This window comes from Hypanus sabinus, chromosome 6 (genome assembly GCF_030144855.1).
Source record: "Hypanus sabinus isolate sHypSab1 chromosome 6, sHypSab1.hap1, whole genome shotgun sequence".
Taxonomy (NCBI): Eukaryota; Metazoa; Chordata; class Chondrichthyes; order Myliobatiformes; family Dasyatidae; genus Hypanus; species Hypanus sabinus.
The window spans coordinates 128,365,508-128,618,716 of record NC_082711.1 but is presented as its reverse complement, the minus strand read 5'-3'; the positions used below and the strand labels follow the sequence as shown (position 1 = coordinate 128,618,716).

The 253,209-nt window shown below is 42.0% G+C and overlaps 2 protein-coding genes across 4 annotated transcripts; one reads left to right on the top strand and one right to left on the bottom strand.

Moving 5' to 3' along the window:
- Nucleotides 1-43,010: 43,010 nt before the first annotated feature.
- Nucleotides 43,011-182,851, top strand: rabep1 (rabaptin, RAB GTPase binding effector protein 1). 3 transcript variants are annotated; one of them, XM_059972916.1, is made up of 18 exons: nucleotides 43,012-43,185; nucleotides 66,333-66,464; nucleotides 68,223-68,426; nucleotides 72,825-72,985; nucleotides 73,202-73,321; nucleotides 77,589-77,724; nucleotides 81,401-81,579; nucleotides 100,195-100,332; nucleotides 106,434-106,892; nucleotides 121,123-121,227; nucleotides 129,377-129,493; nucleotides 138,282-138,380; nucleotides 138,880-139,020; nucleotides 139,471-139,660; nucleotides 149,115-149,170; nucleotides 158,484-158,582; nucleotides 176,713-176,829; nucleotides 180,610-182,851. In XM_059972916.1, exons 1-18 carry the CDS (start codon nucleotides 43,140-43,142, stop codon nucleotides 180,709-180,711), a joined length of 2,601 nt encoding a protein of 866 aa, XP_059828899.1. In that variant the 5' UTR covers nucleotides 43,012-43,139; the 3' UTR covers nucleotides 180,712-182,851. The 3 variants fall into 3 exon arrangements, with proteins under 3 accessions (XP_059828900.1, XP_059828899.1, XP_059828898.1); XM_059972915.1 differs by having other exon boundaries at nucleotides 77,586-77,724; XM_059972917.1 differs by lacking the exon at nucleotides 129,377-129,493 and having other exon boundaries at nucleotides 43,011-43,185; nucleotides 77,586-77,724.
- A 26,031-nt stretch (nucleotides 182,852-208,882) lies between these two features.
- On the bottom strand, nucleotides 208,883-247,113 carry LOC132395075 (aurora kinase C-like). Its single transcript, XM_059971390.1, has 8 exons — nucleotides 246,992-247,113; nucleotides 246,674-246,812; nucleotides 234,569-234,629; nucleotides 229,570-229,758; nucleotides 214,570-214,708; nucleotides 213,931-214,079; nucleotides 210,010-210,184; nucleotides 208,883-209,449 (listed from the first exon to the last, which is right to left on the bottom strand). The coding sequence occupies exons 1-8, from the start codon at nucleotides 247,100-247,102 to the stop codon at nucleotides 209,276-209,278; spliced, it is 1,137 nt and encodes a 378-aa protein (XP_059827373.1). The 5' UTR covers nucleotides 247,103-247,113; the 3' UTR covers nucleotides 208,883-209,275.
- Nucleotides 247,114-253,209: the final 6,096 nt, after the last annotated feature.

Genomic DNA, 253,209 nt, shown 5'->3' with positions numbered 1-253,209 from the left:
CCTGAGTGCATGGACACTCTGTCACTATGTTTTCAGGATCTACCTGTCTCTGGTGTTGCAGAAGATCAGCTTGGCTCCTTGACCATGCAACAGCTGGAGGTCAGAATCACCGGTAGGTGACACAAAACTTATTAAAATTTGTAAAACTTAGCAGCAGCAGTTCAATGTAATACATAATCTAGCAGTGAGAAAAAAATAAATAATAAATGAGATGTCGGGTAAGTTTTTTACGTATAGAGCAGTGAGTGCGTGGAATAGGGTCTTTTAAGAGACTCATAGATGGATCATGAAGCCTAGAAAAATAGAGGGCTATGGGTATGCCTAGGTAGTTCTAAGGTAAGGACATGATTGGCACAGCTTTGTGGGCCAAAGGACCTGTATTGTGCTGTACGTTTTCTATGTTTCTAAAATAAAACAATAATAAATAAACAGGTAAATCAATTAAGTATATTGAATAGATTCTAAAAATGTGCAAAAACAGAAATACTGTACATTTAAAAAAACGTGAGGTAGTATCCAAAGCTTCATTATCCATTTAGGAATCGGATGGCAGAGGGGAAGAACCATATAGCAATTACAGCACTGGACCCAGTACAGATCCCTGAGGCACACCACTAGTCACCGGCCTCCAACCTGACAAACAGTTATCCACCACTACTCTCTGGCATTTCCCATCCAGCCATGGTTGAATCCATTTTACTACTTCAATATTAATACCTAATGATTGAACCTTCCTAACTAACCTTCCATGTGGAACCTTCTCAAAGGCCTTACTGAAGTCCATATAGACAACATCCACTGCTTTACCTTCGTCAACTTTCCTCGTAACCTCTTCAAAAAATTCAATAAGATTTGTCAAACATGACCTTCCATTCCCAAATCCACGTTGACTGTTCCTGTCTATCCAGGTAATTATATATACCATCTCTAAGAATACTTTCCATTAACTTACCCACTACTGACATCAAACTTACAGGCCTATAATTGCTAGGTTTACTCTTGGAACCCTTTTTAAACAATGGAACCACATGAGCAAAGCGTCAATCCTCCAGCACCATCCTCGTTTCTAATGACATTTGGAATATTTCTGTCAGAGCCCCTGCTATTTCTACACTTAACTTCCCTCAAAGTCCTAGGGAACATCCTGTCAGGATCTGGAGACTTATCCACTTTTATATTCCTTAAAAGCACCAGTACTTCCTCTTCTTTAATCACCATAGTTTCCATAACTTCCCTACTTGTTCCTGAGAAGGTGCTTCTGAATCGCTGATTGTGTGCCTTCTGGCTTCTATCTCATACCTGATGGTAACAGTGAGAAAATGGTATGCCCTGGGTACTGGAGGTCCTTAATATTAGACACTGCCTTTCTGAGACACCACTCCCTGAAGATGTCCTGGGTACTTTGTAGGCTAGTGCCCAAGATGGAGCTGACTAGATTTACAACCTTCTGGAGCTTCTTTCGGTCCTGTGCAGTAGCCTCTCCTTACCAGACAGGGATGGAGCCTGTCAGAATGCTCTCCATGGTACAATTATAGAAATTTTTGAGTGTATTTGTTGACATGCCAAATTTCTTCAAACTCCTAATAAAGTATAGCCGTTGTTTTGCCTTCTTTATGACTACATCGATATGCTGGGACCAGGTTAGATCCTCAGAGATGTTGACACCCAGGAACTTGAAGCTGCTTGCTCTCTCCATTTCTGATCTCTCTTATAAGAATTGGTATGTGTTCCCTCATTTTACCCTTCCTGAAGTCCACAATCTGCTCTTTTGTCTTACTGACGTTGAGTACCAGGTTGTTGCTGTGGCACCACTCCACAAGTTGGATATTTCATACCTGTATGCCCTCTCATTGGCACCTGAGATTCTACCAACAATAGTTGTATTGTAAGCAAATTTATGGATGGTATTTTAGCTATGCCACATAGTCATGGATATACAGAGAGTAGAGTAGTGGGATAAGCACATACCCCTGTGGTGCGCCAGTGTTGAGCATCAGTGAGGAGGATACGTTATCACCAATCCACACAGATTGTGGTCTTCCGGTTAGGAAGTCAAGGTTCCAATTGCAGAGGGAGGTACAGAGGCCCAGGTTCTGCAACTTCTCAGTCAGGATTGTGGGAATAATGGTATTAAATGCTGAGCGATAGTCGATGAATGGCATCCTGACGCAGGTGTTTGTGTTGTCCAGGTGGTCCAAAGCCGTGTGGAGAGCCATTGAAATTGTGTCTGCTGTTGACCTATTGTGGCGATAGACAAATTGCAATGGGTCCAGGTCCTTGCTGAGGCAGCAGTTCAGTCTAGTCAAGACCAACCTGTCAAAGCATTTCATCACTGTGGATGTTACTGCACTGTCTTCCAAGTAAACACTTTTGACCACAAGTCCATCAGGCAATGGTCAACGTACTGCAGACACTATGGATTATGTGGTTTGTTCTCTCTACATCTGACAGACCATGTCATTGCCAGACCTAACCAACAAGCACCAAGACTTCACTTGGCTAGTGGTAAGAGCAGTGCACCCAGTCAGAGCTTTCCTCTACAGATGCCACATCACTCCCAATGTACGCTGCCCTCGGGAAGACTGCAGTAAAGAAGAAACAGTCTCCCAGATTGCAGAGTTTGCTAAGGTTTGAAATGGATTCAAGTTTCTTGTTCTGATTCATTCCCAGCAGCTGTGAATCACAGGACTCTGAGCTACAGGTGTTTCCTGGAGACAAACACAGAGACAGACATCAAGTGCTACTACAAACTCACCAACTCGGCAAAGGACATCCTTTGCTTTGTCCGAAACTCCCTGGCAAGAGATAAATACAGGCCTCTGAACAGTAGCCAGAATGTAGGGTACAAATTACAAAGGTTAAAAGAGGGCAAGAGCAGATATTGGACTGCTGGAACATGACACTGGAGAGGTAGTAATGGGGGACACCCACATCCCACAAATGAATAAATTTTTTAAAAAGACATGGTCCTGCACTTTGGTCGAAGGAATAAAAGTCTAGACTATTTTCTAAACAAGGAAATCAAGGGTGCAAAGAGACTTGGGGATCCTGGTGCAGGATTTCCTAAAGATTAACTTACACATTAATAGGAAAGGGAGGTAAATACAGAGCCAGCACTCTGTTTAAAAGGACGGGAACATAAAAACAAGGATGTCAGCTGAGACTTAATAAGGCACTGGTCAGGCTGCATTTTGATTACTGTGTGCAGTTTAGGCCCCATACCTAAGACAAGGTTATGCAGGCATTGAAGAGGGTCCAGAAGAAGTTCACGAGAGTGACCCCAGGAATGAAAAAGTTAATGTATGAGGAGTGTTTGTTGGCTCTGGGCCTGTACTTGCTGGAATTTAGAAGAATGAAGGGTGATCTCATTGAAACCTATTGAATATTGAAAGGCCTAGACATAATGGATGTGGAGAGGATATTTCCAATAGTGGGAAAGTCTAAGATGAGAGCACACAGCTTCAGAATACAAGTACATCCTTTTCAAATGGATAAAGAGGAATTTCTTTAGCCAGAGTGGAGAATCTGTGGAGTTCATTGCCACAGATGGCAGTAGAGGCTGATCATTGAGTATATTTCAAGTGGAGGTTGCTAGGTTCCCGATTAGTCAGGGCATCAAAGGTTATGGGGAGAAGACAGGAGATTGGGTTTGAAAGGGAAAATGAATCAGCCATGAAGAAATGGTGGAGCAGGTTCAATAGGCTGAATGAACTAACACTTTTCCTATGACTTATGGTCAAATGGTGCAACTTCTTGGTGTGAAAGTACAGCAGCATGTCTGTAATGGAATCCTACCAAGCTACATGCTGAGTCCCTGAGGGGAGGCACCACAGTCTAGGCTCCTTCTGCTAGCACGTGGAGAGGCTGTGGAAGCCCCTTGAGTATTGAAGGACTGTATCACCCCAGGGGCTATATTAGTGGCAATATGCAATGGGTTTTTGAATAAAGTTAACACTCATACGAGGTGTGATTAATAAGTTCGTGGCCTAAGGTAGAAGGAGTCAATTTTAGAAAACCTAGCACATTTATTTTTCAACATAGTCCCCTCCTACGTTTACACACTTAGTCCAGCGGTGGTTGAGCATACGGACCTTGGACCTCCAGAAAGTGTCCACAGCAGGGGTGATTGATAAGTTTGTGGCCTACGGTAGAAGATGAGTTATACAGCTCTCGTTACATACACATGCAGTTCAACTCTGAGTGATTATGCAGAAAGTTTGAAGTTAATAACTCATCGGGGTGATTGATAAGTTTGTGACCTAAGGTAGAAACAGATGAGTTATTAACTATTTTGGAGATAATGATCACAATTCTATCTCCTTCACCATAGCTTAGACTTCAAGTACCTCGGGTCAAGAATGATGAGTTTGGAGAAGGACATAAAGATATGGAAGGCACTGGCGTGGAGGGCTATGAATGACTTGAAGGAAATCCGGAGGTCGAACCTGACCAGAGGGCTCAAAAAGAGGATCTTCATAGAGTCCATTCTCACGTACGCATGCGAGGCATGGACACTCACCAAGACCATGAGAAAGTCACTGGATGGTTGCTAAACATGAATGCTCTGGATGGCTCTTGATTTTAGTTGGCAACAGCACATGACGAACATCGAGCTCTATGACAACCTACCAATGCTCACCACTAAAATTGAGGCGAGAAGACTGCAACTAGCGGGGCCCTGCCTACACCACCCTGAGCTACCTGCCAGCCTAGTCATCACAAGGGAGCCCAAACATGGGAGGATGAACCCAGGGCACCCTCCCAATATTATGGTTAACACGCTCCTAGAAGATATCGGCACGGCTAATGTAGGTGAACTGAACACACTGATGAGGGAGAGGGAGGAGCGGAGAGTCTGTCATCGTGCTCAACACCAGTCCCCTAAGCCTGAGTCGACATAGTAGTAGCACCATAGCATTGGAGAGGGATAGGAACAGTTAAGTTAGGAAAGCATTTAATTGGTGTAAGGGGAAATATGAGGCTATCAGCCAGGAACTTGAAAGCATAAATTGGGAAATATATGGTAGAAAGGTGGCAAATGTTCTGGGGATATAGAGATAGAGATAGGGATAGAGATCCAGAAGATTATAAGGCTAGCAGGAAGGAGCTTAAGAATGAAATTAGGAGAATCAGAAGATGGCACGAGAAGGCCTTCGGAGCAGGATTAAGGAAAACCACAACCAGTATGTGAAGAGCAAGAGGATAAGATGTGAGAGAACAGGACCAATCAAGTGTGACAGTGGAAAAGTGTGTGTGGAACTAGAGGAAATAGCAGAGATACTTAATGAATACTCTGCTTCAGTATTCACTATGGAAAAGGACCCTGGCAATTGTAGGGATGACTCAGAATGGATTGAAAAGCTTGATGATGTAGACATTAAGAACGGATGGGCTGGAGCTTTTGGATAAGTCTCCAGGACCATATGGGATGTACCCTAGGCTACTGTGGGAGGCAAGGGAGGAGATTGCTGAGCCTCTGGCAATAGTCTTTGCATCATCAATAGGGACAGTAGAGGTTCCAGAGGACTGGAGGGTTGCAGTGTTATTCCTTTATTCAAGAAAGGGAGTAGAGATAGCCCAGGAAATTATAGTGAGTCCCAGTTGGTAAGTTGATGGGGTAGATCCTGAGAGGCAGGATTTACGAACATTTGGAGAAGCATAATATGATTAGGAATAGTTAGTATGGCAGGTCATGCTTTACAAGTCTGATTAAATTTTTTGAGGATGTGACTAAACACTTTGATGATGGTAGAGCAGTAGATGTTGTGTATATGGATTTCAGCAAGGCATTTGATAAGGTACCCCATGCAAGGCTTATTGAGAAAGTAAGGAGACATAGGACCCCAGGGGACCTTGCTTTGTGGATCCAGAACTGGCTTGCCTACAGAAGGAAAAGAGTGACTGTAAACAGTTAATATTCTGCATGGAAGTTGGTCACCAGTGGAGTGCCTTAGGGATCTGTTCTGGGATCCCTACTTTTCATGATTTTTATAAATGACGTGGATGAGGAAGTGGAGGGATGGGTTAGTAAATTTGCTGATGACACAAAGGTTGGGGGTGTTGTGGATAGTGTGGAGGGTGGTCAGAGGTTACAGAGGGACATTGATAGGATGCAAAACTGGGCCGAGAAGTGGCAGATAGAGTTCAACCCAGATAAGAGGTAGTTACATCTAAGGTACAAGGCACAGGTAATTGGGTTACAATCAGGTGAGGGAAGGGGAAAAGGCAAGTAGTGAAGGGTTCCCCTGTGGCCATTCCCCTCCAGAACAGGTATACCAATTTGGATACTGTTGGGAGGGGATGGCTTACCTGGGACAAGCTGCAGCAGCCTGATCTCCGGCACTGAGTCTGGTTCTGCAGTGCAGAAGGGAGGGGGGAAGAAGAGGAGAGCGGTAGAGATAGGACTCCATAGTCAGGGGTACAGACAGGAGATTCTGTGGTCATGACAGAGACTCCCAGATGGTTTGTTGCCTCCCGGGTGCCAGGGTCAGGGATGTCTCTGATCACGTACACAGCATTCTGAAGTGGGAGGATGATCAGCCAGATGACGTAGGTAGAAAAAGTCAAGAGGTCCTGAAGAGTGAGTACAGAGAGCTTGGTAGGAAGTTGAAAAACAGAACCTCGAAGGTAGTTATCTCCGGATTGCTGCCTGTGCCACGTGCCAGTGAGGGTAAGAGTAGGATGCTCTGGCAGATGAACATGTGGCTGAGAAACTGGTGTAAGGGGCAGGGTTTCGGATTTCTAGATCATTGGGACCTCTTCTGGGGCAGATGGGACCGGTACAAGAGAGACGGGTTACACCTGAACTACAAGGGGACCAATATCCTTGCAGGGAGGTTTGCTAGTGTTATTGGGGAGGGTTTAATCTAGATTTGCAGAGTGCCAGAGTAGATAGTGGAATGGGGGTAAAAATAAATGATGTTAGTAGTTCATGCAAAGTCATAAATAGTAAGGTTGTGTGTGGTGGTAACAATCTTCTGAGGTGTGTATATTTCAATACAAGGAGTATTGTGGGAAAGGCAGACGAGCTGAGGGCCTGGATTGACATGTGGAATTATGACATCATAGCCATTATGCAGCATAATACACAACAGCCTCTCCGGACTCTGGATTGGGGATTGCCAAACGTTATGTGGATTTTCTGGTGTAGTCTGTTTTGTCATATGCTTTTGTGATATCATTCTGGAGGAACATTGTCTCATTTTTTAACTGCATTGCATTAGTGGTTTCTAAATGACAATAAACTGAATCTGAATTACTGAAACTTGGCTACAGGAGGGGCAGGCCTGGCAGCTCAATGTTCCAGGGTTGCGATGTTTCAGACGTGATAGAGGCAGAGGGATGAAGGGTGGCGGGGTTGGTTAGCATTGCTAGTCAGGGAAAATATTACAGCAGTGCTTCAGCAGGAAGGATTAGAGGGCTTATCTATCAAGGCCATATGGGTGGAGCTGAGAAACAGGAAAGGTATGACCACATTAATAGGGTTGTATTATACACCACCCAATAGTCAGTGAGAATTGGAGGAGCAAATCTGCAGAGAGATAACAGACAACTGCAGGAGACTGCAGTGATTGTAGGGGATTTTAATTTTCCACACGTTGATTGGGACTCCCATTCTGTTAAAGGTCTAGATGGGTTAGAGTTTGTGAAATGCGTTCAGGAAAGTTTTCTAAATCAATATATAGATGTACCAACTAGGGCGGATGCAATATTAGATCTCCTATTAGGAAATGAGTTAGGGCAGGTGACGGAAGTGTGTGTAGGGGAACACTTTGGTTCCAGTGATCATAACATCATTAGTTTCAACTCGATCATGGATAAAGATAGATCTGGTCCTCGGGTTGAAGTTCTAAACTGGAAAAAGGCCAAATTTGAAGAAATGAGAAAGGATCTAAAAAGTGTGGATTGGGACAGGTTGTTCTTTGGCAAGGCTGTGATTGGTAAGTGGGAGGCCTTCAAAGAAGAAATTTTGAAAGTGCAACGTTTGTATGTTCCTGTCAGGGATAAAGGCAGAATAAATAAGAATAAGGAAAATTGGTTCTCGAGGGATATTGGAACTCTGATAAAGAAGAAGAGAGAGATGTATAACATGTATAGGCAACAGGGAGGAAATAAGATGCTTGAGGAGTATAAAAAAGTTAAGAACATATTTAAGAAAAAATCAGGAGGGCTAAGAGAAGACATGAGGTTGCTTTGGCAGTCAGGGTGAAGGATAATCCTAAGAGCTTCTACAGGTATATTAAGAGCAAAAGGATAGTAAGGGATAAAATTGTTCCTCTTGAAGATCAGAGTGGTCAGCTATGTATGGAACCAAAAGAAATGCGGGAGATCTTAAATGGGTTTTTTGCATCTGTGTTTACTAAGGAAACTGGAATGGAGTCAATAGAAATAAGGCAAACAAGTAGTGAGGTCATGAAACTTATACAGATTAAAGAGGAGGAGGTGCTTGCTGTCTTGAGACAAATCAAAGTAGATAAATCCCCAGGACCTGACAGGGTATACCCTCGGACCTTGAGGGAGACTAGTGTTGAAATTGCAGGGGCCCTGGGAGAAATATTTAAAATGTCAATATCCACGGGTCAGGTGCTGGAGAATTGGATGATAGCTCATGTAGTTCTGTTGTTTAATAAAGGCTCAAAAAGTAAGCAGGGAAATCATAAGCCAGTAAGTTTGACATCAGTAGTAGGTAAATTATTGGAAGGAATACTAAGAGATAGGATCTACAAATATTTGGATAGACAGGGTCAGCATTAGAAACAGTCAGCATGGCTTTGTGTGTGGTAGGTTATGTTTAACCAATCTATTAGAGTTTTTCGAGGAGGTTACCAGGAAAGTGGATGAAGGGAAGACAGTGGATGTTGTATACATGGACTTCAGTAAGGCCTTTGACAAGGTCCCTCATGGGAGGTTAGTTAGGAAGATTCAGTCGCTAGGTATACATGGAGAGGTAGTAAATTGGATTAGACATTGGCTCAATGGAAGAAGCCAGAGAGTGGTAATGGAGGATTGCTACTCTGAGTGGAGGCCTGTGACTAGTGGTGTGCCACAGGGATCGGTGCTGGGTCCATTGTTATTTGTCATCTATATCAATGATCTGGATGATAATGTGGCAACTTGGAACAAGTGTGAGGTATTGCACTTCGGAAGGTCAAACCAAGGTAGAACATACAAGGTAAATGGTAGGACACTGAGGAATGCAGTAGAACAGAGGGATCTGGGAGTACAGATACATAATTCCCTAAAAGTGGCGTCACAGGTAGATAGGGTCGTAAAGAGAGCTTTTGGTACATTGGCCTTTATAAATCAAAGTATTGAGTATAAAAGTTGGAATGTAATGGTGAGGTTGTATAAGACATTGGTGAGACTGAATTTGGAGTATTGTGTGCAGTTTTGGTCACCTAATTACAGGAAAGATATTAATAAGTTTGAAAGAGTACAGAGAAGGTTTATAAGGATGTTGCCGGGACTTGAGAAACTGAGTTACAGAGAAAGGTTGAATAGGTTAGGACTTTATTCCCTGGAGCGTAGGAGAATGAGGGGTGATTTGATTGAGGTGTATAAAATTATGATGGGTATAGATAGTGAATGCAAGCAGGCTTTTTCCACTGAGGCTAGGGGGAGAAAAAAACCAGAGGTCATGGGTTAATGCTGAAAGGGGAAAAGTTTAAAGAGAACATTGAGGGGGCTTCTTCACACACAGAGTGGTGGGAGGGTGGAACAAGCTGCCAGATGAAGTGGTGAATGCAGGCTCACTTTTGACATTAAAGAAAAACTTGGACAGATATATGGATGAGAGGTGTATGGAGGGATATGGTCCAGGTGCAGGTCAGTGGGACTAGGCAGAAAAATGATTCGGCACAGCTAAAAGGCCTGTTTCTGTGCTGTAATGTTCTATGGTTCTAAGTGTGAAGTGGTTCATTTTGGTGGATCAAATATGATGGCAGATTATAGTATTAATGGTAAGAGTGTTGGCAGTGTGGAGGATCAGAGGGATTTCGGGGTCTGAATCCATAGGACACTCAAAGCTGCTGCACAGGTTGACTCTGTGGTTAAGAAAGCATGTGGTCCTTTGGCCTTCATCAACCGTGGGATTGAGTTTAAGAGCCGAGCGGTACGGTACAGCATATAGGACCCTGGTCATGTCCCACAACAGTGCTCAGTTCTGGTCACCTCACTACAGGAAGGATGTGGAAATTATAGAAAGGGTGCAGAGGAGATTTACAAGGGTGTTGCCTGGATTGGGGAGCATGCCTTATGAGAATAGGTTGAGTGAACTTGGCCTTTTCTCTTTGGAGCTGCAGATGATGAGGGGTGACCTGATAGAGGTGTATAATATGATGAGAGGCATTGATCACTGTGGACAGTCAGAGGCTTTTTCCCAATGCAGAAATGGCTAACACCAGAGAACACAGTTTTAAGGTGCTTGGAAGTTTTTTACGCAGAGATTGGTGAGCGCATGGAATGGGCTGCCGGCGACAGTGGTTGAAGCGGATATGATAAGGTCTTTTAAGCGACTCCTGGATAGGTACATAGAGCTTAAAAAATAATATGGGTAATCTTAGGTCATTTCTAAGTAAGTACATGTTCGGCACAGCTTAGTGGGCCAAAGGGCCTGTATTGTGGTGTAGGTTTTCTATATTTCTATCCTTCCAGTAATATGGTAACCAGCACTGCATATAGAACTCCAAATATGGCCAAAGCAAAATTTTATAAATGTAACTTCCTGAATTTTGAACTCAATTACTTGACAGTAGAGGCAAGTATGAGATAGAACATACAACAGTACAGTACAGGAACAGGCCATTCAGACCACAGTGTTGTGCTGAACCAGCTAGAAAGCAAATCAAAACCACCCAAACAACTAACTCTGCAGATGCCGGGGTCAAAGCAACAAGTACAACACGCTGGAGGAACTCAGCAGGTCGGGCAGCATCCGTGGAAACGAGCAGTCAACGTTTTGGGCCGAGACCCCTCGTCAGGACTAAAGAGGGAGGGGGCAGGGGCCCTATAAAGAAGGTGGGGGGAGGGTGAAAAACCAATCAGAGGCAAGGGGTGGGGGAGGGGATAGGCAGGAACGGTGAAGAAGGAATGTAAGGGGAAAGCACTGTGTAGTAGAAGAATACAGAATCATGAGAGAACTGGCAGAGGAGGCAGAGTGAAACTGGGATGGGGGAAGGGAGAGGGAGGGAATGACCAGAAATTGGAGAATTCAGTGTTCATGCCAAAGGGCTGGAGATAACACCTCATACCGTCTGCTGAATTGCTCCACCCAAATCACTAATCCCTCCTACCTACACCATGTCCATATCCCTCCATCTTCCTTACGTCCATGTGCCTGTCCAAAGCTTCTTTGCCACTTGTTCAGGGAGCTATGGACCTGCAGCCCAAGGTCCCCCTTTACATCAGTGTTTCCTGTGTACTTTCCTCTGAGATTTGATCTTCCAAAGTACAATATCTCACATTTGTCTGGATTAAACACTGATAGAGTAATTAAACAACTATCCTTAACTACCCCTCTCCCAACATAAATTTTAAAATCAAAACCTAATCTACCAGTGTATCACACAAAGGTAATTTAATCCTGTTCTAAAGCCATTTTTAATGATTTGCCATTTAATGGCAAATACATAGTTGAATAGACAAGAAGGAAAACTGATGTAGGTAGCATGGTATTCATGATTCACATGGACTTTAGGAAGACTTTTGATAAGGTTGGCTGGTCCAGGAGGTTAGGACACCATATGACTTTGTGTCCAGCAGCCCTATCGAATCGGGAGCGAAAGGAGGCAACTCAGTGGTCTGTGCGTGAGAATCACAAAGAAGCATTTGCAGGCTTTTGGTGTTTTTCTGGCAACCTAAGCAAATCAGGAACAAGAAAGCAGGCAATTCAGATCTACAGTGAGATTTAAGACGAAGTGCTTGCGGGCTTTCGCCATTTTTCCAGTTGAATCAGGAGCAAGAGAAGAGGTGACGTGCAGGCCCATGCGTCATAGTTTAAGAGCAATTTCCATGGACTTTAGGCCTTTCTCTGGCAGCCAACCGAATCACAATTCATTAGCGAGGACATACAAAAATAAGACAGGGACAAGCAGAGCTGCCAGTGTGTGGAGGGTCATCAGGCTTGGGTGAGGTATGTGATAAGTTTCTTCGTTCTTTGTTAGTGTAGTGTAGTGAGAATGGCTTAAGTGGCTGTATTGTGTTTTTGATCTGAGATGTTGGAATTCTGGGAGACCTCCAGCATCACGTCTACACCAGGTGCAGCTCCTCAGAGAACGTGTTGAGGACCTTGAGATGCAACTCGATGACCTTCGGCTCTTATGGGAGAGTGAAGAGCTGATAGTTTTGAGCTACAGGAAGGTGCATGGGAGACTGTCAGAAAAGAGAAAGGAAATTGTGGGGGGGAGCGCAGCAACTGGGTCTCTGGCACTATGGCTCGGAAGGGAAGGAGGGAGAAAAGGACTACAGTAGTGATACGGAATTCCATAGTTAAAGGAGTAGACGTGAGATTCTGTGGACATGGTAGAGACACTCAGGTGGTATGTTGACCCTCCCAGGTGCCAGGGTCAGGGATGTCTCAGATTGGGTCCACGGCATTCTAAAAGGGGAGGGTGTGCAGCCAGAAGTTTTGGTACATATTGGCACCAATGACATAGGTAGGAAAAGGGTGGATTTTCTGAAGAGAGAATTTAGGCAGCTAGGCAGAAAGCTGAAAAGCAGGACCTCCAGGGTAGCAATCTCTAGGTTACTGTCTGTGCCACATGTCAGTGAGGGTAAGAATAGGATGATTTGGCAGGAACTGATGCAGGGGGTAGGGTTTCAAATTTCTGGATCATTGGGATCTCTTCTGGGGAAGGTATGACTGTAAAAAGGGGGTAGGTTACACCTGAAACAAAAGGGCACCAATATCCTTGCAGGGAGCTTTGCTAGAACTGTTGAGGGTTTAAACTAATTTGTCAGGACATTGGGAAACTGAGTGATAGGGTTGAGGATGGGACAGTTGGTATACAAGCACAGGCTGTGTATAGTGAGACTGTCAGGAAGGAGAGGCTGATAATAAGGCAAAATGCAGTCAGTGGGATGAGATGCAGTGTAACATGCGGAAAATATTGAAATGGTGATGAATACAGGACTGAAAGTGTTATATTTGAATTCACACAGTAATGGTATAAAGTAGATGATCTTGTAACGCAGTTAAAGATTGGCATATGTGATGTTGTGGGCATCACTGAGTCATGGCTGAAAGATTAAAGCTAGGAGCTCAACGTCCAAGCATACATATTGTGTCGAAAGGACAGGCAGGTCGGCAAGAGGGGGTTAATGTGGTTCAGTGGATTAAAAATGAAATCAAATCTGTAGAAAGAGCTGACATAGGATTGGAAGATGTAGAATTGTTGTGGGTAGAGTTAAGGAAGTGATGACCCTGATGGGCGTTATATACAGGCCCCCGAACAGTTGCAAAGATGCGGGCTACAAATTATGTCAGGAGATAGAAAAGGCACGTCAAAATGGCAATGTTGTGATAACCATGGGGGATTTCAATACACAGGTAGATTGGGAAAATCAGGTCGGTGCTGATATTAGAACCTAAAAGAGAGAATTTGTAGAATGCCTACAAGATTACTTTTTAGAGCAGCTTATGGCTGAGCCCACTAGGGGATCAGCTACTCTGGATTGGATATTGTGTAATGGACCAAATTTGATTGGGAGCTTAAGGTAATGGAACGCTTTGAGGCCAGTGATCACAATATAATAGAATTCACCCTGCAATTTGAGAAGGAGAAGCTAAAATCAGATATATCAGTATTAAAAGAGGAATAAGTGGAATTACAGAGGCTTGAGAGAGGAGCTGGACAAAGTTGATTGGAAGTGGGACACTAGCAGGGATAACAGTAGAACAGCCAATTCAAGGTTGATAGGTCTAAACGCCTGAAGAGGGCCACCAATGAGACCTGCTCCTTGGTATTCTCCGAGTCTGAGGCACATCGAACATTCCAAGGTGTCAACAGCCACAAGGCAATGGGGCTGGACGGCATCCCAGGGCGGGTCCTCAAAGTGTGTGCTGAACAGCTGGCTGGTGTGTTTAAAGACAATTTTAATTGCTCTCTTTCTCCCAGTGTGTAGTGCCTTCTGTTTCACGATACGTATGTTTGAATGCTATTCCTGGACTACAGTTCAACATTCAACACCATAATTCCCTCCAGACTTGACAGAAAGCTCAGAGACCTTGGTCTGCTTCATCTTGTTGAAGTTTATTAGCTGTACAGATAATGAAGAGGATCACTGAGTATTACGTACCTGTGGGTATCTCGTACCTGTCACGTGACCTTGATGTAATTGAAGCTACGCTGGACATGAGGTAATGGTCTTGTGATGGTGGAGTGACGTCATTTTCCCGCCAATGAGAGGTCATGTGATAGTTTTTTCCAACCAGGTATAAAAGGAGAACAGGGGCAGTTCGTGGCTGAATTCGCCAGTGAATCCATGTTGCTGTGTTATGATGCAGTTTCGTTTAAAAGTGGAGTTTTACTTTCTGCCTTAAGTCAAAGTTTTTTGCCGGCAGTGTTGCTACAATACTGCCAGTTAAAATCTAGTCAGAGAGTGAAGATTCATCGAAGTTCAGGAAGCTGAAAGATCGAAGAAAGTTGATTTTGGCCGTGAAGCAGGTTCGACTTTTATTTAATCTTTGCACGAGAAATTAGTAATCTGTGTCCGTGTTAATGAAGGGTCTCGGCCTGAAACATTGACAGTGCTTCTCCCTATAGATGCTGCCTGGCCTGCTGCGTTCCACCAGCAATTTGTGTGTGTTGCTTGAATTTCCAGCACCTGCAGATTTCCGCATGTTTTCCGTGTTAACTCCTGTTTTGCCAAAAAAGAGCAGAGAGTTGGATGCAGAGTTTCACCAAGGAAACGTCAGTGCCTTTAAGCCATTTTATTTTCTTCAATCGTAAATCCCTTGGCAAAGCATACTTCAGCTGGGATCAGCAGTAACATCGTGAAAGAGGATTTAATTCAAGGAAAGTCTCTCCTTTAACTGATTGTAAATCATTTTGGACTCTGCAATACTATTTTAAAGAACTGAGTTCACATTCCTCACTTTAAGGACTGTTCGAGCTGCCGTATCACAGCTGACTTTCGGTTAAGTTAGTCGTTTGTTTACTTTTGGGTTTTTTTTAGCAGTGTTTAATAAATGTTTTATTTGTTATAAAAAACCTGTCTCAGTTATATGTTCATTGTTGCTGGACCATAACACTGAGGGATAAGATATGCACGTATCTGGAAAGACAACGGTTGATTAGGGATCATGTCTTACAAACTTGGATTGAGTTTGTTGATGTAACCAAGAAGGTCTATGAGGGCAGAGTGTTAGATGTGGTCTATGTGGACTTCGATAAGCTCTTTGGATCTGGAATTTGAATTGGGTGAGGAAGTAGAGGCATTGTTGAGCTTTTTGGCTGTGGCATCTGTGGCTGCACCAGGACAGGCTTTTGGTGATGTTTACTCCTAGGAACTTGAAGCTCTCAACCCTCTCAACCTCAGCACCATTGATGTAGACAGGAGCATGTGCACTGCCCTCCTTCCTAAAGTCAATGACTGTTTTTTGTTTTGTTGACACTTGGGGAAAGGATGTTGCTCTCTCTTTCCGCCCAGTACTCAGATGCATCATTATTTGAGATGGGGCCCACTCAGATGGTATTACCTAGAACTATGTAGATGGAGTTAAAGCACAATCTGGCCAAGCAGGTAAGGCTTTACAGGGAGGAGAGTCAGAAGATGAGGACACTACCTTGTGGAACATCAATGTCGAGAATAATCATGATGAGGCGTGGCAGCCTATTTTTTTAGTTCAGACTGTTGGTCAGGAAGTCCAAGATCAAATTGCAGAGGGAGGTGTTGAGTCCCAGGTCTAGTTTGGTGACGAGCTTGCTAGGAATAATAGAATTGAAGGCAGAACTGCAGTCAATAAACAATAGTCTAATGTAGGTATCTTTACAGTCCGGGTGCTCCAGAGTTGAGTATAGGGCCAGGGAGAATGGTGTCCACCGTGACTCTGCGTGGCAGGCTGCTCTGGAAGGTTAGATCACATGGAATCCAGGGAGAGTTAGCTAAGTGGATACACAATTTTCAGGAAGTAGAGGGTGATGGTAGTAGATTATTTCTTAGACTGAAGATCCATGCAAAGTGCTAGATTTGCAGGGGAATGGGAACCAGAGTGCCAGAGTAGATAGTGGATTGGGGGTGAAAATAAATGATGTTAAAGTTTCATGCAAAGTCACAAATAGAAGGGTTGTGTGTGGTGGCAATAATGTTCTGAGGTGTGACTATTTCAATGTGAGGAGTATTGTGGGGAAGGCTAATGAGCTGAGGGTGTGGATTGACACGTGGAATTATGACAATGTAGCCATTAGTGAAACTTGGCTACAGGAGGGGCAGGAATGGCAGCTTAATACCAGGGTTCCGATGTTTCAGACGTGATAGAGGTGGAGGGATGAAGGGTGGTGGGGGGGGGGGGGGGGGTGGCATTGCTAGTCAGGGAGAATGTTACAGCAATGCTCAGGCAGGACAGAATAGAGAGCTTGTCTACCGAGGCCATATGGGTGGAGCTGAGAAACAGGAAAGGTATGACCACATTAATAGGGTTGTATTATAGACAACTCAATAGTCAGCGAGAATTGGAGGAGCAAATTTGCAGAGAGATAGCACACAACTGCAGGAAACATAAAGTTGTGATAGTAGGGGATTTTAATTTTCCACATATTGATTGGGACTCCCATACTGTTAAAGGTCTAGATGGGTTAGAGTTTGTAAAATGTGTCCAGGAAAGTTTTCTAAATGAATATATAGAGGTACAGATGAGAGAGGATGCAATATTAGATCTCCTATTAGGAAATGAGTTAGGGCAGGTGACGGAAGTGTGTGTAGGGGAACACTTTGGTTCCAGTGATCATAACACCATTAGTTTCAACTTGATCATAGATAAGATAGGTCTGGTCCTCATGTTGAGGTTCTAAACTGGAAAAAGGCCAAATCTGAAGAAATGAGAAGGTATCTAAAAAGCATGGATTGGGACAGGTTGTTCTCTGGCAAGGATGTGACTGGTAAGTGGGAGGCCTTCAAAGGAGAAATTTTAAGAGTGCAAGTTTGCATGTTCCTGTCAGGATTAAAGGCAAAGTGAATAAGGATAATGAACCTTGGTTCTCGAGGGATATTGGAACTCTGATAAAAAAAAGAGAGATGTATGACGTGTATAGGAAACAGGGAGCAAATAAGTTACTTGAGGAGTATAAAAAGTGCAATAAAATACTTAAGAAAGAAATCAGGAGGGCTACAAGGAGACATGCGGTAGCTTTGGCAGTCAAGGTGAAGGATAATCCAAAGAGCTTCTGCAGGTATATTAAGAGCAAAAGGATAGTAAGGGATAAAATTGGTCCTCTTGAAGATCAGAGTGGTCGGCTATGTATGGAATCAAAAGAAATAGAGGCGATCTTAAATGGGTTTTTTGCATCTGTATTTACTAAAGAAATTGGTATGGAGTCATTGGAAATAAGACAAACAGGTAGTGAAATCATGGAACCTATACAGATTGAAGAGGAGGAGGTGCTTGCTGTCTTGAGGAAAATCAGAATAGATAAATCCCGGGGACCTGATAGGGTATTCCCTCGGACCTTGAAGGAGACTAGTGTTGAAATTGCAGGGGCCCTGGCAGAAATATTTAAAATGTTAGTATCTACGGGTGAGGAGCCAGAGGATTGTTGGATAGCTCATGTTGTTCCGTTGTTTTAAAAAGGCTCTAAAAGTAATCCGGGAAATCATAGGCTAGTAAGTTTGACTTCGGTAGTAGGTGAATTATCTGAAGGAGTACTAAGAGATAGAATCTACAAGTATTTAGATAGACAGGGACTTATTAGGAAGAGTCAACAAGGCTTTGTGAGTGGTAGGTCATGTTTAACCAATCTATTTGTGGTGAACTACATATACCTTGTCTGGACACGCCCCCCCCCCCCACCCCACTGACTGCTCCTGTGGCTCCTCCCACTGACTGTGGCTCCTCCCACAGACCCCGGTATAAAGGTGATTGAGGCCTGAGCCCGGCCCTCAGTCTCCAGGATGTAGCATGGTGGTCAATTGCTGCTTGTTCTTTCTTCCAGTCAATAAAAGCCGATATCTCGCCTCATGTCTCAGAGAGTTATTGATGGTGCATCACTATTAGAGTTTTTTGAGAAGGTTACCAGGAAAGTGGATGAAGGGAAGGCAGTGGATGTTGTCTACATGGACTTCAGTAAGGCCTTTGACAAGGTCCCGCATGGGAGGTTAGTTAGGAAGATTCAGTCGCTAGGTATACATGGAGAGGTAGTAAATTGGATTAGACATTGGCTCAATGGAAGAAGCCAGAGCGTGGTAGTGGAGGATTGCTTCTCTGAGTGGAGGCCTGTGACTAGTGGTGTGCCACAGGGATCAGTGCTGGGTCAATTGTTATTTGTCATCTATATCAATGATCTGGATGATAATTTGGTAAAATTGAATCAGAAAATTTGCTGATGATACAAAGATTGGAGGTGTAGTGGACAGTGAGGAAGGTTTTCAAAGCTTGCGAGGGATCTGGACCAGCTGGAAAAATGGGCTGAGATATGGCAGATGGAGTTTAATACAGACAAGTGTGAGGTATTGCACTTTGGAAGGAAAAACCAAGGTAGAACATACAAGGTAAATGGTAGGACACTGAGGAGTGCAGTAGAACAGAGGGATCTAAGAATACAGATACAAAATTCCCTAGAAGTGATGTCACAGGTAGATAGGTTAGTAAAGAGAGGTTTTGCTACATTGGCCTTTATAAATCAAAGTATTGATTATAAGAGTTGGAATGTTACGGTGAAGTCGAATTTGGAGTATTGTGTAGGATATTAATAAGGTTGAAAGAGTACAGAGAAGGTTTACAAGGATGTTGCCAGGACTTGAGAAACTGAGTTATAGAGAATGGTTGAACAGGTTAGGACGTTATTCCCTGGAGTGTAGGAGAATGAGGGGAGATTTGATAGAGGTATATAAAATTATGATGGGTATAGAGAGAGTGAATGCAAGCAGGCTTTTTCCACTGAGGCTAGGGGAGAAAAAACCAGAGGACATGGGTTAAGGGTGAAGGGGGAAAAGTTTAAAGGGAACATGGGGGGGGGGCTTCACGCAGAGAGTGGTGGGAGTGTGGAATGAGCTGCCAGATGTAGTGGTAAATGTGGGCTCACGTTTAACATTTAAGAAAAACTTGGACAGGTACATGGATGAGAGGTGTATGGAGGGATATGGTCCAGGTGCAGGTCAGTGGGACTAGGCAGAAAAATGGTTCGGCACAGCCAAGAAGGGCCAAAAGGTCTGTTTCTGTGCTGTAATGTTCTATGGTTCTAAGTGATGTGTCTCACTGGTACTGGGCATATTGTTATTTGTCATCTACACCAACAATTTGAACAAGAATGCACAAAGTATAGTCAGTAAGTTTGTAACTAATACTTAAATAGGTGGTATAGTGGTCAGTGAAGACGCTTATCAAAAATTACAGGGGAATCTTAGTCAGCTGAGAAAGTGGGCCAAGACACAGCAAGCAGAGTTTAATTCGGATAAGTGCAAGGTTGTGGCTTTTGGAAAAATACATTCGGGTAGAACTTTCATATTAATTGCAGGGCCCTGGGGAGTGGATCCCACGGACCTTGGAGTCAGGTAGAATCTCTGCAGTCACAGGTAGACAGGGAGATGAAAAAAGCTTTTGACATGCCATTTGTAAGTCAGGCCATTGAGTGTAAAAATCAGAAGGCCATGGTGTGGTCGTACAAGATGTTGGTGAAGCTGTACTTGTGGTATTGGATGATAGGAAAGTTGTTATTAAACTGGAAAGAGTGCAGTTAAGATTCACAAGGATAGAACCATAGAACATTACAGCACAGATGGTCGTAGGAGCAGCTGGTGCATCTCACAAGTTCTGATTATGTGACTACTGATGCAGGCAGGCAATCTCTAAAGAGTATTGATAATGGTTGGGGGGTCATCCATCTTATAAAAACACTGCTCAAAAGAAGGCAATGGTAAAATACTTATGTAGAAAAATTTGCCAAGAGTAATCATAGAGTCAATACGACACATAAAGATGATAATGATAATCTCAAAGAAAGAACAAAAGCCTGGGCTCTTTTATTTTCCCTGGTTTAAGTACCATTTCTTTTCTTCCCTTTGTTCATAACCTGTTGCATTTTAATTAATATCTTATTTTCAGCTGTTATTCCATAGACAGGCAATAAATATTGGTGACACTTACCAGATCCCATTAGAGAAAAGGAAAATACCTTAACTTTCAATTATTATAAAAGTGTGAAAAATACTATACATATGTACATTTGCAGTAACTAGAACCCCAAAACAACCCCCATGAGTCAGTTCGATGGAGAATTGTGTGTTCACATGCTTCACCTGTCTGAGCTCAGAGGTTCATGCATTATTAACTCAGTCCATGTTGTGGGAGAGTCCTGAAGTGTCTTGCAGCCTACAAAAGACGAGGACAAAGATAATTCCCAGGAAAAGGCTTCCAGAAGTTTTAGAAAATTGTTTATTTTGTATTTCATTTTCTATTTCATGCATCATTTAACAGAATATTAATCTTGGGTGGATGATAACTATTTGACCAATGGACAAGAATCACCAAGACAGGTGTCCATTGCATTGCAGTGGGCAGCAGGAAGATGGAGCCTTCAAATGACCATCTTCTTTTGAAGCTGCTTTCAGAATTGTATCCAGCTGTAGTTGTTCTGTCTGCACTGTAGATGTAATGCAAGGTCTACGTATTATGCCAGAACCCAGAAGTGCCACCTCCCACACATTAATGGAATCTTACCAGTTTCTCTGCTGGTGTCCCACCTACAGGAGGAAAGATGAGCCACATTTCCAATCACTCTTTTTTTTTACTACTTCTCCCTAAGGGAGAAGGTACTTAAAAAGCTGAAAGACCTAAGGGTACATAAGTCACCCGGACCAGATGAACTGCACCCTAGGGCTCTCAGAGATATAGTATTAGAGATTGTGGAGGCATTAGTAATGATCTTTCAAAAATCATTGAACTCTGGCATGCTACCAAAGGATTGGAAAATTGCAAATGTCACTCCATTCTTTAATAGACAATAGACAATAGGTGCAGAAGTAGACCTTTTGGCCCTTCGAGCCTGCACTGCCATTTTGAGATCATGGCTGATCAATTACTGTCAATACCCAGTTCCTGCCTTGTCCCCATATCCCTTAATTCCCCTATTCTTAAGATACCTATCTAGCTCCTTCTTGAAAGCATCCAGAGAATTGGCCTCCACTGCCTTCCGAGGCAGTGCATTCCAGACCTCCACAACTCTCTGGGAGAAGTAGTTTTTCCTTAACTCTGTCCTAAATGACCTACCCCTTATTCTCAAACCACGCCCTCTGGTACTGGACTCTCCCAGCATCTGGAACATATTTCCTGCCTCTATCTTGTCCAATCCCTTAATAATCTTGTATGGTTCGATCAGATCCCCTCTCAATCTCCTTAATTCCAGCGTGTACAAGCCCAGTCTCTCTAACCTCTCTGCGTAAGACAGTCCAGACATCCTAGGAATTAACCTCATGAATCTACGCTGCACTTCCTCTACAGCCAGGATGTCCTTCCTTAACCCTGGAGACCAAAACTGTACACAATACTCCAGGTGTGGTCTCACCAGGGCTCTGTACAAATGCAAGAGGATTTCCTTGCTCTTGTACTCAATTCCCTTTGTAATAAAGGCCTTCTTCACTGCCTGCTGCACTTGCTCATTCACCTTCAATGACTGATGAACAAGGACTCCGAGATCTCTTTGTACTTCTCCCTTACCTAACTCTACACCGTTCAGATAATAATCTGCCTTCCTGTTCTTACTCCCAAAGTGGATAACCTCACACTTATCCACTTAGAAAGGAGGAAGGCAGCAGGAAGAAAATTATAGAAAATTATAGACCGGTTAGCCTGACCTCAGTGGCTGGGAAGATGTTGGGCGTTATTTGTTAAGGATGAGGTTATGGAGTATTTGGTGACAAAGTCAGAATGGTTTCCTTAGGGAAAAATCCTGCCTGACAAACCTACTGCAATTCTTTGAGGAGATTACAAGTATGATAGATAACGGGAATTAGTTGATGTTGTACATTTGGACTTTATATTTGGCTTTTGACAAGGTGCCACACATGAGGCTGCTTACCAAGTTAAGAGCCCATGGAATTACAAGAAAGTTACTAACGTGGTTAGAGTATTGGATGATTGGTAGGAGGCAGTGAGTGGGAATAAAAGGATCCTTTTCTGGTTGGCTGCCAGTGACTTGTGGTGTTCTTCAGAGGTCAGTGTTGGGACCACTTCTTTTTATGCGGTATATAAATGATTTAGATGATGGAATAGACGGCTTTGTTGCCAAGTTTGCAGACGATACAAAGACTGGTGGAGGGGCAGGTAGTGATGACAGTTGAGGGGAATAGGCAAGAAAATGGCAAATGAAATACAATGTTGGAAAATGCATGGTTGTGCACTTTGGCAGAAGAAACAAGTGTGCAAACTATTTTCTAAATGGGGAGAAAATCCAAAAATCTAAGATGTAAAGGGACTTGGGAGTTCTTGTGCACCCTAAAAGTTAACTTGCAGCTCGAGTCAGCGGTGAGGAAAGTAAATGGGATATGATGCTGAGACTTGATAAGGCACTGGGGAGGCCTCACCTTGAACAGTTTTGAGCTCCTCATCTAAGAAAAGATGTGCTGGCATTGGAGAAGGTGCACAGGCAGTTCAGAAGGATGATTCCGAGAATGAAAGGCTTATACGAGGAACCTTTGATGGCTCTGGGTCTATACTTGATGGAATTTAGAAGAATAAGGGAAGACCTCATTGAAACCTTTTGAACGTTGAAAGGTCTTGACAGAGTAGATATGAAAAGGATGTTTCCCATGGTGGGGTGTCTAGGACAAGAGGGCACAGCCTCAGGATAGAGGGGCATCCATTTAAAACAGAGATGCAGAGAAATTTCTTTAGCCAAAGGGTGGTGAATTTGTGGAATTTGTTCCCACAGGCAGCTTGGAAGTCAGGTCATTGGGTGTACTTAAGGCAGAGATTGATAGGTTCTTTATTGGACATGGCATCAGGGGTTATGGGGAGAAGGCTGGGGAATGGGGTTGAGGAGGGGAAAAAGAATCAGCCATGATGGAATGGTGGAGCAGACTTGATAGGCCAAATGGCCTAATTCTGCTCCTGTGTCTTACCGTCTTATGATCTACTCCCCTCACCAGGAATGGCAGAGCTGCCAGTGTCCACTCTCTGAAGGAGCAGAAGCGGCATTTCTTTGGCTAAGTTGCAGGTTGTGGGCCACTTCATGTAATCTAAAATTAAGAACAAAATGACTGAGGTCTTAAAAAAAGGTTTGGTCTTGTGAGGGAGGCAGGTTTAAATCATATTCAAGGGCTCTAATCCGATTGTGGGATGAATTGGACATGATGGTCTTTAAGCAGACTTGTTGAGAATCTGGTCAGAAAGGTTCCACTGAAGGAAGTGTTAGTTGGAATGAAAGCTGATGGATTTGAAGTTAATATATTGACCTGGTTAGGTGATTGATGAGACAGTAGGAGAGAAGCTGTAATGAATTTGAAAGAGATAACTGGTGGATCACTTTGGGCACTAAGAATATTTTTTTAACAACCACTAATAATGAAAAGCAATAGATAAAAATATTTCCAATTGAATTTCCTTCATCAGGTCCTGGTGAATCTGGCCTGCTCTCATTTCATAGGCATTCTATTCTATGATGTTAGGAACTGCATAATGTGATCTTATTTGGGTTTTATACACTAGGGGCAAAATGTATTCCTGAACTTCCAGTCCTCTGCTACAATGGACAATTTCTGTTTTTGACTTTTTTTTTGTACGCACTCACTTACAAAGCAAACAAGTCAAGTTAACTTTTGGGTGTTAGTGCCACTAACAGGGTCTATATTTATTTCTCAATAGCAAATGATTTCCCAATTGTCCCTGAGAATGTGATGCTAAGTCACCATCTTGAACCTTTATGTGAACGTCCACATGATACAACAAAGTGACAGAGTGACTTCTGAGGGCATTTCATGGTGTGGCTGTGAAATTATGTAGCTGCTGGAATGGATAAGGACAGCAAATATCCTCCCCATGGAAGTAACAAAGCAATGCCATTAAAAATTCAGCATGTCAGGCTGCATCTGTGGAAGAGAATGTTTCCAGTTGAAGTTTACTTGTCAGAACTGGAAAATAGAGAAAAGAGCTGGTTTGGTTGTAAGGAGAGTGGAGGAGGAAGGATGTCTCTGACAGGGTGAAGCTGGAGATTCAGTCATTGACTAGATAACCTCAGTTAAGTTTATCCTCTTGGATACTTTTTTTATTTTAAATTTCCAGCATTGGCAGGTTTATTTTACAATTTAAGTTTCACATGGATACAGTGGGATTTGAACTCTAGTCCCTCGTTAGTATCTTTTCTATCCTGGAAATGAACAGCATTTTCAGTGTGCCCCTCATGACTCACGGTCACCCACATTGCATCAGCTTCTTTCAAGGTCACGTGGAAGCAGCAGGTTGTTGGTGCACAAAGCAAGCTCCTGCACTGCACTGCCATAATGGTCAGATAACGTTTTCACAATGCAAACCACATTACGTTCACCACACAAGAGATTCTGCAACTGTCTGGATGGTGCCTGACCTGCTGTGTTCCTCCAGCAGTTTCTGTGTGTTACTTTCACTTCGTTAGGGAACAGTGATTGCTTTTGTGTTGTTTCCAGCAGGTGATGTAGAGATATGAAGAGTAAAACACACAGCCATCAAACTTCAAACTCTGTCCACAACACTTCAATTTAAATTTATCCTAGCGTTAGAACATGTACTGCATTTAACTAATACAAATTAGTTCAGCAAATAAGTCACATGGTTTCAAGTGCCTACTTCACAAGTAGTGGCAATCGCTTAAACAGCACGATGGCAAAGTTCCTCCTGCATCCCTGATCAGAAGGATTCTTTTGATCTTTATACACTTCCACAACCTGTCAACAAGAAAATCCTGTTGATTGTGCAGGTCACAGAAGAAAGTATAAATGGAAAGTATTCAGCAGGAATGGAATGTTATCATCTCAGAGTTCCTGCTCTGCAGAATATTGACTTTATTACACTCCCAGTGGTCCAACCTTTCCAACCTACACCCCAGCTCTGGGAATCCACTGTTACCTCACCATAATAGCATGGAAAAACTCTAGATCTAAATTAAACAAAATATTTCAGAGTTATTCCTGTTTTCCAAATACAATTATTTAAAGTCATTAAAAGGTTGAGTAAAGCCTTAAAGGCATCACAACCCATCGATTTAAAACAGCCAGTGTGTGCTTCAAAGGGCAAGGAACTGTGATGGCACTAAATTCAACAGGCGATTTGAGAGAACGCCTTTACCTGACCAGTGGTGAGCATCACTGTTCTCTCTAAGGTGTGCGCACAAAGGAATTTAAACTCAACACAAAAGGTTGTCACCCTCTACCTAGTTGGCAGGTTAAGTATATTTCACAATCGTACACAATCACATTTCCTTTTACAGTTTGTGATGTAGACGGTGTTGATAATGTGGAGTTTGCGATAGTTTGCAGATTTTAGAACTGGTTTATTTACACTATTTTTATTGAAGAAATTATTCAGTGCGCACGTATTGTCACTTGGGAAAAACTGCGCAGCACAAGATATTTGCGGACACTGCTCATTACGAGTTGGAGTATGTGGATCAGTAGTAACACAAGTGGCTTCAAAGGAAGCCAACTAACAGGTGATGCATGCATGGGTCGGAAAAGGCTCCTGTGGACTGGATGCATTACTTTGTCTGAATCCCTGTTTCTGTACTGTAAATTAAATACATATTGTTACTGCTGCAGTTATCTTTACTTTTACCTTCTCATAGGTGTTAACTCCAGATGCTACAAGGAAACTGTGAAAAGCAAAAAATGCAAATAGGAGTATAGAAATTACACCAGAAAAGATGCCAAGAATTGAACTGCAAAAGCAATGCTAAGGAAAATTAATATTTTTAATGTCATCCTTCCTAATCAGCATTAAAAGAGTGAAGTGGATTGTTAACAGGAAATCGCTCAGTCCGGAACTGTATCCTCATAAAGGAGTATCTGCTGCTGAATTCCTGATGTCCAACATTATGTTTAGGGACATTGTTACACTTTTTCTCTGCCTTGCGCAAGAGATCATTTTCTGGTCAATTCCACCGATCGATTCTACTGTTTATCACATAAAGCACCCCTAATACTCCACAATCAATCTCCTTATCCTCATTCATGTTTTGGAGGAATTCTCTTTAGTATCCCATCAGATCTGCTTAACATGTAAGGGTTGTCTTTTTCTGAGTGTGGTGAACTTTATCTTGATGGGGTGAAATGATGTAGGTTTGAACATAAAAAGAGCAGAAGATATATGAACAGAATTAAGCCTTATCAATCATGGCAGATTTCTTTTACTAACCCCCATCCTCCCACCCTCTCCCCATAACCCATAAGCCCCTTACCATTCAGGAAACTGGCAATCTCTGCCTTTAATACAGCCAATGACTTGGCCTCCACAGCCCCCTGTGGCAACAAATTCCACAGATTCACCAGCCTTGGGCTGAAATTCCTCATCTCTGTTCTTAAGTGAAGCCCCTTTATTCTGCAGTTGTGCCTTTGGATCCCAGACTAATACAAACTCCATGTCCACTCTCCAGATCTTTCATTATTCAGTAGGTTTTAATGAGGTCCCCCCCCCACCCAATCCTTCTGAACGTCCTTGTATCGTTCTTGTGAAACCTTCTTTGGATCCTCTCCAGGGCCAGCACATCCTTCCTTAGATACAGGGTTTAAAATTCTAAATGACTAAAGATTAAAGGTTTATAAAACCTCGGTGGTACGACTTTTATATTCTTGTCTTTTCAAACTGAATGCAACATTTCAAAATGAATTATCAACACCTGGAATTATGATATTGTAGCCATTAGCGAGACTTGGTTGCAGGAGGGCAGACTAGCAGCTCAATATTCCGAAACTCTGTGACAGAGCGAGACAGGTTAAAGAGATGTTACTAGTTGATGAAAATGTCACAGCAGTACTCTGTTAGAACAGACTGGAAAACTCGTCTAGTGAGGTGTTATGGGTGGAACTGAGAAATAAGAAAGGTACGACTTTATTAATGGGGCTAGATTACAGACCACCCAACCGTCCAAGGGATTGAGAAACAAATTTGTCAAGATCACAAGAAACATAAAGTTGTTATGGTAGGCAATTTTAACTTTCCATATATTGACTGGGATTCCCAAACTGTTAAAGGACTAGATGGGATAGAGCTTGTCAAATGCTTTCAGGAAAGTTTCCTTACTCAGTATGTAGCAGTCCCAATTGTTACGAACCCCGTAACTGGGTCACTTACCAGCAAAGATAGAGAGGCCCATTGAAGTCTGATGGTACTATTTTTAAAAGTCTTTATTTATAAAGGGGCACAAAAATAAGATTAATACAGACATTCAGATAAAATACGTCGTCAATACTCAATCGAAAAATGCGGGTATAATAATAATCATCATTTAAGCAATAGCTCTATCGTTTGTCTAGGGGATATTGTATTGTCCGATGGAAAGGTAAAAGTCACTGTCCTTTCAAGCTGCAGCTATTTGGGTTTAAGAGAGAGACGGTTTTAAACTTGCCCGGGACTTTTATGAGGCCAATCTGTTGCGTTGGGGGAGTTGGTTCCCCGTTGTTAGTTCCAAGTTGTTTTCCGTGGTACCAGCCACCAGCCCCCAGGCAAGGGAACCGAACGCACGTGGCTTCCTTCGAATGGCTTCCCGCTATTACGGGATTGCTAGTGTTTCTTCTGGTGCGTCTGAAAGGGTTGTTCCCCCAGACCCTCTTTTATACTTCCTCACGGGGTCTCAGATGTCAATCAGGTTGGGATGATGCAATCCCTCTCTCAACCAGCCCACTTTGCCCGAGGGCTTGTACGTAGCATAGTCCCCAATCCACAAACGTGGCCTCCAGGAGACAATGGCCAGGTCTCTCTCATTTCCCGGGTCCTCTGACACAACCCAATAATGCTCTTGCGATTCTCCGGAAGGAGGGGGCTCCCCCGCACCCTTCGGCCCCTCAGAGCTGTGGTGCATTCATAACACAGTGAACGAGTGTATGACACTCGATCTGCTTTTTGGGAGTGAGGCAGGCCAGGTGATTGAAGTTTGAGTAGGGGAACAGCTTGCACCTGGCGATCATAATGCCATTAGTTTCAAGGTAATTATAGAAAAGGATAGGTCTGGTCCTCAAGTTAAGATTCTAAATTGGAGAAAGACCAATTTTGATGGTATCAGAAAGCATCTGGCAAGTATGGATTGGGACGGGCTGTTTTCTGGCAAAGGAGTACTTGATAAGTGGGAGGCCTCCAAAAGAGAAATTTTGAGAGTACAAAGCTTGTATGTGCCTGTCAGAGTAAAAGGTAAAGATAACAGGGGTAGGGAACCTTGATTTTCCAGAGAAATTGAGGCCCTAGTTAAGAGAAAAAAGGAGGTTCATAACAGCTATAGGCAGGTAGAAACAAATGAGGTGCTCAGGGAATATAGGAAATGCAAGAGAACACATAAAAAAAGAAATCAGGAGGGCTAAAAGGTGGCATGAAGTTGCTCCAGCAGACAAGGTGAAGGAGAATCCCAAGGGATTCTACAGATGTGTTAAGTGCAAAATGGTTACAAGGGACAAAATTTGTCCTCTGGAAGATCAGAATGGTAATCCATGTGTGGAGTCAGAACAGATGGAGGAGATGTTAAATAATTCTTTGCATCTGTATTTACTCAGGAGACAGACTATAGAAGTGAGGCAAAGCGGCATCAATTTCATGGACCCTGTACAGAGTACAGTGGAGGAGGTGAGGCAAATCAGGGTGGATAAACCCCCAGGGCCTGACAAGGTCTTCCCTCGGACCCTGTACAGAGTACAGTGGAGGAGGTGAGGCAAATCAGGGTGGATAAACCCCCAGGGCCTGACAAGGTCTTCCCTCGGACCCTGTACAGATTACTGAGGAGGTGTCGTGAGGGAAATCAGGGTGGATAAACCCCCAGGGCCTGACAAGGTCTTCCCTCGGACCCTGTACAGATTACTGAGGAGGTGTCCTGAGGCAAATCAGGGTGGATAAACCCCCAGGGCCTGACAAGGTCTTCCCTCGGACCCTGTACAGAGTACAGTGGAGGAGGTGAGGCAAATCAGGGTGGATAAACCCCCAGGGCCTGACAAGGTCTTCCCTCGGACCCTGTGGGAGGCAAGTTGCAAAAACTGCTGGGGTGCCTAGCAGAGATATTTAAATCGTCTTTAGCAACAGGACAGACACTAGAGGACTGGAGGATAGCCAGTGTTGTTCTGATGTTTTAGCAAGGCTCTAAACATAAACCAGGAAATTACAGGCCCGTGAGTCTGACATCAGTTGTGAGAAAGTTATTGAAAGGTATTCTAAGAGACCGGATATAAGTATTTGGATAGACATGGACTAGTTAAGGATAGTCAATGTGACTTGGTGCATGGCGGGTCATGTGTTTTCCGAGGAAGTTACCAGGAAAGTGGATGAAGGCAAGGCAGTGGATGTTATCTACATGGACTTCAGTAAGGCATTTGACAAGGTCCCGAGTGGGAGGTTGGTCAAGAAGGTTCAGTCACTCGGAATTCAAGATGAAGTAGTAAATCGAATTAGGTTTTGACTCTGTGGGAGAAGCCAGAGAGTGTAGTAGAGGTTTGCCTCTCTGACTGGAGACCAGTGACTCATGGAGAGTCTGTTGTTGGTTGTCATCTTTATCAATAATCTGGATGATAATGTGGTTAACTGCTTCAGCAAATTTGTGATGGCACCAAGAATGGTGGTGCAGGAAGATCACTGTGAGTAATCTGCATCAGCAGGAAAGGTGGGCTGAAAAATGGCAGATGGAACTTTTTGCAGACAAGTAGGTCTTACACAGTGAACGGTAGGGCAGTGAGGAGTGTGGTAGAAGGAAGGAATCTGGGAATACAGGTCCATGATTCATTCAAAGTGGTGTCACGGGTAGATTGGGTTGCAAAGAAAGCTTTTGTCACAATGGCCTTCATAAATCTAGGTACTGAGTGCAGGAGACGGGATGTTATGTTGAAGTTGTATTAGACATTGGTGAGGCCTAGATGAGAGTACTGTGTCTCCTACCTACAGGGAAGATCTAAATAATGTTCAAAGAGAACAGAGAAAATTTACAAGAATGTTGCTGGGTCTGGTGGACCTGAGTTATGAGGAAAGATTGAATAGGTTTGGACTTTGTTCCTTGGTACGTAGAAGATTGAGAGGAGATTTGATGGAGGAATACAAAACTATGAGGGGTATAGATAGGATAAATGCAAGCAGGCTTTTTCCACTGGTTTGGACTACAACCAGAGGTCATGGGTTAAGGGTTAAAGATGAAGAGTTTAAGGGGAGCATGAGGGGAAACTTCTTCACTCAGAGGGTCACGGGAGTGTGCAATGAGCTGCCAGCGATTTAAACATTTTAAGGGAGTTTGGACAGATACATGGATGGTAAGGGTATGGGTGGCTTTGGTCACGTTTCAGGTTAATGGAACTAGGCAGTTTAAATGTTTTCAGCATAGACTAGATGGGCCAAAGGGCCTGTTTCTGTTCTTTACATTTGGCCTCCATTGTACAAACTCAACCTGCAAGTTAACCTTAAAGGAATCCTGAACTAGAACTCTCAAGTCGCTTTGCACTTCGGATTTCTGAATTTTTTTCCCATATAGAAAATAGTGTATGCTTTTATTCTTCCTACTGAAATACATGAGCCCACACTTCCATACACTGCATTCCATCTGTCATTTCTTTGCTCACTCTCCCAATCTGTCCTCGTCCATCTGTGGACTACTTCTGCAACATTATCTGTCCCTCCATCCGTCTTTGCATCATCTGCAAACTTGGGCACAAAACCATCAGTTCTTGCATCCAAGCAACACACACAAAATGCTGGAGGAACTCAGCAGGCCAGGCAGCATCCATGGAAAAGAGTAGTTGATGTTTTGGACTGAGACCCTTCATCAGGACTGGAGAAAAAGATGACACCATGGTCCTGAAAAACGTTGTCTCATTTTTACTATGTACTGTACCAGCAGTTATGGTCAAAATGACAATAAAAGGTGACTTGACTTGACTTGACTTCTGCCAGTACTTTATCACTATCGCCATGGCCACCAGCCTTTTTTGCAACCCCTTATAAAAGCCTGAATCTCCTTTGTCTAGACTGTTTGTTACTTCCTTAAAGATTTCTCACAGATTTGTTGGCAAAATCTTCCCTGAACAAAACCATGCTGACAGAACTCTAAGATGGAGTCCAACCAGTCCAGGTGATATATCCACCTTCAGACCATAAGGCATATGAATAGAATTAGGCCATCTGGCCCATCGAGTCTGTTCTGCCATTAAATCATGGCTGATCCTTTTTCTCTATCTCCTCCTCAACCCCAGTTCCTGGCCTTCTCATAACCTTTGATGTCTTGTCCAATCAAGCCCTTTTAGCTTGCCCAGCATCTTCTCCTTAGTAATAGCCATGACACTCACCTCTTCCCCGACTCTCTTGAACATCTGGTATGTTGCTAGTGTCCTCCATTATGAAGAACGGCACAAGGCACTTTACCTATTCAGTTGCGTTGCCATTTCTTGTTCCACTTTATTACATTTCTACTGGAGCAATGTCCACTCTTGCCCTTTATTCTGTATATCTAAAAAACATTTGTAATTTTCTTTTATATTATTGGGTAGTTTACCTTCATATTTCATTTTTCTCCCTACTTATTGCTTTTATAATTGTTTCCTGTTAGTTCTTAAAGGATTTCTAATTCTCTGGTTTTGGAGGAGGCTTGTACGATGTAGGATCGATCACAGATCTGTTAGGACAAATAGCATGTTTCTGTGTGCAAAATTATCTGTAATGATGAAATTTAACTCAATTTGCGATATGGGATATTGTACGTTAATAACTACTTACACACATGACATTTGTTAAAATGCCAGGAAAAGGATACTTGCTGATCTCAGCCGTATTAGCTGGACTGGGATTCAGAATATGGATGACTAGGCTGAAGGAAAACATGAAAAGAAAACAGGTAGAAAGGAAAATATAGAAGAAATGATAATTTCATTTCCAGTGCAGGTATTTAAGAAGACACAGTGATGGTCAAGATCCTGTTAACAAAAAAATTTTGAAAATTTTAGTACATTGCAAATATTTAACAATATATAAACATTTTTTATACCCCAAATATCCTCTCAGTTCACACAACATACACTGCAGATGCTGTGGTCAAATCAAGACGTACAAAAAAGCTGGATGAACTCAGCAGGTTGGGCAGCATCGGTTGAAAGGAGCAGTCAACATTTCAGTCAACCGTGTTCCCCTTGTCCTCACCTATCACCCCACCAGCCTCCGGATCCAGCATATTATCCTCCGCAACTTCCGCCACATTCAACAGGACCCCACCACTAAGGACACATTTCACTCTCTACCCCTCTCTGCTTTTTGCAGGGATCGTTCCTCCACGACTGCCTGGTCCACATGTCCCTCCCCACAGATCTCCCACCTGGCACTTATCCCTGCAAGCGTAAGTGCTACACCTGTCCCTACACCTCCTCTCTTACCACCATTCAGGGCCCCAAACAGTCCTTCCAGGTGAGGCAACACTTCACTTGTGAGTCTGTTGGGGTAATCTATTACATCCGGTGCTCCCAGTGCAGCCTCTTCTACATTGGTTAGACCCAACGCAGATTGGGGGACCACTTCGTCGAGCACCTACGCTCTGTCCGCCACAACAGACAGGATCTCCTGGTTGCCACCCACTTCAACTCTGCTTCACATTCCCATTCAGATATGTCCATATCTCTACTGCCACGATGAGGCCAAACTTCATTTGGAGGAGCAACATCTCATATACCGTCTGGGTAGTCTCCAACCCCTTGGTATGAACATCGAATTCTCCAACTTCCAGTAATTCCCTCCCTCTCCCTTCCCCCATCCCACCTTCACTCTGTCTCCTCTTCTAGATGCCTATCACCTCTCATGACTCTGCCTTCTTCTACTACCCATAGTGCTTTCCCCTTAGATTCCTTCTTCACCTCTCCTGCCTATCCCCTGCCCCATCCCTTGATCTTTCCTCAGATTGGTTTTCCACCCTTCCCCCACTTTCTTTATAGGGCCCTTGCCCCCTCATTCAGTCCTGACGAAGGGTCTCGACCCGAAACATTGACTGCTCATTTCAACGGATGCTGCCCGACCTGCTGAGTTCATCCAGCTTTTTTGTATGTCCTCTCAGCTCAAATGCAAGAACCTGAACTGGATTTGGAAGAGCTGTCCTGCAGACTGGTGATGCCACACATGGTGTGATCCTGGACTGTGACTTTCTCACTTCAGTAAGCTCGGACAGCAATTACTCCGAATCCTCAACTACCTCCTCTGGGAATGGAGAAGAGCTGGAAAATTGGTGCAGTAAGGCTAGCCTTGTTATACTTGGTACCATGCTAGTATTTACAGACAGACAGACATACTTTATTGATCCCGAGGGAAATTGGGTTTCATTACAGCTGCACCAACCAAGAATAGTGAAGAAATATAGCAATATAAAACCATAAATAATTAAGTAATAATAAGTTAATCATGCCAAGTGGAAATAAGTCCAGGGCCAGCCTTTTGGCTCAGGGTATCTGACACTCTGAGGGAGGAATTGTAAAGTTTGATGGCCACAGGCAGGAATGACTTCCTATGACGCTCAGTGTTACATCTCGGTGGAATGAGTCTCTGGCTGAATGTACTCCTGTGCCTAACCAGTACATTATGGAGTGGATGGGAGACATTGTCCAAGATGGCATGTAACTTGGACAGCATCCTCTTTTCAGACACCACCATCAGAGAGTCCAGTTCCACCCCCACAACATCACTGGCCTTACAAATGAGTTTGTTGATTCTGTTGGTGTCTGCTACCCTCAGCCTGCTGCCCCAGCACACAACAGCAAACATGATAGCACTGGCCACCACAGCCTCATAGAACAATTTAACTGTGACTGATGGGGTGAAAAACACATGTCATGTGCTAAGCCCCTATAAACCAGAAAAACTTTCATAGTGTTGGTCTGCTTTGCTTTTCAAGCCAAGCACTGATCTGAGGCATTTACCTATAGCAGTCTGCTGCTCCAGCAAGTCAACTGCCCAAGATAATGGCCATAGGGAGAATATATGGTTTACCCACTTCTCCCACAGCAGGCACTCGGGACCGTGTGAGAGTGCTTTGTGGCTGTATTGATCTCATCGCTGCAAGTAACAAGAGATTTCTCAAAGAACAATGAATCGAAAGGTTGCTCTCAGATTTTACCTGCACACACACATCACAGGCATAGCAATGCCGAGATCATGGGAGTCGGTACAACTTGCAGATGTGGCACCACTTGCTGATAAAGCTGACATCGTTGATGGCAACCTGACTTTCGCAGGATCTGAAACAAAAGGAAATTATCTATGAAATCTTGAGTCTGTCAAATCTGCAGAGGCACTTCAGGTCCTTTCCAAACCGATCATTTCCAGAATGGGATGGGAGTTTATGAATATGGCAGATCCTGGGATGGGGAAGCTGGAATTAGAACAATGTTCCCTTGGCCTGTAAGGTGCTGGTGAAGAACAGAGATGACTTGTGGGTCACAAAGAAAACAAAAAAAATATTGTATTAATCACACTTCTTTGTGGATACAATCACTGCAATCAATAGCCCTTCGCAGTTGAGCTGCTGAACCACCTGTATGACCTGGCGTCTGGAAGGTGCAGGACTGCTGTGGCGTGACACATGTGGCTGAATCAAGGCGATGGGGCCTGGGTCCAGGCCCGAGAGTGGGGAATGAGCCAGTGCTTGGCCACTGCAGGACTGGACTCGGAGCTGATTTGATGCGGTAGAACCAGTGGAAGTGATGCAGAGTTGAGGTGGTGGGGCCTGAGCCTGGAATGAGGACCAACCCGAGGTCTGGACGATTAAGCAGATTGGATGGGACAGATTGAAAAGGTCAGTGTGTCAGGGCTGGTTCAGCTCGCTGCTCTGTGTGGTTTACTCATCTCTGCACTGAACTGAGGTCGTGGCCTGCTCCTAGGCAGGCTGCAGTGATGACTGGCTTCATAGCTGGGGACTCACTTTGGTTCTGAATGTCATTTGCTTACTTTTATTAGTTGGATGATTTGATTTTTTTCTGCACATTGGGAGCTTGACGGGCTTTTGCTTTGGTGGGTTCTATTGGGTTTCTTTGTTTTGTGGTTGCTGTAAGGAGAAGAATCTCCTGGTTGTATTTAAAGTTTGATAATAAAAGTACTTTGAACTTTGAGACAGAGTAAGGTTCCAGAATGGTCTGTTGCCTCCCTGGTACCAAGATCAGGGATATCTTGGATATAGTTGAAAACATTCTGAAGGGAGAGGGAGAGCAGCTGCAGATCACAGTCCATGAACAGCACGAGTATCAAGAGGGATAAGGTCCTGATGAATTGACGTAGGGAGTTAGACAGAAAGCTAAAAAGCAGGACCTGTAGGTCATTTCCTTGGAATGACAAGGTTGCTACATGCTCATGAGGGTAAAAATAGGAGAAAAAGAAGCTGCGGTTAAAGAATTGGTGCAGGAGGGGTGGATTCAGGTTCTTGGATCATCGGAATCACTTCTGAGGCAAATAGGAAGACAAGTTACATCTAAACCAGAAGGGATCCAGATGGGTTACACCTGAACTGCAGGGGGACCAATATCCTTGCAGGGAGGTTTGTTAGTGCTATTGGGGGGAGGATTTGCAAGGCAATGGGAACCAGAGTGCCAGAGTAGATAGTGGAGCAGGGGTGAAAATAAATGATGTTAAAGTTTCATGCAAAATCACAAATAGTAAGGTTGTGTGTGGTGATAATAATCTTCTGAGGTGTGTTTATTTCAATGCGAGGAGTATTGTGGGGAAGGCTGACGAGCTGAAGGTGTGGATTGACACGTGGAATTATGACATTGTAGCCATTAGTGAAACTTGGCTACAGGAGGGACAGGACTGGCAGCTCAATGTTCCAGGGTTCTGATGTTTCAGACGTGATAGAGGCAGAGGGATGAAGGGTGGGGGGGGGGGGGGGTGGTGGCATTGCTAGTCAGGGAGAATGTTACAGCAGTGCTCAGGCAGGACAGATTAGAGGGCTTGTCTACTAAGCCCATATGGGTGGAGCTGAGAAACAGGAAAGGTGTGACGACATTAACAGGGTTGTATTCTAGACAACTCAATAGTCAGTGAGAATTGGAGGAGCAAATCTGCAGAGGGATAACAGACAACTGCAGGAAACATAAAGTTGTGATTGTAGGGGATTTTAATTTCCCACATATTGATTGGAACCCCCATACTGTTAAAGGTCTAGATGGGTTAGAGTTTGTAAAATGTGTTCAGGAAAGTTTTCTAAATCAGTATATAGAGATACCAACTACAGAGGATGCAATATTAGATCTCCTATTAGGAAACGAGTTAGGACAGGTGACAGAAGTGTGTGTAGGGGAACACTTTGGTTCCAGTGATTATAACATCATTAGCTTCAACCTGATCATGGATAAAGATAGATCTGGTCCTTGAGTTGAGGTTCTAAACCGGAAATGGCCAAATTTGAACAAATGAGAAAGGATTTAAAAAGCATGGATTGGGACAGGTTGTTCTCTGGCAAGGATGTCGTTGGTAAGTGGGAGGCCTTCAAAGGAGAAATTTTGAGAGTGCAGAATTTGCATGTTCCTGTCAGAGTTAAAGGCAAAATGAATAAGAATAAGGAACCTTGGTTCTCTAGGGATATTGGAACTCTGATAAAGAGGGAGAGAGAGAAGTATGACATGTATAAGAAACAGGAAGCAAATAAAGTGCTTGGGGAGTATAAAAAGTGCAAAAAAAAAACTTAAGAAGGAAATCAGAAGGGCTAAAAGAAGACATGAGGTAGCTTTGGCAGTCAAGATGAAGGATAATCCAAAGAGCTTCTACAGGTATATTAAGTGCAAAAGGATAGTAAGGCCCTCTTGAAGATCTGAGTGGTTGGCTACGTATGGAACCAAAAGAAATGGAGATCTTAAAATCACAAAATGCTGGCAGAACTCAGCAGGCCAGACAGCATCTATGGGAGGAGGTAGTGATGACATTTTGGGCCGAAACCCTTCATCAGGAATGAAGTAACATGGGATGGTCGAGGGGGGATAAGAAGTGGGGGAAGGGATAAAGTAGAGAGCTGGGAAGTGATAGGCTGGAGGGAAATGAGCTAGGGGGAAGGTGGAGAATTATGGGAAATAAAAGAGAAAGAAAGGTAGGGCTGGGGGGAGATTATAGTGAGGGGGGAAAAAGAGAGAGAAAGAGAACCAGACTAAAATAATAGATAGGGATGGGGGTAAGGGGGGGGCAGGGGTATCAACGGAGGTCTGTGAGTTGAATGTTCATTTTCCCCCCTCACTATAATCTCCCCCCAGCCCTACCTTTCTTTCTCTTTTATTTCCCATAATTCTCCACCTTCCCCCTAGCCCATTTCCCTCCAGCCTATCACTTCCTAGCTCGCTACTTTATCCCTCCCCCCACTTCTTATTCCCCCCCCCCCGACCATCCCATGTTACTTCACTCCTGATGAAGGGGTTCGGCCCGAAACTGAGTCACTACCTCTTCCCATAGATGCTGTCTGGCCTGCTGAGTTCTGCCAGCATTTTGTGTTTTTATTTATTTCCAGCATCTGCAGATTCATTCGTGCGCCGAGGAAATCTTAAATGGGTTTTTTGCATCTCTATTTACTAAGGAAACTGTCATTGAGTCAATGGAAATAAAGCAAACAAGTAGTGAGGTCATGGAACCTATACAGATTGAAGAGGAGGAGGTGCTTGCTATCTTGGGGCAAATTAGAGTAGATAAATCCCTAGGACCTTGAAGGTGATTAGTTTTGAAATTGCAGGGGCCCTGGCAGATATATTTAAGATGTCTGTATCTACAGGTGAGGTGCCGGAGGGTTGGAGGATAGCTCATGTTGTTCCGTTGTTTAAAAAAGGCTCTAAAAGTAATCCGGGAAATTATAGGACGGTAAGTTTGACGTTGGTAGTAGGTAAATTATTGGATGGAATACTAAGAGATAGAATCTATAAGTATTTGGATAGACAGGGACCCATTAGGGAGAGTCAACACGGCTTTGTGCGTGGTAGGTCATGTTTAACAAATCTATTAGAGTTTTTCGAGGAGTTTACAAGGGAAGTGGATGAAGGGAAGGCAGTGGATGTTGTCTACATGGACTTCAGTAAGGCCTTTGACAAGGTCCCGCATGGGAGGTTAGTTAGGAAGATTCAGTCGCTAGGTATATATGGTAAGGTAGTAAATTGGATTAGACCTTGGCTCAATGGGAGAAGTCAGAGAGTAGTAGTGGAGGATTGCTTCTCTGAGTGGAGGCCTGTGACTAGTGGTGTGCCACAGGGATCAGTGCTGGGTCCATTGTTATTTGTCATCTATATCAATGATCTGGATGATGATGTGGTAAATTGGATCAGCAAATTTGCTGATGACACAAAGATTGGAGGTGTAGTGGACAGTGAGGAAAGTTTTCAAAGCTTGTAGAGGGATCTGGACCAGCTGGAAAAATGGCAGATGGAGTTTAATACAGACAAGTGTGAGGCATTGCACTTTAGAAGGACAAACCAAGGTAGAACATACAAGGTAAATGGTAGGACACTGAGGAGTGCAGTAGAACAGAGGGATCTGGGAATACGATACAAAATTCCCTAAAAGTGGTGTCACAGGTAGATAGGGTAGTAAAGAGAGCTTTTGGTACATTGGCCTTTATAAATCAAATAATTGAGTATAAGACTTGAAATGTTATAGTGAGGTTGTATAAGGCATTGGTGAGACCGAATTTGGAGTATTGTGTGCAGTTTTGGTCACCTAATTACAGGAAGGATAATAATAAGGTTGAAAGAGTGCAGAGAAGGTTTACAAGGATGTTACCGGGACTTGAGAAACTGAGTTACAGGGAAAGGTTGAATAGGTTAGGACTTTATTCCCTGGAGCGTAGAAGATTTGATAGAGGTGTATAAGATTGTAATGGGTATAGATAGAGTGGATGCAACCAGGCTTTTTCCACTGAGGCCAGGGGAGAAAAAAACCAGAGTACATGGGTTAAGGGTGAAGGGGGAAAAGTTTAAAGGAAACATTAGTGGGGGGGTTCTTCACACAGAGACTGGTGGGAGTGTGGAATTAGCTGCCAGATGAAGTGGTAAATACGGGCTCACTTTTAACATTTAAGAAAAACTTGGACAGGTATATGGATGAGAGGTGTATGAAGGGATATGGTCCAGGTGCAGGTCAGTGGGACTAGGCAGAAAAATGGTTCGCCACAGTCAAGAATAGCCAAAAGGCCTGTTTCTGTGCTGTAATGTTCTATGGGTCCAATATCAATGCAAGGAGGTTTGCTCATATTATTCAGGAGGATTTAAAATAATTTGGAGGGGTGAGAAACTCAGTAGCAGTGTGGTAGGAAGATTTAGCTGAGTGTAGAGGGTAAATCACATTTGTACAGTAGTCAGAGCCAATAGAGACAGGTTAGGGACTATTTGAAGGGATGGGTAGACTCAACTCCATTGTCTTTAATGCATGGAGACTCACAAGTCAGTCCCATCAGCTTTGAGCATGGAACAACACATGGAATTACACTATCATTGTGATGTAGAAATGTGGTTCAGGAAGGGTTAGTACTGAAGGGTATAGTGCGACAGAGGGGTAAGCAAAAGAAGTAGGAGTTGCACTGCTGATTGCGGAGAGCATCGCAGCAGTACGTAGACAGAAAGTGCTGGAGAGTTTGTCTGATGAGATCATCTGCATAGAAATGAGGAATAATCACTTGCTGGGGTTAAGGCTTCGGCCTCCCAATAGTCAGTGCAGAAAGATGTAAAAACAATAGGATTATAGTATTGGAGAATTTTAATTATTCCATTATTGACTGGATAGAAATTTTTATGTGTAACCAAAGTTTTTTTTTAGATAATATGTAGATTGTGCTATCAGAGAGGGTGCTGTATTTGACTTCCGTGTAGATACTGTAAGTGTTGGTTGTGGAACACTTTGGAAATAGTGACCATAATTCTGTAAGTTTCAAAATCAGGTTTATTATTGCTGACATATGCTGTGAAATTTGTTGTTTTGTGGTAGCAGTCGATCTTAAGACATAAAACGACAATAAGTTACAACAAATAAATACATAGCCCAAAAGAGGAACAAGAGGAGTAATGATCTCATTTTTTCTCCAGTCCTGATGAAGAGTTTTGGTCCGAAATGTCAACTATACTCCTTTCCATAGTTCTTGTCTGGCCTGCTGAGTTCCCCCAGCATTTTGTGTGTGTTGCTTTGGATTTCCAGCACCTGCAGATTTTCTCTTGTTTGTAAAGAGGAATGAGGTAGTGTTCATGGACCACTTAGAAATCTGTTGCCAAAGGGGAAGAAGCTGTTCTTAAATACTGATGAAAAAGAATAAGGTTGGTCTTCAATTTAAGCTCTCAAAATTTTGTTTGCATTCACCTAGGAGAAGGGCAAAGGGTACAATGGGCTCAGGATTGCCCAGACCCTGAAGATATTAAGCAGGAGGCGGTGTTAGATGCCTTGGAAAGCAAAAGGGTGGATACATTCCCCGTGCCTGGGGCCTTTTGAAATTTATCTCCGAATGTTATAGGAAGAGATTGTGAGGACCCTGATGGCGATTTTCCATCTTCATTAGTCCCAAACGAAGACAGAAGAATATTGTTCCTTTAAGAAGAGCAGGAGGGATAAGTCAGATAAGTCAAGAGCTCTGAGCCTTATGTAAGTGACAGGTGTTGGAGAGAATTCTAAGGGACAGGATTTATGTACATTTGGAAAAGCAGTGACGGATTATAGATGGTTAACATGGCCTTGAGCAGGAGAAATCCTCACAACTTTCCAAATGTTCTATATCCCCTTTTGCCTTAGACAAGTTACCACACTATTCACCACAGCTCCAATTTTTGTGTAATCACATACTGTACTTACTAATCATACATTTACATTAAAGTTTTAATATGTATCAGCAACGTTAAAGGTCTCAACCCCTTTGTACACCACCAGTCACAGATTTCCAATGAGAAAATTGTCCTTCCACCAACTCACTGCCTTCTATTACCAAGCCAATTTTGCATCTAGTTAGTCAGCTCACTTTGGATCCCATGTGTACCTAAAGAAACTGATCAGCCTACCAAATGGGACTTTTACAAATGCCTGACTGAAGTCCAAATAGACAACATCAACTGCCCTGCTTCATCAACTTTCTTAGCTACCTCCTCAAAAAACTCAAATCAAATGACACAGGCAAAATGCCGTGGAACACAGCAGGCCAGGCAGCATCTACAGGGAGAAACACTGTTGTCGTTTTGGGCCGAGACCCTTGGACTAACTGAAGGAGAATTCAGTAAGAGATTTGAAAGTAGGAGGGGTAGGGGGAAATCCGAAATGATAGAAGACCGGAGGGGGTGAGGTGAAGCTAAGAGCTGGAAAGGTGATTGGCGAAAGGGATGCAGAGCTGGAGAAGCGAAAGGATCATGGGATGGGAGGCCTAGGGAGAAAGAAAGGGGGAAGGGAGCACCAGAGGGAGATAGAAAACAGGCAAAGAGTGATGGGCAGAGAGAGAAAAAAGAGGGGAGGGAAAATAAATAAAGAAGGGATGGAGTAAGGGGAAGATGGGCATTAACGGAAGTTCGAGAAATCGATGTTCATGCCATCAGGTTGGAGGCTACCCAGACGGAATACAAGGTGTTTTTCCTCCAACCTGAGCACGGCTTCATCTTGACAGTAGAAATGCCATGGATAGACATACCAGAATGGGAATGGGACATGGAATTAAAATGAGTTCTGTGGAGGGCTTACTATTCCCATTCTATGTCAAACAGACAGACATACTTTATTGATCCCGAGGGAAATTGGATTTTGTACAGTCGCACTAACCAAGAATAGTGTAGAAATATAGCAATATAAAACCATAAAAAATAATAATTATTACAAGTGGAAATAAGTCCAGGACCAGCCTATTGGCTTAGGGTATCCGACACTCCGAGGGAGGAGTTATAAAGTTTGGGGCACTGCTACCCCAGTCATGGGACCCCTCTCTTTCACTTCCTTCTCCCTCAACCCTCACGCTTTCTACCTTCCCCCTCCTTCTCCCTTCATCCATCCATCTTCATTTTTCCTCTCCCGCACCACCCCCTCCTTCCTTCCTCTCTCCCCCACCCTCCCTCTCTCCCCTCGGTCCCTCACCCCTCTTCATTCCCTGTCCTCTGCCTCCCTCCACCACTCCTTCGCTCTCACTCCCGTCCCCCTCCGTCGGGACATTACCCCAGTCATGCGACCCATCTACCCTTCACTCCCTCTCCCCCCTTCTCCTTCCCTCTGTACCCTCCATCTCCCCTCCCTTCATCCCCTTCTCTCTCCCTCCTTCCCCCTCTTCCTTCTCCCACCTCTTTCACCCACCCACCCTCCCTCCTTCTCCTTCTCCCTCTCCCATCGCAAACACGAGGAAATCTGCAGATGCTGGAAACTCAAGCAACCGTCCTGACGAAGGGTCTCGGCCCGAAACGTCGACAGCGCTTCTCCCTATATGATGCTGCCTGGCCTGCTGTGTCCCACCAGCAATTTGTGTGTTCCTTCTCCCATCCCTTCTTCTCCCTCCCACCGTCCCTCACCACTACCCCAGTCATAGGACCTCTCACTCACGCTCTCTCTTTATAGCTTTTCCTCCATTTCTATATCTCTTCCCCACCCCTCCCCTTAATCTGGGTAACCGCTGCCCCAGTCACATGACCACCGCTCAGCTGACTGCTGCCTCAGTCACGGGACCTCGTTCTCCTACCCCGCCCCCTTCGTCCTTTCAGAGCGTCGCCCGCGACGCAGTGACGTAGGCAGTTTCGCGCATGCGCACAGACCCCACTCTCCCGTAGCAATATGGTTGCCGGGCTTCTGTGGGTGAAAAGTCTGAGTCAGGCTTGTCTATCTGCCACCCCCTGACAACGCCTCGCCGCCCTGCAGCATGGCCGAGCCGGCCACCCACTCACCCCCGCCGCAAGAGCAGGATGGTAAGTAAACTTTCACCTGCCGCCCGCGTGTGTCTGGGGGGCGGGCCTGGCCTGGCCTGGCGCAGCCGGTACCCCGCTACCTCCTGGGCCTGACACAGCCGGTACCTTACCGCCACCCGGGCCTGCTAAGGTGGGGCTGTCACGGTCCGTGCGCTGAGACCGAGGAGGCAGACCGGCATAGGCTGCATCCTGTGTCGGGGCATTTCTGACATGTTCGCAGTGTGCAGCGGCCAAACACAACAGTGTGGCAGCTGTCCGCACCGCCCAACGTCACCTGCTTCTCTGCACATTGATCTTTAAACACTGGGCGCAACGAGTTTAGCCACACGTATTCCCTGGACCTCGGGGCAGATAGTGAGTGAGTACCCCTTTCTCCCAACCATTTTTAAAGCCTATTGCTATCAGTGTTGCCTTGCTAATGAAATCCTGTGATAGCTACTATAAGTTGGAAGAAAAAGTAACTGTTGGTGACTCAGTATTAATATTGCTATATCTTGCATCAGATAGTAGATAAAATTATACGATTCTAATCTGGTAGAAAAACTTAACGAGAGGTAATGTGGGTTACCCTGCACTGCACTGTATTAACATACAAAGTAAGGACCTCGACAAGAGTATTTTTACCTTTTGTTAGACTTTGTGACCGAGGCTATTTTATCCATGCTCTTATCTATACCACCTGCGTGTTGATCCATGAATGTTTAATGTCCTGATAGTTTTTAAAAGATGGCTATATTCGTGCCACTTACAAATGTTTTTTTATTTAAACGAACACATTCTCATGTTTTTTTTAAACTCTTGAATGTTTAGTGCAAACCATTGAAGGATGAGGCATTGTCACTCTAAATTGCTTGCTGACCTTTGTATTATTTGATGCTAGGGTATCTTGTTTATATTTGCTGACGAGATTTTTGAACGCATTGATTAGATTTTATATCTTTTTCTTTTTGTTTTGATGCACAATTGATTATGGAATTATTGACTAAAGCAGAGATTCTTAAATGACAAGTAGTTTAAGTGATTACACGAGCATGAAAAGATGTTGAGGCACAGCCAGTGGGATTTTCCCTTATGCATGCAGTAAACTTCGCATTGATTGAGCTGAGTGAACTACAGTGTTGTCATCAACAGTGTTTAATCAAGAATTGCTATCATGTTTTGCAGTTTTTACTCCTCTTGAGAATGGTTTACTGTCAAGGAAACTATAAATGTTAGTTTATGAATGTGGGTGGGAATTCTTATTGAAATCTATGGAATATTGGAGGGCCCATATAGACTGGATGTTGAGAAGATGTTTCCAATAGTGGGGGAGTTTGGGACCAGAGGGCACAGTTGGTTTACAAGGACAGCCCTTTAGGACAGATGAGAATTTTCTTCCAGCCAGAAGGTGAAATTCATTGTGACAGACAATTGTGGTAACCAAATGAAAGTCCTGATGAAGGGTCCTGGTCCAAAACGTTGACTGTCTATTCTTTTCCATTCATGCTGCATGACCTGCTGAGTTACTCCAGCATTTTGGGTGTGTTGCTTGAATTTTCAGTGTCTACATATTTTCTCATTGAAAATGGGTTTAATAGGTCTTGATTGGTCAGTGTATCAAAGGTTACTGGGAGAAGCCAAGATAATGGAGTTAAACAGGATAATTAATCAGACTGCTTGGGCTGAACAACTTAATTCTGCTCCTGTGTCTTACTGTCTTATGCCGTCAGGTAGAAGATATGAGTGCCTTAGGACTTGCACCACTAGGTTCAAGAGCAGCTATTAACTCTCAACCAGACTCGAGGGGCCGAATGGTCTACTTCTGCACCTATTGTCTATTGTCATTAGTCTCCTGAACAAAAGGGGATGGCTACACTCATTCTATTTCTGATGGTCCCACAACTGATGGTCTCTCTTTAAGGACTTTTTATCTTGTTGTTTCATACTCGTTATTTATTTCTATTTATAATTGCATTCACACAGCTTGTTTATTGATCCTGTTTACAGTTAATGTTCTATGGATTTGCTAAGTATGCCTCAGGAACAAGAATCTCAGGGTTGTATGTGGTGACATGTATGTACTCTGATAATAAATTTTGTTTTGAACTTTGAATGATGGCCCCTGAATTTTTGAAAAATATTCTTTTCTTTCCTACCTTCCTCTTTTCATATTAACATCAATATATTTATAAAAGCTGGCCTCTTTTTGGTTTTGGTAAATCATGACAGTTTTAACTTGATACAAATAAGGAAGTTAATGTGAAAGCAAGTGTTAAAATCCTGGCAAAATAATACTTCTCTCATTGCCACATCACCATTGAAAATGACTGCAGCTAGGCCATGACTATTAATAACAATTTGAAAGTAACTATTTTCTGGGCCCATGTTCGAACAGAAATTGTTTTAAGTAACAGAAAAATCTTGCATTTGTATGTTGTATTTTACAATCCCTGCCCAAACAAACATTGATATATCTCGATATTGTTCAGTGTAAGCCATGGCAACCAATTTTTGTGTAGGGAAATGCTATAGCTGAGTTGTATTTATGTAACGTAAAGCATCCAAAGTAATTTCAAAGAAATGCGTTAAAGATTGACATTGAGCTATATGAGGAGACATTTGGACAGTTGACCAAATGTTTTCAGCGGTGTTCGTATAAGGGAAGAGGTCCAAGATTGGAATTTGATATTTAAGACTTTAGACTTGAAGGCAAAACTGTACTGACAAGAGGTTTGTACCTGTCAATCTTGAGCTTGTTGGTTAAGTCCATGGAGATTCAAAGTTCAAGATTGTACACAAGATCAGACCCCACTTGGAGTACTATGCTCATTTCTGGTTGCCTCACTACAGGAAGGATGTGGAAGCCATAGAAAGGGTGCAGAGGAGATTTGCAAGGATGTTGCCTGGATTGGGGAGCATGCCTTATGAGGATAGGTTGAGTGAACTCGGCCTTTTCTCCTTGGAGTGACGGAGGATGAGAGATGACCTGACAGAGGTGTATAAGATGATGAGAGGCATTGAACGTGTGGATAGTCAGAGGCTTTTTCCCAGGGCTGAAATGGCTAACACAATAGGACACAGATTTAAGGTGAGAGGGAGTAGGTACAGAGGAGATGTTAGAAGTAAGTTTTTCACTCAGAGAGTGGTGAGTGTGTAGAATGGGCTGCCGGCAGCTGCCAAGAGACTTTTAGATAGGTAAATAGAGCTTAGTAAAATAGAGGGCTATGGGTAAGCCTACTAATTTCTAAGGTAGGGACATGTTCAGCACAGCATTGTGGGCTGAAGGGCCTGTATTGTGCTGTAGGCTTTCTATGTTTCTATGAGAACAGAATAATTGTTACTCTGGATCTGATGCAGCACAAACAACCTATAAAAGATAAAGAACACAATAATGATAAAAACCCACAATGTGAGTATATAAGATAGCTTATATGCATTAATTGTATGTCCATAGAGTGATGCTAGACTGTGCACAAGATGACTCAGGAAATAAAGTAGTGTGTTAGGGGGATCAGCCTTGCTGCTTGGGGAAGTAACTGTTTTTGAGTCTGTTTGTCCTGGAATGGATGCTACCTAGCCTCCTCCCTGATGGGAGTGGGACAAACAGCCCTGAGCATGATGGGAGGGATCCTTCATCATTACAATCCCATTTCCGGCACCTTTCTGTGTGTGTGATCTTGATGGTGGGTAAGCTGGTGCCAATAATGTGTTGGGTGGTTTTGACTCCTGTTGTCTGCTGCAGTATAGTTTCTGTACCATGCAGTGATGCTCTCTTCTGTGTGAGTTTGTATATGCAAAGTCCAGCCCTCTTTAGCTTCCTCAGAAAGCTGAGATGTTGGAGAGCTTTCTTGCCTGAGTAGGGTGTGTTCTGGGACCATAAGAAGTTGTGTGTGATGTGGACACGCAGGAGTTTGAAACTGTTTGCAGTTTCTACTGGTGGAAGGATTTGATTATATTAAAATCAAAGCGTTGTTGGACAACATCTAATGTAAACAATGTGTATAAGGGAAAGCGCAAGTTAATCTGTAGCCAGTAGATTTTTGACGAAGGATGATGTAGAGTGGAAAGCAGTTGGGGTGTGGAATGAAGATTTTAAAAGCAGAAAAGCTTGGGCAGTAGTAAACATACTGGAAGTATGAAGTCTTGGTGACAGAAAGACTTGTGGTCAGAAATGGAAGAGGCTGATCAGAGGCTTAGGCTTATCTGAAAGGGTGCACTTCTGGTGCAGCTCCTCTTCTGGACTGAGGCTACAGCAAAAATTAAATACTTTATTTAAGTGGGAGTTTAGAAGCTTGATGTTTTTTTTCAAAGGGCTGGCACAATTCAAATGGCTTTTTATAAGATTGCTTTCAGTTTTCTATTGATATGACTACCACCCAGTTGCATTCATATCTACTGTGATGGAGTGTTGAGAGAGGTTGGTTGTGACCAGAATCAACTCTTGCTTAAGCAAGGACTTGGACCTGCTGCAATTTGCCTGTCGCCAGAATAGGTCTACAGCGGATATAATCTCACTGGCTCTTCCCTCAGCCTTGTATCAACTGGAGAATGGCAATACTTGCTGATGGCTATTGTTCATTGATTACAGCTTACTGTTCAACACCATCATACCCTTGGTACTGATTAACATATTCCAAAACGTGGGCCTTTGTACCTCCCTCTACAACTATATCCTTGATTTCCTCATCAGGAGACCGCAGTCAGTGTGGATCAGAAATAGCATCTTGCTGACAATCAACACTGGTTCATTGGTGAGAAAGTCCAGATTTAGTTGGAGAGTCCCAGGATTTGGAGCTTGTTGATTAGAAGTGAGGGTATAATTGTGTTGAGCACTGAGCTGTAATCGATAAACAGCAGCCTGCTGTGGATATTACTATTAGCCAGGTGATCCGAGGCTGAGTGGAAAGCCAGTGAAATTGCACCCACTGCAGATGTGTGGCAATATGTAAATTACAGCAGGTCCAGATCCTTATACAGGCGTTGACTTTAGCTTTAACTGACCTCTCAAAGCATTTAATTATAGTAAGTGTGAATTCCACTGGATGATAGTCGTTGAGGCAGCTCAGCCGCTCATTTTTGGCACTGTTGTGATTGTTGCCCTTTTGAAGCAGGTTGATACTGTACCTCTGACTACAGAATTGAGATTGAGTACGTCCTTGAACACTTCCCACCAGTTCATTGGCACAGGTTTTCAGTGTCCTATCAGATGGACCATCCGGTCAGAGGTCCAAGGTGAGATTTAATATTGGTTTTGATGATTGTGATTGGTTTGGATAAATAAAAGATAGAAGAAATTATTTCATTTGGGAGTATTAGGATATCGAGATCACAGACTGGGAGTAAGGAGTAAATTAATTTGTATCAGGATTATGGAGTCTGAGCACAGAGGGACATGTTCAATAGTAACATCTGGAAGGGAACTTGATGAACGATGGTTATAATGTCACAGGACAATACAGAGCAAGGATGGTGAAAATAAGTGTTCCTTCTATCCCAGGATGTGTTGCAGATAGGGTGGGTACCTGCTCTTAGACCAAAAATAATAAACCATTAACCAATAATCACTTAGAATGTTTAATAATGAATTCATTTAATCTGTCATTATACACTCTCTGCTACACTCTCGCTCTTGCATTCACGAGCACGAGAAAATCAGCAGATACTGGAAATCCAAAACAATATGCACAATGCTGGTGGAACTCAACTGGCCAGGCAGCATTTATGGAAAAGAGTAAGCCGTTGACATTTCAGGCAGAGACCCTTCATTGAGGTCCTAACGAAGTGTCTCGTCCTGAAATATCGACTGTTTACTCTTTTCCATAGATGCTGCCTGGCCTGCTGAGTTCTTTCAGGATTTTGGGTGTTGCTTTAGATCTTACATTTTCTAGTCTGTGATTGGAATTAACTGTAGAGAAGTTTCATAAAGTGTGGAAATTCAAAAATTCAAGCTGAAGTATTTTTCTGTATTTGATGGATATATTTGTTACACAATATTGTGCCCCACTGCTGCTGTGTGATATGATCAGGCTTGACCAAATATACACATAAATTAGACTGTCTTGTTCACTAAAGTTTATTTGATTATGTTCTGTACAGAGTGAACCTTTGGCAGACATACCACAGGGCTAGATGGTGCAGACTTCAAAGCATGTTTCAGATAGTCCTGGTGATGATCACAGTTACGAGTGTTTTTGCCCATTATCCCATCATAACTTTTTAAAGCCTGTGAATCCTGTTGGTCTAATTGCACTCAACTTGTGTACTGATGCAAATATAGCCTAAAACGTCATATCCTGTTAGACTCGATCAGCTTGCAGTTCCTTCCAGTGTCTGGCAATGTTCTGAGTTGAGACCATGACTGTATGACAGTGCTAGCTCAGTGTCATAACTTGTGCTCAGGTCCAGTCCGTTCCTTTCACTTGGCTGACTTGGTTTAGTGGTTTGAGTTCATTACTTCCTTATTTTGCCTGACTTTGCGTGTTTAATGATAACCCATCAGCATAATGAATGGTAGAGCATACTTGTCAAGCCAGTTGGCCTACTAGATTTAATGCTGTATTTTAAGTACTGTACCAATGTTGTTGCCAATGTTTGTTGCATTGTTAGTTAAGTCAAAATGAAGAAAACTGAATGTTAAGGTCTCCTGTTGAAAATTTCAAGGGCACAGAAACAGTTTTCAGACATTTGATATTACTTCATTCATTCTGTTATGAGCAGTATACATGAGCACAAGGAAAAAGGTCACCTGGCCCCTCACCTTCCTTACCGTTCATTTGGGCTGCACAGTGCCTTACAGCTGTAGTGACCCAGGTTCCCGTCCTGTCTGTGGAATTTACAAATTCTTCCTCTAATCTCATGGCTTTAATCTGGTTGCTCCAATGTCTTCCCGAGTCTGAAAGCCATTTGAGCTGGTAGGTTAATTGGCCACTGTGAATTGCCTTTAGTGTAGGTAAGTGTTAGAATCTGAGGGGGAGGAGTCAGGAGAGAATAAAATAAATCAGGGTAGCATTAGTCAAAAAGTGTTTAATATTTGGCTCAGTGTCAGTAGGCTGAAGTGTTGATGGGACTTGATAATGAGAGCCATTCTGCCTCAGGGTTCAACTCCACTTCCATGCCATAACCCTCAGTTCCTTGTACCTATAAACTATCTACCTCTACTTTAAAAACCTCCTAAGAAACAATTCCTCGACCCCTCAATTTTAAATTACCATCTCCTTATTTTATAATGATGACTTGATTGGAAGTCTTCCAGATAGCTCAATGTTTACACTGTCATGGCCCCTTGAGGAGATTTTCCTTTTCAATAAAATCACCCTTTACACTTCTAAATTCCAAAGTCTTCAAATTCAGTTTTAGCTGTCTGTGGTAGGGCTATCCTGCCACCCCAGGCACTAACCATGTGAATCTGTTGGACCATCTCCAGTGCAACTGTATCTTACACAAGGGGCACAGTACTCTAGTTGTGGTTTCAGCATCAGGATTTTCACTGACATGCATTAAGAAATTTGTTTTGTGGCAGCAGTACAGTGCAAGATATAAATGACAATGAATTACAATAAATAGAGCAATTCAAAAAGGACCATTCACTAATCCCATGGTGGAGGGGAAGAAGATGTTCTTAAAACATTTTGTGTGGGTCTTTAGGCTTCAGTACTACCACTCGATGGTGGTCATGAAAAGAGGCCATGTCCCGCCTGGTAGGGTCTTTAATGATGGATGTAGGTCCATCCCAGGCTGTCATGCAATCAGTCAAAATGGGCTTCACTGTACTTTGGTAGAAATCTCAAAGACTAGAGTCTTTGACATACTAAATCTTCTGAAACTCTGAAGTAGAGCTGAATATATTGAGATATTGATATCCAACAACTTGAAGCTGCTCACCCTTTCCACTGCTGCTAATAATCAGTGGTCTTACTGATGTTGAATTTGAGCTTATTGCAACATAACTTAATGAGCTTATCTTTCTCACTCCTGTACACCACCTCATTGCTATCTGGGATAATACCAACTATGTTGGTGCCATTGGATTTGTAGATGGCATAGCTATGCAGTACTGTAGAGGGAGTAGATCAGTGCATCCTTGAGGTTGCAGAGGGAGGTCGAGAGGCCCATGTTTTGAAGTTTGCAGGCTTGTAGTAAAGTGATGATGGTGGTGAATGCTGAGCTGTAATTGATAAGCTGTAGTGTGATGTATATTTTGTGGTTTACCAATTTCAAAGCTGAGTTGAGAGCCAGTAAGATAGTACCAGCTGTAGACCGATTGTATGCAATTTGCTGCAGGTCTAGGTCTTTGCTCAGGCAGGAGTTAAATCTAGCCATGATCAATGTCTTAAAGCACTTCATCACAGATGTGAGTGCTAATGGGTAATAATTGTTGAGGCAGCTCACACTGTTCTTTTTAGGCACTGGTATAATTGATGCCCTTTTGAAGCAGATAGGAAGCAGTGAGAGGTTAAAGATGCCCTTGAACATTCCAGCCTGTTGGTTGACGTAGGTTTTTGGTACCCTGTCAGATACCCCATTGGAGCCTGGCACCTTGGGAGGTTTCACCTTCTTGAAGAATGTTATGCTGCCAGTTTCCCAGACAAAGATCACAGGGTCCACCAGATACTGTTGGGTTTTCCGTAGGTTCTGCCTTTCGAAGTGTGTACAATAGCTGTTGAGATCATTGGGAAGTGAAGCATTGCTGCCATTTATCCTGTAGGAAATAATGGTATGCAAGCCGTGCTGCATCAGTTGTACATCTGATTGTCTGTAATTTCATATGGAGCTACATTTTCATTCTCATCATGGCTTTCCAGAGGTCATACCTGGACTTGTAGAGTTGAGGAACACCAGTCTTGAGTGCCACAGATCTGACCCTTAGTTAACTGAATATCTGTTATTCTTGGCTACTGCATTTTGAAGACTCGGTAACTGACTGTCATCCATGCAGATCTAGATGAAATTGGTGGTGGGTGTAACATATTAGTTTAGATCCGAAAATGAATCCCTGTATATGATCCACTGATTCAAAGCACTTCTGCTTTATAATAATAACAATGTCTATTTCCAAACTCCTTGCAATAAAGACCACTGTTAGATTTGATTTTCTAACTACATACCACATTTGTTTGCCATCATTAAATGCTTAATTCTAACAGTACTGTTATTCTCCCGATATTGCCCTTCACCCCCTCCCCCAACCCACCCAGATTCTGCAACCCAACAAGACAGTAGCAGCAACTTACAGTGGCCAATTAATTTGCCAAACCTCAAGTATTTGGAACATGGGAGGAAAAAGTCCTGCATGGTCACAAGGAGAGTGTGCAAACTTCCCACTGCACTGGTGGTCAGGATTGAATCCAGATTACCAAGGGTGTGAGGCAGTTGCACCACTGTGCTGCACTCGATGTTAAAATGTGTACCTTATCACTACACAAATCATTACTTTGATGTGACTCTCACCTTTCTCTACAGCCTCCCCTGATATTGAGTAAGCCATTCCTTTTCCCTTTAGGTTCTTTTCCAATTTTCTACTGATTGAGCTACTGAGTACCCCATAGAACTCCAGTAACAGTATTTTCTATGCTGTGATTTTTTTTACGGTGGATTTTATTCCATGACTCTTTGCTGAATTACATAAAAATTACTGAGAATAAGCATGAAAAAATGTTTGAAAGTATGGGTTCCTATGGCAGTATGTGACTCCTATCACATGGTGAAAGGCCTTGTGAAAGTGGATGTGAATGTTGGTGAGGAATTTCTTTAGCCAAAAAGTGGTTAATCTGTGGAATTCTTTGCCATAAGCAGCTGTGGAGGCCAAACCTGTATGTATATTTAAGGAGGAGGTCGAAAGATTCTTGATTGGTCAGGGCACGAAGGGATACGGGGAGAAGGCAGGAGATTAGGGCTAAGAGGAAAATTAGATCAGCCATGATGAAATGGCGGAGAAGACTCAATGGTGTAATTCTGCTCCTGTATCTTGTGGTTTTATCTAACAGAACACATTCCTGTATGTAATACTTTCTCAAAAGCAGAGATCAAGTTAAAATGCGCGTTGTTCCAGATCAGATTAATGCAGTCTAACTTCATCACACTTCAACTATGCATTCATTTAACTTTGCCTAAAAACACCAAAGATATTTAGCTATTCACCCAGATTGGGCTTCAGCCATTGTGAAAGCAGTTGCTGGAATTTCATTTCACAGTCGAGAGAAAATGTGCAGATTTGCTCAGACTTCCAACACACCCAAAATGCAGGAGGAACTCAGCAGGCCAGGCAGCATCTATGGAACAGGGTACAGTCAACATTTTGGGCCAAGGCCCTTCAGTCCATAGATGTTGTCTGGCTTGCTGAGTCCTTCCAGCATTTTGGGTGTTGCTGGAATTTCCATTATGCTTTACACTTTCACTTTCTGCAGTATCATAATGCTTTGCTCACTTTAGTTCTCCATTGAAACTCAGCATAAACTTGAAGAGCAACATCTAAGCACGTTACAGCCTTAGGATTTAACAGTAAACTCAAATTTCTTGAGTGGATTTTTTTATATACAAAGGTGCAAGAGCTTCTGATATTATAAACATGAGAAACTGTGCAGATGCTGGAAATCCAGAGCTGGAGGAACTCAGCAGGTCAGGCAACATCTATAAAGAGAAATAGTGTTTCAGGCTCAGACCCTTCATCATGCCATTAACTTTCTGGAGTTAACTCTTTCTCTACAGACACTTCTGGACCTGACTATACCAAGCATAGTTGTTATTTCATTTTTTTGTACTCAAGATAAATGGCCAGTGAATTGTTTGTGTATCATTGTGCAACCTTGTGTTGGAGAAAAGCTGTACTTTTATTGACAGCTTACTTACTGATGTCTATTATAAACCCACTGACTCTCATAGTTACTTGGACTATACCTCTTCTCACCTTGTTACTTGTAAAGATGCCATCCCCTTCTCTCAATTCCTGTTGACTCCACCACATCTGCTCTCAGGATAAGGCTTTTCATTCCAGAGAAGGAGGTGTCCTCCTCCTCCAAAGAAAGGGGCTTCTTTTTCTCCACCATCAATGCTGCCTCAACCACATTACTTCCATTTCACACTTCTCTGCCCTCACCCCATCCTCTTGCCACTCCACCAGGGAGAGTGTTTCTCTTCCACTTCAGCCTCTGCGTCAAGCACGTCATTCTCTGGAACTACTGCCATCCCCAATGGGATACCACTACCAAGCACATCTTTCCCTACACCCTTCTTTCTGCATTCCATAGGGATTGCTCCCTATGTGACTCCCTTGTTCATTTGTCCCTTCCCACAGATCTCCCTCATGGCACTTATCCTTGCAAGCTGAACAAGAGCTACACCTGCCCCTACACCACCTCCCTCACTACTATTCAGGACCTAACAGTCCTGCCAGGTGAAGTGACACTTTGCCTGTGAGTCTGTATCCAGTGCTGTCGACATGGCCTCCTGTCTATCAGTGAGACCTGGCGTAGATTGGGAAACTGCTTCGCTGAGCACCTACCAAAAAAAGTGGGATCTTCCAGTGGCCACCCATTTTAATTCCAATTCCCATTCCCATTCAGAGATGTCGGTCCACTGCCTCTACTGTCATGGTGAGGCCATACTCGGGTTGGAGGAATTTCTGGTAAAGCCTTCTGCCCCCCCCCCCCAACATTCCCCATTTCCGTTTCCTCTCTTACCTTATTTCCTTACTTGCCCATCACCTCCCTCTGCTGCTCCCCCCTTTCTTTCTTCCTTGGCCTTCTGATTCCCCTTTCTCCAGCCCCTACATCTCTTTCACCAATCGACTTCCCAGCTCTTAACTTCACCCCTCCTCCTCCGCGGTTTCACCAATCAACTTGAGTTTCAACCTTTCCTTCCGCCCCCATCAACTTCTAACTCTGACTCATCTATTTTTTCCAGTCTTGATGAAGGGTCTTGGCCCAAAACGGGGACTGTACTCTTTTCCGTAGATCTAGCCTGGCCTGCTGAGTTCCTCTAGCATTGTGTATTATACATTTTACAACTGTTCCATATGTGTGTCATTATTTTACAGAAGTAGTCTGTATTTAAAATTTTGTTGTTCTTTGCCCATATTTCAATCAAGACATATCATGGTGAATCTGTTCATTTATTATATTTAGCTGTACAGGTTCCCCCCGTTATTCAAAGGTAGAGTGTTCCTATGAAATGGTTCGTAAGCCGGAATGTCGTAAAGTGAAGAAGCAATTGTCATTTATTTATATGGGAAAAATTTGTGAGTGTTCGCAGACCCAAAAAATAACCTACCAAATCATGCCAAATAACACATGGGACCTAAAATATCAGTAACGTATAGTAAAAGCAGGAATGATCTGATAAATACACAGCCTATATAATGTAGGAATACTTTTCTGCAATTATTGCAGCACTGTCCACCGCATCGAAAATCTCACGCAAGTGCTCTCGGCAGCGCTCCCGGCAGAAACACACGGCGCGAAGCGCTCCCGGCAGAAACACACGGCGCGAAGCGCTCCCGGCAGAAACACACGGCGCGAAGCGCTCCCGGCAGAAACACACGGCGCGAAGCGCTCCCGGCAGAAACACACGGCGCGAAGCGCTCCCGGCAGAAACACACGGCGCGAAGCGCTCCCGGCAGAAACACACGGCGCGAAGCGCTCCCGGCAGAAACACACGGCGCGAAGCGCTCCCGGCAGAAACACACGGCGCGAAGCGCTCCCGGCAGAAACACACGGCGCGAAGCGCTCCCGGCAGAAACACACGGCGCGAAGCGCTCCCGGCAGAAACACACGGCGCGAAGCGCTCCCGGCAGAAACACACGGCGCGAAGCGCTCCCGGCAGAAACACACGGCGCGAAGCGCTCCCGGCAGAAACACACGGCGCGAAGCGCTCCCGGCAGAAACACACGGCGCGAAGCGCTCCCGGCAGAAACACACGGCGCGAAGCGCTCCCGGCAGAAATACTTTTTCCAGTAACCTTTAAGCTATGAAACTACCAAATAACACTTAAAAATACACAGCCTATATAAAGTAGAAATAATGTATGTACAGTGTAGTTTAACTTACCGGAATCGAGAAGAGAGCGAGCCCACTGATGATGGTGTGTTAGGCTGAGTCGTTGGAGGTTGGGCTGGTGGGAGGTAGAGGAGACTGGAGTCTCATCTCATCGTCGTCTGTTTCCATCAGGGCAGGTAGGTCACCTTCTTCTATGTCTGCCTGCCTCGATGTCGAAGGTCGAGTTTGCGTCTTCTGCTGTGTCTGATGCGGAAGGCTTGGAAAACAAGAGTATGCTTGACTGCTTAGCCTTGCACATCTTTCTATCATACAGTTCTTTGTAAGCACTCAAACCATCCTGCAAATATGCCCTAAACCTACGTACTCTTTCAAAATTAAAGTCATACTTTTCTGCAATCATTACAGCGTTGTCAATTGCAGCAAAAATCTCACACAATTGCTTCCCATTCAGTTCCTGGATGTCTTCGCTACTGCGTTCGGCTTCAATTGTTATCCTTTCCTCTTCATCAGGTCTTCATCTCTCCGTTCTTGGTCATGGGATGCCAAAACCTCTTCTACATCATCTTCGTCAACTTCCACAAACCCTTAGCCAAGCTCACTATGTCCTTACTTTGTTCACCATGATCGAAACGCTTAATTATGTCTAGTTTTACGCTGCGTGCTGTTTTAGGCTTTTCCGATAGCTTAGAACTCATGTTGCTAACGGATGCACAAAATAAATCGACATAAAGCAACAGATGCTCACAGGCACATGTTTAAACAATGCCGGCTAGAATGCAGTTGGCTGCTCGGCACACATTGCCTTTTTTCATAACAGTGAAAACACCTTCTGCTAGCGAAAACGGGTAACTAATATAGGTCTTTTGTAACAGCAAGTTGGCATAAAGCGAACATTCGAAAAGTGGGGGACACCTGTACTATAAATTTGGTAAGTTACTGTATATGTTTGAAAAGCTTGGTTAGAAAATAAGTCTGTGAACCCTTTGCAATTATTTGGTTTTCTGCATTAATTACTCAAAGTATGGTTTGATCTTCATCTAGGCCATCATAATAGTTTAGGTCGACAAACACAATCTACCTGAACTAGTAACACAAAGAAAAATGTTCTTTTCACGACTTTATTGAACACATTGTTTAATCATTCACAGTCTGGGCTAGGAAAAGTATGTGAACCCTTGTATTTAAAACCGGTAGAATCTCCTTTAGCATCTGTGGTAATCCCGGCTGTTTTTTAATCATGCACCTTTTTGGAAAGTTCTTGTCTCAGTTGGCCATATCACAACTGTTTAATCTATTTTCACAGTTGCAATCAAGCCTGTTGCAAAACTGTAATTTGTCTTGTCTCAAATTCAGTGCTTCATAGATTGTGAGCTCTTTAGGGGGTTTACTAAGAAGCCACTGCAGAATTTTTCCATTATAGGGTCTAATTAATGTGATAAGTAATCAGATGTTCAACTTTAATGGTAGTGAAAGGTAAACATTGCCCAAGAGCAAAAGACACTGAACAATTTGTCACATCAAAATAATTTATATGAATGATTCTGACAGTAAGGCACTCCTATTATGCTTGAATATTAGCAGAGACTTTAGGCTCTGGTCTCTTGATACAGCTTTCAACAAAATTATTTTCATTTATTTAAATTTTTTTCAGCTACCATAGATACAACAAAATTCAGTTCCTTAAATGCATAGATTGAAGCTTTCCTATGAATAGAATTGTATGCTTCAGAATTGACTACTTATTCAGTAGAACTGGGGCATCAAGTACTGTTGTCCATTCCAAACTAAAGCTTCTCAATGTAATGTTCAGTTTAGTGAAGAAAATGTAAGAGATCAGAAGAGTTTAAAAGCCACCATTTCAAGTAGAGTGTTTAATTTTGAATGTCTTACTTGATTTTAATCATGATAATATAGTCCTCTCCTATAAGTAGTTAAGACTTAAATAATTAAATGAAAGATTAATGTGTATGTTTTAACTTCCCAACTATTTCATAGAGCCATTTTGTTAGCTCAGCATTGTGGGCTGAAGGGCATGTTCTTTGTAAATATTATTTGGAGTTTATGATTACATACTATAATAAAAACCATTTGCTTTTGAATTATGATAGCAAGTATGTCCAGTATCAGATGGGAGTAATTATCACTATTTTCAAATGTTTTCTAGTTGGTTGATTAGAATGAAGCTCAAGATAGGAAGAACTTAAAAATAAAAAAAAACAATCTTCATTCAGGGGACTATTAAGTTTGTGCAACATTGAACAATGAAGTTTTAGCTAAAGTTTATCCAGAATTGACAGTCAGCATTTGTTATTTCAGTGCATTATTTTTGAACTGGAGGTAGTCTTGTAGTGATACTGATAGTGTTCAGTGTCTTATTGTTACTAAACTGACCTTTATAACCTAAGATTCTGATCTCAAATGCCTTTTCAAATAATCTCTTCTGTGTATGTCCTTTCATGTCCTTGATATCACTTTAATTAAATTGTGCAAAACTGGTTGTCACATTCTTTCTGTTGGCTAATCAATGTTTTATAGAGGTGTAGCATAACCCTTCTCTTATTATCAGTTTGCGTCTGAAATGTCACAGTCTGTCTAACTTTACAAATGCCGTCATTTAAATTGCTTTTCCAGCATTCTGTGTTTCTATTTCATATTTTTTCACAAGTTTTGCGTTTGGTTTAATTGTATCTTGTTCTTTGCAAAACACAGAATTCTAATGGTTGAATTTAGAACGTAATGTTGTTCCAACAGATGAAGTTTTAAATATAGGCCCATAAGTCTTCCATTCTACATATTTTGAATGTGTATGTTCTTCATTCCAAAATGCAACATTACACAGTACGTCATTGAACATGTTTTATTAACCTGTTGATCCCCTCAGAATTGTGTAGTGTCAATGTTCCCTCTAAGATGTGTGTGTCAGTGCTGACATATCTTTTGCTACTAGCACACAGATGAATTTAAACTGCACACAAAAGTTGTCATCCTCTAACTTATTGGCACATTAAGTATATTTTACAATCGTACACAATCACGTTTCCTTTTCCGGTTTCTCATGCAGACGGTGCTTGGGATGATTTGTCTGCAGATTTTACAACTGGCTTATTTATAATTTTTTATCGAAGAAATTACTGATTCATTATGTCAAATTCCAAAGAAGCAAAGGGCGTGAAGCACAAAAATGCTGCTAGTTCATTTAAAGCGGAATGGCTAATGAAACAGCAGAAACTGCTGTACTGAAGGCTCATGAGGTCAGGAACGTGTAGCTACGAGAAATATTTATGCACAATACAGAATCTGGTGTTACTTGCACGTATTGTTGCGATTCAAAATTTGCAAATGGAAAGAAGTATATGATATTTGGAAACTTGACTTTTTAAAGTGTCATATAGCGAGCAAATAACGTACGGACAGTGCACAAAAGCTCTGGTGAGAAAATCCTTCATTACCTGCTACAGGCCTGCTGCGTATGTTTTGTGAGAGTGCAGATGAATGAGAGTGAAAATGATCAAACCCAGAGGAGACCAAAGTTCTTATTGACAGTGTTTTGCTAGCTGTTAAAATGAATACCTCTATATATAAGATTATGTACACGTTGGCATTGGGTAAAAAAGCACAGCACAGGATTTTTCTGCACACTGGTTCTTACAAATTGGAGGGAACGTTCTGTAGTGTGATTGGTCCTATTTTTGTTTTATAAATGACTTTAGCAAAGGACCCTGGAAATCATTGATTGTGTGTCATATCCTCTCCAGCTGCTGATGAAATTTCCCATTGACAATGGGGAATACAGAAGACAATGTTTTTGCACAACTACATAAAGCTTATGGCAGCAGGGAACCATGTGTTTCTGAGATTTAGATTGCTTTGCAGCTATTCGCCTTGAGGCACTCGATGCTGCCAGTGATGTCTCTGCAAACTCTCAGATATATACGTCTAAACAGCTTCTAAACCTTGTATTTGTATCCAATTCCATCACCACCTCTGGCATTGTGCTCCAGATATATTGCCGTAGAGAGATACAGCACAGCATTAGGGGCCTTTCAGCCCATTGAGGCTCTACTTACTATCAACCACCCTGGTACTCTGATCCTACTTTAGTTTTTTTCCCATTCTCTCCCCTCCATTATGAATTTTCTTAGATTCCACCAATCACCTACACAGTAAGGCCAACTGTTGAGAAAGTTGGAGCAGACAGAGAAAAGCCACGTAGTCATGGGGAGACCATGAAAACTCCACATAGACAGGATGCCGAGATCGACTGAACTTGGGTCTCCAGGCACTGAGGCATCGCCTGTACTAGCTGCACAGCCGTGTTTCCCACTGTCACTCTGTATGATGGTGTGTGCCAATATCACCCCTCAGATTCCCTTCAGAACTCTTTCCTCTTACCTTGATACCATACCCTTGTTTTTGATACCCTTGCTATGGGGAAAACATTCTGATTACTACCTTATCCATGGCACTCATAATCTATACTTCTATTGACCCCATCATATACTTCTATACATACAATTTATATACTTCTAAATAATACCATCACCACCTCTTTCGCTCTTGTGATGGACTGGGCTGAAGCCGCCACCTTTTGCAGACTCTTTCATTTCTGGGCATTGGTTTCTCTATACCAAGTTGTGATGCAATTAGTTAGGATACCCTCCACTTGTCCATGTATTTGGTGACATGCAAAATCTAGGCAAGCTTCTAAAAGTAGAGGTGCTGTCATGCCTTCTTTCAGAAACTGGCAGGGAGACTTCTAAAAGTAGAGGTGCTGTCATGCCTTCTTTCAGAAACTGGCAGGGAGACTCCTCGCTGGGTCTCAACACTTCCTTCTACAATTGAATACTGGACTTCTTAACAGTAAGGCGACAGTCAGTGTAGGCAGAAATGTTTCTTGTCCCATTATGATGAATATTGGAACTCTCTGAGGCTTTGTGTTCAGACTGCTGATGGATGACTGTGTCACAGGATCCAGCTCAAACTGGGTTATCAAGTTTGCGGATGACAGAACAGTGGTAGGCCTTATCAAAAATGATAAAGACATTGAGTGTAGAGAGGAAGTGGAGTGACTGGTGGTTTCATGTGAGAAGAACAACCAAAGTTGAATGTGGAGAAGACCAAGGAAGGTGTAGACAAACCATCCTTCTCTGTAAATACGTGGCTTCTCTGCAGAGAGAGTTAAGTGCTCCAAGTCCCAGGAGTTCACATCATGGATTACCTCATCTGGTCACCTCCCTGAACAAGGAGGCACTGCACCGCTCTGCTTCCACTTCATAAGAAGATTAAGGCAAGTAAGTCTCCCTTCTCTTTCCTCCCCCCCCCTCCCAATTTTAACTGCATTTTACAGGAACACCATTGAGAATGTTCTGATAAGTTGTTCCTCCATTTGATATGGGAGCAGTTGAACATCAGACTAGCTGAGAGGATCATAGGGGTCTCCCTACCATCCATCAGGGACATTTATCAGGAGTGCTACATACGTATGGCCCTTAGTATTATTAAGAATATTAAGGATCCCACCCATCCATCCAAGATGATCTTTGACTTTCTACCATCAGGCAGGAGACTGCGATGCATAAAGACAATAATGGTCAGGATGAGAAATGTTTTCTTCCCCCAGCCCATTAGGCTTCTGAACTCCCTGCCACATCATATTTGAAGTGTCACTGGTTAATCTGTTCTAGTGTGATATTTAGTATTAATGCACTTTAGTTTGTTACTTATGTGTGATTCATCTGTAGATTTTATCCTACCTTGATAAGTTATTGTGTTATGTGTATTATCTGCTTTACACCCTGGTTTGAAGAAACGTCTCATTTATATGCATTGTTTGGTTACGTATATATGTTATATATGACAATAAACTTGACAATGTGATGCTACTTGCGTTCTGATCCCAGGACAGATCCTCTGATAGGTTAACATCATGGAGCTTAAAGTTACTGAACTTCACCTCAGATCCCCTAATGAGAACTAGCTCATGGACCTCTGACTTCTTCCTTCAGTGTGGATGATAAGTTCTATTCACCAACATTCCTCAGTACCCTACCATTTACTGGATATGTCCTAGCACTAGACTTGTCAAAATGCATCTCTTCAGGCTTGAAGGGATTAAATTCCATTTGCCAGTGCTCCACTAAACTTGTAATTGATCTATATCTTGCTGCAGTCTTCCTTAGCACCACCAGTTTTTGTTTCATCTGCATATTTGCTAATCATACCTGCTACAGTCACATCCAAGTCATCAATCTATCACAAATGGCAAAGATCCCAGCACTGATCCTATGGTGTGTGTCAGACACCAAACACCAGCACTGTGTTCTGAGCTCTGTCATGGAAAGACATTACTGAGCAGATGGAGAAAAATCTTCAAGGTATTCTCAATGCTTTTCTGGCTTGCAAATCTCCACTTACTCCTGCTTAAAGCAGAGAAATAACATTTGGGATCGACCAAGAACCAAGTCCATGCATTGGAGCTACATGGAAGCCCTTCATAAATAGTGGAAGCAGGCCACCGACTCATAAGCTGCCCCTGTGCACATCTGTCAGTTACTAGCTGCTCTGTGATGGAGTCTATGACTCCTACATGCTTTCTGTTGCTTCTTAGTTACAGAAGAAACAAAAGTGGAAACAAGTCATCTTTAACCTTGAGGGACTGCCTGAAGTCTGGAAACTGAATGAGCATGTCTCCTCCTGCACATTCATAACAAACATGGCATAATCCTCTTCCACTCCAAATATTCTATTTTGTCTTGCAGCTCAGGTAGCAGTGACAAGTAGAGAGTATGATGCTCTTATATGTACACGGTATGAGGTTTTGTGCTTAACCTCCTGCTGTACTCACTTTAAACTGATGACTGAGTCAAGTACAGCTCCAAAGCCATATTTAAGTTTGCTGATGACACCAACTGTTGTTGGCTGAATCAAATGTGGTGACGAATCAGCATGCAGGAGGGAGATTGAAAATCTGGTTGAATGCTGCCACACAACCATCTCTTCCTTAATGTAATCAAAGCCAAGGAATTGATATTGACGAGGAAGAACCCAGAGCTGCATGACCCAGTCCTCATCAGGGTTTGGGAGATAGAACCAGCAACATAGTGCCATTACAAAGAAGGCAGAACACCGTCCCTATTTTCTTAGAAGTCTGCGCAGATTTAGCATGTCTTAAAGGTGGAGAATACACTGAGTGGTTGCATCAAAGCCTGATATGGAAGCACCATTACCCAAGAATGGAAAAGCCTCCCAAAAAATAGTCAATTCAGCCCAGTCTATCACAGGAAAATCCCTCCCCACCATTGAACACATCTAGGAGTGTTGCCACAGGAAAGCAGCATCCATCACCAAGTACCTCCACCATCCAAGTCATGTGCTGGTTTTGCTGCTTCCGTTGGCAAGGAGGTTCAGGAGGCTTTGGTCTCAACCTCAAGGTTCAGGAACAGTTATTACCCTTCAACAGTCAGGCTGTTGAACCAGCATGGTCAACTTAATTCATCTCAGCACTGAAGTGGTTCCACAACCTGCAGCCTCACTTTCAAGGACTCTACAACTGATGTTAGACCACATACACGAGCAGAATTAGGCCATTCAGCCCATTGAGTGTACTCTGCCATTCCATCATTGCTGATTTATTAAACCTCTCAACATTCTCCTGACTGCTGCCTGTAACCTTTGAGACCATGACGATCAAGAGCCTATCAATCTCTGCTTTAAATGTATAGAATGACTTGGTCACCACAACCATCTGCAGCAACAAATTTCACAGATTCCAGCTAAAGAAATAATTACTCATGTCTGTTCTAATAGATGTCCCTCTGTGGCTTGCCCTCTGATCTGAGACTTGCCCCACTATAGAAAATTGTAAAAGGCCAAATTTGGAGTATTGTGTACAGTTCTGGTCACCGAATTATAGGAAAGATGTCAACAAAATAGAGCGAGTACGGAGAAGATTTACTAGAATGTTACCTGGGTTTCAGCACCTAAGTTACAGGGAAAAGTTGAACAAGTTAGGTCTTTATTCTTTGGAGCGTAGAAGGTTGAGGGGGGACTTGATAGAGATATTTAGAATTATGAGGGGGGATAGATAGAGTTGATGTGGATAGGTTTTTTCCATTGAGAGTAGGGGAGATTCAAACAAGAGGACATGAGTTGAGAGTTAGGGGGCAAAAGTTTAAGGGTAACACGAGGGGAATTTCTTTACTCAGAGTGGTAGCTGTGTGGAATGAGCTTCCAGTAGAAGTGGTAGAGGCAGGTTCGATATTGTCATTTAAAGTAAAATTGGATAGGTATATGGACAGGAAAGGAATGGAGGGTTATGTGCTGAGTACGGGTCAGTGGGACTTGGTGAGAGTAAGCGTTCGGCATAGACTAGAAGGGCTGGGATGGCCTGTTTCCGTGCTGTGGTTGTTATATGGTTATATGGTTAAATTTTCCTCTGTCTGACGAGGTCTGGGATTCTTTGGTTAAGATTTATGGTTAATTCAACTTCTCTATGTGCTCGCCGCTGCTTTTACAGTTCAAGGTTGTACACAGGGTTCATATGTCTAAAATTAAATTATCGTGGTTCTATCCTGTTATTAGTCCCTGTTGCAACAAGTGTAAAGCTTCCCTTATTCATATGTATTGGGCATGTCCTAATTTGGAAAAATTCTGGAGAGATGTCTTTTTAACTTTATCCTATATACTTGGGATACTTTATCCCAGTTACTTGGAACCTAACCCTCTGATTGCTCTTTTTGGCACCTTGGGAGAAGTTGACATGCAGCTGACTTCGACTAAACTTCGTACATTATCTTTCGCCTCTCTTTTGGCCAGAAGTGCTGTCCTTCTTAGGTGGAGAGATGCTGCTCCACCCACTCATGCTTAATGTCTCAGAGACATTATGTCCTGCTTAGAGCTTGAAAAGATTCATTATTCACTTCTGAATTTGGAGATAAAAATTCCAAAAGGTATGGGGACCTTTTCTTGAATACTTTCATAATTCCCATTTAGATTAAGGGTTCATCCCTCTTTTTTTCTTTTGCATTTAAATCCCTTACTTCCAGCTTCTTTTGGTTAAGATTTAAGGTTTTTTTGATGTGTAAACATTATAGCTCAGGTAGTAGGCAGTATACCTTTTTATAAATACGGCTCAGTGGTGATGAAAGTTCTGATTAACTTTTCTATATTTCATAAGGGTGTCTTGGAGTTGGGTAGTGGGAGGGTGGGTTGGTAACTAATTTTATACGTTTCTACTGTAGGTGTTTTTCCTTAGCTGTTATGAACTGTGCATTTGATATGTTTGTTTTGCACTGCATAAACCTGTTTTTTTTTACTTTTTTTTGTTGCATTGTAGAAACTTTTATAAAAAAAATTAATAAATGAAAAACCAGGTATGGAAACGCCAATGCCCTTGAATGGAAAATCCTACATAGTGGATGCAGCTTGGTCCATTATGGATAAAACCCTCCCCACCACTGAACACGTATACATGAGGCGTTGTTTCAGGAAAGCAACATCCATCATCAGAGACCCCTACCGAAACCATGCTCTCATCTTGCTGTTGCCTTCAGGAGGAAGATACAGGAGCTTCAGGTCTCACCACCAGGGACAGTTATTGCTCCTCAACCATCAGGTTCCTGAACCAAAGAGGATCATTTCACTCAATTTCACATGTCCTGTCATTGAAATGTTTCCTGAACTTGTGGACTCACTTTCAAGGACTCTTCATCTCATATTTTTGATGTTTATTATTATTATTTCTTTTTGTCTTTGCACACTGGTTGAACGCCTGAGTTGCTGTGGTCTTTTATGATTTTATTAAGTATGCCTGCAAGAAAATGTATCTCAGGATTGAATATGGTGTCATTTATGTGCTTTGATAATAAATGTACTTTGAAGGGTAGCTTGGATGGTTTAATTTGCTTTGTTCCAAAGTGTGGTATACCGGCCAAGTACAGTTTCTCTGTATTGTTAATTAATTCTTAAAATGATCTGTAGAATATACCCTGTCTATTTGTCATGACCTGAGATTGCATTGAAAGTTTGTTTCCTTCTGCTTTTGAGACCGTATATTCAAGGCCCTATTTTAAGTTCTTCAGCAAAACAGGCTTTGAAAGAGGAGGAAGTACATAATGTTTGTCTCTAGTTTTAGCTGCAGTTCATGTCCCATTGATCTGACATTTTTTTTCTCTCTTCCAGTGGCCATGCTTCAGCAGCGACTAAAGGAGTTGGAGCAGGAAAAGGCTGATTACATGCGCAGGAAAGAACAGCTGGAATTAGAATTCAATCAGAAAAGAGCCAAATTCAAGGAGCTGTATCTCGCTAAAGAAGGTATTCTTATTTGGCTGTGAATTCAGGGCTGTCAGAAAAGAAATTTAAATGGTAGTGAAGTGAAACAAGCTACTTTCTATCTGTGCTATAGATAGCTGTGTAGATCAAACCTTCTAGCTGAGGAGAATTTAGGAGAAAGCAGAGGTGCAAAATAAAATTAGGAAGGTTAAGTATCTATATTGTTGTCAATTGTATAGCTTTTGCAGAGGAATAGCTTGCAGGTAAATTTCTTTTCCACCTGAGTATGATATGAAAGCCTGCTGAATTCTGGTGTGCAAGAATTAGTTAGGTTGATTGGTCTCACCTTCTACACTGATTGCACTGCTGGCTGGTTGATGTGTGATAAGTAATAATTCCACAATGGGAGCTTGCTATTACATCTTTCAGAGGTTAGTTTTACTTAAAATAGTTTTTTAGATTACAATATTTAATTGTAAGAGTTTATTCTCCATCCTAATTCAACTTGGATAAGTGTGAGGTGGTTCATTTTGGTAGGTCAAATGTTCATGCAGAATATAGTATTATATTCTATAAGACTAATGAGTCCATAGGACACTCAAAGCTGCTGCATAGATTGACTCTGGTGAAGAAAATCTGGTGCATTGGCCTTCATCAACCGTGGAATTGAGTCTAGGAGCCAAGGGGTAATGTTGCAGCTGTGTAGGACCCTGGTCACACCCCACTTGAAGTACTGTACTCAGTTCTGATCACATCACTACAGGAAGGATGTGGGAACCATAGAAAGGGTACAGAGGAGATTTGCAAGGATGTTGCCTGGATTGGGGAGCATGCCTTATGAAAACAGGTTGAGTGAACTTGGCCTTTTCTCCTTGGAGTGACAGAGGATGAGAGGTGAATTGATCGTGTGGTGAGGTGATTGATTAAGATGGTGAGAGGCATTGATCGTGTGGATAATCAGAGAGAGGGCTTTTACCAGGGCTGGAATGGCTTGCACGAGAGGGCACAGTTTTAAGGTGCTTGGAAGTAGGTACAGAGATGTTGGGGTAAGTTTTTTTTTATACAGAGAGTGGTGAGTGTGTGGAATGGGCTGCTGGCAACAGTGGTGGCTTTGATGGGGTCTTTTTTAAGAGACTCTTGGACAGGTATATGGAGCTCAGAAAAATAGAGGGCTATGGGTAACCCTAAGTAATTTCTAAGGTAAGGACAAGTTCAGCACAGCCTTGTTGGCTGAAGGGCCTTTATTATGCTGTAGGTTTTCTATGTTGGTTGAGGAATGATCATTGGGTATATGTCATCATAGAAAATCTACTTGCTTCTCTTACAATTATCACTGAGGGATACCAAAAAGTCCTCAGTTTAACGTCATATTCTAAAGGTGTTCTGCCTTGCATCCACTACTATGTTGAGTGTAAGACTGTGGTAGAACAGTGCTATCACTGAAGCACAAAGTAACCAGGTAAGTGAATGAGTTTATTCCCTGTAAGTACTGATTTTCCACAAGCTCTGCAAGTATCAAACTTTGATCAGAATTAAGCAGCTAACCACATTGGAATTGTGAACTTTGATATCATACGCTTATCTGGATTTCTAAGTAGTTCTAATTGTCAATTTTATATTAGCATTACGCAATGTTTAAATCACTATCTGTGTAAATCACGCTGATCTTGTTGCATTCAGTTTACTAACAAAATTAATGTAAAATTACATCCTGGATCCTTTCAGAATTGAGCACTGTGTTGAAATCAGGAACTTTGTTTTTTTTAAAATTAGAAGTTGTTTTACTGTTTTTATTTCCAGAAGAGCTGAAGCGACAGAATGTTGCATTACAGTCGGCGGAAGGTGATGTAACTCGACTGCAGGTCCAGCTCATGGAGGCAAATGCTGACATGGAGAATATAAAAGCAGTAGCTGCAGTTTCTGAGACGACCAAACAGGAAGCAATTGATGATGTGAAAAAGCAATGGCAGGAGGAGGTTGCTTCAATGCAAGCGATAATGAAAGGTAATGAACAAAGTTATAATATGTTTATTCTTGAAGTTATTTTTTTCTCCTGAAATTATTTAGTGGGGGTCACCACCTTATTTCAACTATAAGGAAAACTCCAACTTTGATTTGTTCCTTTCAGAAGTTCCTTCTGTAGGCATCTAGAAAGGTAAAGATTGGAAAAGGTTAATAAGGACTCTTTATTCATAGGAGAAATTAAACCAGTACTTTGTCCATCTACATGGAAAAAGACACTTAATACATCCCAGGAATTGTGGAGGGAAAATGAGGAGCTGAAGGAAATTAGAATTAGTGGGAAAAAAAGTAGTGGAAAAATTAAAGGGACTAAAATCTAGTATTCCGTGGCTTGATGACCTACATCCCAACATTTTAAGAGGTAGCTATGAAAACACTGGTTTATCATCCTCCAAACTTCCATAAATTATAGATTGATAGCAAATATAGTGTACTACTTAAAGTGTGGAAAGTTAAAACCAAGAACTACAGACAGGTTGAAACAAAACATGACAACAAAACAAAACATGAAAATGTGAATAGGCGGACCTCAGTCTGGATTGGGAGCAGCATCTTCAACACCATCACACTGAGCATGGGGGCTCCCCAGGGTTGCATGCTCAGTTCGCTGCTGTTCACTCTGCTGACCCATGACTGTGCTGCAACACACAGCTCGAACCACATCATCAAGTTCGCCGATGACACGACCGTAGCGGGTCTCATCAGCAAGAACGACGAGTCAGCTTACAGAGAGGAGGTGCAGCGGCTAACGGACTGGTGCAGGGCCAACAACCTGGAGGGCACGGAGCGACCACTCCCCACTGAACATCGACGGCTCCTCTGTAGAGATCGTAAAGAGCACCAGATTGCTTGGTGTTCGTCTGACGGAGAATCTCACCTGGTCCCTCAACACCAGCTCCATAGCAAAGAAAGCCCAGCAGACTCTCTACTTTCTGCGAAGGCTGAGGAAAGTCCATCTCCCACCCCCATCCTCATCACATTCTACAGGGGTTGTATTGAGAGCATCCTGAGCAGCTACATCACTGCCTGGTTTGGAAATTGCAGCATCTCGAATCGCAAGACCCTGCAGCGGATAGTGAGGTCAGCTGAGAAGATCGAGGTCTTTCTTCCCGCCATCATGGACATTTACACTACACGCTGCATCAGCACAGGAAACAGCATTATGAAGGACACCATGCACCCCTCATACAGACTCTTGTTCCTCCTGCTGTCTGGGAAAAGGCTCCAAAGCATTCTGGTTCTCACGACCAGACTATGTAACAGTTTCTTCCCCCAAGCTATCAGACTCCTCAATGCTCGAAGCCTGGACTGACACCTTGCCCTACTGTCCTGTTTATTATTTATTGTAATGCCTGCACTGTTTTTGTGCACTTTATGTAATCCTGTGTAGGTCTGTAGTCTAGTGTAGTTTTCTCTTTTTTTTTACATAGTTCCTTCTAGTTTTTGTTCTGTGTCATGTAACACCATGGTCCTGAAAAATATTGTCTCATTTTTACTATGTACTGTACCAGCAGTTATGGTCGAAATGACAATAAAAGTGACGACTTGAAATGCAATAATTTATTATTAAGAACATAGAAATCTACAGCACATTACAGGCCCTTTGGCCCACAATGTTGTGCTGACCATGTAACCTACCTGCCTGGAGTTTCCATAGTACATAGCCCTCTATCTTTCTAAGCTCCAAGTACCTATTTAAGAGGCTCTTAAAAGACCCTATCGTATCTGCTTCCACCACTGCTGCTGGCAGTGCAGATGGTAACATGATATTTGATTGGGTGTTTGACATCTCTGGGTCTGTACTCGCTGGAGTTTAGAAGAATCCTAAACTCATTGAAACCAACGGAATATTGAAAGGCATAGATAGAGTGGATGTGTGGGTTATGTTTTTACTAGTAGGAGAATAGGACCAGAGGATACAACAGTAGAGCGGAAGGATGTCCCTTTAGAACAGAGATGAGGAACACTTTCTTCAGGCAGAGGATAGTGAATCTGTGGAATTTATTGCATAGATAACTGTGGAAGCCAAGTCAATGAGTATATTTAAAACAGAGGTTCATAGGTTCTTCATTAGTAAAGACATCAAAGGTTATGGGGGAGAAAAAGCAGAAGAATGGTAGTAAGAAAAAAGATCAGTTATGTATAAATGGCAAAGCATACTTGATTGGCCTAATCTGGTCCTATGTTTTATGGTCTTGTGGACATCAGAAAACTAATGGTGTGCTGGTGCTATATTAACTGATTTACATTGTGACTGCTGTAGATGGCTGGTAGGAGAATCAAGAGGTAGTTAGCGGGCATGTAGGAGAATCCATTACAAGAAATTAAGAGGGGGAATATGTTTGCCCTAAGAGTTGACCCAACCTCAACAGACTGAATGGCCTCGAGTCGTTAGGAAGTGCAGAACATGAGAAAATAGTAATAGAATTGGGCCAATAAATTTTTCTGGATTCATGAAAAGAAAAGCATGTTGAACATTTATTTTTTTGAGGGAGAATCAATAGACAAGATTGGGTTTTAGAAGGCTTTTGATAGGATGCCATGCAGTAGATTTAATTGGTATGTGTGTGTCAGGCATTATATGCTGATGTTGATTGGCAATCACTTTGCAGACAAAAGGAGTGGCAATAAATGTGAAGCTTTCGGATCTGGACATTAAAACTGGTGGATACAGCAGGAATTGGTAGCTGTTCACAATGAGACTGCACAAAGCCAGGCACTTTGGCCCCACTTATCCATGCTGACCAAGTTGCCTGCTCAGGCAAACCCAATTTAAGTGCGTTTGGCCCACACTTCTCTAAACCTTTCTATCTACACAGCTTGTTCCATATACTCACCATCCTCTGATAAGAGTCCCCTCAGATCCTTGTTAAGTCTTTCCCCTCTCACCTTAAAACTTTGCCGCCTTGATTTAGACTAATCTACCTTGGGAGAAAGACTGATCATTCACTTTGTCAGGATGTTTATATATCTCCCATAAGGTCACCCAACAAATGTGTCCTCGCCAATACATGACGTCTTAACTTTTGTTGTGACCCACAAAGATAACATGCCATTCAGATTCACCACGTTATGTTGCTGCTTTCAGGAAATTATATACTTGGACCCCTTGGTCTTGCTGTTCTACTACACTTCCCATGATTCTCCCATTAATTCCTGGTTTAATTCTATAAATTTACAGAGTAGTTGATATGTAGAACATGCTACCAATGTAGGCAGCGGAACTGGATACACCAGAGGCATTGAGTCAGACCCTTAAACAGGCAAGGCATAACAAAAGATATTGACTTTTTTATGCCTTGTCTGTTTAACCAAATGGCAATAGTGAAGATGGCCGAAACAGTTTGGCCTGGAAGTGGTGGCCTGAGAGTTGCAGGACTTCAGCATTTGAGATTTTGGAGAAATTGTGTATGGTTGGTTTGGAGTGTATTTAGTGTATGGTAAATGAATGTTTGATGTTTGCAAAAACTTGCCACGTTGAAATGCAGTAATAGTAATCAAGCTCAAAATTCAGAAGGTTGGGAATGTAATTATGGTTGGGAATGAAGCTATGGGATACTTAGGAAAATGGGAAAGAAGAATGGCATGGTAGTGTAGTGGTTAGCGTTACGTTATTACAGTGCCTGTGGCCCAGGTGCAATTCACATCATTGCCTGTAAGCAGTTTGTATGTTCTGTTCTGGGTGGGTTCCTACTGGTGCTGTGGATTCTTCCCACATCCCAAAGATGTGTAGGTTAGTTAGACTCGTGGGTGTAATTGGGCCAGAAGGGCCTGTTGCCATACCGTATCTGTAAAATAAAATAAGCCAAATATATGAAATGCAGGTTTGTATTAGAAATGGCAGAACAATAACAAAGATTGTATGTAGTAAATAAAGGTGGCAGAGAATGATGTCATATCAGCAGTTTGAATCCTGTCTAAGTATGAGGATATTGCCAGAGCCTAGGAGTACTGCAATGACTTCAACTATAAACCGGTGTTTTTTAAAGCTAAGCAATACAAACCTGGCAGCTGTGACCCAATCATATAACCACCATTGGTGGTATGGGTGAGGTGGACTTCTACAATTCTGCATATGGAAAAGACAATGGACAAAAATTGTAAAAAGAGGATGTAAAAACAGGATGTACATGTCTGTTCCTCCACTTCTCATGGGCTGTTTGGTCCACTGCATCAAAGGCTTTTTGCACGCTTATTCTTCAATCTGTAATGGGGTAAGTTTTTCAGGCATGTTACTAATTATGTTAAATTTATCTATTTCTACTATTGAAGTATATTTTTTAAAAGGCTTTACTGAAAACACTTTCTATTTCTGTTTCCTGTTTAAAAAGAAGGAAATTCTAACAGGAGCCTTTTATTGTATGTTCTAAACTTCTACAGAGACGCTGAGAGACTATGAGATTCAGTTTCATCACCGTCTAGAGCAAGAACGCTCACAGTGGGCACAGTATAAGGAAGCAGTGGAACGTGAGTTGACTGATCTAAGGAGACGTTTGTCTGAAGGGCAAGGAGAAAACAACCTAGAAAATGAAATGAAAAAAGTGAGTATGATGATTTGTACACAGTGAAGGATCTTGAAACTATCTTGAAAGATTTTATGGTGGTCAGTGATACTGAGCATCAACTATGATGGGAAATTGTGACTGCTATTAGCTCTATTATGAAGTCAATAACCAATGTATGAAAAGTTCTGTCTTTCAAATTGTTTTTACACTTTATTAGGCAGTCATTCCTGCTTTCTTGCATTTTCACCCTAGGCTCAGGAAGATGCTGAGAAGTTGCGATCAGTGGTGATGCCCATGGAGAAGGAAATAGGAGCTCTCAAAGAAAAGCTGGCAACAGCTGAAGAAAAGGTTAAAGAATTAGAAGCCTCAAAGGTGAGCTCTGAAAACAGAATTAGTGAATATTATGATCCACTTAAGAATGGACCTTAGGAGTGTTGATGTACTGAAACACCATGGGGTGCAAGTCTATAGCTCCTTCAAAATGGCAATAGGGGTCAGTAGATGAAGAAGGATTAAAAAGTGCCAGAGGTGACACTTAGCCAGCAGTAGAATATTCATGTTCAGACTTTTAAAATTGTAAATCTCAAATACTGTAGCAACAATTGGCTAGTTAAGTTATTTAAATACATTAGCAATCTTATAGTCGATCAGTGGAGACTCGGCAGAGAGTGGTGCTAGGAAAAGGAAGTAGTAGCCACATCTGCTTCACAGTCAGCTCGTGGTTAGTGCTCAGAAGTGGCAGTTCTGACCCTCTTGCTGCTCCAGAACACTTGGTGGTTAAGTTTTGATGTCACCTTCAACATCAGAATCAGGAATATTGTTACTGATGCTTGTCATGAAATGTTGTTTTGTGGTGGCAGTCCAGGCAGTCCCTGGGTTATAAACGAGTTCTGTTCCTGAGTCCGTCTGTAAGTCGGAACAGGTACATGCAGTATTATTTAGCGTCAGTTAGTCAAACGTTTGTCAGTATATAGTACATATTTTACCTTTATAAGACACTTAAGAAACATATGTATTTCGATAATTAAACCACTGCCTTGCTTTCATCGGGGCAGGGCCTTCCACATTCTCCATTAAAATTGTTCCGATCGTTGACCGACGAAAGCCTAACGCTTTTCCAATGGTCGATGGCATTTCACCTCTTTCCAATCACTTTATTATTTCCACTTTATTTTCAATCATGATCGTTTTCCGTCAACGGAACAGAAACACTGCAGATTCAGCAGCAGTGAGCTCCCCCGGGTCCTAAAGTCCACCTCACTGAGACAAGTTAAATGGGACAAGTGGGCGTGTTGCTGACTAGAAAGGGAGGGGAGGGTCAGGGTGAATCTTGCTTAGAAAAATTTAAGCCAAATACAAAGTTACACACTCAACACTGTCAACGGCAACGACTTAAAATGACAGGCAGCGTCGTGATCCGACTTAAAATGGCGGACGGTGTTCTCCTTCCTCAGTTTGTAAGTTGGACATTCATAACTTGGGAACTGCCTGTACAGTCTGTCTAGAGCCTTATAGACTTCCCTCCAACCCCCGGATAGGACGCCAGTCTATCGCAAGATTAACCCCCCAGCATTTTGCTGATAACTATTTTCAGTTGGGTTGACTGGAGCAATGTGTGGTAAGTGCCTTGCTCAAGGATACAACATGCTGCCTTGACTGGGGTTTGAACTCACGACCTTCAGATTACTAGACCAACGCCTTAACCACTGGGCCACACGCCACACTGCCTGCACAATGAAGCCATAACAAATTACTAAGTTATAATAAAAGGTAAGTAGTGTAAAAGAGGAATTGCAATATGATGCTCATGAATTCATGGACTGTTCAGAAATCTCTTGGCAGAGGGAAAGAAGCTGTTCCTAAAGCATTGAATGTGGTTCATCAGGCTCCTGTACCTCCCCTGATGGTAGTAAAGAGAAGAGGGCATGCCCAACATGCTGAGGATCCTTAATGATGAGGCACTGCCTTTTTAAGTAACATGCTCAATCACTGCTATCCCACCATCAGAGACACTAATGCTACATCCCTCACCACACTTCGGTAAATCTGACCACCTGGCTATGCTGCTCCTTCCTGCATACAGGCAGAGATTGAAGAGCGCAACACTAAAGGTGAGAACTATAAAAAGCTGGTTAAAGAAGCAAGTGGAGCAAAAATAAACAGACAGACGGACATACTTTATTGATCCCGAGGGAAACTGGGCTTCGTTACAGTCGCACAAACCAAGAATAGTGTAGAAATATAGCAATATAAACCCATAAATAATTAAATAATAAGTAAATAATGCCAAGTGGAAATTAGTCCAGGACCAGCCTATTGGCTCAGGGTGTCTGACACTCCAAGGGAGGAGTTGTAAAGTTTGATGGCCACAGGCAGGAATGACTTCCTATGACGCTCAGTGTTACATCTCAGTGGAATGAATCTCTATCTGAATGTACTCCTGTGCCTAACCTGTACATTATGGAGTGGATAGGACTACTTTGAATCAGTGGACTGGGCTACGTTCAAGGATTTGACAGCAGAACTGAATTGATGTGCTTTAGTTATCACCGACTTAATAAAAAATACTATGGAGACAAGTGTGTACCCACAAAACATTCTGCATCTTTCCCAGCCAGAAGATCTGTGGTGGTTAGGAGAGCGATCCAGAGTTGTATGATTTCCAGAATTGAATTGACTTTATTTCTTTCATCCTTGACATACGTGGGGAGTAAAAATCTTTTACATTACATCTCTGTCTGAATGTGCAAATTAAAACAATTTGTAATAAATAGTATGTACAGTAAGATATACAACAGAACAGTCAATATAGCTTAGAAATACAATTGTGTCAGCATGAATTAATCAGTCTGATGGCCTGGTAGAAGAAGCTGTCCCGGAGCCTGTTGGTCCTGGCTTTAATGCTGTGGTACTGTTTCCCGGATGTAACATCTGGAACAGTTTGTGGTTGGGGTGACTTGGGTCCCCAGTGATCCTTCAGACCCTTTTTACCTACCTGTCTTTGTAAATGTTCTGAATAGTGGGAAGTGGGAAGTTCATAATCACCATCACAGAAGACCATTATTGGCACAAAGAGACAGTTCTGGACCAATTTGGAATCAAAGACAGGAGCTCGATAGTTGTGTCAGGACTTATACACACTATCACTTCCTACAAGACATAAAAGGGGAAGCAAAAGTGATAATGAGGCATCTCTCCTGAATGAGATCATTGCCTTTTACGTATATTATGATAGGGAAAATAATGACATTCCAACATGAGCCCCACAGCTTCTGACAACCCTGTGATCTCAATGCTCAGGCTGGCATCAGAATATCCTTCAAGTGGATGAACCCATGAAAAGTGCTTGACCCGGACTGCGGAGCTGGCCAAGTGCTGAAGATCTGTGCAGACCAGTTGGCTGGTGTATTCAGTGACATCTTCAACTGCTTATCTCTGCAGCCTAAGGCTCCAACCTGCTTCAAAGGGCATCTATAGAACCAGTACTTCAATGACTGCCATGCGCTAGCACTTGCATCCTTTCTGTAATGAAGTCCTCCTTGGTTATGGTGCGAATCAGCTCCAGCCTTACAAGTGACCTGGATCCTTTTCAATTTGTGTAATTTATTGGCTAAATCCTAGGTGTTGATGAGACAGCATACAGGAATAAGATAGCATTCCTGGTTGAGTGGTGCTAAAATAACAACTTCATGCTCAATGTCAACAAAGTAAATAAGTTATCGTTGACTTCTGAAGGTCACGTGCTATTTCTAATTGATGGGTCAAGGCTGAAGAGAGTCATCCCTGCATCTACTCTGTCCAACTAGAATGAGAACTTTGTGCTTTGGAAAGGATCTAATGCTTTCCCAGCATATATGATGGATACTCTCTTCTTGTGTTCCCAGTCGGGTCTAGTCCGGTGGTGTGTGCAATCAGGCTTCCGCTGTCCATCTTGTTTACAGTCAAATTCCACGTACATTGTACATGTCAGTGAGATTTTTGTTTGTATCAGTGAGTTACCCACATGCTGCATTCTCATGATCTTACCTTTGTTGGGTTGGGAAGACTGCCTCTGCTAGTCCACAATAAGGCTCTGAGCAGCCACTTGGTGGAGGTGCAAGGTTTATTAGTATTTCTAAATTTTAGAAACTATATAAAGTGAAATGATTATTCTTGGTATGTCAAAAGCATGATCAAGAGCACTAAAATAATGTTTCAAACTAATTTATTACTTTCCATCCTGTTTCACAGCCCTAAAATACCCATTCAAATGAATGGGCTTCCTCTGTCTGTACTCCATGGTGTAGAATTGTTGAATCTTGGCAAGTTTCTGCTCAGTCCGTAGGTAGAGCACAGCAAAGAAATAGGTGATAAAATTAGGCCTGTGGAAATCCTTAAACTGCAATTGTGCTATGAAATGCAGCTTCCAGCAAAGCCCAGCAGCAAACAGTGGTATTCCACTAATTACCTGAAAAAAGGCTTAATAATAAAATTACAATATAATTTCTTCCGTATGTAGATAACGGCATGCAAGTTGGACTTTTATAAGAGGACAGGTTGATCTGATTTATTTTTCTATCTGAATTTTCTGAGAGATGTTAAACTAAATGGATATTTTTCCCTGTATGAAGTCAGTTAAGATAATTAATGTGTTCAGCAGGTTAAAGAGCTGAATCATTACCTCGAGACAGAGAAGTCCTGCAGGACAGATTTGGAAATGTATGTCGCCGTTCTCAACACTCAGAGAAGTGTGCTGCAGGAAGATGCAGAGAAATTACGTAAAGAACTGCATGAAGGTAACAGGAAGAATAGAACTACTATATTTGCAAACTATAAACTGTGAAATAAAATGTAAAGCGGTTACAAAGCATCAATACTGTTTAAGGTAAAGAATGATTAATGGAAATTTGACAGATAGTTCCAATTTACTAAATGCCCGAATGATTGCTACAGCTCTTGTTTAATGGTGTTTGGATGTCTCAACAATTAATTTTCCATTTACCCCCTGCACCACTGTTTATAAGCCTTTTGCCAGCCCTTGACCTATTCTCAAGGCTTTGTCCACATTCTCTTTCCTGGCAGTGAGATAAAGTGCCCTCGTGGCTTGTTGCTTTCCTCTGTTGTGAGGGCAAATGTAGGGGAACGGGGCTTGAAGCAAGCCAAAATCAGCTAAATTCAACCTTCCCAAGTCTCTGCCATCTATCTTCCTGGGCTGTCCCTTCTTTGATCTGCACATTTTTTTTCATGTCTTTGAATTTAGATTCCTTGTCTAAATGTTTTAACAAGCCCTCCCTTTTAATGCCATCTAAATGGCATGTTAGGGTTAAGAATAAAAGTTTTCAATGGTGACTGATAACTAGGTTGAATCCTAGAGTAACTGGTATTTGTATTCTTCAGTATAGTGAGGAACACAGGAGCATTATCTAGGAAAATAGAGAGCAAATGGCAGAGTCCTTAGCAGTGTTAATGTAAAAAAGCAACCTTGGACTTTATGGCCATAACTTGCTGAAAGTGGTTATGTCAGTGGAAGGGTAGTGAAGAATACTATGCTTGTCTTTGTTGGTTGGGCATCTTATGTAGTTATGCATTTGGAGTGCTCAGTACAATTCTGGTTGGCTCAATACCAGAAGGCTATGATAGCAGTAGAGTGCAGAAGAAATCCATATGGTGTTTCCTGGAATGGAGTACTGTAGTTATAAGAAGAGATGGATAGACTCTGCTTATTCTTACTGGAATATAGGCAGCTGAAGGGTGACCTTATGGACGGTTATAAATTGAGGGGGATAGCTAAGAGAGTGAAGGTGGTAGAGGCAGATCCGGTTACACTTCTGAAAGGTATTTGGACATGTACTTGGATAGGAAAAGTATTGAATGATAAAGGTCTAATGTGGGCAAATGAAAGTAGCATAGATTGGCATTACAGTTGGCATGGATGGGGGTGTGGGTTAATGGGCCTCTAATATATTATACATACCATTGTTTTAGTGCAGATGACCAAAAGCTTGGGCAAAGGTGCAGGTTTAAAAACTCCTCAGTTGTGTAAGTGGGGTTTTTGGGAGAGAATTCCAAAGTTGATATGCTTGGCAGCTAAAGTCACAACCCAGTGGAGCAGTTAAAGTTGAAACGTTCAGAATAATTGTAGACTGGGTAAAGAGGAAATGTATGTTAGGATATTAGTATTAACAGATGTCTATCTATTGTCGTTCTTCTCAATCTGTCCTTCCTCTTCTTATTGCCTATTAACTGCTGGCCATTGGCAGCAACTTCTATAACTGCAATCAAAATATTAAATGAGAATTCTGTAGATGCTAGAAGTCCAGAGCAACACACACAAAATGCTGGAGGAACTCAGCATATCAAACAGCATCTATGGAAATGAATAAACAAATGCTGTTTTGGGCCAAGACCCTTCAGGACTGGAAAGGAAGAGGCAAGGCGCCAGAATAAAAAGGTGGGGGCAGAGGAAGGAGGACTAGCTGGAAGGTGTTGGGTGAAGCTAGGTGCGTGGAAAGGTTAAAGGGCTGGAGAAGAACGAATCTAATAGGAGAGGAGAGTGGGTCATGGGAGAAAGGTGGGGGACTGGGGAAGGTGATAGGCAGATGGGAAGAGGTAAAAGGCCAGACTGGGAAATTAAAGGGAGAAGGGGGTTGGAACATTTTTTTTTTACCAGAAGGAGAAATCGATATTCATTCCAACAGGTTAGATGCTACCTAGACAATGAGGTGTTGTTGCTCCACCCTGAGAGTAGCCTCATCATGGCAGAAAAGGCCATGGATCGAGATGTTGGAACAGAAACAAGAATGGGGATAGAAGTTAAAATGGTTGGCCACTGGGAAGTGTCATTTTTGGTGGATGGAACAGAAGTGGTTGACAAACCAGTCCCTCCATCTACATCAGGTCTCACCAACGTAGAGGAGGCTGCATCAAGAGCATCTGATACAATAAGTGACTCCAACATATTCACAAATGAAGTGTTGCCTGATGTGGAAGGACTGTTTGGGGTCCTGAATGGAGGTGAGGGAGGAGATAAATGGACAAGTGCAGCATATTTGTAGGGATATATGTGGGGAGGGACGAATGAACAAGAGATTCACAGAGGGAGCGATCCCTTTGGAAAGTTGGGGAGAGGTGAAGATGTATTTGGTGGTAGGATCTTTTTGAAGATAGCATAAGTTTTGGAGAATGTGTTAGATGCAGAGATTTATGGGGTGGTAGCTGAAGACAAAATGAATTCTATCCCTGTTAAGGCAGTGGAAAGATGGGGTGAATGCAGGTAACTGGGAAATGGAGATTCATGTGAGGGCAGCATCATTTTAGAAGGAGGGAAACCCTGTTCTTTGAAGGAAGGAGGCATCTCTGATGTCTTGTAAAGGAAAGCCTTGTCCTGGAAACAGATGCAGTGGAGACGAAGGAACTGAGTGAAAGGAGTAACTACCATCTCCTGTAAATTTAAAAATAAATAGAGGTTTAGTCAAGATAATTATGGAAATCAGTAGGTTTATAAAAGATGTTGATAGACATTTTGTCTGCAGAGATGGAGAAAGGGGAAGGAGGTTGCAGAAATGGACTCTGAATTTAAGGGCAGAGTGGAAATTGGAGGCAAATTTGATGACAAGTTCAGCCTGGGTGCATAAAACAGCAATAAATGCTGGAATTCCTCAGGTCATCTGTAAATCTCTTGAATTACAGATGTGAACTGAAGATATTCTATATTTGCTTCACACCATCCTTTCTTAATTCTAAATTGCTTTACTGCTTTGCTGATCAACTATTTTCGACATAGAATTTTTCTCAGATACTGGGAAGATCCAAAATGTTTCACCTCCCTGCTACAATCTCATTTATCAATTTCCATCTCTTAAAATATATATTTGACCTCATCGGAGTTTCCATTCTGCATTCTAGCATCACTGAAACTGCATAGTTCAGTTTCCTCAACTACACCCTTCTTTGTCTATCCTTGACTAAACTTTTGCTGAAATCCTAATCTTAAATTTAATTACTCCAATCCTGTCCTGACCATCCTTGCATCTCTTATTCTCAAATTTTCCAAATCTTGCTGGCAGTATCTTCACTCTTGCAATTTCTTTCATAATTCTTGTTTAATAATTGCAGAATTGCAGCACTCTACCATAGAGATCATGCTTTCTGTGTACACTCTGGAATTTCTCCTTAAGTCATTCTTTACCCCTGCCACCACACATGCATGCACACACAGACACTTCCCCTTGCCATTAAGATGCTTCTTTAAAATCATCTCTGACCAGGTCTTTGGTTTAACTCATAACTCTGTGGCTCAGTGTCAAACTTGTTGAGGCTTCTGTGAGAAGCAGTGAATGTGCTACTACTTCGTGGCAGGTACTAAATAACTAGCAGATTGAGTTGAATTTATGACAGTTTACTTGATTCTGAAATCTGCGGGGAACCTGCAATTTGTTTGGTGAGGTTGATGTGTTGAAATGTTTCCACCAGTATGTCATCTTTTGGAACAAGAGAGACAGCAACACAACCAGCTGAAGCACACATGGCAACGAGCCAATGACCAGTTCCTGGAGTCCCAGAGGCTACTGATGAGGGATATGCAGCGCATGGAGAACATTCTCACTTCTGAGCAGCTTCGACAAGTGGAAGAATTAAAAAAGAAGGAGCAAGTATGAGAGTCTTTAAAATCTATTATTTTATTTGTACTTCAGTGACAGAAGGAACGAGGCAGGCAAAGTTCTGCAGGTGGGCTGCAAAATTGCTCACTTGCAGATCTGCTTTTGCAATTTGGTAAACTAATGCAGAATCATTGAAAATTCATTAATTCTATTACATTCTCTTAATAAGTTGAAAAGCAAATACAGATTTGTTCCATAGTTGACTTTGAGAGCACCCTTTAAGTCATTTGCATCTGATAAAGGTAGGACACTGGATTTTTGAAGTGAAGTTATATTTGTGCATACAGGATTGTCTCCGACCTTTAAGCAATGTTCTAACACAGTCTAAAATGAATCGGACTTTTATTACGTGGAATTGGGGCATTCAGCTTAATTTGTCCACTATGACCAGTGGACACCATTTTGTATTAACCCTATCCCTCAGCACTTGATCAATATCCCTCCATCCTCAAGTGATTCAAGTGTTCATCTAGAATCACTTAGTTATAGAGAGATATTTACCAAATACCCTGAAATGCACTGCCTGAAAGAGTGGTTAATGTCAGCAACACAGCTTCAGGAGGTGTTTAGAATCTAGATTCTCAGGCAGTGCATTTCAGGTACTCCCCATTCTCTGGCTGAAGAAAGTTTCCCTAAAATGCCCTCTGAATCTCTTTGCCAATTGCCTCAATGTCTTATAGTTTCAGCTACCTTTAATGTGGGGAAAAATGTTTCTGATCTCTATCACATGATTTTATACACCTGTATCAAATATTCCTCTTGAACCTCTGCTCTAAGAACAGAGGCAACTTCTTCAGCCTGTCCTTGAAACTCTTCAATCCTAGCAATAAAGAACATAAGAAATAGGAGCAGGAATAGGCCAGCTGGCCCGTCGAACCTGCTCTGCCATTCAATAGAATCATGGCTGATATAGCCATGGACTCATCTCCACCTACCTGCCTTTTCCCCATAACCCTTAATTCCCCAACTATGCAAAAATCTATATAACCTTGTCTTAAATATATTTACTGAGGTAGCCTCTACTGCTTCATTGGGCACAGAATTCTAAAGATTCACCACTCTGGGAAAAGTAGTTCCTCCTTCTCTCCCTCTTAAATCTACTCCCCTGAATCTTGAGGCTACGTCCACTAGTTCTTGTGTCACCTACCAGTGGAAACAACTTTCTTGCATCTCTCTTACCTATCCCTTTCATAATTTTATGTTTCTATAAGATCTTCTCTCATTCTTCTGAATTCCAGCGAATACAGTCCCAGGCGACTCAATCTCTTATAGTCTAACCCTCTCATCTCTGGAATCAACCTGGTAAACCTCTGTGCAGCCTCACCAGTACCCTGTACAGTTGCAACATAACCTCCCTGCTCTTATATCTGTTCTTTCATTTTTCCTTTCAAGGTGGATGACCTCACATTTATCAACATTGTATTCCATCTGCCAGACCGTTGCCCACTCACTTAACCTATCTATATCTCTCTGCAGACTCTCAGTATCTTCTGCACAATTAGCTTTTCCTCTCAATTTCGTATCGTCAGCAAATTTAGATACACTACACTCGGCCCCCTCTTCCAGATTGTTTGTGTATATCGTGAACAGTTGTGGGTCCAGTGCCTAATATCAATTCCCCCTTCTTGTCCTCCAAGGGACCTACATTAACTTTAGCTACCCTTTTCTGCTTTATGTATAAAAACTTTTACTATCCATTTTTATAATTTGTGCTAGATTTTTTCATAATCTAGATTCCCTGTATTGCTCGCTTAGTGCTACGTTGTTGCTTTTTAAATTTTCTCAATCTTCCAGTTTCCCACTACATTTGGTGACTTTGCATGCACAAGCTTTTAGTTTGATGCCTCCTTTTATTTCCTTAGTTACTCAAGGCTGGCTCTCCCCACCTTGGCATTCCTTGCTTTTGACTGGAATATACTTTAGCTGAGCACTGAAAAATCTCTTTGAAAGTCTTCCACTGTTCCTCAGCCGTCCCACCATATAGCCTGTGTTCCCAGTCTACACTAGCCAAATCCTCCCTCATCCCATTGTATTCTCCATTGTTTAGCAGTAATACACAATTTTAGATTGAACTATTCCACCCTCCATTGTATAATAAATTCAATCATAATGTGATCACTTTTTTCAAGAGGATCCTTAATTGCAAGATCACTAATTTTACCCATCTCATTGCACAGGACCAGATCTAAGAAGGCACATTTCCTTGTAGGTTCAGTAATATGCTGTTCAAGAAAGACATCACAGATGCATTCTTGAGGAGGATTTCATAAATCTGATTCATGGAATCATGCAAGTTAATGTCCCCCATGGTAACTGCTGTTCCATTCTTGCAGTCTCAGTTATTTCTCTGTTTATGCCTGTGCCACTGTCATGTTATTATTTGGTGGCCATTAGACAACTCCCACCAGTGATTTTTTCCCCCTTTATTATTCCTAATTTCTACCCAGATGGGTTCAACTTTCTGCTCCTTAGACCTTGTATCATCTCTCACAATCGCCCTGATCTCATCTTTAAGAATGCTACCCCACCTCCCTTAACTTCCTGCCTGTCTTTCCATATTACCTGAGATCCTTGGATATTTAATTCCCAATCCTCTCCACCCTGCAACCATGTGTCTGCAATGGTCACTAAATCATACCTCTTTATACTGATTTGAGCCACAAGTTCACTGACCTTGTTTTGATTACTGCAGGCATTCAAATAAAGTGCCCTTAACTCGTTGTGCTTTTAAAATCTTGTAATAGTTTACTCTTTTGCACTTGACTTTTCTTCACTCCACTGTTATTTTTCTCTTTTTTTATCTTTTGTTTTTCCTTCATCTTTATCCACACTTTTCTTTTTCACTTTATCCATACTTCTCCAATCTGTTGAACCCACCCCCCTGCAATTTAGTTTAAAGCCCTATCCCCAATTCACTAGGATCCAAGTCCCATCATGGTTCAGGTGGAACCTGTCCCAGTGATACAGCTCCTTCCTTCCCCAATACTGTTGCCAATTTCCCATGAATTCAAACCCACTTCTACACCAATCCTTGAGCCATGCATTTATTTCTTTAATCTTCTTGACCCTATGCCAATTTGCATGTCGCTCAAGTAGTAATCCAGAGATGACCACCTTTTTGGTTCTGCTCTTTAATTTAGTCCCTAGCTGCTTAAATTCCCTCAGCAGAACCTCTCTCCTCATTCTACCTATGTTGTTGCTACCCACATGGACCACGAGAACTGGATCTTTCCCCTCCCACTGCAAATTCCTCTGTAGGTCAGATGAGATGTCCTGAACCCGGGCACCAGGCAGGCAACATAGCCCTCTAAATACTCTTATTGTTGCAACAGAGAACTCCGTCTATTTCCTGACTATACTATCCCCAATCATCACTACTTTTCTCTTCTTTCCCCCTTCTTGAATGACTCCCTGAACTTTGATACCACAGTTAGATTGCTCATCCTTCCTACAGCCCTCACTCTCATCCACACAGGAGCAAGAATCTCAGACCTCTTAGACAACCTTGAGAGCTGAGTCTCCTCCAGCATTGTCTCTTGGATCCCACTACCCACCTCATTGTAGCCACACCCTGTTGACCCTGACCACAGACCAAATTTGAGGCAGCTAATCTAATGGGTGTGACTGCCTTCTGAAACAGGGAATCCAGGTAACTCTCCCCCTCCCTGATGTGTCACAGTGTTTGAAGCTCAGATTCCAGGTCATCAACTCTGAACCTGAATTCTTTGAGCAGCCAACACTTACTGCAGATGTGGTCACCAGGAACCACAATGGAGTCCATCATTTCCCACATCATGCAGCTACAGCACATTGCCTGATCCTGCATCATCCTGTTATTTAATTAGCTGTAATTTAGTGACTTTTTATTCAACCACTACAAAAGCCTTATTTGCTATTTACCTGTGCCTTCTTGCCAAAGCCTCAAGTTTCCACTCTTAAACTGGTTCCCTCACACAATGGCCGCTCTGCTTTGACCCTGCTCTGCTTTTATTTGCTCCTGCTAATGAATTACAAATTGAGTCATACGCCGCTAATGCACCTGGCCCTGCGAAATGCTCCTTCTTTTAAACTCTTTTCCCTGATGTTTGAGAAGCTCTCTCTCTTGGAATCGATTAGTCTGCTGCTAATGCCCTGGTGAATCTCCCCTGCACCCTTTTCACTTTCCTCCTATACCTTGACCAGAATTGCACACAGTACTCTCACTGAGATTTGACCAAGTTTATAAAATTGTAGAGTAGGGACACCTGTATTCAGTGCTCAACTAATGAAGGCCAGTGTCCTGTACGTCTTCCTAACCATGTTACCTACCTGAGTTGACAAATTCAAGGATCTGTGGACTTGGTACTCCTCGGTCCCGTTGTATGTGTCTTACCTCACTGGTGCTCGCAAAGTGCATTTGTGTATTAAAGTCTAGCTGTCACTATCTTCCACACTATCAACAGCTATACCAACTTCTGTTTGGAAACAAGGGTCCTAGCATTGATCATGGGCATCAAATCACAAAAGCAACCTCTTATCATTATTCCTGTTTCCCTCTCTCGCCTTTTCCCCTTGCCTGCCCATCACCTCCATTTGGTGTTCCGCCCTCTACCCTTTCTTCCATGGTCTTCTGACCTCTATCAGACTCCTCCTTCTCCAGCCCTTTTTCTCTTTCATCAATCAACTTTACAGTTCTTTACCTCACCCTCTCCCGGTTTCACCTGCTACCTTGTTCTTTCTCCTCTCCCCCTCCACCTTATTCAGACTTCTTTCTTTCCTTTCCAATCCTGATGAAGGGTTTTGGCCCAAAACATCAGCTGTTCACTCTTTTCCATAGATCCTTTCAGGCTTGCTGAGTTTCTCCAACATTTTGTGTGTGCTGCTCCACCATCGCCCTCTGTCTCCTGTTACAAAGCTAGTTTTGAATCCATTTCTGAATGAGGTTGGAGGCTACTGCATAGGATCAAAATAAACTGCAGGGAGTTGTAAATTTAGTCAGCTCCATCATGGGTACTAGCCTCCATAGTATCCAGGACATCTTCAAACAGACTTGCCTCAAAAAGGCAGCATCCATTATTAAGATCTCCTGTCACTCAGGACATGACTGGTGCTCATTGATACCATCAGGATGGAGGTATGGGAGCCTGAAAGCACAAACTTCAATGATTCAGGAGCAGCAGCTTCTCCTCTGCTATCAGATTTCTGAATGGACATTGAACCCATGAACACCAGCTCGCTATGTTTTTATCTCTATTTTTGCATTACTTACATACGTTTGGATGCTGTTCATAGACTTCAGTTCAGCATTCAACACAATCATCCCTCAGAAACTGATTGGAAAGCTGAGCCTACTGGGCCTGAACACCTCCCTTTGCAATTGGATCCTAGACTTCCTGACTGGGAGACCTCAGTCAGTCCGGATCGGGAGCAGCACCTCCAACACCATCACACTGAGCACAGGGGGACCCCCCCAGGGCAGTGTGCTCAGTCCACTGCTGTTCACTCTGCTGGCCCATGACTGTGCTGCAACACACAGCTAGAACCACATCATCAAGTTTGCCAATGACACGACTGTGGTGGGTCTCATCAGCAAGAACGACGAGTCAGCTTACAGAGAGGAGGTGCAGTGGCTAACGGACTGGTGCGGAGCCAACAACCTGTCTCTTAATGTGAACAAAACAAAAGAGATGGTTGTTGACTTCAGGAAGGCATGGAGTGACCACTCCCAACTGAACATCGATGGTTCCTCGGTAGAGATCGTTAAGATTTCTTGGTGTTCACTTGGCGGAGAATCTCACCTGGTCCCTTGACACCAGCTCCATAGCAAAGAAAGCCCAGCAGCGTTTCTACTTTCTGTGAAGGCTGAGGAAAGTCCATCTCCCACCCCCATCCTCATCATATTCTACAGGGGTTGTATTGAGAGCATCCCGAGCAGCTGCATCACTGCCTAGTTTGGAAGTTGCACCATCTCGGATCACAAGACCCTGCAGCGGATAGTGAGGTCTGCTGAGAAGATCATCGGGGTCTCTCTTCCGGCCATCACAGACATTTACACTACACGCTGCATCAGCAAAGCAAACAGCATTATGAAGGACCCCACGCACCCCTCATACAAACTCTTCTCCCTCCTGCCATCTGGGAAAAGGCACTGAAGCATTCGGGCTTTCACGACCAGACAACGTAACAGTTTCTTCCCCCAAGCTATCAGAATCCTTAATGCCCAGAGCCTAGACTGACACCTTATTGCCCTATTGTTCTGTTTATTATTTATTGTAATGCCTGCACTGTTTTGTGCACTTTATGCAGTCCTGGGTAGGTCTGTAGTCTAGAGTAGTTTTTGTGTTGTCTTACGTAGTTCAGTCTAGTTTTTGTACTGTTTCATGTAACACCATGATCCTGAAAAACAGTCTTATTTTTACTATGTACTTACATAGCAGTTATGGTCGAAATGACAATAAAAGTGACTTGACTTGACTTGAAATTCACTTATTATCAAAGTAAACAACTCCTGAAATTCTTCAGTTCTCTGGGTAACCATGAAGCCAAGAAAGAAAAGAAAGGCAGCGTGATCATCAACCCCCAGATCCTACCTCCCCACAAAAAAAACGAAAATGGAGCAGGCTCCTTAACCCCCAAATCCCCAACTCGTTAAGTTAGTTTAACTTGTGTGTATATATGCTTTCTGTAATTCACATTTTTTCATCTATTTTTTGTACTGTGCTGCTACAAAGGCAACAAATTTCACGACATATTAAACCTGATTCTGAGTGAGGGCTGAAGATGAGGCAGTTGGAATAGAAGCAGAGGAGGTGTACAGTGATCCTATATGGAAGGATAGGCAGACAATAAGGCAACATTGAAGTCAGTAGAGTGATTTGCAGTGTAATGGGGGACAAAATTGAAAAGGTGATGAATACAACACTGAAGGTGTTGTATTTGAATGCATGCAGTATATGGAATAAGGTAGATGACCCCATAGCACAGTTAGAGATCAGCAGATACGTAGTTAGGAGCTTAACATCTAAGGAGGCACATTGTATTGAAAAGACAGGCAGGTATGCAGAGGGGGTGGAGTGGCACTGTTGATATAAAAAAAATGGAATCAAATCATGGAAAGAGGTGACATAGGACTGGAAGATGTAGAATCATGGGTAGAGCTAAGGAACTGGAAGGATAAAAAGATCCTGATGGAGTTACATACAGGCCTCCAAACAGTACCCAGGATCTGGGCTATAAATTACAGTGGGAGATAGAAAATGCATGACAAAGGACAATGTTATGATGGTCATAATGAATCTCAATATGCAGATAGATTGAAGAAAATCAGGTTGGTGCTGATTTTTGGATCCCAAGAGAGAATGTGTAGAATGTCTATGAGATGCCTTTTTAAAGCAGCTTGTGGTTGAGCCCACTAGGTATCAGCTGTTCTGGATTGCTGTTATGCAATGAACTGATTTGATTAGGGAACTTAATATGATAGCACTCGCCCTGCAATTTGAGAGGGAGAAGCTAAAGTCAAATGTATCAGTACTACAGTGGAGTAAAGGGAATTACAGAAGCATGAGGGTGGAGCTGGCCAAAGTTGATTGGAAGGGGACACTAGCAGGGATGACAGCAGAGCAGTAATGGCTGGAGTTTCTGGGAACAATTCACAAGTGCAGGATAGATATATCCCAAAGAAGTAGTAGTATTCGAAAGGCAAGATGACAAACCATGGCTGACAAGGGAAGTCAAAGCCAACATAAAAGGTAAAAATAGATAATAGAGAAAAAATTAGCGTGAAGTTAGAGGATTGAGAAGCTTTTAAGGACCAACAAAAGGCAATTAAAAGAGCCATAAGTAGGGAAAAGATGAAATATAAATGTACGCCAGCCAGATGTCAGAGGATACGAAAGTATTTTCGGATCTATAAAGAGGCAAGTGTAGACATCGAATTGCTAGACAATTATGTTGGAGAGGTAATGAGGGACAGGGAATGGCAGATGAACTGAATAACAGACAGACAGACATACTTTATTGATCCCGAGGGAAATTGGGTTTCGTTACAGCTGCACCAAGAATAGTGAAGAAATATAGCAATATAAAACCATAAATAATTAAATAATAATAAGTTAATCATGCCAAGTGGAAAAAATAAGTCCAGGACCCGCCTATTGACTCAGGGTGTGTGACACTCCGAGGGAGGAGTTGTAAAGTTTGATGTCCACAGGTAGGAATGACTTCCTATGATGCTCAGCGTTGCATCTCGGTGGAATGAGTCTCTGGCTGAATGTACTCCTGTGCCTGACCAGTACATTATGGAGTGGATGGGAGACATTGTCCAAGATGGCATGTAACTTGGACAGCATCCTCTTTTCAGACACCACCGTCAGAGAGTTCAGTTCCACCCCCACAACATCACTGGCCTTACGAATGAGTTTGTTGATTCTGTTGGTGTCTGCTACCCTCAGCCTGCTGCCCTAGCACACAACAGCAAACATGATAGCACTGGCCACCACAGACTCGTAGAACATCCTCAGCATCGTCCGGCAGATGTTAAAAGACCTCAGTCTCCTCAGGAAATAGAGACGGCTCTGACCCTTCTTGTAGACAGCCTCAGTGTTCTTTGACCAGACCAGTTTATTGTCCATTCGTATCCCCAGGTATTTGTAATCCTCCACCATGTCCACACTGACCCCTTGGATGGAAACGGGGGTCACCGTTGCCTTATCCCTCTTCAGGTCCACCACCAGCTCCTTAGTCTTTTTCATATTAAGCTGCAGATGATTCTGCTTGCACCATGTGAAAAAGTTTCCCACTGTAGCCCTGTACTCAGCCTAATCTCCCTTGCTAATACATCCAACTATGGCAGAGTCATCAGAAAACTTCTGAAGATGGCAAGACTCTGTGTTGTAGTTGAAGTCCGAGGTGTAGATGGTAAAGAGAAAGGGAGACAGGACAGTCCCCTGTGGAGCCCCAGTGCTGCTGACCACTCTGTCTGACACACAGTGTTGCAAATGCACGTACTGAGGTCTGCCAGTCAGGTAATCAATAATCCATGACACCAGGGAAGCATCCACCAGCATCACTGTCAGCTTCTCACCCAGCAGAGCAGGGCGGATGGTGTTGAACGCACTGGAGAAGTCAAAAAACATGACCCTCACAGTGCTCGCCGGCTTGTCCAGGTGGGCGTAGACACGGTTCAGCAGGTGTAGATGATATAAGCAGGTATAAGTATTTTGCATTGGTCTTCACTGTGGAAGACACCAGAGGTATGCTGGAAGTTTGAGGGTGTCAGGGGCAGTAGTGAGTGCAGTTGCTATTACTAGGGAGATGTGTTGAGAAGCTGAAAGTACATAAGTCAACTGGACCAGATGGACTCCAACCCAGGATTTTGAAAGAGATAGCTGAAGAGATTGAGAAGGCATTCATAGTGACTTTTCAAGAATCACTGGATTCTGGCATCGTTCTTGAGAACTGGAAAATTTCAAATGTCACTCTGCTTTCCAAGAAGGGAGAGAGGCAGAAGAAACAAAATTATAGGCTAGTCAGCCTAACCCCAATGGTTGGAAAGATGTTGGAAATGATAATTAAGGATGAAGTTTTGGAGTAGTTGGAGACGCATGTTAAAATTGAATTGACTTAATTTCTTACATCCTTCACATGAGGAATAAAAATCTTTTGTTCTCCATCTGAATATGCAATGTGCAAATTATTTTAATTTGTAATAAATAGTATGTACAATAAGATGTAAAGCTGAACAGTCGATATAACTTATAAATACAATTGTGTCAGCTTGAATTAATCAGTCTGATGGCCTGGTGGCAGAAGCTGTCCTGGAGCTTGTTGCTCCTGGCTTTACTGCTGAGGTACCATTTCCCAGATGGTAGCAGCTGGAACAGTTTGTGGTTGGGGTGACTCGGGTCCCCAATGATCCTTAGGCCCTTTTTACGCACCTGTTGCTGGAAGTGTCCTGAATAGCAGGTAATTCACATCCACAGATGCGCTGGGCTGTCCACATCACTCTCCGCAGAGTCCTGCGATTAAGGGAGGTACAGTTCCCATACCAGGTGGTGATGCAGCCACTCAGGATGCTCTCAATTGTGCCCCTGTAGAAAGTCCTTAGGATTTGGGGGCTCAACCGTCTGAGGTGAAAGAGGAGTTGTGCATTTTTTACCACACAGCTGGCGTGTACAGACCAAATGAGGCCCTTGGTGATGTGCATACCAAGGAACTTGAAGCTGTTCACCCTCTCAACCCTAGATCCTTTGTCAATAAAAACTGTCACCATTCCTCCTGTAGTCCACAACCAGCTCCTTTATTTTTGCGACATGAGGGAGTGGTTGTTTTCTTGATACCACTGTGTCAGGGTGATGACTTCTGTACAGGCTGCATCATTATTATTTGAGATTAGTCAAATCAGTGTAGTATCATCTGCAAATTTAATTAGCAGATTGGAGCAATGTGTGGTGACACAGTCATGGATGTACAGAGAGTAAAGGAGGGGGCTTAGGACACAGCCCGCGGGGGGGTGTGCTCCTACGTTGAGGGTCAGATTGGCAGAGGTGAGGGAGCCCACTCTTACGTCCTGCCAACGATCTGACAGGAAGACCAGGATCCAGCTACACAAGGTAGGGTGAAGGCTGAGGTCTCTGAGCTTCTTGTCGAGCCTTGTGAGAACTGTAGCCCAAGAACAACATTCTCATATGAACATCCTTCTTCTCCAGGTGCGTAAGGATGGTGTGTAGATCTGTGGCTATTGTGTCATCTGTCGATTGGTTTTGTTGGTAGGCGAATTGTAGGGGGTCCAGTGTGGGTGGTAGCGTGCTGCAGATATAGTCCTTGAACAGTGCCTCAAAGCATTTGCTTATTATTAAGGTGAGTGTGACAGGAAACAAATCATTCAGACATGTTATCTTGGTCTTTTTAGGTACAGGGACAATGGTGAATGTTTTGAAGCAGGAGGGCACTCTACACTGGGAGAGGGAGAGATTAAAAATGTCTGCAAACTCACCTACCTGCTGTGTCACACACGTCCTGAGTAACGGCCCTGGGATGCTGTCTGGTCCAGCAGCCTTGCAGCTGTCCACTCATTGGAAAGACCTGTGTACATCAGCCTCAGGTCACAGCGCTGGCTCTCCTCGGGGGCTCAGTGTTGCCAAAATTGAACCGAGTGTTAAAGATTTCTCTCATCTGGGAGAGAGGCAGCAATTTAGCTTTGAGGTTTGTGATGGTGTACAGACCTTGCCACAAACTGTGTGTGTTGTTGGTGGAGAGTTGTTTCTGGCTCTTGTCCTTGTGTTGTCGTTTCACTGCCTTGATGACTTAGCTGCATTTCTTGAGTTCCTGGTGGTTACTGGCGGCGAAAGTTCTGTCTCATGCAGTACGCATAGAATTGTTGATCCAAGGTTTCCAGTTTGGATAGACCATGACTGATTTTTGGGGAGGGGGCAACAGCCTCGATGCACTTCTGGATGAAGCACGTGACCCCTTCCGTGAACTCAGAGACATCCTCATCACAAAAGGCATTCCAGTTAACATCATCAAAGCAGTCTTGTATGGAGAAGGGTTGGACCAACAGAGGACAGTTTTAGCTATGGCCTCATCTTTAGCTTGCCTGTACACGGGCAGAAGCAGGATGGAGGAGTGATCAGACTTCCCAAGCGGCGGATGGAGGAGCACTTTGTAAGCATTGTGGAAGGAAGAGTAGCAGTGGTCAAAATAGGCCAAAGTCAGCATGGTTCCCCTAAGGGAAAATCTTACCTGACAAATCTGTTGGAATTCTTTGAAGAAGTAACAAGCAGAATAGATAAATGAGAATTGATGTTATGTATTTGGGTTTTCAGAAGGCCTTTGACAAGGTGTCACAAATGAGGCTGCTTAGCAAGATGAGAGCCCATGGTGTTACAGGAAGGTTACCAACATGAATAGAGCATTGGCTGATTGTTAGGAATCATAGAGTGGGAATAAATGGAGCCTTTTCTAATTGGCAGCCAGTGGCTAGAGGTGTTCCATGGGATTCGATGTTGGGACTGCCTTTTACTTTATATGTCAATGATTTGGATGAGGAGAAATTTCTGTAGCCAGACTGGTGAATCTGTGGAAATAGTTGCCACAGGTGGCTTTAGAGGCCAGGTCTTTGGATGTACTTATGGCAGAAGTTGATAGATTCTTGGTAAGTCAGGGTGAGAAAGGTTACAGAGAGAAGGCAGGTGAATGGGGTTGAGAGGGAAATGGATCATCTTTGATCAAATGGCGAAGCAGACTCGATGGCCCAAATGGCTTAATTCTGCTCTGATGTCTTAAGGGCTTATAGTCTTATTTATGGAGACTTGCAGTGGAGCTTTCACTACCCTTTCACTAAATTAGCTGTCTGCAAGTCTATTTCCTTTGTGAGTGCCAATGAAAAATATTCATTTAGAACCTCACCTAAATCATCTGGCTCCACACATAATTACTTTTGTTGTCTTAATAGACCTTAATCCATGGGTAATTCTGTTGTTTACTTCTAGAATGCCTTTGTATTGCTGGCACTTGCTAGTGATTTCTTTTGGTGACTCTGCCTTCCTAATTTCCTTTTTTAAGTACTTCCCTCTCTAATTTTTCCACTCCAGAAGGCATTTCTAGAGTAGAAAAGGCCTGTACCTCTCGTATGCTTTTTTTCTCTTTATCAATCTCTCAATGTCCCTTGATATTTAGGATTGCCTATACTTATTACCCCAGCTTTTACCCTTGAAGGAACATCTTGACCTTCAAACTCTTGCTATTTCTGCTTTGAATGTTTCTTACTGTTCTGATGTATACCATGTTGTGTGTACCACTCTCTCCCAATGTTAATAAATTTGGCTTTGCCCCAATTTAAACTTTAATTAATGGCCCATCCCTAAAGAACTTCATATCCGTTTTAAACTATATGGAGTTACTGTGCCTAATGTTGCTGCACAAATTTGCTTGGTGTAAAATTACTTGGTACTTTGATCTGCTTAGAAATCTACAGCACGTTACAGGCCCTTTGGCTCATAATATTGTGTCGACCGTGTAATCTACACTAGAAGCTGCCTACAATTTTCCTACTGCATAGCCCTCTATTTTTCTAAGCTCCATGTACCTATCTAAGAGTATTTTAAAAGACCCTATTATATCCGTTTCTACCACCTTCACTGACAGTGCTTTCCACGCACCCACCATTCTCTGTGAAAAAACTTGCCGCTGACCTCCTCCTTGTACCTACTTCCAAGCACCTTAAAACTGTGCCCCCTCATGTTAGCCATTTGAGCCCTGGGAAAACGCCTCTGACTATCCATATAATCAATGCCTCTTATCATCTTATACACCTCTGTCAGGTCACCTTTCATCCTCTGTCACTCCAAGGAGTAAAGGCCAAGTTGGCTCAACCTATTCTCAGAAGGGATGCTCTCAATTCTAGGCAACATCCTTGCAAGTCTCCTCTGCACCCTTTCTGTAGTATCCACATCCATCTTGTAATGAGGTGACCAGAACTGAACACAGTACTCCAAGTGGAGTCTAACTAAAGTCTTGTATAGCTGTAACATTACCTCATGGTTTCATAAAGCACGACTTGCCCTTGACAAAGTCATGCTGACTATCCCTAATTGGATTGTGTCTCTCCAAATGCTCATAAATCCTGCCTCTCAGGATCTTCTCCAACATCTTGCCCACCACTGAAGTAAGACTGGTCTATAATTTCCTGGGTTATCTCTACACCCTTTCTTGAATAAGGGAATAAAGTTTGCAACTTTCCAATCCTCTGGTACTTCTCCAGTCCCTATTGATACAATGATCATCGCCAAAGGCTCAGCAGTCTCCTCTCTTGCTTCCCACAGGGTCCTTTTGTTTTAATTCATTTTAATTAATTTCGAGATACAGTACAGTAACAGGCCCTTTCAGTCCAACTGTCCAATTATCACCCATGTGACCAATCGACCTATGTGGAGCACACAAACCTGTCATGGGGAGAATGTACAAGCTCACTGAATCTGCCTTTGGCAGTGTATTCCTGACTCAACATTACAAGTTCATCATCATTTACTTTTAGTTATTTTGCCTATCACTGTTTGCCTGGTTTTTGACACGCCCAGTTAGAATGAGGTGTCCTTTTTCTGAGTAAGGGCACGTAGCTATAGTAGCAAGTTATTCTGTCTACAGTCCAGTCTATGAACATTGACTTTTCCAGTTTCAGGTAGTCTTACCCGCCATGTTCTCCTCTCTTTCTAATCCACCTCCAGTCCTCCCATTTTTGTTCCTTTCCCATATTCTCTCCCAGTTGCATCTACCTACTATCCTCACATTTTGTCCACTGGATCTCCTCCCTCATCATTATTAGATTCCACCAATGATATCCTTTGTGTTTATGGATGCCTTCGCAAGAACAGGAAGTCTTGTGATGGAGGTGGAATTTAAATCTCGTTCATTATCTGGTAATTATTACTTATAATCACAAAACTACTATTTGTGAAAATCTGTCTGGTTCAGTTATTCCTTTAGTAAAGGAAAGTTACCACTGTTTGACTTATGTATGGCCCAGACTTATTAAAATGGTTGACTGTTAATTACTAGCCTTGTGAACTACTTGGTCCAAGACTAGATAGGAATGAACTAGATAACTATTGAACTTGCCAGTGTTCGCCAGATCCTGAAAAATGAATAAATTTAATTTAAAAATATCAGTCAGGCAATTCAGAGTCCAAATAAGATTTATTATCACTGATTTGTGACATAAAATTTGTGATTTTGTGGCAGCAGTTCAGTGCAAAGATATAAAGTTTAATAATTACAATAATTTACAATACAATATAAGTAGTTGCGGGTAGATGGAGCTCATCAGCCTGGGAAGGCAGTCCATCTGAGAGAAGGAAAACTCTGATTTCAAACCTCCGCTGCCTTGCAGCCATTCCCACTCATGGGAAAGGCTTCAGGAGTAAACCCTGAGGACAAATCTGGAGCTGGAGTTCCTAAGGCAGTCCAACGTTGTTTTCAATCTCGTTCTGGCAACTCCTGCGACAACACTCATTCCAAGCTGTATCAGCCTTTGTCCTTCCCTTGGACAACATCAGTGGCGTGGAGAGGGGAGACTTGCAGCATGGGTAACTGCCGGTCTTCCATACAACCTTACCCAGGCCTGTGCCTTGGAGAGGATACTCCAGTCGACTTCCCAGGCGCAGATTCATGGTCTTGCGAGACTAATGGATGCCACCACCACCAATATAAATAGTACAAACAAAGGAATAATGTGACTGTGTTCATGGACAGTTTTAAAAATCAGTCTATTTCTGATGTAAAATTCAGTCATCTTCAGTCTCTTGTACCTCCTCCCCAATGGTAGTATCAAGAAAAAGGCGTACCAAATGGTGAGGATTCTTAGTGATGGGTGCAGCTCTTCGAAGATGTCCTTGATGGTGGGAAGGGTTTAAAGTAAATTTATTGTCAAAGTACATATATGTTCGCATATGCTAACTTCCTCACGATTCATCTTCTTGCAAAAACTTACAGGAAAAATTTGCATTAGAATTTTATTAATAACTACATAAACAGGACAAAGGCTGACAGCCAATTAAAGTGTGAAAGATGACAACTGTGTAAATAAAAATAATACCAAGAACATAAGTTGTAAAGAGTCTTTGAAAGAGAGGCTGTAGGTTGGAGAATCAATTCAGAGAGGTAGTGATTGAAGTTATCCATGCCAATTCAGGAGCCTGATGGTTGCAGGATGATAACTTCCTGAACCTGGTGGTGTGGGACCTAAGGCTTCTGTACCTCTTGTTCGATGGTAGTTTCACAAAGAGGGTATAGGCTGGATGGTTGGGGTCTTTGATGGGTACTGCTTTCTTGTGGCAGCAGTCCATATAAATGTACTCAGTGACTTTCCCTGTGATGGGCTGGGCTGTATCCACCACTGTCTGTAACCTTTGCTGTTCTTCAGTTTGCTGTAGTTTTTCTGATATGCTGAATCTACACAAGCTTCCAAGAAAGTCGATGTCTTGTATGTTCTTTGAGGTGACATGTGCTGAATATAGGACAAGATACTCTATTAATGCCAAGGATTGAAAGCTGCTGACCCTTTCCCTCAATTTTCCTAAGGAGGTCTTACTCCTTTAGGTGTTTGTACCTATGATGGAACTGGCTGAGTCTACAGACTCTTCCATTCCTGTGCTCTGGATGATTCATACCAGGCTATGATGCAACCAGTCAGAAAGCTCTCCTCCATACATTTGTAGAAATTTGCAACAATCTTTGACATACTAATTCTCATCAAAACTCCATTTAAAAAGAGGAGCTGCCTCCTTTGTGATTGTTGGGCTCAGTACTGACCCTCTGAGATACTGATGCTCAGAGACTTGAAGGTGCTCAACCTTTCCAAAACTCACCCCCTTTATTAATGGGCTTCAACCTTGATAACAGTCCTTTTATGTGGCACTTTATCAATTTGCTTTTGTGTATCATCCATATTTCCCCATCCACTCTTTGCTTCTTATTGAAGAAAGCACTATTAACTTAAAGCGCTGTTTGCCTGTAGCAGATGTGAGCACATTTTTAAAAATCCAGACTTATCTGAGTGACCACTAATCTTATTTTTAATCTTTGTTTCTAAAACTTGTTCCACTGTCAAGGTTAAAAGCACTGATCTGTGATTTGTTGTGTTTGCTAGCACATCTTTTTGATCCGTTTGGCCCAAAATGTCTTTCCTGTTTGTCCTTGGTTGGGGAACTGTTCATAGTATTTGGCATGGAGACAGTTGATGCATCATCCAGTACATTTAATCCATTTCTGGCTGGCTTCATTGCAGGGAATGTGGTATGCAAATTGTGAATGAATCCCCAATCAAATTGTAGTTGTTTCGGCCAATCATGCGCCACAATGCTGGTCCTCCTGTTTTACCACATACCAACTCAATGTGGCTTGATGGTTTTTGTAATTCACTATTACAAATGTCTTTCCCATAGGAGTTATCTTTTCTCCAGTGCAACTTGGATATCTGCATGCTTCAGTTCAGTATTTATGAGCTGCCATTCAAACTCATTTTGTGGAATGATTCAAATAGCTGAACCAGTGTCCAATTCTAATTTAATTTTCTGGTCACTTCTGGTGTAAGTCATATTGCTTGACTTTTGTTAGCTTTCACATTGTAAATCTCAAGGCTACCCAGTCATGTGTCACTCATCATTATCAGATTTTTCATCAATAGCATGCAGATTCATATTCTTTGAAACTGCAACTTGACTTTGTTTTCTGTGTAGTCCATTTATTTTTTGTCTGCCCGACATGCTCTTTGTATGTCTCCTACTTTGTTGCACTTTCTACAATTTTGCCTTTAAATCTATGTTTGTTTGGTGAGCATGAGTTCCTGCCACAACAGTAACACAATTTGTTTGACCAGGCTGGTTTCTTTGTAGATTTCTTTGGTTTCTTCATTCACACTCACTTTCATTCTTGACTGTAACTCAATTGTGTCTCTGTGGCTTCCATTGAAACTGAGATTTCCACTGCTCATTTGAATGTAAGCTATGCTTCAGTTAGGAGGTGTTTTGAATGCTTTCTTGTAAGGCTTCACAAACCAAGTGATTTCTCACTGCATCATTAAGACCATTAACAAACTGACAATGCTTAGACGATCCCTTCAATTCAGCCATGTACACTGAAAAGGACTCCCCTTCTTTTTGATTCCACTTCTGAAACCTAAAGCTTTCTGAAATCAGAAATGGCTTTGGTTCTAAGTGTTCCTACATTAGTTTGACAGTATCAGGAAAGCTAATTTCTTATGATTTGATTGGAGCAGTCAAACTTCAAAACAAACTGTATGCCTTTAAACCTTAGGCAGTCAGCAAAATTGACAGTCGCTTCTCATTAGCTATTGCATTTGCTTCAAAATACTGTTCCAATAGCTCAGAATACATGAGCAAGCTACCTATTGTGTAATCAAACCCCTTGATCTTTTTGACGTAGCCAGCAATTTCTGCTTTTTTAAAAAATATATTACTATCACCTGGTCGGTACTCACTCTTTATGAACCCTGAATTCTGTTTTCTGAGTTTAAAAACCAATCATGCCTTCCCTTTCAAAGACTGTCTCTATGTGCTGGGCTGTGACAATGTTATGCTTTGTAATTTAAATACCTTAAATTAATTCAAAGAAAGCAGGAATCTGGGAATGTGGGTCTGGCTTTGTCTTTACTTTTAAATGAGGCTGCTTGTATCACATGGCAGTGTGATGACATATGTAATTAACATTTTGATATTTAACCTGTAATGATTGAAATGAACAGGAATGCTTACTCAACCTACTCGCACACTCATGCACACACATTCTCGCACACTCTCTGTCACGCTCTCACACTCTCAAATATTAAATACACAATACCTAACTTGTAATTTTTATATCATTGATGTGAACAGGAAATCAGAACCTTTGTGATAATAACTGTTCAAAAGTATAGCACATTTAGAAGTGAAAAAATGTGCCAGTGTAGCTACTTTTGTGAGGCTTGTACTGCGTTCTTCAATGTAAAAGTGGTTCTGCACTAAACAAAATTACAAATTGTAAGCGAAAATGGTTACTACTTTTTGGGACCTTGTTAAAAGTACCCTGAGAGCAAATGTGTTCTGAAATTAGAATTTAAAAAATCTATTTCAGGCTGAAGATGAGCAGAGGAACCTCAAAAAAGCCAAGGAGAAGAAAGAGTCTGAGACTGAGGAAGAAGTACCAGTAGTGAACTCCCAGCCACGTGTGGAATCTCCTCTTAAATCTCTGCACACCTTACCCGATGAAGAGGTCAGTTTTGTAACTTGAACATTTTCTAGACTATTATTCAAACTCAAATGATGCCAGTAATTTGTCTGGATAATACTTACCTTTAACCTACAGTTCTAAAGGGAGTATTGTACTGTTTTGTCCCTCAGCTCAACCACTATCAGCATTTGTCTTCTCACTCTGTAGTTCAGCCTGAGGTCAAAAGGAGTTCGGTTTCCATGTGTTGCCTGTGAGGAGACACTACATGAGGCTGTGTACTTGCAGGGAGGACTTAGACATTCAGCTCTCTTTTTTTGCAGGACTGCGAGCTAGCAGTGGAAGTTGCAAGTGAGAGTGACAAGCACTACCTGCTATAATACCACACTAGATGCATCACAACAACCATTTTGAAGGGAGATACAGTTGCAAGAAAAGTTTGTGAACATTTTGCAATTACCTGGTTTTCTGCATTAATTACTGAGGTCTAAGTCACAATAATAGACCAACACAATCTGCCTAAACTAATAATGCATAAATAATTGTACTTTTCATGTCTTTATTGAATGCACTGTTTAATCATTCACAGTCCAGACTGGAAAAAGTATGTGAACCCTTGTATTTAATAACTTGTAGAACCTCCTTTAGCAGCAATAACCTCCACCAAGCATTTCCTGTAGCTGCTGATCAGATCTGCATAATTGTGAAGAGGAATTAAAAAACCATTTCTCTATACAAAACTGTTTTATTTCATCAATATTTCTGGGATACCTTGCATGAGCAGCCCTTGTCATGTCACGCCACAGCATTTCAATTGGGTTACTCCCTGTACACCCATGACTGCATCACCACCCACAGCTCCAATCTGCTAATTAAATTTGCCAATGACACTACATTGATTGGCCTTATCTCAAACAATAATGAGCTGGCCCACAGGAAAGAAGTCTGACAGTGGTGTCAAGAAAACAACCTCTCCCTCAATGTTGCAAAAACAAAGGAGCTGGTTGTGGATTACAGGAAGAATGGAGACAGGCTAGCCCTATTGACATCAATGGATCTGGGGTTGAGAAGGTAGACAACTTCAAGTGCCTCTTTCACCTCAGACAGTTGAGGAAGTTTGGTATGGGCCCCCAAATCCTAAGAACTTTCTACAAAGGCACAATTGAGAGCATCCTGATTGGCTGCATCACTGCCTGGTATGAGAACAGTTATTCCCTTAATCACAGACTCTGCAAAGAGTGTGGATAGCCCAGCGCATCTGTAGTGGTGAACTTCCCATGATTCAGGACATTTACAAGGACAGGTGTGTAAAAAGGGCCCGTAGGATCATTGGGGACCGGAGACACCCCAACTACAATCTATTCCGGCTGCTATCATCTGGGAAACGGTACTGCAACACAAAAGCCAGGACCAACAGGTTTCAGGACAGCTTCTTCGACCAGGCCATCAGACTGATGAACTCGCGCTGATTTGAGTGTATTCCATATTACATTGACTCTTTTATTTATTATAGTTGCACATTGCGTATTTAGATAGAGACATAACGTAAAGATTTTTACTCCTCATGTATGTGAAGGATGTAAGGAATAAAATCAATTCAATTCGATTAATGTCTGGACTCTGACTTGGCCATTCCAAAACACAAATTTTCTGCTTTTTGAACAATTTTGTTGTTGATTTACTTGTGTTTTGGGTCATTGTCATATTGCATCATCCAAATTGTATTAAGCTTAAGGTGATGGACTGCTACCCTGACATGCTCCTATAAAATGTCTTATAAAATTCATTGTTCCCTCAGTGATTGCAAAGATCCCAGAGGCACCAAAGCAGCCTCAATCCATGATGTTCCTTCCACCATGCTTCACAGTTGGGATGAGGTCTTGATGTTGGTTTACAGTGCCCTTTTCTCTCCAAACATAGCGGTGTGCATTTCTGCCAAATGAGTTGGATGCGATAGGAGGTGAAGACCTTGATATAATAGCTATCACTAAAGGAGTAGTGTTGAGCAGACTTGTGGGCCTGAAGATAGATGTCCCCTGCCCCTGATGGAAAGCATCCCAGGATACTGAAGGAAATAGCGGATGTTATAGTAGAGCCTTAGGTGATGATTGACCAAAATTCTCTGGACTCTGGGCAGGTTCTGGCGAATTGGAAGACAGTGAATATCACACCACTGTTCAAAAATGGATGTAGGCATACGGCAGGTAACTGTAGGCCAATTAGTTTAACATCTGTAGTTGGGGAAAATGCTTGAAGCTATTACTAAAGAAGAAATAGCGAGGCATCTGGAAAGCAATGGAGCCATCAGGCTGATGCCGCATGGATTCAGCAAAGGCAGGTCTTGTTTGACAAACTTACTGGAGTTCTTTGAAGATAGAATGAGCACGGTGGATCGAGGGGAACAGATGGACATTGTTTACTTGGATTTCCAGAAGGCATTCTATAAGGTACCGTGTACAAAACTTATCCATAAGATAAGGATGCATAGAGTTGGGGGTGATGTATTAGTATGAATAAGAGGATTGGCTAATAGAAAGCAGAGAGTTGGTTTACATGGATGTTACTCTGGTTGGCAATCAGTGGTGAGCGGTGTGCTGGGCCCACAACTGTTCACAATATGCATTAACAATTTGGAAGAGGGGATCAACTGTAGTGTTTTTAAGTTTGCTGATGATACTAAATTGAGTGGAAAAGTAAATTGTGCAGGAGATACGGAAAGTCTGCAGGGAGACATAGATTAAGTGAGTGGGCAAGGGTCTGGCAGATGGAGTACAATGTTGGTAAATGCAAGGTCATCCACTTTGGAAGGAAAAATGAAAGAGCAGGTTATTATTTAAATAGTAAAAAAAAATTGCAACATGTTCCTGCACAGAAGGACTTGGGAGTGCTTGTGCATGAATTGCAAAAGTTTAATTTGCAAGTGCAGAAGGCTATCAAGAAGGCAAATGGAATGTTGGCCTTCATTGCTAGAGAGATTGAATTTAGGAGCACGGCAGTCATGCTGCAACTATACAGGGTACTGGTGAGGCCGCACCTGCAGTATTGTGTGCAGTTCTGGTCTCCTTACTTGAAGGATATACTGGCTTTGGAGGCAGTGCAGAGGAGGTGCTCCAGGTTGATTTCAGAGATGAAGGGGTTAGACCATGAGGCGAGATTGAGTTGCCTGGGACTGTACTTACTGGAATTCAGAAGAATGAGAGGAAATGTTATAGAAACATGTAAAATTTTGAAAGGGATAGATTAGATAGAGGCAGGAAAGTTGTTTCTACTGGTAGGTGAGACTAGAGCTAGGGGACGTAACCTCAAGATTCAGGGGAGTAGATTTAGGATGGAGATGGGGAGGGACTGCTTTTTCCAGTGAGTGGTGAATCTGTGGAATTCTCTGCCCAATGAAGCAGTGGAGGCTACCTTGGTAAATACATTTAAGACAAGGTTGTATAAATTTCTGCATAGTAAGGGAATTGTGGGCTATGGGGAAGAGGCAGGAGGTGGAGATGAGTCCATGGCCAGATCAGCCATGGTCTTATTGAATCGTGGAGCAGGCGATGGGTCAGCTGGCCTACTCCTGCTCCTATTTATTATGTTCTAAGTTTAACTTTTGTTTCAGCTGTCCACAGGACATTGTCTCAGAAGTGTTGTGCAACACCCTGTTGGTCTTTTGAAAACATGAGACGTGATTTTTTTTTGGAGAGCAGAATTTCCTCTGTTGTGTCCTTCTATGAACACCATTCTTGTTGATTGATTTTCTTATAGTGGACTCATGAACAGAGACTTACACTATTTCTGGAAATTTCTGCAGATATTTTGCTGTTATCCTTGGGTTCTTTTTCACCTTTATCAGCATTGCACATTGTACTCTTGGTGTGATCTTTGTAGGTCCCCCACTCCTATGGGGAGTAGCAACTACTGAATTTCCTCTATTTGCAGACAGTTTCTCTAACTGTGTACTGATGAATACTCTGGTCTTTAGAAATTCTTTTCTTTTGCCTTTTCCAACTTCATGCATCTCTACAATTTTTCTTCTAAGGTCCTCTGAAAGTTGTTTTGATTAAGGGATGGTGCACGTAAACAGATTTTTCTTAAGAGCAGGCTCTGTCAGTAACCTGACTTTGTGTGTATGTTTTTTTTATAGGGCAGGGCACCTCTACAACCCACACCTCCAATCTCAACTCATTGATTGGAACACCTGACTCTAAATAGCTTTTGCAGAAGACATTACCCCTGAGGTTCATGTACTTTTTTTTAACCTAACTGTGATTGTTTAAATGGTGTACTCAATATTGACAAGAAGAAGTACAATGGTTTGTGTATTATTAGTTTAGACAGATTGTGTTTGTCTATTCTTGTGACTTTCATAAAGATCAGACCACATTTTATGAGTAGTGCTGAAACCAGGTAATTGCAAAGGGTTTACAAACTTTTTCTTGCACCTGTAGCCATTCTTGAACCTAGTGGTGTTGGACTTCAGGCTTCTGTACTTGTTGCCAATAGGACCTGTTAGAAGGTGGCATGGCCTAGATGATAGGGTTCTTTGGATGCAGAGCCTCGTGTAGAAACTACTGATGGTAAGAAGAAAAGTGTCTGATTAATTAGGCCAAAGGTCACCAGAAGGTTCCACGTACTGGCTCTGAGAATATGTTAGAAGTTAATTTACCACTACCAATACACTATGTTTAGGAAAAACTCAAGTACAAGGGCTATCTTAACCAGCTCTTCACATCTGTTATGGATTTATATTTACAAGTCAGGACCCAGTGCAATCTGGCCCATTATAATCAGAATCATATTGAATATCATGTGAGATTACGTTTGCTGCTACTACACAAAAGTAACTGACACTGGCCTACAGTTGCAACCAAGCCCAGTCTTGAAGTAGGGCAGAATATGTTAGATGTCTTGTTTATTTACAGTTCCTAATTGCTGCTTTTCAACTGCTGCTGAAAATGATGTATTAATTGCTGAGGATAGAAGGGGATCATTTGTGCTGCTGACAATACAGCAATATATCAAAGTTTTGAAATTTAGGAATAAGTGTGAATTAACAAAGTACTAACAGTAGCAACTAATACGGACTATCACCTTGTGGGTCTGGGCTTAACATTTTATCCCAAAGAAAACATCTTCAGCTGTACAATTGAGGATGAAGCAAGTAAAGATGGTGGAAACCAGAAATATTAAAGAAAGCATTTTGCCCCTCTGATCTAATTGAGGCTGAAATTTTTGATTGACAAGATAATTGCTGTCGGTCTGATTCAGCATTTGTGTACCTGGAATCATGAGTATAGTCCCCAGATCAAGGGTCTGCCATGTAGGTTGTGGTGAGAACTTCTGTATTCAAAAGATTTTAAACCTTTGATATTTTACTCCAGGTGACAGTGGATTCTCAGCTGCTCAGTATATTCCTGGCTTATCAAGGGGTATGGATATTGGGCAAGAAAGTGGGCGAGTAACTGAATCAGTGACCTTATTTATAAACTGAACAGCTTTTAAGAGAATGACTAATTCCTATTTTTTTTTTGATGCTCTTAATATATGAAATGAAAGAGAAGATTGGGAGCTTGAGTTGGCTGCTTCTTTGTAGGTTATTCGTTGAGCTAGAGGTTAAGTCACCTATGTTTCGTCATTGTCCAGGTGACATCATCAGTGCACAGCGGAGTGATCTCCACTGGCCTGTAACTGGAGAAACGGGCCAGAGATCAGTCAGTTATCTGTTTGGCTATGACACTGCGGAGACTAGCACCCAGCACGACAGCCAATCAGAACAACAAATCAGGCCAATATAAGAGCGAGCATTCGGCAGAAACAACACTAATTTGTGCACTGAACTAGTGACGAAACACTTACTACCTAACCTTCAGTCTTAGCAAACAACCCTGCAAACAAGCTCTTGAAGTATGCTATCAATAATGCATTAATGTATCATTTTCCATTGTCTTTTAACCCATGACCTTCTAACTCAAGCAAGAAACTCACTGAGCTGCAATAGTACCCTGTATGTTGAGTATCGTAGCTGCATTATTTACTGGCCAACAGCATGCACTGTTCACAAATTTGTATTGTGGAAAAGTAAAAGATGCCTTTAACCTCATTTGGAAATAACTATGATTTTTAGTGTTCTCAAATGAATTGTTTCTCTTTTTTTCCAGCCTTATGGAAATAGTATATACGGGTCAGTACACTCCTTGGATTCTGATGTGTCAACATCGCATGCAAGTCCCGCTGTTAAGCAAGACAGTGAGTTATTTCGTGAGGGCTTAAGAAGGGTTCAGTCCACTGACAGTCTGGGTACTTCTGGCTCCTTGCAGTCAAAGAGCTTGGGCAACGGACATAAAGCAAAATCTGCAGGAAATCTGGATGAGTCAGATTTTGGACCTTTGGTTGGAGCAGACTCTGTTTCTGAGAATTTTGATACGGTTTCAGTTGGCTCTTTCCAGATGTCTGGTTCCTTCATATTGACCAAAGATCAAGAAAAAGCAATTACAGCACTCACACCAGAACAAGAAGAGACTGCTTCTCTTCTGTCCAGTCTTACACAGGTGGTGGATAGTGCTCCGAGTGGATACAGAATGGTCAGTGAAAAGGAATGGAATTTACTGCAACAGGAGGTGAGTTCCTTAAACATGTTTTTTTTACTTGTGCTGTTATCAAATGATTGGAAGCACTGTGGCTTCAGTTCATTTTTCATCATGTCTGCATTTCATGAACTGGCTTAAGTTCTCAAAAATATTTGTTAACCATTGAAGAAAATAAATCCAGGAAATGGGAATCACTGGTATGATCAACAGTCCATCTCTAATTTGCCCTGATGAAGATGTTATTAAAATTCAGTTGTCCTGTTTGAAGGTATTTTTGAGTAGAGAATTTGGAGATTTAGACCAGTGATCATGAAGAAAAAGTAGCATATTTCCAGTTGTGCTTGGTAGGTAACTTGTAGGTGGTGCATTTGCTTGGAGCCTACTGCTTGATAGAGATTTTGGGTTTGGGAAGTGTAGGACTAGCCTTGGTAAATAACTGGAGTGCCACTTTTTCTCTTGTTCTTGGACCACAATGGTGGTGATTTCACAGGGAAGCTGAGGTAAAGTGGTTATTTGGCACTTCTGGCAGTTTTTTTTATTGCAAATACTTCACCTTCGTCTTTGGCATTCATTGGCTGGACCCCATAGTAGATAGGGAGTTTGGAACTGCCCCTTCCAACAAGTAATTTAATTGTCCACCTCCATTCATGACTGAGTATAATTGATCTGATCCATTGGTTGTGCGATTGCTTAGATCTATTTACTGTATTCTGCCTTTGCTGTTTAGCTGACATGTAGTCCTTGCTGCATTTCATTTTTTAGGTTAAGCCAGGTTCTGCATTAAGGCTAATCCAAAGCTTGATCATAATGCCAGAATTAGGAATCTGCTAGATCACAGATTGTAGAGGTGGACATTGCTATTTCTGCGTCTACAATGGTTCATGGATGTCTAGATCTGAGTATATCTCTTTCTTTAGAATACAGCACCACTCAACATGGAGGGTTTCTTCAGTGTAAAGACCAGACTCTGTCTTAAGTAGCTAGATCTGCAAAATGGGTTACTGAGGAAAAGGTCAAAGTTTAGCCTTCATGCTTGTTCACATGGTCATCTCAGTGCGACCATTCCACTCTGGGTGAATGATATTGAAGTCCCCTCCTACAATTTATATTTCATTCTTATTGTGTTCATTATTTTTTCCAAATGTTGTGTTCCATGGGGGGAACACATTTTTATCAGTTGAGGAAGGATAATAATTGGTAGCTATTCATGTGTAACTTGATAATACGAGACTTCCTTCATGGGGTTTGGAGTCGAAGCTGAGGAATCCAAATATTCATCTGACTTAATGATCCAATTAGCAAATAGAAAGTAGATGAATGTCATTGGGGAAGCCATCTTGAACACTCCTCACTATGAACTTGTTGCACCACTTCATACTTCGTAGCTAACTCATAAGTATCATATTCTAGGTTGACATCACTGATGAGGACTGTTAAGCCCCAGTGCATTTGCATGGCTGCCAGTGCTGGCCTACGCTACCTGTCTGCCTCTTGTGAGATTTTCAGTATCTTCAGACAAGAGAGAAAAGCCATGGAGACTGCTAACCTTCCTGTTCACCAAGCATTTAAATGCACCTTGCCTTTATAGAAAGGTACAGTTACATTATTCAGCTAGAAGTAAAAAAATGGATAATGGAATGCATCCAACATTACCTCATGACTGATACCAAAACTAATGTTCCAGGCTTTGACCTTGAAGATAGAAAGCCTTCAGTAGGATTGACACAAGCAGTAGCCACTTTTTCCACATTGGGGAATGTTCTGTCTCGGTGCAAGTATAGCTGTAGGTTTATTGAAAAATTGTTATTTCACTGTGTGCCATCTTAATTATAATATGTGAACTAAAATGTTTTGGAGATCCAATTAGTCTGGGAAATCTGCTGGTCCATCGTTATCAATGTCCAGAGTGTGCTGGATTTTCCTGTAAGCGGCTTTCCATGCCACATGAAAAAGGAACTGATCCTCTAAATTGGATCTGGGAGGTGGGGACAGGGCCCCAGTGAATCCCAGGCTTTGTGGAGATTAGAGCCCCAGTGAGACTTGTGGGTGCTAGATGCCTAACTAGGATAGGTTTTGCTGTAGTTAATTTTTGGATACATCAGCACATCCAGGAATATAGGGATAGTGCACATAAGTGCTGCTGAGGTAGGAGGTTAGCCATAATCTTATGAAATGGCATTTTGGCAAAGGACTACATAGTTTGCTCACCCTTCTTTCTTCACATTCTTCTCATCTAATGGTCCAAGTGACTACCGCAGTATCAGGGAAATGGATGCCTTGTTGTTCCACAAATATGTACACTTGGATATCATTTGACAGCCATAATATAACTCATTCTTAATGAAATCTCATCTCTTGTAAGAATGGGAGATTAATGAATCCTTCAGATTATTTTATATTGGCAATACAGCAAGGTAATAGGCTCTTCCAGCCCATGAGCCTATGCCATCCCAATTAGACCATGTGACCAATTCTAGCCCATGTGCCTATGCCATCCCAGTTACACCATGTGACCAATTCCAGCCCATGAGCCCATGCCATCCCAGTTACACCATGTGACCAATTCCAGCCCATGAGCCGATGCCATCCCAATTACACCATGTGACCAATTCCAGCCCATGAGCCCGTGCCATCCCAATTACACCATGTGACCAATTCCAGCCCATGAGCCCGTGCCATCCCAATTACACCATGTGACCAATTCCAGCCCATGAGCCCGTGCCATCCCAATTACTCCATGTGACCAATTCTAGGCCATGAACCCATGCCATCCCAATTACACCGTGACCAATTCCAGCCCATGAGCCTATGGCATCCCAATTACACCATGTGACCAATTCCAGCCCATGAGCCTATGCCATTCCAATTACACCATGTGACCAATTCCAGCCCATGAGCCTATGCCATTCCAATTACACCATGTGACCAATTCCAGCCCATGAGCCCGTGCCATCCCAATTACACCATGTGACCAATTCCAGCCCATGAGCCCGTGCCATCCCAATTACTCCATGTGACCAATTCTAGCCCATGAGCCCATGCCATCCCAATTACACCGTGACCAATTCCAGCCTATGAGCCTATGGCATCCCAATTACACCATGTGACCAATTCCAGCCCATGAGCCTATGCCATTCCAATTACACCATGTGACCAATTCCAGCCCATGAGCCTATGCCATTCCAATTACACCATGTGACCAATTCCAGCCCATGAGCCTATGACATCCCAATTACACCATGTGACCAATTCCAGCCCATGAGCCTGTGCCATCCCAATTACACCCATGAGACCAATTCCAGCCCATGAGCCTGTGCCATCTTAATTATGCCATGTGACCAATTCCAGCCCATGAGCCTGTGCCATCCCAATTACACCATGTGACCAATTCCAGCCCATGAGCCCGTGCCATCTTAATTACACCATGTGACCAATTCCAGCCCATGAGCCTATGCCATTCCAATTACACCATGTGACCAATTCCAGCCCATGAGCCTATGCCATTCCAATTACACCATGTGACCAATTCCAGCCCATGAGCCTATGACATCCCAATTACACCATGTGACCAATTCCAGCCCATGAGCCTGTGCCATCCCAATTACACCCATGAGACCAATTCCAGCCCATGAGCCTGTGCCATCTTAATTATGCCATGTGACCAATTCCAGCCCATGAGCCTGTGCCATCCCAATTACACCATGTGACCAATTCCAGCCCATGAGCCCGTGCCATCTTAATTACACCATGTGACCAATTCCAGCCCATGAGCCTGTGCCATCCCAATTACACCCATGAGACCAATTCCAGCCCATGAGCCTGTGCCATCTTAATTATGCCATGTGACCAATTCCAGCCCATGAGCCTGTGCCATCCCAATTACACCATGTGACCAATTCCAGCCCATGAGCCCGTGCCATCTTAATTACACCATGTGACCAATTCCAGCCCATGAGCCTGTGCCATCCCAATTACACCATGTGACCAATTCCAGCCCATGAGCCCGTGCCATCCCAATTACACCATGTGACCAATTCCAGCCCATGAGCCCGTGCCATCCCAATTACACCATGTGACCAATTCCAGCCCATGAGCCCGTGCCATCCCAATTACTCCATGTGACCAATTCCAGCCCATGAGCCCATGCCATCCCAATTACACCGTGACCAATTCCAGCCCATGAGACTATGCCATCCCAATTACACCATGTGACCAATTCCAGCCCATGAGCCTATGCCATTCCAATTACACCATGTGACCAATTCCAGCCCATGAGCCCGTGCCATCCCAATTACACCATGTGACCAATTCCAGTCCATGAGCCTGTGCCATCCCAATTACACCATGTGACCAATTCCAGCCCATGAGCCTGTGCCATCCCAATTACACCCATGAGACCAATTCCAGCCCATGAGCCTGTGCCATCTTAATTATGCCATGTGACCAATTCCAGCCCATGAGCCTGTGCCATCCCAATTACACCATGTGACCAATTCCAGCCCATGAGCCCATGCCATCCCAATTACACCATGTGACCAATTCCAGCCCATGAGCCTGTGCCATCCCAATTACACCATGTGACCAATTCCAGCCCATGAGCCTCTGCCATCTTAATTACACCATGTGACCAATTCCAGGCCATGAGCTCGTGCCACCCCAATTACACCATGTGACCAATTCCAGCCCATGAGCCTATGCCATCCCAATTACACCATGTGATCAATTCCAGCCCATGAGCCTATGCCATCCCAATTACACCCATGAGACCAATTCCAGACCATGAGCCCGTGCCATCCTAATTACACCACGTGACCAATTCCAGCCCATGAGCCCATGCCATCCCAATTACACCATGTGACCAATTCTAGCCCATGAGCCTATGCCATCACAATTACACCCATGAGACCAATTCCAGACCATGAGCCCGTGCCATCCTAATTACACCACGTGACCAATTCCAGCCCATGAGCCTATGCCATCACAATTACACCCATGTGACCAATTGACCTACCAACCTGCATATCTTTGAAGCGTGAGAGGAAACTTGAAAACCCAGGTGATCATGAGGAGACTGTACAGACTCCTTACAGATTGGTGGAATGCAACTTGAGTTGTTGGCATTGTAATAGTTTTTTTTTGGTCAGTAGGATTTTGGTCAAATATAAAACAGCAATTCAGTATTCTGTAATAAGTATTAGTTTAATCCATTAAGTGCACGAATAGATTTAAATACATCATAAATGTATATGAAACCACAATTGAATACAATGGTCAGGAATTGTTACTGGAGATTTCAGTAGCTGTACAATGGTCTTACATAGAAACATAAAAACATAGAAAACGTACAGTACAATACAGGCCCTTTGGCACGCAAAATCGTGCCAAACATGTCCCTGCCTTGGGAATTACTAGGCTTACCCATCGCCCTCTATTTTTCTAAGCTCCATGTACCTATCCAAAAGTCTCTTAAAAGACCCTATCATATCTGGCTCCACCACAGTTGCCGGCAGCCCATTCCTCACACTCACTCTCTGAGTGAAAAACTTACTTCTGACATCTCTATACCTGCTCCCCAGCACCTTAAACCTGTATCCTCTTGAGGCAACCATTTCAGCCCTGGGAAAAAGCCTCTGACTATCCACACGATCAATGCCTCTCATCATCTTTTACACCTCTATCAGGTCACCCCTCATCCGTCGCTCCAAGGAGAAAAGGCTGAGTTCACTCAACCTGTTTTCATGAGGCATGTTCCCCAATCCAGGCAACACCCTTGTAAATCTCCTCTGCACCCTTTCTATAATTTCCACATCCTTCCTGTAGTGAGGTGACCAGAACTGAGCACTGTTGTGGGACATGACCAGGGCCCTATATAGCTGCAACATTACCTCTTGGCTCCTAAATTCAATTCCACGATTAATGAAGGCCAATACACCGTACACCGCCTTAACCACAAAGTCAATGTGCACAGCTGCTTTGAGCGTTCTATTGACTCGGACTCGGATCCCTCTGATCCTCCACGCTGACAAGAGTCTTACCATTAACACTATATCCTGCCATCATATTTGACCTACCAAAATGAACCACTTCACACTTACCTGGGTTGAACTCCTTCTGCCATTTCTCAGCCCAGTTTTGCATCTGATCAATGTCTTGCTGTAACCTCTGACAGCCCTCCACACTATCCACAACACTTCCAACCTTTGTGTCATCAGCAAATTTACTAACCCAGCCCTCCACTTCCTCATCCAGGTCATTTATAATAATCACGAAGAGTAAGGGTCTCAAAACAGATCCCTGGTCACTGACCTCCATGCAGAATATGACCCGTCTACAACCACTCTTTGCCTTCTGTGGGCAAGCCAATTCTGGATCCACAAAGCAATGTCCCCTTGGATCCCATCCCTCCTTACTTTCTCAGTAAGCTTTGCATAAGCCTGGAATAAGTCTTTTGGACTGGATTTTGTAGTGCAAGGTAATGCAATGGGTGGAAATGTACATAATTCACAACCATTGATATTGAGTTGGGGCTCACTTCCAGAGGCTGGTCTGATGTGATGACATAATAATGTGAAGTTCTGTTACCAGGCTTTGTGTTCAGTGTTTGGAGTGCATTAAATGAGTTGTTATAGCTTTTTTAAAACATAAAATGCCATATGTCATTTTATTTGTAACAACCTACATTGGTGACCCTGATGCTCCAGCACAATTCCAGGGTTATTGAACATGTCAGCCAACACAGTAGCTTTGAAACTGCCGGAGTTTTGTACAATCTGAGGCCCAGTTTGCGCTGTGAGAAATCCCTGCCAACAACACCAAGTATTTCTGTGTGATAGTGTCACTCAACAACTCTCTGTCTGTGAGAGTGGTGAATCTAACTGTCTGAACATGATAAACAGTGATTGCTGAAAACTCACCTTTTGCAGACTTTTGAACTTTTGTTGTCTGAGCACACCAAACAGTTGCTGTCTTTCGGAGCTGAGATCTGTCCTGGGATATCACCATCCTTGTTTTATTTTTAAAGAAGTCTTGATGCAACAAATGCCAGATCAAGTTTGTACAGGCTTCACTAGGCACTCGTGAAGTACTATAGGAAGCTTGCTAAAATAGTTGATAGTGTTCACTCAGGCAGGCAAAAGTGCATAATTCCTCCTCCTTTCCCCGTCTCAATAAGCCTGGTCAGCAAGGCCTCCAAACAGACAGTGCCGGATCTCTGTTTTTACCATCCTTGCTTTGGTACAATCGCTAGGAAGTGCTGACTGCCTTGCAGCTTTGACAGTGCCATTTCAATGGAATAGCAGAGGTCTGTGAACACCATGGATTCCATATGCTAGGCACTCATGTGAGTATGTGCTGTCAGCATCGCCAATTGATGAGAAGGCGAAGAGCAGCGAAACTCTGCTGGAGGTTGCCAATGGCAACAGGATTTGGCTTGTGGGACATGACAGTGACACTCTGCTTCAGTGGGCGACATTACACCTGGACTTTGTTTTGGCTAGAGTGGCTAGACCTCTGCTCGGGGCAAATTTCCTGGAGCCCAATGACTGTTGGTTGATGTTAAGAACTGCTAGTTTGTGGATGTGAAGGACTTTGGATCGTTACCTTGTTCCCTCAGTAAGCTCCCCCACCACAACTCTGTCAAGCGCATGCACCACCGCATGTGAGTTAACTCAATTGCTGGACAAGTTCACAAACCTCACTAAGCCACATCTGGAGGACTTGCAAATTGTAAATGTCACTCCACCCTTTAAGAAGGGAGGGAGGCAGAAGAAAATAAATTATAAACCAGGTAGCCTAACTTAGGTGGTTGGGAATATATTGGAATCCATTATTAAGGATGAGTTTTTGGGGTGCTAGTCTTCTCAAAATGTATTTGCTTTCCTTACAACCTACTCAACCTGCAAGTTAACCTTTAGGGAGTCCCTTTGATCTTCTGATTTTTGAATTTTATCCCCGTTTATAAAATGGTTCATGCTTTTATTCCTCCTACCAAAGTCCATGACTGTACACTTTCCTACACTGTATTCCATCTGTCACTATGCCTATTCTCCTAATCTGTCTAATTCCTTCTGCAGACTCAGCTGCTTCCTCAGTACTATCAGCCCCTCTATCTATCTTTGTATTATCCTCTAACCCGGGTACAAAGTCACCAAAGCTGTCATCGAAATCATTGACATATAACAGGAAAAGAAATGGTCCCAAAACTGACCCTTGTGGAACACAGCGAGTCACTGGCCACTAACTAGAAAAGGCCCCCTTTATTGCCAGAGAATATAAAAGCAAGGATGTAATGTTAAGGCTTTCTCAGGCATTGGTCAGACAGCACTTGCTGTTTTCGACCTCTTATCTAAGAAAGGATGTGCTAGCATTGAAGAATTGAATTGACTTTATTGCTTGTATCCTTCATATGCATGAGTAAAAGTCTTTATGTTATGTCTTTATCTAAATGTGCAATTTATAGTAATTTATAGTAGTTTATAATAAGTAACATGTACAACAGGATAGTCAATATAACATAGAAATACAGTTGTGTCAGCATGAGTTAAGCAGTCTGATGGCCTGGTGGAAGAAGCTGTCCCGGAGCTTGTTGGTCCTGGCTTTCAAGCTCTGGTACCGTTTCCTGGATGGTATTAGCTGGAACAGTTTGTGGTTGGGTTACAGTGATCCTTCAGTCCTTTTTTTCACATCTTCTTTCTCACGAGAATGATTCCAGGAATTTAACAGTTAACACATGAAGAGTGTTTGATGTCTTGCTGGAATTTTGAAGAATGAGGCGGGGGATCTCATTGAAACCTATCCAATATTGAAAGGTCTAGATGGAGTGCATGTGGAGAGGACGTTTTCTGTAGTGGGGGTATCTAGGACCTGAGCCTCAAAATAAAGGAGCATCTAGTTAAAACAGATGAGGAGGTATTTCTTTAGCAACAGGGTGGTGACTTGTGAAATTCATTATGACAGATGGCTGAAGGGGCCAAGCCATTGGGTATATTTGAAGTGAAGGTTGATTGGTTCTTGATTAGTAAGGGTGTCAAAGCTTACAGGGAGAAGGCAGGAGATTGGGATTGAGAAGGATAATAAATCAGTCTTGGAGGAATGGTGGAGCAGGCCCAATGGGCCAAATGGCCTAATTTGGCTCCTGTGTCTTATGGTCTATTTCTAACAAGTCTTCACTTCTGAACATTCTCAATCAGTTTTCCAACAGGAATTTGTATTTGGCCCATTGGCCCTGTAATCTTAAATGGGTCTATATCAAATCAAAAATATTCAAAGCTTTTTCCAAAGCTTTTCATTTGGTGATGTCTGCACACACATCTGTATCTGTTATCATCAATTAGTTTCCTAGCCTTTTTACTCTTAACATACCTATGATTTCTTGGGATTAGGAGTCTGCATGCCAGATTCCTCTCATTTTTTTTGCCCTCTCACTTCTCTCAAGTGCACTGCTAGAGTTGTCATTAAAAAAATTACTAGCTCCTAATTGTTCACACAATGTTTTCCTCCCTCTTTTTTTTCTTAACTAGAATCTTAATATTTCTTGTCCAATAGAGTTCCTAAAATTTGTCAGCCTTGCCTTTCAACAGGAAATTGCAGGCCCAGAACTCTTGACGTTGCATTTTTAAAGACTTCCCATTTGGCAGATGTTTTGTTTATTGTACTTGTCTCCATCATTTCACAAAACTTACTTTGTCCCCAGTTCTTTTTTTCCATCCCCATGATTTACCTTTGGGTCAAGAGAAATTACATTTTACAGCATAGCTGTGCTGTCTTGCATTTCCTTTCAATTTGTGTTACTGGAAGACAATGTTCACTGTAAGAAAGACTCCAATAACACTAGACAGCAAATTTTTTCAAAAGTGTTGCTTCCATAGAAATTGTTTGGTTATGATAGACAGCTTGAAGCTCAAACGCAAATATAATTTCAGACTGCTTGTATTATGTAGGAATTTAGAGAAACAAGAAATTAACTTTTATTGAATATAATGCATTTAATTGCATTACAGTGCTTGTTTTGTATGGCATTCACCCTTCTAATTGAAGGTGATGTGGGAGGGGCAGACATGAGCCTGTCCATTCAAGAGCCAGGGTTGGATTGATCTTTGGCACCTCGTTCACATCCGTTCCAACGTGGTTAGCCCTGAGTTGGCATTGCCTGATGGAGTCCTTGAAGCACACAAGCTTCCACATGACGTCAACGTGTTGATCCAGGTTTTGGAGAATCATGGTGCTGACACTTTGCAATAGTTCAATGAAGCTAAAAATGTTTTGATGTTTTTCGTTTGTATAGTATTCAGTGTCTGAGGCTTCTCACTTAAGTGTCCAGCAATAATCAGCCAGCATTGATTGATTGATTTCAGTTGTCATGGTACCATTTCTTCATGACCACAATTTCCTGGTGAAACTTTTCACCTTGCTCGTCGTCATTGACAGTGCTATGTTTTGCAGGGAAGAATCTAAATGGGAATGCAGAAAATGATTCTTAAGAGACATATTGCACTTAATGGTTTTGTATGCTTGAAGCATGTTGTTAACCTGTTGCACATAGTTTGGTGCTCTGTAGTTGCCAAGAAAATTTTCAACAGCATACTTAAATGCCTTGCATGCGATTTTCTCCAGTCCCATTAGAAGTTCTTTGAATTGCATGTCACTGATGACCTGTTTGATTTGTTAACCAACAAAAATGCCTTCCTTAATCTTGGCATCAGTTCTTCTGGAAAACATCTGTCACAAATATTGTAATTCTTCGTGGAAATTTTCGTGCCTGCTGACAGCAGATTTCATCCTTGCAGTCTTTTTTGCCTTTGACAAACCCAAGTTTGACAAACCCAACCAGGCCATTTAAGTTATCAAATGAGGCTCACTCAACATAAAGGGTTCAAAATCTCTATCAGTATCAATGTCCTTTTCCAGTCCTGGCCTTTACATTATGACATCTTCATCTGCCTCCTCTAGACTCCATCTGTCTGGTGGGTCCGGAACTGTAAGGCTATGGCCATGTGTCACAGGTCACATGGTTGAAGGGAGATTGGGGTTTTCAATGGATTTCTTGTTTTTAAGCAGAGAAATCACACTGATCAGACAGAAGTAGCAATCTGTCACATGATTCTTCTCTCGCCATATCATTGGGTTAGCAAATGGTTTTGATTTCTGAGTACCTCTGAGCCAAGCTCTAAATTCAACCGCATAATACACAACAAATGTGAGGAGCCCAGGCTTTGTCTTGGTCATGAATTTTACACCCGAAGTAGAGCTCATGGGCTTGTGCTCCGTCTTTGAGATTTAATCATGAACTCGCCACAAATATTACAGAAAATATCTTGGTCGTTACAACATTGACAAGACTTTGCTATCACAGGTACTCCTGAAAATTCCCTCACCCGCATCTCCTCCATTTCTTGCACTTTGGTCCTCACCCCATCCTCCCATCACCACAACAGGGACTGTGTTCCCCTTGTCCTCACCTACCACCCCACCAGCCTCCGGATCAAGCATATTATCCTCTGCAACTTCCGCCACCTTCAGTGGGACCCCACCACTAAGCACATCTTTCCCTCTCTACCCCTCTCTGCTTTTCGCAGGGATCGTTCCTCCACTATGCCTGGTCCACACATCCCTCCCTACAGATCTCACACCTGGCACTTATCCCTGTCCCTACACCTCCTCTCTTACCACCATTCAGGGTCCCAAACAGTCCTTCCAGGTGAGGCAACACTTCACTTGTGAGTCTGTTGGGGTAATCTAGTGTATCCAGTGCTCCCGGTGTGGCCTCCTCTACATCAGTGAGACCCAACGCAGACTGGGGGACCGCTTCGTCAAGCACCTCTGCTCCGTCCGCCACAACAGACAGGATCTCCCGGTTGCCATCCACTTCAACTTTCCTTTTCATTCCCATTCAGATATGTCCATACATGGCCTCCTCCACTGCCATGATGAGGCCAAACTCAGGTTGGAGGAGCAACATCTCATATACCGTCTGGGTAGCCTCCAGCCTCTTGGTATGAACAACAATTTCTCCAACTTCCAGTAATTCCCTCCCTCTCCCTTCCCCTATCACACTTTCACTCTGCCTCCTCTTCTAGCTGCCTATCACCTCTCTCATGATTCTGCCGCCTTCTACTACCAATAGTGCTTTCCCTTTATCCTCCTTCACCTCTCCTGCCTATCCCCTTGATCTTTCCTGTGATTGGTTTTTCATCTGCACCTTCCCCTTCCCCGCACTTTCTTTATAGGGCTCCTGCCCCCTCCTCCTTCAGTCCTGATGAAGGGTCTCGGCCCAAAACGTTGACTGCTCCTTTCAACGGATGCTGCCCGACCTGCTGAGTTCCTCCAGCTTGTTTGTACGTGTTGATTTGACCACAGCGTCTGCAGTGTACTTTGTGTTTACTCCTGAAAATATTGTCACTTTATTATGAGTACACACAATATGCTATGCGAGTAGAGCATGCGCATCAACATGATTGCAAACTCATATACATATAAATGCATAGATCGATGTGTGTGTGGGTAATGCTTTTATAGCCTTTCTAAAACCTGTCCTGCTTTGGAGCATCACCCTGCCTAGGCATGCCTGGACAAGATAGAAAACTTCACAACTTACATTGTGGACAACATTTTAATTGGCTTGAACTATAAAGAAATTGTGTACGATGGGGAAATTTCAATGTGATTTTCATGATCAGCAGCCCAAAATCCATAAGGTACACTCAAAAGTATTCAGGAAGCAAAATCTTTGTTATCCAGTATAATGGATTATAGTGATTATAACTTAAATCTGAAGGATTTGGCATTTTTACTATGTAAATATTTGAACTCTGTTATGACATGGTGAGTTTGTAGTCCTGTAGTTTGTGTCAGTGAGTTACTTTCTGTATTGTTATTATAGAGTGATATAGCAGTTATTATCTAAGGCAGAGAGAAATGATGAAACAGTTTAAAGGATTCTCACCTTCACCCTGTAGCTCATTATGGGGATACTGTCAAGAAGACTTGTATTTCCAGGCCTGTTTCCCGAGATAGGCAAAGCAGTGATATAAAGACTAATAGAGAAGAAATGGATGATGGGATGTCCATGAATGTGGAACTTTATTGAAGGACTTCTATGCTGGAGGTTGACAAACAAAGCTTGTGGGCTATATACCAGACTGAGTCTGAATTAAGAGTTAGTTGACACAGCAACAGTAATAAACGTCTTCAGAGCTTGATGCTGGGGACCCAACTATTCAGCCCGTAGAATAATTTGGGTAGGGGTGTGGAAGCAATATAACTTCCCTGCTGTGCTGATTGCATGAAATGAAATGTGAATATGATTATCGATGAGGATACAAAGAAATGTAAATGGGATTTAGCTGAGTTGCAAAACTGTATTGCAGGTGGAGTACAGTGTTTTTTTAGCTTGGTAGACAAGGTGGTGGAGAGGGTGGTAGTATAATGGCATCAGGACTGGAATTTAAGATGAGGAGCCCTGAGTTCAAATCAGGCCAGGTCCCAACCTGGGCAGCAGCAGTATCTGTGCAGAAGAAAGACCTGGCAATCTACTTGTGTATCTTGCCATGAAAGTCCTATGGACAACTGCACTATCCATAGGGTCGCCATGAATCGATGACGACTCCATGCCTCTCAACAATAACAACAGGTGAGGTGGGTAGAGTGTAGTTAGTGGGATGATTCACTTCAATGGGAAATTCAGAAAAGTTGAGGGGTTGGGAAATATTGATGTTCAATTTAGCCTCTTGTAACAAATTACTAAAAATGGAAACAGATAACTAGGCATGAAAATTGTATATTGGCATGTGCAACAGGAATAGAGTGAAGAGTAAAGTTCTTTTGCTGCAATTATATTTAGCCTTGTTGATGACATACTCACAAGAACAGTGTTCATAGTCAGAGGTGCAGCAGTTAAAGGCCCTTTGGCCTGCCAAGTCTATGCCAACTACAAACTGTGTCTTAATCCTATCTTTAATCATTTTATTATTTTCATGTTCCTTCCAAAATAAATGAGGGATTTAATCATAGAGCAGGAGAAAAATATTTGTGATGAAGGATGAGCCATGATCTAGTTGGACTCGAAAGGCCACATAACTTACTAGATCATAAGGGAGAAATAATTATTCAAAATTAATTTGGTTCCATAGATGCTGCCTGACCTGCTGAGTTCCTCCAGCATTTTGTGTGTGTTGCTTAAATTAGGAATGATATTTTTATTGAGTTATGTCTGTATTTATGTGCTATCCATTCTCCCTGGCATTCATTGTGTGCTTTTTTTCAGGTGCAGAATGCTGGAAACAAATTAGGCCGCCGCTGTGATATGTGCTCGAATTATGAGAAGCAACTGCAAGGAATCCAAGTGCAGGAAGCAGAGACCCGGGACCAGGTGAGACTGATTGTTTCAAGGTACTTATTACTCTGCAATATAGTTGCCATACATGATTCTGCTCTTAACAGAAATTTATTTCAGGATGAAAGATTCCAAAGACAGAAGTGAACTTATGTTCTTGAGATATTGTATACTTTGATCCTTTCATGCAATGCAGCCACTGATCCTGAGATATTTTTAAGAATGCTTTCTGTGTTATTTTAAATATAATTATAGTTTATCCTAAAATCTTCATTCTGGTTTTATTTCTCCCCAATTGCTTCTGTTTTGACAGTACATAGAACATAGAATAGCACAGCACAGGCCCTTCAGCACACAATGTTGTGCTGACCCTTAAACCCTGCCTCCCATATATCCCCCCCCCACCTTAAATTCCTCCATGTACATGTCTAGTAGTCTCTTAAATTTCACTACTGTATCTGCCTCCATCACTGACTCAGGCAGTGCACTCCATGCACCAACCACTCTCTGAGTAAAAAGCCTTCCTCTAATAGCCTTGAACTTCCCACCCCTTACCTTAAAACCATGTCCTCTTGTAGAGCAGTGGTGCCCTGGGGAAGAGGCACTGGCTGTCCACTCTGTCTATTCCTCTTACTATCATGTCTCCTCTCATCCTCCTTCTCTCCAAAGAGTAAAGCCCTAGCTCCCTTAATCTCTGATCATAATGCATACTCTCTAAACCAGGCAGCATCCTGATAAATCTCCTCTGCACCCTTTCCAATGCTTCCACATTCTTCCTATAGTGAGGCGACCAGAACTGGACACAGTACTCCAAGTGTGGCCTAACCAGAGTTTTATAGTGCTGCATCATTACCTTTCGACTCTTAAACTCTATCCCTCGACTTATGAAAGCTAACAGCCCATAAGCTTTCTTAACTACCCTATCTACCTGTGAGGCAACTTCCAGGGATCTGGGGATGAGTACCCCCAGATCCCTCTGTTCCTCTACACTACCAGGTATCCTGCCATTTTACTCTGTTCTCTGCCTTGGAGTTTGTCCTTCCAAAATGTACCACCTCACACTTCTCCAGGTTGAACTCCATCTGCCACTTCTCAGCCCACTTCTGCATCCCATCAATGTCTCTCTGCAATCTTCGACAATCCTCTACACTATTTACAACACCACCAACCTTTGTGTCGTCTGCAAACTTGCCAACCCACCCTTCTACCCCCACATCCAGGTCGTTAATTTTAAAAATCACAAAAAGTAGAAGTCCCAGAACAGATCCTTGTGGGACACCACTAGTCACAACCCTCCAATCCGAATGTACTCCCTCCACCATGATCCTCTGCCTTCTGCAGGCAAGCCAATTCTGAAGCCACCTGGCCAAACTTCCCTGGATCCCATGCCTTCTGACTTTCTGAATAAGCCTACAGTGTGGAACCTTATCAAATGCCTTACTAAAATCCATGTAGATCACATCCACTGCACTAACCTCATCTATATGCCTGGTCACCTCCTCAAAGAACTCTATCAGGCTTGTTAGACATGATCTGCCCTTCACAAAGCCATGCTGACTGTCCTTGATCAGACCATGATTCTCTAAATGCCCATAGATCCTATCTCTAAGAATCTTTTCCAACAGCTTTCCCACCACAGACGTAAGGCTCACTGGTCTATAATTACCTGGACTATCCCTACTACTTTTTTTGAACAAGGGGACAACATTCGCCTCCCTGCAATCCACTGGTAGTGTTCCCATGGACAACGAGGACATAAAGATCCTAGCCAGACGCTCTTCCCTTGCCTCGTGGAGCAGCTTGGGGAATATTCCGTCAGGCCCCTGGGACTTATCTGTCCTAATGTATTTTAACAACTGTATTTAACTAATGTTTTTTAATAATATTAACATGCTCCAGAACTTCAACCTTACTCCAATTGTCCTCACTGTCATCAAGTTCCCTCTCATTGGCAAATACTGAAGAGAAGTATTCATTGAGGACCTCGCTCACTTCCACAGCCTCCAGGCACATCTTCCCACTTTTATCTCTAATCGGTCTTACCTTCACTCCTGTTACCCTTTTGTTCTTCACATAATTGAAGCATGCCTTGGAGTTTTCAAGTCCTTCTCATGCCCCCTTCTTGCTCTCCTCAGCCCCTTCTTAAGCTGCTTTTAATACCAAAATTGATGTGACATCAACCTTAACTTCTCAGTCTGTCTACAGGTATGTGGAATAGCCTTTTAATCGTTTGCTTTTCAAATATTTATCTACCCCTGCCTTATGACGTTACTCAGAAATGGTGAAGTGGCTTCTCTTTCCGAATTGGTATTTTAATTCAAACTGAAAATGTTTCCAACCTGAATACTTTTTGCATTCCACTTTATTTTGAAATTATAGCCACTACCTATCTCAATTACTTTTCTACAAAGCTAATACATTAACTCCTGGACATCTTGTTTTTAAATAAAATACCTAAAATGTTGTTGCATCCAAGATAGATGGCTTCCCAATTTGAGTATAATTCATCCATAAAATTAATATCCTTTTGCAGTTTCCTGGTACTATTCTCACAACTAATTATTGCATCCTAGCAAATTTAGATATGTATCCCTGTATTCTTGTGTATAAAATGAGTTAACCCAGTATAGACTGCAGTGGTTTGTCATGTGTTATGCTCTGCATAAAATATTTTTGTTCACACACAATTCAATATTGTGTTGACCTTGAGTGTTTTTGGTAACCCTTTTTATAAGAAATATTGAATACGGTTTTGATAATTTTGTTATAAGAACGAAGTCATTAACATGGAAAGAGTGCAAAGATTTATGAGAATGTTGCTGGACTTGAGATCCTGAATTATAGGCAGGGTTTGGTGAGAAAGGAATTATTTCTAGAATGTAGAAGACTGAAGGCTGGTCTTTTAGAAGTATGTAAAATCATGTGTGCATGAATGCACAGTCTTTTCCTTAGGGAAAGGGACCAGAAACTAGAGAGTGTGGGTTTAAGGTGAGAGGAGAATGATTTAAAAGGGACCTGAGCAACAACTTTATGCAGAAGGTGGTGCATATTTGCAACAAGCTGCCAATAAAATAGTTAAGGCAAGTACAATAACAATTTAAAGAAATTTGGGTAGAGATAGGGACCAAATGCAGACAATTAAAACTAGCATAACTGGGTACTTGGTCAGCATGAACCATTTGGACTGAAGAGCTTGTATCCCTGCTGTCTTGGTGATATAATAGATCACAGTTACCAAAATAAGCATTGATAGGTTCAGTGGAGTAAGTAGATGTTAAAAGAAGCTTAATTTGGGAGAACAGTGAGATATTAGGAATAGCAGGCAGAACTTAAGGGTCCAGGTACTGAAATCACTGGAAGGTAATAAACTGAAACATGAAGTAATTATAGAATTTAATAGAATTATAAAATCTAATATCAGGACTGGAATACCAAGAGGAAGCTGCTTCATCATGGTCATACAAACTTTCTTAGAACTCACCTGGACCACTTCGCTGCGAGACATTAGATAGATTGGACGAGGAAGGAAACTACATCGTTTCATCAAATGATCATTTTCTATCATGGATGAATTACCAAAGAGGGTTCACAGAACAAGATTACATTATTTTGACTAAATATTAGGATCTATTTGAATGGTTAACTGATATCAAATTGGAAGTTTTGTTGGTTGAGATAGGAAGGGATGTGGAATGAAGGCAGGTAGATGGAGTTAAATAGCCTATTTCTTTATTGCTTCAAACCCATTTTTTTCCCAATTTTTTGCTATTTTTACATGAAACCGTATCAAATGCCTCTTCAATATCTATAACTATATTAGAAAGCATCAAGAAATAAAGTCAACAACTTTTTTGACGCATTTGGCCTATCAAGTTCATTTAAGCCAAATTTTGCTATCTAACCTAATCCTATTTGTATCTTTTTAATACAGAGCTCAGTAAAGTGCCACTCTTTGAATTCTCCTAATGTCATTTGACCAGTTATATTTCACTGTTTTTAAAAAAAATAGGACTTCCATCTCCAACATTTCGGTCCTCTTAACTTTCCTAGTACTGTTAGTTTTCATTTAAATCTAGCAATATTCTCTTTTGCACAGAAAACAAATACAATCAGCCAGTTTTTTCCTCACTTTTGCAGATAAGAAAAATTGCAAAGTCTTCAGATCAACTCTCCACAATCCATTCTTTAATGCTGTCACGATCTTTTTTGTAATATGGTGACCTATAGGTACTGTGTTCTTATGCCCAACCCAATATTTCACTGATAAAGCCTGTATGCTGCCTTTACATTTTACTTACCCTGTCCTGTTCGTGTTTACATCTCTATACCTTGTTGATGGCCATTTCGATGTTCATTTTAAACTCTTACACATAGAAACCCAGCATCCCACAAGGAGGACACCACCTCAGAAAGTGCCAATCAAGACAGCTCACCAATCCCTCTGTTTTCTGGGGAAGCTGAAGAGAGCTGGACTTTGCTTATCCATACTCACATCATTCTACAGCTGTGCAGTAGAGAGCATTCCGACTGTATGGTACAGAAACTGCAATGTAGTGGACAGGAAGGCTCTACCATGGGTAGTCAAAACTGCCCAACACATTGCTGACACCAGCCTATCTGCCATCAAGGATATGTGTACAGAAAGATGCTGGGAAAAGACATCATGAAGGATCACCTCTTCCCACTCATGAACTCTTTATCCCATTCCCATCAGGTAGCATTCACGCCAAGACCACCAGACTCAAAAACAGTTACTTTCCCCAAGCACCTCCATGCACAAACCCACCCCTCCACACCTCCAACCACCACTCCTTTATCATTTCCTCTCAGTCACCCTTATACAGATACCCCTGTGCCTAACATCACTTTATGTACATGCAATCTATGTATACAAGCTAATTATGCATATTTATATTTGTTATTATTGTATTCATTATCTTATGATTTTTGTGCTCTATTGAAGTTCAAAGCAAAATTTATTATCAGAGTACATGTCACTACATACAACCCTGAGATTTTTTACTTAGCAAATGTATAGAACAGTAACTGTAAACAAACTGCAAATGCAGATACAAGTAAGTAGCAATAAATAACGAGCATGAAATAACAATATAAGAGTCCTCGAATGAGTGTAGCTATCCCCTTTTGGTTCAAGAGCTTCATGGTTGAGGGATAGTAACTGTTCATGAACCTGGTGGTGTGAGTCCTGAGGTTCCTGTACCTTCTACCTGATAGTAGCAGCATGGTGAGGATCTTTTCTGCTTTTCTACAGCATTGTTTCATGTATCAGATCCAGAGTAACAGTTATTTTGTTACCCTTTACACTTATGCGCTGAACATGATATTAAACAGTCTTGAATGCCTATCTCAGCCAGCATCCTCTGCAATTCTCTCGTTGGTTTTATTATTTACCTTGAAAGCCAATGGATCACAGTAGATACATGATACTTTTAATTTTGCCTTCAACCAAGATTTAAATTTTGGTTTGTATTATGAACTTCCATGCTTTTGTGAAAAAATTCTGTTCTCTCTTAAAAATATTATGACTCCTGATGCAAGGGATTGGAGATTGTCTTGTTTAGTGCTGTATTCTGTAAAAGATTTGAGATGTGTAGTCTATTCATCAATATTATTTTTGTTATGTATTACAATTCTGATTTTAATTTAGACATTGTAATTGAGTGACAAAAATTTCCTAAAGCAGTTTTTAAATTTTCTCATGGTACAGGAGTGGTTTTCAGTATTAAGTTGAAGGAATGTGCGCATCAAGTTTATTGTCATTCAACCACACGCATGTATTTAGCTGAATGAAACATCATTCTTCTGGAGCCAAGATGCAAACGCAGTCACACACAACACATATTATGACTCTGCACACCGTCACACAATAGTAGTCAAACAAGGACCGTGAGTGGCCCGGCCGGAAGTTTGTCAGGTTGAAGTGTGAGATGCATGTTTATGGAAGACAGTATCATGTTACTGGCATTGTTATAATAATAGAACAAGCAGTCCTATAAATAAGTGGAACAACAACCAGTGACCAGTGCAGGATGAGATGAGTTGGGCAGGGGAGGGGAAGAGAGTGAAGTGGCAGTGTTTGGGTTGACTGTTCATGTGTGCTGAGGGACAGCAGGGTGTTGAGGAGTCCAGCACTCTGGGGGGAAATGCTGTTGCCCAGCCCAACGGTTCTGGTTCTTGTGTCTCAGTACCTTCTGCCTGATGAAAAGAGAGCAAGAAGATTGTGGAGGCACTGTATATGCAGCATTTCTGATGTATGTCCTGAATTGGGGGAGGGGGAAGGGGGGAAGAGACCCCAGAGATTTTTTTTCAGCAGTGCTCACTATCCGTACAGGGTCTTGCGATGTGATGCATTGCAATTCTCATACTAGACGGTGCTGCAGCTGGTCAGGACACTCGATGGTGCTCTGGTAGAATGTGATAAGAATGGGGGGGGGGGGTGCAGGTGCCTTGTTAGCCTCAGTCTCCTCAGGAAGTGGAGATGCGGCTGTGCTCTCTTGGCTGAAGAGGTGTTGAGGGACCAGGTAAGGTCATCAGTCATCTGCATGCCCAGAAACTTGGTGCTCTTGACTCTCTTGAAGCTGTTGATGTGTCTGCACCCTCCTAAAGTCCACAATCATCTCTTTAGTCTTGTCCACGTTGGGACTCTGGTTGTGTTTACATCAATCCACAAGCTGCTCTACCACCTCCCTGCATGCCATTTCATCATTTTTGCTGAGGAGGCCAACCATTGGTATAATCAGCAAACTTAGTTAGAACTAGATTTGGCAGTATAGTCATGCTTTAGCAGTGTGAGCAGCAGCAGGCTGAGCACACTACCATGGGGGGTGGGGGAGGGGAGGGCGCACTGGTACATTTTGCTGTCTGTGGTCTCTTTGTCAGGAAACCAAAGATCCAGTTACAGAGGGAAGTGTTGAGACCCAATATGGAAAGGTTTTCCACCAGTTTGTTGAAAGCAGAAATGAAATCACTGAATAGAATTCTGACATCAGAGACACCATTATCCAAGTGGGACAGGACTATGTAAAGGGCAGAGGCTATGGCATCATCTGTGGACTGGTACATGGGACGGAAGTCATTGAAGCAGGATAGAGTCGGCTTCTTGGGCACTGAGATGATGGTGTTGGTCTTGAATCCTGTAGGGACAGTGATCTGATCTAGGGAAATGTCAGTAAGAGCATCTGCTTGCTGGGGTGCACAGTCGCCAGGTATATTGTCAGGCCCTGCAGCTTTGCCTGTGTTGACCCTAGCTGGAGTTTTCCCATGTCAGCTGTGGCCAAATAAAGTGCCTGCTCCTTAGTTTTCGGGTGGGGGGGGAGTGGGTTTCTTGCTGACAGGTCACTTTGTGCATCAAAACAGGCCACCCAAATAAGATTTGATTTCATTTGCAAGCCTGATATTATGGCAAGTTTAATTATCTGTAAACATATGTGATATAAAGTAAACAGAAATGCATGGAAGTTGGAGCAGGGAAATATTCCAACAGGCTAATCAATGCCAGCCAGTATTGATGCTTGGCAATAGCATCAGTGTTCATTTTGTCTTCTATGTGTGACCAGTTTTCTTCACGCTGGCGCTGTTGCAGCCCTTTTTTGAAAACTATTTCCTAATGGTTTCCTGGTGTCCAATGTGTTCTTTTTCATCCTTCACTCAATACATGTACTTTTGCAGTTTTGTAAATGCCCACTCACTCAATTTTGTTTATTTCCACATGTTGCTGGGCCTTTCTGATCACTTTTTCCATATTTATCTTGTGCCTTTTTTATTCATAGCATGTGGGTATTGATAATTACCCAAGTTGCTACCCTGGACTTTCTGGATTATTGTATTAGGACATTTATGAATCAGGCTTATCTCTCAAAGTCTGGAGTTAAGCTTTGGCTGAACCAGATAAGGGCAGTAGATATTGAGCTATTGCAAGTTCTAATGACTGCACATTCATTTAATGGTGGCTAAGTTTTATTTCAAATTAATCAAATTTAGATTTCTTGGATCATTAGTCAAGAAACTTGAGATGCTTGTTTAAAAAAAAACAATAATCAATATTTTCTTAGATCAGCAGTCTTTCCCTGTTCCTCATAAATTGTGCATAGAAATATTGGAAGTTCTTGCTGTTTGCACACACTGAATTCCCTCTGAGATATCTGTCTGATTGATGACTCTACAGGTGAAGAAACTGCAAGTGATGCTCCGACAAGCTAATGAACAGCTGGAGAGAACAATGAAGGAGAAACAGGAGCTGGAGGTTTATGTCAAACAGAACTCTGATGATACAAGTAATCAGGTAGCTGGGATAGCCACAAAATCTCTAATACTGGTACCTAGCATAGCACACAGAATGCACTCCCAGCAATAAGTTTAATGAAAGGAAACTGGTACTCCTCGAAATGAATTGCCCGGTATAGAGAGGCTGCCAGTATGGGTGGGACAGAGTGAGCCTTTCCAGCAGCTCAGCACTGAGTTGTGGGCTCAGGCTCTGCCCTTTCGGCACAATGTGTTAAGGCTGTTACTGAGTCTGGCTGCAGCTGCTCAGTGTTACACTCTCTGGATCTTACTGACGGAAGCCACTGTTTGTTTGGATGAAGATTAGCAAGCCCATCAACTCATCATGTTCATGCAAACCTTTATCCCATCTGCATTAATCCTATTTGTCTGTATCATTATTTGCCTTTCCTATTTAAGCATCATTCCTAAAAGTCTGGCTCTATGATTCCTTCATGGTTTATGCTTGTAATTATAGAAAAGTCTGTGCTTGGAAATGCTCAGCCAAATAGCAGGAGTCAACAGTTTGATCGCATCCACCAAATGGAATCCAAGTAGACTGTCAACATGTGGAGCATCTGTTGCCTGTCCCTAGTAAACACAGCACTCAAGTACCACATCTCAGCACTGAGTGGTCCCACTATTTAACCTTGCCTGTCCAAGATTAGCCCTCAAAGGCAGCCTCTCCATACTGAACTGGTCTAATTCACTGCTGGGAGAAGAGAGCAAAGGGCAGAAATTCATGGCAGGTTGCTGGCACAACAGCACATAATGTCAAGGAGGATAGTCATAGCACATCAGAGCAGAATCAATTTTTTTTGTACAGAGGGGAGTGCTTGTCTAAATTTTAGTCTTCAAATGGGAGGACTAAATAAATCCTACTAAGAGGTGTACAGTGCATTGTAATTCAAATAGTCCAATAGTTCCATTTAATATCAGAGAATGTAGACAATATACAACCTGAAATTCTTCCTCTCCGCAGATATTCTCAAAGCAGAAGAAAACCCCCCAAAAAATGAACGACAAAAAAGTGTAAAAACCTGGAAGTCCACTCCCTCACTCAAATGCATAAGCAGCATCAACTCTCCCCTTCTCCCTCCCTCAAATTATTCTAGTATAAAGCATCAGCATTCCCACCATGCAAGCAAAGCCCCCAAAGAGAGACCATGGTCTGTAGTCCATCAAAAACTTAACTGTTCACTTCACATCTCTGTTTCTCTGTCTCCTTTCACAGCGTCAGGGGAGACAACAGTCACGATTTTGATGTTAGTCTGAAGCTTTCCTTTTTATTTTGAGTTCTCCAACGCGAGAATTGGCAAATCGATTGCTGAGTACAGAGTCTTCTGACAGCCACTCTTTTCTGTCTTCGATGTTCTGGCTCCTGTTACACTTCAGTATGCAACACCGGGAAGAGTTCATGTCCACAGGGCTTTGTAGGCCCTGAAGCCGCCTGATTTCAGGCCAAAACTGGACATGCCAAAATGCAGCTGATGGTGAGCTCCAAGATGGCAACACAGTCATGCAGAACCTCAGTCTTTGAATGCTGCTGTAGATCAAATATCACAATAGGACCCCAGCAACTCTGCAAAGGAAAGCAGAGACATTAGAATAGGAAAAATTTAACTAAGAGACGCCACCCTCTGGTGCCATCTTTAGCCCCACCCACTTCATAATAGGTACAATCATACATTGAACTTGTGATTTTTTTTTTGTCATGTGTACTAGCTGCAGACACAAACTGCTGCAGGAACTCAGCAGGTCAGGCAGCATCTAGGAAGGGAAATGAACAGTCAACAACTTGGGCTGAGACCCTTCATTAGGATTGCAAAGGAACGGGACAGGAACCAGAATGCGGTGGGGGGGTGTGGAGCACAAGCTAGCAGGTGATAAGTGAGGAGAGAGAGATGAGAGAAGCTCTGGGAAATAGGTGGAAGAGATAAAGTGCTGAAGAAACAGGAATCTGTTAAGTGAGGACTTTAGACCATGGAATATAGAGAGGGAGGTGATGGGCAGATCACAAAGTCAGAGTAGTAGAGAAGGGAACAGAGGGAATACGTGTGCATTCAAGCATAACATCTTCAATCCTGTAACAGTCACCCTCGTTCATTTTGCCCCCCTTCTACATTGCAGCTCACCCTGCTGACCACAGTTATCTGTCTCACTACACATTTCCTCTGTTTGTAAACCAATGGCCCTATCACTCTAGTTCTCATCCCCTGCCAAATTAGTTTAAACCCACCCCAACAGCTTTAGTAGATCAAGTCACTTTTTATTGTCATTTCGGCCATAACTGCTGGTACAGTACACAGTAAAAATGAGACGACGTTTTTCAGGACCATGGTGCTACATGAAACAGTACAAAAACTGCACTGAACTATGTAAAACAACACAGAAACTACACTAGACTACAGACCTACCCAGGACTGCATAAGTGCACAAAACAGTGCAGGCATTACAATACATAATAAATAAGACAATAGGCACAGTAGAGGGCAGTAAATTGGTGTCAGTCCAGACTCTGGGTATTGAGGACTCTGATAGCTTGGGGGAGAAAACTGTTACATAGTCTGGTCGTGAGAGCCTGAATGCTTCGGTGCCTTTTCCAATATGGCAGGAGGGAGAAGAGTTTGTATGAGGAATGCATGGGGTCCTTCATAATACTGTTAGCTTTGCGGGTGCAGCGTGTGGTGTAAATGTCTGTAATGGTGGGAAGGGAGACCTCGATGATCTTCTCAGCTGACCTCACTATCCGCTGCAGGGTCTTGTGATCTGAGATGGTGCAATTTCCAAACTAGGCAGTGACGCAGCTGCTCAGGATGCTCTCAATACAGCCTCTGTAGAATGAGGGGGGGGGGGGGGGGTGGGAGATGAACTTTCCTCAGCCTTCGCAGAAAGTAGAGATGCTGCTGGGCTTTCTTTGTGAGGGACCAGGTGAGATTCTCTGCCAGGTGAATGCCAAGAAATTTGGTGCTCTTAACAACCTCTACCAAGGAGCCGTTGATGTTCTGAGGGGAGTGGTTGCTCCGTGCCTTCCTGAAGTCAACAACCACCTCTTTTGTTTAGTTCACATTCAGAGACAAGTTGTTGGCTCTGCACCACTCCGTTAGCCACTGCACCTCCTCTCTGTAAGCTGACTCGTCGTTCTTGCTGATGAGGCCCACCACAGTCGTGTCATCGGCGAACTTGATGATGTGGTTTGAGCTGTGTCACAGTCGTGGGTCAGCACAGTGAGCAGCAGTGGACTGAGCACACAGCCCTGGTGGGGCCCCCGTGCTCACTGTGATGGTGTTGGAGATGCTGCTCCCGATCCGGACTGACTGAGGCCTTCCAGTCAGGATGTCTAGGATCCAGTTGCAGATGGAGGTGTTCAGGCCCAGTAGGCTTTGCTTTCCAGTCAGTTTCTGAGGAATAATTGTGTTGAATGCTGAACTGAAGTCTATGAACAGCATTTGTACGTATGTGTCTTTTTTTGTCCAGGTGGGTTAGGGCCATGTGGAGGTAGATCTGCCTGCAAGGATAGTAGACCCTCAGGTTCAGGTATAACCCGTCCCTTTTGCACAAGTCATTCTTTCTCCAGAAGAGATTCCAATTATCCAGAAATCTGAGAGCCTGCCCCCAGCATCCCTTTCTCAACCACACATTCATCTGCTAAATCATCTTGTTCTTACCCCTCACTAGCTTGTGGCACAGGCAGCAATCCAGAGATTGCTACACTGGAGGTCCTGCTTTTTAGCTTTCTAAATAGTTCCATAAATTCTCTCGTCAGGACCTCCTCCCCTTTCCGACCTTCATCATTGGTGCCAGTATGTACCAAGATTTCGGACTGCTTACCCTCCCCCTTTACGATGTTGTGGATGCGATCTGAGATGTTCCTGGCACTAGCACCTGGGAGACAACACTCAGCTGTCACGATTGTGTCCACAGAATGTGTCTGCTCTTAACTATAGAATCCCCCATCACTACTGTGTTACCCCCCCCCCACTTACCCCTCCTGAACCACGGTGCCAGAGACCCAGTTGCTACAGCTCCCCTGGTATGTTGCCCCCCTCAACAGTATTTAAATCGGTATAATTATTATTGAAAGGAATGGCCACAAGTACTGGCTGCCCACTTCCCTTCCCCCTTCTAACAGTCAGCTGCCTCCTGCAACTTAGGTGCCTGTAGCTCTTATCCGTCATCTCCTGAGTTTCCCACGTGAGCTGAACCTCATCAAGCTGCAGCTCGGTGCACCCGGTGCAGATGTGGTTATCCGGGAGGCTGGAGGTTTCCCAGAATTTCCAGACCTCACAGTAAGATCGCAGCCCAGACCCTGGAGCCACCCTCATTGCTCTAACAGACAAAGAACGAGGAAGAAGAAATTTACCAGATACGTACCTCACCCGAGCCTGTTCTCAGCCAAGTCTAATGAGTGAAAGCCTCCCCACTCTGACTGGTCCACTCACACAATGGCTGCCTTATTTTTATTTGCCTTTGCTAATGCATGAGGCTTCCTGCACTGATTTGACAGCAACTGCGTCATATGGCTGGTTAATCAGGAAGTGCACCAGGTTGAAAAGTCTGTTTTCATGTTGTAAATTCTTCTATGATTCTAACTCAGCCTTGACGGTTCCATCAATTACCTCAGAAAGTTCAAGAGCCGAGAGGTTCAAGGCATTGATTGTGTGGATAGTCAGAGGCTTTTTCCCAGGGATGAAATGGTTAACACGAGAGGGCACAGTTTTAAGGTGCTTGGAAGTTGGTACTGAGGAGATGTCGGGGGTAAGTTTTTTACTCGGGTGAGCGTGTGGAATGGGCTGCTGGTGACAGTAGTGGAGGCAGATACAATACTGTCTTTTGAGACTCTTGGATAGGTACATAGAGCTCAGAAAAATAGAGGGATATGGGTAGCCCTAGGTAATTTCTAAAGTAAGTGCATGTTTGGCACAGCGTTGTGGGCTGAAGGGTCTGTATTGCGCTGTAGGTTTTCCGTGTTTCTAATTTGCAAAGTGAGTCAGTGGTGAAGAAGGCAAATGCAATGTTATTCATTTCAAGAGGATTAGAATATGCTGACATTGGAGAGGTTTCAGAGGAAGCTCACGAGAATGATTCCTGGAACGAAAGGCTTATCGTGTGAAGAGCGATTGATGGCTCTGGGTCTTTACTCACAGGAATTTAGAAGAATGAGAGGGGTTCTCATTGAAACCTACCAAATGTTGAAAGACCAAGATAGAGTGGATGTGGAGGATGTTTCCCATGGTGGGAGAGTCTCGGGCTAGAGGACACAGCCTCAGGATGAAGCAAGGGTTTCTAACCTGGGGTCCATAGATCCCTTGGTTAATGGTAAGGCTCTGTGGCATAAAAAAAGTTGGGAACCCCTAGAATAGAGAGGTGTCCATTTAGAACAGAGATGAGGAGGAATTTCTTTAGCCAGAGGATGGAGAATCTGTGGAATTTGTTGCTTAGGCAACTGGTGAGGCCAGGTCATTGGGTGTATTTAAGGCAGAGGTTGATAGATCCCTGATTAATCAGGGATTGAAAGGTTACGGGGAGAAGGTAGGAGAATGGGGTTGAGAGGGAAATGGATCAGGCATTATGAAATTGCTGAGTGAACTCAATGGGCTGAATAGCCTCATTCTGCTCCAATGTTTTATGGTCTTATGTCACCTTCTGGCACAAGGTTTGCAGTGTTGCAGGACATAGTCCTTCAAGTGTTGAGTGTTCTTGTATACCAGCCACTGAATGTATCCATGCAGTTGAACAAAACAGTTTAAGAAGGTAAATGTTGGCATGGTCTTCATAGTAGGAAGATTTGAATACAGGGGCAAGGATGTATTTCTACGGTGCAGTGTAGGTTGGCCCAGTCATCATGTGTGGAGAGGTAAATTTGGTTAGATTTGTATTCCTAGAATTTTGTAGATTGAGCGAACCCTGTGACCTGTCCTGGAAGTTGACGTCAGGCTGTCTGTCAGGAGGGTGAACTCTCGTAAGGTGGCAGGTCCCAGTGGTAAGGCTCTGAAAGCTGTGCCAACCAACTGGTGGGTGTATTCATTTTCAACCTCTCATTGCTACACTGGAGCATTTCCACCTGCTTCAAAAGGGCAACAATTACACCATTGCCCAAGAAGAGCAGTGTGAGCTGCCTCAATGACTATCGTCCAGTAGTGCTCACATCTTTGGTAATGACATGCTTTGAGAGGTTGGTCGTGGCCAGAAGCAACTCCTGTCTCAGCAAGGACCTGGACCCACTGCAGTTTGCTTACCGCCACAGTAGGTGTACAGCCGATGCAATCTCAATGGCTCTTCACACAGCCTTGCATCACCTGAACAATACAAACACCTACGTCAGGATGCTGTTCATTGGCTACAGCTCAGCATTTAACACCATCATTCCTACAGTCTTGATCAATAAGCTACGGAACCTGAGTCTCTGTACCACCTCCTGCAAATGGATCCTCAACTTGCTAGTCAAAGAGCACAATCTGTGTGGGTTGGTATTAATAATTCATCCTTGCTGACAGTCAACACTGGGCTTAACTCACTGCTCTACTCTCTCTATACCCATGACTGTCAGCTCAAACACCATCTAGAAATTTACTGATGATATAACTGTTATTGGCAGAATCTCAGATGGAGACGAGATGTACCAGCTATTTGGGTGGTGTCACACCAACAACCTTGCACTCAAAGTCAGTAAGACCAAAGAGCTGACTGTGAACTTAAGGAAAAAATAGGATGAGAGATCAAAACCAATTCATGTAAGGGATCAGAGGTGGAGAGAGGAGCAGTTTCAAGTTCCTGTGTGTCAAGATCTCAAAGGATCTAACCTGGTCCCAACATATCGATGCAGATATAAAGAAGGCAAGACAGTGGTTATATTTCATTCGGAGTTTGAGAATATTTGTTCTGCCACCTTAAAACAGCCAACCTCTACAGATTGGAGAGCATTCTGACTGGCTGCATTACTTGTATGGGAGGGGTGTGCTACTGCACAGGATCAAAGGAAGCTACAGAAAGTTACAAAATTGGTGAACTCCATTTTGGGTACTATCTTCCATAGTATCCAAGACATCTTCAAGGAGAGGTGACTCAAAAAGGTGCCATCCATCTTTAAGGACCCCCACCACCCAAGACATGTCCTCTCCTCACTGTTACCATCAGGTTGGAGATGCAGAAGCCTGAAGGCACACACTCAGTGATTCAGGAACAGCCTCTATCCCTCTGCCATCAGATTCCTAAATGGACATTGAACCCTTGGACACTACCTCACTTTAATTTTTGTTTTTGTTCTATTTTAAATTTAACTATTCAATATACATATATATACTGTACTTATTTCTTTCTAAGTTATCGTGTTTTGCATTATACTAAGTTAACAAACTTTACAACACATGCTGGTGATATTAAACATGATTCTGATTCCAGTTGAAACTTGCAAAATACAAATCAGTCTCATGTTATACAATAAGTCAGCAGATTAGAACTGAGATGGGGAAAATGTGTTGAACCTGTGCAAGTCACTACTGCAGAGGGCTGTCATCGTAATATTTTTGAGGACGTATAAATGTTTAAACACAGAAGGCATCAAGTAGTAGGGGTGAGAGCATGAATATGTCATTGAGACAGGTTGCAGTGAATGGCAGAAAAGGGTGGAATGACATACTTCTGTTTTCTGAGTTTCTGTGTATCCAGTCAATGCTAATATCACACATGTGCCCAGCAGGGATCTTTGCATGTAGCTTGGTAGCCATTTTAGCCAGCTAATATTCCTTCATTTAACACAGGCACTGAAGAAATCTAGTGATTTATAGCTAATTTGGCACAATTGTGCAAATTCACCAAAAACATTATTACATCAGCTGGCTCACCCCTTGAGTCAAATGGTTGTGGGTTCAAGTTCAGCTCCAGAGGCTTGAATGCATAATTGAAAGTTGTAATTCAAACACTAATAAGAGAGTACTGCACTTTTAGAAGGTGATGTTTCTCAAATCTTCAACCAAAATTTAGTTTGGCCTCTCGGGTAGTTGTAAAAGATTGCATGGAACTATTCAAATAAAAACAGGGCAGATATTCTGGTGAACATTTGCCCTACAGTTTGCATTAAAACTATGCCTTAATTGTTTACTACTTTTCTCTTTACTGAATAAATATCAGTTACTGTCTTCCCTGCATTGTGATAGTGCATCTCCTTCAAAAAATGCTTCTTTGGTTGGGAACCAGCATGGAGCGTCAAGAGCTATGAAATGTACCATATAAATAAGTTCTTTCTTTCATTGGGAAAAGACTCACTGAACTATCAGTGTATCCTTATAGTCAAAACAAATTGATTAGCTCAGTATCAACATTTACCACTTCTTCATTCTAATTTAAGACTAGTTATTTTCAAATATTTCATATTCTACACTATAGAGCATAGAACAATATAGCAGAGGAAGTGGCCCTCCAGTCCATGATTTCTGTGCTAGTACTTGTGTTAAACCCAAAGTGTACTGGCTACCCAAAGGAACATGTTACTTTTGTAACAAAGAATGTTTTGATCAATTTAGACCAAAGGAAATTATTTTATAGTGAACTAAGAAATGCAAAAAAACTTGAGTGAAGGAATAATTTCAGCAACTCTGTGACTATTACTGTATTTCTGTCCTTTGAAATAGATTGCTCCATTTGCAGAGCATTTTGTAAGTGCACATAATTCAGTAATTTAAAAATAATCTGAAATATTTTCTGGGCTATTTTTAAACTGAGATATTGAAAGAAAGCTTTGAATAAGCATTGTGATAAGGCCAGCATATCTTGTTCAACTCTTCATGTTTATTGTGCTTATATTCTCCCAGGTGGCTAGATTGATGCAACGAGCACAGGAGGCTGAGAACTTGCTTACCAATATGCAGCAGTTGTTTTCCCAAGCCCAACGAAGCACCCAGGAGCAAATGGTTTGTTGGAGTAGATTGGCAAATTTTGTTTTGGATGCATGTATGACTGTTGCACTTACAAAAAGTTTAAAATATATCAAGAGATTTTACAGAGAATAAATGGTTTTCATATTGATTTTATCAATTCATTTTTTGTTTCTGAAAATGGCTTGGCTTCTGTAGACATGCCATAAGTGAAATCATTTGTATATGGCCCTAAGTATTTTACACAAAAATTTACTTCACTATGCTACTGAAAAATAGTATCGTAACTGTTCTCCCACCCCACTCCCCATTAACGGTGAAGGTTATTATGGTGACATTTAACCTTTAACCTATTAATGGGAAAAAACTGGTTATTGTCAATAGTTTAGAATATGTTTATTTGTAATCCTAATCATCAGTGATTTTGCTTGTTTCAATCTTTGAGCTATAGATTCAAAGTTGATTTAATTTATAATATTTTTTTAAATCACTGTAAAAGCAAGCAATTAATAATGGATTGTACTTGTTTTGAAAGGCTGTGCTTATTCAGGCACGGGAACAAGTATCTGAGGAGCTGATGAGGCTACAGAAAGAAAATGAGAGTCTTCAGGGAAAGCATAGTTTGCATTCTTCTGTTCTTCAGGAAGAGAACTTCATTCCACCAGACACCGTGGAGGTAAACTTCAGTCCCACAATCTGGCCTTTTGATTTTATTTGGATTCTTGTGAAAGATACAGTGAGCTGCTTGTTTCTAGTGAAATGAATTTAATATCAGTGCTATCCTGTAAGCCTAAACTGGGGAGTTTATTTCAGCCACCAGGTATATTCTGTGTACTGTTGCCTCTGACTTTGATCTATGCATGAATCAGAGTTGGCTTATTAGAGGTTTTTCGGACCTTACCAGTTCAGTAAGGAAACCTGTGACTTCTAATGGTACTACATAGTATTCAATATCAAGCATGTAGCCTTAATAATTACTCATCATCCTAACCCTTAAACCAATGCCAGATGTTGTTCTTCTGGTCTAATTATCGTGGTCTAATTACAACTGTTTCCTAAGCCATGTGTATTTTGCAGATAGAATGTGCAGCAAATTGCTACCTTGGTGTTTGTTACTTTGATTCAGGAACTACATGAACTAGTGCAGAAATACCGTGAAGATATCATCAGTGTACGGACGGCAGCTGATCACCTGGAAGAGAAACTAAAGGCAGAAATCCTTTTCTTGAAGGAGCAGATTCAAGCAGAGCAGTGCCTGAAGGAGAACATCGAAGAAACGTTGCAGTTGGAAATTGATAATTGCAAGGAAGAGATTGGTGAGTGAAATAAAAGAATTGTACCAGGTATCAATAAAAAAAGAAATTATTTCCAATTGAGTTATCTAGATGAATTGTTACCTTGCAGAAGGTTCTTCCATACCCATTCCAATATAATGGCAGTGTCTAGGGGCTGATCAGGTGCTTAATTTGAATCCCTTTAGATCAAATGTGAGGGTGTAAGTTCAAAGGAGATGTGTGGACCACATTAATTTTTTAACAGCTTTGGGTGTCTGGAATGTGCTTCCAGGGATGGTGTTGGAGACAAATGAGATGAAGGTGTTTTGAGATTCTCTTGGGTAAGCATATTAATACAGAAAAAGGAGAGATACTTTACTTTATTGTCACAAACAATTGACACTAGAGCATACAATCATCACAGTGATATTTGATTCTGCGCTTTGTGCTCCCTGGAGTACGAATCAAAGTAAATATAATAAAAAAAAATTAAATTATAAAATGTAATTAGAAAATAGAAAAGGGAAAGTAAGGTAGTTAAAGTCAGGTCTGGATATTTGGAAGGTACGGCCCAGATCCGGGTCAGGATCCGTTCAGCAGTCTTATCACAGTTGGAAAGAAGCTGTTCCCAAATCTGGCCGTACGAATCTTCAAGCTCCTGAACCTTCTCCCAGAGGGAAGAGGGACAAAAAGTGTGTTGGCTGGGTGGGTCGTGTCCTGATTATCCTGGCAGCACTGCTCCGACAGCGTGTGGTGTAAAGTGAGTCCAAGGACAGAAGATTGTTTTGTGTGATGTGCTGGGCTATGTTCACAATCTTCTGCAGCTTCTTCCGGTCTTGGACAGGACAACTTCCATACCAGGTTGTGATGCACCCTCGAAGAGTGCTTTCTACGGTGCACCTATAAAAATTAGTGAGGGTTTTAGGGGACAGGGCAAATTTCTTCAGCTTTCTCAGGAAGTAAAGGTGCTGGTGGGCCTTCTTGGCAGTGGACTCTGCTTGGTTAGACCAAGTCAGGTCATTTGTGATATTCGCCCTGAGGAACTTAAAGCTTTTGACCTGTTCCACCTGCGCACCACTGATGTAGATGGGGTTGTGCGGTCCACTACTCCTGAAGTCAACAACCAATTCCTATGGACAGGCAGACGGAATTGTATGTCATTATTTAATTAATTTGACACAGTACCCTGGACAGAAGGACCTGTTCCTATGCTGTAATGTTCTATGTATTGTTGGAAAAAGCTGAAGGCTTCCTTCATTGGATAAAGCAGGAGACAGAGTGGTTGTTTTCCTGAGCCAACTGAGGATTTTTAACCTGATTTCTGCTGCAGGATTAGAACCAAGATGGCATTGCAAGCACTAATTGAGAAGAACAGGAAGAGCTGAACTATTTAGCTAGGCTGTTGTCTTTCCAAACCTTTACAAAGATTATTTGGAGTTACTGAGGGCTATGATTGTATTAGTGAAGGTAAGCCCCTTCCAACAAAAATCCAACATTGCCATTCAGTTAAATGGGAAGGGAAAGTCAATTTCATAAGTTTCTGTAAACTTCCTTGCAGTTTTCCTATATTCAGTTTGGAATATTTGGCAAAAGATAGTTTTTAAAAGGCAAAGTAATTAATGAACAGGTTTGTTGTATTCAGCATCTTATTGGTTGGCTTTGGCACTGAACAAAGCACAACTTGAGAATTTGAAGCATTATTAACCATTGAGACTTACTAGAATTGGCTTGAGCTTTGGTGGATCTGTGAAGTTGCTATTAAAGTTATATTAGAGGCCTTACTTTCCTCCTATAAAATGTTCAAGTCAGTTGACCAACAAATGGACAATAGCACATTAGAATGGATAGTGAAAAAAGTTGTGATAAGGAACTGGAGGAAAATGGTCTAAATAGACATTAGGAAATATAGAAACAGATAACCCTGAACTGAATTCCTGAAACGATTAGTGGTGACAAAAGCAAGCTGTTATCAATAGAAAGTTGTGTGGGGGGGGGGGGGGGAGCTATAATTCAGCTTTCTGCCCCAAGGGCCTCCTGTGGTTTTCCCAAACACATTTACCCCCACCCCTACCACACCCCCAGACCCACCATTCTTTTTTGAAAGCAGTGCCCAGCATTGGGCTCATTCACACCCCTTATTAGTTGTCAATTCCTAGTTGGGACAGCAATGATGATCTTATCTAGGGTTCCTTCTGTTCTTCTCATGAACCACATGGAAGCGAGCAAGCTGGCTGTGGTAAGTAAAATACAGGCTGGGAACACTGGTGCCATTTTAACTACTATACAAAGACACTGCAGCAAAAGATTCATTCAGTGTTGTAAATCATTAATAAAGTTATATTCTGCTCAACTTTAAACAAGGAATGAGTTAGATACAAACAAGATATTCTTAAAAAGCATATGTGATCTTAGTTTAATGCTACTTAATTTGTTAATTTGTGTTTTTCTCTAATATCTTTCCATCATCTGTTTTGTTTTTGACTCGTTGACTCCCAGACATCTTGGAAGGTATGAAGCTTATGAATAATGCCTTTCACTCTCAGCTGACATCACTTGCTGGAGATGTGCTTAGCTGGTTCACTAACTAATATTTATGGGTCACAGTAGTCTGTAACAGCGTGAAATGTCCTACTGTTAGATCATCTTTGTAAAGCAATGCTGGAATGGCATTGGAATGGCATTGGATTAACCAATCAGAAGAGTCTGTTCAGACCAAATGAGTAATTCATCTGGTCTCCACTCTTTTATTGATTTATTTCAACTGCTTTATTGAAGGTACTTTAATTCTCCTAAGCTTCAAATACATAAATCTGCAAGTCCTTCAAGGCATCTTTTACATTAATATATAATTTATTCTTTGTGCTTAAAACAATATATCTGCAATATATATTCTGTTATTAAACTATTGTTAGTTTTTAAAAGGAACATATTGACTGTCATGGATCTAAATTTTAAGGCAAGATAATACTATTGAGTGGACTAATAATCTCCTACCTCTGCTAGAAAGATCAACTTTTGTCCAACAATATTCTCTTCCCCATTACCAGACATTTTTATCCATGATAAAGCAGGGAATGACAAATCTCGATCCTAAGTTCGGGCCACCTAACAAATCCCTGCAGCTGTTTGATTTGTGCAGAGGTGTCTGCTGTAAGTCAGTGGTTTCCAATGTGGTTATGCTGCTATCGAAAACCTCAAAGCCTTGTGCAGTTAATACTGTGTGTTTATAGGTTGGGCTTGATAGATAGTGGAGTGCAGATTTGCAATACTTTTTGATTTTAGATATGGGAAAGTACAGAGTGCCCATTATTCCACTGTTAATATTGGGCTATTAAGAATGAGGGATCATGATTTGTTGATCTGAGATCTCTGCTGTTTTACTTGCCAGGTGTAGTGTATCTTGCTTCGGTATAGAGATAATCTAATCAAGAAAAGCCTTTATTCTGATTTGCTGTTCTTATATAACAAAGACATTGGATTTTCCAGTCATTGTTGGTCTAGCTTTGGTATTCCTTTGTAATACTGGTGACACAAAGTAACATAAAATTCAATCCAGCAGTCTATCCATACTCTTGATTTAGGCTAAGTGTGTTGGTTGTGGCTCCCACATAAGAACAAATCCCAGACATGGGCAGAGCTTGTCGTAAGTTTGGGATGTGCTTAGTGACACCCATCTCCTTACTGTACTCCACATGGAGTCTAACAATGAAGCCCTGTTTATTAGTCTCCCCCCCCCCCCCCCCACACCACATTTATCTGACATGCAATTAGCAGTCCTATTCATCCAAATGGACATTCTCAACTGAAACGTAGGAGGAAAAATTGTTATCAGTCTTTGATTTAATTTTTTCAGCTTTTTATTAACTTCATCTAAATTGAAAGGTGGTAGAGAAAGCCATAGCAAAAGGCTAGTATGTACGTAGGTAAAGCTAGTAATTAGAAAAGATAACAATGTCATTGTTTATTGCATGTAGAATTTAAAATGTTATACTTCATTTATAAAGGGCATTGATTGGTGAGACAATGTGAAGTACAATATACAGTATTGGTCTCCTTGAGGAAGAATCCTGAAACAGAAAGGCAAATGGGTCTTAACGTGCAGTCAACACAAGTGTGTATGTGTTGCTTGGATTTCCAGCATATGCAGATTTTCTCTTATGGTGTAAGACCTACTTATGATCACTTCCTCATTCCTCCCAGTTCCTTGCCTTCACCTCCCACTATGTCCTCTGCTGCCACCTCCTTCCCCTTCCCCCTCAATTTTTACGGGAAAACAGCACCTTGAATGTTAAAATTACTTGATGTGGCTTTGTTATAAATAATCTTCCACAATGAGTTCCCTATGTCCCTATTTAGGTGGAAAATCCAAAAGCTTCTTTTGGCAGAGAAGTCACTGATGTGGCAGTCACTGCTGACCTTGCCACAACTTACCTGACAGCCTGCTAGTGTCCTGTATTTGAGCAAAATGTTGGCTGCCATTGGATGTTGAGTGGTGTTTTACCTTAAAATAGCATCACTGCAACACTCACATTGTTCTGAAATCAATGGACCCATATCATTGTTTCCAATATATTCTTGTGTTTAATTGTGTATAATTTCCAGTGCAAAACATAACCCTGTTTGTCCTTCTGACAGTGCATCATAGTCATTTTGTGAGCCCTCGAGGATCTGTCTGGGAGACAGGCAAATGAGGGGAATCACAGTAAGATATAGAATGTGCTCTATATTGTCCAGCGTAGGAGCTCCATTCATGCAGGAGACTGTAAGTAGAGTACTTGTATTGCTAAGATTTCACCAGTTGTGCCCCATTCTGGTCAAATGATGCAGAGGGTAACTGAAACCTCAAGAATGAACAAGTAATTTCCAAAGTGGCTTTATTAGTTTGAAGTATATGCCTCTGTGTCCAGTAATAACTGGAGCCACATGAATGAACAAGTAATTTCCAGTGTGGCTTTATTGGTTTGAAGTATTTGCCTCCCTGTCCAATAAATTTGATCCTATTGATTCCCGTTGTTGTTTCTCCATTATTTTTAAGAAAGAATTTAAGAAAAGTAAAAGCTCTGTCCAACTAGGTGTACTTCATACAGCACATACATGCCGATTGTGATGTCTATCAGCACTTATCCCACTTGCCTACATTCAATCAGTAAACCTTTTCTATCTGTGTACTTGTACAAATTAATCTCGTTCTTGATTACTGCTACCCTCTGTGTGGAATACATCCCAAAGCCAATTCCTGCTCCACACCAGTTACAGATTTCCAGGCAGCAAAACACACAAGCACCACTGCTGTCACCCTTCAGTTGTCACCATGATTTTGGCTTCAGTTTGCCAACTAATGTATTATTGAAGTATTTGATCTTCAAGATGCTGCCAGCAAACAATGCGACCAACAACAATGTCCTGCATACAGCTTACAAAACTACTATTTTACTACTTTCAAGTATAATCTACTTCTAAGCAGCATACAGTTGGAACCTTTGGCTTAGGTTTTGATATGTTTTTGGACTGCATGAGCTGTCTCCGTGAGAGTTTGGAGCGTGCGACCAGAAACATGGAGCGAGGGCTGGAACCCATGATCAACTCTATTGCTTCTCTCCAATTGAGGCACGAGCAAGCTGAAGTCAACAGAGACGAGAGCAGGGTGCTGGAGGGTTTTCAGTGTTTATCTTCCTGCATTTAAACGGTCTTCCTCTCCTCACTAGCTGCTGTAGGAGTCTTGGGATCTATGTTGCAAGGATTGATCAGCATGGCTGTGGACTCGTTTCTGGGGGGGACTTTGAGGTTTAGGTTGCTTGTGTTACTAGATTCTGATTACTGTTTTTGAGTGATTTGATTGGGGCAATCAGTGAAGACTGCCTCTGCAGTACTAATCTGAATATTCCTGGTTTGGGGTTCTGTGTTCTGCTCTCACTTTTCACTGCTTGCGCAATTTGTTCTTTTTTTGTGTTAGTTTGATGTTTTTTCTAGGAGCAGGTTCCGTGCTATTTCTTTGTTTTGTGGCTGCCTTAAGGTGGACAAATCTCAGATTTGTTTTCTGTAAATGTACTTTGAGCTATTCTATTAATTTAAAAAATTGGACCTAGTGCTGGTGTTCTTTGGAGACCAAGCAATCAGATTTTTGGGTTGATATTCCTTAAAAATCTGTGCTGCCTTTAGTTTATTAACACATTCTTCACTGCTAGACAATTAATTTGCTTTAGATTATTCTCTCTAAACTAAAAACAGGATCTTCTATCTGTTTTTCTTTTTGAATTACAGAATCTAGAGTCTTTTGAAATTTACCTCAGATTTTCGCAGCTATTTTGAGTGCCCCAAAATTGCATCAATAAAGATCATAGAATTTTATGAATTTTTAGGGAATAATATAGTTTTGGAAAGTGTTTGAATGTATAAATTATCAGCCATCACCTTATTGAATAGCTGATCAAATGTGCGAGTAAATAGTTGTACAACTAATGTTCTAAACTACCTCTTTCAACTTGTAAAACTTGGCCTTCCTTCAGTTACGATTTTATGACCATTATTAGTCAAATGCTCGCCCAATGAAAGATTAGTTTGATACAACATTGTAGCCAAAGAGCCCGTTCTATTCTATGTACACCTCTTGTATCCATGTTGCATGTATTTAAGTTTTTATTCTGGGAATTTTAGAAAATCCTGCCCCTCTCTGGCCATCTGTGTTAGAATAATGTAAATTTTCAGTTTTCTCTGCTCTTTAGTTCTTACATCTTTCCATAATGTGCCTGCAGATTTACCTGCATGGACCACACATCCTGCAGTGCAACAGGTTGACCATTAATTCCAATCAGATTGAATGTATTCCTTGTTCCTTGTTCATCTTCAGTATCAGAGTATTTTTATCAGCAAAACTTGTTCCTTCTCTTTCTTGAATATTTCAGTAACCAGGAGTATGGAGTTCCCATTCTTTTGCTAATGGTCTGCTGTTGCAGCTCACCAGTCATATTTGTGTGTGTGTGTGTGTGTGTGTATGTATATATATTTTTTCCAATATCACTTCCAAATTCAAGCAATGGTGTTGTGGTTTCTCTCAGTTTCCAAATTTCAAAATTTCAATTCCAGCTGATCCTAGATATCTTTGTCTGGTCGATAGTTAGCCTTAGTCAGTTGTTTTTGTCTCTTTGCACCAACCCCTTCTCCACTGTCATCACCACCATATTTTATTAATTGAAGGGGTGTAGGGTTCAGGCTGAGCCGGTATTTAATTGTCCATAAAGGTGATGACGAATTGCTTTGTAAACTGCTGCTGTCGTTGAGGTGTGGGTATACCCACAATGCTGTTGGGACAAGTGTTCCAAGGTTTTGACCCAGCTACATTGAAGGGACGAATAATTCCATATCAGGACAGTGTGAGGTGTGGAGGGCAACTTGTAGCTCATAGGTGGTGGAAGTGATGGGTTTGGAAGGAAGGTACTGTCTGTGGTGTGGCTGCAGTGCATTCTGTAAATGGTGCAGATTGCTGCTACTGTGTCAGTGATGAAGTAAGTGGACTGCTGTGCTCTGTATTATAAGAAGTTTCTTGAGCGTCATCACATTTCTTATGAGCCTTGTATGTGATGATAAGCTTTGGGGAATTAAGATGCGAGTCTCTGACCAGGTACCTGCCTCTGTTCATAGTGTATTTGATCACTGCGGTTCAGTTTTTGATCAGTGTAACCCCCAGAATATCGGAAGTGGGGTATTCATACCATTTGAATGTCAGTGGGTCGTGGCTGGATTTTCTCCTGTTGGATGTAATCATTGGCTGGCACCTCTGTGGTGTGAATATTACAGGCAAAAGAAAATCTGCAGATGCTAGAAATCCAAGCAACACAAAATGTTGGAGGAACTCATATTACTTGTCATTTATCAGCCAAGGCCTGGTTACTGTCCAAGTCCTGTTTGCATTTGGATGTGGACTGCATCATTATTTTGGGAGTCGTGAATGGTACTGAACATTGTGCATTCATTAGTAGGGTGATAAATTACAACTGTAGGAAAATTATTGATGAAACGTTTGTTCAGTTTAATTGATCACAATTGTGTTTAGTGAGTTTCCATTTACTGAGGTCACTTCTACCTTTACTGTGTGAGCAGTGATGGGGTGAAGCTGATTAGTGACTTGGGAAATGCTAATCAGATCATTACCCAAAGATCTCCCTTTGGTGATCTGTGGCAGATTCACCAACTTGTTGTTTTGCATCAGTTTTTTACTTTTGCTGATACAGTCTCAGTTCAGTTCAGTTTCAGTTTATTGTCATTTAGAAACTACAAATGCAACGCAGTTAAAAAATGAGACAATGTTCCTCCAGAATGATATCACAAATGCACACGACAAAACAGACTACACCAGAAAATCCACATAACATTTGGCAATCCCCGATCCAGAGTCCGGAGAGGCTGCTGCCTATTAATATCATGCTACCATCTTAGCGCGTTCCCCAGAAAGGAGCGCCAAACCCACCAGACAAAACAAGACTACCCAAACACACCAAGTCAACCATTATAATTAAACATAATTAGGTCTACCTGCATTCCAGGTCTCATAACTGTGCTTTAAAATCCTGATGCTTCCTGCTATGGTTTGAGTGAGCAATGAGATCACATTTTTGGCTATCAAAGAAAAATTTTAAATACAAATAAGCATTGATAAAGTTATTGAAAATTTCTGACCAGAAGACATCCACTCACATGTCCATGCCAGTTGATAAAGAACTCTCCATCCTAATCTCATCTTCCAGCTCTAACTATGGGTAATATGTATATATCTGGTAAAATTTGTATGTGAGATCCAGACTCCCATCACCTTTATTTTCCATTACTATTTATCTGTTTTTGAAATGGCTGCCCCTGATTTTGACCCCTCTGCTAAGAAAATGGATTGAGCAAATAGAAAGTGCCTAAGTCCATCATAAGTTTACACACTTCCAAAAGAGTTTCCCCAAGCTTCCTCAGTTCTACAGCTGATCTAATCTTTTAACTTCAGTTTTCCAGTCCTGCTGCCATTGTCAAAACTCCGCTACGCTCCCTCCAGTATAATCACATTCCTAATGTAATCAGACTGTGGCCCAGGCAGTGTTGTAGACAGCTTCAGCATAACCTGCTACTCATGTTCTGAGCTTCAGCTAATAAAAGAACATACCAAGTGCCTCTTTAACCACCTTACTGACAACCATTTGGTTATTTAGCTTTTTAAGAGAACATCTCAACACAGTTAATTGCAGACCAGTGTTGCTACTAGTCTGTGGCCATGTTTGAGGCGCCATATGAAGAATGAGCCACTGACTTTGAATGACAGTGTCCACTCATTTTTCTTGAGATCTGGCAATTAACCGAAAAGATCTTGGCTATCAGCTTATTTGGATCTTCCTGCATTGTGTTCACAAGCTTTGCATGAAATGTTTGGCTGCTATACAACATTCACAAAAAAGTAGCATTCTGGTGTGTAAAGTCATTGTAAATGTGAACTTTCTATTGTGTTTTTTCTATATTTCAGCATCTTTTTCCAGTTTGAAAACTGAATTGGAAAGAGTGAAAGCAGATAAAGATCAGGTGAGATTTTATTTTGTTAGAACCTGATGTGCTTCTGAATGAGTAACTGTCATGTGAACTTTTGAAGAAATGGGCTTGGGACTGAGACTTTGGTTTAGTTGGTCAGTTTAGAGATTATTACACAAATAAAAGTACAGATGCCCAAAATTACATTATAAAGACGTTGTACAAACTAGGATTGCGTTCCCTGTAACTTGGAAGATTATACAATGATTTGATTGAAGTTAGAAAGGTTCTAAAGGGGAACGGGATAAACAGAGGAAAACCACTGGGTAGATAGTTAGGTGTAGGGATTAAAACCAAAAATTTAAGAAGTAGACCTCTCAGCAATTGGGAAATGTAGAGATACAACCAGCTCAATCAGTTTTAAATCTGTGCTTGATAGTTTTTTGCAACTAAAGGTATAAAAGGGATAAAGGTCCAAGGATGTGGCTGTGGTGATCAGCTGTGCTTTCTGTTGTATAGCAAGGCAGCATGGTGGAGCTGAGTAGCCTAGTCTTGGGTCCTTGATCTCAAATTAATTGCTTGTCTCCATAGATGCTACTGAACCATTGATTAATTCCAGCAACTTTAGTTTTATTCTGTATTGGAGACGATTGAATTGGCTTTTAGTTCACTCTGGGTCCAATGTTCCTGTGAGTTTGTTGCAGGCCAGTTTGTGGACCAACAGTTACTGGTTGGAGGGTGGAAGTAGGGGTAAGACTGAGCGTGCAAATCAATGCCTGCTGTCCAGTACCCCTGGAAATTAAAAATGAAATCAACTGTATCTAAGAAAATGTGTACTGCCTGACAAAACCTAAATATCAGTGGTCAGAATTCAAATAAATTAAATATGACTTTTCTTTTTACCCAAAGGGTGGTTGGTGTGTGAGCATATATCTGGCAGGGTTAGTGGAGCAAGAAACATTGGATTGCAGTATGCAGCTAGACAGGCTCTTGTTAACAAATGGGTTTCAGGAGTTTAGAAAAGCTGCATTTCGTGACAAATGATTTCTGGTCAAAATTTGTTCAGCTCCCTTTCATGTTTTTTAAGAAGTGGGATTAGTTCTGTGTACATTTTGTATAAACCTATTCTTTTGTTCATTTATATTCGTAAAGAGCCTTTCTCCGATTAAGTTCAGAAGTCAGAATGCTTGCTGCTTATTTTACTATGTTCAATGATATTTGTAACTCAGCAAATGGAGCTAGTTTGAACAACATGAAGGCTTAAGCATTTAACTATCACTGAACATCTTCAATGAGAGTCCAACCACCTACCCGTGGGTCAATGGAGTTACAATTGTCAAGTCACCAAGCTTGACTGGTGATTAGATATTCAATTGGACTACATTGCAGTTAATTGCCCTGTCTCCTCCATGTTCATTACCATCAGAAGGACTTGAATACCAGAGCTCGGGGGCACCACTACCTGGAGGTTCCCCTCCAAATCCACAATTTTCTGATTTGCATATTTGGTTTTGTCCTTAAATCCTAAAACTCCCTGCTCAACACCATTTTCTAGAAAGCATGACAAATCTACCTGATGCAGTTTGTGATGGGCCATAATTCCTGAAAAATGAATTATTTTAAAAATCTAGAGAATTTACCCTGTTGGAGAATCACAGGAAGAAGCAATAGTAGACCAGCTACTATGTTCAGTAAGATCCTGGTGGATCTTTCAGTTCTGTCCTACTTTCTAGAATTGACTCCATATACTTGATTTCCTCAAACCCAAAACAAAATCTGTTACATTTCTTTTAGTTATGTTCTTTTGGGAAGTTTATGGATAGGTAGGCTGGATGGAGTGGAAGCCTTCCCTATTTTGCTGCTTAATTTTAAGAGCCTTTTGTAATTCTTTCATCTAATCTAGTTGCAACATTTTGACTTCACAAGTTGTATTATGAGTGGATTTATGATTTCTCATTAATTATACAATATACAGAACTGAGTAGCAAATGATGTATGGCCTTTTGGTTGTAGATAACTCTTTTAAGTAATTTAAGCAATTTTAAGTGGTGGATTCCGGTTAAATGGGACACATCAGGACCAGTACATTTTGGCCCAATTAAGCAACTGGTCCAATTAGCCAAAGTTTCATGGAAGTAGTTTAAAAAAGACAAATTGTGTTTAACTAGAACACTACCAATATAACTACAGTACTATAAAATTGTGCATTAGATCCTGATAGTTATCAACAGAGGAATTAATCCAGTGTTCTTTTGATTGACTGTAGGGAACGAAATCAGCGCAGACACCTCCTTTCCTGCATAAAGTAGTGTAAAAATCATTGCTTTTTAATACAGCATTGATCGGTTCAAATGAATAACGTAATTCAAGCATATGTAACTGACACTATTTAAAAACCATCTGCAGTAAACACTGTGTAGTGTAAAACAGCCACGTTACATGCACATGATAACTGACACTGGTTAGAAACAGTTAACATCCTCCAAGTCTTCATTTTCATTGTAAACATTCAAGATGATTGTCAATACCTACAAATTCTTCATAGTCCTAACTTGCTGAAGTAGTGAAATCATTTTCACTTCCGGCCATTTCTGGCATCTCTTACAGTGGACTGAAAAGCTTGAGCATGTAGATATTAAGAAAGGGGATGTGCTGGAGCTTTTGGAAAGCATCAAGTTGGATAAGTCACTGGGACCAGATGAGATGTACCCCAGGCTACTGTGGGAGGCGAGGGAGGTGATTGCTGAGCCTCTGGCAATGATCTTTGCATCATCAACAGGAGAGGTTCCAGAGGATTGGAGAGTTGTGAATGCTGTTCCATTATTCAAGAAAGGGAGTAGAGATAGCCTAGGAAATTATAGACCAGTGAGTCTTACTTCAGCGGTTGGTAAGTTGATGGAGAAATGTGTAACAGTTTCTTCTCCCAAGCCATTAGACTCCTCAATTCCCAGAGTTTAGCCTGACACCAACCTGCGCTTGCATGCACACATATATATATATATATATATACACACACACACACACACCCCCTGAACACCACTCCACTCCCTTTGCAATTTTTGCTCATTTCTTTCTCAATTTCTGCTAAAAAATTGTTTACATTTGCATCATTTATTATTATATTGTAATTTGCCCTTTACTGTGCCTATTGTCTTGTTTATTAATTATTGTACTGTCTTGCATTGTTTTGTGCATTTTGTGTAGTCCCGTGTAGGTCTGGAGTCTAATGTAGTTCTGTGTTGTTTCACATAGTCTAGTGTTTTTTGTCTCATGTAGCCCCGTGGTTCTGGAGGAACATTGTTTCGTTTTTACTGTGTGCTGTACCATCAGTTATGGTTGAAATGACAATAAAAAGCAGCTTAGCTTGACTTGAAGATCCTGAGAGGCAGGATTTATGAACATTTGGAGAGGTATAATATGATGAGGAATAGTCAGCCTGGCTTTGTCAAAGGCAGGTTGTGCCTTATGAGCCTGATTGAATTTTTTGAGGATGTGACTAAACACATTGATGAAGGTAGAGCAGTAGATGTAGTGTATATGGATTTCAACAGGGCATTTGACAAAGTACCCCATGCAAGGCTTATTGAAAAAGTAGGGAGGCATGTGATCCAAGGGGACATTGCTTTGTGGATCCAGAACTGGCTTGCCCACAGAAGGCAAAGAGAGGTTGTAGATGGGTCATATTCTGCATGGAGGTCGGTGACCAGCGGTGTGCCTCAGGAATCTGTTCTGGGACTCCTACTCCATGTGATTTTTTATAAATGACCTGGATGAAGAAGTGGAGGGATGGGTTAGTATGTTTGCTGACGACACAAAGGTTGGAGGTGTTGTAGATAGTGTCAAGGGCTGTCAGAGGTTACAGTGGAACATTGATAGGATGCAAATCTGGGCAGAGAAGTGGCAGATGGAGTTCAACTCAGATAAGTGTGAGGCGGTTCATTTTGGTAGGTTAAATGTGATGGCAGAATATAGCATTAATATTAAGACTTTAGGCATTGTGGAGGATCAGAGAGATCTTGGGGTCCGAGAGGTAATGTTGCAGCTATATAGGATCCTGTTCAGACCCCACTTGGAGTATTGTGCTCAGTTCTGGTTGCTCACTACAGGAAGGACGTGAAAACTCATAGGACACTCAAAGCAGCCGCGCACGTTGACTTTGTGGTTAAGGCGACGTATGGTTTATTGACCTTCATTAACTGTGGAATTGAATTTAGGAGCAGAGAGGTAATGTTGCAGCTATATAGGACCCTGGTCAGACACCACTTGGAGTAATGTGCTCAGTTCTGGTCGGCTCACTACAGGAAGGATGTAGAAACCATAGAAAGGGTGCAGAGGAGATTTACAAGGATGTTGTCTGGATATGGGGAGCATGCCTAATGAGACTAGGTTGAGTGAACTTGGCCTTTTCTCCTTGGAGCGATGAGAGGTGACCTGATAGAGGTGTACAAGAAGATGAGAGGCATTGATCGTGTGGATAGTCAGAGTCTTTTTCCCAGGGTTGAAATGGCTAGCATGAGAGGGCACAGTTTTAAGGTGCTTGGAATTAGGTACAGAGGAGTTGACGAGGGTAAGTTTTTTTTATGCAGAGAGTGGTGAGTGTGAGGAATGGGCTGCTGGCAACAGTGGTGGAGGTGGATACGATAGGGTCTTTTAAGAGACTCCTGGATAGGTACATGGAGCTTAGAAAAATAGAGGGTTATGGGTAACCCTAGACAGTTTCTAAGGTAAGGACATGTTCAGCACAGCTTTGTGGGCTGAAGGGCCTGTATTGTGCTGTAGTTTCTATCTCCAAGCCTGAATGCTGGAAACTGTAAAACTGCAAAACAATTCTGAAATGTCTTTGCTGCTCATTTTTTGCCAACTATCAGTGACAAAGGTTACTGCTTTGTGAACACAAACACACACACAGAACTGATGCTATTTAACAACTGTTTGCTCTAAGCCTGGTATAGTGTCTAACAACCTCACAAGTGCGCATGACTGATACTTCCTAATTAAGCAACATAGTGTCTCAAATAAATGAAAGGAATCCCGGCTATTTTCTGGATTTGTTTTTGTCTTCTGAGTTGATCCAAATATACATAGTCCCAATTAACCAATGACCCAATTAACCGGAATCTACTGTATATGTATTTGGATAATAATTTCTTCACTTGGGCATGTGAAATTCCTGATGCTATTTTTTGGGTACCTGATACCCTCTATTCTCAATGATCTGCATTTATTTAGGGTTAGGGTTAGAGACTTCCAAAGATTCACCGCAATGAAGGAACGTCTCCCTATCTCAGTCCAAAGCTGACTCATTATGAAACAATGATGCTGGACACCTCAGAATTGTCTTCCCTGCTTCTTGTCTGTCAAGCCTTTGAGAATTCTATAAACTTTGATGTTATTTCTTTTATTCATCTGAACCTTGGAAAAAACAAGTTTCTCCTCTTAAAGCAAACCTGGAACAGTGTGGTGAATTCCTGCCATCCTGAGCACCAAGTGTAGCCTTTCTTCGCTAAGGAGGCAAAACTGTTCACATTACACCAGACGTGATCTAACTAAGGCTCTTCATAATTGCAATAAAACTTCCCAACTCCTACATTCAAATTGTCTTGTAATAAAGCCACCGTAGTATTTGTCCCTTTGATTGTTGTAGAAATAATTCTTCACTGCATCTGCATGTTAGCCTTAGACGACTTGTGTACAAGTACAGATAGTTTATCAATACTGTCCAGTTTATCTCTTCTACAATTAATTTGCATTTTTGTAACATGTATCAAAGTAGATAACTTGGCATTTTTCCACATTCCACATTCTCACATACTCAGATTTTACTTTTTTCCTTGAATTTTCAGGATATCCTTTTGTACATTTATCCCATTTGCTTCAGTATCATCAGCAAAGCCAGTTGCTGGTTAGGTCTTAGAAAGCTGTGCCCAAGCATCAAACCCTGCAGAACTGCACTAGTCTCAGCCAGATTAAGACTGATCTTTGTTCCCAATCTTTGCTCTATGTCCAATATTGAATTCTCATTTTTTTATCAGTATATTACACTCTTCACTGGACTTTAACCTTGTCAATCAACTCGGTCTACAGGTTGTTAGCAAATACCTTTTGAAAATACGTTACAAAACTTTACTGGTCTCATCCTTGGAGAGATTATCATTGGTCTCCAGACTAAACAGAGTTTTTCTTTCATCCAATGCTGAGTATACTTCGTCCTATTATTCTTTTCAATGTATTCTCATGTATGCTTTGTAATAAATTCCTACGTTTTCTCATCTCTGTTGCTCCCTGTTCTCTTTTCCTCCTGTCATAAGTAGTGGGTCACACAATAGTGTAGCTGTTGGCAGGATGCTAGTAAGTCTCGGGTGTTGGAGTTCGGAGTTCAATTCTGATATCATCCTCCCTATGGAATGTTTACTCTGGGTGCTCAGGTTTCTTCTCAAAGTCCAAAGATCTACCAGTTGGTTATTGTAAATGTCCTGTGATCAGGCTAGGGTTGGAGCAGGGGTTGCTGGGGTGACATACCTCGAAGGGCTGAAAGGGTCTACATATTTATATGTAACTTTAAAAAAAAAACACTTGCTACTAGACTGCAGGAACATTTCCAGAATCTACAGAACCTTGCAAGGTGACAGCCAGAGCAAACTATCTTAAAAATTCTTTTTCAGAACTTAAGGATACAAATCATTCAGTCATTAGATTTGTCTGCTCAAGACTGTATTTTTAACCAGTACTGAGTTCTATTCATTACACATTCCCATTAAACTTTTCATTCCCCAACATATTTCTAACATACCTTGTGTGTCTTTTGTGAAGACATGCTAAGTAATTGTGCAATGCCACTGCCTTTGCCTTAATAAATCCCCTGCCCCTGTCTGAAGTGTCTACGTCTAGCCTTGCTGCTCTTGGCCAATGTATAAAAGTTCCTGCAGTCTATTTTAATGCTTCTATGTAGTTCCACTCAATCTTCCTTTTATCAAGTTTTGGTACTCTTTTGAAATTGGATTATTATTGTCACATTAACCAAGATACAATGAAAAGTTTACCTTGCAGTTCATACAGATCAAACAATTACACTGTGCATTGAGTTGAAACAAGATGTATCAATAACAATGCAGAATTAAGTGTTACAGCTACAGATAAAGTTCAAGTAAACAAAGTACAAGATCACATTGAGACAGATTGAGGTTGAGTCCATCTTAATATACTAGTGAACAATCTATTTGTATTATTACAGCAGGATAGAATCTGTCCTTGAGCTTGTTTTCAGATTTTTATTTCCACTCAGCTAATGAATGAGGAGAGAAGAGGGAATGTCTAGGATGGGTGTGATTCTTTAAATGGCTGTTTTACTGAGGCAGTGAAAAATAGACAGTGTCCATAAAAGGGAGGCTGGTCTCGATGATATGCTGAACTGTGCCCACAACTGCATTTCTTGCAGTCACAGGCTGTGTAGTCACCATACCAAGCTGATATAGAATAGGATACTTTCTATGATGCATTGATTAAAGTTGGTAATGGTTAATATGGACATGCTGAATTACTTTCACCTCCTGAGGAAATAGAGGTGTTGGTCAGGGTTTTTTTGGCTGTAGTGTCTGTGCACTTGGACTAGCACAAGCTATTGTTGAAGTTAGACCATAAGACATGGGAGCAGAATTAGGCCATTTGGCTTATTGACTGCTTCACCATTCAATTATGGCTGATTTATTTTCCCCCTAAACCCCATTGTTCTGCCTTCTCCCCTTAACCTTTGGTACCTTACTAATCAAGAAGCTATCAACCTTCACAAAGTTATCAGTTTTGTCATCCAGTTCATTGACATTTAATGTAAAAAGAAGTGGTTCTTACACCAACCACTGTAGAACACCAATAGTCACCGACAGTCAAACAAAAAAAAAGGCTTCCTTTATTCACACCCTTTGCTTTCTGCCAGTCAACCAATTCTTCTGTCTATACTGTAATTCCATGAGCTCTTATGTGGCCCACATTTGCAGATGGTATGAAGATGGGTAGCATTGAGGAAGCAGAAAGTTTGCAGAAGATTTGGGACAGATTAGGAGAATAGGCAAAGAAATGGCAAATGGAATATCGTGTCAGGAAATGTTTGGTTGTGCACTTTGGTAGAAGGGGAAAAAGTCATAGACTGTTTTCTAAATGAGCAAATTCAGAAATCAGAGGTACGAAGGAACTTGGGGAGTCTTCATGCAGGATTCCTTCAAGGTTAACTTGCAGGTTGAGTCTGCGTTCGAGAAGTCAAATGCAATATTCACATTCATTTTGAGAGGACAAGAATATAAAAGAAAAGATGTAATGCTGAGGTTTTATAAGGTATCAGTCAGACTACATTTGGAATACTGTGAGCAGTTTTGAACCCCTTGTGGAAAGGCCTTCCAAAAATACATGCAAACAATATCCACTGTTTCTCCCTTGTCTATATGCCTGTTAATTCTAGAAAGAATTCCAACAGATTTGTCAAGCAATATTTCCCTTCATGGAAACTCTAGTAATTTCAGCCTATTTTATCATGTGCCTACAAATACCCAGAGATCTCATCCTTATCAATGGATTCAACATTCTGCCAACCACTGTAGACAATTTATGATTTCCTGTCTTTTGCCCCTTGCCTTTTAGAGTGGAGAGATGTTTGCAATTTTCTTGTCCTCTGGAACCATTCAAAAATCTAGTGATTTTAGGATTGTTATTAATGCCTCCACATTCTCTTCAGCTACCTCTGTTCACTCATAGGAACTTGAAACTCAACCTCAACATCATATGATGTAGACAGGAACATGTGCCCAATCTTCAGACAGCTGGTGTTACTGACAATGACTCCTTTGAAATAACACTCTTTTAATTACCCTTCTCAACTGTGAATGTATAATTTTTTTTAAAAATTCTGCTTGGGGCATTAGGAGCAACTTTTTTGGTAATTTTTACATTACTCCTTCAAAGGCTAACTATTACCTGACCTCCATCACACTATTTAACATATTCTCCAGCCAACTTGCCAAGGCACCTGCATTGGAGCTCTTAACCTGACACCTGGAACACTCAGAACCTGTCAGTTTTCACCAATAGCACCTCACTCCTTCCTTGTATCACATAGTGAGTGGAAGCTGTTCTTTCATTGTGGTTGAATTAAAATGATGAAATTCCCCACCTAACAGAAGTTTGAGCCTCATTGCACACACTGTAAAGGTTCAGAAAGGCAGCTCAACACTAACTTCACAAAGACCGTTGGGGTACTCTCTCATACCCTTCCCTCGCATCCCTATTTTTTCTATGCTCACCAGTTCTTTAATGATAAAGTGTGCAGGAAGAATTTTCCATATGGTTCAGAGCTTGGTTTAAAATTAGCATTTGTTTCCAGTTGGAAGCCAGATTGCAAGAGAAGAGCAAGCACCTGGAGGATCTTGAAGAAATGAAGAACAACTTGGAGGAACAAGTGAAGAAGGACGGTACTGCAAAGGTGAGTTCAGTGAATCCCAAGGGAGCCTGGAAGTTGGGAATGAGCTCTGCCATTTTGCAACCACCTTGCCATTGTGGTCAATAGATTGTATCCATTTTATTTTGCCAATTATCTAGTTATGAGTTGTTTGTGCTTTCAGTTGAGAGCCTTCCATTTGCTTCATTTCTCTCTGCTTCTTGGCTATCCTGCACAAGTGCCTGTCCTTCGCTGAACATTCTGTACTACATTTCTGTCTGCTGCAGCCGATGCCTCCAAAGCCAGCCCTAGTCATTTAGTTTAGTAATTGTTTACTATTAATTACAGTTACCAGGTGTGAAGCACCAAAGTTCCTCTATACCAACATTTAATATTTATTATCTAAAAAATCTTTTCATTTTACTTCCAAAAAACCAAACTGTATGTCTCCCCATATCTCCCTCCCTTTCTCACTTCCCATCTCGTGTAATCTGTTGCCTATCATGCTGCTGCTTTGCTTTCTTCCTGGAGCATATCCCCTCCAGCTTTATTGGTTTTATTTGAAAAGAAAGTTGTAAATCCAAATTATTCATGTAAACCATGAACAGCTGCAGACTTAGTAGGTGATTTTAATTTTCTACATTTTGATTAGGGATCCCATACTGTAAAAATGACTAGGTGGGGTAGAGTTTGTCAGATGTGTTCAGGGAAGTAGAAGCTTCAATGAGGGCGCATGTGATACTTGATCTGCTGTTGGGGAATGAGAACGAGACAGAGCTTTGTATAGGGGAACACTTTTCACAATGCCATTAGTTTCAAAGTAAATATGCAAAAAGATGGGTCTGGTCCATGGGTTGACATTTTAAATTGGAGAAAGGCCAATTTTGATGGTCTTAGAAATGATCTGGCAAGTGTGGATTGGGACAGGCTGTTTTCTGGCAAAAGTATACTTGCTAAGTGGGAGGCCTTCAAAAGTAAACTTTTGAGAGTACGATGCTTTGTTGTATGGCCTGCCAGAATAAAAGGTAAAGATAACAAGTGTAGGGAACCTTGGCTTTCAAGAGATATGGAGGCCCTGCTTGAGAAAGAAGAAGAGGTGCTTAGCAGGTATAGGCAGGTAGGACAAATGAGGTACTTACGGAGTATAAAAAAAACGCAAGAAATCAGAAAGGAAAACGAGACATGAAGTTGCCCTAGCAGACAAGGTGAGGAAGAATCCTAAGGGATTCTAACAAAAGGATTGCAAATGACACACAATTGGTCTTATGGAAGATCAGAATGGTAATCTATGTGTGGAGCCTGAAGAGATGGGAAGATCTTAATTTTTTTTTTGCATTTGTATTTACTTAGGAAATAGACACAGAATCTATATAAGTGAGGCAAAGTGGCATCGACTTCATGGACCTAATACACATTACAGAGGAGGAGGTGTTTGCTGTTCTGAGACAAATTAGAGTGGATAAATTCCCTGGGCCTGATAATGTATTCCCTTGGACCCTATTGGAGACAAGTGCAGAAATTGCCAGGGCCCTAGCAGAGGTATTTAAATCATCTTTAGCAACAGGAGAGGTACCAGAGGACGGAGAATACCCAATGTTGTTCTGATGTTTAAGCAAGCCTCTAAATATAAACCATAAAATTATAGGCCAGTAAGTGTGACATCAATAGTGGATAAGTTATGGGAAGGTATTCTAAAGGACTGAATATACAAGTATTTGGATAGACAAGGACTGATTAAGGATAGTTGCCATGGCTTTGTGCGTCTAGCCAATCTTAGAGAGCTTTTCAAGGAAGTTACCAGGCAAGTGGGTAAAGGTAAGATGGCGGATGTTGTCCACGTGGAATTTAGCAAGACATTTGACAAGGTCCCACATATGAGGATGATCAGGAAGATTCATTTGCACTGCATTCAAGATAAGGTTGTAAGTTGGATTAGGCATTGGCTTTGTGGGAGAAACCAGAGAGTGGGAGTAGATGGTTGCCTCTCTGACTGGAAGCCTGTGATTAGTGGAGTGCTGCAGGGATCAGAGCTGGGTCTGTTGTTGTTTGTCATCTGTATCAACAACCTGGATGATAATGTGGTTAACTGGATCAGCAAATTTGCCGATAACACCAAGATTAGGGACAGCGAGGAAGTGCAACAGGATCTGGACCAGCTGGAAAAATGGCAGATAGAATGCAGACAAATGTGAGGTGTTGCTCTTTGGTAGGACCAACCAGAGTAGGTCTTACACAGTGAACGGTAGGGCACTGAGGAAAGCGTAGAACAGAGGGATCTGGGAATAAAGGTCCATAATTCGTTGGAAGTTGTGTCACAGGTTGATAGGATCGTAAAGAAAGCTTTAAGCACATTAGCCTTCGTAAATCAAAGTACTGGGTACAGGAGATGGGATGTTACGTTGAAATTGTAGAAGACGTTGGTGAGGCTTAACTTGGGAGTACTGTGTGCAGTCACCTACCTACACAAAAGATGCAAATAAGGTTTGAAAGGCAACAGAGAAAATTTACAAGAATGTTGCTGGGACTGGAGGACTTGAGTTATGAGGAAAGATTGAATAGGTTGGGACTTTATTCCTTAGAGTATAGAAGATTGAGAGGAGATTTGAGAGGTTTAGATAGGGTAAATGCAAGCTGGCTTTTTCCACTATGGTTGGGTGACTCTACAAATAGAGGTGATGGATTAAGAGTGAAAGGTGAAAAATTTAAGGGGAACATGTGGGTAAACTTCACTTAGAGGGTCATGAGATTGTGGAGTGAGCTGCCAGCACAAGTGATGCATGCAAACTCGATTTCAACATTTAAGAGAAGTTTGGATAGGTACATGTATGGTAGGGGTATTGGAGGGCTTTGGAAGTAGGCAGTTTAAATGATTTTGCTGTGGACTAGATGGGCCAAAGAGCCAGTTTCTGTATTGTGCTCTGAGACAGTAGCCTAGTTTTTCAACCCGAAATAAATTCATGTTTTCTTGTTCTTTCTCCATACCCAGTCCCCACTCGCTGACAGTATATCATCCTGAACCACATAATTCTTGTGGAAAAACCTGGTGGACCCAGGTTCCATTGGCTTTATCCATCATCTTCCTGCTACTTGTGCTTTACAATGAAATGAAGATACAATTCTCCCTTCATTCCCACTAGATCATTTTATGGTTTTCTAAGTGCATTTAGACTGATTGTCAATTGCTGATACCCTGGAGCTCCAGGCCCAGAGGATTCAAATCTCTAAACAACCATTCACAAATTGTCTGCCAGGGTCAGGGTTAACCCTTTCTTTCCAGCAACCAATCAGAGTATTTATGTTTGTATTAACTGCTCTTAAAAGCACTTGAATCACAGAGAATCTGGATTCATTAATTGAATCCAAACCATTATTTTTTTTTACCCACAACCTGTGAACATGTCATTGCTTACTGTCCATGCTGACCTTTTCCAGAGCTTTGCACCGCAAATTCTGTAGTTCAGTTTCCTTGCCTGTCTCAATACTAAAATCACCAAAATACCAAAATCACATGTGACAAGACTGTGACCGTCATCCTCCCTGACCTGACAGATGATCACACTGCCTGCTTCAATCTGCAGACGTTGGCTCTGTTAACTCTCCAGTTATATCTGGGGAATAACCCACAGCAATTTCAGTACCCATGCCCACGCTGGTAGCTTCAAGCCATCATTGTTCACAGTAGTAGAGTGACTGGAGGAAAATGTCCTGCATCTTCTAATCGTTACAGGCATATTCCTGCAACACAGGCCATCTTCCCGCTATGGTTGCTCACGTCACAAATTTGTCTTTACAGTATTTACAAATCACTATGCTGACAATAAAATTAACTCTCTTGGAATTTATGGAGGGAAAAATTTGAAAAAGTTATTTGTTTAACTCTCATTTCTTGACATGCATAAGATAATCAGGCTTCATGTTATGGATAAACAAGATACATTTGTTTTCTATGCCTGCAGCCACCCAGTAGTGCTAGTTCCATGTTACGGTAGAACTGTTTCCATTAGTACAAATTAAAATGAAAGGCCTGTATCTTGAATGTATAGACATTAAGAAAGAAGATGTGCTAGAGCCTTTGAAAGGTATTAAGTCAGATAAGTCACCGGGACCGGATGAAATATAGCCCAAGCTACTGTGGGAAGTAAGGGAGGAGATGGTGAGCCTCTGGCATTACTTTTTGCATCGTCATTGGGGATGGGAGAATTACCAGAGGATTGGAAGCTTGCTAACATTGTTCCTTTGTTCAAGAAAGGCAGCAGAGATAACCCAGAAAATTATAGTCCGGTAAGACTTACTTCAGTGTTAGAGAAGTTGTTAAGGGAAGATCCTGAGAGGCAGATTTATGAGCATTTGGAAAGAAAAAAATCAGATTAGGGATAGTCAGCATGGCTTTATCAAGGGCAGGTCATGCCTTATGAACCTGATTGAATTCTTTGAAGATGTAACAAAACGCGTTGAAGGTAGAGCAATGGATGTAGTGTATAGGGATTTCAGTAAGGCATTTGATAAAGTTCCCCATTCAAGGCTCATTCAGAAAGTAATGAAGCATGGTATCTAGGGAGATCTTGCTTTGTGGATCCAGAATTGGCTTGCCCACAGAAGACGGGTCATATTCTGCATGGAGGATGGTGACCAGTGGTGTGCTCAGGGATCTGTTCTGGGACCCTTGCTCTGTGATTTTTATAAATGACCTGGATGAGGAAATGGAGGGATGGGTTAGTTTTAAGGTGCTTGGAAGTACAGTGGCATGCAAAACTTTGGGCACCCCTGGTCAAAATATCTGTTATTGTGAACAGTTAACTGAGTAGAAGATGAACTGATCTCCAAAAGTAATAAAGTTAAAGATGAAACATTCATTTCAACATTTTAAGCAAGATTAGTGTATTATTTTTGTTTTGCTCAATTTTAGAGTGGGGGAGAAAAAGGAAAGGAGCACCTTGCAAAAGTTTGGGCACCCCAAGAGATTTGAGCTCTCAGATAACTTTTACCAAGGTCTCAGACCTTAATTAGCTTGTTAGGGCTATGGCTTGATCACAACCATAGTTAGGAAAGGCCTAAATAATCAAATAGTTAGGTGATGCAAATTTCGAAGCTTTATAAATACCCTGACTCCTCAAACTTTGACCCAACAATCAGCAACCATGGGCTCCTCTAAGCAGCTGCCTAGTACTCTGAAAATTAAAATAAATGTTGCCTGCTTTGTAGATAGATAAAGCTTTGTAGAAGATAGTAAAGCGTTTTCAGGTAGCTGTTTCCTCAGTTCATAATGTAATTAAGAAATGGCAGTTAACAGGAATGGTTGAGGTCAAGTTGAAGTCTGGAAACTTTCCAAGAAAACTTTCCAAAAGTATTGCTTGTAGGATCGCTAGAAAGGCAAATCAAAACCCTAATTTGACTGCAAAAGAGCTTCAGAAAGATTTAGCAGACTCTGGAGTGGTGTTGCACTGTTCTACTGTGCAGCGACATTTGCACAAATATGACCTTCATGGAAGAGCCATCAGAAGAAAACCTTTCCTGCATCCTTAACACAAAATTCAGCATCAAGTTTGCAAAGGAACATTTACTAGTCCTGTGGACTGATGAAGTTAAAATAAAACTTTTCAGCCGCAACGAGCAAAGGTATGTTTGGTGGAAAAAGGGTGCAGAATTTCATGAAAAGAACACCTCTCCAACTGTTAAAACATGGGGGTGGATCGATCATGCTTTGGGCTTGTATTGCAGCCAGTGGCATGGGGAACATTTCACTAGTAGAGAGAAGAATGAACTCAATTAAATACCAGCAAACTCTAGAAGCAAACATCACACCATCTATAAAAAAGCTGAAGTTGAAAAGAGGATGGCTTCTACAACAGGATAATGATCCTAAACACACCTCAAAATCCACAATGGACTACCTCGAGGCGCAAGCTGAAGGTTTTGCCGTGGCCATCACAGTCCCCCTACCTAAACATCATCGAAAATCTGTGGATAGACTTCAAAAGAGCAGTGCATGCAAGGTGGCCCAAGAATTTCACAGAACTAGAAGCCTTTTGCAAGGAAGAACTGGTGAAAATCTCCCAAACAAGAATTGAAAGACTCTTAGCTGGCTACAAAAAATGTTTACAAGCTGTGATTTTTGCCAAAGGGGGTTTTACTAAGTACTGACCATGCAAGGTGCCCAAAGTTTTGCTTCGGGCCCTTTTCCTTTTTTGTTATTTTGAAACTGTAAAAGATGGAAATAAAGTAATCTTGCTTGAAATATTAAAGGTGGGGGTGCCCAGACTTGCGCATGCCACTGTTGGTACAAGAGGGATGTCAGAGGTAAGTTTTTCACTCAGAGTGGTGGGTGTATGGAATGCACTGTCAGCAATGGTGGTCGATGCGGATACAATAGGATCTTTTAAGAGACTCTTAGATAGGTACACGGAGCTTGGTAAAATAGAGGGCTATGCGGTAGGGAAATTCTAGGCTAGATTACATGGTCGGCAGAACATTGTGGGCTGAAGGGCCTGTAATGAGCTGTAGATTTCTATTTTTTATACTCCCAAGTCTGATCTGACCTATGCCTTAAAGCCTCAGCATCATATACTTGCTCTTATATTTTAGTCCTCTCGAAATGAATGCTAACATTGCATTTTCCTTTCTCACCACTGACTCAGCCTGCAAGTTAACCTTTAGGGAATCAGGTTCAAGGACTCCCAAGTCCCTTTGCACCTCCTATTCCCCATTTAGAATAGACAATAGGTGCAGAAGTAGACCATTCAGCCCTTCGAGCCTGCACTGCCATTTTGAGATCATGGCTGATCATCTACTATCAATACCCGGTTCCTGCCTTGTCCCCATATCCCTTGATTCCCCTATCCATAAGATACCTATCTAGCTCCTTCTTGAAAGCATCCAGAGAATTGGCCTCCATTGCCTTCTGAGGCAGTGCATTCCAGACCCCCACAACTCTCTGGGAGAAGAAGTTTTTCCTTAACTCTGTCCTAAATGACCTACCCCTTATTCTCAAACCACGCCCTCTGGTACTGGACTCTCCCAGCATTTGGAACATATTTCCTGCCTCTATCTTGTCCAATCCCTTAATAATCTTATATGTTTCAATCAGATCCCCTCTCAATTTCCTTAATTCCAGCGTGTACGAGCCCAGTCTCTCTAACCTCTCTGCGTAAGACAGTCCAGACATCCCAGGAATTAACCTCGTGAATCTACGCTGCACTTCCTCTACAGCCAGGATGTCCTTCCTTAACCCTGGAGACCAAAGCTGTACACAATACTCCAGGTGTGGTCTCACCAGGGCTCTATACGAATGCAAGAGGATTTCCTTGCTCTTGTACTCAATTCCCTTTGTAATAAAGGCCTTCTTCACTGCCTGCTGCACTTGCTCATTCACTGATGAATGATGAACAAGGACTCCTAGATCTCTTTGTATTTCTCCCTTACCTAACTACACCATTCAGATAATAATCTGCCTTCCTGTTCTTACTCCCAAAGTGGATAACCTCACACTTATTCACATTAAACATCATCTGCCAAGTATCTGCCCACTCACCCAGCCTATCCAAGTCACCCTGAATTTTCCTAACATCCTCATCACATGTCACACTGCCACCCAGCTTAGTATCATCAGCAAATTTGCTGATGTTATTCACAATGCCTTCATCTAAATCGTTGACGTAAATTGTAAACAGCTGTGATCCCAATACCGAGCCCTGTGGCACCCCATTAGTCACCACCTGCCATTCCGAGAAACACCCATTCACCGCTACCTTTTGCTTTCTATCTGCCAACCAGTTTTCTATCCATGTCAATGTCTTCCCCCCAATACCCTGAGCTTTGATTTTACCCACCAATCTCCTATGTGGGACCTTATCAAATGCCTTCTGAAAATCGAGGTACACTACATCCACTGGATCTCCCCCGTCTAACTTCCTGGTTACATCCTCAAAAAACTCCAACAGATTAGTCAAGCATGATTTACCCTTGGTAAATCCATGCTGGCTCGGCCCAATCCTATCACTGCTATCTAGATATGCCACTATTTCATCTTTAATAATGGACTCTAGCATCTTCTCCACCACCGATGTCAGGTTGATAGTTCTCCGTTTTCTCCCTCCCTCCTTTCTTAAAAAATGGGATAACATTAGCCATTCTCCAATCCTCAGGAACTGATCCTGAATCTAAGGAACATTGGAAAATGATTACCAATGCATCCGCAATTCCCAGGGCCACCTCCTTTAGTACCCTAGGATGCAGACCATCTGGACCTGATGAGTACATTCATTAAACTATGTGAGTGTAACTTGTGGGAAGATGCTGCAGGATTTCAGGGGGTTATAAAGAAGCTCTGTGAATTGGGGAGATGGAACATGATGCCAAAAATGTGCGGTATTAAACTTTGGTAAGACCCAATATAAAATATTAATGAGAGATGGAAAGGTGATAGGTATTCAAGAAGACTGAAGTATCTGTATACAAACTGCTGAAAGGTAACAGGCATGTACAGGAAGTAATTAGGAAGGCACAATGTGATGGCACTTATAGTAGGGGTTTGAGAACAAAATGGAAAAATTCCTACTCCAATTACATGCTGTGAATAAACCTGCGATACTGTGCCTGGCCTATCCCTACTTGTGGTAGAGGGAGTTCAACACGTGTTTGCCTCAGTGATTCTCCTGTGAGATTAGACAGGCTGAGCCAATGATTTCCTACAATTTAGTAATATCAGGGATGTAGGGATGATGTTTCCCTTGACTGAAGCATTTAGAGTCAGAAGTCACAATCTCAAAATGAAAGGACTGGGATGAGGAGAAATTTCCTGACTGATTGCCAGTGAATCTTTCGCGTTATCTGCTGGAGGACTGAACACCTGGCCACTCAGTATATTCAAGAGGGAGGCTGATAGGTTGGATATTTCCTAAAGTAATCCAATCTTTGGATTATAGCCTTCTCAATCCACATATTTACAGCACAGATGAATGGTGTTTTCAGATCCCATTAGGAATGGCGCACTGAATGCATTACGCATTCCAGTTCAGCTACATGGTAAATAATTGTATTACATAGAACTGTTTCTTAGCAGTAATATAGTCTATTTATGGTATTTAGGCTATTTATGGAATGGTAGGGTGAAGGAACCATGGGTGACAAGTGAGGTGGAGAATCTAGTCAGGTGGAAAAAGGCAGCATACTTGAGGTTTCGGAAGCAAGTATCTTTTTCTTTTTCAATCTTTTTATTGAATTTCATATATATAAAAAGATATCATAATATTGAATAGGTTATAAGTGCACTAGACTTGGTTGAATTAGTAATAAGATAACAATATCTTATTAAAATATCAGCAAAAAAAAGTACATTAATCAATCAAACGTATATTATACATGAAAAAGAGTAAGAATAATCATCAGAAGAAAAAATTTTTTTTTTAAAAATAAAGAAAAAAAATATATATTGAAAAAAAATTAAACCTAAACTAAACTAACATGGGCAGTAATAACAGTTTCTATGTATATGATAGTGTCAAAAACTCCGGAACTCCATACCAGAACAAGAATAAAAAGAGAAAAGGTCTGGAAGAGGCCAAATTAATTCATATGAAAGTGTCGAATGAACGGTCCCCAAGTTTCTTCAAATTTAATTGATGAGTCAAAAATAGTGCTTCTAATTTTTTCTAAGCTCAAATAAGAAATCGTTTGAGAGAACCACTGAAATGTGGTAGGAGGATTTACTTCTTTCCAATTTTGTAATATAGACCTTCTGGCCATTAATGTTACAAAGGCGATCATTCGTCTAATTGAAGGGGAAAACCGATTACTATCCTCATTTGGTATACCAAAAATTGCAGTAATAAAATGAGGTTGTAAATCAATATTCCAAATTGAGGAAATGATAGCAAATATGTCCTTCCAATAGTTATGTAAAGTAGGACATGACCAAAACATGTGGGTCAATGAGGCCACATCTAAATGACATCTGTCACATTGAGGGTTAATATGAGAATATAATCGAGCAAGCTTATCTTTAGACATATGGGCTCTATGTACAACCTTAAATTGTATCAAAGCATGTTTAGCACATATAGAAGAAGAATTAACCACTTGTAAAATTTTTTTCCCATTTTTCTGTTGATATATTACATTGAAGTTCTTTTTCCCATTCTTGTTTAATTCTACCTGATATTTCTGGTTGTATCTTCATAATCATATTATAAATAAGAGCCACTAATCCCTTCTGACAAGGATTCAAGGTAAAAATCATATCTGAAAAATCTATCAAAGTTGAGTTGGGGAAGGATGGTAGAACTTTATGTAAAAAATTTCTGATTTGTAAATATCTAAAAAAATTAGATTTAGGTAACTTAAATTTGTTGGAAAGTTGGTCGAAAGACATCAAACTACCTTAAAAAAAAATCACGAAAACATATTATACCTTTCCTTTTCCACATGCTAAAAGCTTGATCTGTCAAAGAAGGTTTGAAAAAGAAGTTAAGTAAGATAGGGCTATCAAGAACAAAGTTTTTCAGAGTAAAAAACTTACGAAATTGAAACCAAATTCGTAATGTGTGTTTGACAATAGGGTTGGATATCTGTTTATTGAATTTAACTAAATCAACAGGAAGAGAAGAACCAAGAACGGAGATTAAAGAATATCCCTGTGCATCATTGCATTCTAAATTTACCCACTGTGGGCACAATGGTGAATCCAAATCTAATTTCCAATATATTAAGTTTCGAATATTATTCGCCCAATAGTAAAATCTAAAGTTAGGTAGAGCTAAACCACCATCTTTTTTAGATTTTTGTAACTGCCTTTTACTTAACCTGGGCTTTTTATTTTGCCACACAAATGAGGAAATTTTTGAATCAATGTTATCAAAAAAAGATTTAGGAATAAAAATTGCTAATGCTTGAAATAAATATAAAAATTTTGGTAAAATCATCATTTTAATAGCATTAATCCGGCCAACTAATGATAAGGATAAAGGAGACCATCTTGTAGTAAGTTGTTGAATTTGATGAAGCATAGGTAAAAAATTCAGTCTGAATAAATCTTTATATTTCTTGGTAATTTTTATACCTAAATAAATAAAGTTATCAGTAACAACTTTAAATGGTATCCTGTCATTCAATAAAGTTCGCTCATTTAAAGGGAATAATTTACTCTTATTTAAGTTTAGTTTATAACCAGAAAAACTACCAAATTGAACCAATAAGGATAAAATAGCGGGAATAGACCTGTCAGGATCAGAAATATATAACAACAAGTCATCAGCATAAAGTGATAACTTGTATAACTTCTCATTACGGGTAATACCAAAAATATTAGGGGATTCACGAATAGCAGTGGCTAGAGGTTCTAATGCGATATTAAATAATAAAGGACTTAAGGGACAACCTTGTCTTGTACCACGAGATACTTGAAAAAAAGAGGATCTGTAATTATTTGTAAGAACAGAAGCAACAGGTTTATAATATATTAATTTAATCCATGATATAAAATTAGGACTAAAATTAAAATTTCTCAAGGCATTAAATAAGTATGTCCATTCAACTCTATCAAAAGCTTTTTCAGCATCCAATGAAATAACACATTCTGAGGTTGTGGGTGAAGAAGTATAAATTATATTAATCAATTTTCTAACATTAAAAAAGGAATACCGGTTCCTAATAAAACCAGTTTGGTCTTCTGAAATAATTCGTGATAGTAACTTTTCTAATCTAATGTCTAAAATTTTTGTAAGAATCTTAGAGTCTACATTTAATAGTGATATAGGGCGATAAGATGCACATAGATGCACTTATCTTTTTTAAGAATTAGAGAGATAGTAGCTTCATAAACAGACTGGGGTAGTCTCTTAGTAGTAAATGCATCATTAAAGATTTCACATAACCAAGGGGAAAGCAAAGAAGAAAAAGTTTTTTAAAATTCTATAATATAACTATCAGGACCAGAAGCTTTCCCTGAGTTCATTGATGAGATGGCCTCTCCTATTTCAGCCATAGAAATAGGAGCATCGAACAAGCTCCGATCTTCATCTGTCAGTTTAGGAATATTCAGATTGTTAAAAAAATTATCCATCATGGACAGATTGCCATCAAATTCTGATTGATATAAAGATTTATAAAAATCTTGGAAAGTATTATTAATTTCTTTATGATCAGTAGTCAGATTACCGTCTTGTTTACGAATTTTAATAATTTGTCGCTTAGTCGAAATAGCTTTTAATTGGTTAGCTAACAATTTACCAGTTTGATCACTATGAATATAAAATTGAGCCCTGGTCTTAATTAATTGATTCTCAATTGAAGAAGATAATAATAAGCTATGTTCCATTTGAAGCTCAACTCTCTTCTTATAGAGTTCTTTGGTAGGAGTCACGGAATAAATCTTATCAATTTCTTTAATTTTATCCACTAATAAAGCAATATCTAAATATCTTTGTTTTCTTTTACTGACGGAATATGAGATAATTTGTCCACGGATAAAAGCCTTAAAAGAGTCCCAAAGTATTCCTCTGTCAATCTCTTCGGTATAGTTTGTTGAAAAAAACAAGTCAATTTGCTGTTTTATGAAGGTAATAAATTCTGGATCTTGAAGCAAAGTAGCGTTAAGTGTCCAAGATCTAGTATTAGTGAAAGAGTCCGAAATCTTGATAGATAACTTCAAAGGTGCATGATCCGAAATGTCAATAGAGTCATATTTACAATCAGTAACATCTGTTAATAAACGATGATCAATAAGGAAATAATCAATTCTAGAATAACTGTGATATACATGTGAAAAAAAAATGAAAATTCTTTATCTTTAGGGTTCAAAAACCGCCATATTTCAGTAATTCCCGAATCAACCATAAAGGAATTAATAAGTAAGGCTGATCTATTCAGAAGAATTCGAATAGGTTTAGATCTATCCATCGAAGGATTCAGACAACAGTTGAAATCTCCACCCATTATCAATATATATTCAGTTAGATTAGGGAGGGAAGTAAATAAACATTTAAAAAATTCAGGGCAGTCAAAGTTTGAAGCATAAATATTAACTAGAGCCACTTTTCGATTAAAATGTGAGCCAGTTATCAACAAAAATCTGCCCTGTGGATCAGAAATAATTTCATGATGTGTAAACGAAATTGAGGGGTCTATAAAAATAGACACACCCCTAATTTTGGCAGTACAATTCGAGTGAAATTGTTGACCCTTCCAGAACCTAAAAAAGTGTTGATTATCCTCCCTCCTAATATGGGTCTCCTGTGCAAAAATAATATTAGCATTTCTTCTGTGGAATACTTTAAATATTTTTTTACGTTTAATCGGATGATTTAAACCATTAGTGTTCCAAGAGATAAAATTAATAGACATCCTTCATGCCAATATTAATTGTATATATCATAAAAGGTTAAAAAGACACATAACCTATAATTCAGGAAGAAGGAAAAATGATTCAGGAGCAACCAGAGAGCATGACACCTCAACAATATTAATAATCTAAAGTCGGCCCATAAACTAAAAGCAAAAAAAAAAAGCAAAAGCGTGAAAAAAGACCCCTACCCCCTCCCCCAACCCCTCGAAAAAAAGCCAAGCGGCAGGCGCACAAGCTAATACTAATATTACCCCCATTTTCAAGATGGCAACTCCATGAAAGGAAAGAAAAGAGAAACTATATATATCACCCAGATATAAATACAGGGTTGTAAAAAGAAAGAATATATATCAATCAAAATGAAAAAATAATATAATAAAGCAAAAGATCATTAATAAAAAAGGATAAACATTAAAGATTAAAATAGTGTAATATGCCTTTAAAAAAAAGATCCCATATTCAAATACAAGAAAATGACGTTTCAAAAACAAAGACTTATGGGAAGAAGAAACGACATTTTGAAAAAACCATATTACAGAATATAAATGTAAATTCACCAATCTATTAAAAAAAGGTCATCAAAATAGGATTAAAAAAGGATTCAATAATCACTACAATATATAAAAAAAGGTCCAAAAATTCAAAACATTCGTCCCATTTTCAAGTACAAGCAAATAAATGCTTACGGATAGCAAAGTCTTATGGGAAGAAGAAATGACGTCTTAAAAAAATAAATCATTATTACAGAGTATTAACGTGTATATCCAATTCAGAGAAAAAAAATTAAGAAAAAAGAGATTATAGTAAAATTAGAAGAACATCTATAAACCATGATAATAAAAAAAAACCAGGTCTACAGACCAAAATAAAAAGCTATACTGCAGCTTCATAAGTTAAAGCCTAAAACGAAATGGCATCTTCTCTCCAAAAATTCTTCAACATAACACATAGTTCAACTTGTACTAGAAGACCGATATTCTTCGACAAATTTCTTCGCTTCTTCCGGAGTATTAAAGAAGCGCTGGCTGTCGTCACTCAATGTAATTCTGAGATTCGCTGGGTATTTTAAAGCTTGTTTAAGTCCAATCGAATTAATCTCTGTCATCACCGGTTTAAAAGCGATTCTTGCCTTCATCACCTCGAATGAATAATCCTCAACAATACGAAACTTGTTGTTTCTGTGAGAAATCATACCTTTCTGACGAGCTAATCGGATTAAAAGCTCTTTCTCCCGAGGATAATGGAGGCGAACAATCATGGCTCGTGGCTTGTCTCTCGAGATCGAAAATCTCGAAACTCTGTGGGCACGATCAATAGTAGGTTTAGCCCGCAAAGCGTCCTCGCCAAAAATTTCCCACAATAAGTTAGAGAAATATTCAGTTAAGTCACCAGACTCAACATTTTCGGGAAATCCGATAATTCGCAAGTTTCGGCTGCAAGATCGGTTTTCAAGATCGGTGATTTTAAACTTATTCTGCTCCACTATTTTAGCGGTCGACCGTACCTTCTTCTCCAAAGTTTCAATAGTACGTATTTTTTCACAAATTAACTTGTCAAGAGCCGCAAACATTTCTTCATGCCGTTCAATATCTGCTGCCTGCGATTGAAGCTTGGTATCAAACGATCTAACGACTTCTTCAAGCTCAGACATTTTCGCAGTAAGTTTGTTTTCCAGACTTGCAAGTTTAGTATCCAGAAGCCTGGAGATTGCATCGAGAGTTATAGGGTCTTTAGACGATTTCTTAAGATACAGACATTTTAAGTTTGAAAAGATTAAATCAAGTATTACTTTAGCAAAGAAGTAAATCGTAAATATCAACCCATGTAATTAAGTACAAAAAGATTTGATTAAAGGGTGATTATAGTTTAAAAAATGAAGAGCGCCTAAAAGGCAGATGTCTACGTCGCCATCTTGAAACTCCGCCCCCAGGAAGCAAGGATCAGATGGGTCTATTGAGGAACATAGGGTAGCAAGAAAGGAGCTGAGAAGAGCAAGAAAGGGGCATGAGAAGGCCTTGGCGAGTTAGGGTAAAGTAAAACCCCAAGGCATTCTTCAATTATGTGAAGAAAAAAAGATGACAGGAGTGAAGATAGCACCGATTAGAGATAAAAGTGAGAAGATGTGTCTGGAGGCTGTGGAAGTGAGCGAGGTCCTCAATGATTACTTCTCTTCGGTATTCACCAATGAGAGGGAATTGATGACAGTGAGGACAATATGAGTAAGGTTGATGTCCTGAAGCATGTTGATATTAAGGGAGCGGAGGTGTTGGAGTTGTTAAAATACATTAGGACGAGTAAATCCTCGGGGCTTGACGGAATATTCCCCAGGCTGCTCCACGAGGCAAGGGAAGAGATTGCTGAACCTCTGGCTAGGATCTTTATGTCCTCATTGTCCACGGGAATGGTACCGGAGGATTGGAGGGAGGCGAATGTTGTCCCCTTGTTCCAAAAAGGTAGTAGGGATAGTCCGGGTAATTATAGACCAGTGAGCCTTACTTCTCTGGTGGGAAAGCTGTTGGAAAAGATTCTTAGAGATAGGATCTATGGGCATTTAGAGAATCATGGTCTGATCAGGGACAGTCAGCATGGCTTTGTGAAGGGCAGATCGTGCCTAACAAGCCTGATAGAGTTCTTTGAGGAGTTGACCAGTAATATAGATGAGGGTAGTGCAGTGGATGTGATCTACATGGATTTTAGTAAGGCATTTGACAAAGTTCCACACTGTAGGCTTATTCAGAAAGTCAGAAGGCATGGGATCCAGGGAAGTTTGGCCAGGTGGCTTCAGAATTGGCTTGCCTGCAGAAGGCAGAGGGTCATAGTGGAGGGAGTACATTCGGATTGGAGGGTTGTGACTAGTGGTGTCCCACAAGGATCTGTTCTGGGACTTCTACTTTTTGTGATTTTTAAAATTAACGACCTGGATAGAAGGGTGGGTTGGCAAGTTTGCAGACGACACAAAGGTTGATGGTGTTGTAGATAGTGTAGGGGATTGTCAAAGATTGCAGAGAGACATTGATAGGATGCAGAAGTGGGCTGAGCAGTGGCAGATGGAGTTCAACCTGGAGAAGTGTGAGGTGGTACACTTTGGAAGGACAAACTCCAAGGCAAAGTACGAAGTAAATGGCAGGATACTTGGTAGTGTGCAGGAGCAGAGGGATCTGGGGGTACATGTCCACAGATCCCTGAAAGTTGCCTCACAGGTAGATAGGGTAGTTAAGAAAGCTTTTGGGGTGTTAGCTTTCATAAGTCGAGGGATAGAGTTTAAGAGACTCGATGTAATGATGCAGCTCTATAAAACTCTAGTTAGGCCACACTTGGAGTACTGTGTCCAGTTCTGGTTGCCTCACTGTAGGAAGGATGTGGAAGCATTGGAAAGGGTACAGAGAAGATTTACCAGGACGCTGCTTGGTTTAGAGAGTATGGATTATGATCAGAGATTAAGGGAGCTAGGGCTTTACTCTTTGGAGAGTAGGAGGATGAGAGGAGACATGATAGAGGTATACAAGATATTAAGAGGAATAGACAGAGTGGACAGCCAACGCCTCTTCCCCAGGGCACCACTGCTCAATACAAGAGGACTTAGCTTTAAGGTAAGGGGAGGGAAGTTCAAGGGGGATATTAGAGGAAGGTTTTTCACTCGGAGACTGGTTGGTGTGTGGAATGCACTGCCTGAGTCAGTGGTGGAGGCAGATACACGAGTGAAGTTTAAGAGACTGTTAGACAGGTACATGGAGGAATTTAAGGTTGGGGGTTATATGGGAGGCAGGGTTTGAGGGTCGGCACAACATTGTGGGCTGAAGGGCCTGTAATGTGCTGTACTATTCTATGTTCTGTGTTCTATTTAACACTTCCAATCCAGACGGTGCTGAGCTGTGATGTTTTTCAAGATCGTGGCTCAGACTTGAGTTATTGCTTAGATTTGTAGGTATAGGTTTGGGTCCGTGCAGGGAGTGAGGGGCCAGGTTAGCATTTAGGGACAGCGTAAGAGAGAGTTAAAGAGATCAGGGGCAGTAAGTTGCGAGTTGGGCAGAAGCTGAGGTTTGACCTTCTGCTGTGACATGGACTCTGACTCCGAAGTCATGGTCAAACTTACGGATTTCTAGAGTTGAAGGTTAGTGATCAGATCCCCAGGTGCTGAGGAGACCAGCAATCCCCCCAGGTTAAGCCTGTGATCAATGAGTCCTGGGGGTGATGCCCATCGGCGGGCAGAGCTGAAGGCTACAGTCCTGAGGTGGAGACCCAAAGGTCAAACCCATCTTCAGTGAGTCCTGGGGGTGATGCCCATCGGCGGGCAGAACTAAAGGCTGCAGTCCTGAAGTAGAGGCCCAAGGGTCAAAAACCCTGGGTCTGCACACCCAGAGGTTAGTGGTCCAGTATCTGAATCGAGGCCAGGGGCTGGAGGTCAGAGGCCTGATGTCTGGGACCAAGGACTGAGGGTGGGAAAGGGGTCTGCTTTGCTTTTCTTGTTGCTGTTTGTATTGTTCTGCTGAACACTGGGCATGCTCTGTTGCCAGCGGATTGCGTGGTGGCACTTGCGGTCTGCTTCCAGCACTTCCTTGTACGTGTTGTTGACTATATGTTTTGATGTACATGTGATAAATTTGAATCTGTTTGTGTGTTTACTTAACAACGATTAGTTTTTAGCAAATAAAACAATGATATTCTGTTTTTCAGTGAGAGGATTTTACTGCATGCACAGTGCATTTGCTGACGATTAAATCATTGAGCCTCTGAGCTACAGACAGCCAAGGTTTACCAGCAAAAGAAGCTCCATAATGCACTGGACAATAATGGTAAAAATCCAAAATAAAAACCTAGGGTTTTTCTCTTGTATTTCAGACCAGTCTAGAGCAGCTGCTGTATGAGGAGAAAAACAAAGGTCAGAGGCTGCAGACTGAACTGGATGTCAGTGAGCAAGTGCAGAGAGATTTTGTTAAACTCTCCCAAACTTTGCAGGTGAGAAATTAATTTTCAAGTGTGTAGAAAGAATGAGCCAATTCAGCATGTGAGGTGAATTGGTTCCGTGCCTGGTCTTGGGCCTTGAATACTATTATTTTAGTGAGATTTCTTGTTCTCAGATTAAGTTAGAAATGTTAACCTAACAGCATTTGCTATGAAGTTCGAGCAGCTTTTTGTTTTTGGTTTAACATTGTTACCCAATGTGCCACAGTCTCACCAGACTTTTATGAACATTTTTATGAACAGACTTTCAGCACATTTATGAAGATGGGTGTTAACAGATAATGAGCCATCTTCCTGAAGAAGAGTCTCAGCCCAAAACATTAACTCTTTTGTTCCATAGAAAATTAATTTGGTTCCATAGATGCTGCCTGGCCTGCTGAGTTCCTCCAGCATTTTGTGTGTGTTGCTCTGGGTTTCCAGCATCTGCAGATTTTCTCCTGTTTGTCTTCCTTTTCTATCCTGCAACTCTCACTTCCTTCATTAGAATCTTTACTCCAAAGTTTCAATTTAGTTTAGTTCTTAAACAGCATGCTTCCCTTTTGGCATGTTTTTATCCCCCTGTATCTTCACTTTCCTAAAGTAGTATTTCAAACAGTTTGCCACTCAGTTTCCTAGGACTCAGAAATAATACTTTCCTCCTTTCCTGCTGCCTTTACGTTGGAAGTCTGGTGCTGCTTAGCTCTCAGCATGACTTGATTTCTCTTCTCTCTTCTCTCTGACTTGGCAGTTTAAAGGCAAAAGATTCATTCAGTTAATGTTACTGAGAACATTAGAAAATTTTTGAAAAAAACAGGCCATTCAGCCCAACGAAGCTTGCTAATTTCCTATTCGCATTGTGTGTTGAAATAACTATTGAATTTAGATTTGAAAGTCTGTAAGGTACTACTCTCAACTACACAACTAGGTAATTTTTTCCATGTGTTCGCAACTCGCTGTGTGAAGAAATGCTTCCTGATGTTAGTCTAAAATCTCCCCTTAACCAGTCTCCACCTATGGCCCCGTGTCCATGACACATTAATTTTGAAGTAGCAGCTGGCATCCACCTTAATGATTTTGAACACTTCTATCATGTCTCCTCTCATTCTATGTCTACTTAGGCTAAAAAGATTTAGTTCTTTCAGTCTTTCTTCATAGCTCATACCCTGCAGACCGTGAATGAGTCTAGTTGCCCTTCTCTGAACTCTCCAGTGCCTTCACAACTCTCACAAGATACACAGACCAAAACAGTACACAGTACTCGAGGTGTGGCCTCACAAGCGCATTATAAAGCTTGAGAAGAACATCTCTAGACTTGAGCTCCACTGAACACATTATATTGTCCAAAATTTATTGCCCCACTGTTATTCCTAGTACACTTACAGTGGCAAGCAAAAGTTTGGGCACCCCTGGTCAAAATTTCTGTTAATGTGAATAGTTAAATGAGTAGATGATGAACTGATCTTCAGAAGTCATAAAGTTAAAGATGAAACATTCTTTTCAACATTTTATGCAAGATTAGTGTATTATTTTTGTTTTGTACAATTTTAGAGTGGGGAGAAAAAAAAGGAAAGGAGCACCATGCAAAAGTTTTGGCACCCCAAGAGATTTGAGATCTCAGATAACCTCACCAAGGTCTCAGACCTTAATTAGCTTGTTAGGGCTATGGCTTGTTCACAGTCATCATTAGGAAAGGCCAGGTGATGCAAATTTCAAAGCTTTATAAATACCCTGACTCCTCAAATCTTGTCCCAACAATCAGCAGCCATGGGCTCCTCTAAGCAGCTGCCTAACACTCTGAAAATTAAAAGAAATGATGCCCATTAAGCAGGAGAAGGCTGTATGAAGATAGCAAAGTGTTTTCAGGTAGTCGTTTCCTCTGTTCGTAATGTAATTAAGAAGTCAGTTAACATGAACAGTGGAGGTCTGGGAGACCAAGAAAACTTTCCAAGAGAATTGCTTGTAGGATTGGTAGAAAGGCAAATCAAAACCCTCGTTTGACTGCAAAAGACCTTCAGGAAGGTTTAGCAGACTCTGGAGTGGTGGTGCACTGTTCTACTGTGCAGCGATACCTGCGCAAATATGACCTTCATGGAAGAGTCATCAGAAGAAAACCTTTCCTGCATCCTCACCACAAAATTCAGCATCAGAAGTTTGCAAAGGAACATCTAAACAAGCCTGATGCATTTTGGAAACAAGTCCTGTGGACTGATGAAGTTAAAATAAAATTTTTTGGCCACAGTGAACAAGGTATGTTTGGAGGAAAAAAAGGGTGCAGAATTTCATGAAAAGAACACCTCTCCAACTGTTGAGCATGGGGGTGGATTGATCATGATTTGGGCTTGTGTTGCAGCCAGTGGTACGGGGAACATTTCACTGGTAGAGGGAAGAATGAATTCAATTAAATACCAGCAAATTCTGGAAGCAAACGTCACACTGTCTGTTTAAAAGAAAAAAAAGTGGAAGATGAAAAGCAGATGGTTTCTACAACAGGATAATGATCCTAAACACATCTCAAAATCCACAATGGACTACCTCAGGAGACGCAAGCTGGAGGTTTTGCCACGGCCCTCACAGTCCCCCTACCTAAACATCATCGAAAATCTGTGGATAGACCTCAAAAGAGCAGTGCATGCAAGACGGCCCAAGAACCTCACAGAACTAGAAGCCTTTTGCAAGGAAGACTGGGTGAAAATCCCCTAAACAAGAATTGAAGGACTCTCAGCTGGCAACAGAAAGCGTTTACAAGCTATGATACTTGCCAAAGGGGGTGTTACTAAGTACTGACCATGCAAGGTGCCTGAAGTTTTGCTTTGGGCCCTTTTCCTTTTTTTGTTATTTTGAAACTGTAAAAGATGGAAATAAAGTAATCTTGCTTAAAATATTAAAGGTGTGTGTCATCTTTAACTTTATGCCTTTTGGAAATCAGGTCATCTTTTACTTGCTTAGCTATTTGCAGTAACAGAAGTTTTGACCGGGGTGCCCAAACTTTTGCATGCCACTGTTAACTTTATTTTGCTACTAAAGTATTGCAAAAAAATCTCTTAGTCAGTCTTAGCATTATCAGCAAAATCCTTCTCAACCTTTCTTTTAGCAATCTGAATTTCCCTCTTGATCATAGCTCTCATATTTTCATATGCCCTACAGTCAACATTGTTACTATTTTCTCTGTACAGCTGTCTTTTCAATAATTTTTATGTAAATCTTTATTTATCCATATAGTTGATCTTTTGTTTTTATTGCTTCTCCTTACCTTGGGTAGAACATTTCTTGTACTGCGTATATTGCCTCTTAAATCAACCTCGTTCTTCCTCAGCTGACTCAGTGTAAAGCAGTTCCTTCCACTTTACCTCCTGAGAACTCTCAGGCACTTGCTGCTTGGTTAGCTTGCCCCACAAGGAGGGCAGAGGGGAAGCTGCAGTTTGTTATCAGTAACCCTCACTGAAAGGGCTGTTTTTCACACAGGAAGAATGACCATTTGATGAGATACCATTCTACTTCAACCAGCACAATCACACACTCTCCGCCAAAGGTATTTGCTTTAAGTGGAGGAATAGAGCAATGGGAAGACATGGGTGTTAAAATTGATTGCTGAATTATGCACCCTGGGTTAATCGGTTTCTCTGCCAGTCTGTGTTAACAGCCTTGTAACATTACAGACTTGAAACTGCAGGGCCTTGGAGTTGAAACTGGGGAGTTGAACAGTTGTCCTCATGTTTGGAAGATGTGATATGTTTGTGTGATCGTGAGTAAATTACCAGAAGTAGTTACAATAAGCCCTTTTTCCTCCCCCAAAAGGTGCAGTTGGAGCGGATTCGTCAGGCTGAAACGCTGGAGAATATCCGTGCAATCCTCAACGACACAAAACTGACAGATATTAACCAGCTTCCAGAGACATGACATTAAACCCTGGCAATTTCAAGGCTACAACGGTTTTTACTAGACCAGACACTTGTCTTTGTAGAAACATTTTAATTCTTATTTAACTCTGAGGGAACAGAGTCCATGGATTAATAGTGTGCAGTAACTGAGGTGTAAATGTTTCTAGATTGACTTTGACTGCAGTTAGAACTTCCCAATCCATGAAATTCTAAAGGGGAACACTATTGAAATTTTAAATTTAAAATATAATGCGATCGCCTTAAGTGTATGCTGTGCTTAAATGTTGAAAAATCATTGATACAAGAATTCTCATTCGATGGGGTTGACATGTCTAACTTTTCTTCTGCTTTTAATACAATTGATAGAATCTATTTGTGTTTTGTGTATGTACACTAAAACAGCATCATCCTAAAATGTCAAGCTCACTCGTTCATGCTCAGAATGGTAAACGTATGTTTAACAAGTCATTTTTTAATGGTACTGATGCCAGAATCTGCTGGAATATATAATCCTACCTACCCTTCCTGGCATCCAACGCCTTGATTGCAGTCATTATTTATTGCCCTCATGTTCCCTGCTGGTTTTTACAGTGCACCTTTATGTAGTGAACTCAGTCCAAGTTAAGTGATTGGGATATTGAAACAAAATCCAGATAACTGATCATCGTCATCTTAAAAACTGCTGACAAAAGGGAGAGACTGTTGATGCAGCTTTACATTGAAGATAAAGAAAGGTTGGTCCATTTTAAAGACAACTAAAATTCTCTGATTTCTTATTTCCAAACAAAATGCATTCTGAAATGAAACTTATTAAATTTAAAATTAAATGCTACCAATTAAAACCAGAATTGCATTGGAATCAGATGATTATGTTGGTATCTAAGGTATGAAGCCATTTCGGAATGTGTTAACACATAAAATCTCATTCTGTTCTGTCTTTTAAAGAGTGAAACTGGAGATGTGGATTACTCAGATGAGAACATTTGGAGTGCCCTGATGATTTTATAACCACCTTGTCCCCATTGTTTCTATATGTAAGCTGATGTAGCTTTCCACCATACTTCTGGCTGCATTTGAAAGTTTCAAGCAATTACCATTTGAACTTTATCCATCCAAGGATTCTGTTAACTTGGTCACCTGTTGCCCTGGAGTAGTTTTGGTGCCCCAGACATTCAGTTCCAACTGCAATAAGGTGAAAAGAGGAACTGAACCATGTTCTTTAGCACAGTTCAATATTCACAGCATTGGTGAAGCATTGGCTCTGGGTCAAGCATAGTGCTGTGATTGGCTGAGACGTTCTCAGCAGTGACACTGCACTCTTACCAGTGTGTCAGCCACAGTGAATGATGAGCTGGCACATAAACCCATTCAATCATGTTTCAGAGGTTCAGCCTACAACACGTGGTTTGCAAATTCAGAAAACTCAGTTTCTTTCTACCAAAATATTTGGAGAAGACCGACCGTTATTTAAGAAAATAATTATGCATTGTTTTAACACTTGTATCTATGAACTTTTCATGAGCCTGTTAAAACTGAATATTTACCATAACTTTAGGTTCCTTAGGTATCCCTCAGCACCTGCATTTAAATAGAAACCCAGTACAGTATTACAAAATTAGATGCCTTGGTCTTTCGGACTTCAAGCCTGATTTAACTATGGTGTGTGTGACCTGCCTGGCTAATGGAACCAGAAGATACTGTCTACAGTTTTTTAAAAAAATTATATGTATATATAGTTCCTCTTGCCCAAATTGACTTTAAAAGCTGATTTAAAAGATCGATCAGCTGTTGCTGATTAAATGTTAAATCCTGGCAGTTATAAGAATAGTACAGAGCAAGAGTGGAGAGGGAAAGGGGTGATAAGTTTCACATTCCTTTGTCCATTGTTGGGACTATCATGTGCAGTTTCTCTATATGATAGCATGTCTGTATTTATTTAGTCCAGTGGTGTAACCACATTTTAACTGCCTATGCCTCCCAATAAGAAGCTTCTCAGACACTTTGATACACAAGCCACGTCTTACTGACACAAATCATCTGTGTCCTGTTTAAGTGTGGATGTACAATTCTGCTGTTTACAGACTTAAAATGTAACCAATTTAACTATACTGAAGGTGTCTTTATGAAGAAAGTGTTTAAATAAAATAAAAGCTGCTGGAGTAATCACTTGTGATACGTCTGATGCACGGGTCACTCTAACCCTATCCTCCTCTGACATTATCTTGCTTCACAGAAGTAGTAACCTATCACCAGATTATGTTTTAGTATTTTGGCTTAAAGAAGGGAATATCTGACAGTTCAGAATTCCACAGTGTTATGTCTTCAGGCATGACAGGGAGAAGCTGATAGGGGATTTCAGCTTCTCTGTGTTAACAGGAATTGCTTTAGTGTGAAAAGTGTTGAGGGAGGAACAGTTTTAAAATTTGTCCAGGGGAATTTTTTAGAGCTAATGCATAGATAGTCCTGCTAAAGAAGTGTCAGTCAGGGGTCTTGAGGTAGTGATGCAAGTTTCAAAGTAGTTTATGGAAAAGGATATACAGGCAGTGTGGAAGCCTGATTGAGTTCTTTGAGGAAGTAACAAAACAAATTGATGAAGGCAGAGCAGTGGATTTTAGCTAGGGATGGGACAAGTTTCTCCATGGTAGGCTCATTCAAAAAAGTCAGAATGCATGGGATCCAGAGAAAACTGGCTGTGGTTTCAAATTTGGTTTGGCCATAGAAAGTAGTGGGTATTCTGCCTGAAGATCAGTGACCAGTGTTGTTCAACAGGGATCTCTTCTAGGACTCCTATTCTTATTTTTATAAATGACTTGCATGAGGAAGTGGGAAGAAAGATAAGTTAGTAGATGGTGTGGCTAGTGTTGATGGTTGTCAGAGGTAAACAAGACCTTGATAGGATGTAGAGGTGGGCTGAGAAATGACAGATGGAGTTCAGTCTGCAGAATTGTTAAGTGATTCACTTTGGAACATCAAATTTGAAGGCAGAATAGAGGGTTAATGACAGGATTCATAACAGTGGAGTAACAGGAATGTTGAGGTCCATGTTCAGCGTAAGTTGATAGGATGCTAAGGTATATTTGTCCAGAGATTGAGTTTGGGAGCTATGAGCTCTATCAAACTCTGGTTAGACCACACTTGGAATATTGTGTTCATTTCTGGTCACTTCATTATAAAAAGGATGTGAAAGCTTTACAGAGAGTGTGGAGGACAATTTACACAGGGTGCTGCCTGGATTAGAGATCATGTCTTATAAGGATAGATTGAAGATCATGCTTGGAACCAAAAGATATGTGGAGATGGATTTTTTGGCATCTGTATTTCCTTGGCAGATGGATAATGAGTCTACAGAACTGAGCAAAACAGCAGGGAGGTCATGGACCATATACATAATATAGCAGAGGAGGTGCTTGCTGTCTTGAGGCAAGTTTGGGTAAATAATACCCCACGCCATGGCGAGGTTTCTCCTCAGATCTTGTGGGAAGCCAGTGCAGAAATTGCAGGGGCCCTGGCAAAAATAAAACATCCTTGGCTATAGGTGAGGTGTCAGAGGACTGGTGGGTATCTGATGTTTAAGAAAAGCTCTAAGAATAAGATAGGAAATTATTTGCTGGTAAGACTGATGTCAATAGTTGATAAATAATTGAATATATTTTAAGGGACTGGATATATAAGCATTTGGATAGATAAGACCTGATGGTGATAGTCAACCTGGATAAGGCTGTGTCCAATCAATCTTTTCGAGGAGGTTACCAGAAACATTGAGGGGAAGACAAAGTAATGGTCATAGAAAATACAACACGGAAGCAGGTCCTTTGGCTCATCCAGTCTGTGCCAAAACCATTTAAAGTGCCACAACGGATCCGTCAGAACAGTTTTTCAACGGATGCTGCCCGACCTGCTGAGTTCATTCAGGTTTATTGTACGTCTTCATTTAAAGTGCCTCCTCCCAACAATCAGCACCAGGACCATAGCCCTCCATCCCCCACCAAAATTCATGTACCCTAATGTCCAGGTACCTATCCAAACTTCTGTTAAATGTTGAAATCAGCCATTTTGCACTGACAACTCTTTCCACACTCTCATGACCTCCTGAGTGAAGAAGTTTCCCCTCGTTCCCCTAAACTTCTCACCTTTCACTCTTAACCTATGAGCTGTAGTTGGACTCTCACCCAACCTCAGTGGAAAAAGCCTGCTTGTATTTGCTGTATCTCAGCCCTTCATAATTTTGTATACCTCTATCAAGGCACCTCTCAATCTTCTATGTTTCAAGGAATAAAGTGCTAACCTATTCAATCTTTCCATTTAACTCAGGCAGGTCCTTCAGACCCAGCAACACCCTTGTAAATTTCCTCCGTACTCTTTCAACCTTATTTACATCTTTCCTGTAAGTAGGGGTCCAAAACTGCACACAATACTCCAAATTTGGCCTTGACAGTGTCCTAGATAACTTCAACATAGCCTCCCAATTTATGTACTTGATACCTTGATTTATGAAGGCAGATATGCCAAAAGCTTATAATTAATTATGGGCTTGTATTGCAGGTGCCTTTGTTCTACAACACTCAGTGCCCTTCAGTTCAGACCTAGCTCCTGCCTCACACTGAATTCAATTCCATCCGCCATATTTCCAGTTTGTCCAGATCGCACTGCAAACCATGATAGCCTCCTTCGGTGTCCACCACACCACCAACCTTTTGGGTGTGACTTTTGGTTAAGAATGCGCTAACAAATTGTGCAATGGCTCACTGTTAGTTGAAAAGTTAAGAAATACAAGTAAAACACCTTTTCTAAGATAAATTGTCACCACAGTGAGGGAGCAAGCCATGATTGTGTGAGCTGTTCGGAGTGGAGAAGTTGGGCCACTGGAGATTTCATACTCCTACAACTGACCTGGTGCAAGGTTGGATTGCTCTGGGCCCCGAGCTTGAGAGTGGCTTTGGGCTGGGTGGCGAAATCTGAGCCTGGAGCCAGTTGCTAGGCAGTGTGGTCGCTGCAGCAGTGCCCAGATCCGCTGTTCGGACAGTTTATTCAGATCGGGGACGAGAGCTGATTTTGCTCACTCTCTGGGATATTAACTCCTCTCTGTGATAACCATTTCCTAGTAACAGTCCTTTTACCTGCCACCAGCAGTATATTCATTAAATATTTATCTCTTTTCAACCATTCTTGAGGTATATATCCAAGATATATGGTCTTACTTTCTAAGGGTATTTTACATTTAAAGATGTCTTGTAGGGCATTGTGTATCCCACTCCAATAGTCTCTGATAACGTGGCATTCCCAGAAAATATAATGGTTTGCATTTTGATCTCCACAATTTCTCCAGCAATCAGGGAGGTTACTATCATAATGGGATTTCTGAGAGGGTGTAATAAAATATCTTATCAAGTTTTCCCATTCAAACTCCCTCCATTTCTGTGAACTGGTACATTTCCATTGATACCTCCATATTATTGTCCATTCTTCCTCAGATATAATTATCCTCACTTCTCCCATTTTGTTTTAATGTATGAAGTCAATGTGTTTTAAGATTTGACGACCCCTTATGCATGTTTGAAATGATTCTACCATTATCTGAATTGTATGCTTTTCTAAATAGCTCTATCAAGCATGTACTTGCCTTGATTACATTTTTAACCATCCTATTAACATATTATCACATCTGTAAATACCGATAAAATCTTGTTTTTCTAATAAGTGGTTCTCTTTAAGCATTTCAAAACTGAACAGTGTTACTCTGTTTATTATTGCAAAGAACTGTTATTCCTTTAGCTGTCTAGTCCTTAAATCTAGCATCGTTTATTTGACACAAAATCTGAGTCATATGCACATCATTTAAGAATTGCAATATCTCCCTCTAGTTTATATTCTTTCATAATAGTTTTCCATATTTTAAGAGTCCATTTCACCCATGGGTTATCAATAGTTTTTATGGGCCTTTTGCAGGTTGTTATCAGCCAAAATTGCTTGTATAGGGATGGGAAGTACCCACTCAATGTTTTTCCATTGAACGTCATATGATGGGTTGCACCAACCCATCATATCTCTCAACTGTGCTGCAAAATAATAATCTCTGAGAGAAGGTAGGCCCCATTCCTCCTTTTTCTTAGCTAATTGCAAAGTTTTGAGATGAACTCTGGGCCTTTTTACCTTGCCAAATGTATCTTGATAGCCTCTTGTCAAGTCATTGAATTGATTTTGATTAATTTCTATTGATAAGGTTTGAAAGAGATATAATAGTCTGGGCAGTATATTCATTTTAATATATTCAATCCTTGAACCAAAACATTTTGTTATATCTTCCTTAATTCTTTTCTGTATAGGCTGATAAGTGCATTCTGATCATTTTGTCAAATCTTTTGGCATAATGATGCCCAAATATTTCAAAGACTCTGTTTGCCATGCCCAGGGATATCTACTTTCAATTTCTCTTGGGCTATAGTTATATGAAAGTAATCGGGTTTTATCTATGTTGATCTTGTATCCTGATAATTGACCATATTGTTCAAATGATTGCATCAATTTAGGTAAAGAGTATGTTGGTTGCCCTAGATAGATCAAAATGTCATCCGCATAACAGGCCAATTTATGCTCTGTCCCCTTAATAGTAATTCCCCTGGCATCTTCTTTTTGTCTGATGTATTGAGCTAATGGTTCCAGATATAATGTGAAGAGTAGCGGTGACCATGCACAACCCTGTCTCGTGCCCCTTTCTTTTAGGGTAAGACTATTTGATAAATATCCATTGATTTTAGTCCTAGTAGTAAGGTTGTCATATAGTGCCTGTATAGTTTTACTAATTGCGTCATGGAAACCAAATCTCTGTAAAACTCTGTAAAGGAAATTCCAGTTACCGAATCAAATGCCTTTTCAGCGTCCACGCTTATCACTATTGTTTTGATTTTTTTTTGCATATGATCCATAATGTGAAGTGTCCTTCGTATATTGTCTTGTGTTTGACGTTGTTGTATAAAACCTGTCTGATCGTTATGTATCAGTATGGGTAGAAACTTCTCTAATCATTTGGCCATGATGAAAGTAAATAATCTATAATCTACATTAAGAAGGGATATTGGTCTAAATGACCCACATTCCATTTTATCCTTTTGGTATAGCTGAAATTATCACTTCCTTCCAGCAGGGTGGCATTTGTGCCTTTTTATAGCCCAGTTCAGTGTGGGGAGTTATACAGGAATTAACTCATTTTTAAATTCTTTGTACCACTCTGCCATATACCCATCTGATCCTGGTGACTTGCTTAATTTAAGCCTACTAATTGCAGCTTTTAGTTCAACTTCAGTTATGTCAGCAGTCATCATTATGCTTTGTTCTTCATTTAAAGTGGGTAACTCTAGAGAATTCAGGAAGGTGTCATTCTGAATTATGCTTCCCCCTGGAACTTTGGAATATAGAGTTTTGTAAAACACTTCAAAAGTTTCTTGAATTTCACTTAGCTTTTTTAAAAATCATTTTTGTTCTTGGATTCCTAATTCTATGAATTGTATTTTCTGCTATCTTTTTCTTCAGTTTCCACGCCAGTATTTTCATAGACTTTGATCCACTTTCATAATGTCTGTTTCAGAAACATTAAATTTTTTCTGATTTATTGTGTAGCCAAACTATTAATTTCATTCCTAATTTTTAAAATTTCCTCTAATGTATCCTGTGCCAAATTCAATTTGGTTTTTTTCTAGTTCCTTCAGCCTATTTTGTAATTCCTTTTATGTTTTTATTCCTTATTTTATATGATATCGCTATAATTTTCCCTCTTAAGTCACTTTCATTGTCATTTCGACCATAACTGCTGGTACAGTACATAGTAAAAATGAGACAACGTTTTTCAGGACCATGGTGTTACATGACACAGTACAAAAACTAGACTGAATTACGTTAAAAAAAAAAGCAAAACAGAGGAAGTTACACTAGACTACAGACCTACACAGGACTGCATAAAGTGCAAAAAAAAAGTGCAGGCATTACAATACATAATAAACAGGACAATAGGGCCAGGTATCAGTCCAGGCTCTGGGTATTGAGGAGTCTGACAGCTTGGGGGAAGAAACTGTTATATAGTCTAATTGTGAGAGCCTGAATGCTTCGGACCCTTTTCCCAGGCGGCAGGAGAGAGAGGAGATTGTATGAGGGGTGCATGGGGTCCTTCAAAATGCTGTTTCCTTTACAGATGCAGCGTGTAGTGTAAATGTCCATGATGGTGGAAGAGAGACCCCGATGATCTTCTCAGCTGACCTCACTATCCACTGCAGGGTCTTGCGATCCGAGATGGTGCAATTTCTGAACCAGGCAGTGATGCAGCTGCTCAGGATGCTCTCAATACAACCTCTGTAGAATGTGATGAGGATGGGGGCTGGGAGATGGACTTTCCTCAGCCTTCGCAGAAAGTAGAGACGCTGCTGGGCTTTCTTTGCTATGGAGCTGGTGTTGAGGGACCAGGTGAGATTCTCCGCCAGGTGAACACCAAGAAATTTGGTGCTCTTAACCATCTCTACCGAGGAGCTGTTGATGTTCAGTGGGGAGTGGCTCCGTCCCCTCCTGAAGTCAACAGCCATCTCTTTTGTTTTGTTCACATTCATAGACAGGTTGTTGGCTCTGCACCAGTCCGTTAGCTACTGCTCCTCCTCTCTGTAAGCTGACTCATTGTTCTTGCTGATGAGACCCACCACGGTTGTGTCATCGGTGAACTTTACGATGTGGTTCGAGCTGTGTGTTGCAGCACAGTCGTGGGTCAGCAGAGTGAACAGCAGTGGACTGAGCACACAGCCCTGGGGAGCCCCCGTGCTCAGTGTGATGGTGTTGGAGAAGCTGCTCCCGATCCGGACTGACTGAGGTCTCCCAGTCAGGAAGTCTAGGATTCAGTTGCAGCCTTCAGAGTATCCCATAGAATGGGAGGTGAAACCTCTCCATTATCATTGAATTCTAAGTAAAGACCAATTTCTTGTTTAATTTGTTCCTTAAAGTAGGGATCATTGAGTAGACTTGAATTTAGTTTCCAAATAGTATTCTTTGGCTGTAGGTCAAAATAAATATATAGGTGTATGGTTCACTTACATCTATTGTCCCAATTCCACAGGTGTTTATTTTGTCTTTGTCTTTTCCAAATGTTATGAAATAGTCTCATCTTGTTTATACAGAATGGGGGGCAGAATAATGAGTGTAATCCCTTCTGTTGGGGAAAAAGTCCCTCCATATATCAATTAGACTAACATCCTCAAAAAGTGTATTAACTTTCTTATGTAAGGATTTTGTCTCATAGGTTTTTCTATTGGAAGAGTCTAACTTTGGTTGTAATTGTAAATTTAATTCTCCCCCCACATATCAGGAGACCTTCTGTTTCTGTTATCATAATATACATGTAATATTAATATAATGTTAATATACATAAATGATCTGGATGATGGGGTGGTAAATTGGATTAGTAAGTATGCCGATGATACTAAGGTAGGAGGTGTTGTGGATAATGAGGTGGGTTTTCAAAGCTTGCAGGGAGATTTATGCCGGTTAGAAGAATGGGCCGAATGTTGGCAGATGGAGTTTAATGCTGAGAAGTGTGAGGTTCTACATTTTGGCGGGAATAATCCAAATAGAACATACAGGGTAAATGGTAGGGCATTGAGGAATGCAGATCTAGGAATCTAGGAATAACTAGAGATCTAGGAATAACAGTGCATAATTCCCTGAAGGTGGAGTCTCATGTAGATAGGGTGGTGAAGAAGGCTTTTGGAACGCTGGCCTTTATAAATCAAAGCATTGAGTACAGAAGTTGGGATGTAATGTTAAAATTGTTCAAGGCATTGGTAAGGCCAAATTTGGAATATTGTGTGCAGTTCTGGTCACCGAATTATAGGAAAGATAACAATAAATTAGAGTGCAGAGACGATTTACTAGGATGTTACCTGGGTTTCAGCACTTAAGTTACAGAGAAAGGTTGAACAAGTTAGGTCTCTATTCATTGGAGCGTAGAAGGTTGAGGGGGGATTTGATCGAGGTATTTAAAATTTTGAGAGGGACAGATAGAGTTGACGTGAATAGGCTGTTTCCATTGAGAGTAGGGGAGATTCAAACGAGAGGACATGATTTGAGAGTTAGGGGGCAGAAGTTTAAGGGAAACACGAGGGGGTATTTCTTTACTCAGAGAGTGATAGCTGTGTGGAATGAGATTCCTGTAGAAATAGTAGAGGCCAGTTCAGTTGTGTCATTTAAGGTAAAATTGGATAGATATATGGACAGGAAAGGAGTAGAGGGTTATGGGCTGAGTGCAGGTAGGTGGGACTAGGTGAGATTAAGAGTTCGGCACGGACTAGGAGGGCCGAGATGGCCTGTTTCCGTGCTGTGATTGTTATATGGTTATATCATATTAGTAATTTTCTGAAAGAAACTAACATCACTTCCTGGGGGTGCGTATATATTCAATAGAGTAACTGAATTTCTGTCCATATTCCCCCTTACCAGAATATATCTGCCCTCTTTATCTCCCATTTCAAATACTTTTTCAAAATTTAGCTTGTTTCAGATAAGAAAAGCAACTCCTCTCCTATGTCCTGATTTATATGAGGAGAAAAACAAATTAGTGCAGCCCATTCTCTTTAGTTTTTTATGTTCATTATCACTTAAGTGAGTTTCCTGTAAATATACTACATGGGCTTGTACTTTTTTCATTTTGGATAGAATTCTACTATGTTTGATTGGATATAACAGCCCATTGACATTAAAAGAAATGAATTTTACTTTGCCCTTTGCCATGTGTACTTATCTGTCAATATATCATTGAAATTAGCAGAATAAAGCTTAATCGATCTACTCCCTGACAAATTAAGAACCAGGAAATGCAAATAATAATTTTTTTAAAAGGCAACGAAGGTATGATTCCAAGGCTGAGGTCTGTAGTAGATGACCCTGGGTTGAGTTAGAGAAAATGTCTAGCTGTGGGGGTTAGCCCCTCCTACCTGTGATTTGAGGCAGTACCCATAAAAGTAAGTGAACAAATCGATGTCCGTTACACAGAAAAGATTTCCCTGTGTATTCCTCAAGGAGTGAGTGAATGAATAAAATAGAATAATTGTATAATATAAAATCCACATTATAATAAGTATTTCTCGAGATAGGTATATCACTGTCTAATTTTGCTTCCGTTTAGCTTCTCAACATTTTTAAAGTTAGCCAAACCTTTTGGTTCCTGATATATTTCTCTCGCCCTCCTCCCCCCCTGCTTTCTCGATTCTCTCACTATTTCCCAAGCAGAGCGGGATAGCTGCTCAGCCAGACTTTCCCTCAGTTTGCTCACGCTTACGGGCAACCCTCTGGCCTTCATGTCTGCAGTTGTCTCTTCCACTGTCTGATACAGTTGGATCCCAACATCATAAAACAACCACAGTTTAGCAGGGTACGAAGTCTGGAATCTAATCTTTCCTTGCTTTAATATTCGCTTTACTTCAGAGTATTCTTTACATCTCTGCAGGACCGCCAGGGGGCAATCTTGATCAAAATATATTAATTTCCTGTCCAAAAACACCCTCTTCTAGGAATCTAATTACCATTGAGCGTGGCTTATCTTCTCTGTCTGCAGTGGGCCGCAGGGTGAGCGCACGATGCGCTCTCTCAATTTCCGGCTCCATTGTCGAGGGAAGCTCCAGTGCATCCCGCAGCAACTTTCATACAAACTCCGTCATAGACAAGCCCTCCGCTCCTTCAGGAACACTGTATATCCTGATATTTTTCCACCGTGATCTTCCCTCCAGGTCAAGATGTTTACTTTCTTGGTGATTTAATATATTTATTGTCTGTCTTAGTACAGTATCTGTTCCATATTTTGCTCGCAATCTTCCACCTTCTCAATTTGTGTCTCTGCCACCGCGATATTTTGATTGACGTTGGCGAGCTCTGACTTGATATCATTTAGTTGCTGTTTTATATCTTTTTTGGAACTCGCGTATTTCTTCCAGAATTGTAATCATATTTGCTGCTTCGCCTGAACGAAGCCCATCATCAACCTCACCACCATGCGTTTGGTTAGGAGAGTCACTGGCTGCACCGCGATGTTTTTTTATCTCCATTCTTTTTCCCCACTCTTACTCCCCTTATCAATTCAGATATTTTCAAAAGATCTTATTTGATGGATCGACAGGACAAAATATGCATTTTTCCAGAGGAGCTATTGACATTCTAGATGATGATGTCACCTCATTTTTAACTCCAGAGCCATTAAAAGATCCTCATGATAAGCCTTTCATTCTCGGAAATACTCTTGTGAACCTTCTCTGAACCCCCTCCAAAAGCAACACAAGCCTTCTTAAATAGGAGCCCAAACTAATCTCAATACTCCAACTGAGGCATCACCAGCACCTTATCGTTACATCTTTGATTTTATATTCCAACCCCCTGGAAAGGAATTCTGCACAAGGACTCCCAAGTCCCTTTGCACCTCTGATTTTTTTTGAGTTTTCTTCCAGTTTAAAAGATAGCCTATGCTTTGTTCCTACTAAGGTGCATGACCACACACTTCCTGACACTATTCCATCTGTCACTTCTTTTCCCTTACTCCTAATCTGTCTCAATCCTCGCTTCCTCAACACTACCTGCCCCTCCCCCTACCTTTGTATCATCTGCAAACTTGACCACAAAATGTAAAAAGAAACAGTCCCAGCCTCAACCCCTGTGGAATACCACTAGTCACCAGCAGCAAACCAGCAAAGGCTCTCTATTCCCACACTTTGCCTCCTGCCAATCAGCCAATGCTTTATCCATGCTAGAATCTTTCCTGTAATACCATGGGGTTTTAACTTGTTAAGCAGCCAAATGTGTAGCATCTTGTCAAAGACCTGAAAATCCAAGTACGCAACATCCAGTGATTCTCCTTCGTGTATTCTGCTTGTTACTACTTCAAGAATTTGTCAGGTAAGATTTTTCCCTTTAGGAAACCATGCTGACTTTGCAAAAGAAAATCTGCAGGTGCTGGAAATGCAGGCAACACACACAACGCTGGAGGGCCCCAGCAGGCCAGGTGGCATCTATGGAAAAGAGTACAGTCAACATTTTGGGCTGACCCTTCATGAGGACTGGATGAGTGAGTTAGAAGTGAGGGAGGGGAGGAAGGTGATGGGTGAAGCCAGGAGGGGACAGTATTTGGGGAAAGAGATAGAGCTGAAGAGGGGGAATCTGATAGGAGATAACTGTAGACCATGGAAGAGAGAAAAGGGGGAGGAGCATCGGAGGGGTGATGGGCAGGTAAGGTGAGAGAGGGAAATGGGAATGGGGAAGTTGGGGGGAGGAACATTAACTGGAAGTTTGAGAAATCGATGTTCATGCCATCAGGATGGAGGCTACCCAGACAGAATATAAGGTGTTACTCCTCCAACCTGAGTGTGGCCTCATCGTGACTGTGGGGGAGGCCTTTGGGTGAGATGTCGGAATGGGAAGTGGAATTAGAATGGGTGGCCACTGGGAGATTACACTTCTTCTGGCGGACAGAGTGTGGGTGCTTGGCGAAGCGGTTTCGCAGTATACAGGAGGAGCACCAGATACAACAGATGATCTCAACAGACTCTCGGATGAAGGACTGTTTAGAGCCCTGAATGGTAGTGAGGGAGGTAGTGTAGGGGCAGGGGTAGCACTTGTTCTGCTTGCACGGTTAAGTGCCAGAAGAGAGGGACATATAGACAAGGCAGTCACAAGGAGTGATCCCTGCAGAAAGTGAAGAGAAGGGTGGAGGGAAAGATGTGCTTGGTGATGGTTATCACAGCTGTTTTAGGAATGACTTCTGACCACAGACACCTGATGGTAGCCCCTAACTTCAAAAAAAATTATCTTTCCGGTGAAATGTGCTGAAAAGTCCTGGTCGTGTGGCACTGAGTAACGATTGAGAGTGGTAACCTGGTTAAGGCATTGGTAACTGCCACATGGACAGCAACCACCATCAGACTTGGGGACCATATGGAGGAGTGAAGCCCAGGGCTATTCGACCATGCCTTTCCATGGTGGAAAATTCAGCCTCTGTGGTTGCCAGCTTTTCTGAGTCCAGTCTATGCGCACGGGCACGGGCATGGACTGGCAGGCCAGTTGTGGGAATGTGGTGCTCGACCCCATGTTTTGTGACTGTGGTAGAGTATGGGAATTCACCCAGCAGTTAAGTGAACTCCCATGCTGTGGTGCATGCCCTTGACAGTCGTGGGGAACTTACTGGGGGAGCAGAAAAACAACCTTGAAGCCCTTGGCATCCACAAATTGTCAGTTCTTAACATCAACCAACAGTCTCACAGGAAGTAGAGTTCCAGCCAATTTAGCCAGGAAGAAGTCCCTTGTGTAATGTTGTTCACTGAAGCGGAGCATCACTCGTCATGTCCATAAGTTTAATCCTGCTGTCATTGATCCTTATGATCAATAGGCAAAGTGGGCAGCAGACTCGCATCACACAGGAAGTGTCTCCCTGAAAGAGTAGACAACCCTGGCAGCTGGAACCCACCTGATGTCCTGATGCTGCAAGGTTGTACCAAAGCAAGCATGGTAAAAGCACAGACCCGGCGTTTTCTTGCTTCACAGCCTCGGCTGTGAGTGTAGTGTGTTGGAAGCCCTGCTGATCGTTTATTGAAGCAAGGCAAGGAGGAGGAATTATGCACCTCTGCCTGGCTGAGTGTAGGCTATCAGCCATTTTAGCAAGCTCCTGAAAGTCCTTCATACCAGATGAAGGTATTTGGTCTGAAACATCAACTGTTTGTTGTTTTCTATAGATGCTGCCTGGCCTCCAGCATTCTGTGTGTGTTGCTTTGATTTCCAGCATCCGCAGATTTTCTGGTGCTTGTTTCCCTACAGTCCTTCACCACTGCAATAGCGAGTGCTATGTAAACTTGATTTGCTACATAACTAGTTCTTTAATAAAACAAGATGGTGATTTCCCAAGAGAGATAGTATGTGGCCCATTTGCTCTGAAGGCCTTGCTTCCCCCAGGCCGGGATAGGCCAGCAACTGTTTGGTGCACTTAGACTCCAAAAGACTATTTTAAGTGAATTTTCAGCCATCGATATTTATCATTTTCAGGTAAACTCACCACTCCAGATACTGAGTGATGCTACCATGTAGTAATACCTGGTGTCGTTTTCTGGGATGTCTTGCAGCACAAATTGGGCCTTGGCTTGTACAAACCAAGCAATGGCATTTTACTCCCAAAACTCCGGCAGTTTCAAAGCAACTGCACTGGCCATCTTGTTGAATACTCTGGATTCGTCCTGGAGCATTGGAGTCACAAGTTAGGTTTTCAGAAATATACATTACTTCCTACAAAGCGAAACCCAATAGTATGAATGGCAGTGATGCTTCACTACCAGCTGAACTCAACGCCTTCTGTGCTCGCTTTGAAAGGAAAAACACAACTACAGCTGTGAAGATCCCTGCTGCACCTGATGACCCTGTGATCTCTGTCTGATGTTAGACTGTCTTTAAAGAGAGCGAACCCTTTCAAGGCAGAAGATCCCAATGGAGTATCTGGTAAGGCTCTGAAAAGCTGTGCCAACCAACTAGCAGGAATATTCGGGGACATTTTCAACCTCTCACTGCTTCAGGCAGAAGTTCCCACTTGCTTCAAAAAGGCAATAATTATACCAGAAGAATAATGTGGGCTGCCTTAATGACTATCGCCCGTTAGCACTCACATTGACAGTGATGAAATGCTTTGAGAGGTTGGTCATGTGTAGACTGAACTCCTGCCTCAGCAAGGACCTGGACCCATTGCAATTTGCCTATCGCCACAATAGGTCAGCAACAGACACAATCTCAATAGCTCTTCACCTAAACAACACAAACACCTATTTTAGGATGCTGTTCATCGACTATAGCTCAGTATTTAATACTATCATTCCCACAATCCTGATTGAGAAGTTGCAGAACCTGGGCCTCTGTACCTCCCTCTGCAATTGGAACCTTGACTTACTAACAGGAAGACCACAACCTGTGCGGATTGGAGATAACATCTCCTCCTCGCTGACAACACGGCAGCACCTCAGGTGTGTGCTTAGCCCATTGCTCTACTCTCTATATGCAGGTGACGGTGTGGCTAAGCATAACTCAAATACCATCTATAAATTTGCCAACAATACAACCATTGTTGGTAGAATTTCAGGTGAATTCTCAAGGGTGGCGTTCTCAGGATTTCTGCCAGTACTACATGATAGTGATGGTAAGAATTGGAGGAGATGGCAGTTGAATGCGTGACTGAGGAGTGGGGGCAGGGTTTTAGATTTTTGGACCATTGGGATCTCTTCTGGGGAAGGTGGGACCTGTACAGATTGGATGGGTTGCACCTGAACTCAAGGGGGAGCAATATCCTTGCAGGTAGGTTTGCTAGCATGGTTCGGGAAGGTTTAAACTAATTTGCAAGGGGGGTGGGACCCGGAGCGATAGAGCAGTGAAAGAAGTGCATGGAGTAAAGCCAGATCTAACATATAGAGAGGCTTTGAGGAAAGAGAAGCAGAATAAAGGGTGTAAAGGTAGTAAGGTAGAAGGGCTAAAGTCTGTGTACTTCAATGCAAGAAGCATCAGGAACAAAGGTGATGAACTGAGAGCTTGGATACATACATGGAATTATGATGTAGTGGCCATTACGGAGATTTGGCTGTCACCAGGGCAGGAACGGATTCTCAATATTCCTGGATTTCAGCGCTTTAAAAGGAATAGAGAAGAGGGGGAAAAGGGGAGGAGGGTGGCAATACTAGTCAGGGATACTATTACAGCTGTAGAAAGGGTGGGTAATGTAGCAGGATCCTCTTTTAAGTCAGTATGGGTGGAAGTCAGGAACAGGAAGGGAGCAGTTACTCTACTGGGGGTATTCTATAGGCCCCCTGGTAGCAGCAGAGATACTGAGGAGCAGATTGGGAGGCAGATTTTGGAAAGGTGCAAAAATAACGAGGTTGTTATCATGGGTGACTTTAACTTTCCTAATATTGATTGGCACTGGATTAGTTCCAAGGGCTTAAATGGGGCAGAGTTTGTTAAGTGTGTCCAGGATGGATTCCTGTCACAGTATGTTGACAGGCCGACCAGGGGAATGCCATACTAGATCTAGTATTAGGTAACGAACCGGGTCAGGTCACAGATCTGTCAGTGGGTGAGTATCTGGGGGACAGTGATCACTGCTCCCTGACCTTTAGCATTATCATGGTAAAGGATAGAATCAGAGAGGACAGGAAAATTTTTAATTGGGGAAGGGCAAATTATGAGGCTATAAGGCTAGAATTTGCGGGTGTGAATTGGGATGATGTTTTTGCAGGGAAATGTACTATGGACATGTGGTTGATGTTTAAGGATCTCTTGCAGGATGTTAGGGATAAATCTGTCCTGGTGAGGAAGATAAAGAATGGTAGGATGAAGGAACCATGGGTGACAAGTGAGGTGGAAAATCTAGTCAGGTGGAAGAAGGCAGCATACATGAGGTTTAGGAAGCAAGGATCAGATGGGTCTGTTGAGGAATATAGAGTAGCAAGAAAGGAGCTAAAGAAAGGGCTGAGAAGAGCAAGAAGGGGGCATGAGAAGGCGAGTAGGGTAAAGGAAAACCCCAAGGCATTCTTCAGTTATGTGAAGAACAAGAGGATGACAGGAGTAGAGGTAGGACCGACTAGAGATAAAAGTGGGAAGATGTGCCTGGAGGCTGTGGAGGTGAGCGAGGTCCTCAATGAATACTTCTCTTCGGTATTCACCACTGAGAGGGAACTTGATGACGGTGAAGACTATATGACTGAGGTTGATGTTCTGGAGCATGTTGATATTAAGGGAGAGGAGGTGTTAGAGTTGTTAAAATACATTAGGACAGATAAGTTACCGGGGCCTGACGGAATATTCCCCAGGCTGCTCCATGAGGCAAGGGAAGAGATTGCTAAACCTCTCGCTATGATTTTTATGTCCTCATTGTCCATGGGAATAGTACTGGAGGATTGGAGGGAGGCAAATGTTGTCCCCTTGTTCAAAAAAGGTAGTAGGGATAGTCCAGGTAATTATAGACCAGTGAGCCTTATGTCTGTGGTAGGAAAGCTGTTGGAAAAGATTCTTAGAGATAGGATCTATGGGCATTTACAGAATCATGGTCTGATCAGGAACAGTCAGCATGGTTTTGTGAAGGGCAGATCGTGCCTAACAAGCCTGATAGAGTTCTTTGAGGAGGTGACCAGGCATATAGATGAGGGTAGTGCAGTGGATGTGACCTACATGGATTTTAGTAAGGCATTTGACAAGGTTCCACACTGTAGGAAAGTCAGAAGGCATGGGATCCAGGGAAGTTTGGCCAGGTGGATTCAGAATTGGTGGAAGGAGTACATTCAGATTGGAGGGTTGTGACTAGTGGTGTCCCACAAGGATATGTTCTGGGACCTCTGCTTTTTGTGATTTTTATTAACAACCTGCATAAGGGGGTAGAAGGTTGTGTTGGCAAGTTTGCAGATGACACAAAGGTTGGTGGTGTTGTAGATAGTGTAGGGGATTGTTGAAGATTGCAGAGAAACATTGATAGGATGCAGAAGTGGGCTGAGAAGTGGCAGATGGAGTTCAACCTGGAGAAGTGTGAGGTGGTACATTTTGGAAGGACAAACTCCAATGCAGAGTACAAAGTAAATGGCAGGATACTTGGCAGTGTAGAGGAGCAGAGGGATCTGGGGGTACATGTCCACAGATCCCTGAAAGTTGCCTCACAGGTAGATAGGGTAGTTAAGAAAGCTTATGGGGTGTTAGCTTTCATAAGTCGAGGGATAGAGTTTAAGAGACACGATGTAATGATGCAGCTCTATAAAACTTTAGTTAGGCCACACTTGGAGTACTGTGTCCAGTTCTGGTTGCCTCACTGTAGGAAGGATGTGGAAGCATTGGAAAGGGTACAGAGGAGATTTACCAGGATGCTGTCTGGTTTAGAGAGTATGGATTATGATCAGAGATTAAGGGAGCTAGGGCTTTACTCTTTGCAGAGGAGGATGACAGGAGACATGATAGAGGTGTACAATATATTAACAGGGATAGACAGAGTGGACAGCCAGTGCCTCTTCCTCAGGGCACCACTGCTCAGTACAAGAGGACATGGCTTTAAGGTAAAGGGAGGGAAGTTCAAGGGGGATATTAGAGGAAGGTTTTTCACTCGGAGACTGGTTGGTGTGTGGAATGCACTGCCTGAGTCAGTGGTGGAGGCAGATACACTAGTGAAGTTTAAGAGACTACTAGACAGGTATATGGAGGAATTTAAGGTGGGGGTTATATGTGAGGCAGGGTTTGAGGGTTGGCACAACATTGTGGACCGAAGGGCCTGTAATGTGCTCTACTATTCTATGATGACGAGAGGGTGTACAGGAGTGAGATATACCAACTAGTGGAGTGGTGCCACAGCAACAACCTGGCACTCAAAGTCAGTAAGACAAAAGAGCTGATTGTCGACTTCAGGAAAGGTAAGATGAATGAACACACACCAATCCTCATAGAGCGATCAGAAGTGGAGAGAGTGAGCAGTTTCAAGTTCCAGCGTGTCAAGATCTCTGAGGACCTAAGCTGATCCCAACATATTTATGTAATTATAAAGAAGGCAAGACAGTGGCTATACTTTATTAGGAGTTTGAAGAGATTTGGCATGTCAAATTTGGCCAGCTCCTCTTTCATGCCTTTCTAATTCCCTTTATTCTACTGTAAGACTGATGCATCTGAATTTTATGATCACTCATTCCTAAGGGTTCCTTTACCTTAAGCTCTCTGATCAACTCCTGTTCATTGCACAACATCCAGTTCAGAATAATGGATCCCCTTGTGGTCTCATATATGAGCAATTCTAAAAAACCATCTCATAGGCAATCTACAAACTCCCTCTCTTGGTATCCATTGCCAGCCTGATTTTCCAAGTCTACCTGCATATTGAAATCCCCCATGACTATTGTAACATTGTCCTTTTGCATTTTCTATCTCACATTTGTAAACCAGGTCTTTGCTACTGTTTGGAGATCTTTCTAATGATTTGATTTTTTTTTACCAACAGAGCCATATCACTTCCTCTGCCTGTGTGCTGATCCTTTCCATACAACCCGTATAACGTTAAGCTCCCAACTATAATCTTCTCTCAGTCACAATTCAGTGATGCTCAGTACATGCCAATCTGTAACTATGCTACAGGTACATCTACTTTATTCCATATACTGCATGCATTCAAATATAACACCCTCAGTCCAGTATTCATCCTCCTTTTTGATTTGCATTGCAACTCATTTCATTCACTGCAATTTTGCCCTATCATCAGCCTCTCCTCTTTCAATATTTTTACTAATATTATATAAATTGCATGGCTATAAAAACAAAGTTCATAAGGATATAAGTAATACAAATTACATTACATTTAAATCATAGTAATATGATCACAGTATACCATATTCCGAATCAATCATGTAGAAAAAAAAGTAGAATAATTGTATTTTATTAAAATAATCTACCCCCACTAGCAAAATGGTGAAAAAGAAGAGAGAAAAGAACTTACCATATAATATTATAATAATGATGGCTCTGAACCATATTTTAATAACAGTTCAAAGATCATGAAAATAACATTAGAAAATCATGTTTAGAATCAGAAATCGAATAACGAATCTTCTCTAGATCGAGGCACAACATAACTTCAGATAGGCACTGAACATGAGTAGGTGGGGCAGCCTCCTTCCACTTGAGCAAGGTCGCCCTCCTGGCCATAAGAGACATAGAGGCCAAAACCCCCAAATTAGATGGCTTCAGTTTTGTAATGCTATCCTCAACAATACCAAAGGAATTGGGCTTAAAACTAACATTAAAGAGTATAGAAAAAGTTTGAAATACATCTTTCCAAAATATTTTGTGGCTCGGACATGTCCAAAACATATGAATTAGTGTGGCCACTCCATCACAGTAGGGGGAAATATCTGCATAGAAACAAGAGAGCTTGTCTTTAGACATATGAACTTTGAATTGTAATAAAGAATAACAATCACATAATGATGAAAAATTAATCAATTTTAAAATAGTCTTCCAGTTCTCTTCAGATATGAGAATCTGTAAATCCTTTTCCCAGTCTCCTTTAATTTTATCTAAAGAGGCCTTTTTCAGTCCCAACAGCAGAGCATAAATGTGAGATATTGAACCATTGTCAAAGGGTTTCAGATTAAAAATTTTATCTATTAAGTTCATATCTGGAATTGTAGGAAAAGTATGCAGTTGGGATCTTAAAAAATCTCTAATCTGTAAATATCGAAAAGAGAGTATTGGAAAGGTTAAATTTTGTTGAAAGTTGCACAAAAGAGGAGAGATTCCCTCCATCAAACAAATCCTGAAATCGTTTAATACCCAATCTATCCCATTCTTTAAAAGATAGGTCCATTAAAGATGGTTTATAAGATGTAGGAGCAGAAGTAAGCCATTCAGCCCATTGAGTCTGCTCTGCCATTCAATCATGGGCTGATCCAATTCTTACAATCATTCTACCTTCACCCCATACACTTTGATGCCCTGACTAATCAAGAACCTATCTATCTCTGCCTTAAATACACCTAATGACTTGGCCTCCAGCCACTCATGGCAACAAATTCCACAGATTTACCACCCTCTGACTGAAGTAATTTCTCTGCATCTCAGTTCTAAAACGATGTCCTTCAATCCTGTAGTCGTGCCCTCTTGTCCTAGACTCCCCTACATCTAGGGAATGTAGAGCAGGCTTGACCCAAATGCAGAGGCAATTTAGTGGTGAGTGATAACTTTAATAATAAACTGCAAAATAACAAACCACAAGAGATCACAAAACAAGAGAGAACAGATACTTAACACAACAGGCAACAAGGTAACTGAAGGCTTGGAGCAACTGGATGAGACTGGCTGGTTCAATGGGTGAACAATGACTGTGGGGTGAGAACTGGGTTTAAATAGGCTGCAGGTGATGAGTTGGAAATGCGTGGCATGATCTGCCCCTCCCAAAGTCATGTTGATTACCTCAAATCAGACTACACTTCTCAAAATGCTCATAAATCCTGACTCCACAAATCCTCTCTAATAATTTGCCCACACCTGAAGTAAGACTCACTGGTCTATAATTCCCAGGATTATCCCTACTTCCTTTTTTGGACAAAGGAATAACTTTTGCCACCTTCCAATGCTCTGACACCAATCCTGTGGCCAGTGCATCTTGGATCTCCCCAATTTACATGAGCCTCTCTAAACTGTGGTTGAAACCATCCCTCAGACCTTCTGTCTACCCACCAGTCAGACAGGAGCCACTTGCGCTTTCCCTGAATCCCTCTTTGAGTGACATCAGCACCTTTTGGCCAAAGAATATTTTAAGAGCCTAGGATATTGTTTTATCCCAGGCCTGATAATTATATAAAATTTCCAGCTCTTCAGCTGGTCAATGGTCACATAGAACATCGATCAGTACAGCACAGGACCAGGCCATTCAGCCCACAATGTTGTGCTGAACCAGCTAATAAAAAAAAAGTGGTTCCTACCTACACAATGTCGCTATCTCTCCATCTTCCCCATATTCATGTGCCTATCTAAATGTTCTTTTGTTCTCTGTGACCTCTGCAGAACTTACATGAGTGTGGTCGATGAGTCACACACTCTCCATCACTATAGCCACTTTCTCAGCTGCGTATGGCCCAGTCTGTTAGATTTTTACTTTATCTCTGATAATAGAGATCAAGTTCCTCCCTCCCTCTCTGAAACCTAAAAAAAGTAGAGGATATGGCCCAGTCCAACATGGGTAAAGCCCTCTCCACCATTGAACACATCTACACCGAGAGCTGTTGCAGGAAAGCAGTATCCATCATTAAGGACCTCCATCACCCACACCATGTTCTCTCCTCGCTACTGCCATCAGGATGAAGGTACAGGAGCCTCAGGACTCTCACTATGAGGTTCAGGAATAGTAATGACATCTCAACCATCAGGCTCTTGAACCGAAGCAGGTAACATCGCTCAGCTTCACTCACCCTGTCACTGAACTGTTCCCACAACTTAGGGACTCACTTTCAAGCACTCTTCATCTCATATTCAATAATAGACAGTAGGTGCAGGAGTAGGCCATTCGGCCCTTCTAGCCAGAACCACCATTCACTGTGATCATGGCTGATCATACACAATCAGTACCCCGTTCCTGCCCTCTCCCCATATCCCTTGACCCCTCTATCTATAAGAGCTCTAACTCTCTCTTGAATGCATCCAGAGACTTGGCCTCCACTGCCTTCTGGGGCAGAGCATTCCACATATCCACCACTCTCTGGGTGAAAAAGTTTTTCCACATCTCTGTTCTAAATGGCCTACCCCTTATTCTTAAACTGTGGCCTCTGGTTCTAGACTCAACCATCAGCGGGAACATGCTTCCTGACTCCAGCGTGTCCAATCCCTTAATGTTTCAATCAGATCCCCTCTCATCCTTCTAAATTCCAGTGTATACAAGCCCAGTCGCTCCAATCTTTCAACATATGACAGTCCCGCCATTCTGGGAATTAACCTTGTTTAATAAAGGAATTAGAAAAGATGGGACTCTACAATAGACAATAGGTGCAGAAGTAGTCCATTTGGCCCTTCGAGCCTGCACCACCATTTTGAGATCATGGCTGATCATCTACTATCTATACCCAGTTCCTGCCTTATCCCCATATCCCTTGATTCCCCTATCCATAAGATACCTATCTAGCTCCTTCTTGAAAGCATCCAGAGAATTGGCCTCCACTGCCTTCCGAGGCAGTGCATTCCAGACCCCCACAACTCTCTGGGAGAAGAAGTTTCTCCTTAACTCTGTCCTAAATGACCTACCCCTTATTCTCAAACTATGCCCTCTGGAACATATTTCCTGCCTCTATCTTGTCCAATCCCTTAATAATTTTATATGTTGCAATCAGATCTCCTCTCAATCTCCTTAATTCCAACGTGTACAAGCCCAGTCTCTCTAACCTCTCTGCGTAAGACAGTCCTGACATCCCAGGAATTAACCTTGTGAATCTACGCTGTACCTCCTCTACAGCCAGAATGTCCTTCCTTAACCCTGGAGACCAAAACTGTACACAATACTCCAGGTGTGGCCTCACCAGGGCTCTGTACAAATGCAAGAGGATATCCTTGCTCTTGTACTCAATTCCCTTTGTAATAAAGGCCTTCTTCACTGCCTGCTGCACTTGCTCATTCACCTTCAGTGACTGATGAACAAGGACTCCTAGATCTCTTTGTATTTCTCCCTTACCTAACTCAACACCGTTCAGATAATAATCTGCCTTCCTGTTCTTACTCCCAAAGTGGATAACCTCACACTTATTCACATTAAACATCATCTGCCAAGTATCTGCCCACTCACCCAGCCTATCCAAGTCACCCTGAATTTTCCTAACATCCTCATCACATGTCACACTGCCACCCAGTTTAGTATCATCAGCAAATTTGCTGGTGTTATTCACAATGCCTTCATCTAAATCGTTGATGTAAATTGTAAACAGCTGAGGTCCCAATACCGAGCCCTGTGGCACCCCACTAGTCACCACCTGCCATTCTGAGAAACACCCATTCACCGCTACCCTTTGCTTTCTATCTGCCAACCAGTTTTCTATCCATGTCAATGTCTTCCCCCCAATGCCCTGAGCTTTGATTTTACCCACCAATCTCCTATGTGGGACCTTATCAAATGCCTTCTGAAAATCGAGGTACACTACATCCACTGGATCTCCCCCGTCTAACTTCCTGGCTACATCCTCAAAAAACTCCAACAGATTAGTCAAGCATGATTTACCCTTGGTAAATCCATGCTGGCTCGGCCCAATCCTATCACTGCTATCTAGATATGCCACTATTTTATCCTTAATAATGGACTCTAGCATCATTCCCCACCACCGATGTCAGGCTGACAGGTCGATAGTTCTGTTTTCTCCCTCCCTCCTTTCTTAAAAAGTGGGATAACGTTAGCCATTCTCCAATCCTCAGGAACTGATCCTGAATCTAAGGAACATTGGAAGATGATTACCAATGCATCCGCAATTTCCAGGGCCAACTCCTTTATTACCCTAGGATGCAGATCATCTGGACCTGGGGATTTGTCAGCCTTCAGTCCCATCAGTCTACTCATCACCGTTTCCTTCCTAATGTCAATCTGTTTCATTTCCTCTGTTACCCTATGTCCTTGGCCCATCCATACATCTGGGAGATTGCTTGTGTCTTCCTTAGTGAAAACAGACCTAAAGTACTCATTAAATTCTTCTGCCATTTCCCTGTTTCCCATAACAATTTCACCTAATTCATTCCTCAAGGGCCCAACATTGTTCTTAACTATCTTCTTTCTCTTCACATACCTAAAAAAGCTTTTGCTATCTTCCTTTATATTCCTGGCTAGCTTGCATTCGTACTTCATTTTTTTCTCCCCGTATTGCCTTTTTAGTTAAATTCTGTTGTTCCTTAAAAACTTCCCAATTATCTGTCCTCCCACTCACCTTAGCTCTGTCATACTTCCTGTTTTTAAAAAATGCTGTGCAATCTCTGACTTCCTTTGTCAACCACTGTGGCCCCTTTCCCCCCTTTGAATCTTTCCTTCTCCAGGGGATGAACTGACTTTGCATTATTCCCAAGAATACCTGCCATTGCTGTTCCACTGTCTTTTCTGCTAGGCTATCCGTCCAGTCAACTTTGGCCAGCTCCTCTCTCATGGCTCCATAGTTTCCCCTGTTCATCTACAACACTGACACCTCCGAGCTGCCCTTATCCTTCTCAAATTGCAGATAAAAACTTATATTATGATCACTACCTCCTAATGGCTCCTTTACTGCAAGATAGCTTATCAAATCCTGTTCATTACATAACACTAAATCCAGAATAGCCTTGTCCCTGGTAGGCTCTCGTACAAGCTGTTCCAAGAATGCATCCCGTAGACACTCTACAAACTCCCTATCCTGTGGTCCAGCACCAACCTTATTCTCCCAGTTCACCTGCATGTTGAAATCCCCCAAAACTACTGCGACATTACCTTTGCCACATGCCAATGTTAACTCCCTATTCGACTTGCACACAATATCCATGCTACTGTTTGGTGGCCTGTAGACAACACCCATTTGGGTCCTTTTGCCCTTACTGTTCCTCAGTTCTATCCACACAGACTCTACTTCTCCTGACCCTATGTCCGCCCTTGCAAAGGACTGAATCTCATTCCTCACCAACAGGGCCACCCCACCCCCTCTGCCCACATTTCTGTCCCTACGATAGCATGTATACCCTTGTTCATTCATTTCCCAGGTCTGATCTCCCTGCAGCCATGTCTCAGTTATCCCAACATCATAGTTACACATTCGCACCTGAGCTTCAAGCTCATCCACCTTATTTCTGACACTTCGTGCATTCAGATATAAAATCTTTAGCCCATTTCTCCTCTCTCTGTTTGAATTGCTGCCTATTGTGCTTAACCCAGCTCCCCGAACTCCCATCAGGCTATATGCCCCTAGAATTTTGTTGTCCTTCCTAAATTTACTTATTCTTTCAACACATTTAACTCCATGTTCCGTCAGACCATCCCTCTGTACATGTGTCCTCCTTATCACTTGTTCCGCCTTACCTTTCTCTACTACACACTTAATATTCCGGAACCTTGTAGTCCCCACCTGTCCTTAATTCTTCATCTCGCTATCCTCTCTCACATTCTGGATCCCCGCCCCCTGCAAATTTAGTTTAAACCCCCCCCCCCCCCCCCCCCAAGAAGCACTAGCAAACTTCCCTGCAAGAATGTTAGTACCGCTCCAGTTCAGGTGTAAACCGTTCCTTCGGAACAGATCCCACTTTCCCCGGAACAAAGCCCAATTATCTAAAAACCTAGAGCCCTCCCTCCTGCACCATCCTCTCAGCCACATATTAATCTTTATAATCTTTCTGTTCCTTGCCTCACTCGCACGTGGCACAGGTAGCAATCCTGAGATTGTTACCCTGGAGGTCCTGCTCTTCAGCTTCGAGACTTGAGAGGGACAATTTTCTAAATTGTAACCAAATCCACGAAGTATGTTTGACCACCACATTGTCAGTTAGTTTATTTAAAGATAGAGGAAACGAGGATCCAAGTCAAGAAGTAATGGAAAATTTCATAACGGAATTGACTTCCAAAGAAACCCATATAGGGCGATTCTCGTGGTTAATGTAATATATCCAAAATGCAATATTTCATTATATTAACTGCCCAATAATATCATCTAAAATTGGGTAAGGCAAAGCCTCCATTCTGTTTGGTTTTATGAAGGTGAACTTCATTTAACCATATAACAATTACAGCACGGAAACAGGCCATCTCGGCCCTTCTAGTCCATGCTGACGCTTACTCTCACCTAGTCCCACCGACCTGTACTCAGCCCATAACCCTCCATTCCTTTCCTGTCCATATACCTATCCAATTTTGCTTTAAATGGCAATACCGAACCTGCCTCTACCACTTCTACTGGAAGCTCATTCCACACAGCTACCACCGTCTGATAAAGAAATTTCCCCTCATGTTACCCTTAAACTTTAGCCCCCTAAATCTCAACTCGTCCTCTTGTTTGAATCTCCCCTACTCTCAATGGAAAAAGCACATCCACATCAACTCTATCTATCCCCTTCATAATTTTAAATACCTCTATCGTCACCCCTCAACCTTCTACGCTCCAGAGTAAAGACCTAACTTGTTCAATCTTTCCCTGTAACTTGGGTGCTGAAACCCAGGCAACATTCTAGTAAATCTTCTCTGTACTCTCTCTATTTTGTTGACATCTTTCCTATAATTTAGTGACCAGAACTGTACACAACACTCCAAATTCAGCCTTACCAATGCCTTGTACAATTTTAACATTACATCCCAACTCCTATACTCAATGCTCTGATTTATAAAGGCCAGCATACCAAAAGCTTTCTTCACCACCCTATCCACATGAGATTCCACCTTTAGGGAACTATGCACCATCATTCCTAGTGCATTCTTCAATGCCCTACCATTTACCATGCATGTCCTACTTGGATTATTCCCACCAAAATGTAGCAATGTTCTTAAGCAATTTTATTAAACCATACAAGGAGCAGCAGATTAATGTGTTGAAATCCAAACACGAATGTGGGACCTCTGGGGAGAATGAGACAACAGATGGAATCAAAACCATTTTTCTAAACCATTACAAAAAACGTAGAAGGCCACATTCAACTCTGTAAACAAGCTTTCAAAAACAAAGTTTAAGGATTCATCTGGTTTATTTGCAAATGAACAAAGTGAAACTTTAAAAAAATAGGATCTACCTTTACATGACAGTAACAATTGCTTTGACTAGTTGTGAATTACTATGAAACAAGAGGCATATACAACTTTGTGGCCATAAACACTGCTTCTAATTTACAATTGCTGTAATGAGCAGAAAACATGATTTACTACGTGTGTCCAGGCATTTGCTGACAAACGTGAACAAACCAGAGGACACAATTTAACAATGACAGAAGCATACAGAAAGACAGGGTCACGGGAACAGGAAGAGCTACTGAACAACTGAGTATATAATTTATATATTACACACCGCATATTCCATGTCTTAAATACAAGTCAGCAATCCCCAGGACTCATGAAGTAGTCGTTAATTCTCACTGGTTGCACACTTGGGGGGAAGGAGCCTTCGGGCGTTCGATTTTACCCATGAATGTTCTATCACTTCCTTGAGGGGAAGTCTCAGTACTGGGTTGTGGCGAAGTAATTGACTGATTAGACTTTTTGCACCTTCTGACATGCTGGAGGGAAACTGGACATCAACCTGTAAATGTAAGCATTAAACATCTTCAGTTACTATAATTATAAAGTCCAAAAGCTGGAAATCTGAATAAAAACTGAAATGTCAGGAACACTCAGCAACAGGCAGCATCTGTGAAGAGAAGATTAATTTTTCAGGTCAAAGACGCTTCATCAGAATAATTTAACAGATGCTGCCTGAACTACAGAGCACATATACATGTTGTATTAGCAAATTGAAATACCAGCCTTGTTTAATAAATTTGTTATTAAAGTGTTAGCTACCCCTTTACAATCTCAACACTAATGGGTTCAGACAGGTTAGTTTGTCACTGCTCCAAATGTATTCAGGACTCTTGGAATGGTGGATCTATGCAATTCACTGCCATGGAGTCCAAATCATAGGGTGAATTAGGCAGAGATTGATAAGATTCTTGATTGGTAAGAGGAATAAAGATTACAAGCAGAATGGGGTTTAAAAAAAGGGGGGAAATCATCTACTTCTGTTTCTACGTTTTGTGTAATGAATGTGTAAACATAAGGCAGAGGATCAACTTCACAACAATTTTACGTTTAAATGCTCACCTTACAAATTTTCCTGTAAGTCTCCTGGTGAGATCCTGATTCGAATGGAGGGTGACCTACTAGGAACTCATAGCACAGAATGCCCAGGGACCACAAGTCCACTCTCTCATCATGCATCCGTCCTTCAACCATCTCTGGAGGTAGGTAATCCAAAGTCCCACAAAACGTCTTTCTTCTGAAGGGATTTAAGTTTGCAGTACAACGTTACACCAAGCTAAAACTAAACCCAGCAGCTTAAATATGTTAGTGCAATCGCTATAATCACAGACTGGGGTTCGATTCCCACAGCTGTCTATAAGTACGTCCTCTCCGTGACCGTGTGGGTTTCCTCCCACATTCTAAAGATGTGCAGGTAGGATTCGGGTTAGTAAATCGTGGCATGCTAGGTTGGCCCCAGCACTACAAGCTCAATAGCAGATCACAAAAGCATATTTAAAATTCCTGTCCACATGTCAAAAGCAAAGAAATACACAAGAAAATAAAATTACTGGAGTTAATCCCCCTTTACAGGATGCACAAGATCAGCAGACGGATCCATATTAACAGATCCAGCTAAAGTATGTGAGAGGTGGAGTCAGTATATAGAGCAGCTTTTTGAACATGATAGAGGGGAACCCCCAGATATTAAACTCCCTAATTCTGGCCCACCAAAAAAGAAATAACTAAAGCAATGAAAAGCATGAAACATGGTAAAGCCACTGGATTTGATGAAATTTCAGTGGAAGTGATACAAGCCCTAGAAGATCTGGGCATAGATATTCTTTTTGACCTGTTTATTGGCATTTACGAGTCTGGTGTATTGCCTGACGATCTCTTGAAATCAGTATTTATAACTCTACCAAAAATTCCTGGGACTATTGACCACAAAAATTATAGAACAGTTATCAGTCACATAATAAAGATTTTGTTGAGAATTGTTCTGAGTCAAATTAAAGACAAGTTAAGGCCAGAAACTTCTAAACTGCAATATGGGTTTATTGAGGATAGAGGAACTAGGAACTCAGTTTTCATACTGCAAATGTTTTCAGAAAGGGCAATTGAATATCAAAATTATGTCTTTTTATGTTTTATTGATTCCACTAAAGCATTTGACAAAGTGCAACATGAAAAATTATTTCAAATTCTCGCTAAACTGAACATTGACAGAAGGGACAACCAACTGCTTCAAAATTTATACTGGAATCAAATGATGGCGTTAAGAATTGACGATAACATAAACAGTTGGACTAAAATTCAAAGTGAGGCGTTGCCTCACTGGAATTATTTAATATCTATAATGAAATTATTCTCAGAGAAATAGAAGACCTAAATAAAATAAAATCACTGACAAACGAGTACTTAAGCGGTTAAAAAATCCTCATGACTCTTAACCCCAATCCTACGCTCCATGTACGGACCAGGGGAGATACTATCATCCCTTGTCCTTTTAGGATTTTGGGGGGGGGGGGGGGAAGAGAGGAGCCCCCCATCCGAGTACGGTTCCTACCTCCCGGGGGTCTCATCAAGCACCCTCATTAATCGCGTCCGGTACTTTCTGACAAGATGGTAATAACCTCGACACCTAGTTTTTTTTAAACAGTATAAGATATGCAGATGATACCACCCTAATAGCAAGTGCTGCAGAAGACCTACAAATCCTCCTAGACAAAGTAGTACAAACAAGTGCAGATTTTGGTCTAACCATCAACTGTGGAAAAAAAAACAAATGTATGGTAATATCAAAACAGCAGGATACTCCCAACTGCCAATTGTAAATCGGTAACTAAGAGATTGAACAAAAGACCAGCTTTAATTACCTTGGTAGCTTTATATCGCAAGATGCTAGAAGTAGAAATAAAAAGAATTGCCATTTCCAAAACCAACTTCCAAAAAAATGAAGCCCATTTTTACCAACAGACATATTTCTACATCAACATTTTAGTAGCCTAACCCTTGTTACATCTGGTCAACCTTGCTGTATGCTTCCGAAACATGGACTGTAACACCAGAACTCCAAAGAAGCAACAGAAATGTGGTTTCTTAGAGGAATATTGAAAATATCATAGAGATAGGGTAACTAATGAGACAGTACTCCAATTTGCCTATACAAAAAGATCTTTAATGAGAACATTAAATGAGAGGAAACTTAATTTCCTGGGCCATGTCATCAGAAAGGGAGAAATAAAATGCCTTACAAGGCCGTATGCCTGGGAAACGTGGTAGAGGAAGGCAAAGAAGAAAATATATGGACACTGTGAAAGAACTAACAAATCTAAATGTGCAAGATATCATTGACGCTGCGAGGGATCGTTCAACGTAGACAGCCATGATCACCCAAGCGTGTAACGCGCAAGACACATGAAGAAGTCCAAATGTCACTAGGTAGTGGGAGGAATAAGGTTTTAAAGCAAGGAGTCTGAGGGAAATTTGAGATGGGTATGGCATAACTGAACAAAGTGTTAGACATATTGCAATGTAAGAGAGTACAGAGCAGGTAGGATAGATTCAGGAAGGAATTGACCAGGAGAACAAAAGGTTAATCTTTGGGATAAAAGTACCAGGCTAACAGATATTGGCTACTGCACAAGGGAATCCAATACTGGCAATGTTGTGGGCAAGTTATACTTTGCAGAGAGCAGGCTAGCTGTTAAATACTGGAAGCCAGTTTGGAGCACGGCAATGTAAGATAGAATGAAGCTGCTAAGAATATTGTAGCTGACAATCAGTGAGGGCTTGTTAGGTTTACATAGTGCCACCAAGATGAACGTGTTCTATGAAAAATAAACCATTTCTATCTCCATAGCATGAAGCTGTATACAGCCGGCCCTCCTTATCCGTGGATTATGTATGCACAGATTCAACCAACCACAGATCAGGAAAACCCGGAAGTTCTCTTCCAGCACTCCTTGCTTGAGCATGTACAGACTATTTTTCTTGTCATTATTCCCTAAACGATATAGTATAACAACTATTTACATAGCATTTACATTGCATTTGGTATTATAAGTAATCTAGAAATTACTTAAGAGTTCAGGCAGTCCCCGGGGTATGAATGAATTCTGTTCCTGAGTCCGTCTTTAAGTCAGATTTGAAGTCAGAACAGGTACACCCGGTATTATTTAGCGTCAGTTAGTCAAATGTTTTTCTTAGTATATAGTACATATTTCACCTTTTTATGCATATAAACCACTTAAAAAAAACATAGGTATTTGAATAATTTAACCACTGCCATGCTTAGTAATAATTGTAGCTTTCATCGGGGCAGGGCCTTTCACATGTTCCATTAAAAGTGGTCCTACCATTGACCGACTGTAGCCTAACGCTTTTCCAATGACTGATGGCGTTTCACCTCTTTCTGATCACTTTATTACTTCCACCTTATTTTCATGAACAGAAACACTGCGGATTCAGAGCTGCACTGCCAGGTCCTAATGTCCGCCGCATGGAGTCACGTTAAATAAAGTCCAGGGTTCCGCTGGGTCCTAAAGACCACCGTTAAATAAGGGACTTGAGCATCTGCGAATTTTGGTTTCCGCGGGGGGGTCCCCTGCGGATAAGGAGGGCTGACTGTACTTCTGTATACAGGACAGCTGAGCCAAGCAGAAATTGAGAGCTACTTAGCAACAATAGTAATTAGCATTTGAAAGCCTAGGTTTGCTCCTATAATGAAAAATTCCTCACTGATATGTCCACCAGAGGACAACCTCCTCAGACAAGGAGTGAGTGGGGCTGCCACCAAACCTAGTGGAATTTCACTCTGCTAGAAACCATTTTAAAGGACTTAAACTTAGTATGTTAACCAGACCGCAGAGTTATTGGTCCCACAAGCCTCATTAATGCCCTTATACAGTTTCAATTCTGGAACTCAGCAATCCCACAAAAGGAACTAACTTCAGGTTTATCATACTTTACAAAAAAAATTCAGCAAGACATGCCACAAACCTTGATGAAGGAGCATGCACAGACCAACCAAAATCAGCTATTTTCAGTTCCCCACGAAGGCCTACGAGCAGATTCTCTGGTTTGATGTCTCTATGAATGACCTTCTTCAAATGACAATATTGCAATGCATCTGCCAGCTCCAAAATGTACTGCAATATTAAAAGAAACATTGTCAGCATCACTCTATTCACTGCGCTCTGAAAGTGATAGAGTTAGGAACAGATCAGGTGACCATCATATGGGAAGTAATCTTGGCAAGTTTACTGGTGATCAAAGGCAACGTTCTGTACACAGGTCTTCATACAAGCAGTGTCTGAGGTATACATTGTGGATGACAATGCACATGTGTCAAGACCGACAGTTCCACATGGTCACAAGCTTTACTGATATCTGCTATCTAAAATTTCTGAGTACTGCCTGGCACAATACACATTTAATTAACTTAATGTTAAAAGTCTTAATTTTCAACATTCTTATGTCATGTGAATTAATACTTCACCTAAAAATAAACAGCTTAAAGTTTATTGGAATGAAATCACTAACAATTGATTTAAATTATATTTTAAAGGGTGAATTTTCGATAACTCAGCAACCCCTAATAAAAGCCAGATAGCACAGTAATTATGGGTTCTCACTCACAGTGGCACTCCTTTCTTCAGTGAAGAAGCCACATTTCTGCAACTGTTTGTACAATTCTCCTCCAGGAGCATATTCTAACATGAGGTAAATTCTTGTACGGTCAAAGAAATAATTGTAGAGCCTCAGGATATTTGGATGCCTGAAATGAAAGAAAAGTGCATTATTTTGGATAAAATGGAAATTTTAGATTGGGAAAATCACATTGTTATGGATTCCAAGAGAAGGAATTTTAAAATGTCTATGAGATAGCTTTTCAGAACAGCTTGGAGTTCAACCCACTTGAGGAAAGGCAATTCTGGATTGGGTATTGTATAATGAACTAGATTTGATTAGGGAGCTTAAGATAGAGAAACCTTTAGGAGACAGTGACCACAATATAGATATCACCTTGCAATTTGAGAGAGAGTAGCTAAAATCAGTTATGTTTTGGCGATTGTATGGATGAATTGCAGCAGACAGAAAAACTTGAGAATGTAGATATTAAAGAGGATGTACTAGAGCTTTTGGAAAGCATCAAGTTGGATAAGTCACCAGGACCGGACAGGATGTACCCCAGGCTACTGTGGGAGGCAAGGGAGGAGATTGCTGAGCCTCTGGCAATGATCTTTGCATCATAAATGAGGATGGGAGGTTCCAGAGGACTGGATGGTTGTGGATGTTGTTCCCTTATTCAAGAAAGGGAGTAAGGATAGCCCAGGAAATTATAGGCCAATGAGTCTTACTTCAGTGGTTGGTAAGTTGATGGAGAAAATCCTGAGAGGCAGGACTTATGAACATTTGGAGAGGCATAATATGATTAGGAATAGTCAGCCTGGCTTTGTCAAAGGCAGGTCGTGCCTTATGAGCCTGACTGAATTTTTTGAGGATGTGACTAAACACATTGATGAAGGTAGAGCAGTAGATGTAGTGTATATGGATTTCAGCAAGGCATTTGGATAAGGTACCCCATGCAAGGCTTATTGAGAAAGTAAGGAGGCATGTGACCCAAGGGGACATTGCTTTGTGGATCCAGAACTGGCTTGCCCACAGAAGGCAAAGAGTGGTTGTCGACAGGTCATATTTGCATGAAGATCAGTGAACAGTGGTGTGCCTCAGGGATCTGTTCTGGGACCCCTGCTCTGTGATTTTTATAGATGACCGGGATGAGGAAGTGGAGGGATGGGTTAGTAAATTTGCTGATGACACATGTTGTGGATAGTGTGGAGGGCTGTCAGAGGTTACAGTGGGACATTGATAGGATGCAAAACTGGGCTGGGAAGTGGCAGATGGAGTTCAACCCAGGTAAGTGTGAAGTGGTTCATTTTGGTAGGTCAAATATGATGGCAGAATATAGAATGGTAAGACTCTTGGCAGTGTGGAGGATCAGAGGGATCTTGGGGTCCGAGTCCATAGGACATTCAAAGCTGCAGTACAGATTGACTCTGTGGTTAAGAAAGCATTTGGTGCATTGGCCTTCATCAATCATGGGATTGAGTTTAAGAGCCGAGGGGTAATGTTGCAGCTATATAGGATGCTGGTCAGACCCCACTTGGAGTACTGTGCTCAGTTCTGGTCGCCTCCCTACGGAAAGGACATGGAAACTATAGAAAGGGTGCAGAGGAGATTTACAAGAATGTTGCCTGGATTGGGGAGCATGCCTTATGAAAACAGGTTAAGTGAACTCAGCCTTTTCTCCTTGGAGTGACAGAGGATGAGAGGAGACCTGATAGAGGTGCGTAAGACATTGAGAGGCATTGATCATGTGGATAGTCAGCGGCATTTCCCCAGGGTTGAAATGGTAGCACATGAGGGCATAGTTTTAAGGTTTTTGTAAGTAGGTACTGTGGAGATGTCAGGGGCAAGTTTTATTTTTTTTAAACACGCAGAGAGTGGTGAGTGCGTGGAATGGGCTGCCAGGGGCTGTGGTGGAGGAAGAAACGATAGGGTCTTTTAAGATACTCCTGTTTGGCTACATGGAGCTTAGAAAAATAAAGGGCTATGGGTAAAGCCTAGGTAGTTCTAAGCAAGGACATGTTCAGCACAGCTTTGTAAGCCGAAGGACCTGTATTATACTGTAGGTTTTCTATGTTTCTATATTATCACAGCTGAGTAAAAGTTAACTACAGAGGTATCAGAGAAAAGGTGGCCAAGACCGATGGGAAGGAGACCCTAGCAGGGATGACAGAAGAACAGCAATGGCTGGAGTTTCTGGGAGTAATTTGTAGGACTTGGGACCAGTTCATCCCAAAGAAACAACCTTCTAAAGGGAGGATGAGGCAACCGTGGCTGACAAGTTAAAGACAGCATAAAAATAGGAGAGGGAATACAACATAGCAACAATTAGTGCAATGCTAAAAAAAGCAACAGAAAGCGAGACCATAAGATATAGGAGCAGAATTAGGCTGATTGGCCCATCAAGAAAGCTCCACCATTTCATCATGGCTGATCCAATTTTCCGCACAGCCCCAGTCTCCTGCCTTCTCCCTGCATCCCTTCAAAATCTGACTAATTAAGAATCAATCAGCCTCTCCCTTAAATATACATAGACTCGGCCTCTACAACTGCCATGGCAAAGAATTCCACAAATTCACCACTGAAATTATTGTTCACCTCTGTTCTAAAAGGACATCCCTCTAGTCTATGGCTGTGTCCTCCGGTCTTAGACTCTCCTTCCATAGGAAATATCTTCCCCACATCCACTCTTATCGATGACTTCCCCCATTCAAGAGGTTTCAATAAGGTCAACCCTTATTCTTTTCAATTCTGGTGAATACAGGCCTACAACCATCAAACACTCTCCACATGACAAACCATTCAATCCTGGAATCATTTTTGTAAACCGGCTTTGAACCCTCTCCAGTTTCAGCACATCCTTTCTAAGATAATAGGGCCCAAAACTGCTCACAATACTCCAAGTGAGGCCTGTTACGAACCCCGTAACTGGGTCACTAACCAGCAAAGATAGAGAGGCCCGTTGAAGTCTGATGGTACTATTTTTAAACAGTATTTATTAGTAAAAATACACAAAAATAATATCAATGCAAACATACAGATAATATACATCATCAATACTAAATCTAAAAGTGCGGGTATAATAATAATCAATAAGAAATAAACTGTCGTTGTCTAGGGGATAACGTATTGTCCGATGGAAATATAAAAGTCACTCGGTTCATTCAGGATGCAGCCTTTGGTTGGAGAGAGACAGATTTTAGAAACTTGCCGGCTTTCCTTTATCCGATCTTGATCCGTATCCGTCCTTTAGCGAGGCCGTTCCGTGGAAGATTTGTCATCTGGGCAAGGATGGACACACACACAAGTCCCCACCGGTCTCATACGTTTCTCCTGGTGTGTCTAAGGGGTTGTTCCCCAGACCCTCTTTTATCCTTACTCATGGGGTCTCAGATGTCAATCAGGTTGGGATGATGCAATCCCTCAACCAGCCCACTCTGGTCATCCCCTGAGGGGCTTCAATGAACAATACAGTACTCAATACACAATTCCATCTCCCAGAGACAATGGCCGTTATCTGTGGCTTTGTCTTGCGGAGGCCAGGACACATTCCAAAACCTTGAGGATTCTCTCTCATTTCCTGGATCCCAGACCCGAATTAATAGCAATCTTGCGATTCTCACAAAGGAGGGGGCTACTTTGTACACTTCGGCCCCTCAGAGTTGTGGCACATTCGTAACAGGTCTCACCAGTGCTTTAGAAAGTCTCCACATTACATCCTTGTTTTTATATTCTAGTCCTCTTGAAATGAATGCTAACATTGCATTTGCCTTCCTCACCAGACTCAACCAGCAAGTTACCCTGTAGAAAATCCTGCACGAGGATACCCAAGACCCTTTGCACCCCAGCTTTTTGTATTTCTCTCCATTTAGAAAATAGTCAAGCCTTTCATTTCTACCATACATCTCCTGGCACTGTATTCCATCTACCACTTCTTTGCCCTTTCTCCTAATCTATCCAAGTCTTTCTGTAGCCTCTCTAGTTCCTCAGAAATACTTGTCTCTCTACCCATCTTCATGTTGTCTGCAAACTTTGCAACTAAGCTGTCAATTGCATCATCCAAATCATTGGCCTATAATGTAAAAAGAATCAGTCTCAACACAAACGCCCCATGGAACACCATGAGTCACCAGCAGCCAACCAGAAAAGGCTCCCTTTACTCCCACTCTGCCTCCTGCCAAACCAGCCATGCTAGAATCTTTCCTGTAATACCAAAAGCTTGTAGCTTGTTAAAGAGCCTCAAGTGAGGCACCTTGTCAAAGTTTGCTGATGATACTAAGCTGGGTGGCAGTGTGACATGTGATGAGGATGTTAGGATAATTCAGGGTGACTTGGGTGAGTGGGCAGATACTTGGCAGATGACGTTTAATGTGAATAAGTGTGAGGTTATCCACTTTGGGAGTAAGAACAGGAAGGCAGATTATTATCTGAACGGTATAGAGTTAGGTAAGGGAGAAATACAAAGAGATCTAGGAGTCCTTGTTCATCAGTCACTGAAGGTGAATGAGCAAGTGCAGCAGGCAGTGAAGAAGGCCTTTGTTTCAAGGGGAATTGAGTACAAGAGCAAGGAAATCCTCTTGCATTTGTACAGAGCCCTGGTGAGACCACACCTGGGAGTATTGTGTACAGTTTTGGTCTCCAGGGTTAAGGAAGGACATCCTGGCTGTAGAGGAAGTGCAGCGTAGATTCACAAGGTTAATTCCTGGGATGTCAGGACTGTCTTACGCAGAGAGGTTAGAGAGACTGGGCTTGTACACGTTGGAATTAAGGAGATTGAGAGGAGATCTGATTGCAACATATAAAATTATTAAGGGATTGGACAAGATAGAGGCAGGAAATATGTTCCAGAGGGCATAGTTTGAGAATAAGGGGTAGGTCATTTAGGACAGAGTTAAGGAGAAACTTCTTCTCCCAGAGAGTTGTGGGGGTCTGGAATGCACTGCCTCGGAAGGCAGTGGAGGCCAATTCTCTGGATGCTTTCAAGAAGGAGCTAGATAGGTATCTTATGGATAGGGGAATCAAGGGATATGGGGACAAGGCAGGAACCGGGTATTGATAGTAGATGATCAGCCATGATCTCAAGATGGAGGTGCAGGCTCGAGGGGCTGAATGGTCTACTTCTGCACCTATTGTCTATTGCCTTCTGAGCATTCAAGTACATAATATCAAATGTTTCTCCTTTGTCTATTCTGCTTACTATTTCTTCAAAGAATTCTAACAGATTTGTCAGGCAAGACTTCCCCTTGACGAAACAATTTTATCAAGTGCCTCCAAGTACCCCGAGACCTGATCCTTAGTAATTGACTCCAACATCTTCCCAACCAATGAGGTCAGACTAATTGGCCTATTGTTTCCTTTCTTCTGCCCCTCTCCCTTCTTGAAGAATGGAATAACATTTACAATCTTCCAGTCTTCTGGAACCATTCCAAAATCTAGTGATTCTTTAAAGATTATTACCAATGCCTCCACGATCTCTTCAGCCACCTCTTTCAGAATCATGGGTTGTACACCATCTGGTCCAGATGACTTTTCTACCTTCAGACCTTTCAGTTTCCCAAGAACCTTCTCTCTAAATTCGGTAACTTCACACACTTCACAACCCCCGACACCTGGAACTTCCATTTTGCTCGTGTCTTCCACAGTGAAGAGTGACGCTGAATACTTAATCAAAACCTTCTATAGATGTACTGTGGAGAGCATTCTGACAGGCTGCATCACTATCTGATATGAAGAAGCTGCAGAGAATTGCAAATTTAGTCTCCGGGGTCATTTTGGTAGCAGTATACATTCCACCCCAGGACAATGTTAATCAGGCTTTAGATGATTTGAGCAATTGGATTAACATGCATGAAACAGTACACCCCAATGCCTTCACCATCGTCTTGGGTGATTTTAACCAGGCCAGTCTGAAGAAAAACTCTAAGCAATTACCATCAACAGATCACTTGCCACCAGAGGAAACAGCACACTGGACCATTGCTACACCACCAACAAGAATGCCTACCGTGCTATTCCACACCCTCACTTCGGGAAGTCTGATCACTTGGCTGTACTTCTACTCCCTGAGTATAGGCAGAGACTGAAAACTGCAGCACCAGCAGTGAAGATCAAGAAGGTTTGGACAAGGGAAGCACAACAGCGCCTACAGGGCTGCTTTGAATTGGTGGATCAGACTGTATTCAGGGATTCATCTTCGAACCTGGATGAGTATACTATACTTGCTACCAACTTCATTAAAACCTGCTTGGATGAGTGTGTGCCTACAAAGACTTGATGTACATTCCCAAACCAAAAGCCGTAGATGAACCAAGAGGTATGTCATCTGCTGAAGGCTAGACCTGTGGCATTCAAGTTTGGTGACGCAGGCCTGTACAAGGAAACCAGGCCTGATTTGCGGAGGGCTATTTCGGGGGGGGGGGGGGGGGGGGGAAGATGTGCGTGCGTGCGTGACTTATCTCCTGGTGGAGTTGTCGGGGCACCGTCATGACAAGCTTTTTGCACCGATCTTTTTGGTGATTGCTCATTGTACGGCATGTCTTGGGCATCTGAAACCTGGCAGAGCCCATCCCTCTCCAGGTTTTTTGGAGCCGGTTGGATTCGAACCCCTGGACCTTTGCTCTAAAGTCCAGCACTCATGCCACTACGCCACCAGCTGGCCCAATTCAAGGGCAGAGAGACAATTTCAAATGAGATTGGAGGTGACATCGGATATACGACAACTCTGGTGCTGTCTGCAAGAAATTACTTCCTGCAAAGTGAAACCCAACAGCATGAATGGCAGCGATGCTTCAGTACCAGATGAACTTAACACCTTCTATGCACGCTTTGAAAGGGAGAATATAACTACAGCTGTGAAGATCCTTGCTGCATCTGATGACCCTGTGACCTGTCTCAGAGGATGATGTCAGGCTGTCTTTAAAGAGAGGCAGAAGGTCCCGATGGAGTACCTGATAAGGCTCTGAAAACCTGTGCCAACCAACTGGCGGAAGTACTCAAGTACATTATCAACCTCTCACTGCTACAGGCGGATGTTCCCACTTGCTTCAAAAAGGCAACAATTATACCAGTGCCTAAGAATAATGCGGGCTGCCTTAATGACTATTGCCTCGTAGCACTCACATCGACAGCGTTGAAATGCTTTGAGAGGTTGGTCATGGCTAGACTGAACTCCTGCCTCAGAAAGGACCTGGACCCATTGCAATTTGCCTATCGTCGCAATAGGTCAACAGCAGATGCAATCTCAATGGCTCTTCACACAGCTTTAGTCCAACTAGACAACACAAATGCCTGCATCAGGATGCTATTCATCGCCATTTAATATCATCATTCCCACAATCCTGATTGAGAGGTTGCAGAACCTGGTGCTCTGTACCTCCCTCTGCAATTGGATCCTTGACTTCCTAACTGGAAAACCACAATCTGTGCAGATTGGTGCTAACATCTCCTCACAAACGATCAACACTGGTGCACCTCAGGGGTGTATACTTAGCCCACTGCTCTTCTTTTTTTTTCCCCCGTCTCCACCAGCCCCCTTCCCTCTCCCTCTCCCTCTATACCCATGACTGTGTGGCTAGGCATAGCTCAAATATCATCTATAAATTTGCTGATGATACAACCATTGTTGCTAGAATCTCAGGTGGTGACGAGAGGGTGTAGATTTAAATCAAAGCAAGAGGTGGAAGAGGTAAAAGAAGTTCGGAGAGAAGCGGTTTTTTTTTAAACTGATCGGGGCAAAGAGGCCAGACTGTGCAAGTGCGTGAAGGTCGGCCTCTGAGATCAGCAGGAGAATTTAAAAAGTGAGCAGGGGCTGAGTATGAGCTTCACTCCAGGTGAGGTAAGCTCCTTTAATTAATCTAATTAGATTAGTAGGTAATGGGGGCAGCAGTTAGGGCAGTTGAGTGCTCCGTTTACAGTATGTGGGAAGTCAGGGTAAGCACAGTTGTCCCTGATGACTACACCTGCAAAAGGTACATCCAGCTGCAGCTCCTGACAAACCGTGTTAGGGAACTGGAGCTGGAGCTGGATGAACTTCGGATCATTCAGGAGGCAGAGGCAGAAATAGACAGGAGTTACAGGGAGATACGTCACCCCTAGGAGTCAGGAGATGGGTGACTGTCAGGAGAGGGAAGGGGAATAGACAGGAAGAGCAGAGCACCCCTGTGGCCATTCCCATCAACAATAAGTATACCGTTTTGGATACTGTTGGTGGGGACGACCTACCAGGGACAAGTTGCAGTGGTTGCGTCTGTGGCACTGAGACTGGACCCTCAGCTCAGAAGGGAAGGAAGGAAAAGAGGAGAGCAGTAGTGATAGGGGGTTCGATAGTTAGGGGTACAGAAAGGAGGTTCTGTGGAAGAGATCGAGAATTCTGGATGGTCTGTTGCCTCCCTGGTGCCAGGGTCTGTGATATCTCAGATCATGTTCTCAGTATTCTGAAGAGGGAGGGTGAGCAGCCGGATGTCGTTGTCCATGTAGGGACCAATGACGTGGGTAGGAAGAGTGAGGAGGTCCTGAAAGGTGAGTTTAGGGAGCTAGGTGCCAAGTTAAAGGACAAGTCCTCCAGGATAGCAATCTCAGGATTGCTACCAGTGCCATGTGCAGGTGGGTTTAGAAATAGTAAGATAGTACAGATCAACACAAGGCTGAAGACATGGTGCAGGAGGGAGGGCTTCAGATTTATAGATAATTGGGCAGTTTTCCAGGGAAGGTGGGACCTGTTCTGGCGGGATGGTTTACATCTGAACTGGAGGGGAACAAATATTCTTGCAGGTAGGTTTGCTAGAGAGGCTCCAATGGATTTAAACTAGATACGAGGGGGTGAGGGGAACCAGAGTGTTGGAACAGATGTATGGGAGAAGAAAGAAAAAGAATACAGTAAAGTTCTTTTACTGTTAGAGATAAACAGAGAGGAAGAGGTGGAGAATTTCTTAAATGCATTTATTTTAATGCTAGGAGCATTATAAGAAAGGTGGATGAGCTTAGAACATGGACTGATACCTGGAAATATGATGTTGTAGCTATTAGTGAAACATGGTTGCAGGAAGGGTGTGATTGGCAACTAAATATTCCTGGATTTTGTTGCTTCAGGTGTGATAGAATCGGAGGGACAAGGGGGGAGGTGTTGTGTTGCTTGTCAGAGAAAATATTACAGCAGTGCTCTGGCAAGATAGATTAGAGAGCTCGTTGAAGGAGGCTGTTTGGGTGGAATTGAGGAATGGGAAAGGTGTAGTAACACTTATAGGGGTGTATTATAGACCACCTAATGGGGAGCGAGAATTGGAGGAGCAAATTTGCTAGGAGATAGCAGATATTTATAGTAAGCACAGGGTTGTGATTGTGGGAGATTTAATTTTCCACACATAGACTGGGAAGCCCATACTGTAAAAGGGATGGATGGTATGTAGTTTGTAAAATGTGTGCAGGATAGTTTTTTGCAGCATTACATAGAGGTACCAACTAGAGTAGGGGTAGTGTTGGATCTTCTGTTAGGGAATGAAATAGGTCAGGTGACGGAGGTATGTGTTGGGGAGCACTTCGGGTCCAGTGATCACAATGCCATTAGTTTCAATATAATTATGGAGAAGGATAGGACTGGACCCAGGGTTGAGATTTTTGATTGGAGAAAGGCTAACTTTGAGGAGATGCGAAAGGATTTAGAACGAGTGGATTGGGACAATTTGTTTTATGGGAAGGATGTAATAGAGAAGTGGAGATCATTGAAAGGTGAAATTTTGAGGGTACAGAATCTTTATGTTCCTGTTAGGTTGAAAGGAAAAGTTAGAAGTTGGAGAGAGCCATGGTTTCCTAGGGATATTGGAAACTTGGTTAGGAAAAAGAGATATCTACAATAAATACAGATAGCATGGAGTAAATGAGGTGCTCGAGGAATATAAAGAATGTAAAAAGAATCTTAAGATAGAAATTAGAAAAGCTTAAAGATATGAGGTTGCTTTGGCAAGTAAGGTGAAAATAAATCCAAAGGGTTTCTACAATTATATGAATAGCAAAAGGATAGTGAGGGATAAAATTGGTTCCTTAGAGCATGAGAGTGGACAGCTATGTGTGTAGCCAAAAGAGATGGGGGGGAGATTTTGAACGATTTCTTTTCTTTGGTATTCACTAAGGAGAGGGATATTAAATTGTGTAAGGTAAGGAAAACAAGTAGGGAAGTTGTGGAAAATATGATGATTAAAGAGGAGGAAGTACTGGCACTTTTAAGGAATATAAAAGTGGATAAATCTCCAGTTCCTGACAGGATATTCCCTAGGACCTTGAGGGAAGTTATTGTAGAAATAGCAGGGGCTCTGACAGAAATATTTCAAATGTCATTAGAAACGGGGATGGTGCCGGAGGATTGGCGTATTGCTCATGTGGTTCCATTGTTTAAAAAGGGTTCCAAGAGTAAACCTAACAATTATAGGCCTGTCAGTTTGACGTCAGTGGTGGTAAATTAATGGAAAGTATTCTTAAAGATGGTATATATAATTATCTGGGTAGACAAGGTCTGATTAGGAACAGTCAGCATGGATTTGTGCGTGGAAGGTCATGTTTGACAAATCTTACTGAATTTTTTGAAGAGGTTATGAGGAAAGTTGTCGAAGGTAAAGCAGTGGACGTTGTCTATATGGACTTTAGTAAGGCCTTTGACAAGGTTCCACACAGAAGGTTATTCAATTGTTAGGTATTAATATTGAAGTAGTAAAATGGTTTCAACAGTGGCTGGATGGGAGATGCCAGAGAGTAGTGGTGGATAACTGTTTGTCAGGTTGGAGGCCGGTGACTAATGGTGTGTCTCACGGATCTGTACTGGGTCCAATGTTGTTTGTCATATACATTAATGATCTGGATGACGGGGTGGTAAATTGGATTAGTAAGTATGCAGATGATACTAAGGTAGGTGGCGTTGTGGATAATGAAGTAGGATTTCAAATCTTGCAGAGTGATTTAGGCCAGTTGGTAGAGTGGGCTGAACGAATGAAGATGGAGTTTAATGCTGGTAAGTGTGAGGTGCTACATTTTGGTAGGAATAATCCAAATAGGACATACATGGTAAATGGTAGGGCATTGAAGAATGCTGTAGAACAGATTGATCTAGGAATAATGGTGCATAGTTCCCTGAAAGTGGAATCTCATGTGGATAGGGTGGTGAAGAAAGCTTTTGGTATGCTGGCTTTTATAAATCAGAGCATTGAGTATAGGAGCTGGGATGGAATGTTAAAATTGTACAAGGCATTGGTGAGGCTGAATTTGGAGTATTGTGTACAGCTCTGGTCACCGAATTATAAGAAAGATATCAACAAAATAGTGAGAGTACAGAGAAGATTTACTAGAATGTTTCCTGGGTTTCAGCACCTAAGTTACAGGGAAAGGGTGAACAAGTTATGTCTTTATTGTTTGGAGAGTAGAAGGTTGAGGGGGGACTTGATAGAGGTATTTAAAATTATGAGGGGGATAGATAGAGTTGAGTGGATAGGCTTTTTCCATTGAGAGTAGGGGAGATTCAAACAAGAGGACATGAGTTGAGAGTTAGGGGGCAAAAGTTTAAGGGTAACACGAGGGGGAATTTCTTTACTCAGAGAGTGGTAGCTATGTGGAATGAGCTTCCAGTAGAAGTGGTAGAGGCAGGTTCAGTATTGTCAATTAAAGTAAAATTGGATAGGTATATGGACAGGAAAGGAATGGAGGGTTATGGGTTGAGTGCGGGTCAGTGGGACTAGGTGAGAGTAAGCGTTCGGCATGGACTAGAAGGGCCGAGATGGCCTGTTTCTGTGCTGTAATTGTTATATGGTTATAGGAGTGAGATATGCCAACTAGTGGAGTGGTGCCACAGCAACAACCTGGCACTCAACGTCAGTAAGACGAAAGCTGATAGAGGACTTCAGGAAGTGTAAGACGAAGGAACACATACCAATCATCAGAGGGACCAGAAGTGGAGAAAGTGAGCAGTTTCAAGATAGAGGATCTAACCTGGTCCCAACATTTCAATAAAGAAGGCAAGACAGTAATTATACTTCATTAGGAGTTTGAAAAGATTTGGTATGTCAACAAATACATTCAAAAACTTCTATAGATGTGTCCTGGAGAGCATTCTGACAGGCTACAGGCTACATCACTGTCTGGTATGGAGGGCTACTGCACAGGACCAAAAGAAGCTGCAGAGGGTTGTAAATATAGATGACTCCATCTTGAGTACTAGCCTACAAAAAATTCAGGACATCTTCAAGGAGCAGTGTCTCAGAAAGGCAGCGTCCATTATATAGGTCCTCCAGCACATAGGTCTTTTTCTCACTGTTACCATCAGGCAGGAGGTACAGAAGCCTGAAAGCACACACTCAGCAATTCAGCAACAGCTTCTTCCCCTCTGCCATCCGATTCCTACATGGACATTGAACCCATGAACACTACCTCACTTTAACATATTATTTCCATAGGATGTTTAATCTATGTATGTATATGTATACTGTAATTGATTTACTTTTTTTTCTTCTATATTATATATTGCATTGAACTGCTGCTGCTAAGTGAACACATTTCACAACAAAGGCTAGTGATAATGAACCTGATTCTGACTTATTTTGGTTGTTTTTTGTTGATTTTTAAAAGCTTCCCAATCCTCTAACTTCTCATTAATTTTTGCTCTATTTTGTGCCCTCTCTTTGGCTTTTATGTTGGCTTTGATTTCTCTTGTCAGCCATGGTTGTGTCACCTTTTCTTTGGAATACTTCTTCCTCTTTGGGATTACATATCCTGTGCCTTCCGAATTTGTTCCAGAAATTCCAGCCATTGCTGCTCTGCTGTCATCCCTGCCAGTAATCTTTTCCAATCAATTCTGGCCAACTTCTCTCTCATGCCCTGTAATTCCCTTTACTTCACTGCAATACTGATACATCTGTCTTTTGCTTCTTCAGATTTCAGGGTGAATTTGATCATATTAAGATCACTTGCTCTAAGAGGTCTTCTGCCCTAAGCTCTCATCTCAATTCTGGTTCATTGCACAACACTCAATCCAGAATAGCTGATCCCATAGTGGTCACTCTAGAAACTCCCCTCCTGGAACCAGCACCAACCTGACTTTCCTAATCTACCTGCATAATGAAATCTCCCATGATTAATGTAGCATTGCCCTTTTAGCATGAATTTTCTATCTCCTGTTGTAATTTGTTGGCCACATCCTTACTACTGTTTGGGGGTCTGTATACAACTCCCATCAGGGTCTTTTTACCCTTGCAGTTCCTTAGCTCTATCCACAACGATTCAACATCTCCTGACCCTATGACACCTCTTTCTAATGACTTTGATTTCATTTTTTTTTAAAAAAGCAGCCCTCTGCCTTTCTGCCTGTCCTTTCGATATAATGTGTACACTTGGGTATTAAGCTCCCAGCTTTATTCTTTCAGCCATGATTCAGAGATGCCTACAACATCCATCCTTCCAATCTACAACTTTGCTGCAAGTTCATCTACCTAATTCCGTATACTGCGTGCATTCAAATACACCACCTTCAGTCCTGTATTCACCCTTTTCGATTTTGTCTGCCTTCTATGGTGAAACTCATCCTGTTGACTGCAATATTGCTCTATATTTCTTCTCCTCACTACACATTGCCTCTGTTTGTAAACCAGCTACCTCATCTTCAGCACTATTATCTACCCTCCCTACAACACTTCTTGCATTGAAATTTATGCCACTCAGGACACTAGTCACACCATACTCAACCTTTTCATTCCTAACTTCATCTGAAGTCTTACCAACATCTGCTTCCACAAGCTCTAGCACTCTTGGTTCCCCCCCCCCCCCCCCACCCATCCCTTCAGTACAAGTCCCACTTTCCCCGGAAGAGAGCCCAGTGATCCAAAAATCTAATGCTCTCCCTTCGGCACCAACTCCTGAGCCACATTCCTTGTTCTGGCCTCACTAGCATGTTTCATGAGTAGCAACCCTGAGATCACAATCCTGGAGATCCTGCCCTTTAATTAGCACCTAACTCCCTGAATTCCGTATGCAGAACCTTGTCACTTGCCCTATCTGTGTTATTGGTACCTACATGGACCATGACTTCTGGCTGTTCACCCTCCCACTTAAGAATGTGATTACTCAATTCAAGATATCCCAGTCCCTGGCACGTGGGAGGCAATATACCATCCAGGAATCTCACAGAAACCCACAGAACCTCCTGTCTGTTCCTCTAACTAACAAATCCCCTATCATCACAGCTTGCCTCTTCTTCACCCTTTCCTTCTGAGTCATAGAAGTTATAGTTATAAGTCACAGTTATCCAACTCAGTGCCAGAGACCCTGTGACTTTCATGCTTTAATTCTCCTGCTCTCCCCCCCCCCCCCACACCAATAGTATCCAAGGTGATATATGTATAGGATCTGTTGTTGAGGGGAATGCCCACAGAGGTAATCTGCACTGGCTCCTTAACCCCTTTCCCCTTCCCAATCACTTACCAGTTTCTAGTGTCCTGCATCTTGGGTATAACTACGTCTCTGTATATCTTATCACCCCCTGAATGATCTGGAGTTCATTCAGTTCCAGCTCCAACTCCTCAATGTTAGAAGCTGCAGCTGGATACAGTTTGTACAGGTGAAGTCGTCAGGGACACTGGAGGTCTCCCCACCTTCCCACACCCAATTTACCCCTTGTAAATCTTTTCCTATAGCAGGATGACCAAAACTGAACATAACACTTCAAGTGCAGCCTCTCTTGTGTCCTGTGAAACCACACAATGACTTTCCAACTTCCATACTCAATACCCTGACTGAAGTTAACACGCCAAAAATTTTCTGTATTAATCTGTCTAACTGCAGCTCCACTTTCAGGGAGTTGTTCATCTTGTTCATCCATTTTACAACAATCCACCTACATTTCCTTTCTAGTAGTTTGTACTGCTGCAATTGAAAAATGTGAATACTTGGATTCTGCTGATACCTGTAACAAGACATCTCAAATTCACAAACAATGCCTGTAGCCAAGAGGGTAAAAGGATAAACAAAGACGAAACTTACTTGAGGTGAGACTGAATTTCGATTTCTCTTCGGAGTTGATGCTCAACGTTGTCATTCTCAAGCTGGGACTTGAAGAGCACTTTCAGTGCCAGAATAAATTTCGATTCCCGTTCACGAGCCAAGTAGACATTCCCAAATTTGCCTTTTCCAAGAGGGCGTCCAATGTCAAAGTTGTCAATACACCAATTTCTAATATTAAAACATTCCTTGTAAATCCAAAACTCAGTTACTCTGACTCAGCATATAACAAAGGTTAAAAAAAAAATAGAGATAAAAGGGAGAGGAGAAGGAAAACAATTACTTTGTGTTCTCAGCAGGTTGGGCAGCATCTGTGGAAACGAACAGTCAACGTCTCGGCCCGAAATGTTGACTGTTCATTCCCACGGATGCTGCCCAACCTGCTGAGTTCCTCCAGTGTGTTGTGCATGTTGCTTTGACCCCAGCATGTTAGTTTCCACGAATGCTGCTGGACCTGCTGAGTTCCTCCTCCTCCAGCCTGTTGTACGTGTTGCTTTGACCCCAGCATCTGCAGTGTACCTTGTGTTTACTTTATGTTCGTCACCTGATTGCAAATCTCAGAGTATATTAGGAACACTGCCCTCATTTAAGTATACAAAGAGTTTGATACAAGTGCAACGTTGGAGTATTCATGATATGGCAGCATATTCTACCATACTCTATGTTATAGCTGAAACCAGAGTGACATTTCTGATCAAGTACAACTACACAATGCAAGTATGGATACACTTGGTTGGAAAAGGCAGTGTTCGGCAGTGAAGTCCAAATATACATGAGAACTTTAAATTGAAGGAATACTAGGCAGAAAACCTGGAAGTGAAGGAAACAGAACCCTTCCCAGTTTCGATTCAAACATTTGCATGGATCAGTTATTGGAGGCTCCAACTTTAACTTCCTCACCAACCTAGGGTTGGAATGCAGCTTCACTACACATGGGATGGGAAGTGAGAGTTCGCAGCAATGGGCAGCAGGCTCTCCTGTGGTTTCATTACCAAGGCAGACACTGTGCAAAGTATGACAGGTATATTGAAGCAAACAGGAAAAAGGTTTAAGAAGGAGAGGAATTTTTCAATGGTCTTTTAAATCGAAGCAAGAGGCGGAGAGTGAAGAAGTAAAGGCATCTCGGAGAGAAGACATTTTTTTTTAACTGATTGGGGAAAAGAGGCCAGACTGTGCAGGCATATGACATAGCATGCCAAAGGTTTAAAAAAAAAAGACCATAATATACAGCGGCCATCGTAGGAGTGGACTGAGTCAGAGTGGGACGGCTTTGGCTCAACATGCTTTGGTGTGAACAGGCAGAGGCGAGGGTAGGTTTGCTAAGTTTAGTTTTGTTTGTTTAGAATAGAGTGAATGCCAGGCAGGATGCTGGAATGCTCCTCTTGCAGGATGTGAGAAGTCAGGGAGGCTTCAGTGTCCCTGACAACACCAGCAAGAAGTGCATCCAGCCGCAGCTCCTAACAAACCGTGTTAGGGAACTGGAGAAGGAGCTGGATGGCCTCCGGATCATTCAGGAGAATGAGGAGTTTATAGATAGTAGCTACAGGGAGGCAGTTACCGCACAGGTAATTGGGTTACCGTCAGGCGAGGGAAGGGGAAAGGGCAGGCAGAGCCGGGTTCCCCTGTGGCCATTCCCCTCAACAACAAGTATACCCATTTGGATACTGTTGGGGGGGGGGATGGCTTACCTGGGACAAGCTGTGGCAGCCGGATCTCTGGCACTGAGTCTGGTTCTGCAGTGCAGAAGGGAGGGGGGGAAGAAGAGGACAGCGGTAGTGATAGGGGACTCCATAGTCAGGGGTACAGACAGGAGATTCTGTGGTCGTGACAGAGACTCCCGGATGGTTTGTTGCCTCCTGGGTGCCAGGGTCAGGGATGTCTCTGATCACGTACACAGCATTCTGAAGTGGGAGGGTGATCAGCCAGATGTCATGGTACACATCGGTATCAATGACGTAGGAAGGAAGAGTGAGGAGGTCCTGAAGAGTGAGTATAGAGAGCTTGGTAGGAAGTTAAAAAGCAGGACCTCGAGGGTGATAATCTCAGGATTGCTGCCTGTGCCACGTGTCAGTGAGGGTAAGAATAGGATGCTCTGGAGGATGAACACGTGGCTGAGGAACCACGGTAGTGGGGGCAGGGTTTCAGATTTCAGGATCATTGGGACCTCTTCTGGGGCAGGTGGGACCTGTACAAGAGAGACGGGTTACACCTGAACTACAGGGGAACCAATATCCTTGCAGGGAGGTCTGTTAGTGCAATTGGGTGGGGGGGGTTTAAATTAGATTTGCAGGGGGATGGGAACCAGAGTGCCAGAGTAGATAGTGGAGCGGGGGTGAAAATAAATGATGTTACAGTTTCATATGAAGTCACAAATAGAAGGTTTGTGTGTGGTGGTAATAATCTTCTGAGGTGTGACTATTTCAATGTGAGGAGTATTGTGGGGAAGGCTGACGAGCTGAAGGTGTGGATTGACACGTGGAATTATGACATTGTAGCCATTAGTGAAACTTGGCTACAGGAGGGGCAGGACTGGCAGTTTAGTGTTCCAGGGTTCCAATGTTTCAGACTTGATAGAGGCAGAGGAATGAAGGGTGGGGGGGGGGGGGGGGTGGCATTGCTAGTCAGAGAAAATGTTACAGCAGTGCTCAGGCAGGACGGATTAGAGGGCTTGTCTACCGAGGCCATATGGGTAGAGCTGAGAAACAGGAAAGGTATGACCACATTAATGGGGTTGTATTATAGACAACTCAATAGTCGACGAGAACTGGAGGAGCAAATCTGCAGAGAGATAGCACACAACTGCAGGAGACAGAAAGCTGTGATAGTAGGGGATTTTAATTTTCCACATACTGATTGGGACTCCCATACTGTTAAAGGTCTAGACGGGTTAGAGTTTGTAAAATTTCCTAAATTTTAGGAAAGTTTTCTAAATCAATATATAGAGGTACCAACCAGAGAGGATACAATAGTAGATCTGTTAGGAAATGAGTTAGGACAGGTGACAGAAGTGTGTTTAGGGTTCCAGTGATCACTACACCATTAGTTTATACTTGATCATGGATAAAGATAGATCTGGTCCTCAGGTTGAGGTTCTAAACTGGAAAAAGGCCAAATTTGAAGAAATGAGAAAGGATTTAAAAGGCGTGGATTGGGACAGGTTGTTCTCTGGCAAGGATGTCGTTGGTAAGTGGGAGGCCTTCAAAGGAGAAATTTTGAGAGTGCAGAATTTGCATGTTCCAGTCAGGATTAAAGGCAAAGTGAACAAAGATAAGGAACCCAAGGGACATTGGAATTCTGATAAACAGAGAGAGAGATGTATGACATGTATAGGAAACGGAGCAAATAAGGTACTTGAGTATAAAAAGTGCAAAAAAAAACTTAAGAAAGAAATCAGGAGGGCTAAAAGACACGAGGTAGGTTTGGCAGTCAAGGTGAAGGATAATCCAAAGAGGTTCTACAAGTATATTAAGAGCAAAAGGATAGTAAAGGAAGATCAGAGTGGTTGGCTAAGTATGGAACCAAAAGAAATGGGGGAGTTCTTAAATGGGCTTTTTGCACCTGTTTTTACTAAGGTAAATTATTGGAAGGAGTACTAAGAGACAGGATCTACGAGTATTTAGATGGACAGGGACTTATTAGGGAGAGTCAACATGGCTTTGTGCATGGTAGGTCATGTTTAACAAATCTATTAGAGTTTTTCGAGAAAGTTACAAGGAAAGTGGATGAAGGGAAGGCAGTGGATGTTGTCTACATGGACTTCAGTAAGGTCTTTGACAAGATCCCGCATGGGAGGTTAGTTAGGAAGATTCAGTCGCTAGGTGTATATGGAGAGGTAGTAAATTGGATTGGACATTGGCTCATTGGGAGAAGTCAGAGTGGTAGTAGAGGATTGCTTCTCTGAGTGGAGGCCTGTGACTAGTGGTGTGCCACAGGGATCAGTGCTGGGTCCATTGTTATTTGTCATCTATATCAATGATCTGGGTGATAATGTGGCAAATTGAATCAGCAAATTTGCTGATGACACAAAGATTGGAGGTGTAGTGGACAGTGAGGAAGGTTTTCAAAGCTTGTCGAGGGATATGGACCAGCTGGAAGAATGGCAGATGGAGTTTAATACAGACGCACTTGGGAAGGAAAAACCAAGGTAGAACATACAAGGTAAATGGTAGGACACTGAGGAGTGCAGTAGAACAGAGGGATCTGGGAATACAGATACAAAATTCCCCAAAAGTGGCGTCACAGGTGGATAGGGTAGTAAAGAGAGCTTTTGGTATATTGGCCTTTATAAATCAAAGTATTGAGTGTAAGAGTTGGAATGTTATGGTGAGGTTGTATAAGGCATTGGTGAGGCTGAATTTGGAGTACTGTCTGTAGTTTTGGTCACTTATTTACAGGAATGATATTAAAAAGGTTAAAAGAGTGCAGAGAGGGTTTACAAGAATGTTGCCGAGACTTGAGAAACTGAGTTACAGGGAGAGGTTGAATAGGTTAGGACTTTATTGCCTGGAGCGTAGAAGAATGAGGGCAGACTTGATAGAGGTATATAAAATTATGATGGGTATAGATAGAGTGAATGCAAGCAGGCTTTTTCCAGAGGCTAGGGGGAGAAAAAAACCAGAGGACATGTGTTAAGGGTAAAGGGGGAAAAGTTTAAAGGGAACATTGGGGGGGCGGGTTTCTTCACACAGAGACTGGTGGGAGTGTGGAATGAGCTGCCAGATGAAGTGGTAAATGCGGGCTCACTTTTAACATTTAAGAAAAACTTGGACAGGTATATGGATGAGAGGGGTATGGAGGGATATGGGCCAGGTGCTGGTCAGTGGGACTAGGCAGAAAAATGGTTCAGCACAGCCAACAAGGGCCAAAAGGCCTGTTTCTGTGCTGTAATGTTCTATGGTTCTTTCCATCTCAATTGTGTGTAGAGGTGCAGATCCAGAAAAGAAATCTCAACTCAACGCATCAGGCAAAGTGAAATACTTACTTAACCACCTGCTCCTGGCTTTCATGTGCTGTAGCAACTCTTTGAACTCCAGATCCCAAAGCTATAGAAAAAAAATGAAACCTTAGGCATCAGGCTAATTTCTACTTTGTGTTCTACAAGACATTTCACGATTTGCAGTATAATATTTCCTTCAAAGGGAAAATGGAAAAGTTTGCAGGGGAAATGTAGTCTTACTATATACTAAAAAGATGCTCAAAATCCCTTTGTTAGCAGTAAGCCGGGGATTCATTGTTATTGAAAGAGTTGCTGCTTGCTGTTAGGGTCCAGAGACAAGCCACGCCCCAGAACTGCAAAAGATTGTGGAGGGGATGACGGCTGTCAAGTTATAAGGTAGTTAATCACAGTGATTAATAACACTGCAAGAGATCAGCATCACTACCACTTAACCAACTGATACATAAATACCCTGCGCATCGTAAAAAATAGTCACACTACTCAAATAGTTAAATTACTGCAGAAAATGATTAGATATGAATGTTTACAAATGTGCTTTGTTGCAAGATAACAATATGGTCTAAACCCACATGCAGTGGCAGCGACGACATTTATAGCCCAAGGTACAGTCGATCCAGCACTGCACGAAGGATGCTTATTGACGATATTGACAATAATCCAATTTAGATATCTTAAACATAACTCAATTCTTCCAGTCAGACACTTTTAGAAATAATGTTATATTGCTTAACCACTTCAAATGTTTCACAATTAGATTGCCTTTTAATCGTCTTAACATTCAAGGGTTTATGCAGCCCCATTAATTCCAATAACACTATTCTGAATCTAGTCTCTCCCAAGCTATACGGCCCAGAACCGAACATGGTTCTCCAAGCAGAATGCAGCCTCTGGAATTGAAATGTCACTTCCACCTCACGCTCTGGACGTGCCACTCCTACACCTGTGAAACTTCAAAATACCACGTTATGAAGATTCTGTTGGTTCACAATTAACTATATCAAACACATCTGTAACACAGTACAGCACAACAGGCCCTTTGATCCATGCTTGATGTGGCAAACAATGCTCAACTACTCTCTTCTGTGTACACTATGTCCATAACCCTCCATTAGCGCTCAATCACACTCTTAAATGCCTCCAGCAGCACCCTGGGCCACACATTCCAAGTACCTGCCACAAAAATAAAGGGGATGTCCCATACATCCCCTTTAAACTTACCCTATATCACCTAAAATGCACACTCTCTGGTATTAGCACTTCATCCCTGGGAGAAATCTACTTACTGTCTATGCCTTTCAGTCTTAAATCTATCAGATCTTTCCTCAGTCTCCACCACTCCAAAGAAAATAACCGAAGTTACTTTTTAGTTTTGTGAGTACAAACTTGTATGTGCCTGTCAGAATAAAAGGTAAAGATAACAGGTCTAGGGAATCTTGGTTTTCAATAAATTTTGAGGCTCTAGCTAATAAAATGGAGATGCATTGCAGGTATAGGTCAGTAGTAACAAATAAGGTGCTTATGGAGTATGAGATGTGCAAGAGAACACTTAAGGAAATCAGGAGAGCTAAAAGAATGCATGAGGTTACCTCAGCAGAAGGCAACACCTACAGTTATGTTAGGAGCAAAAGGATTGCAAGAGACAAAATTGGTCCCCTGGAAGACCCATATGGTAATCCACGCATGAAGCCAAAGAGATGGAGTAGATCTTAAATGCATTTTTTGCATCTGTATTCATTCAGGAGATGGGCAGCGAGTCTGTAAAATTGCGACAAAACAGCTTCAAATTCATGGACTCTATACAGATTGCAGAGGAGGTGTTTGCTGTTTTGAGACAAATTAGGGTGGATAATTCCCCAGAATACAAGGTGTTCCCTCAGACCCTATGGGAGACAAGTATAGAAATTGCCAGGGCCCTAGCAGAGGTGAAGTACCAGAGGATTGGAGGACAGCCAATGTTGTTTAAGAAAGGCTCTAAAAAATAAACCAGGGAATTATAGGCTGGTGAGCCTGACATCAGTAGTGGGAAAGTTATTGGAAGGTATTTTCAGGGACCAGATGTACGAGTATTTGGAGAAGGAAGTCTGAGAATCGGAACGGGAGTACAGCGGGACCCATTTTGATTTTTTCTTCTCATCGGAGTTAAGAGAGGCGGGACTGAGCAGGCGGGTGACATCGGGCAATGAAGCGCGGAAGATTTAAAAGGAACCCAGCCTTATACAACGGGCAGCCTAGTGAGCCAGGAGCAGAGTGAAGGCTTAAGGGCTTTGGCTCAACGGGCTTAGGCAAGGTAGGTTGAGGTTTCAGTTTTTCCTGTTATTTGAGGAAAGGGGAATTATGAGTGAGGGCAGCTTGTTCTCAGTGTCAGATGTGGGAGGTCCTGGAGTCTCCTATCCTCCCAGAAGTCCACATCTGTGCCAGGTGCGCTGAGCTGCAGCTCCTAAAGGACTGTGTTATGGAACTGGAGCAGCAGCTCGATGACCTTCGTCTGGTCAGGGAGAGTGAGGAGTTGATAGAGAGGAATTACAGGCAGGTGGTCACACCGGGACCACGGGAGGCAGACAGGTGGGTCACAGTTAGGAGGGGGAAGGGGAAGAATCAGGTACTAGAGAGTACCCCAGCGGCTGTACCCCTTGACAATAAATACTCCTGTTTGAGTACTGTTGGGGGGGACAGCCTACCTGGGGAAAGCAACAGTGGCCATGCCTCCACCACAGAGTCCGGCCCTGTAGCTCAGAAGGGTAGGGAAAGGAAGAGGAAGGCTGTAGTAATAGGAGACTCGATAGTTAGGGGGTCAGATAGGAGATTCTGTGGACGACGTCAGGAGACCTGGATGGTAGTTTGCCTCCCTGGTGCCAGGGTCCGGGATGTTTCTGATCGTGTCCAAGATATCCTGAAGAGGGAGGGTGAGGAGCCAGAGGTCATGGTACATATAGATACCAATGACATAGGTAGGAAAAGAGAAGAGGTCCTGAAAGGAGAATGTAGGGAGTTAGGTAGGGAGTTGAGAAGAAGGACCACAAAGGTGGTAATCTCGGGATTACTGCCTATGCCACATAACACTGAGAGCAGGAATGGAATGAGGTGGAGGATAAATGCGTGGCTGAGGGATTGGAGCAGGGGGCAGGGATTCAAGATTCTGGATCATTGGGACCTCTTTTGGGGCAGGTGTAACCTGTACAAAAAGGATGGGTTGCACTTGAATCCTAGGAGGACCAATATCCTGGCAGGAAGATTTGTTAAGGCTACTGGGCAGACCTCAAACCAGAATGGTTGGGGGGTGGGAATCAAATTGAAGAGACTAGGATAGAGGAGGTTAGTTCACAAATAGAGAAAGCTAGTAGACAGTGTGTGAGGGAGGATAGGCAGGTGATAGAGAAGGGGAGTGCTCAGACCGAAGGTGTATGGGAGAAGGAAGAAAAAGACAATGAAGTTGTTTGCACCGTTAGGGATAAACAGAGAGGAAGAGGAGGAGAATTTCTTAAACGCATCTATTTTAATGCTGGGAGCATTGTAAGAAAGATGGATGAGCTTAGAGCATGGATTGATACCTGGAAATATGTTGTAGCTATTAGTGAAACATGGTTGCAGGAGGGGTGTGGTTGGCAACCAAATATTCCTGGATTTTGTTGCTTCAGATGTGATAGAATCGGAGGGGCAAGAGGGGGAGGTGTCGCATTGCTTGTCAGAGAAAATATTATACCGGTGCTTTGGCAGGATAGATTAGAGGGCTCGTCTAGGGAGGCAGTCTGGGGTGAATTGAGGATTGGGAAAGGTGTAGTAACACTTATAGGGGTATATTATAGACCACCTAATGAGGAATGAGAATTCGAGGAGCAAATTCGTAAGGAGATAGCAGGTATTTGTAGTAAGCACAAGATTGTGATTGTGGGAGATTTTAATTTTCCACACATAGACTGGGAAGCCCATACTGTAAAAGGGATGGATGGTTTGGAGTTTGTAAAATGTGTGCAGGATAGTTTTTTGCAGCAATACATAGAGGTACCAACTAGAGAAGGGTCAGTGATGGATCTTCTGTTAGGGAATGAGATAGGTCCGGTGACGGAGGTATGTGTTGGGGAGCACTTCGGGTCCAGTGATCACAATACCATTAGTTTCGATATAATTATGGAGAAGGATAGGACTGGACCCAGGGTTGAGATTTTTGATTGGAGAAAGGCTAACTTTGAGGAGATGCGAAAGGATTTAGAAGGAGTGGATTGGGACAATTTGTTTTATGGGAAGGATGTAATAGAGAAATGGAGGTCATTTAAAGGTGAAATTTTGAGGGTACAGAATCTTCATGTTCCTGTTAGGTTGAAAGGAAAAGTTAGAAGTTGGAGAGAGCCATGGTTTCCTAGGGATATTGGAAACTTGGTTAGGAAAAAGAGATATCTACAATAAATATAGATAGCATGGAGTAAATGAGGTGCTCGAGGAATATAAAGAATGTAAAAAGAATCTTAAGATAGAAATTAGAAAAGCTAAAAGATACGAGGTTGCTTTTGCAAGTAAGGTGAAAATAAATCCGAAGGGTTTCTACAGTTATATTAATAGCAAAAGGATAGTGAGGGATAAATTTGGTCCCTTAGAGAATCAGAGTGGACAGCTATGTGTGGAGCCGAAAGAGATGGGGGAGATTTTGAACAATTTCTTTTCTTTGGTATTCACGAAGGAGAAGTATATTGAATTGTATAAGGTAAGGGAAACAAGTAGGGAAGTTATGGAAACTATGACGATTAAAGAGGAGGAAGTACTGGCACTTTTAAGGAATATAAAAGTGGATAAATCTCTGAGTTCTGACAGGATATTCCCTAGGACCTTGAGGGAAGTTAGTATAGAAATAGCAGGGGCTCTGACAGAAATATTTCAAATGTCATTAGAAACGGAGATGGTGCCAGAGGATTGGCGTATTGCTCATGTTGTTCCATTGTTTAAAAAGGGTTCTAAGAGTAAACCTAGCAATTATAGGTCTGTAAGTTTGATGTCAGTGGTGGGTAAATTAATGAAAAGTATTCTTAGAGATGGTATAAATAATTATCTAGATAGACAGGGTCTGATTAGGAACAGTCAACATGGATTTGTGTGAGGAAGGTCATGTTTGACAAATCTTATTGAATTTTTTGAAGAGGTTACTAGGAAAGTTAATGAGGGTAAAGCAGTGGATGTTGTCTATATGGACTTCAGTAAGGCCTTTGACAAGGTTCCACACGGAAGGTAAGTTAGGAAGGTTCAATCGTTAGGTATTTACATTGAAGTAGTAAAATGGATTCAACAGTGGCTAGATGAGAGATGTCAGACAATAGTGGTGAATAACTGTTTGGCAGGTTGGAGGCCAGTGACCAGTGGTGTCTCTCAGGGATCTGTACTGGGTTCAATATTGTTTGTCATATACATTAATGATCTGGATGATGGGGTGGTAAATTGGATTAGTAAGTATGCAGATGATACTGAGATATGTGGTGTTGTGGATAATGAAGTAGGTTTTCAAAGCTTGCAGAGAGATTTAGGCCAATAAGAAGAGTGGGCTGAAAGATGGCAGATGGAGTTTAATGCTGGTAAGTGTGAGGTGCCCATTTTGGTAGGACTAATCAAAATAGGACATACATGGTAAATGGTAGGGCATTGAGGAATGCAGTAGAACAGAGTGATATAGGAATAATGGTGCATAGCTCCCTGAAGGTGGAATCTCATGTGGATAGGGTGGTGAAGAAAGCTTTTGTTATGCTGGTCCTTATAAATCAGAGCATTGAGTATAGGAGTTGGGATGTAATGTTAAAATTGTACAAGGTATTAGTGAGGAAAAATTTGGTGTATTGTGTACAGTTCTGGTCACTAAATTATTGGAAAGATGTCAATAAAATAGAGTACAGAGGAGATTTACTAGAATGTTACCTGGGTTTCAGCACCCAAGTTACAGAGAAAGATTGAACAAGTTAGGTCTTTATTCTTTGAACCATAGAAGGTTGAGGGGGAACTGGATAGAGATATTTAAAATTATGAGGGGGATAGATAGAGTTGAGTGGATAGGCATTTTCCATTGAGAGTAGGGGAGATTCAAACAAGAGGACGAGTTGAGAGTTAAGGGGCAGAAATCTAGGGGTAACATGAGGGGGAATTTCTTTACTCAGAGAGTGGTAGCTGTGTGGAACGAGCTTCCATTAGAACTGGTAGAGGCAGGTTCAATATTGTCATTTAAATAAAAATTGGATAGGTATATGGACAGGAAAGGAATGGAGGGTTATGGGCTGAGTGCAGGTCGGTGGGACTAGGTGAGAGTAAGCATTCAGCATGGACTAGAAGGGCCGAGATGTCCCGTTTCTGTGCTATAATTGTTACATGGTTATAGTATTTGGATATACATGATCTGATTAAGGATAGTCAGCATGGCTTTGTGTGTGGTAGGTCGGGTTTAACCAATCTTATAATTTTTTAAAGTAAGTTAGGAAGGGGTTATGTCTAAGGTCAAGTGTTCTGCTCTGGGTATAAGATGTGGGATTTCTGGGAGACTACCAGCCTCCCCAATGACCACATCTGCCCCAAGTGCATCGAGATGCAGCTTCTTGGAGACAATGTTAAGGAACTGGAGCTGCAGCTTGATGATTTTCGGCTTGTTAGGGAACGAGAAGAGATGAAGAAAGGAGCTATAGGAAGGTAGTCACCCCAAGGCTACAGGAGAGAAAAGGACAACATCAGATAGTGGAAAGCACCCCTGGAACTGTCCCCCTCAACAATTAAGTATGCCATTTTGAGTACTGTGGGGAGTAAGAAGATGATAACCTACCTGGGGGAAGCAACAGTGGCCATGCCTTTGGCACTGAGTCTGGCTTTGACTTTCAGAAGGGTAGGAAACTAACGAGGATGGCAGCAGTAATAGGGGACTCTACAGTTAGGGGGACAGATAAGCGATTCTGGGGACACTTTAAAGAAACACATGTGGTAGTTTGCCTCCCAGGTGCCAGGGCCCTTGATGTTTCTGAGGAGCCAGAAGTCACGGTACAAAAGATAGCCAGAAAAAGGAAGATGGTCCTGAACACAGAATCCAGGGAGTTAGGAAGGAAGCAAGGGTAGTAACCTTGGGATCGCTGACTGTGAGGATAGGAATAGAATGAGGTGGCAGATAAATGTGTGGCCGAAGAACTGGAGTGGGGACAGGGATTCAGATTTCTGGATAATTGGGATCTCTTCTGGGGTAGATGTGACCTGTATGAAAGGGTTGGGTTGCACTTGAATCTGAGGGTGACCAATATCCTTGCAGGCAGGTTTGCTAGAGCTGTTGGGAGTGGTTTAAACTATTATGGCAGGGGGATGGGAACCAGTATCATGGTGCTGAGGATGAGCCAGCAGGTTTACAAGTAGATGATGAATGTAAGGAAGGATAAGCAAATGAATGGGTACAAATGCAGACAGAGCAGAGGAGCAGATAGGGAGACAAATTCTAGAAAGGTATAACAGGGTTATTGTGGTGGGAGATTTTTATTTCCCAACTATCAATTAGCATGTCCCTAGAGAGGGGTTCAGATGGGGTGGAGTTTGTTAGGTGTGTTCAGGAAGGTTTCTTGACACAATATGCAGATAAGCCTACAAGAGGAGAGACTGTATTTGATCTGGTATTGGGAAATGAACCTGGTCAGGTGTCAGGTCTCTCAGTGGGAAAACATTTGAGATAGTGATCACAATTCTATCTCCTTTCCCATAGCACTGGAGGGGGATAGGAACAGACAAGTTAGGAAAGCGTTTAATTGTAGTAAAAAGGAAATATGAAGCTATTAGGCAGCAACTTGGAAGCATAAATTGGAAACAGATGTTCTCAGGGAAGCGTGCAGAAGAAATGGGGCAAACGTTCAGGGGATATTAGCGTGGAGTTCTGCATAGGTAGGTTCCAATGAGGCAGGGGAAGGGTGGTAGGGTACAGGAACTGTGGTGTACAAAGGTTGTTGTAAATCTAGTCAAGAAGAAGAGCTTACGGAAGGTTCAAAAAACTAGGTAACGATAGAGATCTAGAAGATTACAAGGCTAGCAGGAAGGAGCTTAAGAATGAAATTAGGAGGGCCATGAAAAGGCCTTGGCAGACAGGGTTCAGGAAAACCCTAAGGTATTCTGCAAGTAGGTGAAGAGCAAAAGGATGAGGTGTTTTAGAATCGGACGAATCAAATGTGACAGTGGAAAAGTGTGTATGGAACCAGAAGAGATGGCACAGGTACTTAATGAATACTTTGCTTCAGTATTCACTACAGAAAAGGATCTTGGTGATTGTAGTGATGACTTGCAGTGGACTGAAAAGCTTGAGCATGTAGATATTACGGAAGAGGATGAGCTGGAGCTTTTGGAAAGCATCAAGTTGGATAAGTCACTGGGACCAGACAAGATGTACCCCAGGCTACTGTGGGAGGCAAGGGAGGAGATTGCTGAGCCTCTGGTAATGATCTTTGTATCATCAATGGGGATGGAAGATGTTCCAGAGGACTGGAGGTTTGCGGTTGTTGTTCCCTTATTCAAGAAAGGGAGTGGAAATAGCCCAGGAAATTATAGGCCAGTAAGTCTTACTCCAGTGGTTGGTAAGCTGATGGAGAAGATCCTGAGAGGCAGGATTTATGAACATTTGGAGAGACATAACATGATTAGGAATAGTCAACATGACTTTGTCAAAGGCTGGTTGTGCCTTGTGAGTCTGATTTGTTCTTTTTTGAGGATATGACTATACACATTGATGAAGGAAGAGCAGTAGATGTAGTGTATATGGATTTCAGCAAGGCATTTGATAAGATACCCCATGCAAGGCCTATTGAGAAAGTAAAGAGGCATAGGATCCAAGGGGACATTGCTTTGTGGATCCAGAACTGGCTTGCCCACAAAAGTCAAAGAATGGTTATAGACAGGTCATGTTCTGCATGGAGGTCGGTAGGAGTATTGAGACCTCTTCTTTTCACAATGTTTGTCAATGATTTAGATAATGGTTTTATAGCAATGTTTGCAGATGATAGGTGGAGGGGTAGATAGTGCTGAGGAAGCAATGCGATTGCAGCAGGACTTAAACTGGAAGAATGGACAAAAAAATGGCAGATGGAATAGTGATGGAAAATGTATGATTATGCATTTTGGTCAAAGGAACAGAGAGTTGCGAATCTGTGGAATGCTCTGCCAAAGACTGTGGTGGATGCCAAGCCCGTGGGTATATTTAAAGCGGAAGTTGATAGTTTCTTGAATGGTCAGGGCATCAAAGGATATGGCAAGACAGGTGGATTGGGTTGAACGGGATCCGGGATCAGCCAGAGCAGACTTGATGGGCTGAATGTCTAATTTTGTTCCCATGTCTTATGGCCTTACCAGAAAAGTTGATGAAGGTAAGGCAGTGGATGTTATCTTCATGGACTTTAGCAAGGATTTGACAAGGTCCGACATGGGAGGTTGGTCAAAAAGGTTCAGTTGCTTGGCATTCAAGATGAGGTAGTAAATTGGATTAGACATTGGCTTTGTGGGAGAAGCCAAAGCAGATGGTTGCTCCTCTGGTGGTGTGTTGCAGGAATTGGTGCTGGGTCTACTGTCATTTGTCATCTGTATCAACAATCTGAATGATAATACAGTTAACTGGATTAACAAATTTATGGCTGACACCAACATTGGGGGTGTACTGGACAGCAAGGAAGACTACCAAAGCTTGCAGCAGGATTTTGCTCAGCTGGAAAATGGTAGATGGAATTTAACGTAACCAGTGTGAGGTTTTCCAATTCGGTTGGACCAACCAGGGTAGCTCCGACACAGTGAACAGTAGGGCACTCAGGCTTGCAGCAGAACAAAGGGGTCTGGAAATACATGTCTATAATTCATTGGAAGTGGTGTCACAGATCAATAGGGTTATAAAGAAAACTTTTGGCACATTAGCCTCTATAAAACAAAGTATGTAAACATAACATCCAGGAGATGGGAGGTTATGTTTAAGCTGTACGAGACATCTGTGATGCCTAATTTGGAGTATCGTGTGCAGTTCTGGTCACCTGCCTAAAGGAAAGATGTAAATAAGGTTGAAAGAGTACAGAGAAAATCTACAAGGTCTGAAGGACTTCAGGTACTCTATATGGAAATATTTAATAGGTCAGGAATAGCTCAAGAAAGAAATTAGGAGAGCAAAAAGGGACCATGAGAAGGCCTTGGCAGACAGGATTACGGAAAATCCCAAGACATTCTATAAGTATGTTAAGAGGATAAGACCAGAGAGAATAGGACCAATCAAGTGTGACAGTGGAGAAGTATGTACAGAACCAGAGGAGACAGCAGAGGTATTTAATGAGTACTTTGCTTCAGTATTCACTACAGAAAAGGATCCTGGCAATTGTAGGGTTAAATTAGAGTGGACTGCAATGTATTAAGTTGGGTAAGTCACTGGGACCGGACAAGATGTACCCCAAGCTACTGTGGTAGCAAGGGAAGAGATTGCTGAACCTCTGGCAAAGATCTTTGAACGAGAGAGGTTCCAGAGGATTGGAGAGTTGTGGATGTTGTTCCATCATTCAAGAAAGGGAGTAGAGATAGCCTAGGAAACTATAGACCAGTGAGTCTTACTTCAGTAGTTGGTAAGTTGATGGAGAAGATACTGAGAGGCAGGATTTATGAACATTAGGAGAGGCATAATATGATTAGGAAAAGTCAGCATGGCTTTGTCAAAGGCAGGTCATGCCTTACAAGACTGATTGAATTTTTTGAGGATGTGACTAAACACCACTGATGAAGGAAGAGCAGTAGATGTAGTGTATATGGATTTCAGCAAGGCATTTGACAAGGTACCCCATGCAAGGCTTCTTGAGAAAGTAAGGAGGCATGGGATCCAAGGGGACATTGCTTTGTGGATTCAGAACTGGCTTGCCCACAGGAGGCAAAGAGTGGTTGTAGACAGGTCATGTTCTGCATGGAGACCGATGACCAGAGGTGTGCCTCAGGGATCTATTCTTGAACCCTTACTCTTTATGATTTTTATAAATGACCTGGATGAAGAAGTGGAGGGATGGGTTAGTAAATTTGCTGATGCCACAAAGTTTGGGGGTGCTGTGGATAGTGTGGAGGTTACAACAGGACATTGATAGGATGCAAAATTGGGCTGAGAAGTGGAAAATGGAGTTCAACCCAGATAAGTGTGAGGTGTTTCAAATATGAGGTAGGTCAAATATGATAGAAGAATATAGTATTAATGGTAAGACTCTTGGCAGTGTGGAGGATCAGAGGATCTTGGGGTCCCAGTCCATAGGACACTCAAAGCTGCTGCGCAGGTTGACTCTGTGGTTAAGAAGGCATATGATACATTGGCCTTCATCAATTGTGAGATTGAGTTTAGGAGTTGAGAGGTAATGTTGCAGTTATATAGGACCCTGGTCAGACCCCACTTGGAGTTCTGGTCACCTCACTATAAGGAGGATGTAGGAACCATAGAAAGGGTGCAGAGGAGATTTACAAGGATGTTGCCTGGATAGGGGAGCATGCCTTAGGAAAGTAGGTTGAGGGAACTCGGCCTTTTCTCCTTGGAGCAAAGGAGGATGAGAGGCATTGATCGTGTGGATAGCCAGAGTCGGCTAGTACAAGAGGACACAGTTTTGAAGGTGCTTGGAAGTAGGTATAGAGATGTCAGGGTTTTTTAAAAAAACACAGAGAGAATGGTGAGTGTGTGTAACGGGCTACAGCCAACAGTGGTGGAGGCAGATACGATAGGGTCTTTTAACATACTCCTGGACAGGTATATGGAGCTCAGAAAAATAGAGGACTATGGGTAACCCTAGGTAATTTCTCAGGTAAGGACATATTCGGCACAGCTTTGTGGGCTGAAGGGTCTGTGTTGTGCTGTAGGTTTTCTACATTTCTATAGCATAAAAGCCAGAACCAACAGGCTCCGGATAGCTTCTTCCAGGGCACCAGAATGAATAATTCACACTGATACAATTATATTTCTAAGCTATATTGACTGTCCTATTGCATATTGTATATCTTACTGTACATACTATTTATTACAAATTACTATTAATTTGTGCATTCAGAAGCAAGGTACATTTTTTTACTCATGTACGTGAAGAATGTAAGGAATAAAGTTAATTCAATGGTCCTGTGCCTGCAATTCCCAGTCATCTCAGCAAACACGAAATGCTGTACCTGTTGCTGGTGTTGCTACTGTAGAAACTTTAGACATGTTTCTCAAAGATAATAGTGAAGATGATGCAGAAATACACGGCCCACTCAGCTGTTTCGTCAAGAGGTACTTTGGACTGCCAAACCTATCTGGAGTCGGAGGCTGTGGAAGGGAGAGATCTTGATGAAGGAGAGTGCTACATAACTCCATTCCCCACCAATCTCCCTCACCGCCTGCTCCACCCCTCCTACCCCAATCGCGGCTCTCGCCCGTGGCCACCCCCAATCCTCGTTCACACCCACTCCCCCCACCACCACCATCTCGGCCCCCTCCTCCCACACCTTGAGTCCAGGACGCTGAGGATCGTGATTCTCCTTCGAGGTCATTCCGGAACAAGGCGCGACGGTGAACGGTCGCTCTCCAACCGCTCCGCCGCTCAGTTCAAACCCCATCAACCCTTCCTTCATTGGTTGCTTGGAAAATAAAACCTCACCAATGATTGGGTAATCACGCCATCACGTGATAACTCATCTTCCAATCGTATTTGCCACCGACCGGAAATAAAACCCTACCTCCCATTGATAAATCCGCCAATGGGCGTGCAGTGTTTCGGTACACCCGAACGACCGGAAGCGGCTCGTTCATGAAATGTGTTTCAATCCCAAACTCTGCAAACTAACAGTACTGCTCTCAGTTCAGGGTTCTTCTCCCGCGGGTAGGGGCAACTATACGGAATAACATAGTGCCACTGGGGTGGCAAAATGTGTGGAAATGTAAAAACCGGAATGGAAACTTTTGTAAAGGATTGAGAGTCATTGAATGGTTTAATGTACATAATTTTATTTCTGAATAAAGTGTATTTTGTTTAAAAAAAAGTGCTGCTCTCTCCCCGACCACGATACAGCATCCAAAACCTTTAACGCTCGAACACCACAGTACTAACACTCCGAGTGGTTGTAACCTCATCCTTCTCCACTTGGCCTCTACTCTGGCATGGTGCAGCGGGTGTCGCTGTGCCTATCCAGCCGTGGACAACCATTACCAGTGTTCTCACAAGACCTAATCTGACAATCCCCAATTCCAATTTACATACATCATCTGAAAACCTGGTTCTAAACCTCACTTGCACCGCTTTACAGTTTCTGAACAGTCAGATTGCTTGTCACTGCGAAAGAGAAAGGAGCTGGCCGAAGTTGATTAGAAGGGGTGATGGCAGAACAGCAATGGCTGGAGTTTTTGAGAGCAATTCGGAATAGATTCATCCAAACGATATACTCTAAGGGGTGATAAAAACAACCGTAGCTGACAATGGAAGTCAAAGACAGTATAAAAGCAAAAGAGAAGGAATATAATATAGAAAAAATTAGTGGGAAGCTCTCAGAAACCAACAGAAGCAACTAAAAAGACGATAAGGGAATAATAGGTTAAACGTGAGAATAAACTGGTCAATAATAGGAAAAAGGAAGCTGGTCCAGGGTTTTCAGCATTCGCATGTGGGATACAAGGTAAGCCAAAAAATAGCATCCCACCCAATTTCTGTGTCCCATGGCTAGCTGTCTCTCCTGGGAGCTGCAAGTAGGCCCTTTCCCTGCAAACCCATTGAGTTCCGTTCAGGGGGCGTGGTGGTTTGGCCGTTGTATAAATGGCACAAGTGCTACTACCCAGAATGTACGTCTATTTACATTTGAAATTACAGTAGCAGATACTATTTGCTGGTTGGTCAGATCTGACAATGTTAGAGGGCCATAATGTCTGGCCTCCCCACTGAATGACTTTTTCTGGGGGGTGGGGGAATGTACCAACTATCAAAGCAGTGCCTCACATCACTGGTGCAATTCTGAGCCTCACTCGTCTGAGTGTCATTAGAAAAGGCACAGACTGTCTGACTGTTGTTCACTGCTGTTCAGTGGAATGGCCATTAGGGGAAGCCCTATCTTCCTTTCAGGAGGAATTGCTGCACACACCCAGCAGGCAGATGAGTTAGTTTTCCCAGCATAACTATAGCAAAGCAAGAGGAAGGTGTTTGGCTTGGATAAGATTACAGTAACAGCTTAGTCATGAATGTACACATTTGACGTGTCCTAGATATGTCCATTTCGGAAGTCCTTGTAACCTGACTGCTGTCGGAGTGGTCAGTAACACTTGGTAGGGTCCTTTCCAGCAAGGCTCAAGCTTCTTTCTAAGACGGTTCTTTACAAGAACAAAGTCTCCTGGGCAGACTCGATGTTCATTTTCCAGTTCCTGTCCTTCCCAGTGGGCCTCCTTCACCTGCGAATGCAAGAACTGGAAAGATTTGGCTAGTGCCAGGATATACATAGAAATATAGAAAACCTGCAGCACCACACAGGCCTTTCGGCCCACAATGCTGTGCCGAACATGAACGTACTTTAGAAGTTACCTAGGGTTACCTATAGCCCTCTATTTTTTTAAGCTCCTGTACCTATCCAGGAGTCTCTTAAAAGACCGTATTGTTTCCGCCTCCACCACTGTCACCGGCAGCCCATTCCACACACTCACCACTCTCTGCATAATTAGACTTAACCCTGACATCTCCTCTGTACCTCCTTCCAAGCACATTATAACTTTGCCCTCTTGTGGCAACCATTTCAGCCCAGGAGAAGAGCCTCTGACTACCCATATGATCAATGCTTCTCCTCATCTTATACACCCCTATCAGGTCACCTTTCATCCTCTGTCACTCCAAGGAGAAAAGGCCAATAGTTGCATTCGACATTTAATTCAAGTCCATCTCAGGTAATTTTGTGGTCAGCAAGACAGCCTTCTGGGGGTTCCTAATGGTCTGCCATATACTACATCGGCTGCCAACAGACCATGTTTGGTCTGATAATGAGTTCTCATCTAGAACAAGACTATCGGTAGCACTTTGAGCCAACATCAAGAATTACAAGTTAATACTTATAGCAGTACACGCATGGTAATCCGGTAAAATCGAGCTGTAGTTGGCAGAAAGGGTATCTTGGCAATGGGGTATATCCTTATGGGCATGGGGTGTCTTTTCCTGGATGAAGTTCTTGACATATCAGACATTGTCTAGCAAAATTCTCTGCTACTTTCTCCAGGTCCACAAAAGGAGGGAATGAGGAATTATATGCAGAATTAAAAGGGCTAAAACCTATCTGACTTATTGGCAGTTTGACAAGTCGTGCTGAGAATAATGTAGGAACAAAGAAGTGACTGTTCCATGAGAAGGCTTCTCTGTCTACCCTTATCAAAATATGTTCTAACAATGTATATCAACAGCTCCAGACGTATATTCTGGGCAAGGGTTGCAAGTTTCCCCAGGCTCTGGAGTTCAACTGAGTACACAAGCTTGCTAATAAATAGTATGTACTTTTAAGTAAGCTGTATTTGACAATTATTCCCTGGGTCTGAACCTAAAGACCTCTGGTAGAGGGGCAGATTGACACATGCAGTACATCGTCCTTCATTTCTGCCAGGTACGAGATACCAGCATTCACCACAGCTCCTCACCCCTTTCCATGGAACCCAGGTTGGTAACCCGTGTTCAAAACTTACCTATTCATTTTCTTGTCCTAGCACTTGTTAAAATGCTCTTAATGTGTCTGCCTTAAATTTGTGCCAGTTTAAAGCAGCAAGACCAAGCAGAGGTTAGGCAACAATTTTCCAGCGTATCTTTGTTTTGTGCACAATAGCAATCTTCAGCTCCTAGTTGCATGCTATTTCAGTTATTACGTATGAGGTTTCAGGGTACTTGGAGGCACATGATCAAATAGGCTGAAATAAGCAGGATTTCCTTAAGGGGAAATCTTACCTGAAAAATCTGATGGAATTCTTTGAGGAATTAACAGGCAGGATAGACAAAGGAGTCAGTAGATGTTGTTTACTTGGATTTTCAGAAGGCCTTTGACATAAGGCTGCTAAAGATGATAAGTGTCCATGCTATTACAGCAAAGATAGTAGCATGGATAGAAGGTAGTCTGATTGGCAGGAGGCAAAGGGTGGGAATAAAGTGGGTCTTTTCTGGTGTGCTGCAGGTGACTAGTGTTGGTGTTGAAACCACTCCCCCCCCCCCACATTATATCTTAATGATTTGGATGGCAGAAATGATGGTTTTGTGGCATAGTTTGTGGATGATACAAAGATAGGTGGAGGAGAAGGAAATATTGAGGAAGCAGGGATTCTGTGGAAGGACAGATTAGAAGAATGGGCAACAAAGTGGGAGATGGAACAGTGTTGGGAAGTGTATGGTAATGTACTTTGGTAGAAGGAATAAAGGCATAGACTATTTTCTAAATAGGGAGCAAATTCAGAAATCAGAGGTGCAAAGGATTTGGAAATCCTTGTGTAGAACTCCATAATGGTGGTGTCAATGGTGAGGAAGGTCAATGCAAAGTTACCATTCATTTCAACAGGACTAAAATATAAAGGGATGTAATGCTAAGGTTTTGTAAGACATTGTTCAGCCCACACTTGGAATATGCTGAGCACCTTTGTGCCCCTTAAGAAAGGATGTTTTGGTATTGGAGGAGGTTCACAAGCATGATCCCGGAATGAAAAGTTTGTTGGCTTTGGATCTGTACTCACTGGGGTTTAGAAAAATTAAGGCAGATATTATTGAAACCCATTAAATATTGAACAGCCAAGGTAAGAGTGGTCTTGGAGAGGATGCTTTTCCACAGTGGTAGAGCCTTTGACCAGAGGGCTCATCTTCAGAATATGAGGATGTCCCTTTAGTACAGAGATGAGGTGCAATTTCTTTAGCCAGAGTGAGAAAGTGGTGAATTTGTGGAATTCAGTGCCAAAGGCAGCTGTGGAGGCCAGTCATTAAGTGTATTTAATAGAGGCTGATAGGTTCTTGTCTACCAAGGGTGTCAAGGGTTATAGTTAGAAGGCAGGAGAATAGAGTTTTGTGGGATAATAAATCTGCCACAGTGGACTGGCAGAGCAGACATGACAGGCTGAATAGCCTAATTCTTTTCCTATGTCTTATGGAAATATTGAGAACACCATGTTTGGACTTTGTCACAGACTGCTTTCCCTAACCACTAACTCAATCTTTTTCTCTTGCAAAAGTCTGAAATTGAAAGTTTGGGGCTCATTTTTGATCAACAGATGAAGTTAGACCATGCTTGAACCTTCATTCCTAACATCTATTTCTTCCTCCATAACATTGCCAGACCTTGCTGCTGATCCAGGTCAGCAGAGGCTGACAATTGGATCTAGAACTCATTTTCTTCAAATCCATGGTTTGATCAGCCCACATTTGTAGCTTTTGTGCAACACCTGTATCTCCCAGTTGGTGTTCTGGAATTATCTCAGCCTTGATGTTGATGATTATACCTGCTCCGAGGTCTGGAGTTATATTCAACAAGAACAGGTAGGGCGTAATTCAACCTAGTGTCATCACTGTTCTGCATGGAGGCACGGCCACGCAGTAACTGGAATGCTCCCACACACACACAGCCTTTGCTGCCGCGCAGATGGAATTCAACGCAGCTAGAAAAAGTTTACTAAATGTGGAAGATTTTCTTTATTGTGTGGCATTTCAGTGTACCCTTCAACTAATAAATAAAATGTGAATTTTCAATTTTCATTTTAAATATTCACAGCATGTATATTACAAAAGAACAATTTAAAGGTTCACGTAGTTTTCAGGCCATGTAAAAATTTCCTGTTCAGAGCAGTGGTTGGTCTGCACAGCTGTTTGGAAAATTAAAGGGAACATTGCATGCACAGTGACAAATTACCTGACCCAAGGAACTGTATGAATCCAAGTTGTTGTTGAGTGCCACTACAAGCCTGTGGAGCTTGGACCAAGGTGAAACAACCCCCTCCCTGTTCAGACACTCGTTCTCTACCACCTGTCCCTCAGCGTTTCACCTTTGCCATTCTAAACATCCTTTGCTCCTGCCAGAACTACAAACTGTCTCTCCGCTCCATGTTGACAAATACAGTACTGTGCAGAAGTATTTGGCACCCTAGCTATGTGCTGTAGGTATTATGGTTGGTACTTAAATATGCAAAAGATGGGATTGAGAAGAGCACAAAGTTTCTGTTGGATTAATATTTGTATACAACGAGTCAATTTCTATACAAAAGTAGTATACCATTGTTCAAACCAGAACAGTTTGGCAACTCCTTATGCACAAAGTAAATAGTGTGATTGAAGGACAGCAGGTTGTCAGAGTCCAGTTGATCAACAGCAACGCAAGTACAATTATGACATTTAAAAAGCTTTAGAGCAGGGGTTCCTCACCTGGGGCCCACGGCATAAAATGTATGGGAGCCACTACTTTATAGATGGATATGGGCCAAATGGGCCTGCTTCATTATCACAGACTTGGTAAAGGGTCCGTTTCCAGGCTGTGTAGTTCTATGACTCCAATCACTTGATTATCTTAAACTCCCAAAAAAAATTTGAATACACTATTTCAGGGCTTCCAGAACCTTCTTGAAATAGTTTTCATTTCAGTCCTAAACTAACCTCAGACACGATCTGTGATTCTAGTCACTTCAAACAAGGCAGACAACATTCCAGTTGTAAAATGTTTGTGCATTTCAACCAGATCACCTCATT

Excerpts from the sequence above, each read along its gene's own strand:
- rabep1 (XM_059972915.1), top strand. The coding sequence starts at position 43,140 with ATGGCCGAGCCGGCCACCCACTCACCCCCGCCGCAAGAGCAGGATG. Across the intron at positions 66,465-68,222 it reads GCTGTATCTCGCTAAAGAAG|AAGAGCTGAAGCGACAGAAT; the intron begins GTATTCTTATTT and ends TTTTATTTCCAG. Across the intron at positions 139,021-139,470 it reads TTCCACCAGACACCGTGGAG|GAACTACATGAACTAGTGCA; the intron begins GTAAACTTCAGT and ends ACTTTGATTCAG.
- LOC132395075 (XM_059971390.1), bottom strand. The coding sequence starts at position 247,102 with ATGGGGTTTGAACTGAGCGGCGGAGCGGTTGGAGAGCGACCGTTCACC. Across the intron at positions 214,709-229,569 it reads GAAATTCAGTCTCACCTCAA|GCATCCAAATATCCTGAGGC; the intron begins GTAAGTTTCGTC and ends CTTTCATTTCAG. Across the intron at positions 209,450-210,009 it reads CTTACAGGAAAATTTGTAAG|GTTGATGTCCAGTTTCCCTC; the intron begins GTGAGCATTTAA and ends TTACATTTACAG.